The sequence below is a fragment of the Megascapheus bottae genome, chromosome 18 (assembly GCF_031878675.1).
Source record: "Megascapheus bottae isolate mThoBot1 chromosome 18, mThoBot2.hap1, whole genome shotgun sequence".
Lineage (NCBI taxonomy): Eukaryota > Metazoa > Chordata > Mammalia > Rodentia > Geomyidae > Megascapheus > Megascapheus bottae.
The window spans coordinates 47,809,411-48,085,905 of NC_143526.1; the positions used below are offsets into that span (position 1 = coordinate 47,809,411).

The 276,495-nt window shown below is 54.0% G+C and overlaps 12 protein-coding genes across 24 annotated transcripts in view; 4 read left to right on the forward strand and 8 right to left on the reverse strand.

Annotated features, from left to right (window-relative positions):
• Kcnq2 (potassium voltage-gated channel subfamily Q member 2) overlaps positions 1–33,430 on the reverse strand; it is a 38,015-nt gene extending 4,585 nt beyond the window's left edge. The window contains exon 1 of the mRNA XM_090352738.1: positions 33,135–33,430. Coding sequence (XP_090208864.1) covers positions 33,135–33,430 — 296 coding nt within the window. The remainder of the gene's footprint in view (positions 1–33,134) is intronic.
• Positions 33,431–41,457: 8,027 nt separating this feature from the next.
• On the reverse strand, positions 41,458–51,169 carry Eef1a2 (eukaryotic translation elongation factor 1 alpha 2). Its single transcript, XM_090352633.1, has 8 exons — positions 51,061–51,169; positions 49,914–50,114; positions 48,568–48,747; positions 47,811–48,107; positions 45,474–45,624; positions 44,297–44,553; positions 43,110–43,344; positions 41,458–41,695 (listed from the first exon to the last, which is right to left on the reverse strand). The coding sequence occupies exons 2-8, from the start codon at positions 50,055–50,057 to the stop codon at positions 41,568–41,570; spliced, it is 1,392 nt and encodes a 463-aa protein (XP_090208759.1). The 5' UTR covers positions 50,058–50,114; positions 51,061–51,169; the 3' UTR covers positions 41,458–41,567.
• Positions 51,170–68,738: 17,569 nt separating this feature from the next.
• Positions 68,739–75,942, reverse strand: Srms (src-related kinase lacking C-terminal regulatory tyrosine and N-terminal myristylation sites). The gene is made up of 8 exons (XM_090352909.1): positions 75,635–75,942; positions 72,942–73,063; positions 72,130–72,296; positions 71,429–71,570; positions 71,136–71,294; positions 70,505–70,686; positions 69,612–69,768; positions 68,739–69,489 (listed from the first exon to the last, which is right to left on the reverse strand). Exons 1-8 carry the CDS (start codon positions 75,940–75,942, stop codon positions 69,296–69,298), a joined length of 1,431 nt encoding a protein of 476 aa, XP_090209035.1. The 3' UTR covers positions 68,739–69,295.
• Positions 75,943–79,835: 3,893 nt separating this feature from the next.
• Positions 79,836–84,106, forward strand: Fndc11 (fibronectin type III domain containing 11). The gene is made up of 3 exons (XM_090352634.1): positions 79,836–79,942; positions 82,424–83,367; positions 83,524–84,106. The coding sequence occupies exons 2-3, from the start codon at positions 82,434–82,436 to the stop codon at positions 83,670–83,672; spliced, it is 1,083 nt and encodes a 360-aa protein (XP_090208760.1). The 5' UTR covers positions 79,836–79,942; positions 82,424–82,433; the 3' UTR covers positions 83,673–84,106.
• Positions 84,107–86,177: 2,071 nt separating this feature from the next.
• On the reverse strand, positions 86,178–135,349 carry Helz2 (helicase with zinc finger 2). Of its 2 annotated transcripts, XM_090352636.1 has the most exons (19): positions 135,301–135,349; positions 133,416–134,469; positions 132,891–133,074; positions 132,709–132,816; positions 131,696–132,213; positions 128,326–128,967; positions 93,888–94,671; positions 93,645–93,720; positions 89,850–93,543; positions 89,477–89,589; positions 89,267–89,398; positions 89,031–89,192; positions 88,809–88,956; positions 88,598–88,714; positions 88,336–88,528; positions 87,857–88,210; positions 87,453–87,609; positions 87,206–87,373; positions 86,178–87,114 (listed from the first exon to the last, which is right to left on the reverse strand). In XM_090352636.1, exons 2-19 carry the CDS (start codon positions 134,417–134,419, stop codon positions 86,990–86,992), a joined length of 8,679 nt encoding a protein of 2,892 aa, XP_090208762.1. In that variant the 5' UTR covers positions 134,420–134,469; positions 135,301–135,349; the 3' UTR covers positions 86,178–86,989. The 2 variants fall into 2 exon arrangements, with proteins under 2 accessions (XP_090208762.1, XP_090208761.1); XM_090352635.1 differs by having other exon boundaries at positions 89,267–89,589.
• Positions 135,350–144,698: 9,349 nt separating this feature from the next.
• On the reverse strand, positions 144,699–188,466 carry Gmeb2 (glucocorticoid modulatory element binding protein 2). Of its 6 annotated transcripts, none has more exons than XM_090352640.1 (10): positions 188,350–188,466; positions 168,720–168,908; positions 158,089–158,186; positions 157,282–157,409; positions 154,020–154,123; positions 152,069–152,226; positions 149,359–149,430; positions 148,907–149,044; positions 148,559–148,681; positions 144,699–147,573 (listed from the first exon to the last, which is right to left on the reverse strand). In XM_090352640.1, the coding sequence occupies exons 2-10, from the start codon at positions 168,848–168,850 to the stop codon at positions 146,933–146,935; spliced, it is 1,593 nt and encodes a 530-aa protein (XP_090208766.1). In that variant the 5' UTR covers positions 168,851–168,908; positions 188,350–188,466; the 3' UTR covers positions 144,699–146,932. The 6 variants fall into 6 exon arrangements, with proteins under 6 accessions (XP_090208766.1, XP_090208765.1, XP_090208767.1 ...); XM_090352639.1 differs by having other exon boundaries at positions 157,282–157,412; XM_090352641.1 differs by lacking the exon at positions 188,350–188,466 and adding an exon at positions 165,929–165,991 and having other exon boundaries at positions 157,282–157,412; positions 168,720–168,789.
• A 7,038-nt stretch (positions 188,467–195,504) lies between these two features.
• Positions 195,505–203,077, reverse strand: Stmn3 (stathmin 3). 3 transcript variants are annotated; one of them, XM_090352644.1, is made up of 6 exons: positions 202,973–203,060; positions 200,675–200,809; positions 197,606–197,701; positions 197,219–197,394; positions 195,991–196,182; positions 195,505–195,854 (listed from the first exon to the last, which is right to left on the reverse strand). In XM_090352644.1, exons 3-6 carry the CDS (start codon positions 197,685–197,687, stop codon positions 195,798–195,800), a joined length of 507 nt encoding a protein of 168 aa, XP_090208770.1. In that variant the 5' UTR covers positions 197,688–197,701; positions 200,675–200,809; positions 202,973–203,060; the 3' UTR covers positions 195,505–195,797. The 3 variants fall into 3 exon arrangements, with proteins under 3 accessions (XP_090208770.1, XP_090208771.1, XP_090208769.1); XM_090352645.1 differs by lacking the exon at positions 202,973–203,060 and adding an exon at positions 201,144–201,207; XM_090352643.1 differs by lacking the exon at positions 200,675–200,809 and having other exon boundaries at positions 202,973–203,077.
• Positions 203,078–208,787: 5,710 nt separating this feature from the next.
• Rtel1 (regulator of telomere elongation helicase 1) lies at positions 208,788–237,496 on the forward strand. The gene is made up of 36 exons (XM_090352652.1): positions 208,788–208,926; positions 209,455–209,775; positions 211,063–211,261; positions 211,681–211,774; positions 212,262–212,343; positions 212,600–212,660; positions 214,200–214,275; positions 216,259–216,343; positions 218,963–219,028; positions 219,639–219,792; positions 223,797–223,835; positions 223,907–223,985; positions 225,027–225,124; positions 225,398–225,459; positions 228,941–229,015; positions 229,140–229,221; positions 230,007–230,139; positions 230,249–230,362; positions 230,451–230,491; positions 230,688–230,773; positions 230,871–230,948; positions 231,273–231,350; positions 231,675–231,821; positions 231,906–232,021; positions 232,211–232,334; positions 232,455–232,602; positions 232,758–232,900; positions 233,847–233,942; positions 234,525–234,726; positions 234,894–235,034; positions 235,485–235,649; positions 235,815–236,036; positions 236,104–236,322; positions 236,439–236,573; positions 236,658–236,761; positions 236,847–237,496. Exons 2-36 carry the CDS (start codon positions 209,674–209,676, stop codon positions 236,925–236,927), a joined length of 3,927 nt encoding a protein of 1,308 aa, XP_090208778.1. The 5' UTR covers positions 208,788–208,926; positions 209,455–209,673; the 3' UTR covers positions 236,928–237,496.
• Positions 237,497–237,684: 188 nt separating this feature from the next.
• Positions 237,685–245,855, reverse strand: Arfrp1 (ARF related protein 1). 5 transcript variants are annotated; one of them, XM_090352647.1, is made up of 8 exons: positions 245,753–245,855; positions 245,007–245,105; positions 244,757–244,844; positions 244,491–244,573; positions 240,488–240,569; positions 239,822–239,901; positions 239,121–239,221; positions 237,685–239,051 (listed from the first exon to the last, which is right to left on the reverse strand). In XM_090352647.1, the coding sequence occupies exons 2-8, from the start codon at positions 245,097–245,099 to the stop codon at positions 238,964–238,966; spliced, it is 615 nt and encodes a 204-aa protein (XP_090208773.1). In that variant the 5' UTR covers positions 245,100–245,105; positions 245,753–245,855; the 3' UTR covers positions 237,685–238,963. The 5 variants fall into 5 exon arrangements, with proteins under 5 accessions (XP_090208773.1, XP_090208777.1, XP_090208774.1 ...); XM_090352651.1 differs by lacking the exon at positions 239,822–239,901 and adding an exon at positions 239,931–240,001 and having other exon boundaries at positions 245,753–245,854; XM_090352648.1 differs by having other exon boundaries at positions 245,007–245,100; positions 245,753–245,835.
• A 31-nt stretch (positions 245,856–245,886) lies between these two features.
• Zgpat (zinc finger CCCH-type and G-patch domain containing) lies at positions 245,887–256,501 on the forward strand. The gene is made up of 6 exons (XM_090352646.1): positions 245,887–246,773; positions 253,903–254,036; positions 254,472–254,627; positions 255,331–255,447; positions 255,531–255,936; positions 256,134–256,501. The coding sequence occupies exons 1-6, from the start codon at positions 246,157–246,159 to the stop codon at positions 256,270–256,272; spliced, it is 1,569 nt and encodes a 522-aa protein (XP_090208772.1). The 5' UTR covers positions 245,887–246,156; the 3' UTR covers positions 256,273–256,501.
• A 97-nt stretch (positions 256,502–256,598) lies between these two features.
• Positions 256,599–259,035, forward strand: Lime1 (Lck interacting transmembrane adaptor 1). The gene is made up of 6 exons (XM_090352653.1): positions 256,599–257,060; positions 257,610–257,725; positions 257,885–257,927; positions 257,998–258,085; positions 258,183–258,550; positions 258,647–259,035. Exons 2-6 carry the CDS (start codon positions 257,628–257,630, stop codon positions 258,842–258,844), a joined length of 795 nt encoding a protein of 264 aa, XP_090208779.1. The 5' UTR covers positions 256,599–257,060; positions 257,610–257,627; the 3' UTR covers positions 258,845–259,035.
• Positions 259,036–261,814: 2,779 nt separating this feature from the next.
• The window catches only part of Zbtb46 (zinc finger and BTB domain containing 46), a 49,180-nt gene continuing 34,499 nt past the window's right edge, over positions 261,815–276,495 (reverse strand). The window contains exons 4-5 of the mRNA XM_090352654.1: positions 267,357–267,532; positions 261,815–265,250 (exon numbers count right to left, since the gene is read on the reverse strand). Coding sequence (XP_090208780.1) covers positions 264,828–265,250; positions 267,357–267,532 — 599 coding nt within the window. The 3' untranslated portion in view covers positions 261,815–264,827. The remainder of the gene's footprint in view (positions 265,251–267,356; positions 267,533–276,495) is intronic.

Sequence of the window (276,495 nt, forward strand, 5' to 3'; positions counted from 1 at the left end):
CTGTCCCCTGTGAGCTGTCCCCTGTGAGCTGTCCTGTCAGCTGTCCTCACTGTGAGTTGTCCCTTGTGAGCTGTCCCTACTGTGAGCTGTCCCCTATGAGCTGTCCCATGGGCTGTCCCCACTGTGAGCTGTCCCCTGTGAGCTGTCCTGTCAGCTGTCCCCACTGTGAGCTGTCCCGTCAGCTGTCCTCACTGTGAGTTGTCCCCTGTGAGTTGTTCCCTGTGGGCTGTCCTGTCAGCTGTCCTCACTGTGAGCTGTCCCCTGTCAGCTGTCCCCTGTGAGCTGTCCTGTCAGCTGTCCTCACTGTGAGCTGTCCCCTGTGAGCTGTCCCCTGTGAGCTGTCCTGTCAGCTGTCCCCACTGTGAGCTGTCCCCTGTGAGCTGTCCTGTCAGCTGTCCCCACTGTGAGTTGTCCCCTGTGAGCTGTCCCCTGTGAGTTGTCCCCTGTGAGCTGTCCCCTGTGAGCTGTCCTGTCAGCTGTCCCCACTGTGAGCTGTCCCCTGTGAGCTGTCCCGTCAGCTGTCCTCACTGTGAGTTGTCCCCTGTGAGCTGTCCCCACTGTGAGCTGTCCTGTCAGCTGTCCTCACTGTGAGTTGTCCCTTGTGAGCTGTCCCTACTGTGAGCTGTCCCCTATGAGCTGTCCCATGGGCTGTCCCCACTGTGAGCTGTCCCCTGTGAGCTGTCCTGTCAGCTGTCCCCACTGTGAGCTGTCCCCTGTGAGCTGTCCCGTCAGCTGTCCTCACTGTGAGTTGTCCCCTGTGAGTTGTTCCCTGTGGGCTGTCCTGTCAGCTGTCCTCACTGTGAGCTGTCCCCTATAAGCTGTCCCATGGGCTGTCCCCACTGTGAGCTGTCCCCTGTGAGCTGTCCTGTCAGCTGTCCTCACTGTGAGTTGTCCCCTGTGAGCTGTCCCCTGTGAGCTGTCCTGTCAGCTGTCCTCACTGTGAGTTGTCCCTTGTGAGCTGTCCCTACTGTGAGCTGTCCCCTATAAGCTGTCCCATGGGCTGTCCCCACTGTGAGCTGTCCCCTGTGAGCTGTCCTGTCAGCTGTCCCCACTGTGAGCTGTCCCCTGTGAGCTGTCCCGTCAGCTGTCCTCACTGTGAGTTGTCCCCTGTGAGTTGTTCCCTGTGGGCTGTCTTGTCAGCTGTCCTCACTGTGAGTTGTCCCCTGTGAGCTGTCCCCACTGTGAGCTGTCCTGTCAGCTGTCCTCACTGTGAGTTGTCCCTTGTGAGCTGTCCCTACTGTGAGCTGTCCCCTATGAGCTGTCCCATGGGCTGTCCCCACTGTGAGCTGTCCCCTGTGAGCTGTCCTGTCAGCTGTCCTCACTGTGAGCTGTCCCCTGTGAGCTGTCCCCTGTGAGCTGTCCTGTCAGCTGTCCTCACTGTGAGTTGTCCCTTGTGAGCTGTCCCTACTGTGAGCTGTCCCCTATGAGCTGTCCCATGGGCTGTCCCCACTGTGAGCTGTCCCCTGTGAGCTGTCCTGTCAGCTGTCCTCACTGTGAGTTGTCCCCTGTGAGCTGTCCCCTGTGAGCTGTCCCGTCAGCTGTCCTCACTGTGAGTTGTCCCCTGTGAGCTGTCCCCTGTGGGCTGTCCCCCCATGAGCTGTCCTCTGTGAGCTGTCCTCCAGTGAGCTGCCCCCCACTGGGTTTCCTGGGCTCTCCCTGCAGAGGAAGGAAGAATAGGAAGGCAGAGGGGAAGCAGGAACTGTCCTTGCACACACGGGGCCCGGGGAGGCGGAGCAGCCATGTGGAGGGGCAGAGAGGACGGGACAGGCCATCACCCTGTAAAGCAGTCTTTTAAATTGAAACCATAAAGCCAAAGGGTGAACGAACGACACAGCACGGGACTCGTCCAGCACTACAGTGCTGGAAAAGTGAACTTCACAAATGTGGTCAGCGAGGGAGGGAAAATCTGGGCGAGAGTGAAAGGGTGGCACTGCCACCTGACATAGGAAACTGTCACTGCTCTGTAAATCATCTTTACAATAACCATTAAAAATAAAACAATGAAGGACACACTAAAGCCACCAGCACAACCATGTCCACTGCAGCACTATTCACCAGAGCAAAGATACAGAACCAGTCCAGATGCCCCTCAGCTGATGAGGGGATCCACAAGGTGTGGTATCTGTCCACAATGGAATTCTATGCTGCTGTCAGAAAGAACGACATTGCCCCATTTGTAAGGAAGTGGAAAGACTTAGAAAAAATCATATTAAGTGAAGTAAGCCAGACCCAGAGGAACACAGGCTCAATGGTTGCCCTCATTTGTCATAATCAGTAGAAACCTTGGGCTCTCCTAGCAGAGATTTACAATAGAACAAAACCTTGATACATAAAGCCATACAGTATGATGCTAAATGAAAGGACGTCCAGGATATAGAAACAAAAGCCATATAATGAATGATTGTTGTCCTTAATGTACTCTGTTATCTGTCATCTCTTTGGCTGTCCTTGGTTATCTCATATTGTTACAGTATTGCACCTTGTTATCTGATATATTGGATATATGTGTATTTGGTTATTTGAAATCAGATAGGGAAGAGGGGAAAACAAGATGAGGGGCGTGGGTGGGGGGAGGGAAATAGGACCAAGACATGAGAAAGGGTATCAGTGTTTGTGAAGTAATGCACCTTCTATCTGGTGAATATAATGTAACCCTTCTGTTAATTACAATAAAATATATGAAAAAAACACACACACACAAAAAACAAATAAAATAAAATACTGGGGGCCAGGAGCCCAGCCTAGTGGTAGAGGACTCGCCTAGCACGCACAAAGCCCTGGGTTCCATTCTTTGGTACCATGTACACAGAAAAAGCGGAAAGTGTCTGAGGTTATTTCCCCATCCTCTAAGATCACATCCACTTCCACTGTGGCCATATCCTCCCCTATATAATCTCTCACTTCCCGCCATAAGCTCTCTTCTGTGCCCATCTCCACTTCTGGAAAAAAAAAAGCCAGAAGTGATACTGTGGCTCAAGTGGCAGAGCACTTGCCTTGAGCAAGAAGTGTTCAAGGACAGTGCCCAGGCCCTGAGTTCAAGCCCCAGGACTGGCAAAAACCAAAATAAAATAACTTTTTAAAGTATAAGGGCCTAGGTGCCAAGCGATCGGATCCTCTCCGGTCTGTTCCTCAGGGGCTCCGGCCAGGCGTCTAGAACATTCCAGAAACACAGAAGGTGGGCCACACTGACGAACTCCAGGGGGAGATGAGCCCAGCCTGGTCAGGGAGGGCGGTGACCGTGCTGCCCCTCTGCACCTCGCCCCCAGAGGCGAGGCAGCTGGCGGCCATCCCAGCAGCCCCGCAGAGAGCCCGCTGCTCCTCACTGTGTTTTTCGGTTTGGGGAACAGACGGCACAGATGGCCCCATGGGAAGGCAGGGAGGCAGTGAGGAAGTCGCCCACACGGCGTCCCTGGAGGCGGCGAGAGAGGGGGCTTGGGTTGCAGCTGAGGGCTGTCCCCAGGTTCAACAATCCCCGGAGCGTGGGGCCCCGGGGCAGGTCCCAGAGAAACCCAGCTAGGATCGAATCCCCCACTCACCGGCATGAATCTGGCAGGCTGACCAGTAGGCAGACTTGTCCAGCCCTCACCTACTGTGGGCATCTGAGTGACCAACAAGCACCCAGACACAGGCCCCACACTCCCCTTAGAACTGGGGAAACTGAGGCCTCTGTTCCCTCTCACCTCCAGGATGGGGGTACTTCAGAGCAGTCCCGTGTTGTGGGCCCAGCATGGGGAGGCCTGCCCCCCACAAAAACAGGTCCTCAGACCCCGCCCACAGCACACAATCAGCCACCTTGAGGCCAAGCCAGAGGGACAAGCCCAGCTTGTCATTGGCCACTGACCGGGAGCTGTGCTCATGCCTGGCAGAGGCCATGTTCTGTCTCATCTGCCCTCCACCATCCTGCAGCACTGCTTGTTTCCTTACACTCACAGAAACCACAGCAGTGGACTGAGGACCCAGCTCTCCCCTTGAAGAGGGGACAGTGACCTTGGGAGTCTGTGGTTGTGCTCCACGGAGCCCAGCACCTTCCTCCAGGCGATCCCCACGGGAGGCAGCCCACAGGGGAGGAGACGTGCTCTGCCCTGCTCGCCCAGCTGGGGCTGGGAGCTGCAGACCCAAGACCACCAGGGCTGCGGGCATCTCCCCTTTGTCACCAACGACTCCGGCAGGGAGTCTGGGAGGGAGGCGCCCTTCCCACCCCTCTAGCAGGCAGGTCCAGACAGGACAGAAGGACGATAGGCTTTGTGCCGCCCCAAATGACAACACAAGGGGTTTCAAAGGTAATCTTAAGAACCGATTGGACTTCAAGACGCTTTCCTGGCCCTGCTGCCCAGGAGACGAGCATCACAAGAAGCTGGTCCCCAGCCCCACCCCTGGGCCGGGGCAGCCCTGCGGGAGTGTGGAAGAGGCCGTCTGGCGCGCGTCCCGGGAACTTTCCTGTGTTCCCATGTGCATCCAGGCTCCACATCAGAAGCAAGCAGATGGAGGGTTGAGAGCGGACAGGTGCCCTTACCAGCAGCGAGGGGCCCTCACTGGACGAGAGCTGGGGCCTGAGCTCTGGGCAGAGACCAGAACCAGTCTTGAAATGGAATCCGAGCACAAAGAGAATGTGATAGACGGGGCAGAGGTGGAGGAGGTACACAGGCCAGCCAGCCCCTGGGGGGAGTGGGAAGCCAGCACCGGCAGGGTCTAAAAGCCAGAAGGGCACGTGTGTGTGCGTGTGTGTGTGTGTGTGTGTAGTGTGTATGTAGTGTGTATGTCGTGTGTGTAGTATGTAGGTAGTGTGTGTGATGTGCATGTAGTATGTATGTAGTGTGTGTGGTGTGTGTGTAGTGTGTATGTAGTGTGTGTGGTGTGTATGTAGTATGTATGTAGTGTGTGTAGTGTATGTAGTGTATGTGTAGTGTGTATGTAGTATCTATGTAGTATGTGTGTGGTGTGTGTGTAGTGTGTATGTAGTATGTGTGTGGTGTGTGTGTAGTATGTATGTAGTGTGTGTAGTGTGTGTAGTGTATGTGTAGTGTGTATGTAGTATCTGTGTGGTGTGTATGTAGTATGTATGTAGTGTGTGTGATGTGTAAGTAGTATGTATGTAGTGTGTGTAGTGTGTGTGGTGTGTGTGCAGTGTGTATGTAGTGTGTTGTATAGTGTGTATGTAGTGTTTGTGTGTAGTGTGTGTAGTGTGTGTGTAGTGTGTGTGGAGTGTGTGTGTAGTGTGTGTGTGTGTAGTGTGTGTGGTGTGTGTGTAGTGTGTGTAGTGTATATAGTGTGTGTAGTGTGTATAGTGTGTGTAGTGTGTGCAGTGTGTGTGTGCAGTGTTTGTGTAGTGTGTATGTAGTGTGTGTGTGTAGTGTGTGTAGTGTGTGTGCGGTGTGTGTGCAGTCTGTGTGTAGTGTGTGTGTAGTGTGTGTAGTGTGTGTGCAGTGTGTGTGCAGTGTGTGTGTAGTGTGTGTGGTGTGTGTGGGGTGTGTGTAGTGTGTGTGGTGTGTGTAGTGTGTGTGCAGTGTGTGTAGTGTGTGTGTAGTGTGTGTGGTGTGTGTAGTGTGTGTGCAGTGTGTGTGTAGTGTGTGTGGTGTGTGTGGAGTGTGTGTATGTAGTGTGTGTGTAGTGTGTATGTAGTGTGTGTGTGTAGTGTGTGTAGTGTGTATGTAGTGTGTGTGTAGTATGTGTGGTGTGTGTGTGTGTAGTGTGTGGTGTGTGTGTGTAGTGTGTGTGGTGTGTGTGCAGTGTGTGTGTAGTGTGTGTGTAGTGTGTATGTAGTGTGTGTATGTAGCATGTATGCAGTGTGTGTGGTGTGTATGTAGTATGTATGTAGTGTGTGTAGTGTGCATAGTGTGCGTAGTGTGTGTAGTGTGTGTGTTGTGTGTATGTAGCATGTATGCAGTGTGTGTGGTGTGTATGTAGTATGTATGTAGTGTGTGTAGTGTGCATAGTGTGCGTAGTGTGTGTAGTGTGTGTGTTGTGTGTGTATGTAGCATGTATGCAGTGTGTGTGGTGTGTATGTAGTATGTATGCAGTGTATGTGGTGTGTATGTAGTATGTATGTAGTGTGTGTAGTGTGTGCGTAGTGTGTGTAGTGTGTATAGTGTATATGTAGTGTGTGTATGTATGTAGTATGTGTGTGGTGTGTATGTAGTGTGTATGTAGTGTGTGTGGAGTGTGTGCGGTGTGTGTGGAGTGTGTGGAGTGTGTGTGTGCAGTGTGTGTGTAGTGTGTGTGTAGTGTGTGTGTGTGCAGTGTGTGTGTGTAGTGTGTGTGTAGTGTGTATGTAGTATGTGTGTAGTGTGTATGTAGTGTGTGTGTAGTGTGTGTGTGCAGTGTGTGTAGTGTGTGTGTAGTGTGTGTGTGCAGTGTGTGTAGTGTGGAGTGTGTGTGTGTAGTGTGTGTAGTGTGGAGTGTGTGTGTGCAGTGTGTGTGTAGTGTGTATGTAGTGTGTGTGTGGAGTGTGTGCGGTGTGTGTGGAGTGTGTGGAGTGTGTGTGTGGAGTGTGTGGAGTGTGTGTGTGGAGTGTGTGCGGTGTGTGTGGAGTGTGTGGAGTGTGTGTGTGGAGTGTGTGCGGTGTGTGTGGAGTGTGTGTGTGTGCAGTGTGTGTAGTGTGTATGTAGTGTGTATGTAGTATGTGTGTAGTGTGTATGTAGTGTGTGTGTGTAGTATATGTGGTGTGTGTGTAGTGTGTGTGTGTGTAGTATGTATGTAGTGTGTGTAGTGTGTATGTAGTGTGTGTAGTATGTATGCAATGTGTGTGGTGTGTATGTAGTATGTATGTAGTGTGTAGTGTGTGCGTAGTGTGTGTAGTGTGTATGTAGTGTGTATGTAGTGTGTGTATGTATGTAGTATGTGTGTGGTGTGTATGTAGTGTGTATGTAGTGTGTGTAGTGTGTGCGTAGTGTGTGTAGTGTGTATGTAGTGTGTATGTAGTGTGTGTATGTATGTAGTATGTGTGTGGTGTGTATGTAGTGTGTATGTAGTGTGTGTAGTGTGTGCGTAGTGTGTGTAGTGTGTATGTAGTGTGTATGTAGTGTGTGTATGTATGTAGTATGTGTGTGGTGTGTATGTAGTGTGTATGTAGTGTGTAGTGTGTGTGGTGTGTGTGTAAGTGTGTGTAGTGTGTGCAGTGTGTGTGTAGTGTGTATGTAGTGTGTGTGTGGAGTGTGTGCAGTGTGTGTGGAGTGTGTGCGGTGTGTGTGGAGTGTGTGGAGTGTGTGTGTGCAGTGTGTGTGTAGTGTGTGTGTAGTGTGTGTGTGTGCAGTGTGTGTAGTGTGCAGTGTGTGTGTGCAGTGTGTGTGTAGTGTGTATGTAGTATGTGTGTGTAGTGTGTATGTAGTGTGTGTGTGTAGTGTGTGTAGTATGTATGTAGTGTGTGTAGTGTGTATGTAGTGTGTGTGTAGTATGTGTGGTGTGTGTGTGTAGTGTGTATGTAGTGTGTAGTGTGTGTGGTGTGTGTGTGTAGTGTGTAGTGTGTATGTAGTGTGTGTAGTGTGTATGTAGTGTGTGTGGTGTGTGTGCAGTGTGTGTGCAGTGTGTGTGTAGTGTGTGCGGTGTGTGTAGTGTGTGTGCGGTGTGTGTGTGGAGTGTGTGTAGTGTGTGTGTGCAGTGTGTGTAGTGTGTGTGTGTAGTGTGTATGTAGTGTGTGTAGTGTGTATGTAGTGTGTGTATGTAGCATGTATGCAGTGTGTGGTGTGTATGTAGTATGTATGTAGTGTGTGTAGTGTGTATGTAGTGTGTATGTAGTGTGTATGTAGTGTGTGTAGTGTGTATGTAGTGTGTGTATGTAGTATGTATGCAGTGTGTGTGGTGTGTATGTAGTATGTATGTAGTGTGTGTAGTGTGTGCGTGGTGTGTGTAGTGTGTATGTAGTGTGTGTATGTATGTAGTATGTGTGTGGTGTGTATGTAGTGTGTGTGTAGTATGTGTGGTGTGTGTGTGTAGTATGTGTGGTGTGTGTGTAGTGTATGTAGTATGTATGCAGTGTGTGTGTAGTATGTGTGGTGTGTGTGTAGTGTGTATGTAGTGTGTGTGTGTAGTATGTGTGGTGTGTGTGTAGTGTGTATGTAGTGTGTGTATGTAGTATGTATGCAGTGTGTGTGGTGTGTATGTAGTATGTATGTAGTGTGTGTAGTGTGTGTGTGGTGTGTGTAGTGTGTGTAGTGTGTATGTAGTGTGTGTATGTATGTAGTATGTGTGTGGTGTGTATGTAGTGTGTGTGTAGTATGTGTGGTGTGTGTGTAGTGTGTATGTAGTGTGTGTGTGTAGTATGTGTGGTGCGTGTGTAGTGTATGTAGTATGTATGTAGTGTGTGTGTAGTGTGTGTGGTGTGTGTGTGTAGTGTGTATGTAGTGTGTGTGTGTAGTGTGTATAGTGTGTATGTAGTGTGTGTAGTGTGTATGTAGTGTGTGTAGTATGTGGTGTGTGTGTGTAGTGTGTGTGGTGTGTGTGTGGTGTGTGTGCGGTGTGTGTGCAGTGTGTGTGTAGTGTGTGCGGTGTGTGTAGTGTGTGTGTGCGGTGTGTGTGTGTAGTGTGTGTAGTGTGTGTGTGCAGTGTGTGTAGTGTGTGTGTGTAGTGTGTATGTAGTGTGTATGTAGTGTGTGTAGTATGTGTGGTGCGTGTGTAGTGTATGTAGTATGTATGTAGTGTGTGTGTAGTATGTGTGGTGTGTGTGTGTAGTGTGTATGTAGTGTGTGTGTAGTGTGTATAGTGTGTATGTAGTGTGTGTAGTGTGTATGTAGTGTGTGTAGTATGTGGTGTGTGTGTGTAGTGTGTGTGGTGTGTGTGTGGTGTGTGTGCGGTGTGTGTGCAGTGTGTGTGTAGTGTGTGCGGTGTGTGTAGTGTGTGTGTGCGGTGTGTGTGTGTAGTGTAGTGTGTGTGTGCAGTGTGTGTAGTGTGTGTGTGTAGTGTGTATGTAGTGTGTATGTAGTGTGTATGTAGTGTGTATGTAGTGTGTATGTAGTGTGTGTATGTAGTATGTATGCAGTGTGTGTGGTGTGTATGTAGTATGTATGTAGTGTGTGTAGTGTGTGCGTGGTGTGTGTAGTGTGTGTAGTGTGTATGTAGTGTGTGTAGTATGTGGTGTGTGTGTGTGTAGTGTGTGTGGTGTGTTTGTGGTGTGTGTGCGGTGTGTGTGCAGTGTGTGTGTAGTGTGTGCGGTGTGTGTAGTGTGTGTGTGCGGTGTGTGTGTGTGTAGTGTGTGTAGTGTGTGTGTGTAGTGTGTATGTAGTGTGTATGTAGTGTGTGTAGTGTGTATGTAGTGTGTATGTAGTGTGTATGTAGTGTGTGTAGTGTGTATGTAGTGTGTGTATGTAGTATGTATGCAGTGTGTGCAGTGTGTATGTAGTATGTATGTAGTGTGTGTAGTGTGTGCGTGGTGTGTGTAGTGTGTGTAGTGTGTGTAGTGTGTATGTAGTGTGTATGTAGTGTGTATGTAGTGTGTGTAGTGTGTATGTAGTGTGTGTATGTAGTATGTATGCAGTGTATGTGGTGTGTATGTAGTATGTATGTAGTGTGTGTAGTGTGTGCGTGGTGTGTGTAGTGTGTGTAGTGTGTATGTAGTGTGTGTAGTATGTGGTGTGTGTGTGTGTAGTGTGTGTGGTGTGTTTGTGGTGTGTGTGCGGTGTGTGTGCAGTGTGTGTGTAGTGTGTGCGGTGTGTGTAGTGTGTGTGTGCGGTGTGTGTGTGTGTAGTGTGTGTAGTGTGTGTGTGTAGTGTGTATGTAGTGTGTATGTAGTGTGTGTAGTGTGTATGTAGTGTGTATGTAGTGTGTATGTAGTGTGTGTAGTGTGTATGTAGTGTGTGTATGTAGTATGTATGCAGTGTGTGCAGTGTGTATGTAGTATGTATGTAGTGTGTGTAGTGTGTGCGTGGTGTGTGTAGTGTGTGTAGTGTGTGTAGTGTGTATGTAGTGTGTATGTAGTGTGTATGTAGTGTGTGTAGTGTGTATGTAGTGTGTGTATGTAGTATGTATGCAGTGTATGTGGTGTGTATGTAGTATGTATGTAGTGTGTGTAGTGTGTGCGTGGTGTGTGTAGTGTGTGTAGTGTGTATGTAGTGTGTGTATGTATGTAGTATGTGTGTGGTGTGTATGTAGTGTGTATGTAGTGTGTAGTGTGTGTGGTGTGTAAGTATGTGTAGTGTGTCTGTAGTGTGTGTATGTGTGTAGTGTGTATGTAGTGTGTGTAGTGTGTATGTAGTGTGTGTATGTATGTAGTGTGTGTGTGGTGTGTGTGTAGTGTGTATGCAGTATGTGTGTGTGTGTGCACACCCATGAGCCCCTGCATTCCAGGGAGGCCCCCACCCCACCCACTCCTCTCGGCCTTCACCTCTCCCCTCCCACTCCGCAAGGAATCTCTTTTTTACCCGTAGGGAGGTAAGACAAACCCGTCGCTGCCTCTTCCACCTCCTGTCCAACCTCGCCTCCCACACCGGGGCAGGGCTGCTGTCTAGAGGTTGGTGGCACCCACAGACACTGGCAGAGACACCGGCGACGACCTCTGGGATCGCAGACTCCCCAGTCAGCTCCAGCCCAAAGACTGGCCCAGACATGGGAGGGGTCTCAGCCCACTGTATATATGCAGTGACTTACAGACCCCAACACGGGAGCAGCTGGTGCAGGCCTGTCCTAGCCCCGTCAGCTGACTCCAGGCCTCAGAATGCTGGGGAAGCCAAGTGGAAGGGAACCGGCACACCAGCCAGGCTCTTGGAGTACGGGCTTCATGCGCTCCGCCTCATCCACAGACACAGAACAGAGGCGCCGAGGTAACCTGCCATGGCTCAGGAGGGAATCCAGCTGGAGCAGGCTGGGGCGGGGGGGGGGGGGGGGGGGGGGGGTGGGGGGGGGGAGGGGGGGAATCCCTGGGTGGGGAGGGGTGGTAGCATGGGAGAAGGGATAGTGTGGGGGAGGGGGGATGCGTGGGGGAAGGAGAGTTGACCTCTCTTCCACTGGAAAGGAATCCTGTGTTCCCATGGGTCCCATCAGAAACCACACTGTCCATTCCCACAGACAGCGCATGGCCCAGGGCAGGGGCGGCGACCCAGGAGTCCAGCAGGGCCCGGGAGGAGAGAACGGCCAGGGTAGGCCAGAGCAAGTGCCCTGTGGTCACATCCAGCTCCCTGGGGCAGTTCTGCCATCTCCTGCGTTAAGCCACGGCCAGCACCATGGCCTGAAATCTAATTGTCCCCCTAATAAACTGCTCTGCCGCCAGGCCCGCTGCCCCCTCCATAGGGAGGGAGGAGGAGGAGGAGCAGGAGGAAGGCTGACGGCAGCTCCAGGCGCAGGCCTGATGGATGGGAGGAGGAGGAGGAGGAGGAGGAGGAGGAGGAAGGCTGACGGCAGCTCCAGGCGCAGGCCTGATGGATGGGAGGAGGAGGAGGAGGAGGAGGAGGAGGAGGAGGAGGAGGAGCAGGAGGAAGGCTGACCCAGCTCCAGGCGCAGGCCTGATGGATGGGAGGCCTCGCTGCTCCATCACAGCGGCCACCCTCTGCCCAGGGATCCTCAGGCCGTCCGGGTCTGTGCAGGCCCAGCACACCAGTCAGGAGACACCTCCAGAGCCAAAGGCCCCGAGAGGAGGCCGGGCAAACACCAAACACAGGCAGGGCCCAGGAAGCCTGGGGCTCAGGAGGCCTGGCTCCCCATCCTGACCGCAAGACCTCCAGACCTCTCACCGCACAAAGGACTCTGGAGGGACCCTCGATACCCGACTGACCAGCACAGCACAGCCGGAGGTGACGCTCTCAGGACAGGGAACGGGAAGGACGGGGAAGTCTGCATCTCCCCAGCACACGCGCACACACTGCCATGCCGGTAACCAGAACCTAGGGCTCCTCAGGGCCCAGGTCCCCTAAAGGTGCCACCTCCAGTACTGCCACAGCAACTGCGGGCTCCCGAGAGGGCCTGGCGTGGGAGCTGCAGGCTGTGGAGCTTCTGGAACCTCGGCAGGGAATCTGCCAGCTCAAAAGTGGGGGAGAAGGCTCCTCCCGGGCGCTGCCTCCTGACGACACCCTCTGCCTGGAGTCCCTCCAGGGGACAGTTCCAGTTGAATTACTCCTGCTAATCATCACAGGACCCCTCCAGCGCCCGGGTACCCACCCCGGACCCCTCCAGCGCCCGGGTACCCACTCAGGACCCCTCCAGCGCCCGGGTACCCACTCAGAAATGCTTCTTCTCAGGTCCATGCCAATCCCCCAGCCAGCCTGCCCGGAATCACAGCCCATCCAGGGCTCTTCTGGAGTCAGCGGTGCCCGCTTGCTGCGCCACTCCAGCCACCCTCATCCCTGGCTGGCACTGTGGGACATCCTTCTCCTTCACCCCAACCGCAGCGGAGCTGCTGGCCTGCCTCGGCCCTGGTGAGCACGCATGAGAGCCTGGCCCAGGGCCTGCTCTCACGCCTTCCTGCTCGTTCCTCAACCTCTCCAAGCCGCCTCGGGGAGCTTCTTTCTTGTTGCCTGCAGTTCCTTTCTGTGGCCCTTGACCCCCCCACACACACACACACATTCTTCTCTATGAAGCTGCCCAGAAGCCTCCAGCCCAAGTCCTCAGCTATCCCTCCTGTGCAACTGTGTGCTTGCTGTGCCCAAGAGCAGGGCCTCATCCACTCTGCCTACTCCTCCACCCAACACCTGCACCCTAGGGGCCCCAGACCCCGGCTGGAGAGCAGAGGGCCAGACAGCTGAGTGCTGTCTAGCTGACTGCTTCTGGGCTGGAAGGGGCAGGAGCCAGGACAGGAAGGCAGCAGGGCCTGGGATCTGGAGGCACATGGCCTAGACCTAGCCAGCAATGAGATAAGCAGCTCAGGACAGACAAGACCCTATCTCCAGAGGAGCCCTGTGTGTGCCACAGTGCCTATGGTGAGGTCAGTCTCAGAAGCCTGAGCGCACAGTCCAAAGGTGGGTGAACGGATGCACACAGACAGCCGTGGTCCTCAGGGGCCACCAGAACGTGCGAGGCTCCAAGCTGTGGGGGCAGTGCGCCCGCGGAGACCACCTGGGAAGGCATGAGGGCAGGAGTCCTGACAGAGGCACACAGGCCAGTGCCCACAGGGCGGGGACGACAGGTGTCCTGGGGGTCCCAAAGCCACCCACCACATGCACACAATCCCCATTAGAATGTTTTCTCTTGGCTTGATTTGGGGCCAGTACTGGAGCTTGAACTCAGGGCCTGGACACTGTCTCAGCTCCTCTGCTCAAGACTGGAATGCTACCACTTGAGCACAGCTCCACTTGCATGCACAGGATTCACTTTCAAATGGTTAAGCGTGTGCTGAACTTTCATCACCATTTTCAAAGAAATGGAACAAGCACGGCCTTTTGCCCTGTGGGGGCTGAAGGTTCCTGGGTCAGGTCTCTGCCTGCAGGAGTGGTGGACACCGAGGCCACACCCGGCCCTCAGGGGAACCTGCAGAGAATAGACCCTCAGGAGAGGCCTGGACGCATGCTAGCCCTCACACTACCCACACGTGCTGGGGACAGAGCCACCTTACTGGTCAGCAGGTACAAGATGCTATTCTGAGGCCTCAGGACACAAATGGCCCCAAACTGGGGTGTTTCCCGGTACAGGGAAGGACAGGAAGGATAATGGGCAGGGCAGCCCTTCCAGGACAATTCCTCAAAGACAAAATAGTTCTGACTTGGTCAACTCCAGTCCTCTGCCTCCCCACTGCTCGCGATGTTGCTGAGAATGCACCTGCCCTAGGGGAGCTGCTCTGGGCTGGACTTAGTGCAGCCCATGCTGGGAACTCCCCTGGCCTGGAGCAACCCAGCATCATCCAGGGAAAAGGACACCTCCCTCCATCATCCAGGGAAAAGGGCATCTCCCTCCATCATCCAGGGGAAAGGGCATCTCCCTCCATCATCCAAGGAAAAGGGCATCTCCCTCCATCATCCAGGGAAAAGGGCATCTCCCTCCATCATCCCGGGAAAAGGGCATCTCCCTCCATCATCCAGGGAAAAGGGCATCTCCCTCCATCATCCAGAGAAAAGAACATCTCCCTACATCATCCAGGGAAAAGGGCATCTCCTTCCATCATCCAGGGAAAAGGGCACCTCCCTCCATCATCCCGGGAAAAGGGCACCTCCCACCATCATCCAGGGAAAAGGGCATCTCCCTCCATCATCCAGGGAAAAGGGCATCTCCCTCCATCATCCAGGGAAAAGGGCATCTCCCTCCATCATCCCGGGAAAAGGGCACCTCCCACCATCATCCAGGGAAAAGGGCATCTCCCTCCATCATCTAGGGAAAAGGGCATCTCCCTCGATCATCCACGGAAAAGGGCATCTCCCTCCATCATCCAGGGAAAAGGGCATCTCCTTCCATCATCCAAGGAAAAGGGCATCTCCCTCCATCATCTAGGGAAAAGGCCATCTCCTTCCATCATCTAGGGAAAAGGGCATCTCCCTCCAAATCTAGGGAAAAGGGCACCTCCCTCCATCATCCAGGAAAAAGGGCATTTCCCTCCATCATCTAGGGAAAAGGGCATCTCCCTCCACCATCCAGGAAAAAGGGCATCTCCCTCCATCATCCAGGGAAAAGGGCACCTCCCTCCATCATCCAGGGAAAAGGGCATCTCCCTCCATCATCTAGGGAAAAGGGCATCTCCCTCCATCATCTAGGGAAAAGGGCATCTCCCTCCATCATCTAGGGAAAAGGGCATCTCCCTCGATCATCCAGGGAAAAGGGCACCTGCCTCGATCATCCAGGGAAAAGGGCATCTCCCTCCATCATCTAGGGAAAAGGGCATCTCCTTTCATCATCCAAGGAAAAGGGCATCTCCCTCCATCATCTAGGGAAAAGGCCATCTCCTTCCATCATCTAGGGAAAAGGGCATCTCCCTCCATAATCTAGGGAAAAGGACACCTCCCTCCATCATCCAGGGAAAAGGGCACCTCCCTCCATCATCCAGGGAAAAGGGCATCTCCCTCCATCATCCAGAGAAAAGAACATCTCCCTCCATCATCCAGGGAAAAGGGCACCTCCCTCCATCATCCAGGGAAAAGGGCATCTCCCTCCATCATCCTGGGAAAAGGGCACCTCCCACCATCATCCAGGGAAAAGGGCACCTCCCACCATCATCCAGGGAAAAGGGCATCTCCCTCCATCATCCAGAGAAAAGAACATCTCCCTACATCATCCAGGGAAAAGGGCATCTCCTTCCATCATCCAGGGAAAAGGGCATCTCCCTCCATCATCCCGGGAAAAGGGCACCTCCCACCATCATCCAGGGAAAAGGGCACCTCCCTCCATCATCCAGGGAAAAGGGCATCTCCCTCCATCATCTAGGGAAAAGGGCATCTCCCTCAATCATCCAGGGAAAAGGGCACCTGCCTCGATCATCCGGGGAAAAGGGCATCTCCCTCCATCATCTAGGGAAAAGGGCATCTCCTTCCATCATCCAAGGAAAAGGGCATCTCCCTCCATCATCTAGGGAAAAGGCCATCTCCTTCCATCATCTAGGGAAAAGGGCATCTCCCTCCATAATCTAGGGAAAAGGGCATCTCCCTCCATCATCCAGGGAAAAGGGCATCTCCCTCCATCATCCAAAGAAAAGAACATCTCCCTACATCATCCAGGGAAAAGGGCACCTCCCTCCATCATCCCGGGAAAAGGGCACCTCCCACCATCATCCAGGGAAAAGGGCACCTCCCTCCATCATCCAGGGAAAAGGGCATCTCCCTCCATCATCCAGAGAAAAGATCATCTCCCTCCATCATCCAGGGAAAAGGGCATCTCCTTCCATCATCCAAGGAAAAGGGCATCTCCCTCCATCATCTAGGGAAAAGGCCATCTCCTTCCATCATCTAGGGAAAAGGGCATCTCCCTCCATAATCTAGGGAAAAGGGCACCTCCCTCCATCATCCAGGAAAAAGGGCATTTCCCTCCATCATCTAGGGAAAAGGGCATCTCCCTCCACCATCCAGGGAAAAGGGCATCTCCCTCCATCATCCAGGGAAAAGGGCACCTCCCTCCACCATCCAGAGAAAAGGGCATCTCCCTCCATCATCCAGGGAAAAGGGCACCTCCCTCCATCATCCAGGGAAAAGGGCATCTCCCTCCATCATCTAGGGAAAACGGCATCTCCCTCGATCATCCAGGGAAAAGGGCACCTGCCTCGATCATCCAGGGAAAAGGGCATCTCCCTCCATCATCCAGGGAAAAGGGCATCTCCCTCCATCATCCCGGGAAAAGGGCATCTCCCTCCATCATCCAGGGAAAAGGGCATCTCCCTCCATCATCCAGAGAAAAGAACATCTCCCTAAATCATCCAGGGAAAAGGGCATCTCCTTCCATCATCCAGGGAAAAGGGCATCTCCCTCCATCATCCCGGGAAAAGGGCACCTCCCACCATCATCCCGGGAAAAGGGCACCTCCCTCCATCATCCAGGGAAAAGGGCATCTCCCTCCATCATCTAGGGAAAAGGGCATCTCCTTCCATCATCTGGGGAAAAGGGCATCTCCCTCCATCATCCAAGAAAAGGGCATCTCCCTCCATCATCCAGGGAAAAGGGCATCTCCCTCCATCATCCTGGGAAAAGGGCATCTCCATCCACCATCCAGGGAAAAGGGCATCTCCCTCCACCATCCAGGGAAAAGGGCATCTCCCTCCATCATCCTGGGAAAAGGGCCTCTCCCTCAATCATCCAGGGAAAAGGCCATCTCCCTCCATCATCCAGGGAAAAGGGCACCTCCCTCCATCTTCTAGGGAAAAGAACATCTCCCTCCATCATCCAGGGAAAAGGGCATCTCCTTCCATCATCCAAGGAAAAGGGCATCTCCCTCCATCATCTAGGGAAAAGGCCATCTCCTTCCATCATCTAGGGAAAAGGGCATCTCCCTCCATAATCTAGGGAAAAGGGCACCTCCCTCCATCATCCAGGAAAAAGGGCATTTCCCTCCATCATCTAGGGAAAAGGGCATCTCCCTCCACCATCCAGGGAAAAGGGCATCTCCCTCCATCATCCAGGGAAAAGGGCACCTCCCTCCACCATCCAGAGAAAAGGGCATCTCCCTCCATCATCCAGGGAAAAGGGCATCTCCCTCCATCATCCAGGGAAAAGGGCACGTCCCTCGATCATCCAGGGAAAGGGGCATCTCTCTCCAACATCTAAGGAAAAGGGCATCTCCCTCTATCATCCAGAAAAGGGCATCTCCCTCCATCATCCAGGGAAAAGAGCATCTCATTCCATCATCCAGGGAAAAGGGCATCTCCCTCCATCATCCAGGAAAAAGGACATCTCCCTCCATCATCCAGTGAAAAGGGCATCTCCTTCCATCATCTGGGGAAAAGGGCATCTCCCTCCATCATCCAAGAAAAGGGCATCTCCCTCCATCATCCAGGGAAAAGGGCATCTCCCTCCATCATCCTGGGAAAAGGGCATCTCCCTCCACCATCCTGGGAAAAGGGCATCTCCCTCCATCATCCTGGGAAAAGGGCCTCTCCCTCAATCATCCAGGGAAAAGGCCATCTCCCTCCATCATCCAGGGAAAAGGGCACCTCCCTCCATCTTCTAGGGAAAAGGGCACCTCCCTCCATCATCTAGGGAAAAGGGCATCTCCCTCCACCATCCAGGGAAAAGGTCACATCCCTCCATCATCTAGGGAAAAGGGCATCTCCCTCCATCATCTAGGGAAAAGGGCATCTCCCTCCATCATCCAGGGAAAAGGTCACATCCCTCCATCATCTAGGGAAAAGGGCATCTCCCTCCATCATCCAGGGAAAAGGTCACATCCCTCCATCATCTAGGGAAAAGGGCACCTCCCTCCATCATCCAGGGAAAAAAGCACCTCCCTCCATCATCCAGGGAAAAGGGCATCTCCCTCCATCATCTAGGGAAAGGGCAACTCCCTCCATCACCCAGGGAAAAGGGCATCTCCCTCCACCATCCAGGGAAAAGGGCTTCTCCCTACATCATCCAGGTGAAAGGGCATCTCCCTCCATCATCGAGGGAAAAGGGCACCTCCCTCCATCATCCAGGGAAAAGGGCATCTCCTTCCATCATCTAGGGAAAAGGGCATCTCCCTCCATCATCCTGGGAAAAGGGCCTCTCCCTCAATCATCCAGGGAAAAGGCCATCTCCCTCCATCATCCAGGGAAAAGGGCACCTCCCTCCATCTTCTAGGGAAAAGAACATCTCCCTCCATCATCCAGGGAAAAGGGCATCTCCTTCCATCATCCAAGGAAAAGGGCATCTCCCTCCATCATCTAGGGAAAAGGCCATCTCCTTCCATCATCTAGGGAAAAGGGCATCTCCCTCCATAATCTAGGGAAAAGGGCACCTCCCTCCATCATCCAGGAAAAAGGGCATTTCCCTCCATCATCTAGGGAAAAGGGCATCTCCCTCCACCATCCAGGGAAAAGGGCATCTCCCTCCATCATCCAGGGAAAAGGGCACCTCCCTCCACCATCCAGAGAAAAGGGCATCTCCCTCCATCATCCAGGGAAAAGCGCACCTCCCTCCATTATCCAGGGAAAAGGGCATCTCCCTCCATCATCCAGGGAAAAGGGCATCTCCCTCCATCATCCTGGGAAAAGGGCATCTCCATCCACCATCCAGGGAAAAGGGCATCTCCCTCCACCATCCAGGGAAAAGGGCATCTCCCTCCATCATCCTGGGAAAAGGGCCTCTCCCTCAATCATCCAGGGAAAAGGCCATCTCCCTCCATCATCCAGGGAAAAGGGCACCTCCCTCCATCTTCTAGGGAAAAGAACATCTCCCTCCATCATCCAGGGAAAAGGGCATCTCCTTCCATCATCCAAGGAAAAGGACATCTCCCTCCATCATCTAGGGAAAAGGCCATCTCCTTCCATCATCTAGGGAAAAGGGCATCTCCCTCCATAATCTAGGGAAAAGGGCACCTCCCTCCATCATCCAGGAAAAAGGGCATTTCCCTCCATCATCTAGGGAAAAGGGCATCTCCCTCCACCATCCAGGGAAAAGGGCATCTCCCTCCATCATCCAGGGAAAAGGGCACCTCCCTCCACCATCCAGAGAAAAGGGCATCTCCCTCCATCATCCAGGGAAAAGGGCATCTCCCTCCATCATCCAGGGAAAAGGGCACGTCCCTCGATCATCCAGGGAAAGGGGCATCTCTCTCCAACATCTAAGGAAAAGGGCATCTCCCTCTATCATCCAGAAAAGGGCATCTCCCTCCATCATCCAGGGAAAAGAGCATCTCATTCCATCATCCAGGGAAAAGGGCATCTCCCTCCATCATCCAGGAAACAGGACATCTCCCTCCATCATCCAGTGAAAAGGGCATCTCCTTCCATCATCTGGGGAAAAGGGCATCTCCCTCCATCATCCAAGAAAAGGGCATCTCCCTCCATCATCCAGGGAAAAGGGCATCTCCCTCCATCATCCTGGGAAAAGGGCATCTCCCTCCACCATCCTGGGAAAAGGGCATCTCCCTCCATCATCCTGGGAAAAGGGCCTCTCCCTCAATCATCCAGGGAAAAGGCCATCTCCCTCCATCATCCAGGGAAAAGGGCACCTCCCTCCATCTTCTAGGGAAAAGGGCACCTCCCTCCATCATCTAGGGAAAAGGGCATCTCCCTCCATCATCCAGGGAAAAGGTCACATCCCTCCATCATCTAGGGAAAAGGGCATCTCCCTCCATCATCTAGGGAAAAGGGCATCTCCCTCCATCATCCAGGGAAAAGGTCACATCCCTCCATCATCTAGGGAAAAGGGCATCTCCCTCCATCATCCAGGGAAAAGGTCACATCCCTCCATCATCTAGGGAAAAGGGCACCTCCCTCCATCATCTAGGGAAAAGGGCATCTCCCTCCATCATCTAGGGAAAAGGGCACCTCCCTCCATCATCCAGGAAAAAGGGCATCTCCCTCCATCATCCAGGAAAAGGGCATCTCCCTCCATCATCTAGGGAAAAGGGCATCTCCCTCCATCATCCCAGGAAAAGGGCATCTCCCTCCATCATCCAGGGAAAAGGGCATCTCCCTCCATCATCCAGGGAAAAGGGCATCTCCCTCGATCATCCACGGAAAAGGGCATCTCCCTCCATCATCCACGGAAAAGGGCATCTCCCTCCATCATCCAGGGAAAAGGGCATCTCCTTCCATCATCCAGGAAAAAGGGCATCTCCCTCCATCTTCCTGGGAAAAGGGCATCTCCCTCCATCTTCCAGGAAAAAGGCATCTCCCTCCATCATCCTAGAAAAAGGGCATCTCCCTCCATCATCCAGGGAAAAAAGCACCTCCCTCCATCATCCAGGGAAAAGGGCATCTCCCTCCATCATCTAGGGAAAGGGCAACTCCCTCCATCACCCAGGGAAAAGGGCATCTCCCTCCACCATCCAGGGAAAAGGGCTTCTCCCTACATCATCCAGGTGAAAGGGCATCTCCCTCCATCATCGAGGGAAAAGGGCACCTCCCTCCATCATCCAGGGAAAAGGGCATCTCCTTCCATCATCTAGGGAAAAGGGCATCTCCCTACATCATCCAGGGAAAAGGGCATCTCCCTCCATCATCCTGGGAAAAGGCCATCTCCCTCCATCATCCAGGGAAAAGGCCATCTCCCTCCATCATCCTGGGAAAAGGCCATCTCCCTCCATCATCCAGGGAAAAGGCCATCTCCCTCCATCATCCAGGGAAAAGGGCATCTCCCTCCACCATCCAGGGAAAAGGGCATCTCACTCCATCATCCAGGGAGAAGGACACCTCCCTCCATCATCCAGAGAAAAGGGCATCTCCCTCCATCATCCCGGGAAAAGGGCATCTTCCTCCATCATCCAGGGAAACAGGCACCTCCCTCCATCATCTAGGGAAAAGGGCACCTCCCTCCATCATCTAGGAAAAAGGGCATCTCCCTCCATCATCCAGGGAAAAGGGCACCTCCCTCCATCATCTAGGAAAAAGGGCATCTCCCTCCATCATCTAGGGAAACGGGCATCTCTCTCCATCATCCAGGGAGCAGGGCATTCCCCTCCATCATCTAGGGAAAAGGGCATCTCCTTCCATCATCCAGGGAAAAGGGCATCTCCCTACAGCATCCAGGGAAAAGGGCATCTCCCTCCATCATGCAGGGAAAAGGGCATCTCCCTCCATCCTCCTGGGAAAAGGGCACCTCCCTCCATCATCCAGGGAAAAGGGCATCTCCCTCCATCATCCAGGGAAAAGGGCACCTCCCTCCATCATCCAGGGAAAAGGGCATCTCCCTCCATCATCCTGGGAAAAGGGCATCTCCCTCCATCATCCAGGGAAAGGGCATCTCCCTCCATCATCCTGGGAAAAGGGCATCTCCTTCCCTCATCTAGGGAAAAGGGCATCTCTCTCCATCATCCAGGGAAAAGGGCATCTCCTTCCATCATCCAGGGAAAAGGGCATCTCCTTCCATCATCTAGGGAAAAGGGCATCTTCCTCCATCATCCAGGGAAAAGGGCACCTCCCTCCATCATCCAGGGAAAAGGGCACCTCCCTGCATCATCCAGGGAAAAGGGCATCTCCTTCCATCATCCAGGGAAAAGGGCACCTCCCTGCATCATCCAGGGAAAAGGGCATCTCCCTCCATCATCCCGGGAAAAGGGCATCTCCCTCCATCATCCCGGGAAAAGGGCATCTCCCTCCATCATCCAGGGAAAAGGGCATCTCCCTCCATCATCCCGGGAAAAGGGCATCTCCCTCCATCATCCAGGGAAAAGGGCATCTCCCTCCATCAGCCACGGAAAAGGGCATCTCCCTCCATCATCCACGGAAAAGGGCATCTCCCTCCATCATCCCGGGAAAAGGGCATCTCCCTCCATCATCCCGGGAAAAGGGCACCTCCCTCCATCATCCAGGGAAAAGGGCATCTCCCTCCATCATCCTGGGAAAAGGGCATCTCCTTCCATCATCCAGGGAAAGGGCATCTCCCTCCATCATCCAGGGAAAAGGGCATCTCCCTCCATCATCCAGGGAAAAGGGCATCTCCCTCCATCATCCAGGGAAAAGGGCATCTCCTTCCATCATCCAGGGAAAAGGGCACCTCCCTCCATTTCCAGGCAACATATACCCAAGGGCCTCTGGATGCATCCCCTACTCCTCCTGGCTCAGTACACCTTCAGGCCACACTCAAACCCAACAGTGGTTCCGACGGGGGCCTCTGGCAGGCCTGCCCAGCTCAGGCACCACCTGTGAGGAGTGGCCAGGCCTCTCCCTTACACCCAGAACCAGGCTCAAGGCTGCGCCTTGATGAGTATTCCCTGGCCACGTGCTCACTTCCAGTGGTAGATTGATCCAGGCCACGTGCTCACCTCCAGTGGTGGATTCATCCAGGTCACGTGCTCACCTCCAGTGGTGGATTCATCCTGGTCAGGTGCTCACCTCCAGTGGTGGATTCATCCTGGTCACGTGCTCACCTCCAGTGGTGGATTCATCCTAGCCACATGTTCATCTCCAGTGGTGGATTCATCCTGGTCACGTGCTCACCTCCAGTAGTGGACTGATCCTGGTCACGTGCTCACCTCCAGTGGTGGATTCATCCAGGTCACGTGCTTACCTCCAGTGGTGGATTCATCCTGGCCACGTGCTCACCTCCAGTGGTGGATTCATCCTGACCACGTGCTCACTTCCAGTGGTAGATTGATCCTGGTCACGTGCTCACCTCCAGCGGTGGACTGATCCTGGCCACGTGCTCACCTCCAGCGGTGGACTGATCCTGGCCACGTGCTCACCTCCAGTCGTGGATTCATCCTGACCACGTGCTCACCTCCAGTGGTGGATTCATCCTGACCACGTGCTCACCTCCAGTGGTGGATTCATCCTGACCACGTGCTCACTTCCAGTGGTAGATTGATCCTGGTCACGTGCTCACCTCCAGCGGTGGACTGATCCTGGCCACGTGCTCACCTCCAGCGGTGGACTGATCCTGGCCACGTGCTCTCCTCCAGTGGTGGATTCATCCTGACCACGTGCTCACCTCCAGTGGTGGATTCATCCAGGTCACGTGCTCACCTCCAGTGGTGGATTTCTCCTGACCATGTGCTCACCTCCAGTGGTGGGTTCATCCTGGTCACGTGCTCTCCTCCAGTGGTGGGTTCATCCTGGTCATGTGTTCTCCTCCAGTGGTGGGTTCATCCTGGTCACGTGCTCTCCTCCAGTGGTGGATTTACCCTGGCCACGTGCTCACCTCCAGTGGTGGATTCCTCCTGACCACGTGCTCACTTCCAGTGGTAGATTGATCCTGGCCACGTGCTCACCTCCAGTGGTGGACTGATCCTGGCCACGTGCTCACCTCCAGTGGTGGATTCACCCAGGTCACGTGCTCACCTCCAGTGGTGGATTCCTCCTGACCACGTGCTCACTTCCAGTGGTAGATTGATCCTGGCCACATGCTCACCTCCAGTGGTGGACTGATCCTGGCCACGTGCTCACCTCCAGTGGTGGATTCACCCGGTCACATGCTCACCTCCAGTGATATATTGATCCTGTTCACGTGCTCACCTCCAGTGGTGGATTCCTCCTGACCATGTGCTCACTTCCAGTGGTATATTGATCCTGGCCATGTGCTCACCTCCAGTGGTGGATTCCTACTGACCATGTGCTCACTTCCAGTGGTAGATTGATCCTGGTCACATGCTCACCTCCAGTGGTAGATTCATCCTGGTCACGTGCTCTCCTCCAGTGGTGGATTCATCCTGGCCACGTACTCACCTCCAGTGGTATATGGATCCTGGCCACATGCTCACTTCCAGTGGTATATTGATCCTGGCCACGTGCTCTCCTCCAGTGGTGGATTCATCCAGGTCACGTGCTCACCTCTAGTGGTATATTGATCCTGTTCATGTGCTCACCTCCAGTGGTGGATTCCCCCTAACCACGTGCTCACTTCCAGTGGTATACTGATCCTAGCCACGTGCTCACCTCCAATGGTGGACTGATCCTGGCCACGTGCTCACCTCCATCGGTGGATTCATCCTGTTCACGTGCTCACCTCCACTGGTGGATTCATCCTGGCCACATGCTCACTTCCAGTGGTGGACTGATCCTGGCCACGTGCTCACCTCCACTGGTGGACTCATCCTGGCCACGTGCTCACCTCCACTGGTGGACTGATCCTGGCCACGTGCTCACCTCCACTGGTGGACTCATCCTGGCCACGTGCTCACCTCCACTGGTGGACTCATCCTGGCCACGTGCTCACCTCCACTGGTGGAAGGCTCCATCCACAAACAGGACCTTGTCTTGACCTTCATCCTCTCCTGTCAGCCTGGCTCTCAGTCCAGGCATCACCCCAGCTCTGTACTGATGGGCACTACGAGGAACAAGGACATTTCATTACCTGCTCCATAGCAGGAGATGTGAAGTGTATGGAAATGGGCCACCTAGACAGGACACACCTGAGGACAGGTGAAGGCCTGGGAATACGACAGGCTGCCCGACAGGACACGCCTGGGGACAGGTGAAGGCCTGGGAATACGACAGGCTGCCAGACGGGACACGCCTGGGGACAGGTGAAGGCCTGGGAATATGACAGGCTGCCAGACGGGACACGCCTGGGGACAGGTGAAGGCCTGGGAATACGACAGGCTGCCAGACGGGGCACTTTAACCACTAGGCCAAACTCCTAGCCACGTCCATGAGACTTTTATCTCCAATTACCCACCAGAAAACCAGAAGTGGCACTGTGACTAAAAGGGTAGAGCAGTAGCCTTGATCTTAAGAACTCAGGGACAGTGCCCAAGCCCAGAGTTCAAGCCCCATAACTGACAAAAAAAAAAAAAAAAAAAAAAGAGAGAAAGAGGTAATAAGGCAAATACCCGTGACTCACCCCTGGAATCCTAGCTACTCAGGCAGCTGAGATCCAGAGGGCTGCTGTTCAAAGAATCTCATAAAAAAAGTCTTTTGAGATCTCTCCCTAAAATAACCAGCAAAAATCTGGAGATATGGCTCAAGTGGCAGAGTGCCAGTGGAGCAAGCAAGCCAAGCAAGTATGAGACCCTGAGGTTAAGCCCTGGTTCTGACAAGATAATAAAGTGACAGCCATAACCAGTTGTTTCTATAGCAGACTAAGGAAGCCGGCCAGGCAGAAGCCCCACAGCCATCTCCCTCAGGCCCAGACCACCCCCCCACACGTCCTCCTTCCAAGGTGCTGTGCCTTCCATGACATGGAGCCCCACAATGCATGTGGGGTCACCAGACTAGGAAGGACAGAGCCACCCACAATCACGCTCCGCCTCGGCAGTGCCCCACAAACACCGCCCTTCCCCAAAGCCAGCACCCTCAAAGAGCTCCACCCGAGAACTATGGCAAGAGGACTTTCACCCAGGAGGCAGCAGGGCAGACACACATTCAGGACCATGGCCAGCACCCCAGAGCCGGCCTCCCTCTCTGCCCATCTCCTGGCCTTCTGCCTCAGCCCCCTGAGCAGAAGAGGCAGAAAGCAGGGCCCTCTGGCCACTTCCCACACACAATGCATACAGAGCTGCCTCGCGACTCTTGCTGTCTGATTCAAGGAAAAACGTGACTGGAACTGAGCACATTTTCAGAGTAGCCCTTCTTCCTCCGGAATCCTTCCGACCGACGTGGACGGGTGTGGTGAGGGCATCTGCCCACAAGCAGCCCTGGTGTGGCACTCCTGGTGGGAGGGAAACCCTGGAGTTGGCCTCAGTGTCCATGAATGAGGAACCTGGCAGAGGTGCATCTGTGTGCTGGGAAGGAGGGGGGGCCTCGCACACTCGGCTGGACAACGTCGGGACAGACACACTGCAGGCAGCACACGCAGTCATGCCAGAGTCTGAGGTACGTGCGCTGAGCCAGAACAAGACCAGGAGTGACTTGGTTTAATCTGAGACTGGTATCAAACTTGGTAGCTGCCGGGCACTCTACCCCCTCACCAGACGTTCTAATCTCTCTCAGCGTTTTCCCACCGCGGGTTTTCGAGGTGTGTTTTCTATGAAGTAGACCTACTCTGGAAGGAGATGAGGAGGGGGGCACAGTCTGCAGTCCTGGCCCCAACACCCGACCCAGTCCACCAAGACACCTCCCAGGCTGCCTGGGGGATAGGGAGGTCAGCTCCAAATGGCACTCAGCAGCTCTGGGCCAGCCCCTCCCCACCTCCACCCCCGGGCCCGCCCCGAGGCAGGGCTGTGCCCGGGACGCTGACCTATTGGCTTTGAGCCCAGGCTCGTGGTTCTGCACACTGAGCTGGGCAGTCGTGGGGACTTTCCCGCAGCATAGCTCAGAGCCCCCCGCACTCAGAGCCACGACTCCTTATCCACAAGCCTTCTGAACCAGTTTTTCCCACTCCCTGCCTTGCCTCTCAAGCTCCTCACTGCCCCTCACTACCAGAACCCCTGCCTCCTACTCCCCTGGAAATAACTTCCCAAGTGGAAGCTGGAGAGCAGCTCTCCCGCCTAAGCACCAGGATGAGGCAGGAGCCGGCGGCCCAGGCTGGCCCAGACCGGGCCCCAGCCCCTCTACAGAGGCAGAGCGAGACGCGGCAGGTGCTATTTCCAACAACTCCTCCCAGAATGTCCTGGAGCAGTCACTTTGCTGGACAGTCACAAAATTGCCCCTAGTAATGCAAGAAGAAACAAGACCTAATTTGCTTTGGTCGGGTAGCTGGCAGAATCCAGTGGCGAGAGGATCTAGAACCCACTCTGCCTCAGGCCCTACTCAGAGAGGCCTCTGCTACAGCCCTCACGTTCTACGCAGAGAAGCTGGTGCGGGAGCTGAGGCGGGCCGGCAGCCCCTCCTGTCGGCCACTTGAGAACAATGGGCAGGGATGGCCAGGGGACGTGGGCCTAAGGACACAGGGGCGGGGGACAGCGCATGCTCCCCGGAGCCACATCCCTCTCCGCATGTCACCTGCATGCCTATCCCTCCACTTGCCTGGACCCTGGGAATGGAGTGATAAAGAGGATGAATACAAAGAGCCCAGAAGACTCTTGCAACCAAGTTCTGTGCCAGGGCTGCAGCCTGGTGCCCTGGCCGCCTCTGCCATTGTGCTCAGCCTGCTAGTAGAATTTCCTCTCCAAGATCCCACTGGGACACGCAGACACAAAACCCCTGCCGACTCACATCCACAAGAGGACCCACTCGATTCCCAGAGATTGGCCAGCCGGAAGCAGAGTGCCGGCACACAGAGGACCCGGCTGGAGTCAGCCGTGCACGGCTGTGAGCCAGCCCGGGACTGCTCCCTGGAGACTGCTCAGAGCAGCCTGCACCCCCACCCTCCACTCCAGGTCCAGCTACACTGTGCCCACTGTGGTTGGGCTGTTGGACAGGTGCCACCCGGCTGCCTCTTCCAGCTCTGCCTGGTGCGTCACAAGCAAGCAAGGCATCATTTTCAGAAGCCTCTGCTCAAGGAGCTGTCAGCACATCGCTGTGTGAGAGCAGACCTCCGCCCGGGCGCCTGCAGGGAAAAGGCTGTGCTCCACGGGTCCCCACACTCTGGGGTGGCACTCACTGGGAAGTGGCCGGCCTTGCTGGCTGCACCCAGCCGAGTCACACGTAGTCCGAGGCTTACGGGAAGCGCCTGGGAAGTGCCTGCTCACCTCCTGGCTGGCTGGTTTCTCCTTCCCCCCCCACGTGCTTTGCATGCCAAGCGGTGCCTCTCCTCCGAGCACTCTCCCAAGGACGTGGCACACGGGCCACTCATCATGATGCCTCTGAGCTCCTGCAAATGCAGAGCAAGAACTCTGCTCCAGGGAACTGCCACACCCCTGTGGCCAGCTCCTGGATGGCACACAGCCAGCCTCCAGCGTTCAGAACCCAGTTCTCACATGCAGACGTGTGCCCCTACCTACCTGGCGGCCCCAATCAACTGTCAAGGTCAAGCCACTTAACTGATGGCATGAGAATGTGCCGAGGGCCTGGCTGAGGTCAGAAGGCTGCAGGGCACTGCCTAGGACAGGCGGTGGCACCCCAACCTCCACGCCTCGGTGACGCAGGCCTGGCAGGTCTTCTGGACAGTGGCAAGTCATCAGGACAGTGGCAGGTCTTCTGGACAGTGGCAGGTCATCAGGACAGTGGCAGGTCATCAGGACAGTGGCAGGTCTTCTGGACAATGGCAGGTCATCAGGACAGTGGCAGGTCTTCTGGACAGTGGCAGGTCATCAGAACCGCGGCAGGTCTTCTGGACAGTGGCAGGTCTTCAGGCCAGTGGCAGGTCATCAGGACAGTGGCAGGTCATCAGGACAGTGGCAGGTCTTCTGGACAGTGGCAGGTCTTCTGGACAGTGGCAGGTCATTAGGACAGTGGCAGGTCTTCTGGACAGTGGCAGGTCTTCTGGACAGTGGCAGGTCTTCAGGACAGCGGCAGGTCTTCTGGACAGCGGCAGGTCTTCTGGACAGTGGCAGGTCATCAGGACAGTGGCAGGTCATCAGGACAGTGGCAGGTCTTCTGGACAGTGGCAGGTCATCAGGACAGTGGCAGGTCTTCTGGACAGTGGCAGGTCTTCAGGACAGTGGCAGGTCTTCTGGACAGTGGCAGGTCATCAGAACCGCGGCAGGTCTTCAGGCCAGTGGCAGGTCTTCTGGACAGTGGCAGGTCATCAGGACAGTGGCAGGTCTTCTGGACAGTGGCAGGTCTTCTGGACAGTGGCAGGTCTCAGCACCACCAAGCACGGTGCCACATGGTTTCCATGACACAGTCCCCTGCCACACCCAAGGCTGTCACTCCCCCTCCATGGCAAGGAAGCTGGGGTCCAGGACTTGGAGCAACTCCGCAGGGGAGGCAATGCCAACAGGAGCCTTGGTCACAGTCTTCATTCTCAACTCTCAGGCCTCCCACGCTGCGACACACACAAAGGCTCCCACTAACAAGGGAGGTGGAGGGCCAGACCCCAGGGGGAAGGTCTAAGGCTGCGTCCGTCCACAGCCCACACGCTGACCAGCAGTCTCACATTTAAGTGTTGCTGTTTATACCTGGCGCATCTAAAACAACCCAGGGCAAGGTTGTCTGCTTCTCCAGGGCACTGTGCGCAGTCGGACCCAGGATGCACGGCGAAGTCTCCTCAGGCACCCACCCTACAGACACCACAACCACCATGACACAGCCCAACCAGGGTGGCAGCACCCATCTGGAGCCGGCCACCCCCTCCCAAACCGGGGCTCTGTCCCAGCCCACTCAGACTGACCCCAGAGACAGGCTCCGAGAGCACAGCACAGACACCCTTCCCCACGACGACTCAGCCCTCACCGGTTCAAATCCAGTCAGGCCCCACGAGGCACTGCCCTAAGAGCACTCAGCCCTAGACTTCATGTTTCCCGAGCTCAGCCCCATCTCACGCCGCAGGCTTGCCAAACAGATTGTGAAACCCACAGGCCAGGTCAGCCCAGCCCCCTGGGCACTCTCAGCCCCCCGCGTAGGCATGCTGTACAGACCAGAGTCAGCAACTCATTTATTAACTAAAAAAGCTGAGGTCGTGGCTCCTCTGGACTCTGCCCATGTTCTGGACCCCACTGCGTGCCAGGTTCAAACACGATTAAGAACTGGAGAAAGGCCTCCAATGCAGGTGACCCAGTATGGTCCACGGGCCATGTCCTGTGTCCTCCTGAAGCTGTGTGGGGACTGATTTGAATATCTAATTCAGATACATCTTTAATAAAACTAAGATTTTTTCCCCCCACTGTAGTCTCTGACACTGCCCAGAAAGCTCCCTGCCAGCCTGCTAATTAACTATTTGTTCTGTTACTGTGCAGAAACAAGAATGTTTAGAAATTTACCCCCCTGAGTAACCAGGGCAGACTGATTTAAAATATTCCATTGTCTTGGAGTAATTACTTTAAATTGCTGTTAGGGTTAGAAATTCTACAAAGAGATTTGGAAGCTGGACAAGCCCAGGCCCCAGGAAGCCAGGTCTCCCTGGAAACCACTGAGGCAGTTGCACTTTGGGGGAGATTTCCATAAGATTCAATAGGAACTTCCTGCTCGGGAGGGCCACGCTGGAGAAGAGGCCAGCAGGCCACCACTCACGACTCGGGCCTCTCCGAGCAGCAGAGGCCTGACCTGTCCCTCGGCTGTGGCAGCCCCCACCCAACCGGGGCCCCTCAGAGGGCTCCTTTTACCTTTGAAAGCAAACACAGGGGTGAGAAGGGCTGAGGACAGGGACCCAGGGACCGAGGGTAGCGTGGACTCTACCCCACTGGGCTGTCTGGCCCAGGCAGGGGAAGGAACTCAGAGGGGAGGCCCTGACTGGGTGGGGACTCCCTGAAATGCGGAGCAACCACAGATCAGGCAGCCCACAGCGGTCCTGGCCCCCAGAACACCAGGGCCAACCATGAGCGGCGCACTCAGGGGCGACGGTGACCCAGGTCTCAGAGGAGTGCCTGGGCACTCGCTCGGCCCCTGCGATTCCACTGAACTGATTGTAAACACCAGCTCCTCCTGGACCCCCTACACGGGTGTTGGGAAGGGTGTTGGGAAGGGTGTGCGGCCTGCTCCCCCAGCCCCCCTCTCTTGAGGCAGAGGCCCGCCTACAGCTTACCCAGGAAGACCAATAGGCCCTGGGTCTCCCTGCCATGGCGCCCTGGTGGCTGCAGTCCTGTTACCTCCTGTGTCCCCTTCCCTCCCCTACCAGAGTCACGGGAGGACAAGGCCAGTTTCCCATGAGCAGGGAGGGTCAACTGTGACTCCAAGAGCTCACCTGGGCCCCCATGAGAGCCCGTGTCCACCCCACCTGACCTTTGCTGTGTCCACACAGCCCGCGGGCTGGGTATGGGACTCTGCCTGTCCCACAGACCCTTCTGGAAATGCTCACAAGTAATGCAAAGTGGCCACAGCCCTGCCACAGGAGCCCTGCAGGACCTTGCCCAGCACAGCCTGAGCACAGGGCTCTGACAGGAATGGTCAAGAGACCAGCGCACTGGGGCCTTAGTGGTAGACTGCTTGCCTAGCATGCATGAAGCCCTGGGTTCCATTCCTTGGTGTCACATATATAGAAAAAGGCAGATGTGGTGGTGCTGTGGCCTAAGTGGTAGAGTGCCAGCCTTGAGAAAGCCCAAGGACAGTGCTCAGCCCTGAGTTCAAGCCCCAGGACCGGCAAAAAAGCAGGAAAGGAGGGAGGGAGGGAGGGAAGGAGGGAGGGAAAGAGAGGGAGGTGGCTCAGGAGAGCCCAGCACTGCCTAGACTGTGAGGGGCCCTCTTCCATCCAGGCTGTCCAACCCAAGAAGAGAAGAGACGCCATCCCATTGCTAAGCACTGAGGAAACCAAAGGCCCGTGCATCAGGCCGTGCGTGGGGTCTAGCAGGGGACACAAGGTCTGGGCACATGTCACCGTCACACCTGCCCCCACTTGACAGCCTGACTGAGGGCAGACACCCTTGTTAGCTGGTCTTACAATGCCCGGAGTGCAGGACATTGCTGTCTGCACTTTCTTGACAAGAAAACAGAGGCTTTCAGAGGTTCTGAGACAAATTTGATTGTCTTCGAAAGTCAGGGCCCAAAGACCCTGCTCTACACTCTTCCTCCTTCCTTTCCCTCTCTGCAAGGAGAAATCTCCCTGCTGAGCCTCCCTACCAGGGAGCTATGAAGAGGAGCTCTGGGGGGCGTGGCGAGCAGTGGAGGAGGGCCGGAACAGGTGGGTGGCCTCCAAGGTAAGAGTCTCACCTGAGCTCTCCTCTGCTGCAGTGGTAGAGGCTGCTCTGTGCTGGAGCTGACTTCACTCGGGGTATTTCACGAGGACAACACAGGCTCCACCTGGCAAGACACGACCACTCCGCACGCCCGCACACACGCACACACTGGCTAGCAGCTCTGGAGGCATTTGACTCCGGGTATTCCATGAGGACAACACAAGGTCCTCCTGGTAAGACACTACCACCCTGCATGCCTACACACACACACAGATACACAGACAGACAAACAGACAGACACAGACACAGACACACACACACACACGCACGCACACACTGGCTAGCAGCTCTGGAGGTATTTGACTCTGGGTATTCCATGAGGAAACAAGGTCCTCCTGGCAAGACACTACCACCCTGCACATCTGCACATGCACACAGACACACAGACACACACAAACACACACACATGGCTACCAGCTCTGCAGGCTGCCACTTTGAGGAAGCAGGCAGCAGAGACAGAGGGGCTGACCAGACCTGATCAAGGGACACACAGGGCTCCTGGTACCAGGGAGACTCACAGACTGCGATGCCAGCCCACAAGGACCACAACCAGTCCCTGCACTCGGAGTGTTGTCCTGTCTACAGCACCAGGCCCTGACCGGCCACCTCCAGTCCCAACAGAAGCCCTTTGGCCCCCTGTCTGGGGAGTGGGGAAGCAGCAGTGGCAGAGGGACCATTGGGTTCTTCCAGGGACTAACGCCTGGATGGGGAAAGCCTGCTCCCCCTTGCTGGAGGAGGTGGCACAGGTGGCTGGGGGTGACAGGGACCCTCACACTGCTGCCAGGGAAGCCCCCACTCTGGAGTCTCCAGCTTGCCCACAGAAGCCGCCCAAGGCGGTGGACACTCCTAAGGCACCAGCCGTGAAGACAGCCTGGACCTGCCCCCCGCCCAGTCCTCACACATCACGTTCCAGAACATAACATACACGCGGCACAACCATGGCACACACCTCAGAGGTGCCAGGGGTACCTGGTGGAAGACTTCCCCAGAGCCTGCTCCCTGCTTCCATCCCAAAATACCCTTTCACACAAAATGGCGGAGTCCTGTGCTCTTCCTGTGTCCCTGGTTAGCTGGGACAAGCCAGCATCCACACCAGGAGCAACTCGTAAATACCACGAATAATATCTGCAGCCAAGCCAGGAGCAGGGAGGAAGCAGACCCCGGGCCCAGGCCCACTCCAGAGCCAGGGCTGGGGTCCCGGGACGGACCCAGACCCGGCCTTCTGCTCCTGGGGGAGGGGCGGCGGCAGGGGAGAGGGGCTGCAGCCCGCCAGGAGGGGGTGAACTGGGGCGGTAGTAGGACCCCTCCCCACCTCTGCAGTCCAGAAGCTCACAGGAGAGCGAGCGCCTGGCCCTCTCCCGGAGCCCCCAGCCTCACCGCTCTCCCTTCCCCGGCCCTTTGTTCGCGCAGTGGGCCGTGGGGAGGGGCCTCGGGGGCTGGGGCGCAGCGCACGCACCCTGCCGGGTGGCCAGCCCGGCGCCCCCACCGGGACCCCTGCCCTTCGCTTTAGGCTGGGGCCGCAGCGCCGGGCCGGGTCCGGGCGGGCGCACTCGGCCCCGCCGCCCGCCGCGGGCACTCACACGTAGGCGTGGTAGATGAACGCCCAGCCGCGGGGCCGCTCCAGCACGTTGTAGAGGAAATTCTGCAGCTTGCGGTAGAAGGCGTTGCGCTTCGGGGGCTTCCCGGCCCCGGCGCCGCCCGCGCGCGGCTTGCTCAGGATGCTGCCGCGCTTGGGGGCCTCGGAGCCGGCGATGAGCAGCGCGCCGTCGCGGGTGGAGTCCGGCGCGCCGGGGTCCAGCCCCACGAAGCCCACCTTGAGCTTCTTCTCCCCGCTCGGCCCGGGGTACACGCCGCCGTTGCGCGACTTCTGCACCATGGTGCCGGGCGGCGCCCCGGCCGGGCGCGAGCTCAGCGCGGACGGCGCGCGGGGGGCGGCGCGGGCCCCAGCCCAGGCCCCGGGCCCGGGAGCCGCATGGCCCAGGCGAGGCGGCGGCGGCGGCGGTCCTGCCGGGCCCGGCCGCGCGCGGGGACGCTGCGGGCACCGCGCTCCGCGCACCTCGCTCCGCGCGCGGACGCTCGCCGGCCGGGGGCCGCGCTGACTCCGCCCCGCGCCGTCCCGCCCCGCCCCGCCGCCCGCGTCGACTCCGGCCCCGCCCCGCGCCGCCTCGCGGAGCGCGGAGCCGCCGGACCCCGCTCCGACCCGGGCATCCCGCCCTGCGCTCACCCCTGCGGGGCCAGGTCCGCATCGGCGCCCCTCGCCCAGCTCCGGGGTGGGGCGCGGCGCGCAGGGACCCACGCTCTCGGAGTCCGGGCAGACACCCACGGTGGGTGCCCAGGGAGCGTCTGGGGCGCCTTCCCGAGACACCGTTGGAGGTTGGGCCGAGGCGCGAGTGGCTCTCAAGATGGCACGGCCTGGCCGGCGCCGTGGCTCACCCTGTCATCCCAGCTACTCAGGAGGCTGAGATCTGAGGATCCGGGGTCCAAGCCAGCCCGGGCACAAAAGGACCTGAGGCTCTTAGCTCAAGGGTAGGGCGGTAGCCTTGAGCTGAAGAGCTCAGGGACAGCTCCCAGGCCCAGAGTTCCAGCCCCATGACCCACACAAAAAAAAAGATGACATGGCTTTCACAGAGGCCAGGGAGCAAGCAGAGAGGTCGAGGTAAAAACCTCTACCAAGGGGCCGGGAGTTTGGCCTAGTGGTAGAGTGCTTGCCTAGCATGCACGAAGACCCGGGTTCGATTCCTTGGTACCACATACATAGAAAAAAGCCGGACGTGGTGCTGAGGCTCAAGTGGTAGAGCTCTAGCCTTGAGAAAGTCCAAGGACAGTGCTCAGGCCCTGAGCTCAAGGTCTGGGACTGGCAAAAAAAAAAAAAAAAAAAAAAAAAAAAAAAAAAAACCTCTACCAAGGGGCCGGGAGTTTGGCCTAGTGGTAGAGTGCTTGCCTAGCATGCACGAAGACCCTGTACCACATACATAGAAAAAAAGAAAAAAAAGAAGCTGGAACTGGTGCTGAGGCTCAAGTGGTGGAGCTCTAGCCTTGAGAAAGTCCAAGGACAGTGCTCAGGCCCTGAGCTCAAGACCAAGACTGGCAAAAAAAAAAAAAAAAAAACACCTCTACCAAGGAGAAACCAGCTTGGAGGCCTGGAAGCCCTAGACTTTACTTTGCAGACCCCCAGAAGGCCCCTTGGCAGAGGCAGGAGCTCACCAGAGAAGCATAGAGGCCACAGAGATGTTGAGCCAAGACACAGGACACAGTCATGGACAGGTGTCCCCCTGGGATGGGAGAATGTGCTGGGACCCGAGGGCCTCCTGTGAGCCTCCCCTGGGACCTAGGAAGCCACCTCTGCGTCCTGCCAGCTGACCACTCAGTCCCAGCACCACACCCCCCTCTGCATACTGGGAAGCGGGGTGAAAGCTGTATCACCCGACTCTCTCCAGCCTCCTCCCACCTCCACCAGCACCACAAGATCTCACTTTTTAAAAATACATATTATTATTAGTATTATTTTAAGATGCAGCCTGGAACCAGGCAGCTTGTACTGTAATCCTAGCTATTCCAGAAGCTGAAGCCTGGAGGATTTCAGTTCAAAGCCAGCCTGGGCAAAAGAGTCTCTGAGACTCAACTCCCAGTAATTAACAACTTTTTTCCTGCTGAGGAGAAGCCCTGGGCTTGCTGCCTCCTGCGAGAGCAACTTCTCAGGTTTGAGGTCAGAGCTGGTTCCCAGGTGTTCCCAGTACCTCTGGCAGGTGCTTGACACTGAGCTGAGGGTCAGGCTCAAAGTGCTTGAGTCCTGGAGCGTCGGGAGGCTCCACTCCCTCCGTTTTGCCTTTCAGAAGAAAAGGAGGAGCCCTCAGATAACTCCACAACCTCCTGGGAGCTGTTGAACATGCAAGGGGTGGGTACAGAAAGAGACCTGGCTTGGTGTTCAGTGGTCTGTGTGCCCCCTGGCCTTGTGTCCTCTCCGCTGCCTGCATTAGCAGCTTTGACACATCCAAGAAGGTTCCAGAGCGTGACTCCTGCATCAAGGATTAGAACCCTCTGCTTCCTCTATTTAGAATGTCCTCCCTCCCAGTGAGCCACCTCATCAATCATTTATGCCCTCAGTGTTGTGCCTCGCCACAGTGGGGCATGAGCTTTCAACAGCCTGGGTACCCCTTCCCCCCACCCACCTGCCCACAGCTCCATGAAGCAGATCCTACAAACTCAGCGGTGTGCTTCATGCAGGCAACAAGAACTCCATTTCACTTGGAAGTAGATGGGGAAAGCTTTCAGACACAAGCCACCTTTGCCAAGGCTGCATCGACAGGACTCCAGAATTGGGGAGTGGAAAAATTAAAATGCACACGACGCCTGGCTCCAGCTGGAGTGCCCTGGTCTAGGCAGTGGGCTGCCTTCAGCCGCGCTGCAGCCTCGGGGCCGGGAGCTGTCCCTTCAGCACCCCGGGAACCAGCCTGCTCCTCTGAGCCGGAAACCTGCCAGCTTCTCCTTCCCCGACCCTGCCCAGCTGCTGGGGTTCCTGCTAGGAAGCCCAGGTTTCACGCCCCAGGTCCCAGCTGTCAGGTGTGTGGCATCCATATCCATGTTTGGTCCCCCTGGCCGGAAGGGCCAGTGGCCCCAGTAAACAGCACATCTTGACCCCCTCCCCATCACCTCCTAACAGATAAAGGAGACCTCCTCTCCAGATAGCCTTCAGGAAGACAAAGGAGCCAGCTGGAGCCCGGAGGGGAGAAGCTCTGCCAGCCAAAAACAAACAACACTTAATTTGGGGAGATGAGAGGAGACAGGTTCTCAATCACTAAGTTGGGCCAGAGCTGCTGCTGTTTCAGTCCTGTAATTTAGACAACAGGAAGTGCCTACCCAGGCAGAAAGGCCCAGCCACCCCCCCCAAAAGGAATTTTCCATTATCAGGGGGAGGAAGGACTGTGTCCACCTAGCACATGAAGAAGAGCAGGCAAATAGGGGAAAGATGTAAGATATGAAAGCATTGATTTTTTTTTAGACATCTTGCACTAACGCCTATTGGCTAAAGTCAATAGAAATTTAATTTATAGTTTTTTAAGAAGAACCAGAGCTCTCAACAAGCTCCCCCGGGCTTTGGCAAACAGCTAATTGCACGAGGAAATAGACTTGTGCTTCCCAGACTCATGCCTTGACAACAGAAGCCCCTGACACAGGTGACAGCCAAGAAGCAGAGGTGGCCCTGGAAGTGGCCAAAGGCTGACACCTTCTGAAGAGGGCTGAGGGCCTCCAGGGCTCTGCTCCTGCGCTAGTCCAGGCAGCTCCACACCCGAGACCCTCCTTTGTCCTAAGGGGAACTTCCACACTCCTTCCCACTGCTCCAGGCAAGGAAAGAAGCAGTATGATGGTCTCTGGTCTGCTGTCGTGGGCTTGAGGGCTGCGGAGGCCTGGTGGCTGTGACCTCACCGCCCACGCTCCATGCCCACGTTCTTCTGGCACTTTGACATTATCCAAATACTTTCCAGATCCAGGCCCTCTGGCCGCCTACTCTCAGAGCATCCCAACCCCTGCCCCAAACTCCCTCCTGGCACACAGTTGCCTTCGTGCCCCTTCTCACGAGGGGTTCCCTCTACCCAGAATACTGTTTCCTGTTTGGCGTCAGTGGCCGCCTCTCCCCAGGGGTGCCCTGGCTGACAGCCTTGCCCATCGGCCCCTCGCCCTGCCGTCCCGCCCCCTGCTCTGGATCCTCACCAAGTCAGAAACTGCCACTCACTTCCTTGTCTGTCAGATGCTCACCCGGCCCCTGCCACGTGGTCAGCCGAGGGCCTGACAGCCCCTCACCGCCCAGGCATCTAGCGAGAGCCATACCCACCTTCACTAATGAGTAAACGGTGGCTTTGATCTAGAGTCAGCCTTGCTCTGATCCTCCAGCAGGACATGGGCCAGGGGGTGGCCCAGGCTTGTGTAGCTCAGGGTCACTGGGTAGATGTGGCAGTTCTCAGGGCCTTGGAGACAGCTCCTGAAGGCAAGCATTCAGCTACCTGCTCAACACCGAGCCCTGGCTGCTGTTAACCTAGACACACTGAGTGCCCCACTTGCCCAGATGTGCAGTAGGCTTGAGCTAGCCAACCTGGAGCAAAGCAGGCGTAGGTGGGGGAAGTGGGGCTAAAGCTGGGTTCACGCTGCAGAGAACGGCCCCCAGGTAACACCAAGCCCTTGAGTCCAAGCTGGACTTGATATTTGTGTCTCGTGTTTGTGGACATCTTAACTAACACTAAGTATTGGTGGAGGAAGCAAGACCACGGGGAGTGGGTTGTGGGGTATGGCCCCATGGAGCCGCCAAGCCGTTTTAGGGAGAGACCAGAGGCCTGGACTCCTTCTCTACTCTGCCAGATAAAGCCCAGGAAAGGGCATTCTCATGGAAAAGGGAGACAAGAATCACAGCAAAGAGTGTGAACCCCACCCCAGGAAAGACAGGAAGGGCTCTGAGCAGCCATCTGCTCGCAGTGTTAGGGTGGGCTCTGCAGCTGGGCTCCACAAAGCGCCCGCAGGGTTTTCCTGCTGTTTAGCTCTAGCTGCTAGAAAAATGGTGCTGTGACAGTGTCACAGAAGGAACATGTGTGCCTGTGTTTCACAGGAGGAACTTGAGTGCACATGTGGTCTCTCTGAACCTTGGTTTCTTCACCTGTTAAGTGAGAGGAAGACAGTGGGAGGGGGTTTGTGAAGCACTTAGAAGGGTGCCTTGCTCTTCTAGAACAAAACAGAAAGGCATTATGTAAGAATAAGCAGGCTGCCTCCAGGCTGGCTGAGCACAGCTCCTCAGGCTCTGCCTTCCTCCACCCTTAAGCAGATCAGAAACACTTGAAGCAGCCAGGACCGTGAAGGGGCCAAAGGCAGCCTGCACGCCAGCTGCAAGCAGCCTCAGCCTTGGGGGAGACAGGGAAGAGCTGCCTGAGCCCAGGGCGCCAGCCACACGGCCCCTTCACACTCAGAGCAGCTGGCTCCTACCCTGGCGCTGGCTCACTGGGCACTGGGAGCTGCTTCGGAGCTGAGGAGGGAGGAAGGGCTGCTGGGCCTGGAGCTGGGGCACAGCAGGAGGCAGAGCCTCAAAGGAGCCCTGAGATGGCAGTGGGGAGCAGCTGGTCCAGCGTTCCTCTTCATCTCCGCCTGGCTAGAACAGCTGCAAAGGCTTCAGGGTGACAACACTGTGGCCCCTCTGCCCAGGACCACAGTCCTCCCAACGGGATGCCCCTCTCAGATCCCTTGTCCCTCAGCTCTGATGTGTGGTCAGTCAGTGCCTGGTCCCAGTGCCCAGTTCAGAAACAAGTCAGAGCCCCAGCGCTGCAGCTGCAATGGGGACCAAGATGTTGCCCCCGTCAGAGTTTGTGGGGGATGGGCACAGCAAGGGCCCTCCCAAAGGTCAGCGGGAAACTGCCAGGAGCCTGTGCACGTGCACAGACACAGGAGCTTAGCCCAGACGTCTGCCTCCTTCAGTCACTTCCCCTGCACATCCTGGCACCCTTCTTAGGTTGGCCCAGGCTCTACAGCAAGGCTTAGAGCCCTCTAGGCATCCAGCACAGAAACTTACCTCACCCCAGAAGACGAGCCCAGGGCCTAGAAACCCTTCCAAGAAACCTCAACTTGCAGACCACCACAGCCAATGGGCACTCCTCCGTCCTGGACTCCACTAGAAACCAGGAGGGCCCTGCCCTGTCCTCACCTCCTGGAGTGTGCCTGCCCAGTGTGTGCCAGCCTGGCCTAGCACCGACACTGGCCAGCAGGACAAGTAAACTGCACAGCAGGCTGGCCTACCTGAACTGCAACGTCTGGGTGACGGGGCTCCTGCAGGAGGCCGGAGCTTGAGATGGGGGGAGGGGGGAGCTCCGAGGCCCCCTGGGTCTGTACACAGGGGTTTTGTCCAACTCCAGGCTGGAGTCCCATCTCAGGGTAAGAAATGTCTTGTTTGAGCCCACATGGGCCAAGTGTGTAAGGTCAACTTCCTCGCTAACTGGTTCTGTGGCGTCACATTACATCCTGGGGGACAGGCTAGGGGTCCAGGAAGCAACTGGTACCCTTGAGCAGGGTCCTCAGACAAACTACAGGACACTCAATCAAGCCAAAATTTCAGATGACAACTAGTACCTTCTCAGTGTAACTATGTCTGTGTGTTTGTGTGTATGTGTAGGCCTTGGCCCTTGAACTCATGGCCTGGCCCTGGCCCTGAGCTTTTTTGCTCAAGGCAAGCTCTCTACTATTTGAACCATGATGCCACTTCTTTTCTTGGTGATTCATTGGAGAGGAGTCTTACAAACTTTCCTGCCCCCGGGTGGTTCTGAACTGTGACCCTCAGATCTCAGCCTGAGTAGCTAGAATTACAGGTGTGAGCCACCAGCACCCAGCTGTCCCAAATACCTTATGCTAAAAATGTATTTGATATCTGAAGGTTGGCGTTTTCCTGGACATCTGCTAACCTGGCCACCACCCTGGTGTTTCCAGGTGACCCACGTTGTCTCCACCCCCTATGCTGCCTTCATGAGGTGCTGAGGTGGGCCCATCCCCATTCTGAGGTTGGGTGGAGACAGCAGCAGCCTTCTGCAGACTCCCCTGGACAGTGGTCTAACTCTGTGGCTGGCAGAACCGCCCCTCACTCAGTCTGTTCCGCTTCCATCTGCCCAGTGTTGAGGGCTGAATGCCCACAGGTCTAAAGAACTTGACACCTGCAACTTGTGACAAGGACTTTGTATGCAAGAAAGGACCTTGCTGATGCGTGTGAGATGGCGGGTCTTGTGGCAGGAGAGCCTCCAGGGCTCCAGTGGGGCTGACTACAGGTGGGGGGGGAGGTGACACCACCAGAGAGGTGAGGCCCTGTGACCACAGAGCCTAGGGTGGGGCTGTCAACTAGGGCCTGACCTGCTGCTCCAGAACCTGCAGCCTGGAGTGCTAAGGATGGGGCCTGCCTGGAGCACCTTGCTCTGCAAGCTGCCCACTTGAGCTGCACTCCAGAGACCACATCGTGTGTGGCCATCTGTGACAGGGGCCCTGGGAGGCTAATGCACTGAGACCTGTGGGGGGCCTGTCTGCACAACCTTCAGGGACTGCTGCCATCCAACCCCCCACCGCAGGCAGCTAGCCTGGGTGGACCAGGAACAGGACCAGGAGACAGCCAACAACCAGCCTCCAGCCGCAGCAAGAAGAGCAGGCCTGGGCCTGAGGAAGCTTCCTGAAGCAGGGAACCCACAAAGATGAGCCGATGAGCCGTGCTCACCCAGGGCAGGGCAGGGCAGGGCAGGGGGCAGGGGGCAGGGGGCAGAGGGTAGAGGGCAGGGGGTAGGGGGCAGGGGGCAGGGCCAACAAGGGGCCACAAGGAGGGACAGGCATTCCCTCTCCCAGGCGGAGAGCGGGCGGACGCTTCCACCTGGCTGGCTGGCCTGAAGGACGAGCGCCCACTGGAGGGGAGCCGTGGGCCTCGGGCTCCGGGAAGTGGGGACCCCGGGTCACCGGGAGGGGCGCCGCGGGGGGCAGCAGCGCACACAGCCGTGGGGTCGCTCAGTTTATTGGGGCACAGGAGCACTGAGCGTGGCGGGCGCGGAAGCCGGGGCGGGGGCGCCTTTCCGCTTGAAGAACTTCCACTGGACCTTGATGGCGAGCATCCAGTCGCTGACATAGAGCCTCTTACAAGCGGAGGTGCAGACATGCGCCTGGCGGGGGCGGGGGCGGGGCCGGGGCTCCGCGGGGCGGGGCCGGGGGCGGGGCCGGGGCTCCGCGGGGCGGCGGAGGCAGGGCCGGGGCTCCGCGGGGCGGGGCCAGCGGCGGGGGCGGGGCCAGCGGCGGGGGCGGGGCCGGGGCTCCGCGGGGCGGGGCCGGAGGCGGGGCTCCGCGGGCCGGGGCCGGGGCTCCGCGGGGCGGCGGGGCCGGGGGCGGGGCTCCGTGGGGCGGAGGGGGCGTGGCCGGTGGACGGCACCGCCCCCGCGGAGGGGCCAGGAACCGGGACGGGGACAGGGACGGGGACGGAGCGCGGCGCCATCGGGAAGGGCCCCGCCGCGGGCGCCCGCGCTTCACTTGCCGGCCTTCTGCGCCTTCTGCGCCGACTTGGTGACCTTGCCCGCGCCGCCGCTCTTCTTCTCCACGTTCTTGATGACGCCCACGGCCACCGTCTGCCGCATGTCGCGGACGGCGAAGCGGCCTGCGGGGGGCGCGGCGTGAACGCGGCGGCCGGGCTGCATGCATACGCACTGGCGGGCGGCCTGGCGCGGCGCGGCGGTCCCGGCGGGCCGGGTCCTCCTCGAGGGTCACTGCGGGCCCGGCTCCATCGCGGGCCTGCCCGACCCCTGCGCCCAGACCACCTCGGACAAGGGTCTCCCTGTGTCCCAGTGAAGGGGCCCCACCGCTCCGCCCGCCCTCCCCGGGCCTCCTCTCGGCTGGGAGGGGTGGCCAGCCCCGGCCTGGCCCCAAGCCCTCCAAGGCTGGGTACTGCCCTCAGTCCACCCCCCAGATGACCAAGGGTGGGTACTGCCCTCAGTCCACCCTCCAGATCACCAAGGGTGGGTACTGCCCTCGGTCCACCCCCCAGATCACCAAGGGTGGGTACTGCCCTCAGTCCACCCTCCAGATCACCAAGGGTGGGTACTGCCCTCAGTCCACCCTCCAGATCACCAAGGGTGGGTACTGCCCTCGGTCCACCCCCCAGATCACCAAGGGTGGGTACTGCCCTCAGTCCATCCCAGATCACCAAGGGTGGGTACTGCCCTCAGTCCACCCTCCAGATCACCAAGGGTGGGTACTGCCCTCAGTCCACCCCAGATCACCAAGGGTGGGTACTGCCCTCAGTCCACCCCAGATCACCAAGGGTGGGTACTGCCCTCAGTCCACCCTCCAGGTCAGCAAGGGTGGGTACTGCCCTTAGTCCACTCCCCAGATCACCAAGGCTGGGTACTGCCCTCAGTCCACTCCCCAGATCACCAAGGCAGGGTACTGCCCTCAGTCCACCCCCAGCTCACCAAGGGTGGGTACTGCCCTCAGTCCACTCCCCAGATCACCAAGGGTGGGTACTGCCCTCAGTCCACCCTCCAGATCACCAAGGGTGAGTACTGTCCTCAGTCCACCCTCCAGCTCACCAAGGGTGGGTACTGCCCTCAGTCCACCCCCCAGCTCACCAAGGGTGGGTACTGCCCTCAGTCCACCCCCCAGCTCACCGAGGGTGGGTACTGTCCTCAGTCCACCCCCCAGCTCCCCGAGGGTGGGTACTGCCCTCAGTCCACCCCCCAGCTTACCAAGGGTGGGTACTGCCCTCAGTCCACCCCCCAGATCACCGAGGGTGGATACTGTCCTCAGTCCACCCCCAGCTCACCAAGGGTGGGTACTGCCCTCAGTCCCCCCCAGCTCACCGAGGCTGGGTACTCTCCTCCGTCCCCTCCAGCTCACCAAGGCTGGGGACTGCCCTCCATGCCTGCTCACCTAGCGGTGGGTACTGCCCTCAGTCCCCCCCAGCTCACCGAGGCTGGGGACTGCCCTCAGTCCCCCCAGCTCACCGAGGCTGGGTACTGTCCTCAGTCCCCCCAGCTCACCGAGGCTGGGGACTGCCCTCCATGCCCGCTCACCTAGCGGTGGGTACTGGGAGAAGCTCTCTACACACATGGGCTTCCCGGGGACCATCTCCACGATGGCGGCGTCTCCCGACTTGAGGGACTTGGGGTTGTCCTCCAGCTTCTTGCCGGAGCGCCGGTCGATCTTCTCCTTCAGCTCCGCGAACTTGCAGGCGATGTGGGCGGTGTGGCAGTCGATGACGGGCGAGTAGCCGGCACTGATCTGCCCCGGGTGGTTCAGGATGATGACCTGACAACACAGGCGGGAGGCCGGCAGGCTGGGTTTGTGCATGGCTGCCAGAGGCGGCTGGCCACGCCTGGAGGGGCTCCGACCTGGGTGCCCGGGTCCCCAGAGCCATGTGCGATGGAGGGGGTCACCCACGGGGCTCCCCTCCAGACCTGCATTCCAGCATCCTTGCCAGTGTGCGAGCAGCCAGGAAACAATAGACACCCGCCTTATTTAAAACTGGGCCAGAGGGAAGGTGAGTGTAGAAAAAGTCAACCTCAGCTATTGCACTTGTTACAACCTATGAAGAAATGATCAAACAGGGTTCAACTTGAAACGTCCCCGTCGGTGCTCTTCAGAGCTGGGCAGAGGTGGCACACTCCTGTCAGCCCAGCTACCCACGAGGCTGCTATGTAGAGGATATGGTTTGAGACTCAGCCAGGCAGAGAAGTCTATCAGACCCCACATTTCCAAAATAACCAGTGAGGGCTGCGAGGTTGGCCTAGTGGTGGAGCGCGAGCCTGGCACGCACCAAGACCAGATCCCGTTCCTCGGCACCACATGCGTAGAAAAAAGCCAGAAACGGTGCTGTGATTCAAGTGGTAGAGCTCTAGCCTTGAGAAAGGCCAAGGACAGTGCTCAGGCCCTGAGCCCAAGCCCAGGACTGGCAAAAAACAATAATAATAACCAGTGAAAAGGAGGGCTAGGGTGTGGCTCGAGTGGCAAAGCAGCAGCCAAGGAAAGCAAGCAAGCTCTGACTTCAGACCACAGTACTGCCAAACATGGATCCCAACGACAGGATACGGCAGGCAGCCTAGGACTGGCTGCGCAGAGCTGCAGCATCGAGGCCTCATGGGGTTGCGGGGGGATTGTCATCTCAGCGCCAGACGACCTGGGAGGAATGCCCTCCCCGCCCGCCATCCCGCCCCCCAGCCCCCTCGCCGCCTCCCCCACCCGCAGCAGCACCCAGGCCCACCTGGGAGGTGAACTGGGCAGCCTCCTGCGGCGGGTCGGACTTGCTGTCCCCACACACGTTGCCTCGCCGGATGTCCTTGACAGACACGTTCTTCACGTTGAAGCCCACGTTGTCCCCGGGCAGGGCCTCGCTGAGGGCCTCGTGGTGCATCTCCACAGACTTCACCTCCGTGGTGATGTTCACAGGCGCAAAGGTCACCACCATGCCGGGACGAAGGACTCCCGTCTCCACTCGGCCCACGGGGACGGTGCCGATGCCTGCGCCCAGGAGGAAAGGGTGAGGGGCTGGCGCACGGGAGGTGGGCCAGACATTTGGGCAGAGGCTGGGAACAGAGGCTGGGGTGAGGCGCGGAGGGAGGTCTTGGGAAAAGCAGGCACTGAGACTCGAACCGAGGTGGAGGTCCCTGGCTCAGTCAGGGGAGTGAAAACCAAGTTCCTGGAGACTCAAGGACAAGAGGAGGTGCCGTGGGGGAAGGACAGCCATTTCCTGCAGCCCTCTCCAGGGACTCTCACCACAGCCAGGGCAGACTAGTGTACCTGGACCTGCTGTGGAGCCCAGGCTCTGCCCACCAGGGGCTCCCCGAGACCAGATGTGGGCTTCTGTCAATGAAGGGGCCTCTAGGACCCCGCCCTTCCCATAGGCTTGCTGACAGCAGACTGTGTGGCTGCCAAGATGGGAGCTTTCTTCCTGGCCAGGGGTCCTCCATGTGTCTCTGAGGCTTAGGCAGCATGAGGGGAAGACAGAGGTGGAGCTATGGCTGGTGTTGTGCTGTGAGCAGCCCCACCCTGCACAGAGAACATCTTTGGCTGGAGTACCCCGGGGGTCTCATCTGTGGGGTTCCATTTCTCTTGTGATCTGCATGTCCTATTCCTGGACTGGGACCTCCGAGGGGAGAAGGGTGAGTCACCTCTGCTCCCACCTCCTGCCACCAGCTCCTGGCTCAGAGCTGCCTCCTGCCTGGATGGAGGGCCACTCTGGCCAACAGTGGGCAGATGGAGGTGAGCGGGTGAGGTGGCTGGGTGGGCGGGTGTGTGGAGGGGAATGAGCAGTCCCTCAGAAGTGGGTGGTGTGAGGAGAAGGCTGGAGATGCGCAGGCTCCTTGCTGGGCCCTGGCCCAGGTCGGGGCACAGCTGAGCAGCACCTGGGCATGCAGGGAGCGCGTGGAGCCCTCACTCACCGCCAATCTTGTACACGTCCTGCAGCGGCAGGCGCAGGGGCTTGTCCGTAGGGCGTGTGGGGGGCAGGATTGTGTCCAGGGCTTCCAGCAGGGACACACCACTCGCGTTCCCTTCTTTGCGTTCCACTTTCCAGCCCTTGAACCACGGCATCTGGTAGGGGGAGAAGACACTGGTGGAGGAGAGGCCCAGCATGGCCTCCCGTGGCAGGGCACCTGCCGGGCCTGGCCCTCAGAGGGTACACCTGCCTTAGGGTTGGCCTCGGAAGGGAGCACGGCAGCCCCAGGCTGTCTGATGCCTGACTTCAACTAATCCAGGGGAGAGGTAATGAGGTTAGGGCCTCTGGGCTCTGCCTCCTGAGCCATACCCTCAACCACGTTTTCCTTGGTTATTTCTGAAGTGTCCCTTCTTGCTCAGACCAGCCTGGACTTAGATCCTCCTATTCTAATGCCATGGAGATAGCAGAACCATGATGCCCCCACTCTCAGCTTTGTTTTCTATTTTGTTCTGTCATTTGGGGTGTGTGTGTGTGTGTGTGTGTGTGTGTGTGTGTGTGTGTGTGTGTGTGTGTGTATGTGCGTGCGCACGCGCATGCATGCACAGGCTCACATGTGTGTTTTAATCCTTGTCAGTACTCAGGGCTTTAAGCTCTTGCTCGGCTTTTTCACTCATGGCTGGTGCTCTATTGCTTTAGCCCTGCCTCTGGCTCTGGGTTTTTGTTTTGTTGTTTGTTTGTTTCCTCCTGTTTAACTGGAAATGAGTCCTCCAGATTTGTCTTCCTTGAGCTGGCTCTGAACCTTGATCCCCAGCCCCCAGCCTCCTGAGCAGCTAAGATGACCAGCGTGAGCCAGAGGCTCCAAGTTTCCTCCTAGCTTTTCACTGGTTGAGATGGGGTCTTGAAAGTCCCTTGCACACGCTAGCACAACCCTACTAACACCCATCCTCCAACTGCAGGAGTCAGCCAGCTCCCTCAGCACTGCCTACACTAGTTTGTGTCTCTCCAGGCACTGGACAACGCACAACTTGCCTCTGTGCTCACGGGGGCCGCCCCGAGGACCCTGGGCCAACTCATCTTCAGGAGGAGCAGAGAGGTGAAGCCTTTGCCCCGCCCACACTTTGCTGTGGTGGTGTCCTGATGCTTGAAAAGGCCCCCGCCCTGTCCAGCTCCTGAAGCAACCAAGCCTGTGGCCGCGACGAGAAAGGGACAGAGGCTGGTCAGCGGCCAAGCTATGGGCTGTGTCTAGTGATGGCCCAGCCCCAGATGCTCCATGGGCACCACGGTATGTCCAGGCTGGGCCCCCTTTCCGGGGGCAGCCAGTGAGTCCTCCCTGCATGGCGCTCCCTCTGGCCCCTAACCACAGACTGAGAAAGACAGGGGCCTTGTGTCCTCCCGCCTTTGTCTTCACAGCGGAGTCCCCAGGTCCAAAGGTGGCTTGCTCACCCTTGGCAATCAGGTCCTGACACTCACCACAAACTCACAGCGAGTGCCAACAAGGGGTCCCTGCTGGCTGCAGGCCGCCCTTGGCCGGCAGAGCTTGCTCGTCCACTGCCACATGCCGTGAGGGTTGGTAGGACCCACAAGCAAATAACACTTAGCTGAGCAAGGTGGAGGCGGGCTGTGCGCCCCGCACCCTGGAGCTCTCTCTCTAGATGGGGCTCCAGGCAGCCTCCGGAGGCTCCAGTTCCATGCCACCTCCCTTAGTTCACACAGCTCCAAACTGGCTGGACCCAAGTGAGGGTCTCCCTAGGAGCACCACCCCGGCTCCTCTCCACCCGGGACAAGCCAGAGCCCCGGGGCCTCAGGCTGTTCAAGCCTGGAGCTCCCCACATGACCTGCCAAGAGCCAGCCCCCACCCTCTACCCAACCCAGGCTGCTGCCCAGTTCTCAGAGACCCACCCACTCCACACCCCAGGGCCAGCAGCCAGCTCGGCCCCATGGCCTGTGACCCGGTACAAAACCCAGCGCGAAGGCCGTGCCTGGAAGCTCCATCTCCCTCGGAGTAGGATTCTGGGGACAGGAGTCACGGCCCTGTGCCTGGCCATTGCTGCCCTTAGAGCCACCTGGGGACCTCCCCTAGCAAGAGAGGTGTCCTGTAGCTGACTGCTGGCCAGCTGGGAAGGCCATCCTCGATGACATCCATGACAGGCCCCTCCCCGGCAGACACCCCTAGGTCGGTGTCTGACACACTAACGCTTACAGAAACCCAGCTGGACCCGGGGAAGCCCTCCGACCCTGCTGGGTCTCTGTGCCTTGTCCTGATGGCGCCTGGCAGCCAAGTGCCCTGGGCTAGGGAGGGGTGCCCCAGTCAGCCCACGCCCCCAGCCCTCCCAGAACTCACATTGGGCGAGGGCTCCAGCATGTTGTCACCGTGCCAGCCTGAGATAGGCACAAAGGGCACCGTGGCCGGGTTATAGCCGATCTTCTTGATGTACGCGCTGACCTCCTTCACGATCTCGTCGTAGCGCCTCTCACTGTAGGCAGGCTCCGTGGAGTCCATCTTGTTGACACCCACAATGAGCTGCTTCACGCCCAGAGTGTAGGCCAGCAGCGCATGCTCCCGGGTCTGCCCATTCTTGGAAATGCCAGCCTCAAATTCACCGACTCCTGCAGCCACGATCAACACTGCGCAGTCCGCCTGCCCAGCACGGCACAGTGAGCCCTGCCCTGCCCAGGCCCCACCACCCAGGCTGTCCTAGGGTGGAGACTCAGGGCAGCCACCTCAGAGGCAGTGGAGGACAGGGAAGCTCACCCCACCGGGGCCTGCCTACACCAAGGAGCCCAGATTCGGGAACTGCTCCACCACCTATGTGATGCTGGGCCCCTCTGGTTCCATCCCCTCTGTCCATCTGTGAACGACCCCAGGCGCCTCTGACTGTGTCATATGTGTGCATTTCTGCTCACACCTCACAGCCTCCCTCCTGTCTTCTGTGTGTGAAGGGCATGGCGTGTGCACACCTGTCCCCACTGCTTGGTCACAGCACACAGTGCTGGTGTCCGTGTAGGCTGAACTCTGGGCCCCTGACCCAGTTCTCAGGGGACTCTATGCCAGCTCTGGAACAAGCCCCAGGGCTCCGCGCAGCCCTCCCTCTGCCCACCTGGGAGGTGCCTGTGATCATGTTCTTGATGAAGTCGCGGTGGCCCGGGGCGTCGATGATAGTGATGTAGTATTTAGTGGTCTCAAACTTCCAGAGGGAGATGTCGATGGTGATGCCTCGCTCCCGCTCCGCCTTCAGCTTGTCCAGCACCCAGGCATACTTGAAGGAGCCCTTCCCCATCTGGAGAGGTGGGGGCAGTGCTGAGGGCCTGGTGGACCTGCCAGGCCAGCCCTGGGCTCCGCACAGCCGATGAGAGGTGGTTGGGCCCTGCCACTCTGACCCCATCCCGATCCCACATGTCCACCCGCAGGTGGAGTGGGGGCCTAAAGCTGACCTCCTTAGTCCCCTCCCTAGTGGAGAGCTCCCCTTCATCTGAAACTGGGGTGCTCCCCCCACCTCTTGGTCATCAAGCAGACAGCCATACTATGGCTTAGGGCTGTCAAATAAAATAAAAGGCAATCTGCGTTATTTTTTTTTTAATCACAAGAAGGAAAGGAAAACCCGGATGAAGTTTTGATGAGAGCCTTGTTCTCCAGAGCCAGCTCGCCCTAGGGAGCTCGGCCCCGCCCTCCACCGGAGCAAGGGCAGGGCCTCCAGGGATCAAAGCTGGCCCCGCTGGGCCAGAAGTGGGCTCCAGAAGCTCCATGGACAGTCTTCTGTCCTTGGGGAAGTGGCTGGCCTGGGAGCATCCACTCACCCCACCCCCTGCTCCAAAGGTGGAGCGACGTGGCTCTGGGGTGAGATGCACAGGGTGGCAGCCCCGAGCACCTGCCTGTCACCAAGGCAGGAGTCGTGCCCCGGCTGTATCCCCAGGCCCCGAGCCCAGAGATAGAGGATGGGGCAGAGAACAGACCCTACTCATGCCTCTTTCCCACTCACCAGCCTCAGCCAGCAGAGGGAACAGCAAGCGAGCCCCGCTCAGTGCAGAAGGCCACTGGAACTCACTCAGGCAGCCTGGACAAGCAGGCCTCCCTCCCCAGGCTGAGGAGATGGACGTGGCAGGACAGCTGCCCATCAATCAGCTATTAATAGCAGCCTGAGCCCTCACCTGGCCCCGGGACAAGAGAGGACAGCCCCACGTCCAGCCCAAGCAAAAGGACAAGACTCAAGGGCCTTGTAAGCCCTGGCCCTGCTGTGGGCCTTAGCAGAGCAGGGACAACACCTCTGGCTGAGTCCCCCACGGTGGGCCATGGGGGAATCTGACAGCTCAGTGCCCTAGAAGACTTGGAGAAAACTGCTCATCCTCCTCCCCCCCCCCCGCGCCATCTTCTTCCATCTGACCCCAAGGCCCTTGGCCTAGGAGAGAAGCTGGGCCCAGCCTGGAGCACAGGGCTCCCCACGCTCACCTCGGCTGCCTCCTTCTCAAACTTCTCGATGGTCCTCTTGTCGATGCCCCCGCACTTGTAGATGAGGTGGCCAGTTGTGGTGGACTTGCCAGAGTCCACATGGCCGATGACCACGATGTTGATGTGAGTCTTTTCCTTGCCCATCCTGCCCGCTGTGGGGAGAGGCTAGCGCAGCAGGGCTCCGGCACTGGGTGCGGGGTGCTGGGAGGGGAAACAGATGACGGGCTGCAGTGGGGAACTCACCCCTCACCCGGTCCTGGTGCAGTGGGGTCCCAAGTCCACACCCCAAGGCCTGGGCTGACTCTTCACCCCTCTCGCTCTCGCCCCGTCCTGGCCCAGGTGAGACGGGAGGTTGGCATGGCCCACAGGCTCTCCCAGCCCCACACTGGCCCGGACGCACCGAGCGGTTCACGTCTAGAGGAGCCTCTTCCCCTGGGGACAGCAAGACCCAGCAGGCTGGGCACAGAGTGATGAGTCACCCTGCCCGGCTCCCCAGTGCTCTGTCCTCCATGTCCCCCCCACTGCCACCGGCGCCCTACCCACCTCACCCCCTCTCCGCAGCCCTGGTGACAGACACTGTGCCCATCCCCACCTGCCGCCCCCCGGGAGAGCTGGCCAGTGCGCTCCATCCCCCTCCTCCGGGGAGGGCGCCATCTTCCCTCATCCCCGCATGCAGGCTGGCATCAGGAGACAGGCTGCGTGGTGCCAGACGAGAGCCCAGAATAGCTCAAGCCTCCTCCAGGCTGGGCCGCGGGCAGACAGCAGAGCCGGGCGGCGAGGGGCCCTAGCTGGCCACCCCGGCCAATGCCCCGGGAAGCCTCGGCCCTGCGTGGGCCTCGGGGCCCCCACCTTCTCCTTTCCCCACGGCACAGACCCGGGGCGCAGCCTTGGCCCCATTTTAGAGCCCAGGAGGGGCTGGCAGCCCCCTGGGGTGAGAAGCCCTCCGCCCCGCGCACCGCGCGCCCCTCCCGGCCCCAGCCCGCACCCGCGCCCACCCCGCAGGGCCCAGCTGCCCCAAGGTCACAGCAGCGGATGGTCGCCCGGTCCCAAGAGGCCACCACGCCGCCAAGTAAACAACCACGGCGGGGACCCCCGTGTGCTGCGGGCGCCCAGGGCCGGGAGCCGCGGAGCCGGCGGGCGTCCTTACCGTCCTTTCCCGGAGCAGCGCGCGAGGTCGGCGCGGCGGTTTTATCCCTGCAGGAGGGGGTCCACCTATTGACGTGCGGACGCAGTGCACTGCGCCCTGCGCCCTGCGCCACGGCACTGCGGTACCGGGGAGGCGGGGCGCGAGGGGTGCGGGCGCGGAGGAGGACGGGACGGCGCGGGGGGCGGGGGAGCTGCCGAGATGCCGAGATGCTCGCAGCCGCCGAGGCTGGGGTCTGATGGTCGGAGACAGAACGGTGGCTGCTGCGTCCCCGTAGCGGGGTGCGGGGAGGCCCGCCGAGCTCCAGCTGGACCCGGATGGGGGCTAGGGGACGCCGGCACGCACCCTGGGCTTCTGACGCTGTCGGCCGACCCAGCCCAGAGCCACCCCTCTGAGGCCCTGAACCCCCTGGTATTTAATTCTGGGCAGATGGCCCTGCCAATGTCATAACAGGTCAAATCAGAGCCTCCCCAACTCTGACTTGGGGGAAATGCAGCCCTCCTGTCCTGGGGTGGCCAGTGGGGGTCCTTGAGGGTCCTGGGCAGATGACAGGGACACACAGATGCTACAGGCGAGGCCACTATGTTTCCCAGGACCCTCCCTGTCCATTCCACATGGACATTGGTGCTTTCTGACGCCAACTCAACTGGGTCTTGATCCCTGCAGGGTCTGTAGGCAGGCAGACAGCAGTACACCAGGCAAGTGTGCCGAGAGACGCAGCCCTGTGCCTGAACATCCACCCCAGTGAGCGTCCATGGGGCATAAACAGAGGCCTGGTCCCTGGTCTAGTGCCTCCTCTATGGTGACAGCCACAAAGAGCCCCCAGAGACTGTGCCAGTCCACCACTAGGCCAGCTGGCATGTGTGAGGAGAGAGCAAAGGTGAGGGCCTGGGGGGGCAGGGGCTTCTGGCCCATTGAGAGGGTCTGGTGGCAGGGCATAGGCCTGCTGTAGCCAGGAGCAGGGTGGGCCTCTCAGATGACCTGACACTTCCGAGTGCTGCTGATATTGTCAGCTGGGAGCCAGAAATTAAAAATAAATGCCTGGTTAGACTACACGACCAGCCCTGCCCCACCATCCAGCTGGCTACTACATTTACTGCCTCCTTTCCTTGCCAGGCTAGGCCAGGATGGGGATTAGAGGCTTGCTTGCTGCCGTGACCAGCCAAGGCTGGCAGGCAGGATGAAGCAGGGGGAGGTATAGGGTCAGGCTCTGGGCCTCCATCAGGACCTATGGCTCTGATGAAGACCCCAGAGCCAGGTGCAGCCAGACACACCACTTCCTGCATAGCCTGGTCAGGACAGCAGTGAGCCAGCGAGGTCCGGGACCAGGGCCCCATGCCTGGGTCCGAGAGGCTATGCAGCCACACAGAGCCACATGTGATGTCCTCGGAGGTGCTCAGGTCCTGACCTGGGCTCTCCAGATCCCCTGGTGGAGATACTGAGTCTAGGTAAGGTCAGGGTGCTGTGTGGTAAAAAGCTAAGTCTGCAGGGCAGCTCCAAAGCTGTCAGTGTTGAGTGACAACAAACAGCCCAACAGTACTGAGTAACAATTAACAGCGCAACCTAATAATGCTGAGCTACAGATGCTCCACCTACTGAGTAGCTATTGTTGCCATCTGAAAGACTCCCTCAGATCCTGTTAACAGCTTAATCCCAGAGCTGGTTACCCAGGCCTATCATCCTAGCTACTCAGGAAGCTGAGATCTGAGACTCACTGTTCAGTGAGCCCAGGCAGAAAAGTCTCTAACATTCTTATCTCCAAGAAACTGCCATAAAAACCAGAAATGGCGGTAAGGCTCAAGAGGTAGAATGCCAATCTAGAGCACAAAGCTCAGGGGCAATAACCAGAGTAGCCAGGCCCTGAGTTCAAGCCCTAGGACTAAACAAACAAAAAAGAAAGAAACTTAATCCCAGGACAATAGTGCTGGGATTTGGGGTCTTGGTGGAGTGTCTGAGGCCTGCCTCACCTGTGAGTCAATGTCCCTAAAAAGACCATAGGAATGGTCTCTCCTGCTCTATGTTTGCCACGCCAACAGTCCTGACAGTGTGTTCTGTGTTGATCTTGGACTTCTTGCCTCCAAAGCTGTGAGAAGTAAGACTGTTCTTCATAAATTCCATGGTCATGGCGTCCTGTCACAGCAAAAACAGACCAGGACTGGTGCTAACCACTGAGCTGTGCTTAGACTACTGAACAATACTAAGTAACTATATCAAACACAAAACAAGCCCTGTGAGCTCACCATGTGCAGGCCTGGGGCCCCCATGAACCATGAGGAACTGACCACAGAGAAGTTATGCGTGCTGCCTGAGGTTGCACAGCAAGTAGGAGGCTCAAAAGGCCTTGGCCAGGACAGTGGAACCTTCTGGTCAGACATAGGTTCCACCTCTGGCCCTGACCCCTGCCAGCATCTGTCACCAAGGGTGGGGCTGGATACTCAAGGAGAAGCACCAGGGCTCTTTCGAGCAGTGAAGTGGAGGAAGGAAAGCAGGCCCTGTTCCTCCTCTGCCCCCACGTGGAGCCCTCAGGGCCCATCCTCGAGCTGTTTGGGGAGACTTAGCAACCTCCTCTTTTGGCTGGCTGGGGTTTCACAAGCTTGGGAATGAAGGTCCAGCTAAAATTAACTCTCATCAAGCTGTCATCCCTGGAAATAAACTTGCTTCCCATTGGGTGCCAGTGATATCACTGTCAGGTTAATAATAGCTGAGTGCACAATGAGCCACCTGTGCCTGGCTTTTCCCGGGGCTTCTGCCTGCCGCACACCCATGTGCCACTGCCCCCAGGTAGACTGGCACAGTAGATGGCTGTGCAAGGCCCAAGGTGGCTGGACAGGGTCTTGGGGTCAGAGAGGAGGGGGGGGGCTGTGCTATGGTTCCCAGAGTGTCTCCTGGTCCCCAGAACATGTGCAGGGGCATCTGATCTGCGGTCTACCTGGAGTGCACTGTCCTGAGCAGCCATCAGACGGATCCTCCCTGTTGCCAGATCTCAGCAGACTCCCAGGGGCCTTGCAAGTCTTTGAGGCAGCAAAGTGAGCTGCTTGCAGAGCAGGAGAGGAGCTCTTAGCTCGGCTCCTCTTAGAAAAGCCACGGCTCGCCCTCCTGAGTCAGGGGCCGGGTGGTGGCAGATGATGTGCAGACATGCGAACCAGACCTGCCAGACTGTGGGCCAGGCACAAGCCACCCTCAAAGCTCAGGGCTCACCTGAGCCTGCCCAGGGCCCCTCCGCAGGGAGCCATTGCCATGGTGACCGGCAGGGCAACAGGCAGCAGGCTCCTCCCTCCCCCTCCTCCTCCAGGGAGCCCAGCAGCCCAGGGCCGGGCTTTAGGCACATTTCTGCCCTCGCCCACAGCCAGTGGAGTAGGGAGCGGCTGGGCATCTGGGTGCAGGACCCCCATTCAGCTCACTGAGGGCAAAGAGCAGGCAGCTACCAGGATCAGGAACAGCACGGTGCCCTCCAATGTCCAGGGGCACAAGAGGCCTGAGGGGGATCTGCAGGTCCACTGCCCCCAAGGCAGGCCTGGCAGATCCTCAGGAGGGAGAGGGGGGAGACAGTGGGCTCTTCTCCCTCCGTGGCCCGCCCAGTGGCAAGCAGGGGGGCCGGGTCTGCTGCTGAGTCCCCTCAGGACTCACTAGGATCAGCTGACCCAGCCCTGGGAGAGGAGAGGTTTCACAGTGCTGTCCCTCTCCACCTGAGCTCCTGACACCAGGTTCAGGAGAGCCTGGGGAACAGAGCTGGCCAGATCAACCTGGCACAGTGGCAGCGGGGGCACCGGGCTGCGCTGGCCTCACCAGTGCAGCACAGGAGACCAGAGCCCCTACTGGGGAAGGACTCTCCCACACCCGGGGCCACACCACAGGGCAGGGCAGAAAGAGGACGTGGTAGCCAGGAGAGAAGCCAGCCTCTCCTTTCCAAAACCTTGAGTAAACACACTCACAAGTGTACAGGCTGCATCTGCCCGTGGGGGGCTGCACACCCAGGAGTCAGGACAGGTCACAGCCCTCTTAGCAGCCGCCAGTGCCCTGACCTCCCACGTTCACTGCCAGCTGCCGTACCTGGCTCCCTTCACACACCATTACTCTCTGCCATCATTACAGACACCTGGGAGAAGGGTTTGTTTGGGCCTCAGTGTTGGAGGCTCCAGGCCAGGATTAACTGGCCTCGTGTTGAAGACGTACCTAGTGGAGGACAAAGTGTCTCATCTCCAGTCTAGGAGGCAGAGGCAGAGAGAGGCTCTACAGAGCTCTTCAGGGCAAAGACGTCCTCCCACACCAAAACTCCGTCTCTCAAAAGCTCATCCCCTCCCAGCAGCACCCCTTTGGGGACCAAACCTTCACTATGTGGACCTCTGGGGACATCCAACATCCAAACCCCAGCACACACCCCGAGGGCCGAGAGATTCACGCCTGCCATGGCTAGGGTCCTAAGCCCTTCTAGTTTTTGGTGACATTTGGCACTAGTCTCGTCCTCCTCCTCCTCCTGGCAAATTTCCATAAACTTGTGTGGCTGAATCGAGAGTCGGTATTGTTGTCATCTGAAGTCCTTTCTAACGAGAGGAGAAGGGTGCAGCCAGGTGCCAGTGGCTCACACCTAGAATACTAGCTACTCCAGAGGCTGAGATCGGAGGACATATCCAAATCAGCAGGGAAAGTCCAGCCGGAAGTCCATGAGTCAACATCTCTAACCATCAAACACCCAGCACTGTGGCTCAAGTGGTAGAGGGCTAGTCTTGAGGTAAAAAAAACTTAGGGACAGCATCTAGGCCCCGAGTTCATTTATCCTAAGGCTCTGCAATTTTTGGATGAATAAACACTTACTGGTTTGTCAAATGTCTCTGGTTGAAATCCAGAACCAAAAGGGCCATTTCAGACAGTGATGCCCAGAATTCTGGTGTACTGGTGCACTGAAATGTTGATCTCTTCACCCTTCCAGCTGCCAAGTCTTCAAAGTCTTTTATTACCTAATTTGCTCTTTCAAATACATTTCTTAAAGACCTATTACATAGCTGATACTGAGTCATAGGGAACTCAGTGGTAAACATAGATCTCCCGTAACAAGCAAATACGTTAGACGATGTGCCAGGAACTATCGTATGGCTATATTGACTTTGTTCAACTACCAGCTCAAATCTACTTTAGATGAATGTTAGTTCCTCCTCGGAGGCAAAGTCAGTTGTGAGTGACAGAACTACAGCAGCAACTACAGCTGACTCACAAGTCTGTACTCTTAAAGAGTTCACTTGGGCAGGGTGGCACCCACCTGTAAGCTTGGCCCCTCACCAAGGAGGCAGGAGGATGTTGAGTCAGAAGCCAGAGCGTGCCAAAACAAAAACCAGCTGGTGGCTGGCGGCTCACACCTGACATCCCAGCTACTCAGGAGGCTGAGCTCTAAGGATCTCAGTTTAAAGCCAGCCCAAGCAAGAAAATGTGTGAGGCTTTTATCTCCAATTAACCACCAAAAAGCTAGAAATGGAGCTGTGGCTCAAGTGGTAAAGTGTTAGCCTTGAGCAAAAACAACAAACACTCAGGGATAGCACCCAGGCCTGAGCTCAAGCCCCAGGACCAGCAGATGGGAGGAAGGAGGGATAGAATGTGTACATGTGGAATGTGAATCAGTGGGGGTGTAACAGGACTGAACGCCGTGCTCCGCCTCTTGAGCCACTTGCTCAGTCCACTTACTCCAGGTCTGACACTTCGGCCCCAAAGGCCTTGACCGACAATCTCCTGCCACTACTACTGGAGTAGCTAGGGCTGGCCCAGCACCAGCAGGCCCAGTGGTAACGGACCTGAGTATGACGCCTGAATGTCACGGTCATCTCTCCTCACCTCCATGACGGTGGACATGAGGCGGTGTGTCCAGCTGGCCCAGCACCAGCAGGCCCAGTGGTAACGGACCTGAGTATGACGCCTGAATGTCACGGTCATCTCTCCTCACCTCCATGACGGGTGGACACGAGGCGGGTGTGTCCGGCTGGCCCAGAGCTCAGCCGGGAGATCTCCGGGGGAGGCAGGGCAGAGGCTGCCAGTGGAGGTGACCAGAGACGACCCTGACCCAGCCCCCCTGCGCTCCGCACCCAAGCCCGGGACTCTGTATCCGGGGTCCCCGCTGCTCCGGGTCTCCCTCCAAGGCCCCGCGCGGCCAGGTTCCGGCCAGCGTGGGCCGGCGCCCCGGGAGGTGAGCGCCCTCCTGGGCCCCCTAGGCTGGTCATCCCCTCAAGGACCCTGCTCACCTCTCCCACACGTGCCTTGGTGCTGGACGCAGCCGGTGTGTAGCGGCGGAGCGGGGCGGACACGCAGAAGCCCCCACCCGAGACGCGCCAGGCCAGCCATGGCCCGGGGGCTGGAGGGGGCGGGGCCTCGCGGGCCGGCGGCGGGGCGGGGCGGGGCCTCCCCGGGCCCCGGGGCGGGGCCTAGCTTGGGGCTCCGCCCCCGAGGCGCGGCCGCGGCTGCGCACTGGACTGGAGCTCCGTGGCCTAGCGCCCAGCCCCGCCCGCCGGGGTCACGAGCCGAGGCCCGGGAGCCGAGCGCGGGGCCGAGCCGGGCCTCCGCGGGCGCAGAGCTCCTTTGCCCGGCCGCGCACCCAGCCTGACTGACTGGCTGGAGCCGCCGGAGCCCGGTCCGCGGCGAAGCACGGCCGCCATCCCCTCCAGCGGCTCGCTCGTGGCCACCCACGGCTACTACCGGCGTAAGTAGACCCCGGCCCCGCCCGCGGCCCGCGGCCCGCTGACCGCCTCCTCCCGCAGGCCGCCTGGGCTCCGCGTCCAGCAGCAGCTCTAGCGGCAGCGCCGACTTGCCGGGAGAAGCGGCTCCCCACCCGCCGGGTGAGTGGGGCGGGCGGGCGGCACCTCGACCCCGCCTTGCTCCCCGCAGGTCTCCGTTCATGGCCCCCGTGTCGGAATCCCCGAGCAGTGAGTCCCGGGCTGGCAGGGGAGCTGGAGTGGGAGGCAGGGGAGGGCGCCGCAGCCCCACGGCCCACCGACCCCGCCCTTCCGCAGACCGCCGGCCCCGGCCGCCAGCGGAGCGGCTCCCCGGGGCCCGGTCCCCGAAGCCCTGAGGAAGCAGCCGGGCAGCCAGCCTGGCCAGGCCCACGCGGGGCCCCGATGCTGACCTGGTGGAGCCACCGGAGCCCCGCCCACACCAGGCCTGTCCCTCCCTCTGCCCCGCCCATTGCCCTGCCCACCCTCTGCCCCGCCCACGCCAGGCCCGTCCCACCCTCTGCCCCGCCCATTCCCCCCGCCTTGTCTCCTCTGCCCCGCCCATTCCCCCGCCCCACCAACCCTCTGCCCCGCCCATTCCCCCCGCCCCGTCCACGCCAGGCCCGTCCCACCCTCTGCCCCGCCCATTCCCCCACCCCGCCCACCCTCTGTCCCGCCCACGCCTGGCCCATCCCACCCTCTGCCCCGCCCATTCCCCCGCCCCGCCCACCCTCTGTCCCGCCCACGCCTGGCCCATCCCACCCTCTGCCCCGCCCATTCCCCCACCCCGCCCACCCTCTGCCCCGCCCACGCCAGGCCCGTCCCACCCTCTGCCCCGCCCATTCCCCCACCCCGCCCACCCTCTGCCCCGCCCACGCTAGGCCTGTCCCACCCTCTGCCTCGCCCACCGCCGGCCAGGCCCAGGCTGCACAGCCCCTCCCGCCTGGCCCCCCCGCAGAAAATAAACTCCAGGCCGCCTAGCACCCGGCTCACTGGACGTTCCTGAGCCCCCGGCCCTGGCCCGGCCCACCCGACTCCCCAGGAGAGGAGGAGGCCACACGCGGGAGGCAGGGGACCCTGAATGTGGCCCTCGGGGGAGGTGGGTGGGTCCGGGGCTGGAAGAACAGAGGGTCTGCAGTGACGCCTCTCCCGGTGTCCTCCCTCTGCCCCCTGCAGTGACGCCTCTCCTCCCTCTGCTCCCTGCAGTGGCCTCTCCTGGTGTCCTCCCTCTGCCCCCTGCAGTGACACCTCTCCTGGCATGGCTAAGTCTTTTGGGGATTGGGGTCCTGCCACTAGTAGCTCCGCTTCAAAGTCAGAGGACACAGAGCTGGAAACCACAGCGGAGAGTGCAGGGGATGGCCCAGAGAGGGAGCTGGGGCTTGGGTGCCCTGCCCCCCACCCACTCTGCCCTCTGTGGGGCTTGTGCTCCTGGGAGCTGCGTCTCCTTCCTGTCCTCAGGGGTGCAGTTGGCTGTCAAGTGCCAGGTGAGAGGGTCTAGAATGGCTGAGGAGGTGGGAATGGGAGGGTGTGGAGGGGGGATTAGGCTGCAGAGTCCAGTCAAGGCCCACACTGCCCCACTGGCAGCTGCCAGTTGTGCTGGAGGCCAGGGACATCCACTGGGCTGAAGAGCAGGTGGCACTCTGCCTCCCCATGGAGGCCTCTCCTACTGTGGTGGGCTGTCCAGTTGAGCCTGCCCTTTCCAGGAAGGAGCTCTCTGAATACTTAGTGATTACAAGCCAGAAGATTGGAAGAGTTGGACGTACCGGTTCAGAGAGTGGTAGTCAAGACCCAGGGTGGATCCCCAGGCTTCAGAAACCACGGGCAGGTGTGCAGCGGGCGCACGGAAACCATCTCCCCATCGTTCTCCGCAGAATTGGTGCACCCCCATGGACTGCAGCCTGATGTGTGTGCGAGTGTGCAAAGACAGTGCAAACCCCACAGGTTCCTGTGACTGCTGTGCCATCTCAGACTAGACTTGTGACAAAAGCTTCGAGAGGCTTGAAAGCCCAGCCCTGGATGTACCACCAGTTCCGCCTGTCATGCGGGTGTGCTTGGGTGTGTCAGAGCGAGACAGTTGTGAATCCAGGGGATCTAGACCGGGCCATTGAGCTGTGTGCACCTGAAACGCACCTGGGCTCTTGAGAGTCCTTAATCTGAGCTGGGGCATTCCAGTCAATGCCGTCACTACCACCACTATTGGCAGAGCATTCTTCAGAAGAAGAACGGGGAGGGAAAAAAGAAGAAGAATGCAGGCTAATAGACACAAATTCTGGAAGGATGAGGTAGAAAAAAAATACCTCACCTTTGTTCACAAAAATGCTAGGAACGATAGGTAACAGGAACAATGGGGCTTCCTCAATCAGGAGAAGAAAGCACTGAGGAGCCACAGTGTTACAGGAACTCACCTCAGCTGTGCGACCGGCCCCTGGTAGCTCTGCTCTGCTGGTGCCAGGGTGGCAGTGGGCCTGCTTCTGGGAGCACGCCAGCACAGAACTGACCCTGAAACTCTAGAAGCTGGCTCTGGGCCACTGGCAGAGACCCACAAATCAGAAAGAAGTGCTTTGGTTTCAAATTCAAAGTGCACACGTGTGAGTGATAACACATAGGAAAGCCACGGGGAATTAATGATGCAGTTAACAAGTTTTTGTTTCTGTGCACATACCATTTTAACATACCAGGGCACGTCAGCATCCTAGGGATTTTACTCTGCATCTTTTTAAACCCTCCCGGTTTATCACCACTTTGATGGTCTTTCCCCACGCGGTTGGAGGCTGGTTCCTAACCAGCTTCATCTCCTACAAGATCAGGGCTGGTTCTTCTGAGGGTCCACACTTTCAGAAACTCCAGAATCAGCTCCAAGGACAGTGCTCAGGCCCTGAGCTCAAGCTCAGAACTGCCCCCCCCCCCAAAAAAAAAGAACTTTAGAAATGTGTTTTAGAACTTGTCAGAGTTTTAAATAGAAACCTAGATCTTAATCTCATGCATGACGGGTTATAAAAGACAATAACAGAAGACGCATCAGTAAACAAAGGCCTCACTCCAGATAAAATGGAATACAAAATAAACACAAATTCTTATTTCCTAGGCCAGTTACCTGAAGAAAAAAACAAAACATTTTGGGGGTAAATATTGCTTTCTTGCTCACTTCAGGCATGGCTCCAGCTCATTGCTGCTTCATTGGAAATGGAATCTCACAGACTTCTGCCCAAGCTGTCTGAGCTTCAATTCTCCACATTCAGCTCCTGCGTAGCTAGAATTTCCATCAATAACCCTGCCTGGGACTAATTTTATTTATTGTTGCTAGGACTGCCTCATAGTCTCACTTGGCTTTTTCTTTTCTTTTTTTGGGGGGGCGGCGGTGGGTCATGGGACTTGAACTCAGCCTGGGCGCTGTCTCTGAGCTCTTCAGCTCAGGGCTACCGGCCTACCCTGGAGCCAAGCCCCTACTTCCCGTTTTCTAGAGATTAGTTGAAGATGAGTCTCAGGTTCTTTTGTGCCCAGGCTGGCTTTGAACCTTGACCCTCAGACCTCAGCCTGCTGAGTAGCTGGGATGACAGGCGTGAGCCACCACACCCGACCCTCACTTGGCTTTTTCAAAGCTGTCTCTCTACCACTTGAGCCACAACACTTCTCACTTTTTGCTGTTTAATTGGAGAGAAGAGTGACCTTTCCTGCCCAGACTGGCTTCAACTGATGATACATTTCAGCCTCTGGAGTAGCTGAGATTCTACGTGCAAACCACCACTACCCAGCCTGGAGTTTAGAGTCTGTTTTTCTGGCGGGTCTTGGGGCTTGAACTCTGAGCCTAGGCGCTGTCCATGAGCTCTTCAAGACTACCACCCTACCCCTTGACCCACAGCCCCACTTCCCATTTTCTAGTGATTAATTGAAGATAAGAGTCTCTCGGTCGGGGCTGGGAGTTTGGCCTAGTGGTTAAAGTGCTTGCCTAGCATGCATGAAGACCCGGGTTCGATTCCTCAAAAAAAAAGAGTCTCTCGGTCTTTAGTGCCCAAGCTGGCTTTGAACTGAGATCCTCAGATCTCAGCCTCTTGCGTAGCTAGGATTACAGGCGTGAGCCACTGTGCTCAGCTTTAGAGCTTAGATTTTTTTTCATATATTTTTTATTGTAATTAATAGAAGGGTTACATGATATTTGCCAGATAGATGGTGCATTAATTCCCATACATTGATAACCTTTCACATGTCTTGGTCCCCATTTCCCTCCCCCCCACCCCCATAGATTTTTTAAGAACTTTTTGATTGTCTTTCCACAAGCCTTTAGTATGGGTTGGGTTGGGTTGGGTTTCTTAATATTCAGCTTTTTTTCTCTGCTACAATTTCTTTCTCATTCTGGAGCAACCAGTCATTTAGCATACAACAACTACTTTGTTCCTGAAAACATCCTTCTTACTTTGTAGCTACTTACAGAAAGTACATTTTCCTTGTGTGCTTTGCAGATAGCTAGATAGATAGATAGATAGATAGATAGATAGATAGATACCAGATTTCTAGGGTTTTTGTTTGTTTTTTGTTTTTTTTTTTTGCCAGTCCTGGGCTTGAGCTCAGGGCCTGAGCACTGTTCTTGGACTTTCTCAAGGCTAGAGCTCTACCACTTGAGCCTCAGCACCACTTCTGGTGTTTTGTTTTTGTTTTTTTCCCTATATATGCAGTACCAAGGAATCAAACCCAGGTCTTCATGCATGTTAGGCAAATATCCTACCACTGAGCCAAACTCTGGCTCTAGTTATTTCCTAACATTAGAAACCCTAGCTTTAGTGGAAAGTAGGAAGGTAGGCCAGTGCTGCTCCCCTGAGGGATGGGAGCATGTCCTACCTCACTGAGAACTTTCTGTGCTGGTTAGCCACACCAAGCTTCCACATGCTGCGTGAAGACAGAACGTGACAAGGACAGATCCATGTCCAGTAATTACTCATTGTCTCTTAGAAATGACTCAGGCTGGGAGTCTGGCCTAGTGGTAGAGTGCTTGCCCAGCATGCACCAAGACCCGGGTTCGATTCCTCGGTACCACATACATAGAAAAAAGCCAGAAGTGGTGCTGAGGCTCAAGTGGTAGAGCTCTAGCCTTGAGAAAATCCAAGGACAGTGCTCAGGCCCTGAGTTCAAGCCCTGGACTGGCAAGAAAAAAGAAAAAAGAAATGACCCAGATATTCAATGACTGTTACTTAATTTAACTTAGATTTTGGAAACCTTGTAAATAGGCCTCTTACAAAGTAAAACTGCTGAGGAATTTATAAAGTTTCCACTCATTCTGGGCTGTGACTGCTGAGCCGTTGGCGTGGTAAGAGGTCTCAGCACCTTTTAACAACGAGCCAGCACCCTGGGTTCTTCTTGTTGACGTCAAGCAAATATCAGGAACAGTATAGAAGGAGCTACAAAGATAATCCGGGCATAAAAATGCAGCACTTAGGGGGCAGAAGCACAGGACCGGAAGTTTGAGGTTAGCCTGAGTTATGCATACAGCAGGACACCGAATTGGGCTTCAAACCAGGGCCTCATGCTTGCTAGCTGGCTTGCCCATGGCTGCTATTTCACCACTTGAGCCATGCCTCCCTCCAGTCTGGCGTTTTGCTGGTAATTTTGGAGGAGGACATTTTTCTGCCAGGGTTGGTGTAGAGCCATGGTCCTCCAGGTGTTAGGTGCTCACCCTCCCTGTCCTCTCCTCTTCCCTCCCCTCCAGCCCTCCTCCACCTTCTGCTCTGGGTGGCATTTCTAGCTTTATCATCCAGTAAAATTAACACAATCCTGTTTGACTAAACTCGAGCTGGAAGAAACTGCACCTGGGTGTCTCTCGATGCACACAGTGCTGAGAGCTTCCCTGTTTCTGCTCTGCTCACCCCAAAATGATTCCACACTGTGAACTTTAAAAACTGCTCTGCACACATGAAAATACTCCTACATCCATAAGACAGACCTCCGTGTATGCAGAGACCACTCAGAATGCTCCGGCCCTGAGCTGCACTAGCATAGACCCACTGGTTTACATCCACTTGCATTTTTTTTTTTTTTGCCAGTCCTGGGCTTGAGCTCAGGGCCTGAGCACTGTCCTTGGACTTTCTCAAGGCTAGAGCTCTACCACTTCCAGCTTTTTTCTATATATGTGGTACCAAGGAATGGAACCCGGGTCTTCATGCATGCTAGGCAAGCACTTTAACCACTAGGCCAAACTGCCGGCCCCTCCACTTGCATTTTTACCCAAATTGTATTTCTGGCAAGAACACACTGGTTATGGCCGCTGCCAAGCCTGTTGTGCCCCCCGTCCGCTGGCAACCACCAGAGAGGAGTCCTGGGAGGCCTCAGGAGAGAAACTGCCACCCCACCCCAAACCAAACACACCAGGCCTCTTCTGAACCCCTGTGGGACAAAGATTCTCCTCTTCCACGCCAGCACCACAGGCCCAGACCTGGAGAAGGGAAGTTGGACTGTATCCCTCCCTGCCTGAGCCTTCAGACACCCCTACAGGCCCTCACCAGACCCCAGAAACGAATCTCAGTGAGGCAGGCCCACACAAGGAGGGGTCCCGTTGGTATGGTGGCAGCTCCAGGCAGAGATGAGGGAAGGGAGCTGGCGGGCGGCGTGGCCAGCAGGCATGGCTGGCGCTCTCACTCTTCTCAGCATCTGTCTGCATCTAGTAGTCATCTTGCCACTTCCCCCGGGGACAGGGCAGGTCATCTGTGCCCTGAGACCACAGAGAAGGGGAGGGGAATCCCAGGGCCTGCAGCCTGTGTGGTGAGGAAGTCAGGCTGGAGGGAGCACAGGCCTCAGCTTCTGCCCTGCGATTTCCAGTGTGCCGGACGTGCACGGCATGTCTCCTGCCTCTGACATCTTTGTAAGACCGAGGATGGCGGATCCTTCCATCGGGGACCAGGGGAGGCCGCAGGCCCCTACTCCGCCAGGCCTGGCTGCTTCCACGCTGCTGGGAGCAGGCTCTCATCCCCGGTGAAGCTGGCCAGTTCCACACACAGGTCTTTGAAACCAGGCCTCTGCTCTGGGTCCTAGCTCCTGAGGGAGCACACTGGCAGAAGCCCCTTGGGTGGCACTCTGGGGGAGGGGCCCCCATCTGTCCTCAGGAAGGCCTCGTGGTTGGATCTGCTTGGGGCCAGGGCAAGTGCAGTTAGAGAGAGGGAAGCTGGTACCTCCGAGAGCTTTCCTGAGCAGGGGCGTGCCCTGCATGCTTTCCAGCACCCCCCTTCTGGACAGGGACTCTAAGAGCACTGGGCCCAGGAGGCCGGGAAGTGCTGCGGGCATGAGGCCGCCAGAGGGCAAGGCTGCTGGATGCTCACGACCTTCCTTGCCCTCTGAGGGGACACCAGGAAGGCAACACCTGGGAGGGCACCTGACCCCTGCCAAAGAGCTCAGGGGAGAGGGTAACCCCACTTGCTGGAGTGAGGCCCCATCCACTCGTAGGGGATGCTGTAGTCAGGAGAAAGATAGATTCTTCCCCCAACCACACAGGGGCCACTGTGCCCTCCACCTGCCGCCTGAGCGGCACAGGCTTGAGGTCCTGGCGGGCCAGTCTGCAGCTGGTCACACGGACTGCTGCCCTGCCGCCCTGCTGCCACTAGAGGGGGCCATGGCCAACGCTGGCCGTCAGGGAACCGGGCCCCGCCCAGGCAGAGGTGCTGCTGCCTGCAGCCCGTGTGTGACTTCTGAGTGGGAGACATGGCCCAAGACCCCCCCAGCAGAGATGTGGGGCCTCGACCCACAGGACCCCAACCGAAGCTACAGCCACTATGTCTCCTCAGCCACCCTGCTGCCCTCCGGGGTACCGGCCACCCTGCCTGCAGCCTCCCACAGCCATGAACAAGCCACCTCTCCCTCCCTCCCCACCCCATCACCTCCTTTCTGCTTTCTCACATGCACTGGATTCTCAGGCCTTTGTTCCTGTGGTGCTGGCCACCAGGCCCTCTGCCAGCTGTCTCTGTCCCTACACTGTCCCCATCACAGACCCCTGCCTCGGACACTGTCCCTTTCACAGCTTAATGTATTGACCTTGCTCAGGGTCCTCAGGTATGTAGTAGGTGCTCAGTGCCGAAGACCAGGGCAGAGCTGAGCTTCCCATAAGCAAGGCAGCGGGAATGGCTGCGGTGAGGCTGTCCTCAGCTCAGGCTCAGAGCTGCCTCCACCACGCTGCTCTAGGTCCCTGGAGCTTACAGGCCTGGACCAGGGCAGCAGGAGTGCTGGGCAGGGAGGAGGCCTGGACTGCAGCGGTTTCTCCCCCGCCCATTTGGGGACGGTCATTCTCCAATGGCCGGGCCTCTCTCCTAACTAGGCACATGTCTGGTTCTGGCTGCTCGGAAAGTGAGTGAACGCCACACCCCAGAGGCCCTTGCACTCCCACACAGACTTTGCCACCCGTAATCTGAAAGCTCAGCCTGGCTGGACCCCGTGTCCTTGCTGTATCCTCTCGGAGCAGCACTGTGACTGGGACAGGGTCATGGGCAGAGCAAGAGAGAGGTCCTGTCCCCAGAGGCCACACGGTCACATGGGTAGCCCTGTCAGGCACCAGGATGGTGGGGCAGGCCCCGGGCTGGCATCCAACCACATGTACAGTCTCTGTTGTATGGCCTCGGTCTCCTGCCCCCAAGCTGCGTCTCCCCTGTGCCCAGGCCACCCTGGGGCCAGCTGCCCAGGCCCAGGGCCACTCACGGCTCAGACTCCACACTCTCCTTCTCAGCCAGCACCCTGCCTGCCACATCAGGCAGCGTGGCCCACCACACTCCTCTGGCCACACCACATCTATTTCATAGTCTCCTGCCAGAAGCTCAGTTCCTCACCTGCTCTGGCTTCAAAGTCCCAGGGGCCCACATTCTTGGGGCCCGGGACACCAGAAACAGGGCCCGCCGTGGGCACCTGCAGCGGTGAGGAAGAGGCAGGGCCCATCTTGACAGGCCAGCCCCACCCCCTCCTCAGGACAAAGACAAGCTGCTCTGGTGCCCACCTGGCAGGTCCACCCAGAGAGCCTGGCAGGCCCCAGCCCTCCCCACCAGTCCTTTTCCTGCCAGGGCCATCATGCTAGGAACTCACACTGTCTGTGGCCAAGTGGCCATCACATTGGGTGGAGGCTGTGGGGTCAGCTGAACCCACGCTGTGTGGTGAGTCTTCCAGGTGGGGATACAGTCGAGAAGGCAGTGGGGAGGGCCGTGGCAGCCTCTCTTCCTCCAGGAATGTTCCTGCTCCCTTCCCAGGGCTGCCCCCACAGACCAGAGACGAGAGTGTGGTGGGCATGGCAGTCTTGGGCTCTTCCCGGGACAGGTGCCCTCACCCCTGGCCTGCAGAAGAGGCTGGGTGGTGACGGGGTTAGAGCCAGGCAGGCCTGCAGACCCTCGGCAAGCTGACTGGAGAGGAGCTGCACTGAGCATGTCTGCAGTCCAAGGGTCTAAGAACAGGAGGGTACCCACTCCCTGCCACACTCCGCCCTCCACACCCCAGCCAGTGAACCTGATTTCCCCAGAATAACAGTCTTCCGCACCCCAAGTGCTCCTGCCTAGAGGTCTGCAGGACAGCTGCAGTGTGCAGTGTGTGGGGGGGGGATTCCTGAGGCTGTCAGGAAGAAAGACCTGGAACTTGCATAGTAAACTACTCGTTTGAGCCCCCCCCGCCTTCCTGAGACGCTGAGGATGAAACCGGGCCTCTTATATACCAAGCAAACACGGCCACAGCTATCATCCCAGGTCCTCAGTTTTGTCTTTATTAAGAGGAAGACCGTGGGGCCATTTTGAGGTTAAGAATAGGCACGAGGATTATTTAGCAGGTTCACAAGCGTCCTGGGCTGCCCAGCTCAGTCCTACCAAGCTGCGGAGGGCAGCAGAGAGGTCAGATGAGGACTGGCAGAGAAGAAAAATGGTCAGAAGGTGGGGAGCCCAGCCTTGGCCTCTGCACCCGAGCTGAGTCCTAAGCCAGTGGCCTGGGTCAAGTGGTTCTGAGTCACACAGGAAGCAGGGAGTCCCCGAGAGAGCCAAACCTGCTGCACAGGAGCTCTGAATAAACCTGCTTCCACACTCAGCCTCCTGCAGGGCTCCCCCCGCCCGAGGCCTTCCAGACTCCCAAAGACCCCAGCCTCAGACTATCAGCATCCCAGCAGCAGCCTGGCCCCGCCCCCTCCCCGTCACCCCAGCAGCAGCCTGGCCCCGCCCCCTCCCTGTCACCCCAGCAGCAGCCTGGCCCCGCCCCCTCCCCGTCACCCCAGCAGCAGCCTGGCCCCGTCCCCCGCCACCCCAGCAGCAGATCTGCTCCCATGCGGTTCCTCCTGCTTTCCTGGGTGGTGCTGCCTGTCCCCGCCCCGGCTTCCTTCAGCCACCCCACCTCCTTTCTCCACGCGGTCTCAGCTCCACCCCTGCCGGGGGGACTCTCCTCCCACCTGCGGTCCAGGTGCCGCTTCCCGTGCCAACCACCAGGTGGGGCTTGTGGACGCAATGATGAGGGAGCCGTAAGGGAGGCCAGGATGTGTGCCGCACAGACTCCTGGGTATAGCTGCCAAGAGGCACCTGAGCAAAGAGCCTTTGGCCTTCTGTGTCACCCAGTGTGGTGACAGATTCCTTCGCTTCCTGAGGTGCTGGGGACTCTCCAGAATGCAAATGTCTTCCCAGCATCGATCCCAGCGTGGGGGGGGCAGGAAGAGCTGTTCAGAGGTCCCTGCTGCCCACACAGCCACTGCACAGGGCTTGCCCCCAGCAGGCGGCCTTGGGCTGCACGGGCTGCACCTCTGCTAGCTGGGTGGATACCCTCGGCTCCACGCCAGGCTCTGGCTGCAGGAGCCGCCATGCAGCAAGCTGTGCAGATCTGTGTCGCTGGGGTGTTTGTTGTATGCTGCCTTCCTGTAGGCAGGCCCGCCATGTCTGTGCATGAGAGTGAGGGCAGTGCTGGTGTGGTCCACTCGAGTGCTGGGTCTGCGGCTGGGGTCTTCCTGGAACCACAGCTCTGGCTACCGTGTGTGTGTGTGTGTGTGTGCATACATGTACACGTACACACACACACACACAGTAGCACTAGAGCTGGCACTCTGCCACCTAAAACATGTGCGTATTTCTGGTTAATTGGAGATAAAGGTCTCAGACTTTTCTGCCCAGGCTGGCTTCGAACCAGCCCCTTCTTGAGTAGCGAGGGTTACAGATATGAGCATCAGCAACCACGTGCTGGCCACTTAAAACCCCACTAGGAAAGGGGGCCTGACACTTCTGACCCTGGAGAGTCAAGTTGGCTCAGGCTGAGACAAGAAGGGAGTTGCTGGTCCTAAGGGACTTCTTGCCATTGCTTCCCAGTACCTGCTGGACGCACCAGGACACAGGCCACCCTGGGCAGAGCGCACCAGTCCCCTCTGCCATCTTGGTGGCCTCAGTGGTCTTGCACCACCAGCGGATATCCACCTGGTGAGCAGATGCTGTGTCACCAGCCTGTGTCTGAGCGGGAGGCCACAGTCACACCCGGTGCAGCTCGGGCTGTGTGGCACCTCTGGCACATGCTGGTGGCAGGCCCTGTCCTGGGGAGGCCCAGCAGGCAGTGGCCTGGTTGGCACAGGCCAGGGCCCTGGGTCACGTGAGGCCCCGGCAGAGTCGCCCGTGGATGGCACCCAGCTTCTCCCGCAGCCTGGCGAAGGTGGGCCGCTCCTCCGGGCGCTCCCCCCAGCACTCCAGCATGAGCAAGTACACCTCCGCCGGGCAGGCAGCCGGGCGCGGCAGCCGGTACCCTCTGCTGACCTGCTGCAGTGTCTCGTGGTTGGTCATGCCTGGGGGTGAGGCCACATCCCAGCCTCAGCCTCCGGCCTGGACCGGCTCCCCTCAGAGGCAGCAGCTGGGCTCCCATCGGACCCACTTCAGGTGGGGCCTGGTCCCCTCTCAAGTGGCCTACCTTCGTAGGGACACTGGCCATAAGCAAAGACCTCATAGAGCAGGACGCCGAAAGACCAGACATCCGACTTCTGGGAAAAAACCCGGTAATTGGCTGCCTCGGGCGCAGTCCACTTGACTGGGATCTTGGAGCTGCTGCTCGGGGAGTAGATGCCATCCTGGGGAGGAGGAGAAGTCTGGGGGCAACGTCTTTCCAGGGGAGGAGTGGGGGGCAGCGCCCTCCCGGGGGAGGAGGGGAAGTGGGGGGCAGCGCCCTCCCAGGGGAGGAGGGGAAGGGGGGCGGCGCCCTCCCGGGGGAGGCTGGGAGGGGGGACAGCGCCCTCCTGGGGGAGGAGGGGAAGTGGGGGGCAGAGTCTCCTGGGGGAGGAGGGGAAGTCTGGGGGCAGCGCCCTCCCGGGGGAGGATGGGAGGGGGGACAGCGCCCTCCTGGGAGAGGAGGGGAAGTGGGGGGCAGCGCCCTCCCAGGGGAGGAGGGAAGGGGGGGCAGCGCCCTCCCGGGGGAGGAGGGGAGGGGGGACAGCGCCCTCCCGGGGGAGGAGGGGAAGTGGGGGACAGCGCCCTCCCAGGGGAGGAGTGGGAGGGGGGGCAGCGCCCTCCCGGGGGAGGAGGGGAGGGGGGGCAGCGCCCTCCCGGGGGAGGAGGGGAGGGGGGAAGAGCCCTCCCGGGGGAGGAGGGGGAGGGGAGGCAGCGCCCTCCCGGGGGGGGGGGAGGGGAGGGGGGCAGCGCCCTCCCGGGGGAGGAGGGGAGGGGGGGCAGCGCCCTCCCGGGGGAGGAGGGGAGGGGGGGCAGCGCCCTCCCGGGGGAGGAGGGGAGGGGGGGCAGCGCCCTCCCGGGGGAGGAGGGGAGGGGGGGCAGCGCCACTCCAGAGTCCAGACATGGGCTGCCGCAGCACACCTTGAGGAGACGTGCCAGACCAAAGTCAGCCACCTTGCAGGTCAGGTCATCGCCCACAAGCACGTTCCTGGCCGCCAGGTCCCGGTGCACCACACGCCGCTCCTCCAGGTAGCTCATGCCCTCGCCCACCTGGCAGCTGAAGCCCAGCAGCACCAGCGGGCTCAGGGCCTGGCCCTCGGGGCCTGCGGGGAGAGAGCTCCAGCCAGGCAGAGTGCAGGCGCAGGCCTGGGAGCCCACCGCTGGGCTGCGCTGTGACCCTCAGGGTGGGCTGCTTCCTGGCCACTGACCTGGACCCCAAGGGAAGCAGCTCAGAGGGGGCCAGGGCCCAGAGTCCATGATCATAGTCCAGTCCAAAGACTGGTGGCAAAAATGGACCCCCTTCCTGCCTGGAATCCACTCCCAGTGTCGGAAGCCCCGCTAGCCAGAGACTGGACAGTCTGGCCAAACCCTCTCCATGGAAAGACCCGAGGATTTGCCTCTCACCATCCCCATGGTCAGAGCAGACACCTAAAAGCTCCGACCCATGCAGGAGAGGAGGACACCTGTCTGGGAAGGGTTCCTCTGAGGGGAGGAACCCGGGGTCCGGCCCAGAGGAGGTGGCGGCGGGCACCGCGGGAAGCGGGGTACTCACTGCCCAGGTAGGCCTGCAGGTTGCCTTTGCCCATGAGCTCGGTGACGATGAACACGGGCTCCCCCGCCGAGCAGACAGCGCACAGCCGGACCAGCCGCTCGTGCCTCAGGCTCTTCAGGGCCTCAATCTCCTTGCTGAGATCCGCCAGCTTCATGTCAGCTGGGGAAACAGACACTGCTCCAGGGCTGCCCAGGCCTCCTCCCAGGCCTCCCCCCCCCCCCCGCCCTCAGGCCAGGACGTGGGGGTCAGGGGTCAGAGCCCAACCCCGCTGCAGGACTGGGCAGGGGCCTCACCTGACTTGATGACCTTCACCGCCACCGGCATGGAGCCCAGCCACAGCCCTTCCCACACTGCCCCAAAGTAGCCTTCGCCCAGCTTCCGCCGAAGGACAAACTCGGAGTGTGGCCGCTCCCATGCGTCCTGCACGAGGGCCTTCTGTGGGGACAGTGCTGCCATGGCAGAGGCGGCAGGAAGGTCCCCTAGTCCTGGCCTCCCCATTCCTCCCCGGCAGGGCCCAGCGTCAGGCTGCGGGCACTTCCCCTGGCACACAAGCCGCAGAAAGGGGATTCCACGCTGGCTCTGGGAGGTCTGCCCAGAGCTGTGAAGCTAATTGCTTTGAAGCCATAAGTGGCCCCTTAATCAGAGGGAGTGAGCGGACATCCGTCCTCAAACTCATGACCACCCCTGGCCGGCTGCCATTAGGCCACAGAGAAGCCTGACGGCTGCACCGCCCACCCCCACGGAGGGAATGCTGTGTCTCGGGACAGCCTGCAGCCTGAGATGGCAGCTTCAAAGATCGCAGCACCACCCACGCCCACCGCTTGTGCCCTGGGGCTGGGGCAGCCCGGTATCTCCCCAAACAGGTCCCTTCCACTCCCTGTGGAGCAAAGTACATCTGACACTGTCCCCCACTCCATTCAAGTAGGAGCCAAGCCATCCCAGCACAGGAAGACAGAGGGGTCCCTGGTGGGGGAGGGGTGCTCCTCAGCCCTACCAGGGCCACACAGGGCTGCAGCAAGGGGGTCTGGATCAGCTTCCAGTTGGCCTTGTAGTAGGCGAGCAGGGCCTCCAGGCTGGGGAAGAGCAGGCCCTCCTGCAGGTAGAGCCTGCCGCTGGGTGCTGTGCAGATGCGGTAGTGGCAGACTTTGGCCTGGGCTCGGACTGAGGGACAGAGGTAAACACAGGGGCCTTGGCTGCACCTGCCTCAGGCACCCTGACCCCAGCCTCCCGCTGGCCTGGCTGGGAGCTGACTCGAGGAGCCTGAGGTAAACAAGCACCACACATGGCAGGGGTTGGGGGGAGCTGCAAGCCAGGAAGCAGTGAGAGGACCAGGGGCCATGAGACGTGCTTAACAGGTTGTGTGTGTGTGTGTGAGAGAGAGAGTCACAGGGCTGGAACTTGGGGCTTGGGCGCTGCACTTCGGTGTTTTGTTGCTCAACTAGCGCACTGTGACTTGAGCTGCAGCTCCACCTGTGGCCGACTCCCACGGAGGACTTCCCTTCCCAGGCCGGCTTCAGACTGAGATCTGCAAATGAATCCCACCCTCCTGAGCAGCCACCAGCAACCAGCCAGTGTCGCAGTTCTTGTTCTCGAGAGTAAGCAAGCAGAATAGGGAGGAAGGGAGAAAGGGAGAAAGGGAAAGCGGAGGGAGGGAGGGCAGGCAAGCATACCGGCTGGCCAGCATGTTTGCCAGCAGGAGTAAGGGCCGGGCCACCTTGACACCAGTCACTCCCAGGCCAGGAGTGGCTGGCTTGTCAGGGTTGGGCACAACCCCACTGAGAGGGCAGGTGTCGGGGCACTGAGTACCTGACAGTGAGAACCCTCCAAGGCTGCTCTCGCTGGGCCTGATGAGGAAAGACCCCGGTGCATTGGCAGACGACAAGAGTAGCTGCTGGGCCTCGGTCCTGCTAATCCCCCTGAAATACCAGCTGGAAGTGGAGGGGGCGGTGGTCAGCTGGCAGGCCCTGTGTCACCCAGCCAGGATCCCCACCTCTGCCGGGCCCTCTGCGAGGCTCCCAGCTCCAGCTCTGTATCAGCCCTGGCTTCTCCTGGAGACTCTCAGCCCGCAGATGAGGGCTGGGTCAGCTACTATCACGTGACTGAAGGGTTGCTTCCCACCGGTAAAACTACCGGAGTACTGGAGCACAGGCTCTGGTACCCTGCTGCAAGTGACCCCAGGTCTCTGCTCAGAAAGGGACCACCAGCCCCGGGCTGGCCACAACACAGCCCACCACACTTGAACCTCTGCTGAGTCCTGCATGGTCGGGCACAGGGCACCCCAGGACATTGCTGGTCTGCTGGTACAGCTGGCAAGAGCCATGGGATCACCTGGCTAGGGGTGGCCCACCAGCCCTGGGAAGGCAATACAGACGGGGATGGGCACACGGAAGAGGCATCTTGAGCTAGGATGCTGGGGGGAGGCGGGGGGGCACGGGACAGGGAGGGCGTGCTGGGATAGGACTGCAGTCATCGTGTCGCTATGCTCGGGGTGGGACAACGCCCTGGTCCTGGGCACCGTTGGACTGGCACTAGAGAGGAGAGCCCACCTGCCTGAGGTGGCAGGTCTGCCACTCTTCACCCCACCTAGCAGGCCCTGCCTGGGACCACACGTGGAATGTCCGGGGAGCTGGCTGCCCTCCGGGGGGGGGGAGAGCTGCTCCCAGCCCCACCCCATCACTGCACCTCTGCTCCTTAAGGCCAGGTGGGGCTGCATAACTGGCTCAGCTTCTTCCCCAAGCCTCCCACTTCCGGGAACCTTCCAGGGGCCCGGCAGGCTAGGCCTTGGGGAAGAGCCCTGTGAACACCAGCCAGGGACAGGAAGGGGAGAGGGAGCTCTGCACCAGTGGGGGAGCAGGGTCACGAAGGACCCCAAAAGATGCCCAGTGTGACGCAACTCAGGGCAGCCCACACAAGAGCAGAGAGCAGGGGCCGGGGGCTCACCCAGGCCGGAGGGGCAGGCCCAACTGGAGAGTCAAAGGGTGGTGGACCGGCCCAGGCCTGAGACCGGGAGTTAGTGCCGGGAGGTGGGCTGGGTGAGTAGTTACGTCAAAGACAGGGCTGCAGCCGGGTTGCGAAACCTGGTCTGCAGTTTCTCTGGAGCCTGCCCAGGCAGCAGGCTCGCGGAGGGCAGGAGGGGTGGCCCATGAGCCGGCTCGGCTTTCCACCAAGCACTGCCTGCAGCTAGAGACTCTGGCTCCTGCTGGCAGGGAGCTGAGCCCCTGTCACAGTCCCTTTCCAGGACAGCAGGGCTGTGGGAGGCCAGGAGAAGACATGCCTCAGGACCTCTCGGGGGCATGGGGCCAAGTGTCTGGGGCTAATGACACAGGGAGCGCGGTCATCCTTTCATCTCCAGGCCAGGTGGTCATTAGCTCTCCACCAGGGCTGCCCTGCCTGCCCGCCATGCCCACTCCAGGAGCACTTCTTCCTCTGAACAGCTGCTGGACCTGCCCCTGATTCCCTACCTGCTGAGAGGGGAGCACGGGGGCGAGGGCCGAGGTTCCAACTTCACTCGCCATATGAAAATTGACCCTGGACACACCAACAGCCGAGGGCCCCCCGGAGACCGGAGGTGGACGTAAGCGATGCTGGGACTCAAGACTGACCTGCAAGCTGGGTGCGGTGGCTCACACCTGTAACCCCAGCTACTCAGGAGGCCGAGATCTGAGGATCGCGGTTTAAAGCCAGCCCGGGCACTAAAGTCGGTGTGGCTCAAGGGGTAGAGCTCAGGACAGTGTCCAGGCTCAGAGTTCAAGCTCCACAACCAACGATGATGACAACAACAAAAAAGACTGGTGTGCAGAGGGCAGGCCCAGGGCGGCAATCCGCCGGGCAGCTGCTTCTGGCTTGGCTAGCCTGCTCCCCCTTCCTGCTTCCAGACTGCTCCTTGCCCAGCATGCTTCTTGCTGCACGGACGCAGCAGTGCTGAAAGAGGTGCCGTGGTCCTCAGTCTGGGCCTGACAAGCCTGTCACACTCAAGAAAAGACCTTCCCTTAGACAGCAGGCTTGTGCCAATGACCAGGGGTCCACACCAGCCATTTGCTGCAAGACGGACCACAGCAGGCCTCAGGGGTTCAGGGCTCCGTGAGCTGGGTGGGCTCCCTGGACACACTCTCCAGCCAGGAGCCCGTCTGCCCTAGAAAACCTTGGGTGTCTGGATTCATGGGATGGGACGGTGAGCTCGCGGTCTGACCGCTGTGGGGCCACCCAGAGCCTGGCGCCCTCGTCTGCAGCCCCAAGCGGCAGGAGTCCCATGGCAGCTGGTAGGGGCGTCCGGGACCCCAGGCCCCGACCTGCCTGCAGGCAGCGGCCCCTGGTGTGCTCACCCCGGAGAGAAAGCTACAGCCGACCCGTGAGGGGCCGGGGTCCGCCGGGGCCGGCGGCCAGCCGCGTCCGCCCTGCCGGCTCTGGCCCTCCGCAGCGCCCGCCCGTCCCCGGTCTCCGGGCCGTGGACACGCGCGCACTTCTACCCACACCCGCCCGAGGCCACTTCCAGAACTCACGGCGGGTCCGGGAGCGCCTCGGGGGCGGCCCTGGCCACGCCGCTCAGCGGCGCCAGCTTCGGGGCCCGGAGGCGGCCGCCCTCCTCCCGGAGCGCGTACAGCCGGCCCCCGCGGCCGACGCTCAGCTCCGGGGCGCAGCGCGCGCTGAGGCCGCGGAGCGCTCGGAGGAGCGGGGCTCGGGGCGGCGCGGCGCGGCCGGGGAGCCCGGGCTCGGGGGCGGCGTCGGCGGCCCCGGCCGCCCCCTCCGGCCAGATCCTGTCCCAGACGAAGGACAGGAGGGCCAGCCGCTCCCGCAGGAAGAGCTCCATGCCCGGGCCGCCGGCAGGGCTGCCCGCCGAGGCGCAGGGACGCGGCCGGGCCGGCGCCCGGAGCGACTGGAAGGGCCGGCGGGGCCGCCGGGCGCCGGAGCCCCGGCGCGGACGTGGGAGGCGGGCAGCCCTGCCGGCGGTCGCCCTCGAAGGCGCCTGGGCTCCGCCGCGTCCCTGCGTGGGGAGGAAGGCAGCCTCCGGTTCCGGCCACGCAGGCCGCCCTCTGCCCGCTCCGCGGCTCGAGTCCGGCGCCCGCCCGCCCAGGGGTCTGCCTTCCCCACACGCGGGGCGGGAGCAGCGGGCGAGGCGGGGCGGGGCCAGGGGAGGCCGGGGGCGGGGCCAGGGGAGGCGGGGGCGGGGCCGGGTGCAACAGGACCCGGCAGGTTAGGGGAGGCCGGGGGCGGGGCCAGGCGGGGCGGGGCGGGGCCAGGGGAGGCCGGGGGCGGGGCCGGGTGCCACAGGACCCGGCAGGTTAGGGGAGGCCGGGGGCGGGGCCAGGCGGGGCGGGGCCAGGCGGGGCGGGGCAAGGCGGGGCAGGGCCGGGTGCAACAGGACCCGGCAGGTTAGGGGAGGCCGGGGGCGGGGCCAGGCGGGGCGGGGCGGGGCCAGGGGAGGCCGGGGACGGGGCCGGGTGCCACAGGACCCGGCAGGTTAGGGGAGGCCGGGGGCGGGGCCAGGCGAGGCGGGGCAGGGCCGGGTGCAACAGGACCGGGGCAGGTTAGGGGAGGCCAGGGGCGGGGCCAGGGGAGGCCGGGGGCGGGGCCAGGTGCAACAGGACGGGGCAAGTTAGGTGAGGCCGGGGGCGGGGCCTGGGGAGGCGGGGGCGGGGCCGGGTGAAACAGGACCCGGGCAGGTTAGGGGAGGCCGGGGGCGGGGCCAGGGGAGGCAGGGGCGGGGCCGGGTGAAACAGGACCCGGGCAGGTTAGGTGAGGCCAGGGCGGGGCCAGGGAGGCAGGGGAGGAGCCAGGGGAGGCAGGGGCGGGTCCAGGTGCAACAGGACGGGGCAGGTTGGGGGGCCGGGGGCGGGGCCAGGCGAGGCCGGGGGCGGGGCCAGGTGCAACAGGACCCGGGCAGGTTAGATGAGACCGGGGGCGGGGCCAGGGGAGGCGGGGGCGGGGCCGGGTGAAACAGGACCCGGGCAGATTAGGTGAGGCCGGGGGCGGGGCCAGGCGAGGCAGGGGCGGGGCCAGGTGAAACAGGATGGGGCAGGTTAGGTGAGGCTGGGGGCGGGGCCAGGGAAGGCGGGGGCGGGGCCAGGGGAGGGAGGGCGGGGCCAGGTGCAACAGGACAGGGCAGGTTAGGTGAGGTGGGGCGGGGGCGGGGCCAGGAGAGGCGGGGGCGGGGCCAGGTGAAACAGGACCCGGGCAGGTTAGGTGAGGCCGGGGGCAGAGCCTGGGGAGGCGGGGGCGGGGCAAGGAAACAGGACAGGGCAGGTTAGGTGAGGCCGGGGGCGGGGCCACGGGAAGCGGGGGCGGGGCCAGGGGAGGCGGGGGTGGGGTGGGGCCAGGGAGGCAGGCCAAGGGCAGGCCCAGGTGAGGGCCGTCCAGGACAGGCTTGGTGCAGCAGTTGCCCTGGGAAGGCAGGACGAAAATCTGTTTTTTGGTGGCATCATGGGGCTTGAACTCGGCCTGGGCGCTGTCCCTGAGCTCTTCAGCTCAAGGCTACGGCCCTACCCCTGGAGCCACAGCCCCGCTTCCCGTTTTCTGGAGATTATTTGGAGATAAGTCTCACATTCTTTAGTTCTTTGAACCTTGATCCTCAGATCTCAGCCTCCTGAGTAGCTAGGATTGCAGGCGTGAGCCACACCCTGCTTTCTGGTTGTATTTTTAAATGCTGGCCAAACCTTTTCAATCTTCATAGAGGCACAGGGCAGATGCCACACAGGCAGACTTGGGGCAGCTGGTTCAGCCCAGTATTGGCTCCTGCCTCCACCACTCAAGGACAGTTCTTGAGTTGTAAAAGGAGACCCTGGAGAGAGCAGGGCCCTCAGGGATCAGTGGAAGCCCAGGTGCACGTGGGGGGGGGAGCTATGGATACAGTCTCAGACTGATGGGATGGGGCTTGGGGGCCACTCCACAGCCAGGAGACTGACAGAGCCACTGCAGGCAGAGGCAGCACAGGGCTATCACCTAGGAGGTCAGCAGGCAGGGAGCCCAGGCCTGGCGCCCCAGTCCTGCATACTGATGAAAATCAGTTCCCACCAGGCCTGAAGCCCCAGCCGACCCAGCTCTGGAGCATGGTCTGGGGTCGGCCTGGGGTCCGTCCCGGCTCTCCCCAGCACAGCACTTCTAGCATGGGAGTGCTCTTTCTTTCTTCTTTTTCTTTTCTTCTTTTTTTCCCCGTCATGGGGCTTGAACTCTGGGCCTGCTGATCCTGTGGGGATGAGCACCTGGGAGAGGCCAACCTGGGGAGCAGGGCAGGGAAGAGGGCTCTGGTTATCCTCTGGCATCTTGTCTGCTCCAGGAAGTGCTGAGAGCAGGCTGGTTCACCCTCTGCCACTGTCAGAAAGGACCCCAGGTAGAGAAAGTCATCTTTCTCCTGCTACGGGGGAGGCGTAATTTCTGCCCATACTTCTCTGATGTCAGAGCAGAGGAACTTGTGCTGGACAGTGAGATCCAACCTGCAAAGAACGTCCACCATCTGCAAACCAGGACAGAGGATCTGGCCCCCTAGGGACGGACGCTCCAGAGGGGCAGAGGCTTAGAGTCCTGGGGCCAGGCCGAAGAGTTCCCAGGCAAGTTGGCCTTTCCTCAACTGTGTGTCCCAGGGATTTACAGGGAGTACCCCGCAATGCAGCTCCAGTCCTGCAGCCCTTGCCGCTCCATGTGTGGTGCCCCATCTTGACTGTACAGGCCCGCACACACTTGTCCCTGGCCCAAGCCCCTTCCCAGTGTCCACCGCTCACCACCTCAGACTCATGTCCTTCACGAGGGCCTCTGCCCGGGGAAACCCCTGTTCTGCCGTGCTCCCTCTTCTGCCCTGCCTCCCTCCACATCACCTCCCTCCCTCCATCCACCCTACCTGCCTCCACCAAGCTCTGCTGCCCCTACAGAGCCCGAGACTCATGAGTACACTGCTCTATCCACTTTCTGGCCTCATCTGCCTGGTCCAGCAAGGCCATGAAGCTAACCCCCTTGCCTGGGGAGTGGACAAGGCCAGGCTGGCAGGCCAGCCCAGGACAAGCCTGGCCGTAGAAGAGACAGCCTTGGCTCTGCGCCCCCGCCCCCCACCCCTGGGAGGAAGGCCCTGCTCCTCCTATGGCCTCCCATCTCAGCTCCTTCCCAGGTGCCGGCCTCCCCCCAGGACCTTCACAGAAGCCGCTTCTCCGTCCAGCTCCTGATCCTCAGCCCCGACTACTGGGAGTGTTCACAGAGGCAGGGTAGGCTCAGAGCCAGCACCCGGCCCCTCTGCCTGAGGCCTGGAGGAGGTGTAGGTGTCTCCACAGCCCTGGGGAGGCTGATGGCCCCTCCTGGCCTCTGTGGGAGGGACACACACACTAGGTCCTCTCTCTGGGAGGGGAGAGAGCACCTTGCCAAGACCCCAGGCTGCGGTGATCTCTAAGAGCGCCATCCCAGTGTGGGGCACAGAGGGTGAAGCCCCGGAGTCCCTGTGGACGCTCCAGAGCCAGCCCGGCATGAGTGCGGCGGGGACGGGAGCCCCGGGCTGACCTGCTAGTCCCCCCTCTCCCCACGTCCCCTGGAATCCCAGCGTGGCAGCCGGGTTGGGGTGTGTGGCCCACCGCCCTTCCTCCTGGAGCCCCAGCGCCGACACCAGGCCATCCAGGAAGCGGCGCGGGGCGGGAGACGCGGCCTCCCCGCGGCTCCGGCCCGCCCGCCCCGCCCGCGCAGCGTCACAGTGGGCCGCGGTGCCCAGGGCAACCCGGGGGCGCCGGCGCCCGGAGAGGAGCGCCGGGCCCGGACCGTGCGGAGGCTCCACGCGCGGGGAGGCCGGGCGCAGCCCAGCTCTTGGAGAGGAGGGCTGGGGGCTCTGGAGACGAGGGGTAGGTAGAGCGGGCTGCGCGTGGGGGGCCGGGCCGGGCGCCCCGCGTCAGGGTCCCGGGGCCAAGGCGCGGTGCGCGGACTCGGCCAGCCCACGGGGCTTTCCGCGGGCGGCAGGAGTCCCGGTCCTGCGGGGCCGACCTCCCGCCAGAGCGCGGCTGGGCCCCGCCTCGGCCGGCCTCCTCCAGAGCCCCGGGCGCTGCTCCTGGAGCAGGCTGGCCGGGAGCCGCTCTGGCCTTCTGCCCGGGAAGCTCCAGGCTAACCCTCGAGGACGCAGGCAAATGGCCTCCTGCTTGCAGGGCAGCCGGGCTGCCTAGCAGGCCTCCTCCTGCGCCTCGGCTCTGCTTGCCGCTCACCCAAGCCTAGGGTGACCACCTGAGACTTCCCAGCATAGGGCACTAGAACCTGGGGACAGACAGCAGCCAGGGGTGCCGGGGCGCTGGCCCTTCCCGGAGCTCTGACTCCGGGGGCGCTGGCCCTTCCCGTGAGCTCTGGCTCCGGGGGCGCTGGCCCTTCCCGTGAGCTCTGGCTCCGGGGGCGCTGGCCCTTCCCGTGAGCTCTGACTCCGGGGCCGCTGGCCCTTCCCGTGAGCTCTGGCTCCGGGGGCGCTGGCCCTTCCCGTGAGCTCTGGCTCCGGGGCCGCTGGCCCTTCCCGTGAGCTCTGACTCCGGGGGCGCTGGCCCTTCCCGTGAGCTCTGGCTCCGGGGGCGCTGGCCCTTCCCGTGAGCTCTGGCTCAAGCTCCGGGGGCGCTGGCCCTTCCCGGAGCTCTGGCTCCGGGGGCGCTGGCCCTTTCCCTGAGCTCTGACTCCGGGGGCGCTGGCCCTTTCCCTGAGCTCTGGCTCCGGGGGCGCTGGCCCTTTCCCTGAGCTCTGGCTCTGGGGGTGCTGGCCGTTCCTGGAGCTCTGGCTCCGGGGGTGCTGGCCCTTTCCCTGAGCTCTGACTCCGGGGGCGCTGGCCGTTCCTGGAGCTCTGGCTCCGGGGGTGCTAGCCCTTTCCCTGAGCTCTGACTCCGGGGCACTGGCCCTTCCCGTGAGCTCTGACTCTGGGGACTCCGACCACTCCCTGGAGCTCTGACTGCAGAGGCACTAGCCCTTCCAGTAAGCTCTGACTCCAGGCCCTTCTCCAGGGATGTCTGGCTCTGAGGCCAGCCTTGTGGCACACCAACTCCGCCACAGAGTTCAAATTCTGGAATGGCAGGTAGAATGGCACCATCTCTAGGAATCTGAGGCAGGAAGATCCCTTGAACCCAAGGCTAGAGGCCAGCCTGGAAAACGTAGTGAGACTGATGTCAAAATTAAATTAGAACTAATGACTCATGCCTAATCCTAGCTACTCAGGAGGCTGAGATCTGAGGGTCATTGTTGGAAGCCAGCCTATCCGGGAAAGTCTGTGGGACTCTTATCACCAGCTAACCACCAAAAAGCCAGAAGTAGAGCTTGGTTCAAGTGGTAGAGTACTAGTTTTCAGAAAAAGGAGAAAAAAAAAAAGAGAAAGCTCAGGAACAGCACCCAGGCTCTGAGTTCAAGTCCCAGGACTGTCACAGGCACACACACCAAACAAAGCCTGAAGAGACAGAGCACCTGCCTTGCAATCATGAATCCCTGAGGTACCTCAGGGACTAATTAATCCTCAAAATTAATTAGTTTAAAAAAGGGATGATATTGGCCAATGTACTTTACACTAACGTTGAAGTATAACCCTTTTGTACAATGACTTAAAGATAATAAAAGGGGCTGGGAGTTTGGCCTAGTGGTAGAGTGCTTGCCTAGCATGCACGAAGACCCAGGTTCGATTCCTTGGTACCACATACATAGAAAAAAAGCCAGAAGTGGTGCTGAGGCTCAAGTGGTAGAGCTCTAGCCTTGAGAAAGCCCAAGGACAGTGCTCAGGCCCTGAGTCCAAGCCCCAGCTGGCCAAATAATAATAATAATAGTACAATTTAAAAACAAAAAGCAAAACAACCACCCACAACTTTGGAAGCAGACCCAGTTGGCTCCAGGTGTGAGATGGGAAGTAAGACAGATGTTCCCTCTGCAAGGAACTTTTCTGGGAGCCAGCACTCCAGGGAGGAGCCTCTCACACACCAGGAGCTGGTGGAGATCATTCTGTCTTTGGTTGGCCTTTGTCCCCTGCTCTGCAGCAAGGATGGGGGGTGTTCTGGGCAGAGCCAGTAGGTTCCTGTGCTGCCAAGGTCAGCCTGAATCGTCCTCACAACCCTGAGGGCCTCTTCCTTCACCTAGTGTCAGACCAGGTGCCCGCCAGGCCCTAGAGCTCCTCAGTGGCAGGAGTTTCTGCTCAGGCCATTCTGGCCCCAAGCCCTCTCCCTCAGCCTTGCCCTGTTTATCACTGGAGAAGACAGCTTCACATCTAGCTGGACAGCCAGTCCCTTCTGGCCTCTTCCCAGGGGAGGGCAACAGAGGGCCTCGGTGAGTGTTAGGGGTCAGCTTAATTCTCAAAGCTGATGCCCAGCCCTCACCCCCAGCTCCTAGACAATGAACTTCCAGGTGACAGGCCTGGGCCTGGACAAGATGAAGCTGGACAGTCCGCAGTCCTTCCTGGACATGGAGGAGGTAGAGGAGGTGGAGGAGCAGCAGCTCCTGGAGCCAGAAGCGTGGAGGACCTACACGGAGCGCCGCAACGTGCTGCGAGAGTTCCTGAGCACAGACCTGAGCCCCCACCTGCTCAAGCGCCACCACGCCCGCATGCAGCTGCTCAAGAAGTGCTCCTACTACATTGAGATCCTCCCCAAGCACCTGGCCCTGGGGGACCAGAACCCCCTGGTGCTGCCCAGCGCCATGGTCCAGCTCATCGACCCCTGGAAGTTTCAGCGCATGAAGAAGGTGGGCACGGCACAGACCAAGATCCAGCTCCTGCTGCTCGGGCACCTGCTGGAGCAGCTGGACCGGGGCCGTGCCGAGCTGGACGCGCTGCTGGAGTCACCGGACCCACGGCCCTTCCTGGCCGGCTGGGGGCTGGTGGAACAGCAGCTGGCAGACCTGTCTGCGGTCATGGACAACTTCCTGGCCATGATGGTGCCGGGGCGTCTGCACATCAAGCACCGCCTGGTGTCCGACATTGGGGCCACCAAGATCCCACATATCCGGCTCATGCTGAGCACCAAGATGCCGGTCATGTTTGACCGGAAGGAGTCTGTGGCCCATCAGGATTGGGTCAGCCTGCGCTGGTTTGTCACCGTCCAGCCAGCTGCGCCGGAGCAGTTTGAGCTGCGCTTCAAACTGCTGGAGCCTCGGACACAGCAGGAGTGCGCCCAGTGTGGCCTGGTCCCGGTGGCTGCCTGCACCTTCGACGTCCACAATCTGCTGCCCAACCGCATCTATAAGTTCACCATCAAGAGGGCAGAGAGCTACACCCTGGTGTACGAGCCCTGGAGGGACAGCCTCACCCTGCAGACCTCCCAGGGGCCCCGTGGGGCCACGCCCAGCCACGACCTCGCCCTGCAGACCTCGCTGGGGGCCCGAGGGGCCACCCCCAGCCACGGCCTCACCCTGCAGACCTTGCCGGGGTCCCGGGGGGCCACGCCCAGCCACGACCTCGCCCTGCAGACCTCGCTGGGGGCCCGAGGGGCCACGCCCAGCCACGGCCTCACCCTGCAGACCTCGCCGGGGGCCCGAGGGGCCACACCCAGTCATAGTCTCACCCTGCAAGCCTCACCGGGCCCCCCTGGGGCTGGGCACACCCAGCCGCCCCTGACTGCACCTTCCGAGAGATGAGTTTCTAGTATTTATCCACTAATAAAGAGGAGTATACACACAGAATCACACACCCCTATTTAGGTTTTAAGGCAGCAGCATATGTGTTTTCCACATGCCCCACACCCCCGCCAGCTCCTGACACCCCTTTCAGGAAGCCCATGTTGGGCATTCCAGGATAGCAGGCCACTAGAGGAGGAAATGCCAGCCCCTGGCAGCGCTACTCCCAGAGTGCCCTCCACCTTTGCCCAGCACCCTTCTCCAGTCACAGCAGGCTCTGCTTTCTCCTCTGCCTCCTAAGCTGGGCTTCCCTGAGGGGGACAACACTCGGCACTGTCTCCCACTCCGCTGGGGCAGTAGTGGGCTTCCCTCATGCTAGCATGCCCAGCTTCCTTGCAGCAAGAGTGCCCAGGGCCTAAATGACATTTGATTTTAAAATAAAAAAGTTTATTTTCTCCCCCAAGAAAAGCTGAAGTTCGTCGGCACCCTAAGGTGGGTGAGGGTCTTGGCAAGGGAGTCTGTGCCACAGCTCAAGAGGGATGGCCCACACCCAGGCCACTGGCCCTTCTTTCAACTGCTGCCCTGTCCCTACACTAGTGCCCAGGCTCCCTGATCTACCCACAGGACCCTCCGTGTCTTCCAGGGTGGTCACATGAACCCAGTACAGCCAGCAGAGCATCGTCCACAGTCACTTGGCTCTGGAGGTATGGAGCGCCGTGTGCGCTAATCTAGGTGAGGCAGAAGAGGACTGATGGAGGAAGCCCAGAGGGAGGCACCCTAGCATGCCAGGCCCGGGGTGTTTCCCGTGACCCACGCCTGGATGGTCTGAGATGACCAAGTCCGAAGAGACAGGCAGTCTAGGATGGGAATCACCATCCATTGCCAGAGGAGTGGTGTGGTGAGAGGGACGAGGGTCAGAAAGGCCCAGAATCCCTTGGCGTGGGTTCAGTGGAGGCAGAGTTCCCTTCTAGGCCCCGCCAGCTGCCAGACCACCATGCTTCCTGCGAGCCCCACACAATTGTCATGCTTTGGCACTGTGTGGCTGTGGGAGACTTGTTTCTGAATGTCCTATGGGATAGTGTCATCCCAAGGGCCCAAGGTGGGTGAGCAGTGAGTGGTTTATGTCGGAGGCAGGGGGAGGCCTAGATGTACAGGATGCCACCCAGGCCCTGCCTGTGTCTAATCTGCAGGTCTGGGAAGGTACCTCTCAGAGGCAGGTATGGGGCAGAGTCATTACGAGGTGATCTTTGGTCCTGGGCATTGGTTCCTACCCAGCACACAGCACACAGCCTGTCAGCACCATCCCACCTCCACCACCACACTTCATGATTGTTTCCTGACAGAGTGGGGCTTGCTTTCTCCTCGAGCCCCAATCCTGACTTAAAACCCCCTATTACCTGGCACCAGCCAACCTCTGCTCTCCTGTTTCAAGGCCCCACCCTCGGGGAGTCCTCTCTGGCCCAGGCTGAGTGCCTGCTATTTCAAAACACAGTACTTGGCTGGGAGCATGGCCTAGTAGTAGATGCTCACCTAGCATGCATGAAGCCAAGCCCTGGGTTCAATTCCTCAGTACCACATTCATAGAAAGAGCCAGAGGTGGTGCTATGGTTCAAGTGATAGAGAGCTAGCCTTGAGAAAGCCCAACGACAGTTTCCAGGCCCCGACTTCAAGCCCTGGGACAGGCAGGAAAAAAAATGCAAAAAAAAAAAAAATACAATACTATTATAGCCACTCAAGAAATGTTTCCCCAGCAGTGCCCCTGCTGTCTCCCTCTTTTTTTTTTGTCAGTCATGGGTCTTGAACTCTGGGCCTGGGCATGGTCCCAGTTCAAGGCTACCATCCTACCCCTTGAGCCACAGCACCGCTTCTGGTTTTCTGGTGCTTAACTGGAGATAAGAGTTTCTCAGACTTTAGTGCCCAGGCTGGCTCTGAACTGTGATCCTCAGATCTCAGCCTGCTGAGTAGGATTACAGGCATGAGCCACTGCGCCCATCCTGGGACCTCCTTTCTTACTAGTGTCACTGTGACCTCTGCTCCCTGGCCTGGGACAGAGGGCATGGTCCGCCATGCTACTACTGTCAGTTGGTGCTGGACACAGCTAGGAGATACAGCCACAAATTAGCCACAAGCTGAGTCTCCAAACCTAAATTGGTCCTGAGAAGGGGCTATAGTGCCTACAGGTCCCCGGGAGAGATTTCAGACTCAGCAGGATGCCAGTCTAAAGACGTTGGACTTAACTCCATAGGACGCCTCCGGCCCAGTGCAGCTAGGGCTGTGGGCTGGTCCTACAACAGAGCCCTCCATAGCAGGGCAAGTCCTTGCCAAGCCTCCTCCTGCTTCCTGTGATATGGTCCAGACCCCCTAGGTTGCACAGCCCATGCCCTTGCTGTCAAGTGGAACCCCCTGTCGTCCTCCCAGGGCTTGGGTTTGTCAGTCTCTTGGCTTCAGGTGAGAAGAAAGCCAGTTCTTTTTGCCCCTAGCCAGACCTCAGAATACCTACAAGAGAGAAAACCTTTCAGAGTAGCATTTCTAATAAAAATCAGTATTCAGTCATATACTGCTGAGTCAGAAGATTTACAAAAATCAGGAAGTAGATTTTGATTTGCAAAAGAAACCCTATGCGACTTCCCAAAAAGGGCCTATGGGAGGCAACAGGGGCCCAGCCTCTCTGCTGACAGAGACTGAAGTCCTCTTGGAGTTCTGGCTCGTGTGCCACTCAACCTTCAGAGGAGATCCTCCTGGGTCCTGGACCTGGCAAGCACAGCGGTAGTGCATGAAGTTTCCTGCCAGTTGCTCAGGCCCTGGAGGAAGGGGCTGGCCAGTCTGCTGTGAACGTGGCTTGGTCCTCCGCCACCCCAGCCAGTGACCTTGAAGGGTATAGGGCAATGGGACCAAAGAATAGAGCTTCTCCTCCAGGGAAGCCGCCTACTGAGCATCGGAGTAAATGACCGCTGGTTTTCAGGTCAGAAAATAAGGCACATGTATGGCTCCTGGAGCCATTACACATGGGTCTGAAGGTCAGGGGTGGCGGGGGCCCCCCTTGCTGCCTGAGACACCCCAGTAACAATGAGTCTGGGACTCCTGTGGCCAGTCTTCCTGTGCCAGAAAAGAGCAGCCCAGTGGGAAGCAGACTTGTCATCCCAGGTCTGCCTTCAAGTCTGCTTTCCACTCAAGGAGAGCAACATTCACGATGCTATCACGGACCCGTGACCATGGCCCGTGATAGGCCTCGCCCAAGCAGCAGTAGAGGCCTCCAAGGGCAGGGCAAGATGGTAAATGCCCAGGCCCATGGTGGAGGGTGAGGAATGTGCCCGAGGGCCGCCATGCGTCGGGGTTCTTCAAGAGCGCACAGCTGACCTTCTCCAGACCCGTACTTGCTTGGCGGGCACAAGGCTCTGCTGAGCCTCATAGAAGTCCAGGAGACGGTGCCAGAGCGGGCAGCAGCGCAGCAAGATGTGATCGCCTGTGGGGACAGTTGCGCAGTTGCCAGCTCTATCCTGAGTCTGCCCTTGGGCTGCCTTGCTCTAACCTTCCCCGCAAAGTCCCAGCCTTACCAATCAGGCAGAGACCCTCCTGAGCTCTGGTGAGGGCTACGTTCACTTGATGGGCGTCTGTGACAAAGCCCAGATACTTCCTGAGCCAGCTCTTGGTGGGCCGCCCATCCACGTCGCTCCTGGGGCACGTGCGGACCGTGCTCACGAGCACGTAGCGCCACTCACTCCCTAGGGAAGCAGAGCGGCTCTGTGCTCCATGCCCACCGCCCCAGCCCGCAGAGCAGCAGCTCCCCACAGCCAGGCTTACCCTGGCTCTTGGTGATGGAGCAGACCGTCACTCCGCTGAGCCCCTCCCTCTTGAGCCTCTTGCTGATCAGCGCAGCCTGGGCATTGTAGGGCGTAAGGATGGCAACGTCGTTGGGGTCGACTGTCCCATCCAAGGTTAGCTGCTTAGTGATGCGGACCTGGGGGGGGGGGTAGGGACCCTGGTGGCCTTCTGCCCTGGGCAGAGGAGCCGCACTTGATCCTGGAACGGACTCCTTCAGGGAAGTTCTTCTTCCTCCTCCTTCCCTCATCCTCCCCCTTCCTCCTCATTCCCTCATCCTCCCCCTTCCTCCCCCTTCCCTCATCCTCTCCCCCTTCCTCCTCCTTCCCTCATCCTCCCCAGCTTCCTCCTCTGGAAGCCACCCACCACATGCTGGAAACACTCACCACCTCTGCCACCTCCTCTGGGTTGGCCCTAGAGTTTTCATTCCCCTCCTCCGTGGACACCATCAGTATTTGCTCCTGGCCCTGCAGGTAGCCGAAGATGATGGGGCAGCTCTCCTGGCCCACGTGGCCAAGGAGGCTGGGAGGCCGCCACAGGCTGGGGCAGGTCTTCAGCTTCTGCCCGTAGAACTCCTTGGAGGGGAAGGCGCAGATGCCCTGGTGCATGCGGTACTGCGTGTCCAGCATGAGCGCGTCCCCGTGGTACCGCTCAAAGAGGGACTGGTTCAGCCCCAGGTTCCGCAGCTGCTCGCTCTTGACCACGGGCTGCAGTTGCTTATGGTCCCCGAGCAGGACCACCTGGAGGCACAGGCAGGCCTGGGTCTGACACCTCGGGACTCATGGGAGTCCAGCCCAGCCAGCTGCAGGCTTCCTGCTGGCACACCGGCAGTGTCCGGGGCCCGTTTGCCCCGACCACCCCTCACCTTCTCAGCCTTGGGGAAGCACACCAGAGGGATGAGGGTTTCCGGCTCAGTGGCCATCCCTGCCTCGTCGACGAGGATCTGCCGCACGGAGAGGTCCTGCAGGCTGCCCGAGGCTGCACAGGTGCACGTACACAGGATGACCGAGTGCTGGCTCAGCTCAAACTTTCGGGCCCTTGTCAAGGTCTTCTTGTACCTGTCGGCACCGCCTGTCACCCTGGAGCCCCTGCCAGCAGGCAGCCCCCCCTCCCGGGCAGACACCTACAAGGCTAGGTCCTCCCTCGAGAAGCTCTCCCCTTGCTGCACCCGGGCGTCAAACGCCCTCAGTTCTTGGGCATAGGGGTTGGAGGGCTGTCGGATCCGGTGATGTAGGGTGATGCCCCTAGGAGACAGAGAACTCAGGGAACTGCTGCCCCATGCGGGGCTGTCCCAGCAGCACGGCCCCTCGCCTCCACCCAAGCACACACAGACCACACCTGAGCTTCTGGTTCGGCCTCCCGTCCTGAGTGGTCTTGCTGAGCAGGCCTGGGCCGCCCACGTCCGGCATGGGGAATTCAATGGCCTCATACTGCTCACCATACACACGCAGGGGCTTCAGCTCTGCCCTCCTGCTCAGGAGCAGTCCTGGGGTGAGAAGGTTCATCAGAGACCGCCTCCCATGCCCGGTGCCCCCTGCTCCCACGGGTCACTCCACACACCTGCTAGGACATCCACCGACTTGTTGGAAGGGCCACAGTATAAGACGCACGGACCCCCGGCTGGCTCCTCTCCATCGGGGCCACTGGAGCACGGTGTCAGCTCTTGGTTCAATTTGTGGAACCAGAATATGATGTGGAGGCCCACCACCGTCTTCCCTGTGCCTGTGTACAGAAAGAAGGTGAGCCCAGCCCAGCCCCTGCCCGGGCCGCCGCTGGCCCCCGAGCCCGGGCCCTACCTGGAGGGCCCTGGATGACGGTGAACGGCTTCTGCAGAGCCTTGCTGATGGCGGTGTTCTGGCTGGGATTCAGCTTGTGGCGGCCTCCGGGAATGTCATAGGCCTGCTGTTCCCGGAACCTGCTGGTGGTCACTGGGGGCACAGGAGGGGGAACCCTGAGCACCCCGCAGGGGGGCTGGAGGGAGAGTGAGACGGGAGCTCGGCTCTTACCCAGGGGCCGCCGGCGAGGCGCGTGGCAAGGCTGAGGGATGGGCCGGCCCAGGGCGATGCTGGTGACCAGCGGGGACGCCTGCCGCAGCCGACGCACCGCTTCTTCCTTGCGGCTAGGGGTGAGGAGCACACAGAACATCAGCAGGACCCTCGGGGAGGGGGGCAGCCAGCCACCTCCCCTCCCCGTCTCAGGCCGCGGGGGGGAGGGGCAGCCACGCCCCCTCATCTCAGGCCGTGGGGGGAAAGGGGACAGCCACCGCTGGGGCTCAGGCCATTGGGGGCAGGCAGTGCTGGGGTAGCGACACACACACACACACACACACGCACGCACACACACACACGCACGCACACACAAGCCATGGAAGCCACTCACAGGTCTGGAAGTAGTTTGGGAAACACCTCCACAGTGAACTGGGTGCTGGGCCTCTGCACCTCTTCTGGAATCTTCTCCATGGCCAGGTGGTGGATGAAGAAGTGCACTCTCTTGAGGTTCTCCTGCTGGTCCTCAGCGTCCTCTTGGTTCCCATTATCGGCCAGCCCATGAGCCACCCAGGTGTATGTGTCAGGATCAATGGTTAGGCGGCTGAGGCCGCTGGGTGCAGAGGGCGGGCAGGGCGGAGGGGCCTGGAGCCCCTCTAGCCGGATACAGAGGTAGCTGTAGCTAAAGTTTGCTTTGATGCCGTTCTCCTGGAAGAAGGCAGGGTCCAGGTCGAAGGTCCCCTGCAGCTGCCCCTGCGGAGTCCGATTTTTACCCCAGGAAATGTGCACATTCTGCAGGATGACAGAGTCACCTTCTGCAACCGCGTTGATGACAGACTCCAGGGCGCAGAGTGGCCCCCATACCTGCGCGTACTCGTCTGCACTGCAGTACTGGTCCTGTGAGGCCTGGTGTGGGTGGCCAGAGAAGCAGTCACCAGGCCTCTCTGTGTGCTCTAAGCAGAGGCTAAAGCCAGGTGCCACCGTCCACAGCTGCAGGGTTGGTGCCAGGAAGCCCCGCTGTAGGCTGGCACTGAGCTGTACCTGCAGAGTGTCTCCCCTGCCCAGCTCTAGGACCACCTCTACAAAGTGGCCACAGGGACTGCAGCTCACCTGCCCCATCTTCCGTAGCTGGGTCTTCACCTTAGCCTGGCGCTGGACCAGGGCGGCCAGCTCGGGCCCCTGCTGCTGCTCCACCAGCATCAGCATCTGCGTCCACAGTGCTGTGTCGATGGCCTGGGTGTGTGGATCACATAAGGGACCAGGCTTTGGGGAGGAGGGTTTGGGGGTCTGCAGGGAGTACACACGGAGCTTCCACACCAGCCGCAGGCCTGGCCTGCCCACCAGACTCTGGGGGTGCTCAGCCAGCTGCAGTGAGCGCAAGTTGACAGGGTAGCAGTCAGGCAGCGTGTCCTGGTGGGCAGGGAAGAGCAGCTTGAAACAGCGGGACCCAGCCTCCATTTCCACCACAAAGCCCAGCTTGTCTCGAGGCTGGGCCTGGAGCTGGGTGGCCAGGTACAGACTGTAGGCCCGGCGCTGGTAGCTCTGGGCACAAGCGTACTGGCGGCTGAAGTCCTGGCAGAGGCCGTCGATGTCCCTGGTGGAGTACACAGAGCCCCCGCAGTCCAGGGCCCGGAGGATCAACCGTTGCAGCACCACATCCAGATACCTGCGGATGGGCGACGTGGCCCACGTGTACCACTCGACCTGCAGTGAGTAGTGGCCTGCCGGCTGCTGCCGTCCCTGGCTGGAACGGCAGAACACAGAGCGTCCCAGGGCCTTCCTGAAGTCCAGGCTGGCAGGAGCCAGCGAAGGGTGCATGTCGTCTGTGGCAATGAGGTCGGCCATCTGGCTGTAGTCCTGGGTGTGAGCAGCAATCTGGATGCTTCTCCAGAGAGAGCTCAAGAGGTGCAGCCGTGGGGCAGGGGTGCCACGGGGGTGCAGGTGGTGGCGGAGGTGCAGGGACAGGGGCACCAGCTCTCCGTGCTTCTCACACACGGTGTCAAGCTGGTGGCTGCTGGGCGTGGGCTGCCACCGCAGTGGCGTGACTGCCCGGGTGAGCTCGTGCTCCACCAGGAACTTGGCCACCAGGCTGTTAAACTGCACCATGTACTCCTGGACCATGATATGGGCTGTGCGGAAGCCCAGCTCGCTGTCCTCGTCCGGAGGCTCATAGGCGCAGGCGGCGCGCAGGCGGTGCTGGCGCAGGGCCTGGGAGAAGTAGCAGGCCGCCACCACGCAGGCCGCCACGGAGTCCAGGCAGGCTGGCAGCTCCAGGCCAGCACCTTGGTGCTCCTTGATCAGCATCTCTGCCTCTTCATAGGACAGCTGGCAGTCTGAGCGGATAACAGAGGGTGCAAAGCGCAGGCTCTGGAGCTGGCCGCTGCCTTTCTCCATGGTGAGGAAGAGGGAGATGGCGAGGCGGTCCTGCCCTGGCAGGAGGCTGAGCGCATCCTGGCAGAGGCTGGCAGGCAACATGAGCACGGGCACCCTGTCAGGGGCATAGAACACGGAGCCCTGACGGCGTGCTTCTACGTCTAGTGTTCCATCCCTGGGCAACAAGCTGGCTACATCAGCAATGTGCACTGCCACCTCACACGTGGCGCCCAGGTCCCGGACACTGAGGGCGTCATCAAGGTTGCAGGCCCCCTTGGGATCCACGGTGAAGGTGAGGAGGGGGCGACAGTCCTCCCTGCGGCCTGAGGCCGTTCTGAGTTCAGTGTGGTACTTCTGCAGCGCCTTGGACACGGAGGTGGCGTCTGGTGAGGTGGCCTTGAGGCCGTGCTCCAGATCAAGGGCGCGGAGGCCGTGCTCCCAGGTGGTGGCCTCTGGCAGCACCTCGAGGACAATGCCCAGCGGGTAGTAGAAACGCTCCCGCCACAGGACGATGTGCACCCAGAAGAGCCGGGTCCGCCAGGTGTTGGCCGGGAGGCTCTCGTGCCTCACCCGCTGCACCCGGCCCTGGACGAGGCGGTGGATGGGAACCTGCCGCCGGTCCTTCAGCTCAGCCACGAAGATCTTGGTGACAGAGCCGTTGATGGGGATCATGATGCGGGGGTCCCACTCGTCCATCCGGCACACAAAGGTCAGATCGCGCCGCCTCCTTTTCAGCACACCAACCACTCGGCCCTGCAGCCGTCCAGGGACACTCCTGTCACCAGCCAGGGGGCCCAGCACCTGCACGAGCACCTCATCCCCCGTGAAGGCCATGGCACAGTTCAGGCGGCCCCTGACCTGGATGGGGCAGGAGGCTCCATCGTCCAGGGGGATGGCCGACGCCCGCTCGAAGGTCTCCTGCAGGAAGGTGCAGCGGCGGAACCGCAGGGGCTCTGTGCGCAGCAGCTTCCGCTGTGTGGCCAGTGGCAGGCTGGTGTGCTGCTGGGCCTGCTGTGGGGACGCAGGCTTTGCCACCGTGTCCAGCAGCCCATCCTCTCCCACCGTCACTGTCACCTGCCGGCTCTCATCAAGAAGCTCCTTCAAGATGGCGTCATCTGCGTTGAGCTCCCAGGCCGAAGGCCAGAAGTCAGTCTCCAAGTCCTCGGGCCACTGTCCTTCCAGGGCAGTTTTCTGGGCCGCTGGGACTTGTGGGGCCACCTCCACCCCCTCAGCAGGCCCCACAGGTGCCTTTTCCTTCTGTGCTGTGGCCACCTCTGCCACTGCCACAGTCCTGGCCTCTGCCTTGGACACGAGCCCTGGCAAGACCTTTGCCACAGCTACTCTGTGCCCCAGGGCTGGGCCCCCAGCTCTCTCCTCCAGGGCAGTGTCCCTGACCTCTGCTGCCCCAGGCCTCTCTGTGGTCCACTGTTGCCTCTGGGCCACACCCTGCTCAATCTGCCCCAGAGAAAGGCCCTCAGGGAAGACACTCTGGTGTTCTATGCACTCTCGGATAAAGCTCTTCCAGAGCTTGCTGCAGGCCCCAAATGAACAGAGGGCCACGGCATCCCCTACAGCCACCAGCTGGGACTGGGCACGGGTCATGACTGTGTTCAGCACACGGGCGTCTGTGAAGAACTCCAAGGTCGGTGCCCCGGGGCCAAGCAGGCTGTGGCAGTTGTGAACGGTGCTCAGTACCACAACCCGGAACTCCCGCCCTGCAGGAGACTGGGGTGAGGTGGGCAACCAGGCAGGGTGGGTGGGGGGCTCTCCATCTCCAGCTCTGCCCCTCCAGTGTTAGACCCATCCCATGACCCACCTGGCAGGATCTCAAAGCTGCCCACAGACACCTCTCCCAGGTTCCTTCTCCTCAGCTCCTGCCTCAGTGCGCTGACCTGGTAGAAGCAACAAGACCCAGCGTGCTGAGCAATGGCTGCCCCCAAGCCCAGACACCCATAACCCCAGCATGGTCATACGGTTCAGTGCAGGGAGTGGACACAAGAGCCCCAGCCCGTGGAGGACACGTGGGACCCTGGGAGACAGGCTGGCTGGGTGGGCTCACCTGGGACCCATGGGAGACAGCACAGATGTGTCTCTGCTCCCGGCTGCCCCAGCAGGCAGGCCACGTATTGTAGGCCTCTTGCACCTTCTCTACCACCTGGGTGACCTCAGCTGTGTTAAGCCACGATGTCATGGACATGTCCCGCTCAGGGCTACCCGCGACGTGACAGAACATGAGTGGGTAGTGCCGGGGGTGGCATGGGACCTTGCCACTGGCTTGGATAGGGTTGCCCTGGGCCACATAGAAGTGGCGTGAGATGAAGCTGATAATGGCTGCTGTGGAGCGGTAGTTTTCATGGAAAATGATACGGCTCTGCCGGGCGAGGTCGTGTGTTTCCTGCTGATAGTGCAGGAAGAGGCGGTACAGGAGGGTGTGCACTGCCGCCTTGGGCCTGCTCACACTGAAGAGCCGGGGGGTGACCTGCATGTGGTCCCCCGCCAGAACCACACGGGTACCGCGCGAGGCATAGGCCAGCGGGATGAGAGCCTCGCACTCGAGCATCTGGGCAGCCTCGTCGATGAGGATATGAGAGAAGAAGCCAACGGGCACGCGGAGCTCCCGGGCCTGGGAGGTGGTAGTGACCACCAGACGGTGCTGGGCCAGCTCGACCTCTGTGGGAGGGCGGAAGGCCCGGTGGTCTGGGGTCAGGCAGCAGTACTGCAGTGTGGCAGGGTCGGTGTGATTCGGTGGGCGGTCAGTGTACATCACCCGCAGCGGTGCTGCCTCCGGATGGCCGGAACTGACATAGCCATGGAAATACTCCCGAACGTAGATGTCAGCAGCACTGTGGGAAGAACGAGGTATGGGGGGAAGAACGAGGCAAGGAGCCCTGCACTGGGGCAATGAGAGTTACCTGCAGAGACAACCTGCACTTGGGGATGAGGTGTGCAAGTGCAGTGTTCTCCCTACACTGGGGGATGAGGTGTGTATGTACAGTGTTCTCCCTGTACTGGGGATGAGGTGTGTATGTACAGTGTTCTCCCTGTACTGGGGATGAGGTGTGCATGTATAGTGTACTCCCTGTACTGGGGATGAGGTGTGTATGTACAGTGTTCTCCCTCTACTGGGGATGAGGTGTGTATGTATAGTGTACTCCCTGTACTGGGGATGAGGTGTGTATGTACAGTGTTCTCCCTCTACTGGGGATGAGGTGTGTATGTACAGTGTCCTCTCTGTACTGGGGATGAGGTGTGTATGTATAGTGTTCTCCCTATACTGGGGATGAGGTGTGTATGTATAGTGTTCTCCCTGCACTGGGGAATGAGGTGTGTATGTACAGTGTTCTCCCTGTACTGGGGATGAGGTGTGTATGTATAGTGTACTCCCTGTATTAGGGATGAGGTGTGTATGTACAGTGTTCTCCCTGCACTGGGGGATGAGGTGTGTATGTATAGTGTTCTCCCTGTACTGGGGATGAGGTGTGTATGTACAGTGTTCTCCCTGCACTGGGGGATGAGGTGTGTATGTATAGTGTTCTCCCTGTACTGGGGGATGAGGTGTGTATGTAGAGTGTTCTCCCTGCACTAGGGGATGAGGTGTGTATGTACAGTGTTCTCCCTGTACTGGAGATGAGATGTGTATGTACAGTGTTCTCCCTGTACTGGGGATGAGGTGTGTATGTACAGTGTTCTCTCTGCACTGGGGATGAGGTGTTTATGTATAGTGTTCTCCCTGTACTGGGGGATGAGGTGTGTATGTACAGTGTTCTCCCTGTACTGGGGATGAGGTGTGTATGTACAGTGTTCTCCCTGTACTGGGGATGAGGTGTGTATGTACAGTGTTCTCCCTGTACTGGGGATGAGGTGTGTATGTATAGTGTACTCCCTGTATTAGGGATGAGGTGTGTATGTACAGTGTTCTCCCTGCACTGGGGGATGAGGTGTGTATGTATAGTGTTCTCCCTGTACTGGGGATGAGGTGTGTATGTACAGTGTTCTCTCTGTACTGGGGATGAGGTGTGTATGTATAGTGTTCTCCATGTACTGGGGGATGAGGTGTGTATGTATAGTGTTCTCCCTGTACTGGGGGATGAGGTGTGTATGTATAGTGTTCTCCCTGTACTGGGGGATGAGGTGTGTATGTACAGTGTCCTCCCTATACTGGGGATGAGGTGTGTATGTACAGTGTTCTCGCTGCACTGGGGGATGAGGTGTGTATGTATAGTGTTCTCCCTGTACTGGGGGATGAGGTGTGTATGTATAGTGTTCTCCCTGTACTGCGGGATGAGGTGTGTATGTACAGTGTTCTCCCTGTACTGGGGATGAGGTGTGTATGTACAGTGTCCTCCCTGTACTGGGGGATGAGGTGTGTATATACAGTGTTCTCCCTGCACTGGGGGATGAGGTGTGTATGTATAGTGTTCTCCCTGTACTGGGGGATGAGGTGTGTATGTATAGTGTTCTCCCTGTACTGGGGGATGAGGTGTGTATGTACAGTGTCCTCCCTATATTGGGGATGAGGTGTGTATGTACAGTGTTCTCCCTGCACTGGGGGATGAGGTGTGTATGTATAGTGTTCTACCTGCACTGGGGGATGAGGTGTGTATGTATAGTGTTCTCCCTGCACTGGGGGATGAGGTGTGTGTGTATAGTGTTCTCCCTGCACTGGGGGATGAGGTGTGTGTGTACAGTATTCTCCCTGTACTGGGGATGAGGTGTGTATGTACAGTGTTCTCCCTGTACTGGGGATGAGGTGTGTATGTACAGTGTTCTCCCTGTACTGGGGATGAGGTGTGTATGTACAGTGTTCTCCCTGTACTGGGGATGAGGTGTGTATGTATAGTGTTCTCCCTGTACTGGGGATGAGGTGTGTATGTATAGTGTTCTCCCTGTACTGGGGGATGAGGTGTGTATGTACAGTGTCCTCCCTATACTGGGGATGAGGTGTGTATATACAGTGTTCTCCCTGCACTGGGGGATGAGGTGTGTATGTACAGTTTCCTACCTATACTGGGGATGAGGTGTGTATGTACAGTGTTCTCCCTGCACTGGGGGATGAGGTGTATATGTACAGTGTCCTCCCTGTACTGGGGGATGAGGTGTGCATATACAGTGTTCTCCCTGCACTGGGGGATGAGGTGTGTGTGTATAGTGTTCTCCCTGTACTGGGGATGAGATGTCTATGTATAGTGTTCTCCCTGTACTGGGGGATGAGGTGTGTATGTATAGTGTTCTCCCTGTATTGGGGATGAGGTGGGTATGTACAGTGTCCTCCCTGTACTGGGGGATGAGGTGTGTATATACAGTGTTCTACCTGCACTGGGGGATGAGGTGTGTATGTATAGTGTTCTCCCTGTACTGGGGGATGAGGTGTGTGTGTATAGTGTTCTCCCTGTACTGGGGATGAGATGTCTATGTATAGTGTTCTCCCTGCACTGGGGGATGAGGTGTGTATGTACAGTGTTCTCCCTGTAATGGGGGATGAGGTGTGTATGTACAGTGTCCTCCCTATACTGGGGATGAGGTGTGTATGTACAGTGTTCTCCCTGCACTGGGGGATGAGGTGTGTATGTATAGTGTTCTCCCTGTACTGGGGGATGAGGTGTGTATGTATAGTGTTCTCCCTGTACAGCGGGATGAGGTGTGTATGTACAGTGTTCTCCCTGTACTGGGGATGAGGTGTGTATGTACAGTGTCCTCCCTGTACTGGGGGATGAGGTGTGTATATACAGTGTTCTCCCTGCACTGGGGGATGAGGTGTGTATGTATAGTGTTCTCCCTGTACTGGGGGATGAGGTGTGTATGTATAGTGTTCTCCCTGTACTGGGGGATGAGGTGTGTATGTACAGTGTCCTCCCTATACTGGGGATGAGGTGTGTATGTACAGTGTTCTCCCTGTACTGGGGGGTGAGGTGTGTATGTATAGTGTTCTCCCTGTACTGGAGGATGAGGTATGGATGTATAGTGTTCTCCCTGTACTGGGGGATGAGGTGTGTATGTACAGTGTCCTCCCTATACTGGGGATGAGGTGTGTATGTACAGTGTTCTCCCTGCACTGGGGGTTGAGGTGTGTATGTATAGTGTTCTCCCTGTACTGGGGATGAGGTGTGTATGTATAATGTCCTCGCTGTACTGGGGATGAGGTGTGTATGTATGGTGTTCTCCCTGTACTGGGGATGAGGTGTGTATGTATAGTGTTCTCCCTGTACTGGGGATGAGGTGTGTATGTATAATGTCCTCCCTGTACTGGGGATGAGGTGTGTATGTATAGTGTTCTCCCTGTACTGGGAGATGAGGTGTGTATGTATAGTGTTCTCCCTGTACTGGGGGATGAGGTGTGTATGTATAGTGTTCTCCCTGTAATGGGGATGAGGTGTGTGTGTATAGTGTTCTCCCTGCACTGGGGGATGAGGTGTGTATGTATAGTGTTCTCCCTGCACTGGGGGATGAGGTGTGTGGGTATAGTGTTCTCCCTGCACTGGGGGATGAGGTGTGTGTATATAATGTTCTCCCTGCACTGGGGGATGAGGTGTGTGTGTACAGTGTTCTCCCTGTACTGGGGATGAGATGTGTATGTACAGTGTTCTCCCTGTACTGGGGATGAGGTGTGTATGTACAGTGTCCTCCCTATACTGGGGATGAGGTGTGTATGTACAGTGTTCTCCCTGCACTGGATGATGAGGTGTGTATGTACAGTTTCCTCCCTATACTGGGGATTAGGTGTGTATGTACAGTGTCCTCCCTGTACTGGGGGATGAGGTGTGTATGTATAGTGTTCTCCCTGTACTGGGGATGAGGTGTGTATGTACAGTGTCCTCCCTGTACTGGGGGATGAGGTGTGTATATACAGTGTTCTCCCTGCACTGGGGGATGAGGTGTGTATGTATAGTGTTCTCCCTGTACTGGGGGATGAGGTGTGTGTGTATAGTGTTCTCCCTGTACTGGGGATGAGATGTCTATGTATAGTGTTCTCCCTGTACTGGGGGATGAGGTGTGTATGTATAGTGTTCTCCCTGTACTGGGGATGAGGTGTGTATGTACAGAGTTCTCCCTGCAGTGGGGGATGAGGTGTGTATGTACAGTGTTCTCCCTGTACTGGGGGATGAGGTGTGTATGTATAGTGTTCTCCCTGTACTGGGGATGAGGTGTGTATGTATAATGTTCTCCCTGTACTGGGGGATGAGGTGTGTATGTATAGTGTTCTCCCTGTAATGGGGATGAGGTGTGTATGTATAGTGTTCTCCCTGTACTGGGGATGAGGTGTATGTACAGTGTACTCCCTGTACTGGGGATGAGGTGTGTATGTACAGTGTTCTCCCTGTACTGGGGGATGAGGTGTGTATGTATAGTGTTCTCCCTGTTCTGGGGATGAGGTGTGTATGTACAGTGTACTCCCTGTACTGGGGATGAGGTGTGTATGTACACTATCCTCCCTATACTGGGGATGAGGTGTGTATGTACAGTGTCCTCCCTATACTGGGGATGAGTTGTGTATCTACAGTGTTCTCCCTGTTCTGGGGATGAGGGGTGTATGTACAGTGTTCTCCCTGCACTGGGGGATGAGTTGTGTGTGTACAGTGTCCTCCCTGCACTGGGGGAGGAGGTGTGTATGTACAGTGTACTCCCTGTACTGGGGATGAGGTGTGTATGTATAGTGTCCTCCCTGTACTGGGGATGAGGTGTGTATGTATAGTGTTCTCCCTGTACTGGGGATGAGGTGTGTATGTATAGTGTTCTCCCTGTACTGGGGATGAGGTGTGTATGTACAGTGTTCTCCCTGTACTGGGGATGAGGTGTGTGTATATAGTGTTCTCCCTGTACTGGGAATGAGCTGTGTATGTACAGTGTTCTCCCTGTACTGGGGATGAGGTGTGTATGTACAGTGTTCTCCCTGTACTGGGGATGAGGTGTGTATGTACAGTGTCCTCCCTGTACTCGGGGATAAGGTGTGTATGTACAGTGTTCTCCCTACACTGGGGGATGAGGTGTGTATGTATAGTGTTCTCTCTGTACTGGGGATGAGGTGTGTATGTACAGTGTTCTCCCTGTACTGGGGTGAGGTGTGTATGTATACTGTTCTCCCTGTACTGGGGGATGAGGTGTGTATGTATAGTGTTGTCCCTGTACTGGGGATGAGGTGTGTATGTACAGTGTTCTCCCTGTACTGGGGATGAGGTGTGTATGTATAGTGTTCTCCCTGTACTGGGAGATGATGTGTGTATGTATAATGTCCTCCCTGTACTGGGGATGAGGTGTATATGTATAGTGTTCTCCCTGTTCTGGGGATGAGCTGTGTATGTATAGTGTTCTCCCTGTACTGGGGATGAGGTGTGTATGTATAGTGTTCTCCCTGTACTGGCGGATGAGGTGTGTATGTACAGTGTTCTCCCTGTACTGGGTGATGAGGTGTGTATGTATAGTGTTCTCCTTGTACTGGGGATGAGGTGTGTATGTATAGTGTCCTCCCTGTACTGGGGATGAGGTGTGTATGTATAGTGTTCTCCCTGTACTGGGTGATGAGGTGTGTATGTATAGTGTTCTCCTTGTACTGGGGATGAGGTGTGTATGTATAGTGTTCTCCCTGTACTGGGGGATGAGGTGTGTATGTATAGTGTCCTCCCTGTACTGGGGGATGAGGTGTGTATGTACAGAGTTCTCCCTGCACGGGGGGATGAGGTGTGTATGTATAATGTCCTCCCTGTACTGGGGATGAGGTGTGTATGTATAGTATTCTCCTTGTACTGGGGATAAGGGGTGTATCTATAGTGTTCTCCCTGTACTGGGGATGAGGTGTGTATGTACAGTGTTGTCCCTGTACTGGGGATGAGGTGTGTATGTATAGTGTTCTCCCTGTACTGGCGGATGAGGTGTGTATGTATAGTGTTCTCCCTGTACTGGGGGATGAGGTGTGTATTTATAGTGTTCTCCTTGTACTGGGGATGAGGTGTGTATGTATAGTGTCCTCCCTGTACTGGGGGATGAGGTGGGTATGTACAGAGTTCTCCCTGCACTGGGGGATGAGGTGTGTATGTATAGTGTCTTCCAGTACTGGGGATGAGGTGTGTATGTATAGTGTTCTCCCTGTACTGGGGATGAGGTGTGTATGTACAGTGTTCTCCTTGTACTGAGGGATGAGATGTGTATGTAAAATGTCCTCCCTGTACTGGTGGATGCGGTGTGTATGTACAGTGTTCTCCCTGTACTGGGGGATGAGGTGTGTATGTACAGTGTTCTCCCTGTACTGAGGGATGAGGTGTGTATGTAAAATGTCCTCCCTCTACTGGGGGATGCGGTGTGTATGTACAGTGTTCTCCCTGTACTGGGGGATGAGGTGTGTATGTACAGTGTTCTCCCTGCACTGGGGGATGAGGTGTGTATGTACAGTGTTCTCCCTGTACTGGGGATGAGGTGTGTATGTACAGTGTTCTCTCTGTACTGGGGATGAGGTGTGTATGTATAGTGTTCTTCCTGTACTGGGGGATGTGGTGTGTATGTACAGTGTCCTCCCTATACTGGGGATGAGGTGTGTATGTACAGTGTTCTCCCTGCACTGGGGGATGAGGTGTATATGTACAGTTTCCTACCTATACTGGGGATGAGGTGTGCATGTACAGTGTTCTCCCTGCACTGGGGGATGAGGTGTGTATGTATAGTGTTCTCCCTGCACTGGGGGATGAGGTGTGTGTGTACAGTGTTCTCCCTGTACTGGGGATGAGATGTGTATGTACAGTGTTCTCCCTGTACTGGGGATGAGTTGTGTATGTACAGTGTTCTCCCTGTACTGGGGATGAGGTGTGTATGTACAGTGTTCTCCCTCTACTGGGGATGAGGTGTGTATGTATAGTGTACTCCCTGTATTAGGGATGAGGTGTGTATGTGCAGTGTTCTCCCTGCACTGGGGGATGAGGTGTGTATGTATAGTGTTCTCCCTGTACTGGGGATGAGGTGTGTATGAACAGTGTCCTCCCTGTACTGGGGGATGAAGTGTGTATATACAGTGTTCTCCCTGCACTGGGTGATGAGGTGTGTATGTATAGTGTTCTCCCTGTACTGCGGGATGAGGTGTGTATGTACAGTGTTCTCCCTGCACTGGGGGATGAGGTGTGTATGTATAGTGTTCTCCCTGTACTGGGGGATGAGGTGTGTATGTATAGTGTTCTCCCTGTACTGGGGGATGAGGTGTGTATGTACACTGTCCTCCCTATACTGGGGATGAGGTGTGTATGTACAGTGTTCTCCCTGCACTGGGGGATGAGGTGTGTATGTATAGTGTTCTCCCTGCACTGGGGGATGAGGTGTGTATGTATAGTGTTCTCCCTGCACTGGGGAATGAGGTGTGTGTGTATAGTGTTCTCCCTGCACTGGGGGATGAGGTGTGTGTGTACAGTGTTCTCCCTGTACTGGGGATGAGATGTGTATGTACAGTGTTCTCCCTGTACTGGGGATGAGGTGTGTATGTACAGTGTTCTCCCTGTACTGGGGATGAGGTGTGTATGTACAGTGTTCTCCCTGTACTGGGGATGAGGTGTGTATGTATAGTGTACTCCCTGTATTAGGGATGAGGTGTGTATGTACAGTGTTCTCCCTGCACTGGGGGATGAGGTGTGTATGTATAGTGTTCTCCCTGTACTGGGGATGAGGTGTGTATGTACAGTGTTCTCTCTGTACTGGGGATGAGGTGTGTATGTATAGTGTTCTCCCTGTACTGGGGGATGAGGTGTGTATGTATAGTGTTCTCCCTGTACTGGGGGATGAGGTGTGTATGTACAGTGTCCTCCCTATACTGGGGATGAGGTGTGTATGTACAGTGTTCTCCCTGCACTGGGGGATGAGGTGTGTATGTACAGTGTTCTCCCTGCACTGGGGGATGAGGTGTGTATGTATAGTGTTCTCCAAGCACTGGGGGATGAGGTGTGTGTGTATAGTGTTCTCCCTGCACTGGGGGATGAGGTGTGTGTGTACAGTGTTCTCCCTGTGCTGGGGATGAGATGTGTATGTACAGTGTTCTCCCTGTACTGGGGATGAGGTGTGTATGTACAGTGTTCTCCCTATACTGGGGATGAGGTGTGTACGTATAGTGTACTCCCTGTAATGGGGATGAGGTGTGTATGTATAGTTTTCTCCCTGCACTGGGGAATGACGTGTGTATATATAGTGTTCTCCCTGCACTGGGGGATGAGGTGTGTATGTAGTGTTCTCCCTGTACTGGGGATGAGATGTGTATGTACAGTGTTCTCCCTGTACTGGGGATGAGGTGTGTATGTACAGTGTTCTCCCTGTATTGGGGATGAGGTGTGTATGTATAGAGTTCTCCCTGTACTGGGGGATGAGGTGTGTATGTATAGTGTTCTCCCTGTACTGGGGAATGAGATGTGTATGTACAGTGTCCTCCCTATACTGGGGATGAGGTGTGTATGTACAGTGTTCTCCCTGCACTGGGGGATGAGGTGTGTATGTATAGTGTTCTCCCTGTACTGGGGATGAGGTGTGTATGTATAGTGTCCTCCCTGTGCTGGAGATGAAGTGTGTATGTATAGTGTTCTCCCTGTACTGGGGATGAGGTGTGTATGTACAGTGTTCTCCCTGTACTAGGGGATGAGGTGTGTATGTATAGTGTTCTCCCTGTACTGGGGGATGAGGTGTGTATCTACAGTGTCCTCCCTATACTGGGGATGAGGTGTGTATGTACAGTGTTCTCCCTGCACTGGGGGATGAGGTGTGTATGTACAGTTTCCTACCTATACTGGGGATGAGGTGTGTATGTACAGTGTTCTCCCTGCACTGGGGGATGAGGTGTATATGTACAGTGTCCTCCCTGTACTGGGGGATGAGGTGTGCATATACAGTGTTCTCCCTGCACTGGGGGATGAGGTGTGTATGTATAGTGTTCTCCCTGTACTGGGGGATGAGGTTTGTGTGTATAGTGTTCTCCCTGTACTGGGGATGAGATGTCTATGTATAGTGTTCTCCCTGTACTGGGGGATGAGGTGTGTATGTATAGTGTTCTCCCTGTACTGGGGATGAGGTGTGTATGTATAGTGTTCTCCCTGTACTGGGGATGAGGTGTGTATGTACAGTGTCCTCCCTGTACTGGGGGATGAGGTGTGTATATACAGTGTTCTACCTGCACTGGGGGATGAGGTGTGTATGTATAGTGTTCTCCCTGTACTGGGGGATGAGGTGTGTGTGTATAGTGTTCTCCCTGCACTGGGGATGAGATGTCTATGTATAGTGTTCTCCCTGCACTGGGGGATGAGGTGTGTATGTACAGTGTTCTCCCTGTACTGGGGGATGAGGTGTGTATGTACAGTGTCCTCCCTATACTGGGGATGAGGTGTGTATGTATAGTGTTCTCTCTGCACTGGGGGATGAGGTGTGTATGCATAGTGTTCTCCCTGTACCGGGGGATGTGGTGTGTATGTATAGTGTTCTCCCTGTACTGCGGGATGAGGTGTGTATGTACAGTGTTCTCCCTGTACTGGGGATGAGGTGTGTATGTACAGTGTCCTCCCTGTACTGGGGGATGAGGTATGTATATACAGTGTTCTCCCTGCACTGGGGGATGAGGTGTGTATGTATAGTGTTCTCCCAGTACTGGGGGATGAGGTGTTTATGTACAGTGTTCTCCCTGTACTGGGGATGAGGTGTGTATGTACAGTGTTCTCCCTGCACTGGGGGATGAGGTGTGCATGTACAGTGTTCTCCCTGTACTGGGGGATGAGGTGTGTATGTACGGTGTCCTCCCTATACTGGGGATGAGGTGTGTATGTACAGTGTTCTCCCTGTACTGGGGGGTGAGGTGTGTATGTATAGTGTTCTCCCTGTACTGGAGGATGAGGTGTGTATGTATAGTGTTCTCCCTGTACTGGGGGATGAGGTGTGTATGTACAGTGTCCTCCCTATACTGGGGATGAGGTGTGTATGTACAGTGTTCTCCCTGCACTGGGGGTTGAGGTGTGTATGTATAGTGTTCTCCCTGTACTGGGGATGAGGTGTGTATGTATAATGTCCTCCCTGTACTGGGGATGAGGTGTGTATGTATAGTGTTCTCCCTGTACTGGGGATGAGGTGTGTATGTATAGTGTTCTCCCTGTACTGGGGATGAGGTGTGTATGTATAATGTCCTCCCTGTACTGGGGATGAGGTGTGTATGTATAGTGTTCTCCCTGTACGGGGGGATGAGGTGTGTATGTATAGTGTTCTCCCTGTACTGGGGGATGAGGTGTGTATGTACAGTGTTCTCCCTGTACTGGGGATGAGGTGTGTATGTATAGTGTACTCCCTGTAATGGGGATGAGGTGTGTGTGTATAGTGTTCTCCCGGCACTGGGGGATGAGGTGTGTGGGTATAGTGTTCTCCCTGCACTGGGGGATGAGGTGTGTGTGTATAGTGTTCTCCCTGGACTGGGGGATGAGGTGTGTGTGTACAGTGTTCTCCCTGTACTGGGGATGAGATGTGTATGTACAGTGTTCTCCCTGTACTGGGGATGAGGTGTGTATGTACAGTGTTCTCCCTGTACTGGGGATGAGGTGTGTACGTATAGTGTACTCCCTGTAATGGGGATGAGGTGTGTATGTATAGTTTTCTCCCTGCACTGGGAGATGAGGTGTGTATATATAGTGTTCTCCCTGTACTGGGGATGAGATGTGTATGTACAGTGTTCTCCCTGTACTGGGGATGAGGTGTGTATGTACAGTGTTCTCCCTGTACTGGGGATGAGGTGTGTATGTACAGTGTTCTCGCTGTACTGGGGATGAGATGTGTATGTACAGTGTTCTCCCTGTACTGGGGATGAGGTGTGTATGTACAGTGTTCTCCCTGTACTGGGGATGAGGTGTGTATGTACAGTGTTCTCCCTGTACTGGGGGATGAGGTGTGTATGTGTAGTGTTCTCCGTGTACTGGGGATGAGGTGTGTATGTATACTGTCCTCCCTGTACTGGGGATGAGGTGTGTATGTATAGTGTTCTCCCTGTACTGGGGATGAGGTGTGTATGTACAGTGTTCTCCCTGTACTAGGGGATGAGGTGTGTATGTACAGTGTTCTCCCTGTACTGGGGGATGAGGTGTGTATGTACAGTGTTCTCCCTGTACTGGGGGATGAGGTGTGTATGTACAGTGTCCTCCCTATACTGGGGATGAGGTGTGTATGTACAGTGTTCTCCCTGCACTGGGGGATGAGGTGTGTATGTACAGTTTCCTCCCTATACTGGGGATTAGGTGTGTATGTACAGTGTTCTCCCTGCACTGGGGGATGAGGTGTATATGTACAGTGTCCTCCCTGTACTGGGGGATGACGTGTGTATATACAGTGTTCTCCCTGCACTGGGGGATGAGGTGTGTATGTATAGTGTTCTCCCTGTACTGGGGGATGAGGTGTGTGTGTATAGTGTTCTCCCTGTACTGGGGATGAGATATCTATGTATAGTGTTCTCCCTGTACTGGGGGATGAGGTGTGTATGTATAGTGTTCTCCCTGTACTGGGGATGAGGTTTGTATGTACAGTGTCCTCCCTGTACTGGGGGATGAGGTGTGTATGTACAGTGTTCTCCCTGCACTGGGGGATGAGGTGTGTATGTATAGTGTTCTCCCTGTACTGGGGGATGAGGTGTGTGTGTATAGTGTTCTCCCTGTACTGGGGATGAGATGTCTATGTATAGTGTTCTCCCTGTACTGGGGGATGTGGTGTGTATGTATAGTGTTCTCCCTGTACTGGGGATGAGGTGTGTATGTACAGAGTTCTCCCTGCACTGGGGGATGAGGTGTGTATGTACAGTGTTCTCCCTGTACTGGGGGATGAGGTGTGTATGGATAGTGTTCTCCCTGTACTAGGGATGAGGTGTGTATGTATAATGTCCTCCCTATACTGGGGGATGAGGTGTGTATGTATAATGTCCTCCCTGTACTGGGGGATGAGGTGTGTATGTATAATGTCCTCCCTGTACTGGGGGATGAGGTGTGTATGTATAGTGTCCTCCCTGTACTGGGGGATGAGGTGTGTATGTATATGTTCTCCCTGTACTGGAGATGAGGTGTGTGTGTATAGTGTTCTCCCTGTACTGGGGGATGAGGTGTGTATGTATTGTGTTCTCCCTGTACTGGGGATGAGGTGTGTATGTATAGTGTTCTCCCTGTACTGGGGGATGAGGTGTGTATGTACAGTGTTCTCCCTGTACTGGGGATGAGGTGTGTATGTATAGTGTACTCCCTGTAATGGGGATGAGGTGTGTGTGTATAGTGTTCTCCCGGCACTGGGGGATGAGGTGTGTGGGTATAGTGTTCTCCCTGCACTGGGGGATGAGGTGTGTGTGTATAGTGTTCTCCCTGCACTGGGGGATGAGGTGTGTGTGTACAGTGTTCTCCCTGTACTGGGATGAGATGTGTATGTACAGTGTTCTCCCTGTACTGGGGATGAGGTGTGTATGTACAGTGTTCTCCCTGTACTGGGGATGAGGTGTGTACGTATAGTGTACTCCCTGTAATGGGGATGAGGTGTGTATGTATAGTTTTCTCCCTGCACTGGGAGATGAGGTGTGTATATATAGTGTTCTCCCTGTACTGGGGATGAGATGTGTATGTACAGTGTTCTCCCTGTACTGGGGATGAGGTGTGTATGTACAGTGTTCTCCCTGTACTGGGGATGAGGTGTGTATATACAGTGTTCTCGCTGTACTGGGGATGAGATGTGTATGTACAGTGTTCTCCCTGTACTGGGGATGAGGTGTGTATGTACAGTGTTCTCCCTGTACTGGGGATGAGGTGTGTATGTACAGTGTTCTCCCTGTACTGGGGGATGAGGTGTGTATGTGTAGTGTTCTCCGTGTACTGGGGATGAGGTGTGTATGTATACTGTCCTCCCTGTACTGGGGATGAGGTGTGTATGTATAGTGTTCTCCCTGTACTGGGGATGAGGTGTGTATGTACAGTGTTCTCCCTGTACTAGGGGATGAGGTGTGTATGTACAGTGTTCTCCCTGTACTGGGGGATGAGGTGTGTATGTACAGTGTTCTCCCTGTACTGGGGGATGAGGTGTGTATGTACAGTGTCCTCCCTATACTGGGGATGAGGTGTGTATGTACAGTGTTCTCCCTGCACTGGGGGATGAGGTGTGTATGTACAGTTTCCTCCCTATACTGGGGATTAGGTGTGTATGTACAGTGTTCTCCCTGCACTGGGGGATGAGGTGTATATGTACAGTGTCCTCCCTGTACTGGGGGATGAGGTGTGTATATACAGTGTTCTCCCTGCACTGGGGGATGAGGTGTGTATGTATAGTGTTCTCCCTGTACTGGGGGATGAGGTGTGTGTGTATAGTGTTCTCCCTGTACTGGGGATGAGATATCTATGTATAGTGTTCTCCCTGTACTGGGGGATGAGGTGTGTATGTATAGTGTTCTCCCTGTACTGGGGATGAGGTGTGTATGTACAGTGTCCTCCCTGTACTGGGGGATGAGGTGTGTATATACAGTGTTCTCCCTGCACTGGGGGATGAGGTGTGTATGTATAGTGTTCTCCCTGTACTGGGGGATGAGGTGTGTGTGTATAGTGTTCTCCCTGTACTGGGGATGAGATGTCTATGCATAGTGTTCTCCCTGTACTGGGGGATGAGGTGTGTATGTATAGTGTTCTCCCTGTACTGGGGATGAGGTGTGTATGTACAGAGTTCTCCCTGCACTGGGGGATGAGGTGTGTATGTACAGTGTTCTCCCTGTACTGGAGGATGAGGTGTGTATGTATAGTGTTCTCCCTGTACTGGGGATGAGGTGTGTATGTATAATGTCCTCCCTGTACTGGGGGAGGAGGTGTGTATGTATAATGTCCTCCCTGTACTGGGGGATGAGGTGTGTATGTATAATGTCCTCCCTGTACTGGGGGATGAGGTGTGTATGTATAGTGTCCTCCCTGTACTGGGGGATGAGGTGTGTATGTATAGTGTTCTCCCTGTACTGGAGATGAGGTGTGTGTGTATAGTGTTCTCCCTGTACTGGGGGATGAGGTGTGTATGTATAGTGTTCTCCCTGTACTGGGGATGAGGTGTGTATGTATAGTGTTCTCCCTGTACTGGGGGATGAGGTGTGTATGTATAGTGTTCTCCCAGTACTGGGGATGAGGTGTGTATGTACAGTGTTCTCCCAGTACTGGGGATGAGGTGTGTATGTACAGTGTTCTCCCTGTACTGGGGATGAGGTGTGTATGTATAGTGTTCTCCCTGTACTGGGGGATGAGGTGTGTATGTATAGTGTTCTCCCTGCACTGGTGGATGGGGTGTGTATGTACACTGTTCTCCCCGCACTGGGGGATGAGGAGTGTATGTACAGTGTTCTCCCTGTACTGGCGATGAGGTGTGTATGTATAGTGTTCTCCCTGTACTGGGGGATGAGGTGTGTATGTACAGTGTTCTCCCTGTACTGGGGATGAGGTGTGTATATACAGTTTCTCCCTGTACTGGGGATGAGGTGTGTATGTACAGTGTTCTCCCTGTACTGGGGATGAGGTGTGTATGTATATTGTTCTTCCTCTACTGGGGGTGAGGTGTGTATGTATAGAATTCTCCCTGTACAGGGGATGAGGTGTGTATGTACAGTGTTCTCCCTGCACTCGTGGATTAGGTGTGTATGTACAGTGTTCTCCCTGTACTGGGGGATGAGGTGTGTATGTACAGTGTTCTCCCTGCACGGGTGGATGAGGTGTGTATCTATAGTGTCCTCCCTGTACTGGGGGATGAGGTGTGTATGTACAGTGTTCTCCCTGTACTGGGGGATGAGGTGTGTATGTATAGTGTTCTCCCTGTTCTGGGGATGAGGTGTGTATGTACAGTGTTCTCCCTGTTCTGGGGATGAGGGGTGTATGTACAGTGTTCTCCCTGCACTGGGGGATGAGTTGTGTGTGTACAGTGTCCTCCCAGCACTGGGGGAGGAGGTATGTATGTACAGTGTTCTCCCTGTACTGGGGGATGAGGTGTGTATGTATAGTGTCCTCCCTGTAATGGGGATGAGGTGTGTATGTATAGTGTTCTCCCTGTACTGGGGATGAGGTGTATGTACAGTGTACTCCCTGTACTGGGGATGAGGTGTGTATGTATAGTGTCCTCACTGTACTGGGGATGAGGTGTGTATGTATAGTGTTCTCCCTGTACTGGGGATGAGGCGTGCATGTATAGTGTTCTCCCTGTACTGGCAGATGAGGTGTGTATGTATAGTGTTCTCCCTGTACTGGGGATGAGGTGTGTATGTATAGTGTTCTCCCTGTACTGGGGGATGAGGTGTGTATGTATAGTGTTCTCCCTGTACTGGGGATGAGGTGTGTATGTACAGTGTTCTCCCTGTACTGGGGATGAGGTGTGTGTGTATAGTGTTCTCCCTGTACTGGGAATGAGCTGTGTATGTACAGTGTTCTCCCTGTACTGGTGGATGAGGTGTGTATGTACACTGTCCTCCCTGTACTGGGGGATGAGGTGTGTATGTACAGTGTTCTCCTTATACTGGGGGATGAGGTGTGTATGTATAGTGTTCTCTCTGTACTGGGGATGAGGTGTGTATGTACAGTGTTCTCCCTGTACTGGGGTGAGGTGTGTATGTATACTGTTCTCCCTGTACTGGGGGATGAGGTGTGTATATATAGTGTTGTCCCTGTACTGGGGATGAGGTGTGTATGTACAGTGTTCTCCCTGTACTGGGGATGAGGTGTGTATGTACAGTGTTCTCCCTGTACTGGGGATGAGGTGTGTATGTATAGTGTTCTCCCTGTACTGGGGGATGATGTGTGTATGTATAATGTCCTCCCTGTACTGGGGATGAGGTGTGTATGTATAGTGTTCTCCCTGTACTGGGGATGAGGTGTGTATGTATAGTGTTCTCCCTGTACTGGGGATGAGGTGTGTATGTACAGTGTTCTCCCTGTACAGGGGATGAGGTGTGTGTGTATAGTGTTCTCCCTGTACTGGGAATGAGCTGTGTATGTACAGTGTTCTCCCTGTACTGGGTGATGAGGTGTGTATGTATAGTGTTCTCCTTGTACTGGGGATGAGGTGTGTATGTATAGTGTTCTCCCTGTACTGGGGATGAGGTGTGTATGTATAGTGTTCTCCCTGTACTGGGGATGAGGTGTGTATGTATAGTGTTCTCCCTGTACTGGGTGATGAGGTGTGTATGTATAGTGTTCTCCTTGTACTGGGGATGAGGTGTGTATGTATAGTGTCCTCCCTGTACTGGGGGATGAGGTGTGTATGTACAGAGTACTCCCTGCACTGGGGGATGAGGTGTGTATGTATAGTGTCCTCCCTGTACTGGGGATGAGGTGTGTATGTATAGTATTCTCCTTGTACTGGGGATAAGGGGTGTATCTATAGTGTTCTCCCTGTACTGGTGATGAGGTGTGTATGTACAGTGTTGTCCCTGTACTGGGGATGAGGTTTGTATGTACAGTGTTCTCCTTGTACTGGGGATAAGGCGTGTATGTATAGTGTTCTCCCTGTACTGGGGGATGAGGTGTGTATTTATAGTGTTCTCCTTGTACTGGGGAAGAGGTGTGTATGTATAGTGTCCTCCCTGTACTGGGGGATGAGGTGGGTATGTACAGAGTTCTCCCTGCACTGGGGGATGAGGTGTGTATGTATAGTGTCCTCCAGTACTGGGGATGAGGTGTGTATGTAGAGTGTTCTCCAGTACTGGGGATGAGGTGTGTATGTATAGTGTTCTCCAGTACTGGGGATGAGGTGTGTATTTATAGTGTTCTCCTTGTACTGGGGATGAGGTGTGTATTTATAGTGTTCTCCTTGTACTGGGGATGAGGTGTGTATGTATAGTGTCCTCCAGTACTGGGGATGAGGTGTGTATGTATAGTGTTCTCCAGTACTGGGGATGAGGTGTGTATGTATAGTGTTCTCCAGTACTGGGGATGAGGTGTGTATTTATAGTGTTCTCCTTGTACTGGGGATGAGGTGTGTATGTAAAATGTCCTCCCTCTACTGGGGGATGCGGTGTGTATGTACAGTGTTCTCCCTGTACTGGGGGATGAGGTGTGTATGTACAGTGTTCTCCCTGCACTGGGGGATGAGGTGTGTATGTACAGTGTTCTCCCTGTACTGGGGGATGAGGTGTGTATGTATAGTGTTCTCCCTGTTCTGGGGATGAGGTGTGTATGTACAGTGTCCTCCCTATACTCGGGATGAGGTGTATGTACAGTGTACTCCCTGTACTGGGGATGAGGTGTGTATGTACACTATCCTCCGTATACTGGGGATGAGGTGTGTATGTGCAGTGTCCTCCCTATACTGGGGATGAGTTGTGTATCTACAGTGTTATCCCTGTTCTGGGGATGAGGGGTGTATGTACAGTGTTCTCCCTCCACTGGGGGATGAGTTGTGTGTGTACAGTGTCCTCCCTGCACTGGGGGAGGAGGTGTGTATGTACAGTGTTCTCCTGTACTGGGGGATGAGGTGTGTATGTATAGTGTCCTCCCTGTAATGGGCATGAGGTGTGTATGTATAGTGTTCTCCCTGTACTGGGGATGAGGTGTGTGTGTACAGTGTTCTCCCTGTACTGGGGATGAGGTGTGTGTGTATAGTGTTCTCCCTGTACTGGGAATGAGCTGTGTATGTACAGTGTTCTCCCTGTACTGGGTGATGAGGTGTGTATGTATAGTGTTCTCCTTGTACTGGGGATGAGGTGTGTATGTATAGTGTTCTCCCTGTACTGGGGATGAGGTGTGTATGTATAGTGTTCTCCCTGTACTGGGGATGAGTTGTGTATGTATAGTGTTCTCCCTGTACTGGGTGATGAGGTGTGTATGTATAGTGTTCTCCTTGTACTGGGGATGAGGTGTGTATGTATAGTGTCCTCCCTGTACTGGGGGATGAGGTGTGTATGTACAGAGTACTCCCTGCACTGGGGGATGAGGTGTGTATGTATAGTGTCCTCCCTGTACTGGGGATGAGGTGTGTATGTATAGTATTCTCCTTGTACTGGGGATAAGGGGTATATCTATAGGGTTCTCCCTGTACTGGTGATGAGGTGTGTATGTACAGTGTTGTCCCTGTACTGGGGATGAGGTTTGTATGTACAGTGTTCTCCTTGTACTGGGGATAAGGCGTGTATGTATAGTGTTCTCCCTGTACTGGGGGATGAGGTGGGTATGTACAGAGTTCTCCCTGCACTGGGGGATGAGGTGTGTATGTATAGTGTCCTCCAGTACTGGGGATGAGGTGTGTATGTAGAGTGTTCTCCAGTACTGGGGATGAGGTGTGTATGTATAGTGTTCTCCAGTACTGGGGATGAGGTGTGTATTTATAGTGTTCTCCTTGTACTGGGGATGAGGTGTGTATTTATAGTGTTCTCCTTGTACTGGGGATGAGGTGTGTATGTATAGTGTCCTCCAGTACTGGGGATGAGGTGTGTATGTATAGTGTTCTCCAGTACTGGGGATGAGGTGTGTATGTATAGTGTTCTCCAGTACTGGGGATGAGGTGTGTATTTATAGTGTTCTCCTTGTACTGGGGATGAGGTGTGTATGTATAGTGTCCTCCAGTACTGGGGATGAGGTGTGTATGTACAGTGTTCTCCCTGTACTGGGGGATGAGGTGTGTATGTAAAATGTCCTCCCTCTACTGGGGGATGCGGTGTGTATGTACAGTGTTCTCCCTGTACTGGGGGATGAGGTGTGTATGTACAGTGTTCTCCCTGCACTGGGGGATGAGGTGTGTATGTACAGTGTTCTCCCTGTACTGGGGGATGAGGTGTGTATGTATAGTGTTCTCCCTGTTCTGGGGATGAGGTGTGTATGTACAGTGTCCTCCCTATACTCGGGATGAGGTGTATGTACAGTGTACTCCCTGTACTGGGGATGAGGTGTGTATGTACACTATCCTCCGTATACTGGGGATGAGGTGTGTATGTACAGTGTCCTCCCTATACTGGGGATGAGTTGTGTATCTACAGTGTTATCCCTGTTCTGAGGATGAGGGGTGTATGTACAGTGTTCTCCCTCCACTAGGGGATGAGTTGTGTGTGTACAGTGTCCTCCCTGCACTGGGGGAGGAGGTGTGTATGTACAGTGTTCTCCTGTACTGGGGGATGAGGTGTGTATGTATAGTGTCCTCCCTGTAATGGGCATGAGGTGTGTATGTATAGTGTTCTCCCTGTACTGGGGATGAGGTGTGTATGTACAGTGTCCCCCCTGTACTGGGGATGAGGTGTGTATGTATAGTGTCCTCCCTGTACTGGGGATGAGGTGTGTATGTATAGTGTTCTCCCTGTACTGGGTGATGAGGTGTGTATGTATAGTGTTCTCCTTGTACTGGGGATGAGGTGTGTATGTATAGTGTCCTCCCTGTACTGGGGGATGAGGTGTGTATGTACAGAGTACTCCCTGCACTGGGGGATGAGGTGTGTATGTATAGTGTCCTCCCTGTACTGGGGATGAGGTGTGTATGTATAGTATTCTCCTTGTACTGGGGATAAGGGGTGTATCTATAGGGTTCTCCCTGTACTGGTGATGAGGTGTGTATGTACAGTGTTGTCCCTGTACTGGGGATGAGGTTTGTATGTACAGTGTTCTCCTTGTACTGGGGATAAGGCGTGTATGTATAGTGTTCTCCCTGTACTGGGGGATGAGGTGGGTATGTACAGAGTTCTCCCTGCACTGGGGGATGAGGTGTGTATGTATAGTGTCCTCCAGTACTGGGGATGAGGTGTGTATGTAGAGTGTTCTCCAGTACTGGGGATGAGGTGTGTATGTACAGTGTTCTCCAGTACTGGGGATGAGGTGTGTATTTATAGTGTTCTCCTTGTACTGGGGATGAGGTGTGTATTTATAGTGTTCTCCTTGTACTGGGGATGAGGTGTGTATGTATAGTGTCCTCCAGTACTGGGGATGAGGTGTGTATGTATAGTGTTCTCCAGTACTGGGGATGAGGTGTGTATGTATAGTGTTCTCCAGTACTGGGGATGAGGTGTGTATTTATAGTGTTCTCCTTGTACTGGGGATGAGGTGTGTATGTATAGTGTCCTCCAGTACTGGGGATGAGGTGTGTATGTACAGTGTTCTCCCTGTACTGGGGGATGAGGTGTGTATGTAAAATGTCCTCCCTCTACTGGGGGATGCGGTGTGTATGTACAGTGTTCTCCCTGTACTGGGGGATGAGGTGTGTATGTACAGTGTTCTCCCTGCAGTGGGGGATGAGGTGTGTATGTACAGTGTTCTCCCTGTACTGGGGGATGAGGTGTGTATGTATAGTGTTCTCCCTGTTCTGGGGATGAGGTGTGTATGTACAGTGTCCTCCCTATACTCGGGATGAGGTGTATGTACAGTGTACTCCCTGTACTGGGGATGAGGTGTGTATGTACACTATCCTCCGTATACTGGGGATGAGGTGTGTATGTACAGTGTCCTCCCTATACTGGGGATGAGTTGTGTATCTACAGTGTTATCCCTGTTCTGAGGATGAGGGGTGTATGTACAGTGTTCTCCCTCCACTAGGGGATGAGTTGTGTGTGTACAGTGTCCTCCCTGCACTGGGGGAGGAGGTGTGTATGTACAGTGTTCTCCTGTACTGGGGGATGAGGTGTGTATGTATAGTGTCCTCCCTGTAATGGGCATGAGGTGTGTATGTATAGTGTTCTCCCTGTACTGGGGATGAGGTGTGTATGTACAGTGTCCCCCCTGTACTGGGGATGAGGTGTGTATGTATAGTGTCCTCCCTGTACTGGGGATGAGGTGTGTATGTATAGTGTTCTCCCTGTACTGGGGATGAGGCGTGTATGTATAATGTCCTCCCTGTACTGGGATGGGGTGTGCATGTATAGTGTTCTCCCTGTACTGGCAGATGAGGTGTGTATGTATAGTGTTCTCCCTGTACTGGGGATGAGGTGTGTATGTATAGTGTTCTCCCTGTACTGGGGGATGAGGTGTGTATGTATAGTGTTCTCCCTGTACTGGGGATGAGGTGTGTATGTACAGTGTTCTCCCTGTACTGGGGATGAGGTGTGTGTGTATAGTGTTCTCCCTGTACTGGGAATGAGCTGTGTATGTACAGTGTTCTCCCTGTACTGGTGGATGAGGTGTGTATGTACAGTGTCCTCCCTGTACTGGGGGATGAGGTGTGTATGTACAGTGTTCTCCCTATACTGGGGGATGAGGTGTGTATGTATAGTGTTCTCTCTGTACTGGGGATGAGGTGTGTGTGTATAGTGTTCTCCCTGTACTGGGGGATGAGGTGTGTATGTATAGTGTTGTCCCTGTACTGGGGATGAGGTGTGTATGTACAGTATTCTCCCTGTACTGGGGATGAGGTGTGTATGTATAGTGTTCTCCCTGTACTGGGGGATGATGTGTGTATGTATAATGTCCTCCCTGTACTGGGGATGAGGTGTGTATGTATAGTGTTCTCCCTGTACTGGGGATGAGGTGTGTATGTATAGTGTTCTCCCTGTACTGGGGATGAGGTGTGTATGTACAGTGTTGTCCCTGTACTTGGGGATGAGGTGTGTGTGTACAGTGTTCTCCTTGTACTGGGGATAAGGCCTGTATGTATAGTGTTCTCCCTGTACTGGCGGATGAGGTGTGTATGTATAGTGTTCTCCCTGTACTGGGTGATGAGGTGTGTATGTATAGTGTTCTCCTTGTACTGGGGATGAGGTGTGTATGTATAGTGTCCTCCCTGTACTGGGGGATGAGGTGTGTATGTACAGAGTTCTCCCTGCACGGGGGGATGAGGTGTGTATGTATAGTGCCCTCCCTGTACTGGGGATGAGGTGTGTATGTATAGTATTCTTCTTGTACTGGGGATAAGGCGTGTATCTATAGTGTTCTCCCTGTACTGGGGATGAGGTGTGTATGTGCAGTGTTCTCCTTGTACTGGGGTAAGGCGTGTATGTATAGTGTTCTCCCTGTACTGGCGGATGAGGTGTGTATGTATAGTGTTCTCCCTGTACTGGGGGATGAGGTGTGTATTTATAGTGTTCTCCTTGTACTGGGGATGAGGTGTGTATGTATAGTGTCCTCCCTGTACTGGGGGATGAGGTGGGTATGTACAGAGTTCTCCCTGCACTGGGGGATGAGGTGTGTATGTATAGTGTCCTCCCTGTACTGGGGATGAGGTGTGTATGTATAGTGTTCTCCCTGTACTGGGGATGAGGTGTGTATGTACAGTGTTCTCCCTGTACTGAGGGATGAGGTGTGTATTTATAGTGTTCTCCCTGTACTGGGGATGAGGTGTGTATGTACAGTGTACTCCCTGTACTGGGGATGAGGTGTGTATGTAAAATGTCCTCCCTGTACTGGGGGATGCGGTGTGTATGTACAGTGTTCTCCCTGTACTGGGGGATGAGGTGTGTATATACAGTGTTCTCCCTGTACTGGGGGATGAGGTGTGTATGTACAGTGTTCTCCCTGTACTGGGGGATGAGGTGTGTATTTATAGTGTTCTCCCTGTACTGGGGATGAGGTGTGTATGTACAGTGTACTCCCAGTACTGGGGGATGAGGTGTGTATGTATAGTGTTCTCCCTGTACTGGGGATGAGGTGTGTATGTATAGTGTTCTCCCTGCACTGGTGGATGAGGTGTGTATGTACACTGTTCTCCCCGCACTCGGGGATGAGGAGTGTATGTACAGTGTTCTCCCTGTACTGGGGATGAGGTGTGAATGTATATTGTTCTCCCTGTACTGGGGGATGAGGTGTGTATGTACAGTGTTCTCCCTGTTCTGGGGATGAGGTGTGTATGTATAGTGCTCTCCCTGTACTGGGGATGAGGTGTGTGTGTATAGTGTCCTCCCTGTACTGGGGATGAGGTGTGTATGTACAGTGTTCCCCCTGTACTGGGGGATGAGGTGTGTATGTATCGTCTTCTCCCTGTACTGGGGGATGAGGTGGGTATGTACAGTGTTCTCCCTGTATTGGGGATGAGGTGTGTATGTACAGTGTCCTCCCTGTACTGGGGATGAGGTGTATATGTACAGTGTTCTCCCTGTTCTGGGGATGAGGTGTGTATGTATATTGTTCTCCCTCTACTGGGGGTGAGGTGTGTATGTATAGTGTTCTCCTTGTACTGGGGGATGAGGTGTGTGTGTATAGAATTCTCCCTGTACTGGGGATGAGGTGTGTGTGTACAGTGTTCTCCCTGCACTCGTGGATGAGGTGTGTATGTACAGTGTTCTCCCTGTACTGGGGGATGAGGTGTGTATGTACAGTGTTCTCCCTGCACGGGTGGATGAGGTGTGTATGTACAGTGTCCTCCCTGTACTGGGGGATGAGGTGTGTATGTACAGTGTTCTCCCTGTACTGGGGGATGAGGTGTGTATGTATAGTGTTCTCCCTGTACTGGGGATGAGGTGTGTATGTATAGTGTCCTCCCTGTACTGGGGATGACGTGTGTATGTACAGTGTCCTCCCTGTACTGGGGGATGAGGTGTGTATGTACAGAGTTCTCCCTGCACTGGGGGATGAGGTGTGTATGTATAGTGTCCTCCCTGTACTGGGGATGAGATGTGTATGTATAGTGTCCTCCCTGTACTGGGGATGAGGTGTGTATGTATAGTGTCCTCCCTCTACTGAGGGATGAGGTGTGTATGTAAAATGTCCTCCCTGTACTGGGGGATGAGGTGTGTATGTACAGTGTTCTCCCTGTACTGGGGGATGAGGTGTGTATGTATAGTGTTCTCCCTGTTCTGTGGATGAGGTGTGTATGTACAGTGTCCTCCCTATTCTGGGGATGAGGTGTATGTACAGTGTACTCCCTGTAATGGGGATGAGGTGTGTATGTACACTATCCTCCCTATACTGGGGATGAGGTGTGTATGTACAGTGTCCTCCCTATACTCGGGATCAGTTGTATATGTACAGTGTTCTCCCTGTTCTGGGGATGAGGGGTGTATGTACAGTGTCCTCCCTGCACTGGGGGATGAGTTGTGTGTGTACAGTGTCCTCCCTGCACTGGGGGAGGAGGGGTGTATGTACAGTGTTCTCCCTGTACTGGGGGATGAGGTGTGTATGTATAGTGTCCTCCCTGTAATGGGGATAAGGCGTGTATGTATAGTGTCCTCCCTGTACTGGGGATGAGGTGTGGATGTATAGTGTTCTCCCAGTACTAGGGATGAGGCGTGTATGTATAGTGTTCTCCATTTACTGGCAGATGAGGTGTGTATGTATAGTGTTCTCCCTGTACTGGTGATGAGGTGTGTATGTATAGTGTTCTCCCTGTACTGGGGGATGAGGTGTGTATGTATAGTGTTCTCCCTGTACTGGGGATGAGGTGTGTATGTACAGTGTTCTCCCTGTACTGGGGGATGAGGTGTGTATGTACAGTGTTCTCCCTGCACGGGTGGATGAGTTGTGTATGTACAGTGTCCTCCCTGTACTGGGGGATGAGGTGTGTATATATAGTGTCCTCCCTGTACTGGGGGATGAGGTGTGTATGTACAGTGTTCTCCCTATACTGGGGGATGAGGTGTGTATGTATAGTGTTCTCTCTGTACTGGGGATGAGGTGTGTATGTATAGTGTTCTCCCAGTACTGGGGATGAGGCGTGTATGTATAGTGTTCTCTCTCTACTGGGGATGAGGTGTGTATGTATAGTGTTCTCCCTGTACTGGGGATGAGGCGTGTATGTATAGTGTTCTCCCTTTACTGGCAGATGAGGTGTGTATGTATAGTGTTCTCCCTGTACTGGGGATGAGGTGTGTATGTATAGTGTTCTCCCTGTACTGGGGGATGATGTGTGTATGTATAGTGTTCTCCCTGTACTGGGGATGAGGTGTGTATGTACAGTGTTCTCCCTGTACTGGGGATGAGGTGTGTATGTACAGTGTTCTCCCTGTACTGGGGATGAGGTGTGTATGTACAGTGTTCTCCCTGTACTGGGGATGAGGTGTGTGTGTATAGTGTTCTCCCTGTACTGGGGATGACCTGTGTATATACAGTGTTCTCCCTGTACTGGTGGATAAGGTGTGTATGTACAGTGTCCTCCCTGTACTGGGGGATGAGGTGTGTATGTACAGTGTTCTCCCTATACTGGGGGATGAGGTGTGTATGTATAGTGTTCTCTCTGTACTGGGGATGAGGTGTGTATGTATAGTGTTCTCCCTGTACTGGGGATGAGGTGTGTATGTACAGTGTTCTCCCTGTACTGGGGATGAGGTGTGTATGTACAGTGTTCTCCCTATACTGGGGGATGAGGTGTGTATGTATAGTGTTCTCTCTGTAGTGGGGATGAGGTGTGTATGTACAGTGTCCTCCCTGTACTGGGGATGAGGTGTGTATGTATAGTGTTCTCCCAGTACTCGGGATGAGGCGTGTATGTATAGTGTTCTCCCTTTACTGGCAGATGAGGTGTGTATGTATAGTGTTCTCCCTGTACTGGGGATGAGGTGTGTATGTATAGTGTTCTCCCTGTACTGGGGGATGAGGTGTGTATGTATAGTGTTCTCCCTGTACTGGGGATGAGGTGTGTATGTACAGTGTTCTCCCTGTACTGGGGATGAGGTGTGTATGTACAGTGTTCTCCCTGTACTGGGGATGAGGTGTGTGTGTATAGTGTTCTCCCTGTACTGGGGATGACCTGTGTATATACAGTGTTCTCCCTGTACTGGTGGATAAGGTGTGTATGTACAGTGTCCTCCCTGTACTGGGGAATGAGGTGTGGATGTACAGTGTTCTCCCTATACTGGGGGATGAGGTGTGTATGTATAGTGTTCTCTCTGTACTGGGGATGAGGTGTGTATGTACAGTGTTCTCCCTGTACTGGGGATGAGGTGTGTATGTATAGTGTTCTCCCTGTACTGGGGGATGAGGTGTGTATGTATAGTGTTCTCCCTGTACTGGGGATGAGGTGTGTATGTACAGTGTTCTCCCTGTACTGGGGATGAGGTGTGTATGTATAGTGTTCTCCCTGTACTGGGGATGAGGTGTGTATGTATAGTGTTCTCCCTGTACTGGGGATGAGGTGTGTGTATAGTGCTCTCCCTGTACTGGGGATGAGGTGTGTATGTATAGTGTTCTCCCTGTACTGGGGATGAGTTGTGTATGTACAGTGTTCTCCCTGTTCTGGGCATGAGGTGTGTATGTATAGTGTTCTCCCTGTACTGGGGATGAGGTGTGTATGTATAGTGCTCTCCCTGTACTGGGGATGAGGTGTGTATGTATAGTGTTCTCCCTGTACTGGGGATGAGTTGTGTATGTACAGTGTTCTCCCTGTTCTGGGGATGAGGTGTGTATGTACAGTGTCCTCCCTATACTGGGGATGAGATGTGTATGTACAGTGTCCTCCCTGTACTGGGGATGAGGTGTGTATGTACACTATCCTCCCTATACCGGGGATGAGATGTGTATGTACAGTGTCCTCCCTATACTGGGGATGAGTTGTGTATGTACAGTGTCCTCCCTGTCCTGGGGATGAGGTGTGTATGTACAGTGTTCTCCCTGCACTGAGGGATGAGTTGTGTATGTACAGTGTCCTCCCTGTACTGGGGATGAGGTGTGTATGTATAGTGTTCTCCCTGTACTGGGGGATGAGGTGTGTGTGTATAGTGTCCTCCCTGTACTGGGGATGAGGTGTGTATGTACAGTGTTGTCCCTGTAAAGGGGGATGAGGTGTGTATGTACAGTGTTCTCCCTGCACTGAGGGATGAGGTGTGTATGTATAGTGTTCTCCCTGTACTGGGGGATGAGGTGTGTATGTACAGTGTCCTCCCTGTACTGGGGGATGAGGTGTGTATGTACAGTGTTGTCCCTGCAGTGGGGGATGAGGTTTGTATGTACAGTGTTCTCCCTGTACTGGGGGATGCGGTGTGTATGTACAGTGTTCTCCCTGTACTGGGGATGAGATGTGTATGTACAGTGTCCTCCCTGTTCTGGGGATGAGGTGTGTATGTACAGTGTTCTCCCTGTACTGGGGATGAGGTGTGTATGTACAGTGTTCTCCCTGTACTGGGGATGAGGTGTGTATGTAGAGTGTTCTCCCTGTACTGGGGATGAGGTGTGTATGTAGAGTGTTCTCCCTGTACTGGGGATGAGGTGTGTATGTACAGTGTTCTCCCTGTTCTGGGGATGAGGTGTGTATGTAGAGTGTTCTCCCTGTACTGGGGGATGAGGTGTGTGTGTATAGTGTCCTCCCTGTACTGGGGATGAGGTGTGTATGTACAGTGTTCTCCCTGTACTGGGGATGAGGTGTGTATGTACAGTGTTCTCCCTGTACTGGGGGATGAGGTGTGTATGTACAGTGTCCTCCCTGTACTGGGGATGAGGCGTGTATGTATCGTCTTCTCCCTGTACTGGGGGATGAGGTGGGTATGTACAGTGTTCTCCCTGTACTGGGGGATGAGGTGTGTATGTACAGTGTTCTCGCTGTACTGGGGGATGAGGTGTGTATGTACAGTGTTCTCCCTGTACTGGGGATGAGGTGTATATGTATAGTGTTCTCCTTGTACTGGCGATGAGGTGTGTATGTATCGTCTTCTCCCTGTACTGGGGGATGAGGTGTGTATGTACAGTGTTGTGCCTGCACTGGGGGATGAGGTGTGTATGTATAGTGTTCTCCCTGTACTGGGGATGAGACGTGTATGTATAGTGTTCTCCCTGTACTGGGGATGAGGTGTGTATGTACAGTGTTCTCCCTGCACTGGGGGATGAGTTGTGTGTGTACAGTGGCCTCCCTGCACTGGGGGAGGAGGTGTGTATGTACAGTGTTCTCCCTGTACTCGGGGATGAGGTGTGTGTGTATAGTGTTCTCCCTGTTCTGGGATGAGGTGTGCATGTATAGTGTCCTCCCTGTACTGGGGATGAGGTGTGTATGTACAGTGTCCTCCCTGTACTGGGGATGAGGTGTGTATGTATCGTCTTCTCCCTGTACTGGGGGATGAGGTGGGTATGTACAGAGTTCTCCCTGTACTGGGGCATGAGGTGTGTATGTACAGTGTTCTCCCTGTACTGGGGATGAGGTGTGTGTGTACAGTGTTCTCCCTGTACTGGGGCATGAGGTGTGTATGTACAGTGTTCTCCCTGTACTGGGGATGAGGTGTGTATATACAGTGTTCTCCCTGTACTGAGGGATGAGGTGTGTATGTACCGTGTTCTCCCTGTACAGGGGGATGAGGTGTGTATGTACAGTGTTCTCCCTGTACTGGGGATGAGCTGTGTGTGTACAGTGTTCTCCCTGCACTGGGGGATGAGGTGTGTATGTATAGTGTCCTCCCTGTACTGGGGGATGAGACGTGTATGTATAGTGTTCTCCCTGTACTGGGGATGAGGTGTGTATGTACAGTGTTCTCCCTGCACTGGGGGATGAGTTGTGTATGTACAGTGTTCTCCCTGTACTGGGGATGAGCTGTGTGTGTACAGTGTTCTCCCTGTACTGGGGGATGAGGTGTGTATGTACAGTGTTCTCCCTGTACTGGGGATGAGGTGTGTATGTACAGTGTTCTCCCTGTACTGGGGATGAGCTGTGTGTGTACAGTGTTCTCCCTGTACTGTGGGATGAGGTGTGTATGTAGTGTTTTCCCTGTACTGGGGATGAGGTGTGTATGTACAGTGTCCTCCCTGTACTGGGGGATGAGGTGTGTATGTACAGTGTCCTCCCTGTACTGGGGGATGAGGTGTGTATGTACAGTGTCCTCCCTGTACTGGGGATGACGTGTGTATGTACAGTGTTCTCCCTGTACTGGGGATGAGGTGTGTATGTACAGTGTTCTCCCTGCACTGGGGGATGGGGTGTGTATGTATAGTGTCCTCCTTGTACTGGGGATGAGGTATGTATGTATCGTCTTCTCCCTTACTGGGGGATGAGGTGGGTATGTACAGTGTTCTCCCTGTACTGGGGGATGAGGTGTGTATGTACAGTGTTCTCCCTGTACTGTGGATGAGCTGTGTGTGTACAGTGTTCTCCCTGTACTGGGGGATGAGGTGTGTGTTTACAGTGTTCTCCCTGTACTGTGGGATGAGGTGTGTATGTAGTGTTTTCCCTGTACTGGGGATGAGGTGTGTATGTACAGTATCCTCCCTGTACTGGGGGATGAGGTGTGTATGTACAGTGTCCTCCCTATACTGGGGATGAGGTATGTATGTACAGTGTTCTCCCTGTACTGGGGGATGAGGTGTGTGTGTATAGTGTCCTCCCTGTACTGGGGATGAGGTGTGTATGTACAGTGTTCTCCCTGTACTGGGGGATGAGGTGGGTATGTACAGTGTTCTCCCTGCACTGGGGGATGAGTTGTGTGTGTACAGTGTCCTCCCTGCACTGGGGGAGGAGGTGTGTATGTATAGTGTTCTCCCTGTACTGGGGGATGAGGTGTGTGTGTATAATATCCTCCCTGTACTGGGGATGAGGTGTGTATGTACAGTGTTCTCCCTGTAAAGGGGGATGAGGTGTGTATGTACAGTGTTCTCCCTGCACTGGGGGATGAGGTGTGCATGTATAGTGTTCTCCCTGTACTGGGGGATGAGGTGTGTATGTATAGTGTTCTCCCTGTACTGGGGGATGAGGTGTGTGTGTATAGTGTCCTCCCTGTACTGGGGATGAGGTGTGTATGTACAGTGTCCTCCCTGTTCTGGGGATGAGGTGTGTATGTACAGTGTTCTCCCTGTACTGGGGATGAGGTGTGTATGTATAGTGTTCTCCCTGTACTGGGGATGAGGTGTGTATGTATAGTGTTCTCCCTGTACTGGGGATGAGGTGTGTATGTAGTGTTCTCCCTGTACTGGGGATGAGGTGTGTATGTGCAGTGTCCTCCCTGTACTGGGGATGAGGTGTGTATGTAGAGTGTTCTCCCTGTACTGGGGGATGAGGTGTGTGTGTATAGTGTTCTCCCTGTACTGGGGATGAGGTGTGTATGTATAGTGTTCTCCCTGTACTGGGGATGAGGTGTGTATGTGCAGTGTCCTCCCTGTACTGGGGATGAGGTGTGTATGTAGAGTGTTCTCCCTGTACTGGGGGATGAGGTGTGTATGTATAGTGTTGTCCCTGTACTGGGGATGAGTTGTGTATGTACAGTGTTCTCCCTGTTCTGGGGATGAGGTGTGTATGTACACTATCCTCCCTATACTGGGGATGAGATGTGTATGTACAGTGTCCTCCCTATTGGGGATGAGGTGTGTATGTATAGTGTTCTCCCTGTACTGGGGATGAGGTGTGTATGTATAGTGTCCTCCCTGCACTGGGGGATGAGGTGTGTATGTACAGTGTTCTCCCTGTACTGGGGATGAGGTGTGTATGTACAGTGTCCTCCCTGTTCTGGGGATGAGGTGTGTATGTACAGTGTTCTCCCTGTACTGGGGATGAGGTGTGTATGTACAGTGTTCTCCCTGTACTGGGGATGAGGTGTATATGTATAGTGTCCTCCCTGTACTGGGGGATGAGGTGTGTATGTACAGTGTCCTCCTTGTTCTGGGGATGAGGTGTGTATGTACAGTGTTCTCCCTGTACTGGGGATGAGGTGTGTATGTACAGTGTTCTCCCTGTACTGGGGATGAGGTGTGTATGTATCGTCTTCTCCCTGTACTGGGGGATGAGGTGGGTATGTACAGTGTTCTCGCTGTACTGGGGGATGAGCTGTGTATGTACAGTGTTCTCCCTGTACTGGGGATGAGGTGTATATATATAGTGTTCTCCTTGTACTGGGGATGAGGTGTGTATGTATCATCTTCTCCCTGTACTGGGGGATGAGGTGTGTATGTACAGTGTTGTGCCTGCACTGGGGGATGAGGTGTGTATGTATAGTGTCCTCCCTGTACTGGGGGATGAGACGTGTATGTATAGTGTTCTCCCTGTACTGGGGATGAGGTGTGTATGTACAGTGTTCTCCCTGCACTGGGGGATGAGTTGTGTGTGTACAGTGGCCTCCCTGCACTGGGGGAGGAGGTGTGTATGTACAGTGTTCTCCCTGTACTCGGGGATGAGGTGTGTGTGTATAGTGTTCTCCCTGTACTGGGATGAGGTGTGCATGTATAGTGTCTCCCTGTACTGGGGATGAGGTGTGTATGTACAGTGTTCTCCCTGTACTGGGGATGAGGTGTGTATGTACAGTGTTCTCCCTGCACTGGGGGATGAGTTGTGTGTGTACAGTGGCCTCCCTGCACTGGGGGATGAGGTGTGTATGTACAGTGTCCTCCCTGTACTGGGGATGAGGTGTGTATGTATAGTGTTCTCCCTGTACTGGGGATGAGCTGTGTGTGTACAGTGTTCTCCCTGTACTGGGGGATGAGGTGGGTATGTACAGTGTTTTCCCTGTATTGGGGATTTGCTGTGTGTGTACAGTGTTCTCCCTGTACTGGGGGATGAGGTGTGTATGTACAGTGTTCTCCCTGTACTGGGGATGAGGTGTGTATGTACAGTGTTCTCCCTGTACTGGGGATGAGGTGTGTATGTACAGTGTTCTCCCTGCACTGGGGGATGGGGTGTGTATGTATAGTGTCCTCCCTGTACTGGGGATGAGGTGTGTATGTATAGTGTTCTCCCTGCACTGGGGATGAGGTGTGTATGTACAGTGTTCTCCCTGCACTGGGGGATGGGGTGTGTATGTATAGTGTCCTCCCTGTACTGGGGATGAGGTGTGTATGTACAGTGTCCTCCCTGTACTGGGGATGAGGTGTGTATGTACAGTGTTCTCCCTGTACTGGGGATGAGGTGTGTATGTACAGTGTTCTCCCTGTACTGGGGATGAGGTGTGTATGTACAGTGTTCTCCCTGTACTGGGGGAGGAGGTGTGTATGTATAGTGTTCTCCCTGTACTGGGGGATGAGGTGTGTATGTATAGTGTTCTCCTTGTACTGGGGATGAGGTGTGTATGTATCGTCTTCTCCCTTACTGGGGGATGAGGTGGGTATGTACAGTGTTCTCTCTGTACTGGGGGATGAGGTGTGTATGTACAGTGTTCTCCCTGTACTGGGGATGAGGTGTGTGTGTACAGTGTTCTCCCTGTACTGGGGATGAGGTGTGTGTGTACAGTGTTCTCCCTGTACTGTGGGATGAGGTGTGTATGTAGTGTTTTCCCTGTACTGGGGATGAGGTGTGTATGTACAGTGTTCTCCCTGTACTGGGGATGAGGTGTGTATGTATCGTCTTCTCCCTGTACTGGGGATGAGGTGTGTATGTACAGTGTTCTCCCTGTACTGGGGATGAGGTGTGTATGTATCGTCTTCTCCCTGTATTGGGGGATGAGGTGGGTATGTACAGTGTTCTCGCTGTACTGGGGGATGAGGTGTGTATGTACAGTGTTCTCCCTGTACTGGGGATGAGGTGTATATGTATAGTGTTCTCCTTGTACTGGGGATGAGGTGTGTATGTATAGTGTCCTCCCTGTACTGGGGATGAGGTGTGTATGTATAGTGTCCTCCCTGTACTGGGGGATGAGGTGTGTATGTATAATGTCCTCCCTGTACTGGGGATGAGGTGTGTATGTATAGTGTTCTCCCTGTATTGGGAATGAGCTGTGTGTGTACAGTGTTCTCCCTCCACTGTGGATGAAGTGTGTATGTATAGTGTTTTCCCTGTACTTGGGATGAGGTGTGTATGTAGTGTTCTCCCTGTACTGGGGGATGAGGTGTGTGTGTATAGTGTCCTCCCTGTACTAGGGGATGAGGTGTGTGTGTATGTACAATGTCTTCCCTTTTCTGGGAGGAGTTAGGGGTGTGTGTGTGTTCGTGTGAGTGTGTGTGTGTGCACCCGTGTGTGCGCTCATGTGTGGGCAGTCCCCTCCTGCACTAAGGGAATGAGTCACGTGTGCTGTCCTTTTGGATTCTGAAAACATTTGCATGCAACCAACTCTGTTTGGATGCCAAGAGCACCCCCAAGATGAATAGACAGTGTTCCTGCCCAGGAGCTTTCTCAGAGGGCACACAGCAAAGGTGATGCACAATGAATCAGAGCCCAAAGGAGTACTCGGCAAAGGCACATGGGCCTTGGCAATCAGGGAGGGCTTGAAGGAGGAGCTGTTGTTTGAGCTGAGGCAGAATGCAGCAGGAGAGGTCTCTGGCCATGACTCAAGGCAGCCGGGCGTGGCCAGGAACTCATGCCAATGGAAGCCATGGCTCCGAGGTACTGTCAGTGGGTGACAAGGGCTGGAGCCCCAACTCTTAGAAGCAAAGGGTGAAGGTCAGTGGGGACTGGGAGAATCTTCCAGATAGGACATAATCTTGGTTCCCTAGAACCCCCAGATGATTCCAGAAATCAGTCAAGGCCACTGTCCTGAGCCCGCCCTCCCTTCCTGGCTCCAGGCTGAGGGACCTGGTGCCGGTTGTAATATGTGATAGTGTGAACTAAGAAACCCACATTGACCAAAGGGTAACTTCCCAGTTGAGAAATCTGTTTCAGTACAAAACAAAATAAAGAGCCTTCACCACAGGAAACACATGTGGGTACCCCAACTGCCTCTAGCGAAGCACTACTGGTTCCTTATGCAAGTGACAGACAGGTCACTGTGTGGGCAACTAGGTCATCAGCAGGACACCCACGGGCATAGGGAGAGAGACGCTGAGGCAGGCCACCGGCAGGCAGCCTGGGCAGTGCCCTGAGCTTACCTGTTGGTGTGTGTACAGATGAGCACCTTGGCTTGGGGCTGCCGGATGACCTCCAGGGCGGCTATGGCCAGGGTGTAGGTCTTGCCAGTGCCAAAGGGGCCGTAGATGAGCAGTGGCGGGACGGGCTTCAGGCTCTCGGGGCAGCTGCCTGCGATGAGCCCCATGGCCAGTTTCTGCTTTCGGTTGCCATGCAATGCAGGCAGAAGAGGACAGGGGTGGGGTGGGGCACAGGCCAGCAGGTCAGGCACCACCAGGCTCTCCTCAGGCAGGGCATCCACTGCCTGATGCCAGAGTCGGAAGGTCAGAGGGTCGATCTGGAACTGCACTTCCAAGACGGGGCTGGCCTCGGGCTTCAGGCCCAGGGCCACGCAGCAGCGTGCAGGAAGTAGCAGCCACAGTGCCTGCTCTGAAGTGGCTCGTGATTCTAGCCTCACTTCAAAAACTGTGTTGTCGGGTGCAGGCACAGGAGCCACAAGAGCTGTGCTGACGGCCCGGGCCAGGAGGAAGCCCTGGTCTGAGTCTGGTACCAGCGAGGAGGGGATGGGGACCTCAGCATAAAGAGACCCAGTCGGAGCAAAGAGCATGCCAAGGGCCGGTGTCTGCAGCGCGGTCTTCAGGGCCACCTGGCCCCTCAGGGTCAGCCTGGTGGGAAGATCTTGGTTGGCTCTCCAGGCCACAGGCTTGGGCCTGCTCCAAACCTACCCTGGCCCCCTGCCCCAAGACTAGACTCATCTACCCTGGCCCCTGCCCCAGAACCAGACTCACCTACCCTGGCCCCTGGCCCAGGACCAGACTCATCTATCCTGGCCCCTGCCCCAGGACCAGACTCACCTACCCTGGCCCCTACCCCAGGACCAGACTCATCTACCCTGGCCCCTGTCCCAGGACCAGACTCATCTACGCTGGCCCCTGCCCCAGGACCAGACTCACCTACCCTGGCCCCTGGCCCAGGACCAGACTCACCTACCCTGGCCCCTGCCCCAGGACCAGACTCGCCTACCCTGGCCCCTGCCCCAGGACCAGACTCACCTACCCTGGCCCCTGCCCCAGGACCAGACTCACCTACCCGGGCCCCTGCCCCAGGACCAGACTCACCTACCCGGGCCCCTGCCCCAGGACCAGACTCACCTACCCGGGCCCCTGCCCCAGGACCAGACTCCCCTACCCTGGCCCCTGCCCCAGGACCAGACTCCCCTACCCTGGCCCCTGGCCCAGGACCAGACTCACCTACGCTGGCCCCTGCCCCAGGACCAGACTCACCTACCCTGGCCCCTACCCCAGGACCAGACTCATCTACCCTGGCCCCTGTCCCAGGACCAGACTCATCTACGCTGGCCCCTGCCCCAGGACCAGACTCACCTACCCTGGCCCCTGCCCCAGGACCAGACTCACCTACCCTGGCCCCTGCCCCAGGACCAGACTCACCTACCCTGGCCCCTGCCCCAGGACCAGACTCACCTACCCTGGCCCCTGCCCCAGGACCAGACTCACCTACCCTGGCCCCTGCCCCAGGACCAGACTCACCTACCCGGGCCCCTGCCCCAGGACCAGACTCACCTACCCGGGCCCCTGCCCCAGGACCAGACTCCCCTACCCTGGCCCCTGCCCCAGGACCAGACTCACCTACCCTGGCCCCTGGCCCAGGACCAGACTCACCTACCCTGGCCCCTGCCCCAGGACCAGACTCACCTACCCTGGCCCCTGCCCCAGGACCAGACTCACCTACCCTGGCCCCCCGTCCCAGGACCAGACTCACCTACCCTGGCCCCCCGCCCCAGGACCAGACTCACCTACCCTGGCCCCCCGCCCCAGGACCAGACTCACCTACCCTGGCCCCCCGCCCCAGGACCAGACTCATCTACCCTGGCCCCCCGCCCCAGGACCAGACTCACCTACCCTGGCCCCCCGGCCCAGGACCAGACTCACCTACCCTGGCCCCTGCCCCAGGACCAGACTCACCTACCCTGGCCCCTGCCCCAGGACCAGACTCACCTACCCTGGCCCCTGTCCCAGGACCAGACTCACCTACCCTGGCCCCCCGCCCCAGGACCAGACTCATCTACGCTGGCCCCCCGCCCCAGGACCAGACTCATCTACCCTGGCCCCTGTCCCAGGACCAGACTCACCTACGCTGGCCCCTGCCCCAGGACCAGACTCACCTACCCTGGCCCCTGGCCCAGGACCAGACTCACCTACCCTGGCCCCTGCCCCAGGACCAGACTCACCTACCCGGGCCCCTGCCCCAGGACCAGACTCACCTACCCGGGCCCCTGCCCCAGGACCAGACTCACCTACCCTGGCCCCTGCCCCAGGACCAGACTCACCTACCCTGGCCCCTGCCCCAGGACCAGACTCACCTACCCTGGCCCCTGCCCCAGGACCAGACTCACCTACCCTGGCCCCCCGCCCCAGGACCAGACTCACCTACCCTGGCCCCCCGTCCCAGGACCAGACTCACCTACCCTGGCCCCCCGCCCCAGGACCAGACTCATCTACCCTGGCCCCCCGCCCCAGGACCAGACTCACCTACCCTGGCCCCTGCCCCAGGACCAGACTCACCTACCCTGGCCCCTGCCCCAGGACCAGACTCACCTACCCTGGCCCCTGTCCCAGGACCAGACTCATCTACGCTGGCCCCCCGCCCCAGGACCAGACTCACCTACTCTGGCCCCTGCCCCAGGACCAGACTCACCTACCCTGGCCCCCCGCCCCAGGACCAGACTCACCTACCCTGGCCCCCCGTCCCAGGACCAGACTCACCTACCCTGGCCCCCCGCCCCAGGACCAGACTCATCTACCCTGGCCCCCCGCCCCAGGACCAGACTCACCTACCCTGGCCCCTGCCCCAGGACCAGACTCACCTACCCTGGCCCCTGCCCCAGGACCAGACTCACCTACCCTGGCCCCTGTCCCAGGACCAGACTCATCTACGCTGGCCCCCCGCCCCAGGACCAGACTCACCTACCCTGGCCCCTGCCCCAGGACCAGACTCACCTACCCTGGCCCCCCGCCCCAGGACCAGACTCACCTACCCTGGCCCCCCGCCCCAGGACCAGACTCACCTACCCTGGCCCCCGCCCCAGGACCAGACTCATCTACGCTGGCCCCCCGCCCCAGGACCAGACTCACCTACCCTGGCCCCTGCCCCAGGACCAGACTCACCTACCCTGGCCCCTGCCCCAGGACCAGACTCATCTACCCTGGCCCCTGCCCCAGGACCAGACTCATCTACCCTGGCCCCTGCCCCAGGACCAGACTCATCTACCCTGGCCCCCTGCTCCAAGACCAGACTCATCTACCCTGGCCCCTGCCCCAGGACCAGACTCATCTACTCTGGCCCCCTGCCCCCCTGCCCCAGGACCAGACTCACCTGGCTACCAGCTGCTGCTGGGCGGCCTCCTCTCTGTACAGAAAGTGGTGCATCATCTGCCGGTAATTGGTGCGCGTGATGGGACTCTCAGTCAGGTCTTGGAGGCCGGACTCCAGGGCTAGGGCAGGGGCCTTGTACTTGGCCATCAGGGCTACTTGCTCAGCCGTCCGCTCCACGGCCCGCACTATGCAGCGGTTGCCTGTGTGCCAGCGTTCCATCTCTTCAGTGTGGCCAGGCGATGGCCTTCCACAGAGCCCTCGACTGTGGGTCTGGCCCAGCTGCAACCCCAGCTTCCGAAGCAGCACAGGTCGGCGGCCAAAGTCAAAAGCCACCCACTGCTCAAAGGAGCCGAAGGAGGAGGCCTGCGCACGCACTTCCACCTGGAATTCTGCCGGGGAGCTGGGCACGTGGAAACGTTCGCCCAGTGCATAGAGCCGGCCTGGAGGGATAGAGGGGGCAACCAGGGAAAACTCTGCCCCAGGCTCTTGTTTGAGCAGAGCCACATGTAGCAGGGGGTCCTGAAGGAGAAGATCAGATGTGAGATGGATCCCAGACCCTGTCCTCCTCTGCAGGGTCCAGGGTGATGCCCAGCCCTTCCCTCCCTGGAAGAGAGGCAGCTTAAGCTGGGTTCTGGGTGCGGGACCCACAGGCCACTCAAACTCTCTGGGCTGTAGTTTCCTCCTCTGCACGTCGGGAGCTGTGGAACCTACAGAAAGTCCTGAGAGGACCAAAGAGGTTCTGCAGGTGGCATGTGGCCCTGGGCACCAGCCTTGCTTGCTCTCTAGGTGCCAGGCACTGGCAGCTCTTTTCCTCATAGATCTTTTCCTATCTACTCCATAGAATGACCACATGGGGTACTGGCATAACATTAACCCTGTCTACAGGTAAGAAAACTGAGGGAAGGAGGGAGGGAGGGAGGGAGGTTGGTTAGAGGACCTGCTATGGATGGACAGCAGATTCAGCATCTTTACCCAGCTATGAGCTCAAGACCTCAAGACTTATTGAATCCTCACCGCAGAGTGGATGGTGAATGTCCAGCTATGCTGGGCCTTCTTCTCCTGGGCTTGATGTACCAGGGGCTGGTGACAGGCGATGGACACTCCAGGGACGGTCTCTGCCAGCTATACACGGAAAACTGGCCTTCAGCAGCAAGGCCCCAGACCCACTTCCCACCATGTCACATGACCCCACGTACCACCAGGACCTCGCTGCTGCTGTTTTGGTACTCAGCTAGTAGCCGCGCCCGATAGGACATTAGCCCATCCTGCCAGGCCGCCTGTTCTTGAAGCTCCACGGTCTGTGCCCGCTGGATCCACTCCTGTAGCTCCTGTGCGGAGTGTGCCTTGACACAGATGTCGCCATACTCACAGAGGTCAGGCCTGGTGTGAGGAGATTAGTGGGGACACACTGAGGTGCAGCCATGGGGGTGGGGCTGGGGCTCAAAGACTAAGTGCTCTCAGGCCAACCCTGGACTATGCAAGAACAGGAGTGAGCACTAAGCCAGGAGGGTAGGACTGAATTTGCCACCCACTCCCCCTTCTTGGGATAAGGCCCAGCAGGAGTACTGCCCAGCAAAGGGTTTTCCTAACCCTGGTCCACAGGGGCCACTGCATTCTCAGCCTAATAGATAGGGGATGGCAGGTGGCAGGGAGGCCCCGGGCCTGGTGCCGGTGGAAGGAGCGGCCTCCCCAGCTCTGGAGTCCCACTCGACTGTCCTTACCTTGGACACAGCTCAAACTTGGAGAGCCCCATGGGGGGGGCGCGGTGCTCCCAGGGCATAGTCTGGTCGAAGGCCACCATCTGCGCGTGCTCTAAGGAGGAACAATGGTTCTCAAAAGCCTCCTGCGAGCGGCAGGTGACCAGGCAGGCACGGCAGTAGAGCTGGACTGAGGCAGGCTGGTTGTGAGTGGACATGGGCTTGTGGTCCTTGGGGGCGGGGGGCTCGAGCAGGTCATCTCGCAGGAGCCCGCCCAGCCGCTCAGCCTCCCACACCGCCATCTCCACAGCACTGTGTGCGTACTGGCAGCGCGCTGCCCCGTGGCGGCATGGCCACCCGCGGCCCACAAACATGCAGTAGTCCAGCTGGCGGTTCTGAGGCTGCGGCCGCACTTCCACAAACTGTTGCTTGCGGCCTTCTGTGTCCCCGTGGACGAGGAGTGTGGGGCAGGCTCCATGCTCAGGACACTGCCGCTGGGAGTCCACGGCGCGCAGGCTGGCTGGGCGGCGCCTGAAGCAGTAGGCACAGAGGAGTTGGAAGTAGCCCCCGAACTCGGCCCGGATGACGTGGGCAGGCCCACCCTGGGCCTGGGAGCCCTGCACGGCCGCCTTCAGCCACAGGCGGGGGAGGCTGTGCTTGCGCTCAAAGTTCCAGACCAGGGCCTCCTCGGGGCTGCGGGCAAACGTGCACTGGTTCCAGTGGCGACGGCAGCCCAGCCCGGGGCTGTAGTAGCGGCAGACCTGGTAGCGCACAGGCCTGGGGAAGCTGGGCCGGCGGCCCACCTGGCGCCAGATCTTACTCTTGACTGCCCGCTTGCAGCGGGCCAGCAGGATCTCAGAGGAACACTCATGCTCCACCTTGCGCAGGACGTAGGTACTCTCGTTGAGGCGCTGGGCGCAGCGGGAGCAGCCCAGGCAGAGGTCCACCTGGGCATAAAGCCCAGCCAAAGATGGCCCCTTGGTAGCAGGCAGGTTGGCAGGTAACAGACCGTACCCTGGGGATGCCATCTCCGTCAACCAGGCTCTGCACAGAGAAGCGTCATCCGTCTTCTGGGCAGCTAGGTGACAAAGATGCATCAGTCTCCTGGGCCAGCCCGTCTCCATGGCCAGGGAGGGCCAATGGGATAGCACCGGCAGTCGCCCCCCCCCCCCAGGGACCCACATACCCTCCACCAGGCAGATCCCACTTGACCTGTCCCCTCTGAAGTCTCTAGGCCCTGCCCGGAAGGAGCCATTTTGCAGCAGATGGGAGAGAGGGCCCTTTTAGGACCACAGAAGTCCCCAGCTAGTACCTCTGGGGCTGGTGAGGTCTGGGCCCACACAGGGGCCTAACGTGCTAGCCTCCCAGTCATTCTACCGCAGAAAACCCCTTTGCAGTCCACCTGGACAAAGCAGCCGAAGACTGGCAGAAGTCTGACCTACCAAGGAGGGACAGTTGACACCAGAGCTCCCGCAGGGGTACCAGGGGTCTGCCTGGCTTGGGGTGGTGGAAGAACAGCTCCCTCCACACACTGTGGCTGTCCATGAAGGGACTTTCTTTTTCTTCACGGATGGGATGGAACCCAAGACCTCATGCGAGGCCAGGGCTGACCACGGAGGCCCACCAGCACGCTGCAGGGAACTCTCAAGGGGACTTAGAGAATTCAGACATTGTTTTGAAGAGAAACGTCAGGCGGCAATGGAAGTCTGAGAGCCCACCTGCGCTTCAGCGGAGTCCCCAGAGCTGGGACCTCACCGCCAGGCAGCCAGAAAAGCAGAAGAGGGTGTGCTGCTGTGGGCTGAGAGCCTCAGGTATCCAGGAAACCCTCAGCACCCATCTGAGAACCGGGGAGGGGGGGGGTTCCCCACTTCCCAGGCCATCCCCACTTTCCCTCGCCACCCTAACTCACCCTGTGCCCAGGACAGGACAGCACCGGCTCTGAGGCTCGATCACTTTCGATTCTGCCCCTGGGGCGACTCAGACTTCTGACGCCCAATCGCGGAAATTACCTCACTGCCCCCCGCCCCGCCCCCGCCCCGCCTTCAAATGATAGCTGCCCCCCAGCGTTTGTTCAGCCAGCTCCAGGCCACCCTGCAGTGAAAAGACACCCCTGGGGTCAGCCCTACAGGACTCCAACTGGCCCTTCCCCCTCCCCCAGCCACACACAAACACCCGGACCTCAGGTGTGGGGGAGGGGAGGGTGGGACTCTGGATCAAGGCTTTTTGGCTCAAGAGAGCCCAGCAGAGCCCTAGAAAGCACGCTCTGGCCATGGGCTGAGGTCCAAGGGAGCGGTGTCTGGGGAGGCCAGTGACTGAGAGCACTGTGTTGGGGAGGCCCTCTTTGCAGAGGTTCCAGTGATATCATCCAACCGCTTAAGACGCAGGCAGATGCTGACACTGTGCCAGAACCCAGAGAATGAAACTTCCCTCCCCAAGCCACACAGCAGGAAGAGCTGGGGGAATTGTGCAATGTCACTTGAACTGCCTGACTTCCTGACCTTGCTGGGGAAATGCCATCAGACCTGAGGCAGCCTGCTGTTGGCTGGAGGAGGGTGATACTAGCAGCCTCACCCACTGCCAGGGGCTGGCATGCACAACTAGTATGCATGTGGCAGAAATAACTAGTTGTCATAAAAGACTCAACATCCTCCTGGCTCTCTAGGCCACTTGTATTGGCAGTGGATGGGGGGGGATAAGTATGGAGAGAGGGAGGAGTGAGGAATGGGGTTGTATTCTAGGATCACACCATACTGTTAGTAGCCTGACTCCAGCACAGGAGAGTTGCCAAGTCAGGGCCCCCGCTAATTTTGCTGCAAAATCATAAATGTTATAACTAATGTACTGTAATGGTTCCTCGACCAATGACACATATCCCTCTTGATAGCTAGCCTACTCGCGGCAAATAAAGTCAAAGAGCTCCATGTGAGGCACTACTCACCTGAGGCAGCATCTAGACATACCCCTGCAGGGAAGTCTAACGTCTCAGTGTCAGCCTGCCAATTATGTCCTCACCCCATGTCCCCACTTGTTTACAAAATCTGTTAAGTTTCTTTCTCCCCAATACTGTACTGTTTACTCTGTGTGATGTACAAATTCCTGTCCCAGTTGCAACAGTCTCATTACACTTCTTGGAATGTGACTCCCCAGTTCTGTAGCTCATGTAACACCTTCTTGGATTAACTACCCCCCCCCTGCATTCCCACGGTTCACATAACATGACCCATGTGACTGCCCCCTAAAATTGTGTTTAAAGCCCACTCACACCTGTCCATTCCTGCTACCTCCAGTCTCCTGGCTCTTCTCTGGTCACCATGGCATCCCATTTTAACTCTCCATTGGGGCTGATCTGGGTTGATGATATTGTCTGCTTTTCTGCTCTCACGGCTCAGTTTTCTGGTGAAGTATATTCACCAGGCTGCAGACCTTTGGGACAAGAATCCATCTGCAGATGTTGACCTTTTAATGAAGTGTTATGGGCATAAAGATGTGAAGGTAGAACAAGGGGTGATGATGTGAAAATGATGTGAAAATAATAATGAATATGATGTAAAAATAATAAATGAATATGATATGAAAATACTAACATAATGAATATGATTAGAATGAAAAGCAATGGAATAAAATACAACTAAAATACTTAAAGGGGTATATTGTCAATGCAAACTTGTATCTGGAGGCATGTGACCCATAAGAGATAAGACCATATAAGCAAAGGACCCAAAATGATGGACAGCAGCACTTCTGTGGGCCTTATCCTTGACCCAGAGTCTGCTCCTTGCAGAGGACTGATGCAGACCAAGCACTGAGGCTTGTGCAGCACCAGAGCTCACACGTGGACAGGGCTAGGCCCTGCTGGACTTGGGAACTCAGAGACATTGGAATGGTGAGTCCAGTGGGTGTACAGGGTAGGCAGGATAGAATTAGGTAAGTTAGGAGCTGGGCACAGTGGCTCACACCTGAAATCCTAGCTACCCAGGAGGCTGAGATCTGAGGACTGCCGTTCAAAGTCAGCCTAGGCACTAAAGTTCTTGACACTCATCTCCAATTAGCCACCAGAAGACCAGAAATGGCACTGTGGCTCAAGGGGTAGGGTGGTAGCCTTGAGCTGAAGAGCTCAGGGACAGCATCTAAGCCCCAAAAAATAATTAAGATAGGACTAGCATACTATAACCATGTTACCTCTGCTAAGCTATGTTTAATCAATAAAATGTATTGCATCATATTACATGCATATTGATGAATTATTTTGCCTGCTCATGACATAAAAGCCTCCCGATTAGACCTCTCTGTTTTCTTGTCATACAATAGGACAAGCTTGATGAGAATATGCATGAAAACTCTGAAATATTCCTGAGAGACCAAGAGGTGATTCATTCCCAAAACCTTACTCAGGAGACTAAGATTAGAGGACTTTAGTTTTGAAATGAAAGTGGAAGACTACATGGATACAGTCTATTGCCAGTGGAGCTGACAAGGCCAATTCTCTCACTGGAAAGGGAGGAATGGCCCCTGTTTTTGTCCTGGGACATCTTTATACCATCACCAGTACTATAGGCCTGAGTTACCTATTCCAGAGAAACCAGTGGAATAGGGTAGAGTTCAGGTCTGGGTGGATGCAGCTGATGCAGCTGGGGATGAGAGATCCATGCTGAGGGTTTAGGATTGAGATTATCTGGCCCCAAATGGAAGACATGCTAACAGGTTTGAAGCCAGCCTAGGGAAGAAAGTCCATGAGACTCATCTCCAATTAACCATCAGAAAACTGGAAGCAGAGCTGTGGCTCAAATGGTAGAACGCCCTCTTTGAGCACACAAGTTAAAAGAGTTCCCAGGCCCTGTATTCAAGCCACAGGACTGGTTAAAAACAAAATAATTTGGAAATAGTAGTGATACTGCAACCAGATGCAGGTGGGGCATAGTGAAGTTTCCCTTTAAATGGAGGAACTCTTCACTTAGAGTCCTTGACCTTGATCACAGAATTAGGAATTTCTGGACCAGTCACAATGGTAAGAAAACTTGGTGGAGGTTTATTGAGTAATTAAGCAAGCAGATAAACAGACAACACAGACAAACGAAGGGCAGGGGCATACTGTAACCTGTGTGGGTACTCTCACAGGGAGATACACACACAGTTCTTTGGCTTCAAGGGTATTTCTATGGTAAAGGTAGGGGATTTGGCTTCAAAGTAAAGCAAAGATAGGTTTTTTGTCTTTGCTCTGATCATACCTGGAGTTGCTTTCTGAGTTTCCAGGGGAGAATGCATCCTGATATCAAACAGATCCTTATCCTTGACATAAGGAAGATGCAAGTTTTGGGGAAGCGTTTTTCTCAGTGAAATATGGATACTGGGTCTAATTAATGCCATCTTGGCGTCTTGCTAGAAGTTAATTAAAGATGGGGACTTCCTGAGACCTTCAGAGGTTATAAAGGGTGTTACTTGAGTTGCAAGCGTGTCATGAGTTCTAGGGCTCCAGCTTCCCCTAGGTAACTGGAGACCTGACGGTCTCTCACTGTTCCCCTGGATAGTGTTATTTGCCTTCGTATAATACCTTCCTTAGGATTAGGTATCCCCATCTAGTTTGCTCAAAGTAAGGAGTTGAGTCCAGTAACATCTCACCGCCATCTGGTGCCTCTAGCTAGTTAGAAAGAACTCTCTACCCAGTGCTGATGGGCCTGGAGGAGAGTGCGGCCATTCACTGAACTACAGATGCCTAGCTCCAAGTGAGCTGGGAGAGCCCTGCTTCAGAGAAATGCAGAGGTCGTAGCCTTAGGGATGCCTTGCATAGAGAATGCTCTGACTCTGCCTTAATTATGTCCCTAAATAGCTTAAATCACCCCCTCTGAGTAGCCTCTAATATTTTCCAATGCGGAAGGTAGAGATGTGATCTTCCCTACATGCTGTTCTCTTGGCCTTTGCACAATTGTGGGGGTTTTTTGTTTTTGTGTTTTTTGGTCTGTCCTGGGTCTTGAACTCTGGCCTGGGCATTGTCCCTGAGCTTTTAAGCTCAAGGCTACCACCCTACCCCTTGAGCCACAGCCTACTTCATGTTTTTTGTTTTTTGGTTTTTTTTGCCAGTCCTGGGCTTGAGCTCAGGGCCTGAGCACTGTCCTTGGACTCTCTCAAGGCTAGAGCTCTACCACTTTTGGCTTTTTTTTTCTATGAATGTGGTACCGAGGAATTGAACCCGGGTCTTCATGCATGCTAGGCAAGCACTCTACAACTAGGCCGAACTCCTGGCCCTACTTCATGTTTTTTGTTTTTCATTTTTTTGGCCAGTCCTAGAGCTTGAACTCAGGACTGGGCACTATCCTTGGGCTTTCTCATGGCTAGTGCTCTACCACTTGAGCTACAACACCACTTCGAGCTTTTGTGGTGTATGTGGTACCGAGAAATTGACTCAGAGCGTCATGCATGTTAGGCAAGTACTCTATCACCAGGTCACACTCCCAGCCCTACCATTGTCTTTTTTATTTGTGCTGGTTCTGGGGCTTGAACTAAAGCCCGGGTGCTGTTCCTGAGCTTTTTTGCTCAAGGTTAGTGAAGGAATGACCCCCACCCAGTTTTCCCAGGTGCACACAGATCTCAGGTAAGCCACCAAAGATATGCACAGACTGCCTGACATAGGCAGGCCAAGCCACCTAAATAAACCTGGCTGTAACATTTGTTGTGGGCCCCACTGAAAAGCGCCCACCGCCCTTGACCTAATAGCTTTTTTATTAACCTCTGCCTCCCTTGCTCAGACCTCAGAAAATCCCAACTTCTATTATATGTCTTTGCACAGTCTCTAAGCCTGCGGGAAGGCTGTGCCCCTCATGCTCTGTCTCAGTAAAGAATCCTTGCCTGTGGAAGGTCAAGTCCAGTCTGCTTCGACCTTTCTCCTCCAGTTTCCTAACAACTAGTGCTCTACCACTCTGAACTGCAGCTCCACTTCTGGCTTTTGATGGTTAGTTGGAGACAATAGACTCACAGACTTTCCTGCCCAGGCTGGCTTTGAACTGTGATTCTTACTCTGTCTCCTGAATAGCTAGGATTACAGGTGTGAGCTACCAGTACCCAGCCACCTTTGGTTTTTGTACCAAGTGTCTCTCTTACTCTATGGAAATGAATCTCAGGTACAAGTTGTGAAGACACTGCATGCACAGGGTCCCAGAATGTGGCCATGGACAGATCTCTGGCCTCTCTCAGTTGTGCTATAGCCAAAATAATCATCCCTGCCATTCTGGTCTCCCAGACTAGACCAGTTCTGCCTGCATTTAGTCTTAGAGCGCAAACTTCTCCCTATTTTTCATATTCACATCCCTCAGCCTCTTCAATAAGCATCTCATACAATCCTGGCCCAAAATGTTATCCTCTTGCTCCTCCAATAGCCTCCCTTTCCCAGCAAAGGGTACCTGTCCTCCCAAGAGCCCAAGCTGAAAGGAGGCATCCCAGACACGTCCTCGTATCCAAGTATCCATCCAACAACCAGCAACACATACAGCATGCAAAACCAAAGCTGATGCTAAGAAGGAAAAAAAAATGTATGAACTCAGTAGAGAGCTAATACCATCTTAATACCAATATCAATGATATCAGTACTTCATAATCAACGCTTGATACCAATACTACTATTGTATCAGGGTCAAATTCCAGCTTTCACATTGCATATCCTTGTTCTTAGAAAACATACACCATAGGCCGGGAACGGTGGCTCATGTCTGTAATCCTAGCTACTCAGGAGGCTGAGATCTGAGGATCACGGTCCAAAACCAGCCCGAGCACTAAAGTCCGTGAGACTCATCTCCAATTAACCACCAGAAAACTGGAAGTGACACTGTGGCTCAAGGGGTAAGGTGGTAGTCTTGAGCTGAAGAGCTCAGGGACAGAGCCCAGGCCTAGAGTTCAAGCCCCATGAACAACAACAAAAAAACAAAAGAAAGAAAAAAACGTACACCATAATGTTAGGGTAAGGTTACACAGCCTCTTACTCTCCAAGGGATCAGGAATATTTTATGTATATGTGGATATGAGTATGTGTATATATTGCATACATATAGATTTGCAAATGCTACCGAAACAGATGGAAAAATTTTAAATCGATATTTAAAATGTGCAGAGTTCTTTGCAGTATGTTTCTGACTTTTCATATGAGAAAGAGACAAATTATCTTCCTACTGTGCCCTTAGTTTCATCTCAAGTGAACCAGGCCCTCCTCCCAAGCACATTGCCCAGTGGGCTGAAGGCACCTCTACCCTGTCACACCCTCTGCCACTTAGACACCCGGCAGCCCCACTCCCAGTCAAGGTCTCAAGGTCAGGCCTAGCTTACTACAGGGCAGTGCTGTTCTCTCAACTGGTCCTAGCAGCTCTGGTGTGACTCATCTAAGCAGCACCTTGACACCAGACCCTCCCACCTAGCCAGAAAGTCAAACCCTGGAGTGGAAGAGAGCATGGTGATTCCAGATCTCTTCTCAGTGGTGAAAAACTGGACTGCCCAGCTGCCAATTCTAGTGGCCCAGCACAAACCCACAGAAGGATATTTTCAACAGATGGAACAGTAACAACTGAAGGGAAATTAAGCTTTTCCTTGAATACTATCTTACCCTGCACAAAACCAGCTGAAGAACAATCATCTGAATATCAAAACACGGCCATAGAGCTGCTAAGAGAAACCCAGAAAACTCCACAGCCTGGGCAGGCTGTGAAGGCTTTGAAAGACATGAGAAACGCTAAGAAAAAAATAGATAAATTAGGTTTCAGAAATATTTTTATTGCCCCGACAATAAAATTAAAAGAAATATTTTTTTAATTGTTCTTTAAAAGACACCAGGAACGTGGTCTAGTAGTAGAGTGCTTGCCTAGCATGCACGAAGTCCTGCGTTCAAATCTTTGGTACCACATACACAAAGAAAGCTGGAAGTGGTGCTGTGGATCAAGTGGCAGAGCACTAGCTGTGACCAAAAAAGCTAAAGGACAGTGCCCAGGCCTGAGGTCAAGCCCCAGGACTGGCAAAAAAAAAAATACCAGTGAGTGAGCAGGCACTCTAGATTCAACCTCTCAAACGTATCTTCTCTGTTTTCTCACAACAGAAGGAAGGAAGGGAGAATGGGAGAGGGAGAGAGGGAGGAAGAGGAGACAGGCAGAGACAAAAGGACTGGAGACTGGCTGGACTCCTATAATCTAGCTATTCAGGAAGCTAAGACCTGGAGGATAGCAACTCAAAGCCAGTCCAGGAAAGAACTCTGAGACTCACCTCCAATTAAGCAGAAAGGTCAGGCTGAAGGCATGTCTTAACTAGTAGAGCACTGGCACTGGGCAAGAAAGCCAAAGGAAAATAAAGGTCTCAGTTTAATCCCGAGTATTGGTAAGAAAACAGATTGGGGATGTAACACAATGGTCAAATGTTTTCTCCAGCATGGCCAAGAAAAAGGGAAAAAAAAATCAGAAGAAAATTCAACAATAAGAAAATGAGAACGATTGAAAATGGGTAAAAGATGCAGATAATTCCCCAAAGAAGATGTGCATAATGTTAAACATGTACGAAGTCAGTCCCCATTAGTCACACATTATTAGGAAATCACAGTTTCTTTTACAAATAACAGAGAAGACCATGGTGAGTTTAAGGCCAGCTTGGACTTTGGACCAGTTTGAGACTCTGTGTCTCAAGAACACAAGACAAAACAAACAACAGTGAAATACCATTGTGCACCTATTACAATAGCTACATTTTAAGGAACAATGGGAACTCCCATTGTTGCTGGTGGGAATGTAAAACAATATGGCTGCTCTACACCATTTTGCAATTTGGCAGTTTCTTACAAAGTAATCAGCCTTACCATATAAACTAGCAATGATACTGACATTTACTCTAAAGAAAAATGACAGTAACAAAGCACAGGTAGTTTCTAATTCCTTTGAGTAAATATGGGGGGGTGATGTATATGTATATATGGGAATATTACAATGAAACTTTGTATAATTAACATATGCTAATAAAAAAGCAGAAAAAAAACCCCACACAGATACCAGTACAGTTGCTGAAAACAGTTTTATTCACAGGAGCCACAGCTTGATGAATGGATAGTCAAGCAGGGTCTATGCAGACAGCAGACTATGTCTGAGCACCACCTGTGTACACAGCCCAAGCAGGCCTGCCCTTCTCTCTCCCCACCCCTTTCCATTCTCCACTTCTTCATTCTCAACCACGTGACAGCCAGTGCGGGAGCCTGCCCTCAGGGACATCACTAAGTGCTCAGAGCCAAAAGGTGTGTCTTCTAAGCTCATGAATTTATAGTCTACAGCAAGTGGACCCCTGTATGTCAGAAGGTATTTCATGGGCCATCAGTGAGGTACAGCCCTCTTAAGGACAACAGAAGTGATTCAGGTACTATCAGCACTTGAGGAGAGACCATCACATAGGCAAAGTGGCAGTGCAGAGAATAAGTCAGAGGCCAGGGCTAAAAGATCCTCCTAGCCAGAGAGGAAGGGCTTGACCAGGTGAGGATAGGACGGGTCTTAGAGGTGAGGCTCCAGGAAGATGGCCTGAGCATCCAGCAACCTTGTGGTGCTCTCCCAAAGGCAAGGATAGTGGAAGGAACAGGCTTAGGGGAGAAAATAAAGCAAGAGTTCTGGCTTGCTCCCATTAAATCAGAGGTGCCTTAGATGTCCCATCGGTCAGCAGGGGCAGTCATGAGGCTGGCCAAGCATGAATCTGACAGGAAAGGTCCATGACACATCTATAAGCTCCATGTAAGAACACAGTATACATGGAAGGGCAGTCAATAAGGGTGTGTCTCCAGAGCTGAAGATAGGCCTACTTCAAGGCCACTCCCACCCTGACTTTAAAGTATAGGATATTCTGCCTCACAGAAAGTGTCAGACTCAAGGGTGGAATCGTGTGGTGTCTGCCTGTCTCTGTGGGGTCTGTGAGAGAACCCTGTAGAAACGGCCCGAAAAACAGACAACTTGGAAGCAAGGGTTCATGGCCTTTCCTCCCTCTGGGGCAGTCCTTGGGGCTCCAGCTTTGGCATACTGAGAACATCCCCCAGACACAGTGTTGAGCCCGAGCTCTAGCCTCCCAGTCAGTGGGAATCTGACGCAGCAGCAGGCATGGAGGTGGCCAGGACCCAGGTGAGGCCTCCAGACAACCTCGCTACATACTTGCGCCTAGTGCTACAAAACCTGTTGCACCTCGGGATGCTTGGAAAGGCCCTGGGGCCTCAGACCACACTTGGGACCTGGGACAAGTTGGCAATACCCACTGGGGACATCTTTGCAAGTTCAATTTGTTGCCTTCCACACAGCCTCTCACTGTAAACAGACACACATATTAGGAAAAAAAAATGTTTTTATTTCAAATTAAAGTACCAAGCAGATACTTGCAAAAACAACACACAAAAGTGGAACTCAAACACTGCTTTTCCCAATGCCCCTGACAAGCCCAAGGAGATGCTTATACCCTCTGCAAAACCCACACAGAAGGCAGCTATGAACACTGGTGTCTGCACGTGACAGGAAGGCTCTTCCCTCTAGAGGCCTGGTCAGCCCTGCAGGAAGGCCAGTGACCCTGAGGAGCCAGCAGAGCCTGAACCCGGTGCTGGGTTCCCTCTTCCTTGCCAAGAACAGCCCAGAGGCTGGGCTGGTGAGATGGCTGCGGTGGCCACAGGGGGCGGAGGAGCCAGGGATCAATTCCAAGGCTGGTCTGGGGCTTTTTTCTATGGCTCTGAAGTTGACTTCACCTTCCAGTGCCTCCCTCCACAGACTACGGGGAAGGACTGAAAAGGTCCCAGTCCTGTTCTGACAAAAAAGGGAACTTGACAGAAACAGCACCTTGCACATGGCCAAGGAAAGCCTCTTCAAGGTCCCTGGTGCCCAGGGAAGGAGGTGTTTTATTGGTGAAGCTGTTTCATCTGATCTTAGCTGGTGGGGTGGGGACTGAAGAGCTTGCTGGGCAGCACCCACTCTGCAGGCTCTCTTGACGCCCATAGGGTCACAGTGCCACATGAAACAGGGCTTGCAACTCAAAAAAAAAAAAAAAATAAAGGTGTTTTAAAAGGAATATGTACACAAACAGGTAAACATCAGTCAAAACCAACTGATCATATAACTACAGTGAACAATGATGTAACAGAAGGAAAACAAGAGCTAGAACCTCAGTAGCTTGACATGGTGAGGGGGAGGCAGCAGAGGGCCCTGCTCACAGCAAAGGTGTGGAGGTGAGGTTTGGGCAGTCGAGAGGGATGGGTGGAGAGACAAAAGGATGGCCAGTTCCCTTCAAAGCAGTGAATGGAAGAGCAGGCCCTCTCCTGCTGTAAAACCCGAGAGGAAGATCTTCAACAGACAGAGAACCAGCAGGAATATCTAGAGACAAGCTCCTGAGGGTCAGACTACGATGGCCTAGAGAAGGGCAGCGTTCCACTCTTCCTGAAGGTTGGCCTCCAGGGACTTTGGCCTGGAAGACGGCCTCCCCCACCTCCCACATAATCTTCCTTGAGCATCCTGGGTCCCACCTCTCCTAGCTTGTCCTGAACAGGGTCTGGGCAGCCTCCCTGGATGCTTCGGAGCTGTCTCTGGGGACAGGGAACACTGAGTGTCAGAAGGGAGGCCTCAGTTCTACCTCCAGGGAGACTCAGGGAGATGAGGGCTATCACGGGGGCTCCAACAGAAGGCTGTACACCAGGGGCCTTCCGAGCGATCCCAAGACTGAAGGCACACCCCACAGACACCCTCCACAAAGCTCTGTTGTGGGAAGAGTTCTGTCCAGCGTCTCTGGCACCTGATCAGTACACGCACAGGGACCCCTGGTCCCTGCCACAGCCAACTTGGGAAGCCTAGGCACGCAGCATTATTTTGGTTGAAAATGCTATAAATTTGATTCTTCCTAGAAGCCTACTAAGGAATTCCTTAAAAACACCTGCAACCCATGTGCAAAGGCGCCCAGACCATTCCTGAGCACCTGTAGGGAGAGGAGAGGGGCCCCCACCTGGGGTCTGCACCCCAGCCCTGGGGGCATGTTCCCACACCAGCAGGAGAGTGGGCACTGGCCACACTAAACCTACAGAAAACTGTGGGAAGAAACCAAATCCATAGGATCCATGGGTTACCACACTTGGGTACAGTCCCCAAGACATGTGTCAGTAATGTGCCCCAGAAGGCCTGGTAGGGGCGCACCGGGACTCAGCTGGGCTGTGGCGCCACCGGTAACTACAGAGTCTTGGCACCACCGCCTCAGGTCTGCCCCTTCAGTGGGTGCACCCAGGCTTCCTCTTGGTCCTTGCCCCCACCTCCTGTTCAAGGCCCAATGTGTAAACAGGATAATAAGCAACAGATGTATTTCCCAAGAAAAAAAGGGGAGTAAGTTTTGAACTTGAAGACTGATTTTCCAGGTTGCTGGCATCATTCTGTCCCTTTTTCTTTTCTTTTCTTGATTCATCTGGCAATTCCTCTCTTTGGTTCAGCCCATGAGACCTGCCTGGGCTGAGCCAGCCCTGCGGCCTCTGCCTGCAGTGGCCTGAGGAGAGACAGCCAGTCCATTCACCAGAGGGCCCTCACCCTCTCTGCCAGCTACTTCTGCTCGTGGTCCCCTGCCACAGCAGCCACCTCAATGGTGGCTGCATGCTCCTCAGGCCCTGGGGCAGCGGCCGTGGGCACCGTCACAATTGTGCTGCCTGTAGGTGATGCCTGGGCCACGCTCTGCAGGGTGGGGCCCAGGCCAGGCAGGGTAAGTAGCTGCAGCGGGCTGACCACCTTCAGCACTGTGCTCCCGTCCTGCATGGCAGCTGTGCTCAGCACCGTGAGGCTGGATGTGTCTGGGTGGATCTCCACCGTGCTGGGGAAAGTGGAGCCTGAGGAAGCCAGGACTGTATAACCCCCAAGCAGTGGGGAGGCTGGTGAGCTGACTGGAGGAGCCTGAGGGGAGCTTTTGCCCAGGACTGTGGAGGGCAGCGTAGGCACCACCTTGCCGAGCGGCATGCTGGTCAGCTGGGACATGGGCATGCCCGGGGCAAGGGCAATCTGTGCAGACTGCGTAAGCACCTGTGAGGCCATGGCAGCTGGTCCCGAGGTGGCCCGTGCAAGCCGGGGCCGCTTCATGGGGGATGGCAGGGAGACAGGGGTCAGCGTCATGAGCACATTGCTGAGGTGCTGGGACTTGTGCTTCAGCTCTTTGGCACGGCGTCGGTGTTCATCACACTGCTGCTCCAGGGCTGCGGGGACACACAGTGTCACGTGGGGTGCAGGGAGAGGGACGGATAGCACTCCCACAGGGCGGGGAGGGCACACACAGTGGTGTCACGTGGGGTGCAGGGAGAGGGACAGATGGCACTCCCACAGGGCGGGGAGGGCACACACAGTGTCACATGGGGTGCAGGGAGAGGGATGGATGGCACTCTCACGGCGGGGGGGCACACACAGTGTCATGTGGGGTGCAGGGAGAGGGATGGATGGCACTCTCACAGGGCGGGGAGGGCACACACAGTGTCACATGGGGTGCAGGGAGAGGGATGGATGGCACTCCCACAGGGCCAGGGGGGCACACACAGTGTCACGTGGGGTGCAGGGAGAGGGATGATGGCACTCCCACAGGGCTGAGGAAGGAGGACACAGTGTGGATGGACGGCATCCCACTGTAGGGACAGACTGCACATCACCAAGTGGATCGTAAGCTGAGAGCAACCCCAATGACCACAGCGCCACGTGCCTTAGGAAGATTGGCAGCAGAGGGCCTCTCGATGGCTCTTGGGATGACCCAGGCCCACAGTTCCAAGGTGGAAGTGCTGTGGGCTACACTTCCCTTGATGCCAATGTATCTCAGTCTGTGTCACAGCTAGGTAAGGAGACTGTCCTCATGCATATTCAATGCCCATGAGTAAGAACATCAGGAAGAACTCAGAGCAAATGCACCAACAGCCCATGATCCATCTCTGCTTTTTCTCTTAAATATTAACAACTTGGCTGATCACAGAAGGGTTAGTAAATACTGACTTGGGCCTCAGTATTGGGTAAGTTTGGCCACAGCCACTGAAATTTTACTCTTTTTTTCCCCCCTGTGTGCTACCAGTGATCTTTTCACCTCCCAGGCCATAAGGAAAAAGCCCATTCATGTGGCTGTGTCTTTAGAAACGTGAATAGAAACACAACTAGAGAAGTGACGATGGACTCCCAAGACCCCCAGCATATCACTGGGCATACCTGCCAAGTCCCGGGCATACTGCTCCCGCGAACGATCCATCTGGCACTTGTGGCTGGCCAGCACCTTCTTCACCAGGTCCAGCATGCCAAAGTTCTGCACAATGTTGTTGAGAAGAACAGCATCTTAAAGGAACAATGTGAACGTTCAGTGAAAACCCGAGAGCCTGTACCCCAGATTTGGGCCAGTAGGCATCAGCTCCAAAGAGACCTCACCTACGATGCACACCAAATAACCCTCCCACTGCCAGCCTCCCTCAGTGCAATGATGTCGTTGCCTTGAGTCCTCCATCTCAGCTACACAGCAGGGCCTGCAGGCAGCTAGCAACAAGGAGATTCAGACCTTCTCACCTCGGAGTTGCAGTGGGGGATCCTGCACCCGCTGCTGCAGGCCTTTCATGGTCTCTTCTAGCTCCTGCTGGAATTCCTGTATAACTTCATCCAGCAAGCCAGCATCCTTCAGCCCCCGCCAGAAGGCAAATGTGTCATCTGTGAGAGAGGGAAGAAGACAGGAACAAAAAGCACGTTGATGCATGAGGTGCCCATAGCAGGAAAGAGAAAAGGACAGCTGCAAGGACACTGCCCCAGAAGATCAGAGCCTAGTGGTAAGCTCTACCTTGCATTCTGTAAATCTAAGGGGCCATGGCTGAGCTCTGCCTCAGGGCACCCAGGATGCAGAGACTGGAGCATCAAAGATGCAGCCAGAGGCTAGAGCCTGTGCTAGGGATACAGTACAGCAGGTGACCCCCTCCCCCAGCCCCATGAGTCCATCCACATTCCAGAAGAGCCCACAGAACCCATACCTCCAATGGCTGCGGTCCAGTCACCAGGATCCTCACAAGTCTCTATGGTGATGGTGGCAGGTGAGCCATTCACTAGAGGCAAAGTAAAGCCATGGATGGGTGTTACTGTTCATGGCAGCTCCCATGGCCTCACAGGCATTTCCCAAAGCTACACCAAAACCACTCCTTGACATCCATGTTCACAGACCTGGCCAACACAGCTAAACTAGTGTGTCCACAGAACTTCCTATCTCACAGGGAGTACATTTTTATTCACAAATCTCTTCGACCATATACAAAGGAGAAAGAACAAAAAATGCCCAGAGCCATTACCCAGTTTTGACAAATGGTACTACCATTTGCAACCTCACACAACAAGCCCCTGAAGCTGACCATCAGACTGACTACCAGGCTCTCTCTCTCCCTGACTGATCAGTTGCCATATGTTTCATTAATAACATCACAATGGTAGCACCTGTCCCCTTTCCATTTTTCTAAACTATCCATTTTGACTTATCCTTGACTCCATTTCCAGAGTTTATAAACCTAACTGTCCATACAACTTGCACTTAGCAGTTTTGGAGTTCCCGACAGAGGCTTCATGTGCAGACCTGGCTCAGAGGTAGGTTCAGAAAACAGGCAAATGTTTTTTGCCACCCCTCAGGAGCTGGCACATGTGGTGCAATTTGTACCAACCAGCCACCTATAGCTAGACTTTTTCTTCAAGATACCAATGTTTATTGATCATTTATTCTACTATGTAGTTATTCTATTTTCTGCCAATTTTTCATGTGCCCCACAAAACAAACCCATTAGATTGGCATTCTGGCTGACCACTAAGGCTTAAAGAAATAAGTGAACAGATGTTCCTCCAGAAAAGATGAGGTTACATATTGATAAGCTCATCACCCGTTTGAAATATATTAGGTACAAAAGCATTTAATACACCTAATGCACCATCAAAGGTTAGCCAGCACACTAAATGACTAACTAGCTTCAAATGGGTTATGACCAACTTTAACAAGCAGTCAGAGGGTCCTGCGCTCAGCTCCTGAGGAGGCCACCGAGATCCTAACCCTCTTCCCTATCCTGCTTCTTGCTCCCAATATGTCCCGGAAGGGTCACTTTACTGAATCTCCAGCATATAGCCTCAAGCTTTGGTCCTGAAAGTAGCTAAGTAAGTGGCAGACCTTAGGTTTCTATAAGCTAACCACAGACTAAGGAAAGGGATAGCAAAGACCATTTCTCTGAGTGTATATTGGCTTCTCCAAAGGATGTCACACTATAACCAGACAGCTTGCCAGGACAGAGCAGGGAAAGGCACATGAACAGAAACAAAAGACCTCAGGCCAATCTGACCTCACTCCCTTTGCATCAGTGACATGTCAAAGCACCCAGTGGCCTTGGCCTCAGTGGATGACAAGCTAAAGAATGACATGTTAAGGAGTGACTTCTTAGGGACAGTAGTGGCAGTGCTATAAAAATATACATTTTCTGGGGCCAGGAGTTTGGCCTAGTGGTAGATTCCTCAGTACCACATACATAGAAAAAAAGCTAGAAGTGGTGCTGAGGCTCAAGTGGTAGAGGTCTAGCCTTGAGAAAGTCCAAGGACAGTGCTCAGGCCCTGAGCCCAAGCCCAGGACTGGCAAAAATAAATAAATAAATAAATAAATAAAAATAAAATACACATTTTCTAACCAAGCAACATGACTTTGATTCAGGACTATTACTCAGGACTAACTTCACTTTTGCTCAGTTTAAACAGAATTTCTCATTCAGAACCTGGAAAGAATCCCAGGGAACATTCAATTCTCCCACAATTCTGAACATGGGAAATCAACACAGAAGAGTTCCCTAAATCATCAACCAAAAATGCCAATAGCAGAGGAGACCTACAGCCAGATACCACAAGAGGTCTGTCGAAGACATAAGGCACTGCAAACTGCCAACGTGGATGGGATATGTTGTAACTTTAGGGAAGGCCTGGGAAGGGAGGCCTTTATTGTCCTTTATGGTGCTCAATGCCCTTTCTGCATATGGATTTAAAAAATGAAAGTTAGGGCCAAAGACTGGGCAGTGGCTCACACCTGTAATCCTAGCTACTCAGGAGGTTGAGATCTGAGGATCAAGGTTCAAAGGTTCAAAATCAGCCCAGGCATAAAAGGATCTGAGACTCTTATGTCCAATTAACCCCTAGAAAACGGGAAGTGGGGCTATGGCTCAAGGGTAGGGTGGAAGACTTAAAAATGAAAGAAAGAAAGAAAGAAAGAAAGAAAGAAAGAAAGAAAGAAAGAAAGAAAGAAAGAAAGAAAGAAAGAAAATTGGGACAGGGAATTTGGCCTAGTGGTAGAGTGCTTGGTTAGCATGCACAAAAACCCAGGTTTGATTCCTTGGTATCACATGCATAGAAAAAAGCTGTAAGTGGTGCTGTGTCTCAAGCAATAGAACTCTAGCCTTGAGAAAGCCCAAGCACAGTGCTCAGGCCCTGAGTTCTAGGCCCAGGACTGGTAAAAAAAATAAAAAATGAAAGTTACTAAAAAGAATACATTCACCTTCTCTGTCAACAAGCCCAGCAATTCCCCAGACACCCTTCCACAAAAAAGCAAGAGGAAGCTGACCCAGCACTGCAGAGCCCACAGATGGGGGCAGCCAAGAGGCACCCACAGGGAGGCTAGTCAGGACAGCTGTGCTGATCTGAGACAGAGAACTGCCACCCCACCCCCGTACCTACCGTCAGCCGTAGCTGGTGTGAGTGGGATATACTCGGCAGACGTGGGGCTGCTGAGGGACACTCGGGCCCCAGAGAGGTCAATCTTGGTGCTGCGGCAGGTATTAGAGCACACTTTGTCGTGCTGGTAGAAGTCCAACTCTCCAGAGTCCATGATCTTCCTGTGGAGATGACACAGCAGCCCAGATGAAACCCAAACCAAGACACCCCACCCACCACTCTGATGTGGTGACTCTGTCCCAGCAGAGCACTGATCCAGGCTGGGCTCCTGTGAGGTGGGGTATGAGCTGGATCCAAACAGCTGAGCAAAACAGCTTTAAAGGGAATACACTGCACATTGGGCAGCTACCCCAGGTCACCTGGAGTATGGTACTCTGTCCACGGAAAGGGGAGGATACTGACTGGCAGGGGATCTAGAGGTGCCTGGTCTGCATCATCACCATGGTACCAGAGTAGGAGACGCTCAGGAAACAAAGGTAGTGAGTGCCCAAGCTCTGCGGCAAACAAGTGGGTATGAATTACCTACAAGGGAAGCCTTCTCTTTTGAAAGGTATCGGTAGGAAAGGAGACTCACAAACCCTGGGAGAGGGCTATTCTCCCAAGAATACCAAGAAGGCAAACACAGGTGCTAATCCACCAAGACCTGTCGTCCCAGACCTCCTTGCACAGACCTCTACCACAGTCTTCGATCTAAGCTCAGTGGGTCTCAGCCAGCCTGCCACAGCCTATAAACCCAGGGTCAGAAGCTCTCAACCTAAAAGCAATATCCCTAGGAACACATGCAGCTCACAACATATCTTCCACTGCCCATGGCCATTTTAGAAAACCAGAGGGTAGCTTGGTGGTATGGGGCTGAGAGCTATGGGAAAGGACTCACTGTCAGTCACTATGAGGCTAAATTCTGACTCAGACACCAAGTAGAATACCTGTTTAGGAGAGCAAGGTGGACATTAGCCACCAGCAACCTCCCTGTGGCACTTGTCCCTTCTAAGCACACAGACCTAGGCATGGCTCTTGGCAAGTCAACTGTCTGCATCTCACATAGGATTTTAGTAAGAAGTGATAAAGGGACCAGAAATGTGCCTCAAGTGATAAAGCACCAGCTGTGAGCAAAAAAGCCATGTGAGTCCTAGGCCCTGGCGTATATGCCCCAGTGCCTGGAGAAAAAAAGGAGGGGGAAGAGCAGGAATTTGATCTAGTGATAAGAGTGCTTGCCTAGCATGCACAAAGACCCAGGTTAATTCCTCAGTACTACATACACAGAAAAAGGTGGAAGTGGTGCTGTGGCTCAAGTGTTAGAGCTCTAGCCTTAAGAAAAGCCCAGAGAAGGTGCTCAGGGCCTGAGCTCAAGCCCCAGAACTGGCAAAAAAAAAAAAAAAGAAAAATGAATCTTACCTTCAAAAACCCCAAATCAATTGGGGCTGGGAGTTTGGCCTAGTGGTAGAGTGCTTGCCTAGCATGCACGAAGACCCGGGTTCAATTCCACAGTACCACGTACATAGAAAAAAGCCGGAAGTGGTGCTGAGGCTCAAGTGGTAGAGCTCTAGCCTTGAGAAAGTCCAAGGACAGTGCTCAGGCCCTGAGCTCAAGCCCAGGACTGGCAAAAAAAAAAAAAAAAAAAATCAACTAGGAGCCAGTGACTTATGCTGGTAATCCTAGCTACTCAGGAGGCTGAGATCTGAGGATCACAGTTCAAAGCGAGCCCACATAGGAAAGTCCATAAAACTCATCTCTATCCAATTAACTACCAAAAAAAGCCAAAGTGGAGCTATGGCTCAAGTGGTAGAATGCTAGTCTTGAGTACATAAGCTCAGGGATAGTGCCCAGGCCCTGAGTTCAAGCCCCAGGACAAACAAACACACGTACACAAGCACACACTCACTCATATACAAAGACCAATGAAAAAACAATGGCTGTGAGTCCTTCCCACTGTCACCACTGGCCTGATGCCCACCTGAGCATGATGCCGTTCATTCGGATGGCTCTCTTCCAGTCCTTCAGGGTGGACTTCCCTGCCAGGTGCACAAACTCCTTCGGGCTGATCACATGCTCATCATACTGGAGGAAAGTACACCAGTGCAGAGTCAGCTTAGCCAAACCTGGGATGGGTCACTTGCATGCCCTTTTCTCCTTTCCTTCCCAGAGTTCATAGCAGGAAAGAATTGCATCATGGCTCTGCCAGAGGCAGATCTTGCTGTAGAACTGGGACATTTAACAGAAAAATGTCCCAGTGGACAGAGCAAGAGCCAACTCTAACTGACACAGCACAACAAAGCCCCACAAAGTGAACTCAGGGTGCCAGGGACTGGGCGGAGAAAGGGCTATAGGGATGAACAACCATGTAGCAGAAAGCCCATATGCACTCTCCCCCTCCAGATAGAACATGCAAATTACGTGCAACTTATTCCATAACTGGTCTATACCATAACACATCCTAAGTGTGGTAGCAACCAAAAGAGGCAAGTATGGAGACTGAGCTGTGATTGAGCCCTCCATGTGGCAGGTCCATTCCTCACCTAAGCTGTGACAAACTCCCACCATCTGTCCAGGCCGCTCCTACACTAAGCTGTGACTGACACCCTCCACCCCATCTGACCAAGCCATTCCAAGGGCAACATACGGTGCAGGAGGCACAGCACCCTGTCTTATAGGATACTTATACATCCATTTCAAAGTCGAAGACATCTTGCCAGACGCAGTAGCTCACGCCTGTAATCCTAGCTACTTGAGAGGCTGAAATCTGAGGATCAAGGTTCAAAGCCAGACAGGGAAATACAAAGCTGTGAAACTCTTATCTCCAATTAACCACTAGAAAATGGGAAGTGGGGCTGTGGCTCAAGGGGTAGTGTGGTAGCCTTGAGCTGAAGAGCTCAAGCCTAGTTCACGCCCCATGAACCGCCCCCCAAAAAAGCCAGAGACATCTTCCCCCTAACTGAGGAGGTTTCTGTCCTCCACACTTGCTGGAGGACAGAAACGTGAGGAAGGTGCAGATGTGGTGGGTTCATGCTTAAAATCCCAACTACTTAGGAGCAGCAGTCGGGAAGATGACAGCCCTAAGCCGGCCTGGGCAAAAGCTTAGCAAGATTTCATTTCAATCAATAAGCGAGGCATGACGGGATGTACTTGTGATCCTGCTATGGGGAGGCCTTGGGTAGAAAATCTTAAGCTAGTTCTGGGCTTTGTACATGCTAGGCAAGCACTCTACTGTAGGCCACACTCCCAGCCCCTAAACTTAATTTTTTTAAATATTTTGTTTCTTAAATTCTGACAACTGGGACTGGAGTATAAATCAATGGCAGAGCACCTGTTTAGCAAGAGTGAGGTAATGGGTTTGATTTTCAGCACTGTAAGGGAAAAAAAAGTCTGACATCTGAAGTTTGTGTGGGTCGGACTCCACTGCTCACTGCTTCCACACATGCTCACGCAGGGAACCTTGATTCCTTTTGTCCAGCGTGTTTTTGACTATTTTGCTAGTGCTGGAATTTGAACTCAGAACCTTGCCCTTTCCTTGCCACTTAAGCCACATATCCAGCCCTTCTTGCTTTATTTACTTTTCAGATAAGGTCTCACGTTTCTGCTTGGGGTTAGCCTCAGACTTTAATCCTTCCACCTCTGCTATCCAAGTAGCTAAAATTACACATATGTGCCTGCATCCATATCCAGACTATCATTATTATTATTATGTTGGTCGTGGGCCTAGGCATAGTCCCTGAGCTCTTCAGCTCAAGACTACCACCCTACTCCTTGACCACAGTGCCACTTCTGGTTTTCTGTGGTTAACTGGAGATGAGAGTCTCACGGACTTTAGTGCCCGGCTGGTAATCCTCAGATCTCAGCCTCCTGAGTAGCTAGGATTACAGACGTGAGCCACGGAGCCCGGCTTTTCAGACAAGTAGTTTCGTTTATTTCCCTGTGCACTATTTCTTTTTTTGGATCTTCACAGAAATTATGTGAAATCAGAGAAAAGAATTCCTCCAAAGAAGATTTTCATCTGCTTCTCTATGATTCTGGCCAGGAATTACTTACTAAATGTTCCTCTGTTGGTGGTTCTGACACTGGCTACTGGTAAGTGCTGAGAAGACTTCTTTCAGTGGGCACGGGAATGCTCCTGCTTAAGGCAGGGCAAGGAAGAAAGATGTTACTGCTCTCCTTTGGTGGCCCATAAATGTTCTTGGGAAACCGAGCACCATCTTCCCAATCCCAACATGCAAAGTTCTTAAGTAAGAACTAGACTTAGTGCTCTGCCTAACCGCACCACTCTGCCCTCACTTGGCCTAGAGTATGTTAATTTCTGCCTTTTTTGTCAACTTGAAGTGAGATCTAGAAGATATTTTATTTAAAAAAATGCCTTAATGGGACTTTTTAGCTAGTTTCAACAAAGTGGTAAGATTAGGTGATTAGTCACCATGTTGCCAAAAAGAGAATACTGGGGCCGGGAGTTTGGCCTAGTGGTTAAAGTGCTTGCCTAGCATGTATGAAGACCTGGGCTCAGTTCCTCGGTACCACATACATAGAAAAAAGCCGGAAGTGGTGCTGAGGCTCAAGTGGTAGAGCTCTAGTCTTAAGAAAGTCCAAGGACAGTGCTCAGGCCCTGAGCTCAAGCCCAGGACTGGAAAAAAAAAAAAAGCGAATACCACTTCCACTCAACATCCCCCTTAGCACACCTCAGTCAACATCCCCCTGAGCACACCTCAGTCAACATCCCCCTGAGCACACCTCAGTCAACATCCCCCTGAGCACACCTCACTCAACATCCCCAAATGGTACCAACTCCGAGGTCACAGCTTCCACTTCACAGGTAGTGCTGCCTTCTCCCCATGGTTCTCACTTCTCCAACATCATAAATAAGAAGTATTGCCAAAGCTGGGTGCAGTGGCTCATGCCTGTAATTCTAGCTACTTAGGAGGCTGAGATCTGGGAATCATGGTTTGAAGCCAACCTGGGCAGGAAAGACCATGAGACTCTTCAATAAAACCACTCAGAAGAAGCTAGAAGTGGCACTGTGGCTCAAGTGGTAGAGTGATAGCCTTGAACAAAAAAAGCTCAGGGACAGTGTCTAGCTCCTGAGTTCAAGCCCCAGAACTGGCAATAACTAAATAAAAGAATTACTCCTGCCAGAGCCTCTTCATTGCTCGTCCCCATCTTTCCCAAGTGGTTCTACCATCTTGGAATTCCAGCATAGGATAGCTCCCACCAACGGACATGTGGACCCTCACCTGAACACATTTCACATTGATGCCAGGACAGACAAATTTTCTCCAGATCAGGTTGGCTCTGCTATCTCCACAGGTGATGGGATACACAATTTCAGCCTCCAAGTTCTCACCCTCTTCAGCCATCTTCACTTCTCACAAGCCAATTGACAAGAAAGGATAGAAACAAAATCAGTTACAACCTTTCCAAAAAGCCTTGGGCAAATATGGAAAGTAGCTGCCAATGTAAGAGCCAAAACTAAGACCCAGGAAGGTCAGAAATAGAGTCAAGGTGTGGAGGGGTTCCCACAGTTAGAGTCAGAGTTTCAAGTGAATCTATAGAATAGATTTATCTGTTACAGTAACAATTGACAGAAATGTAACTAATCCTATCAAAGTATGAAGGAGCCACCTAAGAAAATAAAATTAAGTTTCTATAGAAACAATAGGTAGTAAAATTGGGTCTCACAACCCAAGGATCTTAAGGGCAACAAAGAAGCCCACAGATGTTAAAAGAACACTTGGTATCATTCACTGATAGTCACAGTAAACAGACAAGGATAGTGACAAAACAACAAAATCGAAAAGAGAGAGCTGAAAGATTTGGGGTGAGCCTTCCTTGTCCTTCCCACCAACTAGTGGAAGAAATGTCTGTCACCAGACAACACACCCCACCTGGAAAGAGCCAGCCTGAGCTTCTATCCACTGGGGAACAGGGTGGGTGAGGCCTTGTTAGTCTTGGTTGCTACATAACACAATCCCAGGACTGTTCTGGCCCTCCAGCCACAAAGCACACAGAAGGTAGGCTTCCTGCCTAACATAGCTTCCTACCTAACACAGCTTCCTTGAGCTGTGAGGAGGCTGTAAAGGCTGCTGCAGCTGCAGCTGCCGCATTCTCTGTCTCCATGTTGTCTTCTGTCAGGTCGCCCCTGGTATAGTGAGAAGAAAAAAGAGAACATCAGTGCTCCTAAGTGCCCATCCTACAGTCTATGGCATATTTAGAGTACTTATGTTAGGTCATATCTCATTGCTAACACATTTTTTCCATATATTTTTTATTGTAATTAATAGAAGGGTTACATGACATTTGCCAGATAGATGGTGCATTAATTCCCATACATTGATACCCTTTCATATGTCTTGCACATTTTTTTTAACTTTTCTAACCTTATCCAAAATTGTGGATAGAGCCAGGGGATGATGTGCAGACAGTGCCATCTGACTCTGTTTTCTGTTTCATTTTTGGTTGTCTCTAGTGCCCAGGCAAGTGAAATGAGCCTTAAGAGATTAATAGAAGCAACAAATCCATTCATGGGAATTCTAAACCACCATTTTTTAATTCAACTAAGTACTTTACATTCAGTGTAATTATTTCATAAAAACTATCAGAAAACTTTTTTTAATTTTTGCAGTGCTGAAGCATAAATCTAGAGCTTTGCATATGCTAGGTAAGCGCTCCACTGAGCCACTTCCCCAGCCTGGAAAATATACAAGTTTTGAAAGAGCAAATATTCACCATAGCCTTATACCAAAATGAATGATGGCTAAACCAAAAGTAAAGGTAAAAAGTTAAATCATAAAAATAGCAAAAAAAAATGTATTTCATTAATTAAAAAGTAGTAAAGGCAGGCCAGGAGTTTGGCTTAGTGGTAGAGTGCTTGCTTAGCATGCACGAAGACCCTGGTTCAATTCCGTGGTACCATATCCATAGAAAAAAAAGCTGGAAGTGGTGCTGTGGCTTAAGGGTAGAGCTCTAGCCTTAAGGGAAGTCCAATGATAGTGCTCAGGCCCTGAGTTCAAGCCCCACAACTGGCAAAAAAAAAAAAAAGTAGTAAAGGGTTCTCTCATAAGATACAAAAAGTATTTTAAGCTGGGTGCCAGTGGCTCATACCTGTAATCCTAACTACTCAGGAGGCTGAGATCTGAGAATCACCGTTCAAAGCCAGCCTGGGATAGGAAAGTCCATGACACTCTTACCTCCAATTAACCACTAGAAAATGCAAGTGGGGCTGTGGCTCCAGGGGTAGTGTGGTAGCCTTGAGATGAAGCGCTCAGGGACCAGATTCAAGCCCCATGACCCACGAAAGAAAGAAAGAAGGAAGGAAAGAAAGAAAGAAAGAAAGAAAGAAAGGAAGGAAGGAAGGAAGGAAGGAAGGAAGGAAGGAAAAAGAGCAAGCAAGCATGTGGCCCTCTAACGCAGCATACTCCCTCTTGAGATTAATCACACAAAAACAATACACACAGTAATGAAACAGGAAAAGCTTTGATTTCTGGAATCTGAGCAGAGATAGAGGAGATGTGGATGGGACATCCAGTTCATGATAACTGAGTATGAGATGTGTCTACTGTTTTGTGCATGCTCTGTAAATACAGGCACTATCTGGAATGGCCGTGGACACCCTCCATGCCTCCCTGCCTTCCTTCAAACCTCTTAAGTGCCAGGTCTCAGGGACCTGGAAGTGCAAGGACCTAAGCAAACAGGACATGTCAAGTTTGGGACAGCACTTGCTTATGAGGAAGCCAGCAAGGAGGTGATTCTTGATCAGAACGTAGAAAGGTTGAGAAGGAGCCAGGCAGGGGGGCAGCTTGCTCAGGGTGGGGAGTAGGCAGCAAGCCTACATGCCTGCCGGTGAAGTGCTGCTGCAGAGTCAAGCTGAGATGAAGGAGGCACTTAGGATTTCTAAACAGCAAAGTACTATAGTCAGATTTGCATTTTATAGAGAACAGTCTGTCAGGAGAGTAGAAGACAGGCTTTGAGGAGAAGAAACCAGTGCTAAGAAAGCAAGTTAGGGTAAAAGGGTGAACCTTAGTAGCAAAGCAGATAAAGGGTAAGGGGACATTGTCTCAAGGGAAGAGAACCTGGAGCTAAGTGAGAACTAAACTGAAGGGCAATAAGGGATAAGCAAATCTTGAGGCTTGAACTTAGTGCCTGGGTGCTGTCCCTGGGCTTTTTTTTTTTTTTTTTTTTTTTTGCCAGTCCTGGGCTTGGGCTCAGGGCTTAAGCACTGTCCTTGGACTTTCTCAAGGCCAGTACTCTACCACTTGAGCCTCAGCACCACTTCCGACTTTTTGCTATGTATGTGGGATACCGAGGAATCAAACCCCGGTCTTCGTGCATGCTAGGCAAGCACTCCACCACTAGGCCAGACTCCCGGCCTCCCCTGGGCTTTTTTGTTGTTGTTGTTCGAGGCTAGTGATCTGCTACTTGAGCCTGGCCTTATTAGAGATAAGAGTCTCTGGGACTTCCTAGCCTGGCTAATTCCAAACTTCAAATCTCACATCTCAGACTCCTGAGTAGCTAGGATTACAGACATGAGCCACTAGTGCCTGGTTGGGTTAGTTGCTTTTAAACTTAACATGAATCACAGATGTGCCCTAACTTGATCTCCTTACTTTACCCAGTATGTGATGTGCACTGCTGCTGTGGCTGGGTAGTGCTCCATTATGCAAACATGCCTAAAGCAGGCATTTTTCAGATGTGGCACAAAAAACAGGAAGACCAGGGAAGGCTGAGCCAGGGGCACCAAAACTCACCAAAATCAGAAAGGCAGACAACAGCAACATGTGCCTAGAAAATACGATTGACCCTGCCAGAGACCCCTGGGGAAGACAAGAGATACTGAGAAGGGGCCAGATACAGAAAGAGAAAATCACTGACTGGATGGAGAGAACATAGGCTATATGGCACCAAGAAGAGGCCTTGGGGGGTTTTCTCAGTTCTTCAGACCGTTTGGATTTACTTCAGTGTCACAGAGGACCCCTCAGATCAGAGCTACTCTAAGACAACTGCTTCAAGGCAGGCCTGAACTCACAGCTCAGAGAACATAAGCAATGGGCACACCTGATCTCTGCTCTAGAGCATCTGATGGCACCATCCCATCAGTTCAAGTCAAGTCAGAGATTCGAGTTGATTAGAAATACAAATGTGAGCTCATACCTGTAATCCTAGCTACTCAGGAGGGTGAGATCTGAGGACAGTAGTTAAAGCCAGCCCAGGCTAGAAAGTTCGTGAGACTCTTATCTCCAATTAACCAACAGAAAACCAGAGTGGTGTTATGGCTCACAGTAAGAGAGCACTAGCCTTGAGCTGAAGAGCTCAGGGACAGCGTGCAGGCCCTGCGTTCAAGCCCCATGACAAACAAAAGAAAAACGAATGTGGAGCCTGGAGTTTGGTCTAGTGGTAGAGTACTCACTTAGCATGCAACAAGCCCTGGGTTTGAGTTCTTGGTATCACATACACAGAAAAGCCAGAACTGGTGCTATGGCTCAAGCGGTAGAGTGCTAGCCTCGAGAAAGTTCAAGGACATTGCCCAGGCCCTGAGTTCAAGCCCAGCACTGGCAAAAAAAAAAAAAAAAAAAGAAAAGAAAAAAAAGAAATACAAATGTGGAATCTGGTCTTTGGGTCATATTAAGAATTATTCTAAGGCAAGCAGTAAGATTAAGTGGAAACATCTGAACTCCAAGGAGGCTTTGGAACTTAGAAAGGAAGTCCATCCCCCCCCCCCCACCAAAACCACAACTGAGACCATGCAAAGAACAATGACAGAAATGAAACATGTGTCCTGCATGGAAACTAACTTATTTCCTTAGAGGAAATAAGTTAGGAGTGGGAAAGGGAGACAGGAAGTCTCTACAGGCTGTTGTGGGTCAAAAGAGAACACAAACCAGGCCACAAGCAAACATACGGCCAGTGTTAGATGAAAATGGCTGAGGAAACCAAGGTATACGGCACCTTGGTAAACAGGGCAGAGGTATATCCACAGCATGGGACAGGGTCTTCACAGGATAACCACTATCTCAAGTCTCTCAGCTTAGATTTCAATGAAAAGTATCCACTTTTCTTAAAGGAAATCATAAATTCCTGGCTACCTGGTAAGTTGCTTTTCTCTATATAGAGGTGGCACTTGCCATGGCACAATAGTGGGCAGAAACAGCCCTGCCAGGCTTCATACATAAAGAGCATTCCCAGGTTCCCCTCAAATAGTCACCAGGAAGAAATTAACACCCACAAACTAGTGTATATATAAATCTAGCTAGGTAAGTAGATAGGGATAGATGGATAGATAGATAGATAGATGGATAGATACATAGATAATTTAGAGATATAGAGATATGTCTGGAATCAAATCTTGACTTCCAATTGTCAAGATAGTAGAAATATAGTAGAAACAGCTCTTCACTGGAAAAAAAAAAAAGAGAATATAGTTCAGAGATGGCACTAGAAAAAAAGAAATCATGAGGTATTATCTATCTGAGGGGGGAAACTAAAGCAGCCAAAAGGTTACTGTATGGCCTAAGTGTTAAAGCACTCACCTCGCATGTACAAGGCACTGGACTCAAACTCTAGTATTATAAAGGTGGGCCTGCCTCAGAGGCCTTAAGGAAGTATACACCAGTCCTTCCTGCTCTTGAAGGAATAACCCATCCTAAAGCAGAGCTCCAAGAATCTGGCACTGAAGAGTCTTCTCTGACCCTTCATAGCATTCTTCCTGGCAAGTGGTGAGCCTTTCCTACTTTCAACCTTATGTGACTCTGGAAAACTTTGGCCACCTTTGACCAAGGGACAGGAAAACCTTGCAGCCCTATACCTGCTACTAGAACTGTCCACTACAAGGACATCCCAAGTAGCTGTTCTGGTAAGTGAGAGCCACATGCAGAGCCTGTGCTCCAAGTATGAAGTGAGGACATTCAGACACTCAGCCAGGCCTAGGCCAATCCAGCAGACCAAAAGAAGCAACAAGCACAGGTTGCTTTTCACCAAAAATACTGGCCAGTCTAACTGGGTATGATACAAGTATTTCAATTGCATCCAGTCCTGCAGCTGCCTGGGAAGCCGGGGCCTTGAGGCCCAGCATCACAGAGGGACAAGATACTCAGGAGTTCTTGGGAACAAGGGAAAGGGATGGTGCTAGGGGAACTGTGGCAGACTGCAGAAGCAGCAGTTTAGATATGAAACATTCCACCAGAAGACTCTTGTGTGGGGTGCTTGTTCTCCAGTGGGTGGCACTATTTGGGAAAGTTCTGAAAACTTTAGGACAGAAGACATAGAGAAAGGAGGTCACTGTGGATGGGTGTGTGTGTGTGTGTGATAGTTTTGCCTGGCCTCATCTTGTCTCTTAGCTTCCTTTCCACCATGAGTAAACAGCCTCCTCCTCTATCTGATCCTGCCAGCATGATACTCTGTTCAACTACATGGTGCTAAGTAGATACTGCCTAAAAGTAACTGTGAACCAAAAGGATCCCTTCCTTTGGGTGTTTCTGTCTGGTATTTTGGCACGGCCATAATAATACTTACACAGTCTTACAACTTTCTGCAATCACAGGGTAGTTTTGGTCCACCATGAATTTATTTGTGGCTATATGACTTGCACTATTAAATGGGACACAGACTCCCAGACAGCCTGAGACCATAAAAAAAAAAAAAAAATCAAAAATTCCAAGACAGGGTCAGGAAGGCAGCCTGGACTGTGGGAGCAGCAGTCAGCAAGCAAACTTGTTTAAAAAATAAGTAAAAAAATAAGTATTTGTGTCTTTTTTTTTTTTTTTTTTTGGTCAGTTGTGGGGCTTGAACTCAGGGTCTGGGCACTGTCCCTGAGCTTTTCAGCTCAAGGCTAGTACTCTACTACTTTGAGCCATAGCTCTACTTCCGACTTTCTAGTGGTGAATTGGAAATAAGAGTCTCAAAGATTTTACAAGATGATTGGGGGGAGCGTAATGGGGACAAGAGAGGGGGTATCAATGTGTGAGAAGAAATACACCTACTCTCTGACGAATATAACTGTAATCCCTCTCTATATACATTACCCCACCAATAAAAAATGAAAAATAAATAAAAGTCTCATAGACTTTTGCACCCCAGCTGGATTTGAACAGTGATCCTCAGATCTCAACCTCCTGAGTAGCGAGGGCAATAGGCGTGACCCACTAGCACCCAGCTAAAATATATGTGCCTTATAATACAAAGTTTATGGTGGTTTCTTTTCTTTTCTTTTTTTCTTTCTTTTTTTTTTTTTGGCCAGTCCTGAGGTTTGAACTCGGTCTGGACACTGTCCTTGGACACTTTTTGCTCAAGGCTATATGCTCTGCAACTTGAGATACAGCTCCATTTCTGGCTTTTTTTGTATATGTGGTACCAAGGAATCGAACCCAGGGCTTCATGCATGCTAGGTGAGCACTCTACCACTAGGCTAGATTCCCAGGCCCTATGGTGGTTTCTTATCCATCAAGAGAGACTGACATAGGACCAAGTATGATACAGTCCACATGTAACCCCAGCAGTCAGGAGGAAGAAGCTGGAAGATCACAAGGAACAGGCTACACTGAGCTTTACAATGAAGCTCTGTCTCAAAACACCAAATAAATACAATCAAATAAATATAGAAGTAAGAGACTGACAAGCAAAGAGCTAAGCAACTATCTCTTCTCTGTTTCTCATTGCAAAACTTGTTCACAGAAGCTACCACCTGTCTTACAATGAAGGTCTTCCGTTGAGGTTTCAACTTGGAAGACTCCATTGTGTGGCTCCAGGCTCCTGCCCCCCAGTGCCTAGGCAGGTGACACCTCGGCACACCAGGAAGGCCACCACAGGCCTCCTCACAGTGATGTCAGGGCTCCAGGCAGATGCCACATGTCTTTCTGATAGAGTCACTTCTGCCACACTATTCTTCACAAGCCACCCTAAATCTGAAGGAAGAGGTTTGGATACTGCTTCTAGGTGATAAAATAGAGAGGTCGGAGCAGACCACATGACATAGGACTGTCAGAAAATAGGGCACGCCAACAATACTCATTCAGAAAATACCTAAGCTGGCTGGGAGTTTGGCCTAATGATAGAGTCCTTGCCTAGCATGCATGAAGATTTGGGTTTTGATTCCTCGGTACCACATACATAGAAAAAAGTCAGAAGTGGTGCTGTGGTTCAAGTGGTAGAACTCTAGCCTTGAGAAAACCCAAGGACAGTGCTCAGGCACTGAGCCCAAGCCCAAGACTGGCAGAAAGAGAAAGAGAGAGAGAGAGAGAGAGAGAGAGAGAGCCCTTAAGCTATGTGCTAAGATACTGACAAAGATCAGGCAGGCACCAGCAGCTCACACCTGAAATCCTAGCTACTCAGGAAGCTGAGGATTGCATTTCAAATTCTGTGGGACTCATCTGCAATTAGCCAGCAAAAAGCTGGAAGTGAAGCTGTAGGTCAAGTGGGACAGCATTAGTTTTAAACACAAAAGCTCAGGTACAGCACAGGCCCTGAGTTCAAGCCCCAGGACCAGCACAAAAGAAAGAAGGGGGGATGGGGAACCAGGAGTATAGCCTAGTGGTCAAGTACTCACCCAGCATGCATGAAGCCCTGGGTTCGATTCCTCGGTACCACATACACAGAAAAAGCCAGAAATGGAGCTGTATCTCAAATTGCAGAACATATAGCCTTGAGCAAAAAGTGTCCAAGGACAGTGTCCAGAGGCCCTGAGTTCAAGCCCCAGGACTGACAAAAAAAAAAAATACTGAGAAAGATCAAAGGAAGCCTAGATGAGTAATCCCATCGAAGGTTCTACTTCGAAGCCTGCATTTCTAAAGAGTTATGTACCTGTGTACCATGCCTACAAGACAGGAAAAGCACATTATTTCCTACTAGAAGCCCCAGAACCAGCCTGGCTCCATTATCCATGGCAGCCTCTACCTGTCCTGAGAAGGGCTCCACCAGAGGCCAGGTCCTTACAGCAAGCCATATACACAAAGATGCCTAGATTCCATAGCACATAGGAAAACAGAGAAAGATAACATGAAGTTAGTCTAAAACCACTCTCATGAGTTCCTGCTAAACAGTGAACAAGTCAAAAGTTTCCCTAGTGCTCTATGATAAGCCAATATCAGTTTGAAGGCACCACAAAAATGCAGTAAAAATATCACATGTGGTTGGAAAATACCTGTAATCACAGATACTCAAGAAAAGGAGACTAGAGGAGAGTAGTTCAAGGCTACACATGGCAAAAAGTAAGCAAAACTCTATAAGCTGAGCATGGCGGTACATACCTACAGGAGACCTTAGGTAGGAGAGTTGTAGTCGAAGGTTTGTCTCAGAAAAAAGAAAAAAAAACCAACATAAACCCTATCCAAAAATTAACAAACAAAAAGGGATAGAGGTATAGTTCAAGTGATAGAGGCAGCAAGTACAAGACCCTAAGTTGAAACTCTAATACCACAAAAAAATAAATATGGGCTGGGCGCTGGTGGCTCACTCCTATAATCCTAGCTACTCAGGAGGCGGAGATCTGAGGATCTCAGTTCAAAGCCAGCCCAGCACAAAAGGCTGTGAGACTCTTATCTCCAATTAACCACCAGAAAACAAAAAGTGGTAGAGCACTAGCCTTGAGCTGAAGAGCTCAGGGATAACATGTAGGCCCTGAGTTTAAGCCCCACGACTAGCAAAATAAATAAATAAATGCCAAAAACATTCAGCTGCTGTTTTAAATTTAAAAAGTCCCAGAAACAAACCACTCAAAAGTTTTTTTTTTTAAAAGGGGAGGGCAGAGCTGGGCGTGGTAGCTCATACCTGTAATCCTAGCTACCCAAGAGGCTGAGATCTGAGGATCATAGTTCAAAGTCAGCCTAGCTCTAAAGTTCGTGAAACTCTTTTTTTTTTTTTTTGCCAGTCCTGGGCTTGAGCTCAGGGCCTGAGCACTGTCCTTGGACTTTCTCAAGGCTAGAGCTCTACCACTTGAGCCTCAGCACCACTTCCGGCTTTTTTTTTTTTTCCTATATGTGGTACCAAGGAATCGAACCCGGGTCTTCATGCATGCTAGGCGAGCACTTTAACCACTAGGCCAAACTCTCGGCCCCAGTTCGTGAGACTCTTATCTCCAATTAACCACCAGAAAACTGGAAGTGATTCTGTGTGGCTCAAGTGTTCAAATGGTAGAGTTCTAGGCCTTGTGAAAACCCATGGACAGTGCCTAAGCCTGGCCCAGGATGGCCAAAAACAAAAGTCCTCTGACAGGAAGAGCAAAGATTAAACACAGCCCCTTCCCTGCCCTGCTGACTGCTCTCGGAGTGCTACTTGGCTCTTATCCACCCCAGGACTAGGAGCTACTCTTCCAGCTCATAACAATTTTGTCCATAAGTGGCAAAAAGAAGCCAAGCATTTAGTCAAATGGGAGCTTGTGGCCAACTAAATTTTAATTCAGACAAAAGGTGAGAAACGCAACAATTCCATGAGCAATGTTAAGAAAGTCATTGGCTTGGCCAGGAGTTTAGCCTAGTGGTAGAGTGCTTGCCTAGCATGCACAAAGACCTGGGTTTGATTCCTTGGTACCACATACATAGAAAAAATCCAGAAGTGGTGCTGTGGCTCAAGTGGGAGAGCTCTAGCCCTAAGAAAGCCCAAGGACAGTGCTCTGGCCCTGAGTTTAAGCCCAGGATAGGCAAGAAAGAAGGAAGGAAGGAAGGAAGGAAGGAAGGAAGGAAGGAAGGAAGGAAGGAAGGAAGGAAGGAAATAAATTGGCTTTTCAACTTCTAACTTCCTTTATTTTCTCTTTCTTTTGTTCTTTCTTTTTTTATTGCTATAAAAATGATGTACAAGGCTAGGAGAGTGGCCTAGTGGTAGGGTGGTTCCTTAGCGCACATGAAGCCCTGGGTTCGATTCCTCCATACTACACACACAGAAAAAGCTGGAAGTGGTGCTGTGGCTCAAGTAGTAGAGCCTTAGCCTTGAGAAAGTCCAAGGACAGTGCTCAGGTCCTGAGTTCAAGCTGCAGGACTGCCAAAAAAAAAAAAAAAAAAAAAAAAGGATATATAGAAGGGTTACCATTTCATAAGTCAGGTGATGAGTACATTTCTTTTTGGGCAATGTCACCCCTTCCTTCACTCTCTCCCCGTTTTTCCCTCCCATCCCTAACTACAAGTTGTGTAATTCATTTTCTAGAGCATAGCTAGTTCACCCCCTGTCCTTCCATTTCTGTGCTCTCCCTAACCCCAACCCCAAAGACAGTTTTCCTTCCTTCCTCTCTTTGTTTCTCCTTCCTTCTTTCATACTCTTTTTTCCCCCTCTCTCTTTTTTTCTCGCTCCTCCTCCTCTTCCATCTTCTTTTTCTTTCTCTTTTCCTTCTGGGTCTTGAGCTTGCTAGGCAAGCACTCTACCACGTGAACCCCATCTCCAGACTTCCTCAAGTTCATTTCTTAAAAATGAACTCATGAAAACAAAATCACCCTTATTGCTCTAGTTATCAAGAAGGAAACCAATGTATGCTTTTGGAAGCTAAGTAGCCTGCTGAGTAGCGGAGGTGACCCTCCATAGCCTGCACTGATCCTCTCATGAGACACCATTCACTCTTTAACCTTGTGCTTCCAATATGCTGGCTTTAGTCTGAGAATCTCACAGGTAAAGAAATCCTGGAGCTTGCCCCTATGCTTGGAACATTGGTTGTGCCAAAATAACCCAACTAGCCCACGCCAGGATCAAGGATCGGTCTTACCCATGAGGAGCCAAGTTTGTTGTTACCAGCACTGTCTTCACTTCCTCCACACCACTGCCGTCAACCGCTGTGTCTGGAGTCGTCACAACCACCACCTCCTCCATGTGGACACTCACATCTGGGGTCGCCATGGCTTCGTGGAACAGGACACCCAGGGTTAGCAGTGGTACTCCTCCAGGATCCCAAGTCCTAGCAGAGACAAGACAGGGTTACAGGGTGGTCTCCTTGATTGCTCAGCAGAGCACCCCGTGGTTGAGAGTGTAACTCACTGGCAGAGCAGATGCCTAGCATGAGCAGTTCATGGGGTTCAATTTCTAGCACAAAAACAAATGAAAAGCGTTTGCTCATGTGGCACTCTGCAGATGGCCTCTCTCAGAAGCAGCAAAGATCCTTCACCAGAGATCATCCTTCAAGTCCCTCCCCGCTGCTCTCTGACAAGAAATAATACCAGAGCTACTCCAGATCGGCTTGTGTGTAGTAGTGTGGCACCACCTACAGCTCTGCCTTGGATGCCCATGTTCTCACACAGTCATCCACCCACGGTCTCTGCTGTGGATGAGCCACAGAAAGGCTACTCCACACAGGGCTACTCCATCATGGAGGAAGATCAGATGCCAGGATGACTTCTCCAAATGAGCACCTTCTAGTCACTCCTTTCCCTTTTCCCTCTCTATCGTACAGCCTAACTCAAAGGAGAGACTGAAGCTCAGTACTGAGCATAGGTTCAAAGAAGGTGCAGGTGACTCACACCTGTGAGCCTATTATTCAGGAGATCTGAGGATTGTGGTTTGAAGCCAGCCCAAGCAAGAAAGCCCATGAAACTCTTAACTGCAATTAAACCAAAAAAGCTAGAAAAAGAGCTGTGGCTCAGTGGTAGAGCACTAGAATTGAACTCACAAGCTCTGGGACAGCACCTAGGCTCTGAGTTCAAGTCCCAGAATCAGCAAAATAAGAAAACACCCAAGGCCAGGAGCATGATCTAGTGGTAGAGTGCTTGCCTAGCATGCAAAAAGATGTAGGTTAATTTCCTCAGTACCACATACACAGAAAAAGCCAGAAGTGGTGCTGTACCTCAAGTGGTAGAGCTCTAGCCTTGAGAAAGCACAAGAACAGTACTTAAGCCCTGAGTACCAGCCTCAGGACTGGCAAAAAAAAAAAAAAAAGAGAGAGAGACAAATGTATCTGGTTCGTTTTCTGGACCAGGTATTGAACCCAACGCCTTGTGCACACTAGACAAATCCTTATTTTTTGTTGGTACTGGGGCTTGAACTCTGGGCCTTGAGTGCCGTCCCTGATTTGCTCAAGGCTAGTGCTCTACCACTTGAGGCGCAGCACCACTTCTAGCTTTTTCTGAGTGGTTTATTGGACATAAGAGTCTCGCATACTTTTCTGCCCAGACTGGCTTCGAACCTGAGTCAGCATTAGCGGTCTGAACCACCGGGACCTGGTGCCTGGCGCCAAACCCCCATTCTAATTACTCCATTTTCCCCTGTCGGACCTTCCTTTAAGCCAACTCAAGCCCTGTTCCACTCTGCTGTGGTGGCAACCAGTCAGGAGAAAAGGCTTCCCTCCTGACTCCAGGGAAGAACTCTGATGTGAGAGTCCATGCAGCCTCACTCTCCATCTCGTCTTGGCCTAGGGAGGACTCAGTCACAAGCATCCATAGCAACCACAGAGCAAGAAAAAGCATTGTGGATCAGAGGAAAGTGCACACAGGTGTGCACAGAGCTGCATGGGAGCACATGGGTGATCCTGAGACAGTCCACCTGTGGTCTTAACCCTGCATGGCAAACCAAAGGCTTTGAGACCTCACTCACTTCTTGGACAGACCCAGATGGTGCCCACAGGCCAATGTCAGAAGCACTGCAGAGGCTCTGAAAGGCTGAACTGAGCACAGCACAGCCAGCTGCGTATGGCAGTGCACGCCTGTAATCCTAGTAGTAGGTAGGAGAATCACAAGTTCCAGGCTGTCTTAACAAGACCAAACAAAAATAACATCCAGGAACCACCGGCAGAGATCTGAGGATTGAGGTTCAGAGACAGCTTGGGCAGATAAACCTTCAAGACTCTTATTTCCAATTAGCCAAGGAGACATCAGAAGGGAAAGTAAGGCTCAAATGGTAGAGGATCAGCCATGAGCTAAAAAGCCGAAGGATAATAAGAGGTCCTGCATTCAACACTCCATACCATAAAAAAAAAATAATTCAGCCTGACCAGCCAGGTCTAACTCTTGCTACATAATAGGAATACCTGCACCTGTAAGACTGAAACAAGACCCAATTTCATAGCACAACATTCACATTATCTAAGCAACAGAAAAAAAAAAAGACATTCCATAGAATGGGAGAACATTTTTTGCTAATTATTCAACAGATAATAGATTAGTATCCAGAATATTCAGAGCACAAAAAAAAAGTAGGCAGCATGAGAACAAGTAATCCAACCAACAAATGGGCAAGCAAATAGACATTTCTCACAAGAAGAAATACAAATAGCTAACAGATACATGAAGAAATGTCCAATATCCTTAGCCATAAAGGAAATGCAAAAATCAAGACTATACTAACATTTCACTCCAGTCAAAGTAGTAGCCACCCAAAACAAAAGATAGAAGATAGGGAGAAAGAGGATCTTCATACACTGTTGTGAGATGTAAACTAATGCAGCCTCTGTAGAAATCAGTATGGAGGTTCCTCAAAAGCCTAAAAGGAGGGGCCGGGAGTTTGGCCTAGTGGTAGAGTGCTTGCCTAGCATGCATGAAGACCCGGGTTCGATTCCTCGGCACCACATACATAGAAAAAAAAAAAAAGCCAGACGTGGTGAAGTGGTGCTGAAGCTCAAGTGGGTAGAGCTCTAGCCTTGAAAAAGTCCAAGGACAGTGCTCAGGCCCTGAGCTCAAGCCCAGGACTGGCAAAAAAAAAAAAAAAAAAAAAAAGCCTAAAAGGAGATCTTCCTTATGAGCTCCCATACCATTATTGGGCCTATCTCCAAAGGACAGTATAAATTAATATACCAGAAAGACATCTGCATATACATGTATATCACAACAATTTTTGCAACAGCCAAATGATGGAATAAAACAAGGTACCCAACAACAGATAAATGGATAAAAAAAAAAAATGTTATACAGGAGGCGCGGAGTTTGGCCTAGTGGTAGAGTGCTTGCCTAGCATACACAAAGATCCAGGTTCGAGTCCTTGGTACCTCATACACACAGAAAAAGCTACAAGTGGTACTGTGGCTCAAGGGTAGGGTATTAGGCACTGGGTTCAAGCCCCAGGACTGGCAAAAAAAAAAAATTCAATCCATTTAAGAGGGATTCATAGCCCGGCACCAGTGGCTCACACTTACAATCCAGCTACTAAGGAGGCTGAAGGCTAAGGATTGCATTTGAAGGTAGCCTGGGCAGGAAAGTCCCTGAGACTCTTTTCTTTGGGGGCGGGGGAGGATTGCTTTTGTTTGTCTTTTTGTTTTTTTGGTCAGTCATGGGACTTGAACTCAGGCCTGGGCATTGTCCCTGAGCTCTTCAGCTCAAGGCTATCACCCTACCCCTTGAGCCTCAAAGCCACTTCTGGTTTTCTGGTGGTTAACTGGAGATAAACAGTTTCAGTGGCCAGGCTAGCTTTGAACCAATCGTCAGATTTCAGCCTTCTGAGTAGTTAGGATTACAGGTGTGAGCCAACACCCCCGGTTCTTGAGACTCTTATCTCCAATAAACTACTCAGAAAGAAAAAGCTGGCAGTGATGCTGTGATTCAAGGACCAGGACTAGCAAAAAATAAAATAAAATAATATGGATTCACAAAGGGAAAGAAGAAATCAAACCATCCCTATTTGCAGACAACATGATTGTATACCTAAAGCCCCAAAAGACTCCATCTCTAATCTCCTAGAGCTAATAAACCACTTTGGCAAAGTAACAAATATAAAATTAACCCACAAAAATCAATAACCTTTCTGTATGCCAACACTGTATAAGCAAAAAAAGGAAATCGTCTCAAAAATAAATAAATGAATAAATAAAACAAACTAGGAATCAACCTAACCAAAAATGTAACAGGTCTTTATAGTAAAACTATAAAAATCTGAAGTAAGAAATCCAAGAGGACACTGGGAAATGGAAAGACCTTTCATAGATAGACAGAATCAATATTATGAAAATGGCCATATTGCCAAAATACCAACGACAACCATTTACCAAGACAGACAAAACAATCAAAACTTCATATGGAAAAACAAAAGGCCTAGAATAGATGAAGCAATTCTAGGCAAAAAAAAAAAAAAAAATGCCAGGAGTTTGGCCTAGTGGTAGAGTGCTTGCCTAGCATACACAAAGACCCAGGTTTGAGTCTTCGGTTCCACATAAATAGAAAAATCCAGAAGTGGTGCTGTGGCTCAAGTGATAGAGCACTAGCTTTGAGTAAAAAGTGTCCAAGGAGAGTGCTCAGGTCCTGAGTTCAAGCTTCAGGTCTGGCAAAAAAAAAAAAAAAAGTATAGCCTAGTGGTAGAGTGCTCACCTAGTATGCATGAAGCCCTGGGGTTTGATTCTTTGATGGGGAGGTTACAGAACTAAAAGGAAAAAGGGTGAAAAGCACAGCAGTAGAGATCACTGAGCACAGGTAAAAGTGAACTATACAACTCGTGGGAGGAGATTGGATGGAGGGACTGGGACAGCGGGAAGGGACAGAAGACACTGCACTCATTACCCAACTCATGTAATTGTAATCCCTCTAAACATCACCTCTATAATAACAACAAAACAAATTAATTTTTTAAAGTCCTTTAACAGGTAAGAGAACCAACTGTTCATATTCCACACAATGGAGCAGAATTTGGAGACAATAGAAATGAGTTACGAAGGTATTGAGATATGTAGTAAACTCAAATGCAAATTGCTAAGTGAAATAAGCCAATTTGAGAAGGATAAACATAATAGAGCCTACAGAAGATGACAATATTTGCAAATCATATATGACAAACAGCTTGCACCCAGAATTTATGAAGAAAAACAGTAAAGAAAAAAAATCACCCAATCTTTCAAATGGACAAACACCATATGGTCTTTCTAAATGGACAACAGACTAGCAAATAATATGTGATGATGAAAATAAGCACATAAGAAGATTCTCAGAACAGTTAATCCACTGGGAAATGCCAATTAAAGTCAATGACTACACTACAGAGTACTTTCATATAATAGGAATTGATGAAGGGGAGGAGTTTCAAACAGAGGGAATGCAACACTTATTCACTAAGATTATACCAGAGAACTTCCCCAACCTCAAAAGGGAAAGTCTCTCTCACATTACTGAAGCCTTCAGGACCCCAAGCAAACAAGATACCAGAAGGAACTCGTCCATACACATCTTAGTAAAAACATTAGACCTGAATACTAAGTAGCTGATCTTAAATGCCGCAAAAACAAAGGAAGAGCTATACTACAATGGAAAAAAGTTAGAATCACTGTAGACCTCTCCATACAAACCCTAAATGCAAGAAAAGCCTGGAAAAATATCAATCATGCCCTGAAAACCAACAACTGCCAACCCAGACTGATATATCTAGTAAAACTAGCATTTACATTTGAGGGAGAAACAAAAATATTTCATTCCAAAGAGAAGCTATATGAATATATGCACACTAAACCATCATTACAAAAAATATTAAATAATCAAGAACAAATTGCAGAACAGCAAGAACTCCCATCAAGAAGCTATTACCTGGGCCAGGAGTTTGGCCTAGTGGTAGAGTGTTTGCCTACCATGCACAAAGACCCGGGTTCAATTCCTTGGCACCACATACATAGAAAAAAAAGCCAGAAGTGGTGCTGAGGCTCAAGTGGTAGAGCTCTAGCCTTAAGAAAGTCCAAGGACAGTGCTCAGGCCCTGAGCTCAAGCCCAGGACTGGCCAAAAAAAAAAAGCTATAAATCAGTAAACACAACGGGGAAAAAAAGAGAAACACAGAAAGAAAAATAAATAATGACAAAGGATGCTAACCACTTCTCCATAATTTCCCTAAATGTGAACAGGCTGAACAACCCAAGCAACAGACACAGAACAGCAGATTGGATTAAGAAACAAGACCCATTAATATGCTGCCTCTGCCAAAGACAGAAACAAACTCCAAGTGAAAGGATGGAAAAGAATTTTCCACTCCAACACACGGTGTAAAAAAGCAGGAGTAGCAATCTTAATCTCTGACAAAATTAACTTCCCAGTAAAATCACTACATAAAGATAAAGATGGCCACTACGTATTGGTAAAGGGAACAGTTCATAACCAGAATATTACAGTTATAAACATTTACTCCCCCAATATTGGAGCACCCAAGTACGTCAAGCAAACTCAGAGTTACAGAACAAGACAGACTCAAGCACAGTCATAGTGGAAGACTTCAATACGCCACTCTCACCAAATGACAGGTCAACTCAACAAAAGATAAGCAAAGACACCTTTGAGTTAAATAACACCATAGCCCAGATGGGCTTATCAGATATATGCAGAGTCTTCCACCTAATGGCAAAACTTTATACATTTTTGTTGGCAGCACATGAACATACTCCAAAATAGATCATATAATAGTTCATACAGAAAACTTAAGCAGATACAGGAAGACTGATATAATCCCCTGCATTCTATCTGATCATAGTGGAATCAGACTAGTTCTAAACAACATAGTAAAGGGTAAAAAACATTCAAACACTTGGAAGCTGAACAACACATTTCTGAATAACTCCTGGGTTACAGAACAAATCAAAGAAGAAATTCAAAACTTCCTTGAATGTAATGACAATCAACATACATCACAAAGGAACTTATTGGACACAGCAAAAGCAGTTTTAAGGGGCAAATTTATAGCACTAGTAGCCCATATTAAAAAGACAGAAGAAGATCATGTAAATTACCTAAAGAAGAAATTGAAGCACCTAGAGGAGCAAGAAAAAGTTAATTCTAAAACAACTAGAAGGACAGAAATAACAAAAATAAAATTGGAAATATCAGAGATCTGCTATACATAAAATTAATAAATCAAAAAGTTGGTTCTTTGAAAGAGACAACAAAACTGACAGACCCCTGGCAAGATTAATCAAAAAAAGGAGAGGGGAGACTCAAATAAACATGATCAGAGATCCTACAGGAACAATCATGATTGATATTCAAGAAATTCAGTCCATTATGAATAAGTACTTCCAGGGCCTATATTCAAAGAAACAGGAAAATTTAGTAGAAATGGATGGTTTCTTAAATAAATATAGGCTACCCACATTAAACTGAAAAAAGATAAGCAAACTGAACAAACCAATTTCAAACAATGAGATAGCAGAAGCAATCAGGGAAATGCCAACCAAAAAGAGCCGAGGTCCAGACGGTTTCATTGTGGAATTCTACAAGACTTTCAAAGATGAAGTAACACCTATACTCCTGAAACTCTTCCGAGAAATAGAAGCAGAAGGGACCATACCAGACTCATTTTATGAAGCTAATATTACACTCATTCCCAAACCAGGGAAAGACCCAACAAAAAAAAGAGAACTACAGACTTATCTCTCTAATGAACATAGACACAAAGAATCCAGAAACAAATTTTAAAAATCATACATTACAATCAAGTAGGCTTCATCCCACAGATGCAAGGCTGGTTTAACATTCACAAATCAATCAATGTAATACATCATATCAAAAGAGCTAAGGATAAGAATTATATGATAATATCTCTGGATGTGGAGAAGGCATTTGACAAATACAACATCCATTCATGTTGAGAGCACTAGAAAAAATAGGAATAGGAGGTACATTCCTTAAAATAATCAAAGCCATATATGACAAACCTACAGCCAGTATCATACTAAATGGTGAAAGACTGGAACCATTCACCTTAAAATCAGGAACTAGACAGGGATGCCCACTCTCTCCACTTCTCTTCAATATAGTGCTGGAACCCTTAGCCAGAGCAATAAGACAAGAAAAGGACATCAAAGGGATCCACACAGGGAAAGAAGAAATTAAACTATCACTATTTGCAGATGACATGATCCTCTACCTGAGTGACCCAATAAGCTCCACTCCCAAACTCCTAGAATTAATAAACCACTTTAGCAAAGTGGCAGGATACAAAATTAACATGCAAAAATCAGTAGCCTTTCTGTACGCCAACTATACGCAATCAGAAGGCGAAATCAAGAAAATGATCCCATTCTCAATAGCCCCCAAAAGAATAAAATATTTAGGAATTAACCAAAGATGTAAAGGAATATTTAATGAAAATTATAAAAGCCTATCAAAAGAAATTAAAGAGGGCACTAGGAAATGGAAAGATATCCCATGCTCACAGGTAGGGAGAACCAATATAGTGAAAATAGCCATATTGCCAAAACTGATAAATTCAACGCAATCCCCATCAAAATCCCAAAGACATTCTTTTTGTTGTTGTTGTTGTTTTGTTTGTTTGTTTGTTTGTTTGTTTGCCAGTCCTGTGCTTGGGCTCAGGGCCTGAGCACTGTCCTTGATCTTTCTCAAGGCTAGAGCTCTACCACTTGAGCCTCAGCACCACTTCCGGCTTTTTTCTATGTATGTGGTACCGAGGAATCGAACCTGGGTCGTCCTGCATGCTAGGCAAGCACTCTACCACTGGGCCAAACTCCCGGCCCCCAAAGACATTCTTTACTGAAATAGAAGATATAATCCAAAGGTTCATCATATGGAACAAGAAAAGACTAGAATAGCCAAAACAATTCTAGGCAAAAAGAGCAATGCAGGTGGTATTACAATACCAGACTTCAAACTCTACTACAGAGCCATAATAACAAAAACAGCACGGTATTGGCACAAAAACAGACCAGAAGATCAGTGGAACAGAATAGAAGACCCAGACATAGAACTTGTATTTGACAAAGGAGCCAAAGATGTACAGTGGAATAAACACAGCCTATTATTGGTGCTGGCAAAACTGGGCAGCGACATACAGAAAACTAAAAATTGATCCTAGCCTTTCGCCATGCACAAGCATTAACTCAAAATGGATCAAAGACCTCAATATCAGACCTGAAACCTTGAAACGGTTACATGATAGAGTAGGAGAGACACTGGAACTCATAAGCACAGGCAAAAACTTCCTGAACAGAATCCCAGGGTCACAACTGATTGGAGAGAGACTCAACAAATGGGATTACCTAAAAATAAAAGGTTTCTTCACAGATAAAAGCATAGCTACTAAATAGAAAGACAGTCAATCAACTGCGAAAAGATATTTACCAATAATACATCAGACACATGCTTAATATCCAGTATCTACAGGGAACTCAAGAAACTAATCCCCCCCCAAAACCCAACAAACCATTCACTAAATGGGCAAGGGAACTAAAGAGAGACTTATCAAAAGAAGAGGCTAAAATGGCAGAAAAACATATGAGAAAATGCTCATCATCCATGGTCATAAAGGAAATGCAAATAAAAACAACTCCAAGATACCATCTTACCCTAATTAGAATGGCCAAGATTCTGAACTCAGACAATGACAAATGCTGGCAGGGTTATGGAGAAAGAGGAACCCTACTGCACTGCTGATAGGAATGTAAACAAGTTCAGTCACGCTGAAAAGCAGTTTGGAGGTTTCTTAAAGAACTGAAAAATATGGGGCTGGGAGTTTGGCCTAATGGTAGAGTGCTTGCCTAGCATGCATGAAGACCCAGGTTCGATTCCTTGGTAGCACATACATAGAAAAAAGCCAGAAGTGGTGCTGAGGCTCAAGTGGTAGAGCTCTAGCCTTGAGAAAGTCCAAGGACAGTGCTCAGGCCCTGAGCCTAAACCCAGGACTGGCAAAAAAAAAAACAAAACTGAAAAATATACCTTCCCTACAATCGTGCCATACCACTCCTGGGCATCTATCCTGAACATCGTAACCCAGGATATGATAAGGACACCTGTTTAGCTATGTTCATCGCTACACTATTCACAACAGCCAAGTGATGGAAACAACTCAGATGCCCTACTGTAGATGAATGGATACAAAAAATGTGATACACACACACACACGCACACACAAAAATAATGGCATTCGCTGGGAAGTAGATGAAGCTAGAGCGAATCATGTTGCATGAGGTAAGTCAAGACCAAAAGAACTAAAGTTGCATGGTATCCTTAATATGTGGATATTAGATCCAAACAGTACAAGAGCGATGACTCAATATTTGTGCACCCAATGTGATAGACATGGTCTTGGAGATATAAACAACTACATAGACATAAAAATCTATGATGGGGGGGGCCGGGAGTTTGGCCTAGTGGTTAAAGTGCTTGCCTAGCATGCATGAAGACCCGGGTTCGATTCCTCGGTACCACATATAGAGAAAAAAGCCGGAAGTGGTGCTGAGGCTCAAGTGGTAGAGCTCTAGCCTTGAGAAAGTCCACGGACAGTGCTCAGGTCCTGAGCTCAAGCCCCGGACTGGCAAAAAAAAAAAAAAAAAATCTATGATGGGCTACTCTATAGTCATGTTTTATTACAAAGATTAATATGTATACATGACATATAAACCCTTGGCTTAATTTTAATTATGTTCTAAGACCTAAGTGCCAGTGATTGTATACAGAGATTCCCTTCTTGAATACTTGTTTGTTAAACATGACATTTGAAATATGATATAAAAAATCAATGTTAATAAATTCTTTAATAAAAACATTAAATAATAAATAAATAACAAGCCAAGGTGCAATGGTGCATGCTTGTAATTTCAGCAATTTGGGAGGCAGAAATCAAGAGGATGATAGTTCAAGGCCAGGGTAGGCAAAAAAAAAAGTCTACAAGAGTCCATCTCAACCAATGAAATCACGGTGGTATGCCCAGCTTTTTAGGAAAGTGAAAAAAGGTAGATTATGGTCCAGAATGATCCAAACATTAAACTCAAGACCCTACTCAAAATAATAATAATAACAATAATAATAATAATAATAATAACAGAAAGCTAGGCACTAGCAGCTCACATGGGTAATCCTATCTATTCAGGAGGCTGAAATCTGAGGTGGTTCAAAGCCAGCCTTGGCACAAAAGTCTGTGAGACTCTTAGCTCCAAATAACCACCAGAAAACCAGAAGTTTTGTGGCTCAAGTGGTACAATGCTAGCCTTGGGATGAAGATCTCAAGGACAGAGCCCAGGCCCAGAGTTCAAGCCCTACGAACAAAAAAATAAATAAATAAATAAACAAGCAAACAAATAAATAAATAACAACAGAAATAAAAAAGGCTGAGTCATGGCTTAAGTGGTAGAACACCTTCCTGGCAAGTACAAGGCCCTGAGTTTGAACCTCAACACCAAAAGAATAAATAAGAGTGCTGAAAGGATGTGGAATATAACTTGAGTTCTCATAATATACTACTTACTGGAATGTTTACTGATCCACCACACCAGAAAACAGTTTAGTGGTTTCTTACAAAGTTAAACATACTTTTTTTTTCCTTTTCTTTTTTTTTTTTGTGGTCATGGAGCCTGAACTCGGCCTAGGCACTATACCTGAGCTCTTCAGCTCTATGCCACCGCCCTACATATGAGCCAAACTCCACTTCCCATTTTTTTTCTAGAGGTTAATTGGAGATCAGGTCCTTTGTGCCTGGGCTGGCTTTGAACCTTGATGCTCAGATCTCAGCCTCCTGAGTAGCTAGGATTACAGGAGTGAGCCACTGTGCCAGCTGTCAAACATACTCTTACTATACCACTCAATAATCTCATTCTTAAATATTTACGTAAAGAAATGAAAACTAGTATTGGGCACCAGTGGCTCATGACTATAATCCTAGCTGCTCAAGAGGCTGAAATCTGAGGATCTCTGCTAAAAGCCAGCCTGGGCATGAAAGTCTGAGAGACTCATCTATAATTAAGTACCCAAAAAAAAGCAGAAAGTAGAACTATGGCTCCATTAGTAGAGAGCTAGCACAAAAGTTCAGTGCATGGGCCTTAAGTGCAAGAAGTCCCAGAACAGGCACAAAGACAGAAAGAAAAAAAGCAAAAAGCCAAGGGGTGGGGGGAGAAATGAACACTAGTGCTATATGCTGATGGCTCACACCAATAATCCTAGCTACTAAAGGCTGAGATCTGAGGATCACAGTTTAAAAGTCAGGCTAGGCAGAAAATTCAAGAGACTATCTCAATTAGCCACAAAATAAACTGGACTGGAGGAATGTCTATGAACTAGAGAGCGAAGTATAAAAGAAAAAGCCAGTTGTGAGAGTTCAAGGCATTGATTTCATGCCCAATTATAGACAGATGGAGATGACAGAGAGAGAGAGAGGGAGGGAGGGAGAGAGACAGAGAGACAGAGACAGAGAGAAACAAGAGGGAAAGGAAAGGGAAACAGAAAGGGAAAATGAAAGGGAAAGAAAAAAACATTCTCTAGGTGCTGGTGACTCATCCTATATTATTAGCTAATCAGGAGTCTGGTATCTGGAGAAGCAAAATTTGATGCCAACCCAGAAAATTCACAAGAGTCTATCTCCAAAATAACCAGCAAAAAGCAGGACTAGAGGCATAGCTCAAGTGGTAGAATTCCAACTCAGTAAATGGGCCAGAAACTTCTAACAGGAAGTGCTCAGGAAAAGGACATACATGGGGCTGGGAATATGGCCTAGTGGTGGAGTGCTTATCTAGCATACATGAAGCCTGGGTTTGATTCCTTAGTACCACATACACAGAAAAATCTAGGAGGAGGAGGAGGAGAGAAAAGGATATATATGTATGTATGTGTATATATATATATATGTATGATATATATGAGATATATATATATATGTATAATTTTTTTCATAGTAGGCTAAGAATAGGACTGAGGTTCAAGGTAGCCTGGGAGATTCAGTTTATGAAACTGCCTTCTCAATCCAAAGTTGGATGGTGGTAATACATACCTGTGATCTCGGTCTAAGGCTGTGAGCACACTCTAAGTAAACGGGTGGGATTAGGCCCTAAAAGAAAATCACACAGACATCCAGGCACAAAGAAAAGATTTATTACCAGCAAGACACCTTCTGACAAAATGAGAAGTGCAGCGATTGTTTATGCAACCTATACAACCAAGGAGACTAGCAGGGGGGACTTTGGTGTGAACATGTGGACCAGGGGCTTCATCACGGCAGGCTAGGACTCATGGCTGCTGCCCAAGTACAGGTAAGGGATTTTTCAGCTGTCCAGACTTGAAGGTCACTTTAGAGCAATCTTGTTGCCTCAGATGGCTATAACTGCCCCAAAGGAGTACCATCTCAAGGTAGAGAGGGGAAGAAGCCAATTATTTACTGCCTGTACCAAATGGGGCTAGTGTTGCCTGGGAAAAGAGCATGCCAAGATAGGGGACAGCAGCCTATTGGACTAGCAGGTGAGCGCTTCGGTGTACCCTCAGGGGGACTAAAACACTATCACAAATATAACCACTAAGGCCAGGCACTGGTGGCTACTCAGAAGACTGAGATCTGAGGATCACAGCTTGAAACTAGCTGGGGCAGAAAAGTCTTTGTAAGACTCTTATCACCAATTAACCACTCAAAACCCAGCAGTGGCACTGTGGCTCAAGTGGTAAAGCCTTGAGCACAAAGACGATCAGGGACAGTGCCCAGGCCCCGAGTTCAAGCCCCATAAGCTACCAAAAAAACAAAACAAAACAAAAAAAAAGCCAGTCCCAGTGGCTCACACCGTAATCCTAGCTACTCAGGAGGCTAAGATGTGAGGATCAAAGTTCAAAGTTAGCCCAGGCATAAAAGGACCTCTAGAAAACTGGAAAATGGGGCTTGGCCCAAGGGTAGGGCGGTAGCCTAGAGCTGAAGAGCTCAGGGACAGCCTGAGCTAACCCAGGCCTAATTCAAGCCCCATGATCCACAGGAAAAAAAAAATTAAAAAAAAAGGCTAGAGGCATGGCTTGGTGATACTGTGCCAGGCTAGCAATTATGAGGCCCTTAGTTCAAACCCCATGACATCAAAACAACAAAAAATAAAAACTTTTGTGCATCAAGGGATACTATGGGAGTATGAAAGAGTAAGCAAAGAATGGAAGAAAGCATTAACAAAACAAATAACTGATAAAGGATTAGTATCCAGAATATATAAAGAACTAAAACAAGTGACTCAATTTAAAATGTTGGCCAAGAACTTAAGACATTTCTCCAAGGAATATATACCAAAGGCACACAAAAGGACCCTGGGCATTACTAGTTATCTATGAAAAAAGGCCTGGCCAAGAGCATGGCCTAGTGGTAGAGTGCTCACCTAGCAGGAATGAACCCTTGGGTTTGATCCCTCCTTACCACTTGCTCGAGCAAGTGGCAGAGCTCTAGCCTTGAGAAAGCCCAAGGACAGTGATCAGGCCCTGAGTTCAAGCCCCAGGAATGATTTTTTAAAAAGTCAGGAAAGAAAGAAAGAAAGAAAGAAGGAAGGAAGGGCCGGGAGTTTGGCCTAGTGGTAGAGTGCTTGCCTAGCATGCACGAAGACCCGGGTTCGATTCCTCGGTACCACATGCATAGAAAAAAGCCGGAAATGGTGCTGAGGCTCAAGTGGAAGAGCTCTAGCCTTGAGAAAGCCCAAGGATAGTGCTCAGGCCCTGAGCTGAAGCCCAGGACTGGCAAAAAAAATAATAATAATAATAAAAAAAAACAAAGAAGGAAGGAAGGAAGGAAGGAATGGAGGGAGGAAGGGAGGGAGGGAGGGAGGGAAAAGAAAGAAAAGAAACACTGCTTCATACTAGCAGAATAAAAAATAAAAAGTGAGGAATAAAAAAGAAATTGGAACTCTGTGCAGTAAGCAGACATGTTCCTCAAAAGCCAGGCATGGAGGCTCACCCCTATAATCTTAGAGGCTCAGCTGGCTGAAATCTGAGGATCGCGGTTCAAAGCCAGCATGGGCACTAAAGTTCGTGAGACTCTTATCCCCAATTAACTACCAGAAACCAGAAGTGGTGCTGTGGCTCAAGGGGTAGGGCAGTAGCCTTGAGCTGAAGAGCTCAGGGATAACACCCAGGGCCCAGAGTTCAAGCCCCATGACTGACAAAAAAAAGAAAAAAAAAAAAAAAAGAAAGGAATGTATCTCAAAAAGTTATACTGAGGGCCGGGAGTTTGGCCTAGTGGTAGAGTGCTTGCCTAGCATGCACGAAGACCCGGGTTCGATTCCTTGGTACCACAAACATAGAAAAAAAGCCGGAAATGGTGCTGAGGCTCAAGTGGTAGAGCTCTAGCCTTGAGAAAGCCCAAGGACAGTGCTCAGGCCCTGAGCTCAAGCCCAGGACTGGCAAATTTAAAAAAAAAAAAAAAAAGTTACTCTGGAATTATGTAAGCTATTACAACCCACACTAGATACAATTGAAAGCAAGGGCTAAAACAGATACCTGCATAACAATATTGTAACAGCACTGCTCCAGCAGTGCCAAACCAGAAACCATCTACATGTCGATCAAGAGATGAAAAAACAAACAGAATGTTGTATGTGTACAATGGAATATTATTCAACCTTAAAATGGAGTAAAATTCTGATACATATAAAAACATGGATACTTTTTTTTTTTTTTTGGTCAGTCATGGGCTTGAACTCTGGACCTGGGCGCTGTCCCTGAGCCCTTCAGCTCAAGAGTACCACCTTATCCCTTGAGCCACATGCCACACCCTGTTTTCTGGTGATTAATTGGAGATAAGAGTCTCATGTTCTTTTAGTACCAGAACTGATACTAAAATTCAGCCTCCTGAATAGCTAGGATTACAGGGGTGAGCCACCACGCCCAGCATGAATAAGTTTTGACAACATTCCATTAAGTGAAAGAAGCCAGATACAAAAGGACAAATATTGTGATTCAAACATATGAATTATATAAACAGTCCAAGACACAGTCACAATATAAAATCCAGATTACCAAAGTGTAACTAGGGGGAAGTGGAATGTTACTGTTGTACAGACACAAAACTTCACTTTTGCCAGGCTCGGTGGCTCTCACCTGTAATCCTAGCTACTCAGGAGGCTAAGATCTGAGGATTGCAGTTCAAAGCCAGCCCAGACACTCAAGACCTTGAGACTAATCTCCAATTAACCACTAGAAAACCGAAGTGGCACTGTGGCTCCAGGGGTAAGGTAGTAGTCTTGGGTTGAAGAGCTCAGGGACAGTGCCCTTGCTCAGAGTTCAATCCCTACGACTGACCTGACAACAACAACAACAAAAAAAAACAGTATGAAATGATAAAAAAAAAAAAAGCTCTAGAAATTATCAGAGTATTGGATGCACAATAGTGTGAATTTGCTGCCACTAAAGATCAGAACGTTTATGTTACATGTATTTTACCACAAGAATAAAGCCTTAATAGTATTACAACCATATGACTATCCTCGGGTTCAATCCCCAGTGTTGGGGGTGAGGTAATAGAACGTTTTCAAGCACAGTCCCTTACCATCACTCATAAACCCAGAAGCCAGTCAGCAAGTGCCACATCAATAGCTCTGCTGCTGAGGGACCCTGAGCCCTGGTCAGGGTCTCTGAAGACTGCCCTCAGTTGCTTCTGGGGCAGAAAAGTTGCAGTGCCATAGACACTGGCTGACTTAAAAGATCATTGTTTCCCTATGCTTGAGATTGAGGCTTCAGAACAAAGTGCTTTAGTCAGGCATACATAATGGCACACATCTGTAATTCTAACACTTGGGAGGCAGAGGCAGAAGGATCAGGAGTTTAAGGCTAGCCTGTGGTATATAGATCCTTTCTCAAACAAAATAAAAACACCTATACAGAAGATCAAACAGAATACTTATGCATTTCACTTAAAAAAAAAAATACTGCTGGCCAAGCACTGGTGGCTCATATTTGTAATCCTAGATACTCAGGAGGCTGAAATCTGAGAATTGAAGCCAGCCCATACAGGAAAAGTGCATAAGATTCATATCTCCAATAAACCACATAGAAAGCTGGAAGTGGAGCTGTAGAGCAAGTAGTAGAGCATGAGCCTTGAACAAAAGGAGCTCAGAGCCAGTGCTCAGTGCCAAGAGTTCAAGCCCCAGAGCAGGAGGTAGAAAAATTTGCCCTGTGAGCTCAGCACTCAGAGGGCTAAGACAAAAAGATTGTGAGCTAAGGCCAGTTTCAACTATGGAGCTTCCCATTCTAGTTTTTCAGGGTAAAACCAGCTTGCTGGTAGGTCAGCTCAGCAGGCTATGAAGGTCATACACTGCAACCACAAAGCAAGACAGTTCTCTTCAACCAATAGTCAAAGCTATAGCGTGACAAGAAGTACAAATACACAAAACTGAACTCCACTCTCCCATGGCAGCTGGATTAAATGTTTCACAGGAAGCAGCTCAAATCCTTGGTACAATGCTGTTGAGACTCAGAACAGGACTTCAGTGTGCCCTCTGCCACGAACACACACACACACACACACACATACAGTTGAAGGCTGAGGCATAGTGGGGCCACACTGAAACACAGCTTTAATCCTATTGTTTGTGGATCAAGTCACAAATTAATACTGAGATAAGTGAGAGACAAAACACATTAAGACTAATTCTTGAACTTAAGTTCATAAACAAGATTTTAAAAATGCTAGTGGGGGGCTGAGAATGTGACTTTAATGGTAGAGTGCTTGTCTAGCACCCCCAAAGCCCTAGGTTCAATTTCTCAGTACCACATAAACAGAAAAAGCTGGAAGTTATGCTGTGTTTCCAGTAGTAGAGTAGTAGCCTCGAGCAAAAGAAGCTCAAGCTCAGGAACAGTGCCCAGGTTTGGGGGGGGGGGGTAGAAGCTATTGTGCGATTGGCCAGTATATCGTATTCCAACATCAGACTTTCCATGTCCCTTGAACAAATCCAAAGTATCATAATATGTAGAAGCTAGATCTAAATTACACCACAGTACATGAGGCCAAAAGATACTCTTAGTAGGGGAGGAACACAAAGACACAAGCCTATGTGCATCTGATCTTACAAAATAATAGTTACGGAAACGAACTCCAGGAAATGGAAACAGGAGGGTTTTTCATCATTGTTTTTATCTTGTTTGTTTCTTTATAGATCTCTGAGAGGGTAAGAAGGTACAGAAACGGCGGGACAAAGGATAAATGCAGGGGTAATACTCACTAGACACTATGATGGAATTGTGCTTTTTACCTGACTTACTTAAGCTGTAACTCCTCCGTACATCACCTTTGTAATAACAATAAAGAAAAAACATTTAGGCATCTTCCTTTGAGCTAGGCACCAGTGGCTCAAATCTGTAATCCTAGCTACTCAAAAGGTTCAGATCTAAGGGATCATAGTTAATAGCCAACCCAGGAAGAAAAATTGAAGCTTCATCTCCAAACTTATCGTCTAAAATCTAGGATGAAGGTATGGTTCAAGTGGAAAGTGCCAGCAAACTAAAAATTCCAGAGTATTTTCCTTTAATAAAAACACCACTGGAATGGGCCAGAAGTTTGGGCTAATGATAGAGCGCTTGCCTAGCATGCACCAAGGCCTGGGGGTTGAGGGAAGCAGGGCTGTGGCTGAAGGGGTAGTGTGGTAACCTTGAGCTAAAGAGCTCAGGGACAGCGCCCAGGCCCAGGGTTCAGGCCCCATGACCCCCCAAAGAAAACAGAACACCTGAGTTTGATTCCTCCGCACTACATACATCGAAAAAGAACTTGGGCCCTGAGTTCGGCCTCACGACTGGCGCATGAAAAAGAAAAGAATGTAAGGCCTTGGGCCGGGAATCGGCCAGCGGCCGAGTGCCTGCCTAGCATGCAGGAAGCCCGGGTTCGAGTCCTCGGCACCACCTACGTAGACGGCAGCCGGAAGCGGTGCTGCGGGCAGGTGGTGAGCGCTAGCCTCGAGAAGCCCAAGGACGGAGCCCAGGCCCCGAGCCCAGGACTGGCCAAACCCCACAAGAGCGTGGGGCCTTGCGTGTAAGCTCCAGCGCCGCCGCCGCCACCGCCACCGCCGCCGCCGCCACCGCCACCGCCACCGCCACCGCCGCCACCGCCACCGCCGCGCCCCCGGCAGCAGCAGAGCGGACCGATGTGCGCGCGCCCCTGACCGCTCGCCCTCCCTGGGCCACCAAGGCGGCTTCCCGACGGTCAGGGCTCGCGCCGTGTCCCGCGTGGGATGCCCTCCCACTACGGTGACCCGCCGGGAAGGAGCCGGGAAGGACACCCAGTCCTCCCGCCCGGCCGCCGCGGCCGGGGCCGGGGGGACCTGCAGGGGACCGGGCCGGTGTCATGGCGAGTGACTGCCGCTCCTAAGGGCAGGGCGAGCGAGCAGAGGGCACCCGGGGCTCGGCCGGCCGCGCCGGAGCCCCCGAGGCGCGCGCCGACCGGGGTCCGCGTCCTCGGCCCCCACCGGGGAGCCGCCCGCTCCCGCCCGCGGCGCCAAGATGGAGGCCGGAAGCCGCGCCGCCGCCGCCGCCGCCGCCGCCGCCGCCGCCCGCCTTCGCGCGCCCGCCCGCCCGGCGCCCGCCCGGCGCCCGCCCGCCCGACGCCGCCGCCCTGACGCCGCCGCCGCCGCCGCCGCCGCCGCCGCCCCCGCGCGCCCGCCGCCCCTCCCCCGGCCTCCCCTCCCCCCGCCGTAACGTCCTGACGCTCCGCAGGGACCCCTGACTGGACGGCGGCGCGTGAGCAGCGCGAGAGGCCTCGCCGCGGGGGGCGCGGGCGCGGGCGCGCCGCTTACCTGGGGCCGCGCGGGCCTGCTCCAGCGCACGGCGGCGGCGGGGGTGGTGGCGGTGGGCGGCGGCGGCGGCCACGGGCTTCGCTCCTTGTTGGGGATTCTTCGGCGGCGGCGGCGGCGGCGGCGGCACGGGCACGCGCTTCCTAGTGACGCAAGCGGCGAGGCCGCGCACGCACTGGCCGGGCAGGCTGCGCGACTTATTTGGCGCTCCGAGCGGAGCCTGGTGGTGCCGCGAGATAAGGCCTCAGGGGTCTCAGCGCGCCTGCGCGGTGGGGGAGGCCTAGCGCCACCTTCTGTGGGCTGTGGGCGCGGCCCGCGTGCGCGACGGACCCGCGGAGCCGCGGAGCGGGGGCCCAGCCTCTGCCCTGCCGCCGCGCCCGGCGGGCCAGGTGGTTTCTTTTCTAGGGTAGACTCGAAGGCCCGGCGCCGCCCGCCCGCGCGGAGGCTCCTCAGCCGGGGGGCCGCGGAGTGCGGCGTCGGCCGCCGCCGAGCCGGGAGCCCGGCCGGTGCGGGGCTGGGCCACGCTGCCCGTCCCGGCACGCGTTGGTGTGAAGCGGTCGCGGTTCGCGCCCCTTCTGTGTCCAGCCTCGCCCAAGGGACTGCAGCAGCCCTGGGACAGTCCTAAACGCAGAGCCCTGGCGAAAGAGGAGGTGAGCTGCAGGCCGACAGGGACGCGCACGGCCCCCGCGCACGGGCGCCGAGAAGCCCCGCTCCTGCCCGGAGGCTCCACGGGACGCTCGGCTTCTCGTGCTCGGCCGGGGGCTTGCACGACCGCCGCACCGGAGCCGCAGCGCCACTGCGCGCTTCCTAGGGGCTAACGAGATGAGGCTCGAGGCCTTGAGAGCCTCCGACCGGCGCGTGAACCACACGAGAAGTTCAAGGTTGGGTGCGGTGGCTCACGCTCTGAACTCAGCTTCTGGTACCAGCACAAGAAGAACACGTAGGTGCATGTTTTTTCGGAGATGTTGTTTGGGTTATTATCTGGTAAATAGGTATGTGTGTTGTGGAAATACGATGAAATCAAAAGCGTGCTGTGACTGGGCGTGTTGCTCAGCAGGCATGAAGCCCTGGGTTTGATTCCTCTGTACCACCTAGACAGAAAAAGCAGGAAGTGGTGCTGTGGCTCAAGTGCTGAGAGTACTAGCCTTGAGCAAAGAGAGAGAGAGTGCAGGGGCCGGGAGTGTGGCCTAGTGGTAGAGTGCTTGCCTAGCATGCACGAAGACCCGGGTTCGATTCCTCGCTACCACATACATAGAAAAAAGCCAGAAGTGGTGCTGAGGCTCAAGTGGTAGAGCTCTAGCCTCGAGAAGCCCAGGACTGGCAAAAAAGAAAAAAAAGTGCAGAAAGGGTCTGGGCACAGGGTGAAGGGACAGCTGGTGACATCACAGCATAGGCCTGCTGCTTAGTGTGGGGAGCTTGGATCCAAAGTCTGAGCACCCCATCTCCCTTCTTCACCCATGCTGCCTGTGTCCCTGTTCCTCACTGCTGCCACCTAACCCCAACTTCTAGGAAGGCCTGAAAGGGAAGTGGACAAGACCCTGGTATTGAGGAAGTACATAATGTGAGCTACACATAGGCTCTTTCTGCAGGACCCCATTGATCCCCGAGATCAAGCATTAAGCTGCACCCATGTGAGGAGCGTAGAAAATATCTTATGTATTTTCTATAAACCTATGTTAGCCATTTGTATTTTTATACTTGTATTTTCTTAACTTGCCTTTCTGTATACCTGCTTGCTAAAACCCTGAGGAATGTAACTGCCGTTCTCGTGGCTGTTCTCAACAACCACACACTTGCCCCGGGCCCCAGACACTCCCGGATCTGGAGCATGAGTTACAAGGCAGGACTTGCGAGGGCCAGCAAACTAGGCACAAGCCTGTTAGCCTGTCCGCGTCTGGCCCCTTGTCAGGTCTTTCTCCACTGACCCCATATTGGGTCTTTCCCTTCACCCATTAGCCAATCAGTTCAAAGCATGACAGCTCGCTAAACCGACCAATGATTAGTCACAACCCTCTTCTCGGTTTGTATTGCGCCAATTGATTTGTTGCCAATGCTTGCTGGGACCTTCCCCCAACCAAAAAATGTATTAAAGGTACTGTAATTTTGTGCTTCGGGCCTCTGGTCTGCACTCGACTATCAGTGTGCAGAGACCCGAGCTCAAGCTCTCTAAACGACTCATTGCAATTTGCATTGATCTGGGGGGGCTTCAAGTTTCTGGGCATTACACCTGCAGCATATTAATTCCAATGGCTGAAGTTCCTCTTCATTTGCAGATGGGAAGTCCCTTCCGGCGAATAGTCTGCAGAGGGTGTGGGGAGTGCTCTCATGGACTCATTTTCCAAGTGGGGCAGCCAGCTGTGCATTCATGTTCCCTTGGAAATCGCTTGTGAAATTGAAATCCCCACCAAGGTGGTAAGATAGAAGACAGGATTTCTATAAGGTGATTGCTGCCCTTTTTTTTTTTCCCCCAGACCCGGGGCTTAAACTCAGGGCCTGGGCACTGTCCTGGGGTTTTCTCAAGGCAGAGTTCTTCCACTTGAGCCACAGAGCCACTTCTAGCTTTTTCTGTGTATGTGGTACCAGGGAATCGAACCCAGGACTTTGTGCATGCTAGGCAAGCACTTTACCACTATGCTATGCTTCTTGCTGATTGATGCCCTTTTAAAAGTAACACTGGAAAGAGATGCTTTGCCCACATGCAGTTGCAAAGCCAGAACATGCTATTTCTGAGCCACGAAACAGTCCTCTCAGGGCACTGAATCTGCCATTCCATGATAGATTATAACTGGCTGTTTCTGTTATGTTTATGCTACATCCAGTAATGCTTGTTACAGCAGCTGTGTGAAATGAGCACCCAGAAAACAAAAAGTTTCCCCAAAAAGACGACCTTATAGGAATCATGACCAGCCTGAAGGCTCCCACCAATCAAAGCACCAACAGAGGCTAATAGGTTTGGAATATGGCCAGAGCCACATACCATAGAGGAGGTTACATAGGTATGAGGATGAGGACTTCATCAAACAAGGGGAAACAGGACAGTTCTTTGCAGTAGAATTCCAGTGATCATTACGGAAGGAAGTCACCATTAGTGGCTGAGAAGACTCATTAGCAGTTGTGAAAAGTAGTCAGCAAACAACATGAACAGGATTTGCCTGGTCTCTCCTTAAGATAATTATATTCACTTTCTGTTTCTATGGTAGCAAATTCATAATCTGTGACTTAAAAATACAAGCCACAGATTATTAATTTGCTACCATAGTAACAAAGTGAATATAAAATCCATGTTTTGGGGTCAGGAGTTTAGCTTAATGGTAGAGTGCTTGCCTAGCATGCATGAAGACCTGGGTTCGATTCCTTGGTACCACATATGTAGAAAAAAAGCCAGAAATGGTGCTGTGGCTCAAGTGGTAGAGCTCCAGCCTTGAGAAAGTCCAAGGACAGTGCTCAAGCCCTGAGTTCAAGGCTCAGGACTGGAAAAAAAAAATGGGAAAAAAATACACATTTTGGAGCCAGGTGCAGTGGTTCACGTCTGTAATCCTAGCTACTCAGGAGGCTGAGCTCTGAGGATGGTGGTTCAAAGCCAGCCCAGGCATTAAAGCCCGAAAGACTCTTACCTCCAATTATAACCAGATATCTGGAAGTGGAACTGTGTCTCCAGGAGTAGGGTGGTAGCCTTGAGCTGAAATGCCCAGGGACAGCGCCCAGGCCCAGAGTTCAAGTCCATGACCAGCCAAAAAAAAAAACCAAAAAAAAACATGTTTTGGGGCCCAGGAGTTTGGCCTAGTGGTAGAGTGCTCATCTAGTATGCACATAGCCTGGGTTTGATTCCTCAGTATCACATACACAGAAAAAGCCAGAAGTGGTGCTGCAGCTCAAGCGGCAGAGAGCTAACCTTAAGCAAAAAGTGTCCAAGGACTGGTTAAAAAAAATACATGTTTTTAACCAGGTATTTTGGCTGATACCTATGATACCAGCCTTTCACAAGTGTGGTATAGGCTTCCCAACTACCAAGAACACAGGAATAATAGATGATCATTTTGCCAGACATGCCTTTCAATTTTTTGTCTCTATACATCTATGAAGAATTTGCAGCTTTAGCGGGGCGCAGTGGCTCACTCCTGTAATCCTAGCTACTCAGAAGGCTGAGATCTGAGGATCAAGGTTCAAAGCCAGCTCAGGCACAAAATGACCTGAGACTGTTTTCTCCAGAAAACAGGAAGAGGGGCTTGGCTCCAGCATAGGGTGGATAGCCTTGGGCTGAAGAGCTCAGGGACCCACCAGACCCAGAGTTGAAGCCCCATGACCCCCACAAAAAAAAAAAAAAAAAAAAAGAATTTGCAGTTTCTATTTTACCAGTCCCGGAAGTTGAAGTCAGGGCCTGGGCACTGTCCTTGGGCTTTCTCAAGGCTAGCACTATCACTTGAGCCTCTGCACCATGTCTAGCTTTCTCTGAGTATGTAGTACCAAAGAATCGAACCCATGGCTTCATGCATGCTAGGTAAGCATTCTACTACTAAGCCAAGCTCCCAGCCACCAGTTTGCATCTTAGCATCCCAGTGGGAGAGAAAATACAACTAGCCCCTTTTTGTCTATGTTTGTAACTTAATTAGCTGCTGTGATTTTTCTGCTTTCACTTTTCTGCTTCTGTAGGCCGTCTGACCCTTTGATATTTGATTTTAGTATCCCTGTCTCATCTACATACACTGCCTCAAAAGAATGAGGAGCTGGGGCCGGGAGTTTGGCCTAGTGGTTAAAGTGCTTGCCTAGCATGCATGAAGACCCGGGTTCGATTCCTCGGTACCACATATAGAAAAAAAAGCTGGAAGTGGTGCTGAGGCTCAAGTGGTAGAGCTCTAGCCTTGAGAAAAGTCCAAGGACAGTGCTCAGGTCCTGAGCTCAAGCCCAGGACTGGCAAAAAAAAAAAAAAAAGAATGAAGAGCTGGCACCATTTAGGAAGAGATATATGACAGCCAAATGAAATAAGATGCTGGAAACAGTGATAGAATATCTGATGAAATTTACAGTCTTTGGTTCAGTTAATATCATGCCAGTGATTATTTTCTGGTGTAACAACTGGATTGTGACTATGTAAGATGGCTATATTGGGGAAGAATATGTGGAAACTCTACTATTTTTACAATTGTTTATATGTTTAAAGTTACTTCACAAGGAAAATGTTTCTTTTCTGAGTGCTTTGTGGTAGAGATTAAACTAAAGGCTAGGCACATGTTCAACATTTTATCTATTACTTAGCTACACCAAAAAACAGTAACCACTGGAGCCAGGCATTAGTTTCAGGTAAATAAGATAAGAAAAACCCACAGGAGGAGTCAGCAAAGCTTGTTAGCTGATAAGTACAAAACTGGCCGGACCTGGGCATTGTGGAAAAGGAATGCTGGTTCCAGAGGTGGTGATAAAAAGACATAGCTGGTGTCAATCTGGAGTGTAAACATTCACTCATAGTGAGCTCATGGTTCCCTGACCATACAGATACAGAACATAGAGCAATGCAGTCATATCTAAAAACATGGTGTTTCTGGGCAAGGTGGCTCAAGCCTGAAATCCTCGATACTCAGAAGACTGAGATCTGAGGATCAAGGTTCAAAGACAGCCCAGGAACTGAAGAACATGAGACTCTTATCTCCAATTAATCACTAGAACAGGGAAGTGGGGCTGTGGCTCAGAAGTAGGGCAGTAACTTTGAGCTGAAGAGCTTAGGGACAACGCCCAGGCCCAGAGTTCAAGCCCCACAACCCACAAAAAATAAAAACATGGAGTTTTTTTGGTTCAGTTTTTAAGTTTAGTGTGTGGAGGAGATGAGTTTCAGCTACAGGAGAGCTGCCACATAAGAGAAATCCAGTTTCTGTTCACCTTCTGAGTCCCCCAGAAATTACATATAGGCACTGTTGAGTTCCATTTCTGGCTTGTGGCTCCCTCCGGGGTCTGTTTTGTAGAGACAAGAAAAGGGGCAGTGGGTACCTGACACCCCTGAGGAACCAAGAATCCAACTGAACTCTTGTTTGGAAGAGCACTGGCAGTGCTCCCGAAGTTTTCTATTTGGTAGAAGTTGAGGATACTGGAAGCTGTAGTCCCCTGGTTTCTGAGGCTGTAGACCAGAGGTCATGAAGGGACATGGCCTGGTAACCTTACCCCTGCCCATGGCACTTAGCTGTGGGATGGGGCTGCCATGGAGAAGAGGGGATAGCTGCAGTGACACAGTCAGGAACCTCTCCATGTTCAGTCAGGTAACTCAAGAGATCAACACTGGGGCATCTGGACACCCCTAGGCTGAGACAAGGAAAGGGACCTGGCGTGGGTTTGTTAGCAGGGAGGTCGAGAGTCAGGCTTCCTGCCTCCTGGTGAAGAGTCCCAGACCTGGTGTAGGCTGACTTGGGAACCTGATCCCTCCCATGGTTACAACCTCCAGGCAGGGCTGGGAGTGTGGCCTTGCTGTAGAGCGCCTGCCTAGCATGCACAAAGTCCTGGGTTCAATTCCTCCATAACACAGACACAGAAAAAAGCTGGAAGTGGTGCTGTGGCTCAAGTGGTAGAGCTCTAGCCTTGAGAAAACCCAAGGACAGTGCCTAGGCCCTGAGTCCAAACCCCAGGACTGGTTAAAAAAAAAAATCTACAGGCAGCTGGTCCTGAGAAACCTCCTAGAAGGCTTGTCGCTGGCCATACTTGCCAGCCCGAGTACTGCAGGAGTACTGTCCAAACACAGCCGGAAGCCAAGAGCATGGGAAATAAGACTCCAGAGGTTCCAAGGACAGTCTTCTCAGGGTGACTGCAAAGCCCTGAGGGGCAGGAACATAGGACTGTCCCCAAACAGTGTCATGGCTAAGATTCTTCCCAGTCTCCGCCCCCCCCCCCCCCCCCCAGGCTCAGGCAGGGTCACACCCGGCCCTGTCGGCTCTAAGCTGGCCTTGGGTGTCAGAGGACTGCTGTGCAGCCACATTAGAGTGCTTAGCCCCACGTATCAGTTCACAAGAGCTCTGCTGTAGGGGCCAGCAAAGTGGGGCCCGCCTGCCCTGGAGTCCTCAGCTCTCTGACCCTGATGGAGGCAGATGCCACTGTCTTTTCCTGTTGGTTGGCTAGAAGGCTATGCTTGTACAGCGATGAGGCGCTAACCAGACCAGGCAGGATGAGGAGCCATATGTTCGTGCCACTTCCACTAGATTTATTAAGGTTGTCAACACATCCACTAAGAGGGCCACCGAGCGAGACCCCAGCCACACCTGGCCTGGCGTCTGAACTGGGGGACCGACCATGGCTCACGCCTCACGGCAGCCGTGGTCGGGGACACTACAGGACTGGACAGTTCAGAGTGCGGGAAGAGCAGCATGAAGCTGGGGGTGCAGAGGAGGGGGCTCAGCAGAGACGAAGGTCGCATGTAGACAGCGGAACAAAACAAAAACAACTCGAATGTGTGCTCGCCGCCAGATCAGCACCTCTTAGCCGGACATCTCCCTCTGCTCCTTGTTCCTGCGCACCTCGGCGGCGTGCAGCTCCTGCGAAAGGGGACAAGCCGGAAGGGCTGAGGACGTGGCCAGGCGCAGGCCCCGCCTCCACGCTCGGGCCCCGCCCAGTGCCGGGCGCAGGCCACGCCCCCGGCGGGGCGCCGCCCGTCCCCCAGCCCCTGCCCACCTTCTCGCGCAGCCGCTCGCGCAGCGCTGCCAGATGCGCCTCGCGGATCTCCTTGCTGAGCTCCATCTTGTAGTTGAGCTTCTCCTCTGCCAGGCGGCTGAAGTTGTTGTTCTCCTCCAGCGCCTTGTGCAGCACCTCGCGCTCGTGCTCTCGCCGCTCCGCCAGGTGCTTCAGCACCTGGGCCTCCTGAGTCTGCGCGAGGCGAAGGCGGAGGCTCAGACCCCGCCTGCCAGGGCCCCGCCCGCAGCCCTGCGCCCGAGCTCCGCCCCGGGACCCAGGTCCTCCGGGCTCGGGTCTACTGGCCCTGCCGGAGGCTGGGTGAACACCCAGTTTGGGGGTGCCTGGGACCGTCAGTCCCCAGTGAATCAGAGTCCGTTGCCCTCTGTGCTGCCCTCTCGAAGGCGCGTGCGCGGGGCAGGAGCCTCCCCTGTCCCTCCAGAGGGGGAAGGGCTGGAGAAGCTCTGCTTAGCCTGCGCCGCTGAGCGCCCAGCAGAGGCCTCGCTTCCCCTGAGACACTCAGCCGCGGTTGGTCCGGGTTGGTTCAGGGAGGTGCGCAGAATGGCTGATGCCACACTGTCTTGCCCTGCTGGGGGAAGGGCTGCCTTGTGACCCCTGGACAGGGATCAGAAAACAACCCCAGCTCCTAGAGTCACACAATTGCCCACCCTGGCTTAGGGCCCTCGCCCACTCATCAGCCTTCGGATTCACTGGGCTGAGCCTGAGGCCTGGTAAGCCTGTGTGACGCCACACGTGAACTGAGCTACTTCCCCTGCCCAGAGGGTGTGGGCTCCAGATCTGCTCCTAGCTTTCAGTATCAATGGAGCTGGTGTGGGAGTGAGAAATGGAGAAGGGACTGGAACCCACATCGCCTCTCGCGGGGGCTCAGTGTCTGCAGATGTAAGATCCTACTTCTTTACTCCTTCCCTGGAAAGGGTGCTAGCCCCACCCCCTGTTCCCGGGGCCCTTCCTGACGCCCCTGCCCAGAGCCATAACCAATAGAGTCCTCCAAGGGTGTGGCCCATGTCTGCCTCTCGCTGGCATCCTTCCTCCTCATCTCGTTCTGGCCTCGGAGGAAGAAGGCCCCGGAATCCCCATCCTACCGCTGCATGTCTCCATACTCAGCTCAGCACAGGGTGGGCAGCAGCCTGGGACTGGGGGAGTCCCTATCATCATAGCTTGCGAGGCTGCCTGGCCACCTTCCCCAGAACTCCTGGTGAGGGTTCCTTGCCTTCCTCCGCTCCTCAGCTGCCTCCAGCCTCTTCTGAAGCTCCTCCAGGGAAGCATCCTTCCTCTTAGGGGGAGAGGAAAGCACAGGGCTCTCCGGGGACAGGTCAGAAGGTGACTTGAGGATGACCTCGAAGCTCTGACCAGAGGCTCGCTTGTCCAGCTGCTTCACCTCCATGTCTGCAGAGCAAGAGAAGATGGGATATTCAGAAGGCCTGACCAGAGGACAGGGACAGATCCCGATCAAAGGCTAGTCACACAGAAACCCCCAGGCTTGAGACCTCCTCCCACACCACCCTTTGCAGGAGTCAGCCAGGCCACAGGATTCAGAAAGGCTGCAGGAAGCAGGGAAGGGATGCTGGCAGTCCTCAGCAGCAGTGGGCACGCTTACCCCCGTACTGGTAGATGGTGTTGGGGTGAGGCTGTGAGCAGAAGCAGGAGCAGATTAGTGACAGCACGGACAGTTCCTTCATCTTCTCCTTGTAGGCTGTGGGTGAGGAGATACCAGCACCTATCATCCCTCTACCCTGGGTCTGCCACCCAGGGTCTCATTTCTGCCGCTGGCATGTCTCTCTTCTGGTTCTGGAATGTGAGTCTGGCAGTGCCTCTCTCCATGCTACTCGAGTGCTTGAACACTTGCCTTTTTGGTAGTTCATCGGAGATAAGTGTCTTACAGACTTTTATGCCCAGCCCTCACAGCTCTTAAATGCTTCCCATCTCTTAATTTCTTTTCCTCCCTTCATCACTCCACTCTACTATTTTTTTCTTTTCTTTCTTTCTTTTTTTTTGTTGGTCATAGTGTTTTGAACTCTGGGCATGGGCGCTGTTCCTGAGCTCTTCAGTTCAAGGCTACCACTCTACCCCTGGAGCCACAGCACCACTACTGGTTTTCTAGTGATTAATTGGAGATAAGAGTCTCATGGACTTTAGTTCCCGAGCTGACTTTGAACCATGATCCTCAGGTCTCAGCCTCCTGAGTAGCTCGGATGACAGGCGTGAGCCTCTGCACCCGACTCACTCCACTGTTTTTCTTCTTGAATTTTCTCAGTTCTCTGACAATGCTCTTCATTTCTCTTTGTTTTGAGACAGTGTTGCTGTGTTGCCCAAGGTGGCCTCAAACTCTCAATCCTTTTGCCTCTGCCTTCAGAACACTAGTTCTACAGGCTTGTGCTACCATGCCCAGCTCTTTATTTACTTATTTTTATCTGTCTTATTTATGTAATAATTCATTGCCAGTGCTGGGGACTGAACTCAGGGCCTGAGCATTGTCCTTTGGGCTTTCCTCAAGGGTCGTGCTCTACCACTTGAGCCACAGCGCCACTTCTGGCTTTTTGGTAGTTAATTGGAGATCAGCATCTCACCGAGGGCCAGGAGTATGGCCTAGTGGTAGAGTGCTTGCCAGGCAATGCACGCAGCCCTGGATTCAATTCCCTGGTACCACATACGCAGAAATAGCTGGAAGTGGTACTGTGGCTCAAGTGATAAGAGTGCTAGCCTTGTGCAGATGTGCTCCAAGACAGTGCCCAGGCCCAGGGTTCAAGCTCCAGGACTATCACAAAAAAAAGTCTCAATGACTTTCCTGCCTGGGCTGGTTTTGAATTGAGATCCTTAGAATTACAGGCATCAGCCACCAGTGCCCAGTATCAGGTTAAGGCACTTGGATCTGTCAAAGTCTCTGTTCATTGCTCTACCTTTTTTGGGGGGAGGGGGGGCTGGTCAGGGAGCTTGAACTCAGGGCCTGGGCACTGTCCTTGGACACTTTTTGCTCAAGGCTAGCACTCTACCACTTGAGCCACAGCACCACTTCTGGCTTTTTCTGAGTATGTGGTACCAAGGAATCCAATCCAGGGCTTTGTGCATGCTAAGTGAGCACTCTACCACTAGGCTGTGCTCCCAGCCCCTGCTCTCCCCTTCTGACTTTACCTGCCATTGTGGCTATTGCCTTGTGTATCTAGCCAGAATCCCTGCAGCTTGGTCTACTCCTCGGGTTGTCTTTCTCTGCAATTTTGTATAACTTTCCTCTGTGCCTGGGACTTCCCCACTACCACCTTTCCTCTCCTTTTCCAATTCATGCATCTGTTACTTTTATAACTGAGGCCACCACACATGTAAACAGTGTCCCCACCTTCCCTCCTTTTCACCTTATTAGCCTGTTTCTTGCTTTGTTGCCCAAGTCTGACCTTGACATTTTGTGTTCGAGCAATCCTTTCCAGGTCTCCCAAATAGTAAGAACTACTGATGTGTACTTCTGTGCCTGACTGGGCAGTACCTTCCAAACTGTAACCCTGAGTGAAGCCCTCAGACCTCCTTGATTCCTCCCTGATTTCCCTAAGGATAGTATAGCTACTGAGAGATGAAGCCAGGCCTTTGCCCTTCCATGCAGGCTTGGGCCCCAGATGCCACCAAGGACAAAGTGAAGGGAGCTATCCGTTCAGCACCACAGCCCACATCTTGCCTTTCCAGATCAAGTGCCTACCAGCCAGTGTTCCTACATTAGGCCAATGTAAAGGAGATGACCCTGGCAACAATGTCTCTGACCCCTGTCAGAGAAGATGTCTCCTGCTCTTGGATTAATGTAGCTGTTCATGGTTCATTCTCTGTGAACCAACTCCAATGTAGGCATGTGGACCTATTATCTCAGCGATGCCCAAGAATTCTGTAAGCCCAACATAGCCAGCCCATTCAGTGGAGGACAGCTTATGAGGAGACAAGCAATATCCTAGGTGGTCTGTGCTCCTTCCATAATGCTAGCAGCTTCCAAAGACAGAGGGCTTAAAGACCCAGGCAACAGCCTCCTGGCTGAAGATAAGTCTTCTCTCATTGAAAGAAGGAATCCCGTTGCCATGTTCGATGACCTACCAGTGTCCTTTGAGGAAAACTCGGACAGGCATTTAGGTGGACGAGAAACTTTCTAGTCACGTTTCACACAGATGATGTTTTTGGACTGACTGTGAGTGTAGAAACAGGACACGGGGAAGAAATGATCAAGCGCTTTGTGATGGACTGGATCGTTCCACAACCTCCCAGAGTGTTTATACATGATCTAAATGTCCCAGTGACCTGGACTAATTTGGAAGCAACACAGAGCCCAAGAGGCCTTCAGGAGGAGAAAGGAGTCCCGGGGAAGACCAGAGCAAAGGAGAGGTTCGGAGGGGAAGAAGCCACAGGGGAAGAGAGTCAGGAAGGGGACAGTCCACAAAGAGAGCTTTGGCTTGACTTGTCAAGTTTTATTTTTTCAAAAGCAAAATCTACTATTGGTGTTACAAAGGGAAGCAGAGGGCCTGTTCACAGGCCGCTTCAGGTCAAAAGACACCAGGGCATCCAGAGGACCCAGGCAGAGGCCAGCCCTGTGCTCAGGGTGAGAACAGAGGGGAGGGGTGAGAGTCTGGGCTAGGGCAAGGATGAACCTGCATCCAAGGAGAGGCCAGGAAGGAGGGGCTTGACCCTTTCCAGCACTCACCTTCCTGTTAACAGGAATGATCTGGAACGATCTTTCAGATCATTCTTCCTCTTCACTCATCCAAAACCCTGAATGGATTGTCTTACAGGCAGAGACTTGGGGCCCAATATCTGCTCAAAGGTCCAGTGCTTGTGCCTGAAATGTTCACAGGAAAAGGAGCTGCAGGTTCACTGCAGACAAAGAACAATTGAAGGACAGGTGCCTGGAGGCTCCCTTCTAGATAACTGTCACCTGCACGTGGGGCAGGCTGTCTAGGATCAGGGGATCATGCCAGCATGGACAGCTACGAACACCTGCATCATTAGGAGAGATACAGAGGAGGACTGGGGACTGGGAACATGGGACAGAGGGCTCTCAAGTCACAGCTTAGGTAGGCACTAAGTGTCCAACTGGGAAGGGAGGTACTGTGTCCTTTACTACAGCTCAGCATTCAGTGATCATGAAGACACCCCCACACACACCCGTTTACCTAGTCCTCAGCTGGTGGCCTGTGAGGAGCTTCCTTCCTGGAAGGCTGATCCTTGAGGAGCAAATGAAACCGGTGCCCCCAAGACCAGGGTGGGAGTGAGATCTACTCTGCGGTCTTTCTACGGGAGGCAGAGCAGGTTGGAATGGATAAATGTTTGAGAGAGTGAGCTAGAAGAAGCCAGCACTGAGTGGGGTTGCTGGCAGAGAAGGAATCTGAGTTGGTTAGTGCACAAGCAAGAGACTGGACCTGTATCTACAGAGCTGGAGCTGCAAGAGCATGTCTCCCTAGATAGGAAAGTTGAGGCCCCCAGAAGGGAAGCAGCAAGGTCAGACTCCAAGATCTGAATAAGGAGCCAGAGTCTAAGCAACGCTCGAAGAAGAGAGTGGGCAAAGGAAGCCACGCCAAGCCACGCCTTCCCAGTGAGCAGAGAGGGAACTCAAGCTGCCGAATCCTAAGGGAAAGGAAGGCTCTGGCGCCTGCGGTGGGCAGGTGTGGCCAGGCCTCAGGCGGGGAGAGGCTGGGAGCGCCTGGCGTGGGAAGGACAGAGTTGCCTTCCAGAGGGAGGTCGGGTGCCCCTCGGCCCTTACCCTGCTTCAACATGGGGTGGTGGACCAGACGCCCTGACCGGCCAGGGGACCTGCAGTCAGGGACCACCAGGTCACCTCCTCGCCAAACGCAGAAGCCAGCAGCTCTGGAGGGGTCAGGGAGGCAGCGGTGGGTGGGCTGTGGGGAGGGTGTGGGAGTGCTGGGGTCTCTCCAGAGCCTCAGACTGCGGAAGCCAAGAAACGGAGGGGCGGGGCCTCGGTGCCCGGGGCGGGGCCAGCGTCCAGGGAGGGGTGGGGCCTCGCTGACCTGGGTGGAGCCGCCACCGGGGGGGGGGGAGGGGCGGGGCCTCGGTGCCCGGGGCGGGGCCAGAGTCCAGGGAGGGGTGGGGCCTCGCTGACCTGGGTGGAGCCGCCACCGGGGAGGGGCGGGGCTTCGGTGCCCGGGGTGGAGCCACCACCAGGGGCGGGGCCTCGCTGACCTGGGTGGAGCCGGGGCGGGGCGGGGCCGGGCCTCGGCGCCCGGGGCAGAGCCGCCGGCCGCCCGGGAGCATCGCGGGCCGGCTCGCGGCGCGGAGGCCGCTCTGGGGCTTGTGGGCTCCCGGGAAGGCTCCAGCACGGCGGCCCCCTCCCCCGGGAAGCGCCGGCCTCCCCGACCGAGCGGCTGGAGCCCGCAGGGAGGGCCGGGCCCCTCCTCGCCCGCCCCGCTCGCCGCCCCGGTTCCCGCCGAGGGCCCCGCCCTTCCCCCTAACGCCGCGGGGCGGAAACGCGGCGGGACCGAGACCTCAGGTCTGGGGCTCCCTGGAGGGCGACACACGCGCGCTCACACTCAGCTCACCACTCAGCTCACACGCGCGCTCACACTCAGCTCACCACTCAGCTCATACACCACACAGCTCTCACTCAGCTCACAGCGCACACGCTCAGCTCACACGCGCACACTCAGCTCACAGCGCACACTCAGTTCACAGCGCACACTCAGCTCACAGCTCACAGGCTCAGCTCACAGCGCACACACTCAGCTCGCACACGCTCAGCTCACACGCGCACACTCAGCTCACAGCGCACACGCTCAGCTCACACGCGCGCACCTCCGCGGCCGGTGGTCGTCCCCGCCCTGCGGCAGTCCCGCCCGCCCGCCGACCCTCCCGGCTCCCGGCCCCGCAGCCTCGGCCCGCGCAGGCTCCAGCGGCGCGGCGTGGCGACCTGCGTCCCGCGGGGCTCCCCTCGGAGAACGCCCTCCACGCCGCCCCTCCGCCGCCCCGGGGGCCCGGGCCCCGCGCCTACCCGACACGGTGCTGGCCATGGTGCTGGCGGCGGCCGAGGCTTCGGAGGCCGGGGAGACGCGGGCGGCGGCTGGAGCTGCAGTCGGCGAATGCTGCAGTGCCTGGGGAGGGAGGGAGGGAGGGAGGGAGCGCGGGAGGGAGGGAGGGCGGGCGGGCGGGGCGGGAGGACGGAGAGCGGAGGGAGGGAGGGAGAAAGAAGATAGAGGGAGGGACAGAGAGGATGGAGAGAGGATGGGGAGGGGAGAGGGTGGAAAGAGGGACGGAAGATGGGGCGGGAGGGCAGGGGAGGCAGCCAGCCGCTCATCCTCACCCAGCGACCTCGACCTCACAGCACCGCGTGGGCCAGGGAGGGGATCTCCCCTACTCCCAGAATGGGCCGGCCAGGGCAGGGCTGGAAAGCAGGCCCAGAGGGGAGGCAGAGCTCCTGCCAGAGCCTGGCGGGGCCGGGCGGCCTGGGACCACCAGGGTCAGGGCTGGAAAGCAGGCCCAGAGGGGAGGCAGAGCTCCTGCCAGAGCCTGGCGGGGCCGGGCGGCCTGGGACCACCATGCTGAAGCAGGCATTTCACGGAGCCCAGAGGGTGCACACCAGTATGAAATGGCTCTGAGTAGAGAAAAGGAGGGTGGGGTTTGTGAGCCGGAGGAGAAGGGTTTTGAGGTGAGATGGGTTCCAATCCTTGCTCTGACATTCTCTATAGGGCCTTTGTTTCTTTTTTTTTTTTTTTGCCAGTCCTGGGCTTGAGCTCAGGGCCTGAGCACTGCCCTTGGACTTTCTCAAGGCTAGAGCTCTTCTGCTTGAACCTCAGCACCACTTCTGGCTTTTTTCTATGTATGTGGTACCGAGGAATCAAACCTGGGTCTTCATGCATGCTAGGCAAGCACTTTAACCACTAGGCCAAACTCCCAGCCCCACGGCCTTTGTTTCTTGATGAAACCAGGATAGCAGAGCCCAGACAGAGGAGAGTGGTGTGCAGAGCAGGGTGTGGGCTTGCGGGGAGCCGTGTGCTGCCTGGAAGGTAGATGCAGCAGCATGCTTGTTTCCCAGATGGAGCTTCTGAAGCTAAGAGGGGGTGGGGGGCTTGCTCTACAGGTTACTAACTCACACGGCCAGGAATTAAACTCCAAGAGTCCTCAGGAGAGGAAACAACACAGGTCAGAAAGGTGAAGGTTAGGGACAAACCTAGGGGCCTGGGTGCCAGCATCACCAGGCTTGCAAACTCTTCAGGTGACACAAGAGTTCTGCTTCCATCCATACTAACACTGGGGCTATGGATCTAATGCTTCCAGAAACCTTAAGAAGGAATATCACCCAGTGGATTTGACCTAATTATGGAAGCTCTTTAAAAGCACTGTTTCCCCAATGGTTGGAAAAGTCCAAGGGATTTGAAACAAGAAAGGTTCTTTGCCATTGAGATGAAGCAGCCAAATGGAAGGAATATGAGAGCTGCTTCCAACAAGCTTCTCACAAGACCTCAGAGCTACAATTACAAGGAAGTGAATCCTGTCACCATGAATGAACCTGAGAACAGGTTTGCCTAAGAGCCTCCAGACAGAACTCAACTTAGCTGACAACCTCATTTCAGCCTTGGCATACAAAGAGCTTTGAGCTAATACATAAGGGTTGCCTCAAATGGTGAGTTGTACCAATCTGGGTACAATCTGGGTTATGAAACTAATGCACAGTTGGGGCCAGTGGCTCACGCCTGTCATCCTAGCTACTCAGGATGCTGAGATCTGAGGATCAAGGTTCAAAGCCAGCCCCGCCACAAAAGGATCTGAGACTCTTATCTCCATCTAACTTCCAGAAAACGGGAATTGGGGCTTGGCTCAAGGGTAGGGTGGTAGTCTTGAGCTGAAGAGCTCAGGGAGAGCGGTCAGGCCAACCTCAAGCCCCATAACCCACCCCCCACACCACAAAAAGAAAAAGCTAATGCACATACATAGAGCTCTTCTCTGTGAATGCATCATTCATTGAAACTTAGCCCAGGTAGGGATTTGGAAGAAAGAAGGAACACACAGAACTTCTAACTGGTGGTAGCCCCAGCAGAAACAGCCATTTCCTCTGGCGGAGTCACTGCAGCTGGAACTGGCATGGTGACTACCCTTTAGATGACGTCAGTGCAGGCAGTGGGACTCAGGTTCTCTCTTCTTTTTTTTTTTTTTGCCAGTCCTGGGCTTGAGCTCAGGGCCTGAGCACTGCCCTTGGACTTTCTCAAGGCTAGAGCTCTACCACTTGAGCCTCAGCACCACTTCTGGCTTTTTTCTATGTATGTGGTACCGAGGAATCGAACCCGGCTCTTCGTGCATGCTAGGCGAGCACTCTACCACTAGGCCAAACTCCCGGCCCGGGGACTCAGGTTCTCGATCAGCAGGTATAACCCACTCTGGTCCTTCCAGTCTTCTCATGTGGATGGGATGGGGTCAAGGGTCTGTGTGGCCTTTTTGTCTGTCCTGTCTTAAGCCTGTGGACTCTTGTCTGGACCCCTGAGACAAGGGGTAGCTCCTGGGTAGCTCCTGCCATGGTGTTGGGCACATGTTTAGTGCATCTACTATGTCTACATTTTTTCACTTTTTAAAAAAAGTTTTATTGTAATTAATAGAAGGGTTACAATTATATTTGCCAGATAGAGGGTGCATTCCTTCACACACATTGATAGCCCTTCTCATGCTTTTGTCCCCATTTCTTTCCCCCCACCCCTTCCCTATGTCTACATTTTTACTGCTCACTGTGATCAACTGCAAAAAGTTCATGAGCAGCTGTTTCAAACATATTTTGGGGGGCCGGGAATGTGGCCCAGTGGTAGAGTACTTGACTAGAATGCACAAAGACATGGGTTCAATTCCTCGGTACCACATACATAGAAAAGTGGTGCAGTGGCTCAAGTGGTAGAGCTCTAGTCTTGAGAAAGCCCAAGGACAGTGCTCAGGCCCTGAGCTAAAAAGCCCAGGGCTAGCAAAAACAAAACAAACCCCCTCCCCCAAACCATATTTTTCTTGGACTGTGAATTCACGGACAAGCACCCCCCCATATTGATTTCCTAAAATTAACCCTGTACCCTCCTCCCAGGAGTAGCCTTGCATCCCAGAAGGCCAACTGGTCATTCAACTAACATCTATGGAGTACCTACAATGTGCTGGAGTTGGGGACAGATGGTACTGAAACTCATGCTTAGTTCCCTTTCAAATAGTCTTGCCCATAAATCTTTCCAACTCCCTACTGAGAGCTAAAAGTGTCTGAGATAGACCAAAAGAATGGAGTGGATGCTAGAGAGTTCCCCAAGCACGACCTCCCACACAAGCACCGGCATGCAAATGTACCACTAGCAGGAAAACACCTCTGGACACTAAAGAGGGACCAAATGTTGCCTGACGGTTGTGGGCAGGCAGACACTGCGGTGTCAACTTCTTCCTGGTGACTTTTTTTTTTTGGGGGGGGGAAGCTGGGGCTGTCAGAGACAAAAGGTCTCTGATCAATGGGCTGTCCTTAAAATTGTGCAGGTCCCTCTCTCCTGGGTCCCCTCTGCTTACTGCCAGCCAGCACTAGGAGCTTGTGGTTCAGAAGGACCTCCCCTAACCAGTGGGGGACACTGGTTGGAGCAGAAGTTGGAACAAGTAGGGATAAAGAGAGGAAATATCAGGGCACTGTTGTTCACGCCTGCAATCCTAGCTACTGAGGAGGCTGAGATCTGAGGACTGCAGTTTAAAGCCAGCCCGGGAACTAAAAAGTCCAACTCAACTACAATTAAACACCAAAAAAACAGAAGTGGCACTGTGACTCCAGGGGTAGGGCAGTAGCCTTGAGCTGAGGAGCTCAGGGACAGCACCCACGCCCAGAGTTCTAGTCACCACCTACCAAAAGAGGGAGGGAGGGAGGGGGAGAGAGCGGGGGAGGGAGGAGGAGGAGGAGGAGGAGGAGGAGGAGGAGGAGGAGGAGGAGGAGGAGGTGGTGGTGGCTCTCAGGCACCAGTCTTGAGCAAGGGATACTCACGGTAGGTTTATGGTGGGTTTGTCAGTGGCAAGTTAAAAGATGCTTTTGCTAGGTCACATGAAGTAACTAAAATTCCCCCAACTTTGTATCTGTGCCCTTTGATCCAAGCCAATCTCCACTGCACTTCCTCTGCAATCACCTTGGGCTCCAGGATAGAGAAGATCCACTGATGAATTCTTTGTGTGGAAGGAAAATTACCCCTCAAACAGGTAGTGCTTTGACATCTCAAAAGAGCCAGCCCCGAATCCAGGAGATCACACACCAGATAACTTGTTCCTGAACATCTACACAACTCCTCCAGAAACAAAGACTGTATTAAGAGTGGGCTGGGGGCATGGCCTAGTGGTAGCGTGCTCCCCTAGCATGCAGGAAACCCTAGGTTCCTTTCCTTGGTACCACATGCACATAAAAAGCCAGAAGTGGTGCTGTGTTTTTTTTTTTTGCCAGTCCTGGGCTTGAGCTCAGGGCCTGAGCACTGTCCTTGGACTTTCTCAAGGCTAGAGCTCTACCACTTGAGCCTCAGCACCACTTCCGGCTTTTTGCTATGTCTGTGGTACCAAGGAATTGAGCCCTGTTCTTTGTGAATGCTAGGTAAGCACTCTACCGCTAGGCCAAACTCCTGGCCCAGGTGCTGTGGTTTAAGTGGGAGAGTTCTAGCCTTGAGAAGCCCAAGGATAGTACTTAGGCCCTGAGTTCAAGCCCCAGGATTGACAAACCAACAACAGCAACGACGGCAACATCATAGAATCAAGCTAGACGGTGGCTCACGCCTGTCATCCTAGCTACTCAGGAGGCTGGGATCTGAGGATCAAGGTTCAAAGCCAGCTCAGGCACAAAAGGACCGGTAGCCTAGGGCTGGAGAGCTCAGGGACACCGCCCCGGGGGAGGGCGGTAGCCTTGGGATGGAGGGCTCAGGGACACCGCCCCGGGGGAGGGCGGTAGCCTTGGGATGGAGGGCTCAGGGACACCGCCCAGGGGGAGGGCGGTAGCCCTGGGCTGAAGGGCTCAGGGCCGATGCCCAGGCCGAGTTCAAGCCCCAGGACCCAGGAAGGGGGAAAAGAAATAGAAGTGGGTGCACGGTCTGCAGAGCCACGTCTGCGCCTGGGTGCTGCTTTTTGGTGGTGTTCGCTCTGGGTGCCTACCGCCCTCTCCTCGGCGCGCCCGGCCCGCAGCCGACGTCTACCCGGGGGTGGGCCCGGCTGGGGGTGGCGTGGCCCCGCGCTGGGATCGCCCCGCGCCTCTCGGTTTGGCATGTGGCCGAACTGGGGCGCTCGGACGGTTCAGATTCCGATTCCAGCAAGAAAAGGCAGAGGTGAGGGCAGGGCCGGGGGAGCCCGGAGCCCCGAGGCCGTGCCGAGGGCTGTCAGGGCCGCACGCGGGGAGCCCGGAGGCCGTGCCGAGGGTTGTCAGGGCCGCAGGAGGGGAGCCCGGAGGCCGTGCCCAGGGGTGTCAGGGCCGGGGGAGCCCGGAGGCCGTGCCGAGGGGTGTCAGGGCCGGGGGAGCCCGGAGGCCGTGCCCAGGGGTGTCAGGGCCGCACGCGGGGAGCCCGGAGCCCGGAGGCCGTGCCGAGGGTTGTCAGGGCCGCAGGAGGGGAGCCCGGAGGCCGTGCCCAGGCGTGTCAGGGCCGCAGGAGGGGAGCCCGGGGCCCGGAGGCCGTGCCGAGGGGTGTCAGGGCCGCACGCGGGGAGCCCGGAGGCCGTGCCGAGGGGTCTCAGGGCTGCACGCCGGCCGGGCCGCAGCCAGGCCGGGCCGGGCCGCACGCGGGCCGCACGCGCCGCCCGGAGCGGCTTCCCCGGAGCACGAAGCGGCGGACCGGAAGTGGGGGCGGAAGTACCGGGCGGACCGCCAGGAGCGAGCACCACCGCCCGCCAAGTCCGAATTTGCCGGGGGCCCCGCGCGCGGGAGCGGTGTCTCGTCCCGAGTCGGCGGTTCCTGGGGAGCAGAGCCCGGAAGGCTCCCGGCGGAGACGGGTGAGGCGGGGGCCGGGGCGGGGGGGGGCGGGGAGGCGGGGGCCGGGGCCCTGCGTCCCCGGGGCCGTGGCCGGGGGGGGGGGTAGTGGGGGGGAGCGGGGGGGGGAGCCGGGGCCCTGCGTCCCCGGGGCCGTGGCCGGGGGGGGGGGAGTGGGGGGGAGCGGGGGGGGGGGAGCCGGGGCCCTGCGTCCCCGGGGCCGTGGCCGGGGGGGGGGAGTGGGGGGGAGCGGGGGGGGGGGGCCGGGGCCCTGCGTCCCCGGGGCCGTGGCCGGGGGGGGGGGAGTGGGGGGGAGCGGGGGGGGGGGGGAGCCGGGGCCCTGCGTCCCCGGGGCCATGGCGGGTCCCCCGGAGGACGGCCGTGGCGGGTTTCAGCGCTGGCTGGCAGCAGGCAGTACAGTAGTGCGCTTGCCCGGGGTCTTGTGGCTGCCTGCGCCTCCTTTCCAGAGTGACGGGGTGCGGGGGGGCTGTGTGGGGCGGGAGGTCAAGGTCGGGCCTACTGGGTCTGGATCCTCATCTTCCCGTCCCCAGGCTCCTTCTGCATAGATGTAACACGCTGACCTCTGGCCTCCAAAGGAAGGACTTCCTGGAATTCCTGGCAAAAAACCTCTCGTATTTCCCATGTCCGCGTGGCAGGGGTTTCTGTAGAGAGCATCACGATGACCCGGATCCACGTGCTGGCTTCACGTACCTGGAGCGGCTGAGAAGCGGATCCAGCACGCCCTTGTGCCACCCTGAGAGCAGGCTGCAATGCCCAAGATAGTCCTAAATGGTGTGACAGTGGATTTCCCATTCCAGCCCTATCAGTGTCAACAAGAGTACATGACTAAGGTTCTGGAATGTCTCCAGAAGGTAAAGCCATTTGTTTGAGGAATAGGTTAGTGGGATAAGATTTAGGGGAAGTCTAATGTATCTCTACTCCAACCCATTCCATCCAGGCCCTGCTTCAAAGTGGGCAGGAGATACCTCATCAATCAAGCAAATAAAAGAGATGATTCTCCATGCTGACAGTTTTGGGTGTGCCTTGGGACCCTATGAGTAGAAGGCATTTAAGCTCATACCAGTGGATGAAGACTGGCTAGCAAATCAGAGCCTGGAGAAAGTGTTTTCATATAGAGAGGCCTAGATCTTTCTTTGAGAGGTCTTTGAGTCCTAGAAGTATACAGGGAAGTAGACAAGGGCAGGTTGCTTTCCAATGGGTTTCTCTTATACTCTCTCTCTCTCTCTCTCTCTCTCTCTCTTTTTCTCTCTCTCTTTCTCTCTTTCTCTCTCTCTTTTTGTGGCTCATGGGGGCTTGAACTCGGCCTGGCTACTGTCCCTGAGCTCTTCAGCTCAAGGCTACTGCTCTACCCTTGAGCCAAGCCCCACTTCCCATTTTCTAGAAGTTAATTGGAGATAAGAGTCTCAGGTCCTTTTGTGGCGTGGCTGGCTTTGTTTTTTTTTTTTTTGTTTGTTTGTTTGTTTTTGCCAGTCCTGGGCTTGGGCTCAGGGCTTGAGCACTGTCCTTGGACTTTCTCAAGGCTAGCACTCTACCACTTGAGCCTCAGCACCACTTCTGGCGTTTTGCTATGTATATGGTACCGAGGAATCGAACCCGGGTCTTCGTGCATGCTAGGCAAGCACTCCACCACTAGGCCAAACTCCCAGCCCCGCGTGGCTGGCTTTGAACCTTGATCCTCAGATCTCACCGTCCTGTGTAGCTAGGATTATATGCGTGAGCTACCATGCCTGGCCACTGTGTGTACTCTTCTATACTGATCACCCAGCCTCCTTTTAGTTTCCTGTTGAGAAGTCATATTTAGGCCATCAGATTCAGATGGGGCAGGGTGAGTGCCTGGATCCAGAATGCAGAACAGTTTCCTATTTTGAGACTTGATAATTAGTCAACTTACTATTTATATTAGGCTGAAGGCTGAAAAATGCTGTCACATTTTGGGTAATGCTCTGCAAATTGTTTGCTAATGAGGGCTAATTTAATTTGTGACTTGCAGGGCAGGAATGGAAAATGTCTTATTGACTTAGGTCCCTTAGAGCTTTTGCCACCAGCAGATGGGCCGTGCCTCCTAGAGAGTCATCCCCTGCTGGGCAGGCTTATCTTACAATGCTCCTTTTTTGCACTCTGCTTCCAATTCCATTCAGAAAGTGAACGGCATTCTGGAGAGTCCTACTGGCACTGGAAAGACACTCTGCCTCCTCTGCACTACGCTGGCCTGGCGTGAACACCTCCGCGATGCCATTTCTGCCCGCAAGATTGCTGAGAGGGGGCAAGGGGACCTTTTCTTGAATCAGGACTTGTCATCCTGGGGGAATACCACTGCTGCCGACAGAGATACCATAGGTGACTCTTCTTCCCGACCTTGTGGGGGAGACTAGGGAAAGGATGGTTCCAGGAGCGAGGCTAGTCCGTCCGGCTTGCTGTTGCCTTCTGCAGAGGTGAATAGAATTTTGTCTTGGCCAGTCCTGGGGCTTGGACTCAGGGCCAAGGAATTGAACCCGGATCTTTGTGCATGCTAGGCAAGCACTCTACCACTAGGCCAGACTCCCAGCTCTTGAGTATCGTTTTGAACCCTCTTCATCATTTCTGTCTTGGGAGTAAACTAGGGGCAGAGCTTTTTCTGGAATTAGGGCTCCGCAGGCACCCTTGTCCATGTCAGGTACATGGTTGTCGTCAGGGCTGTTAGCTTAATTCTGCCTGTGTAAACACATATGAGGATGTTGCTGCAGCCACCCCTTTTACTCTTTCTTGTGCTTGAACAGCTTGCTACGCAGACATTCCAAAGATCATCTATGCTTCCAGGACCCACTCACAGCTCACACAAGTCATCAGTGAACTTCGGGGCACCTCCTACAGGTGGGCTAGCAGCTCTAACACCTGCCTCGGGATCACTGGAATAGTGAGCTTGGTGTGGAGAGAGAGAGAGAGTGTGTGTGTGTTTGTGTGTGTGTGTGTAGGAGGTAAAGCCTGTCTTGCAGTGATGCTCACTACTCATAAAAAGACAGCTTTGATGGAGTTGGAAATTTGGCTCAGTGGAAGAGCCCTTGCCTGGCAAATACAGGGCCCTGAGTTTGGTCCTTAGTTCTGGAGGAAAAAAATCTTGAGGAAAAAGAAAATACTGTGCAGTCCTGGTGGGTCACGCCTGTAATCCTAGCTACTCAGAAGGCTGAGACCCGAGGGTCACGGTTCAGAGCCAGCCCAGGCAGGGATGTCCATGAGACTCTTAACTCCAATTAGCCACCCCCAGACCACAGGTGAAACTGTGGCTCAAAGTGGTGGAGTTCTGCTTGCTGCCGGCCGGCGGCTGTGCTGAGTCGCCCCCTGACCCTCAGCTCTCTGCCAGGCCTAGGATATGTGTGCTAGGCTCTCGGGAACAGCTTTGCATCCACCCTGAGGTGAAGAAGCAAGAGAGTAACCATGTGCAGGTAAGTTGGGGTGCCTCCCTCAGTGGTGTTGGTGGGCTGGAGCTGCCTGTCTTCAAGGCCCTGGCTGTGCTCCAGCAGATTTGTTGCATTGCTTTGTGCCTCCTGATGTCCTGGGCCAAGACTTAAAGTACACTGGGGAAGGGGCCTGGGAAGGGTGGGGAACAGCGTGGCGGGGCTGCTGGGGGGAGACATGAAAAGGATGAGGGTAGATGGTCCTTTCTAAGGTACTTCAGGGCTTTCTCTGCTCCTCTTGGAGATCCACTTGTGTCGCAGGAAGGTGACAAGTCGGTCCTGTCATTTCTACAACAATGTGGAAGGTAAGCCTCCCACCTGACCCCAACTCCCACGTTTACCCTGGCGTAATGCACCCAGAGTTCTGTACCCTTCCTGTGCGGATCTGTCCCGCGGTGTTCCGCTCTGTGGTTCAGTGGACCCTGCTCCATCTGTACTCGCACAGGTTGTAAGGGATAAGCGGAGGGTATCATTTGGGCAGCACGCTTGCGGTCCCTGAGCTGTCCGCTAGCTAGGTAGCTTCAGCTTCCATGTATCTCCTCCCCTGGCTGTCTTCAGAGTAAGCCAAAGCTCCATGAGCCGTCTAGGATGAAGAGAAGAGGAGACACTTGCTTATGAAAGAGAGGGAAGGAGGGAGGGAGGGAGGGAGGGAGGGAGGGAGGGAGGGGGCTGAGAGTTGGGATGATACCTGGTTATACCCCCACGGGGCCCGGAAGGGAAAACATGGGGCTGTCATCTCCACTCAGGACTCCCTCATGCTGGGGTTATGCGGGGCCTTCTCAGTTATTGCCATGCCTGTCACCTGTCTTCTTGCCTCTGCTTCTTTTTTCAGCTCCCCTCTGTTCTCCCTTCCTCAGCTCTGTTTAGGAAGTCCAGCAAACTGGCTTTCTTCTACATCATGTGTTGATTGGCTGGTCTGTCACAGTAGCACTGCTAAGGGACACACTCTTCCCCTGTCAGTCCTGCTGTCCCTGGGGGATTTGAGGGGAAGTTTTTTTTTTCTTCTATGTGTGTATGTGTGTATGTGTGCGTGCACACACACGCGCATGCACACACATGCTTTCTGGCCTCTGCAGATAAGAACTGGGCCTTCCTCTGCCCCACAAAGGAGAGGGCCGTACGGCAGCACAGAAGGTCAGGATGCTGAAGGAGGCCTCTTCTTGTCCACAGTGGCTGTCCTAGGACTCTGGGCACTTGTTAGAAGGCCTTAGTCTTGCTCACTTGATACAGAGCCCAGACGTTGGCTCTGTTTCATTCCCCAGGGTATTCCTGTGGTAGAGCAGGGCAGCCCTGGAGGGCCTTTCTCTTCTGGGCCTTGCAGCTAGCGTGGGTGGTGCCAGCTCTTGGGCTCCTGTTCTGAGGAAGGGGATGGACGGGGTTTAGGCAGGGTGGGCTTCGCCTGGGCATGTCTCCTCCCCTCTGCCGGTTCATGACCTCAGCCTCTGACACCCCCGATTCTATAACCATATTACTTTCCTCCTGGTGACGACTCTGGGTCTGTGTTGAATGGTAGGAAGCTGAGAGAGTGGTGCTACTCACAGGACATGTACTCTGCCCGGGGTGACAAGCTGCTAGGCTGCAGACTACTCTCCAGACTGTACCCGAGGACTACTCTCGCTCTGCTTGAGAGGCTGCTTGGGACCCTTGGGGTCTGTGTTGGCAACTGTCCATGTCTTCCCGCAGCATCAAGCTGGCTGCCCTCTCCTGGGTGCAGAGTGGGTCTGGCTCACCTGGGGCTCGCCAGGCAGGGTGGGACCTTCCACTTTGCCTCATGCACAGGTGCTCTTTTGTCCTGGGACATTCAGATGGCCCTTGAGGGTGTGGATTCACCCTGTCTCCTACAGAGAAAAGCCTGGAGCAGGAGCTGGCTACTTCCATCCTGGACATTGAGGACCTCGTCAAGGGTGGGAGCAAGCACAGGTGAGACCCTTCCCGTGGATTTTTGTCTTCATGGTAGACCCAGGATGTGGGGTAGCATGCATTTTCTTTACATGGAGGCACAATACATTTTCTTTGTTTTTTTGTAGAACTAATGACTTTGGTTCACTTTATATTCTGAGTAAAGTGAACAGATAAAGCCACCTCCTCTGTCTTTGGCTCTTAGCATACCCCAAGGCAGCCATTGTGGACAGAGGTTGTATGAATATAGAAAAGCACAATTGGAGCCAGTCACTCCAGTCTGGACAGACAAATCCTTCTACCACTTATATCCAATTAACCAGCAAAAGCCAGAGCTGGAAGTGAGGTTTAAGTGATGGAGTTACTCTGGGAAGAAAAGTTCAAAGTCCTGGTCCGTGAGTGTGGCCTAGCAGTAGAGTGCTTGCCTAGGATGCACGAAGCCCTAAGTTCAATTCCTTCGTACCACATACACAGAGAAAGCTGAAAGTGGTGCTGTGGCTCAAGTAGAGCTCTAGCCTCAAGGAAGCTCAAGGACAGCTGGATGCAGTGTCTCACACCTGTAATCCTAGCTACTCAGAAGGTTGAAATCTAAGGATCACGGTTCAAAGTCAGCCTGGGCACTAATGAACCAAAGACGTATCTCCACTAGAAAAGGAGAAGTCGGGCTGTGGTTCCAGGGTAGGGCAGTAGCCTTGAGCTGAAGAGCTCAGGGACAGCACCAGGGTCAGAGTTCATGACCCACAAAAAAAGAAAGGTCAAAGACAGTGCCTAGGCTCTGAGTTTATGTCCCAGGACTCTAGTGTAGGCATAGAGAGAAAAGAGGGAGAGAAAGAGAAAAAGGGAAGGGAAAGGGGAGAGTTTTCTTTGCTTGTTCTTCAAAGCTCTTTACCACTTAATACAGCCTGAGTTCTCATGTGGGTAGTTTCAGATCCCTTCTGAGTACAGCAAATCCTCCATTGGTTACAGTATTTGAGTAGCCTGGCAGTGCAAACACTTGAGGCCCTGAATTCCATCCCCAGCACAAAAGGAGAAGGAGAGAGAGAGGGGAATAGTTTCTGCTTTCTAAATTAACTAATATTTATTCTGGTCCTGGACTTGAACTCATGCTTAGGCACAGTCCTTGAGCTTTTTTGCTCAAAGCTAGTGTTTTACTACTTCAGCCATAGTTCCACTTCCAGCTTTTTTGGTGGTTAATTAGAGATAATTGTCTCATGGAGTTTCCTGCCCAGGCTGGCTTCAAGCTACAATCTTTAGATCTCGGCCTCCTGAGCCACTAGCACCTGACTTTTTTTGCTTTTCCTGATGATTCAGGAATAGGGTTGGGATTTTGTCCTGATTTTTTTTGGCCAGTCCTGGGCCTTGAACTCAGGGCCTGGGCACTGTCCTTGGGCTTTCTCAAGACTAGCGCTCTATCACTGGAGCCACAGCACCATTTCCAGACTTTTTCTATGTATGTGGTACCAAGGAATCAAACCCGGGTCTTCCATGCATACTAGGCAAGCACTCTACCACTAGGCCAAACTCTAGGTCCTGTCCTGATTCCTCCCCCCCCCCGCCCCCACACACATTTTTGTTGATTTTGTGACGTGAATTTGGGCTTTTTCTCTTGCCAGTCATGTAGTTTTGATTTTTTGCTTATTTTTTTTTGCAGTCCTGGGGCTTCAGCTCAGGGCCTGGGCACTTGGTTTTCTCATTGCTAGCACTCTGCACTTGAGCCACAGCACCATTTCTGGCTTTTTCTATGTATGTAGTACCGGGAATCGAACCCAGGGCTTTATGCATGCTAAGCGAGCACTCTACCACTAGGCGAAACTCCCGGCCTAGTTTTGAATTTTGAGGTAGGTTATCTACTGGAAGAATTGTTACCTCCCAGGCACTGGCTTTGCTCTGGAGGCCTGGTGCCTGTGTGCAGCATGAGGGCTCTTTCCTGGTCACAGGAGCAGTGTCTCCTGTGTTCCTCCAACGTGGGCACTTACAGGATTTTCTCTCTCTTGTGACTCCCAGAGTATGCCCTTACTATCTTTCTCGGAACCTGAAGCAGCAGGCTGACATCATCTTCATGCCGTACAACTACTTGCTGGATGCCAAGGTGAGGAGCAAGTGATTTCTGATGAGGGGCTAGCAGAGCCTTTGTTGGTTCAGCCCTTAGAGCAGCAGCAGATGAGAGTAAATCATGGCACCCCTTACCAGGAGGCTGAAGCTGAACAGAGGCAGTTGTGACCAGCCTAGAGCTCAAGTTAATGCTGAGCCACCTGAGAGAGGCAGGCTGGCAGTGAGGTGAGCACAGGAGAGGTCCATGGGGTAGGCCTGGCCTCCCTCTGGCAGGAGGTGTTTTTTGTTGTTGTTGTTTTAGGTGGTTTTTGTTTTTTTTTTTTTTTGCCAGTTCTGGGACTAGAACTTGGGGCCTGGACACTGTCCTTGGATACTTTTTCCTCAAGGCTAGAGAGCCCTGCCACTTGAGTCACAGCACCACTTCTGGCATTTTCTGTGTATGTGATCCTGAGGATTTGAACCCAGAGCTTTGTGCATGCGAGGCAAGCACTCCACCACTATGTCACATTTCCAGCCCAACAGTTCTGTCTTGTTTAATTTTGTGTGTGTGTGTGTGTTGTGTGTGGTATGGTGTGTGTGTGTTGTATGTAGTGTGTTATGTGTGTGGTGTGTGTAATGTGTTGTGTGTGTGGTGTTGTGTGTGTGTGTGTGTGTGTGTGTATGTGTGTGTATGTGTGGTGGTGGTGGTGGTGGTGGTGTTTGAACTTAGAGCCTTGAGGCACTCTTCCATGCCAGATTTTTTTTCTCTGTAGGATATCATTACAAAGTTAAGTATACTGTTCCTGTCTTTGCAGCTGAGATAACCAAGACACAGAGAATTTTATCACCTTGACAAAGGTCTCAGAATAACTAAGGAGATAGGACTTTCAGTTAACCAGCAAGAAGCTGGAAGTAGAGCAGTGGCTGAAGTGGTAGAGTGCTAACTTTGAGCAAACAAATATAAGAGACGGTGCCCAAACCCTGAGTTCAAGCTCCAGTTCCAGCACATAAAGAAAATTAAGACTGTTAGAAGGCCAGTCACAGAGAGGGAGAGAAATGCTCCCGTGCTCAGAATGGACAAACCCTGTCATAACCGAATAGTCTATTTACCACTGGGAAGAGCTATAGACAGATACTTCTCTACGGGATGGAATGGCTGTGGCTACATGGGGCAGGTCCACAGCACACCTGTTCACTAGAAAATGCCAACCCAAACTCAAGGGAAATAATCCTAAAATTGCTATTTAAGATTTTAAGGGGTTAGGCCTAGTGGTAGAGTGCTTGCCTAGCATGCACAAAGACCTGGGTTCAATTCCTCAGTATCACATATATAGAAAAAGCTGGAAGTGGTGCTGTCTCAAGTGGTAGAGCTGTAGCTTTGAGAAAGCCCAGGGACAGTGCCCAGTCCCTGAGTTCAAGCCCCATGACTCCCCCCCCCTCCCAAAAAAAAAAGAAAAAGAAATACACCATAGCTACTCAGGAAGCTGAGATCTAAAGATCACCGTTCAAATCAAAGTCAGCCAGGCACTAAAGAACGGGAAAATCTTAGCTCCAATTAAGTGCCAGAAAATGGGAAGTAGGGCTGTGGCTCCAGGGGTAGGACAGTAACCTTGAGCTGAAGAGCTCAGGGACAGCACCCAGGCTCAGAGTTCAAGCCTCATGACCTACCAAAAAAAAAAAAAGAAAAAAGAAATACAACACTGCTAGGGGTGAGGGCAACCCACAAAACTGGGAGAAAATGAGAGTGGGGTGACACTGTTCAAAAAGAAATACACTCATTAACTGACTTGGAAAACTGTAACCTCTCTGTATATCACCTTAATAATAAAATTTAAATTAGAAAACAAAATCCCACAAGTGCCCAGTTACAACCCAGATTACTTCAATCAGAACCTGGACACTGAATTTTTTTTTTTTCCACCAGTCAGTCCTGGGGCTTGAACTCAGGACCTGAGCACTGTCCTTGGGCTTTCTCAAGGCTAACGCACTTGAGCCACAGCACCACTTCCAGCTTTTTTTGTACATGTGGTCAACTGAGGAATCGAATCCAGGATTTCATGCATTCTAGGCAAGCAATCTACCATTAAGCTATACTCCCAGCCCTGGGCATTGAATTTTTTTTTTTCCAGTTGTGGGGCTTGAACTCAGGGCCTGAGCACTGTCCTTGGACTTTTTTCTCAAGGCCAGAGCTCTACCACTTGAGCCACAGCACTGTTTCCAGCTTTTTTCTACGCATGTGGTACCGAGGAATCAAACCCATGTCTTCATGCATGCTAAGCAAGCACTCTACCAGTAGGCCAAACTTCCTGCCCCATGGGTACTGAATTTTTAAATGTCTTCCAAGTGTGTGCCACTCCACACTACAGCCACCTGATGTCATGGCTTCCTTGGCTGACCTGCTGGCTGGCACAACCCAGGCCCTTTGTGGTGTGTGTAGTGTCCTGGGACAGACTCTTAGAGCATCCAGTTTTGGTCAGGCTTTGGCAGCTTCCAGGTTGCAAAACTCCTTTGGAACAGCTGCCCCTCCTGACAGCTGGGTCCGAGGGCCTTGCTGTCCCTGCCTTGTGTGTGAATCTGGTGCCCATCATGTGCCTTAGCCTTTCCCTTTCCCTTCCTCTCTGGCCCACATTCGCAGGCAGGCCTCAATTCAAACCTGACTTCCTTCCCTTCTCTATAGAGCCGTAGGGCGCACAATATTGACCTGAAGGGGACGGTTGTGATCTTTGATGAAGCCCACAACGTGGTAAGTCTCTGCTGCCTTTGCCTTAAAGTTTTGTAAGACTTCCTTGAATGTTCCCACCCGGAGACCCTGTCAGAATCCTGCCCTATCTTATTAGATGCCTTATCTAGCCAGAAACTAGCCAGAATCTGGACCTTGGACCCCATAGGCAAGGGTTCTACCACTGGGCCAAATTCCTGGCCCATCTTCTGACTTTTAAAGCCAGAAATGTAGTTGTTGTTGTTGTTGGTGGTGGTGGTGGTGGTGGTGGAGGAGGTAGTAGTTTGGACTTGAACTGTGAGCCTAGACATTATCCCTGAGCTCTTCAACCCAAGGCTAGTGCTCTACCTCTTGACCCACAGCACCACTTCTGGATTTCTATGGTTAATTGGGGATAAAAATCTCTTGGACTTGGGTGCCCAGGTTGGCTTTGAGCCTTGATCCTCAGATCTCAGCCTCCTGAGTAGCTAGGATTATAGGCTTGAGGCACTGGTGCCCAGCTAGAAATGTAGACTTTAGACTAGCTGTGACCAGGGCCAGGGCCCTGGGGCCTCCTTGTCAGCTTCTGCACCTTCTACATGCTCACTCTGCTTCCTGGATTTCCCCATCCTGCCACATTCGCTTGGGTTCTCAGGAGAAGATGTGTGAGGAGTCAGCTTCTTTTGACTTGACCCCTCGAGACCTAGCTTCAGGACTCGAGGCCATCGACCAGATTTTGGAGGAACAGACTCGGGTGGCACAGCAGGGGGAGCTCCACCTGGAGTTCAGCGTGGATGCGCCCAGCTCAGGTGAGTGGTGGTCTGTAGCTGCAGTGTGGAGTTGGCCTCCTGGAGGCACAGCTGCATGGCTGGTCTCGGCCCCGCTGTCCAGGAGGCATTTTAGGATGTCAGCTTTCCTTAATGGGATGAGAATGGTGTGGCATCCTATAGATCAGGGTGGTTCACAACTGGAATCCTAGCTTCTCAGGAGGCTAAGATCTGAGGATTGCAGTTCAAAACCAGACTTGGCAGGAAAGTCTGTGAAACCCTTATCTCCAGTTAACCACCAGAAAATTGCAAGTGGCACTATGGCTCAAATTGCTGAAGAGCTCAAGTACAGCGCCCGGGCCCAGAGTTCAAGTCCCACAACCGATCAAAAAAAATTAAATCTACTGCCTCCTATAATTTGCCATTCCCTGCGGCGCCCGGCACCCCTGACCAGCAGGGAAGAACGGACACCACCCGAGGATCCTTCCTGTATCACGCTTTAATGAAGAGCAACTTGATTGAAGGGAGAGCTGAAGCAGAGGGGCACGGGGCAGGGAAATGCAGCTGCTTATAAACAATCAAGGAACACGGGGCTTTTGCCATTGGCTGCTCTGTTGCCAGGGTCATTTTAAAACTCGGGATTGGTCAGGCCTCTGACGTCATACGCGCAGACTCAGTGGAACGAGCAAAGGCTCCGCACTCACATACCAAATAAGGAGACAAAGAGCGAGGCAGGGGACAGGCGCCGTCTCCAATGCTCCGGCTCCCCACAATTCCCTACTTCTGGTTGTCTGTGTGCTTGCGTTTATTTACACAGAGGTTGGCTTTGAACCTTGATCCTCAAATCTCAGCCTCCTGAGTAGCTAGGATTGCAGATGTGAGCCACCACGCCTGGCTGGACTTCCGGCTTTTTGATGGTCAGTTAGGGATGAGTCTCATGGACTTTTCTGCCTGAGCTTCAAGCCACGATCCTCAGATCTCAGCCCTTAGAGTACTAGGATTATAGGCTTGAGCCACTGGTGCCTGCTCATCTTCCATTTCTTTTTTTTCTTCTTTTCTTGCCAGTCGTGGGCTTGAACTCTTTTCTCAAGGCTAGAGTTCTACCACTTGAGCCACAGCACCACTTCCAGCTTTTTCCTATGCATGTGAGACTGAGGAGTTGAACCCAGGTCTTCGTGCATGCTAAGCAAGCACTCTACCACTAGGCCAAACTCCCGACCCCCTTCCATTTCTCTTAAGTACTGTTTATGGTGTATATCTGCTTTTGTGTTCATTCTAAGTGATTCTTCATTCCTAAAATAAATTTTCTTCATTTCTAAAGTAATTTTTCTTCTACTTCTACTTGAATTGTACCTTTTCTTCTCCTGAGTTTTAAATAAGTCTAGGTGGACATGATGTGTGCCTACTGTCTTAGTACTCAAGAGGCTATGGCAGGAGGTCAGCAGTTCAAGACCAGCATGGGCTATGTATGGAGATTCAGTCTCAAAAACAAGAAAAAAGACCCAAACAATCCAGTTTATCTTTGTCTTGTGCCTGTTCTGGGGCTTGAATTCAGTCTCTTAGCATTTTTTTCTCCAACTGGCACTCTGGCCACATGAGCCACACCTCTATTTCCAGCTGTTTGCTAGTTAATTGGAGGTAAAATAGCCTTAGATTTTCCCTCCTTCTCCTTCCATCCCCCGCCCCCTTCCCGGGCTAGCTTCAAGTTGGCATCCTTAGACTTCAGGGCCTAAATAGCTGGGATTGTAGGAGTAAAACCATCAGCACTTGGCTCTTTCATTAAAATTCTTTTTTTTTTTTTAAATTATGATATGGCTGCTCAGTGCCGAGATCTAGTAATTTTCTGGGATTACTAGATAACAAGGTCTTAATTCTGTCGTGTAAAGTATTAGCAGGAACAGTTTTCTTTTTTTTTTTGCCAGTCCTGGGCTTGAGCTCAGGGCCTGAGCACTGTCCTTGGACTTTCTCAAGGCTAGAGCTCTACCACTTGAGCCTCAGCACCACTTCCAACTTTTTTCTATGTATGTGGTGCCGAGGAATCGAACCCAGGTCTTCATGCATGCTAGGCAAGTACTTTAACCACTAGGCCAAACTCCCGGCCCCTAGCAGGAACAGTTTTATAGAACCTTAGACTCTTCATCTCTAGTTATAATACTACTACTATTCATACTGGAAAAGCAGGATGAATGATTTTTCCTCCCCAGTTTCCAAATTTGGGAATTTGAGTTGACTCATGACAATTCTTCGTTGCTTGTCTTCTTTAGGAAGGGAACAGTTTTGAATATCCCTGAGTATATGCATATCAGTGTGCTTAGTTCCAGCCCGGTCTCAGTCTCTGTGCAGAGGCTTGTCTCTCCATGTTGGCCCCTCCACTTTTCTCTGACTTGTCCTAGCCCACTGACAGCTCCTTGCTGTCCAGTCAGGAAGGCAGGCACTTTCTACCCAGACTTTGTCTGGTTTCACTTGAGAGTAGGGAATGCTTGAGACCTTCATTGTGGGCTCTGCTTCACTGAAGGGGGGCAGAGCTAGGAGGAGTGTCATATATATGGAGGTATGCATATGTGTTCTTCCTTTTTAAAAGAAAGTACAGTTTTATTGTTAGTACTAAGGTGTTTTGCAGAGGGTTTACCGTTTCTTAAGTCAGGTAATGAGTGCATTTCTTCTTTTACCATTTCTTAAGTCAGGCAGTGAGTGCATCTCTTCTTTTACCATTTCTAAGTCAGGTAATGAGTGCATTTCCTCTTTTACCGTTTCTTAAGTCAGGTAGTGAGTGCATTTCCTCTTTTACCGTTTCTTAAGTCAGGTAGTGAGTGCATTTCCTCTTTTACCGTTTCTTAAGTCAGGTAGTGAGTGCATTTCCTCTTTTACCGTTTCTTAAGTCAGGCAGTGAGTGCATTTCCTCTTTTACCGTTTCTTAAGTCAGGCAGTGAGTGCATTTCCTCTTTTACCGTTTCTTAAGTCAGGCAGTGAGTGCATTTCCTCTTTTACCGTTTCTTAAGTCAGGCAGTGAGTGCATTTCCTCTTTTACCGTTTCTTAAGTCAGGCAGTGAGTGCATTTCCTCTTTTACCGTTTCTTAAGTCAGGCAGTGAGTGCATTTCCTCTTTTACCGTTTCTTAAGTCAGGCAATGAGTGCATTTCCTCTTTTACCGTTTCTTAAGTCAGGCAATGAGTGCATTTCCTCTTTTACCGTTTCTTAAGTCAGGTAAAGAGTGCATTTCCTCTTTTACCGTTTCTTAAGTCAGGTAATGAGTGCATTTCCTCTTTTACCGTTTCTTAAGTCAGGTAATGAGTGCATTTCCTCTTTTACCGTTTCTTAAGTCAGGTAATGAGTGCATTTCCTCTTTTACCGTTTCTTAAGTCAGGTAATGAGTGCATTTCCTCTTTTACGGTTTCTTAAGTCAGGTAATGAGTGCATTTCCTCTTTTACCGTTTCTTAAGTCAGGTAATGAGTGCATTTCCTCTTTTACCGTTTCTTAAGTCAGGTAATGAGTGCATTTCTTCTTTTACCATTTCTTAAGTCAGGTAATGAGTGCATTTCTTCTTTTACCATTTCTTAAGTCAGGTAATGAGTGCATCTCTTACTGTTTCTTGTCAGGCAATGAGTGCATTTCTTCTTTTGGACAGTGTCACCTCATCCTTCATTTTCCGTCTGTGTCCCCGCTCACACGTTGCACGGTGTGCCATGACAGCATGGTGCACATCCTCCACACTGTCCCAAAGTGAAAACAAGCCACCACCCCAGTAACAGCATAAAAATCCCATGTTCCAGTTACCTGCGCTTGTTTCCAGGAATAGTATGATGCTGAGAGTAGGTCCTCCCCTGACCGGCCTCCTCAGTCTGTGTGTGAGTGCCCAGGCATGTGTGTATTTCTAGAGGTGAAGTATGGTTATTTTCCAGCCTGGTGTGTTGTTTTCTTGCCCTTGTGAGCCTTCCCTCCTGCTGGAACTCCTCCTTTCTGTCCTGCTGGGGTTGAGGGAGTCTTTGAGTAGGGATGTGGTCAGGTCCCCAGCGCTGTGGCACTATGCTTGTTCTTTCCCCACCCAGGGATCGGCCTGGAGCTAGAAGACATCGCTAAGCTGAAGAGTAAGTGTTGCCCTTTGTGTTTCCCCTTGGATCTGGGTGGGTCCTGCGTCTGACATCCCTTTGGCCTGCAGTGATTCTGCTTCGCCTGGAGGGGGCCATCGATGCCATCCAGCTGCCTGGTGATGACAGCGGTGTCACTAAGCCTGGGAGGTGAGAGACAGAAGACCCCTATAACCTGTTGCTCTACGAACTGCTACTGGAGCTGATTGGCAGTGGGCTCTCTGCGTCTGACTCAGGTCCTGGGGCTTCACCCACCAGCAGAGTCTTTCCGAGTTTTGGGGCCCAGGAAGAGTCGGCCGCTCTTAGGTGGGCCTTGAGAATGTTGAGGGTAATGCTGTCAACCCTTTCCTCTGGCTGGCTCCTTGTGTCTGAGCAAGGTGTCTGTTAGGAGAACTTGTACTCAGCATGTGAAGGGCTCTAAGGCCCAGAAGATTCTGAACACTCCACAGGCCTCAGATTGGTTTATTTAGCAGCAGGGTTTGCCATCTATCATGAAGACAGCTGAGAGATTGTGGGTAGGGTTGAGGGATAGCTCTTCTGGGCACAATACCCAGTGACTGTGTTGGGACCAGACCAGTGTTAAGGAATCTTCTTTTTTTTTTTTGTCAGTCGTGGGACTTGAACTCTGGGCCTGGGCGATGTCCCTGAGCTCTTCAGCTCAGGGCTACCTACCACCCTACCCCTTGAGCCATAGCGCTACTTCTGGTTTTCCGGTGGTTAATTGGAGATGAGTCCTATAGACTTTTGTGCCTGGCTTTGAACCTTGATCCTCAGATCTCAGCCTCCTGAGTAGCTAGGATTACAGATGTGAGCCACTGTGACTGACTGTTAAGGAATCTTGAGCTGTTTTCCTTCTTCCTGGGTCATCTCCTGTCCTTTGAGCTTTCCTTTAGGCTCAAAGTTTTTATCTTCCCAGATAACCTGATAGCTAGGTCCCCAGACTCGGACAGCCCCTGCTGCAAGGCCTCCCTGTAGCATCCACTACCCTTCCCCTATCTCTCTCCCACCCCAGAAGGTTCATCAGGACCTCACCTCACCCTTGGTGGGGGCTCCTCATCCAAGTACCCAGTCTGCTCTTTGGTATCCAGGTCTCACACCAGGGCCTGCTCTCCTCTCCTGGGGATAGAGTGCTCACCTATGGCGTTGGCCTTGCCTAAAGGCTCAGCCTTGGTCCTCTTTCCTCTTTGGCAGTTATATCTTTGAGCTGTTTGCTGAAGCCCAGATAACATTTCAGACCAAGGGCTGCATCCTGGACTCATTGGACCAGATCATCCAGCACCTGGCAGGACGTGAGTCTCTGGGCCACCACATGGGGCACGGCAAGCCAGTGGCATTGATACAGATGGAAGTGAGGCGGAGGCAGTCAGTACAGCTGTGTAGTACCACTTCCCCACCAGTGTCAGGGCCTTCTGTTACCCTTATGAGCAGGCTTCTGGCCTGTAGACTCCTGGGCTTCCCAGCATGAGGCACAGCTTAGCAACGTGGTCCTGCCGGCTCCCTGTCACGCAGGAACCGGTATTTCTCTGCCTGTGTTTTGGGTGTGAGCTCCTTGTGTCCTTCAGGTACCGCTGCTGGTGTGTTCACCCACACAGCTGGCCTGCAGAAGCTCATGGACATCATCCAGGTAGGACCCTGCTTTTCGTCTGTCTAGGTCTCCTTTCCTGAGGAACGTGGGTGGAGGTTTCAGGACGCTGCGTATCTACCCGATCACTAGCCTGTGTGCTTCTTTCCTCTTGCCACGAGTGCACACGAGCTAGGTGCAGGGTGAAGAGTGGGGGCCAGGAGGTCTGCCGGGTGGTCCTCAGGGTCAGAGAGGACATTCTGATTTACAGAGGGGCCCACTGTCTCTCAAGCTCAGAGACAGTGATTTCCTGAATAGCTTCTCAAGGACAAGACAAATGGGGGCCCCCTAACAGAAGGAAGAGTTAGGAGGAAGACAGAACAGATGGTGCAGTCCTGGCAGATGTGTGGACTCCCTCCTGCTTCTTCCCGTCTCCTTGCCCAGTGGTGTGCTGTTGGGTTACACCCTCTCTCTTGCCACTGTGATGTCCAGTTGTCTTCCACAGGCCCGGTTGAACCATTCCTTAACTCCCTGGTGGTTGAGGCTGGGCTTGGTGCTGGGGGCTTGAGGCATCATCTCCTCTACCATCCTCCTAAGTCTTCAGTTTTTTTTTTTGTTTTTTTTTTGTTTTTTGCCAGTCCTGGGTATTGAACTCAAGGCCTGAGCACTGTCCTTGGGCTTTTTCAGGGCTAGAGCTCTACTACTTGAGCCAACTCACACTTCTGGCTTTTTCTATGTATGTGGTACCAAGGAATCGAACCCAGGTCTTCATGCATGCTAGGCAAGCACTCTACCACTAGGCCAAACTCTCTGCCACCTGTACGAGTTTTGACCTAGGGACTGTTGATCCTGGGAGAGACAGGAAGCCCCACAACGCACGGTACTGGGTTATTGACGCCTGTGCTGCACTCCCAGGCTACTTGAGCACCCCAGCTGTGTGACCCCTCAGGAAGTAGTCTCTGACACTGAGTGGTACTCCCGTTGGGGAGCAGGATGTGAACTCTTGGCCTGTCCATGGTGGTGGTGTGCTGTCCTGTGTCCCTGCTAATGGACACTTGGCCCGTCCATGGTGGTGGTGTGCTGTCCTGTGTCCGTGCTACTGGACATGAAACCTCCTCCCCTCAGGAGGTGATGCTGCGTTTTCATTTACAGAAGCTCTCAGGACAGACCTGGGTGAGAAGCCATGTGGATGCACTTGAGCATGGACAGAGGCCTGTCTCCTTTCTCATGCTTGGCTCTGTGACAGGCAGAATCATACCCTCAGCCTTGTGCTCTGGGACGGGGAAGATTCAGGGCTGGAAGGACAGCATTGCTGATATGTGGAACGTCAGGGTCTTGGCCAGCTGTGCTCTCCTCCTGGCACTCATGGGACTGGGGTGCCCTGCTTGTCCCTAAAGTGGTTATTTGTATCTGTGCTGGGTGTGTCTAGTGGCCCTGTGAGAATGGACTGAACCTCCTCTCCAGTGCCCTTCAGACAGCTTCTGGAGAGTTGTGTGGGGAGCAGCCTAGGTGTACAGCTGCAGAAACCCCTGGTCACCTGGCCTGGGGGAAGCCGTCCCCACCCCAGGAGCTGCCCGTGCTTGCCCAGGGCCACTGCACAGCTGAGCACCGCCCAGTGCTCATCAGCCAGCACACTGGGCCTACGACCCTTCCCAGCTCAGGAGGGGCTCTCCTAACGAGCGCGCGCACAAGCCAGGAGACCCCATGGCACGGTGTGGGGAGACGAGCCCTGGACGTGTGGTGGGAGGTTGGTCCCAGCAGGTCACCATTGTGACTCTTCTGGGAACCACCACCCCCAGGACTGAGGAAGCAATTCTATGTATAAAATCCCTGCTCTCCCTCCCTCCAGGCAGCCACCAGAAATTTAGAAGTAGCTTTCTTTGTATCTGTCCCTGTGGGCCAGCACATGGTAGCAGGCGGAGCCTGTGTGTAGCTGCTTTATGTCACGGATGGCACTGCACTACATACACGCACGCATGTGCACAAGTCTGCATTACGCACGCACACCCGCACGCTTGTCCACGAAGACGTGCCTTGCTGGCTAGGTAGCAGCTGGGAAGTGGGTTTTCTGCTTGGCGCCTGGCACCTGTTGCCCTTGCACCTGGCCCCTGCAGTATTTCTTGGTAACTTGTTTTTTCTTTTTTTTTGGGGGGGGGGTGCCTGGTCCTGGGGCTTGACCTCAGGGTCTAGGTGCTGTCCCCGAGTCTCTTTGTGCTTAAGGCTAGTGCTCTATCACATGAGCCACAGTGCCACTTCCAGCTTTCTTGAGTAGTTGGAGACACGAGTCTCATGGGGACTTTTCTGCCCAGGCTGGCTTTGAATCATGATCCTCAGACCTCAGCTCCTGAGTAGCTAGGATTACAGGCCTGAGCCACCACACCCAGCCCTTGGTCACTTTTCATTCTGCATTCTCTTTCGGTGGCACTCACTTGGACCAGTTGTTTCCCAGTTTTAGAACTCTGAATCCTGTGTGTTGAACCCACTCTCCGTATTCTTTACTTACCTTGTCCATCTTTGTGGTGGGCTCAGTTTTCCTTGCCAGTCCTGGGGCTTGAACTCAGGGCCTGAGCACTGTCCTTGGGCTTTCTCAAGGAGTGAGCTCTGCTACTTGCCCCACAGCAGCACTGCTGGCTTTTTTTCTGTTTGTGGTACTGAGGAATTGAACTCCGGTCTTTGTGCATGCTAGGTGAGCATCTACCACTAGGCCAAACGTAAGGCCCCACTATTAGAAGTTTTATTATGTAGACTCATTCTTCCCAGCCCATACTTAGAGGCCTTACACCTCTGGTTTTCGTATTGTTCTCGGAGTGGCCTGGCTCAGTGTGTAGGTTGTGGACCTGTCCTAATTCCCTTTGCAGGGTACCTGCACATTCTCCTTTGCTGAAGGTTGGTAAATTTTGGTATTGGTTAGAGCAAATTCCTTCTCACTTTTCCTTTAAACTTGTCTTGATGTTTTCTCCACCACATGAGGCTTGAACTCTGGGCCTGTACGTTGTCCCTAAGCTCTTCAGCTCAAGACTGCTGCCCTACCCCTGGGGCCCAGTGCCACTTCTGGTGGTTAATTGTTTCTGGGCTGACTTTGAACCTCGATCCTCAGATCTCAGCCTCCTGAGCAGGATGACGATCTCAGATCCTGACGGGCGTGAGCCACCGCGCCCGGCTACACCACATGACTTTTGGCGTTGGGCTGTCCATGTCCTTTAGGAACCTGCCATGGTCTTGACTAGCACATTAAATATCTGGATGCCTCGAAAGCATGCAGCGTGAAGACCAGCAGTTTGTGCAGATGCCTGTGAACAGCAAGGGTTGGGGGAATTGGTGCACACACAGGTTATGAAGACTTGTCATTGGCTTCTACTCCCTGAACCTCTGTTCATATCAGCCCAAGGGAGAAGGGGCCGTTCTGCTTGGCCTGTGGAGAACCCTAAGCGTGTTGGGGGAACTCAGAAGAACGCAGTGACTGTGCTTCCACCACTTGCTGGGCCAAGGAGACTCAGTTGCGTTGTTGCATTATGGAGAGGCTCTGTACTTTCTTGCCTTTCAGATCGTGTTCAGTGTGGACCCCTCCGAGGGCAGCCCTGATTTCGTGGTAGGGCGGGGAGTCTCTCAGTCCTACAAGGTGAGGGCTGCCTCGGGATGTGGTAGTGTGGGGAGTCCGGCAGTCCTGCTAGTGGGAGCCACCCCTAGGACCAGGGCACAGACCTGTGGAGCAGGCTCACAGCACTTGTATGCTTGCCCTCCAGGTACACATACACTCTGACACCAGCCACCGGAAGGCAGTGCAGCGGTCAGACTCCTGGAGCACCACCACGTCCAGAAAGCCAGGTACAGGCCTGGGGTCACACAGCCCTGCCAGGCCTCAGTGTACACTCATGGCCGCCATGCTTAGGGCCAGGGAGGGACCCCTCACTTGTCCTCTGAAAACCAAACATCTTAGAGGAGGTCCAGGGCATCATTCCTTGCTCAGAGTCACTCTGTGGGCAGTGACAGGGCGTCCCCACCTTGCCCAGGACATGACCACTGAGGCTGTCAGTACCAAAATGGGTCCCTTCAGACATTGCTGTGCACTGCGTGAAGGGCAAGGTACTGAGCCTGTCGCTGGCAGAGTTGTGCCTATGGTGCCCCCTTGCTCGTGGAGCCTGTGTGTCCCTGAGGCTGGCCTTGGGCAGTGAGGCTCCTCACACCCCCATGGTGTTTACCGGCTGGTGCCTGGTCTTCCTGCAGTGATTGAGTTTCTGAAGCATTCAGAGCAGACAGCAGCCTGTCGTGGTCAGGCACTGCTTGGAGCCCGTGGCCCAGGGCTGCCCTGAGTCTGGACGCGCCTTCCTTCTGCAGTCCTGCTTTGGGTGTGGGAAGGCCAGACACTGCTTCCTTCCCAGGTGCTTTCAATCGTGTGGCTCCAGTGCCACATGCCCTAGTTTCTACAGAAGGTCGGGGCTGAGGTCTACCGACTTTTCCAAGGGCAGACCCCCCCGAGAGAAAGGCTGCACTGCAGGTTGAGCTTAGGCCTTTTGTCCTGACTGGTGTACGGGGCTATGTGGCTGTGGGTGGGACGGTGACCGCTGTCAGCTGTCCTCCCACAGCGGTCCTTGTGCTCCTCTCTCCTGCAGGCAAGGTGCTGAGTTACTGGTGCTTCAGCCCTGGCCACAGCATGCGTGAGCTGGTCCTCCAGGGTGCGCGAACCATTATTCTCACCAGTGGCACGCTGGCCCCGCTGTCTTCCTTTGCCTTGGAGATGCAGATGTAGGGGTCCCCTCTGGCCTTGGGCCTGGGCTCATGATGGGGCGGGATTCCCTGTGGGCCAGAGTTCTGGGAGTTCAGACCTCAGAGACCACCCGCTGTGTGTTCCTAGACCCTTTCCAGTCTGCCTGGAGAACCCGCACGTCATCAGCAGGCACCAGTTTTGGGTTGGGGTCATTCCCAGAGGCCCTGATGGGGCGCAGCTCAGCTCTGCATTTGATAAACGGTAGGGCACTGTGGCTTCTGGGCCTCGCAGGTGTGAAGGGTGGGGCAGAGGTCCACTCCTTAGGGCAGCCTTTCCTGGTCTTTCGCAGGTTTTCTGAGGAGTGCCTGTCCTCTCTGGGAAAGGCTCTGGGTAAGTAAAGCCACTCCCCCCAGGAGGCCCACCCTACGGAAGCCCTTCCTCCTCAGCTTACCTCCAACCCCCGTCAGGGACACCGAGAACCTTCCTGGTGGGGGGGGGCTCTACTCACCCAGACCTCACTCCTGGGAACCAGAGGAGATGCTGCCGACTTGCAGGCCCCGCTTGACCACAACCATGGTATACACAGGCAACATTGCTCGCGTGGTGCCCCATGGACTGCTGGTCTTCTTCCCTTCCTACCCGGTCATGGAGAAGAGCCTGGAGTTCTGGAGGGTGCGTCCCCTCAGCGTGTCCCAGGAGGGGGTCCCTGGGCCCACCCACCCGGCAGGTGCAGAGCCACCATCTACATGCTGGCTGCCTCCTCTCACAGGCCCGGGACTTGGCCAAGAAGGTGGAGGCTCTGAAGCCTCTCTTTGTGGAGCCCAGGAGCAAAGGCAGCTTCTCAGAGGTCTGTGTCCAGTCGAGGTCCTGCTGCACCACTCTCCGAGGCCCCAGGATGGCGCCTGTGCTGCCTTCCTGGCTTGGATGTGCTGCCTTTGTGAATGCTGGAGCGGTTTGGTGTGGGGTCCATGGCAGCTGCCCTTTGTCAGCCACCCAGGCTCTGGACTCCCCATTTTCTGGAAACGGTTGGGAGGCTCTGCTAGGTGTGGGTCCAGCTGTGTACCCCACCACCAAAGTTCTTCCAGAGTCCTGCTGAGACAACAGATCCGGGGGTCCCCCACGGAGAGAATAAGGCTGGGGCACAAAACGGTTGACCAGCTTCTCCTTCCAGGTCATCGGTGCCTACTACCAGCGTGTCGCCTCCCCCGGGTCTGGTGGGGCCACCTTCCTTGCAGTGTGCCGGGGCAAGGTGAGGCCTCTACTGTATGTCTTCCCCACTTGGCTGCTGTTTGTGGGGCCGCAGGGAGGATGGGGCAGGCTTGCTCGTCCCAGTCCTTGGCTTCATGTCCAGCAAACAGATGGCCAGCGGCCTGTCTGGTATGTGGATCCGCTGGGGTCCATTCATAGGCCAGGAGTAGTCAGTCGGTCTGAGTGTGGGGTTGGTCATGGGCCTGGCAGGGGCCTGATCCCCCGTCTCCACCCCCGAGAGGTTCCTGTGGGAGTCAGGGCATGGATGCCCTGGGGAGGAGGCCATGCTTGGATGGAGGCTAGTGGCTCTTGGCCCCTTCTCTAGGCAAGCGAAGGGCTAGACTTCTCAGACATGAATGGTCGTGGTGTGATTGTCACGGGCCTTCCCTATCCCCCTCGGATGGATCCCCGGGTAGTCCTCAAGATGCAGTTCCTGGATGAGATGAGGAGCCAGAATGGGGCTGGAGAGAAGGTGAGACATTGCAGGGTTGGGCCTGGGGACAAGGAGTCCCAGCCACTGACAGCCTCCAGGACACACATCCCCCTCGCCTTGCAGTTCCTCTCTGGGCAGGAGTGGTACCGGCAGCAGGCATCCCGAGCCGTCAATCAGGCCATTGGACGGGTCATCCGACACCGCCACGACTACGGAGCCGTCTTCTTGTGTGACCACAGGTGCGTTGTGCTGTTTGAGGCCTTTTCTAGATCCTCAGCTCTCCTGTGCGAAGCCTCCAGTAGCCTGTTGGAACCTGCTGGCAGATACAGTCTTTGCTGTGGAGACCTGAGCTCGTGAAGTCTGTCCAGCAGAAGTGGCCCTCAGCTCTTGTGGCAGGGCACTCGGGCTGATGGCCACACCACCTCCAGGTTCACCTATGCCGATGCCCGAGCGCAGCTGCCCTCCTGGGTGCGTCCCTACGTCAGAGTGTATGACAACTTTGGGCATGTGATCCGAGATGTGGCTCAGTTCTTCCGTGTTGCTCAGAACACGGTGAGCTCCTAATGCCCGGCTGGCAGTGCCCATTTCCAGGGGCCTGTGGGGAGGGGGCAGACAGGGTCCTCCGAGGGAGGCCCCAGGGAGGCAGGCTGAGCCCATCCTATTAATCTGCAGATGCCCTCACCAGTGCCCCGGGCAGGGGCCCCAAGTGGGGGTGAAGAGGTTTCAGTCAGGATGGAGGCATCGCCTGGGCCCCGGCTCCCCACCAGGAAAGCAACGAGCCTGGACGTTCATGTTCCCAGCCTGAAGCAGAGGAGCCCGGGTATGCGGGATGGGTACAGCTCCACAGCCCCCTCTCTCCTCACTGACCTCACTTCACAGCTCCACAGCCCCCTCTCTCCTCACTGACCTCACTTCACAGCTCCACAGCCCCCTCTCTCTCCTCACTGACCTCCCTTCTCCCTGCTGTTCCTGCAGGATCAGCAGCCCCGGGGGATGCTGAGAGCAGCCTGTGTGTGGAGTATGAGCAGGATGCAGGACCTGTCCAGAGGCGGCCAATGGGCCTGCTGGCTGCTTTGGAGGACAGCGAGCAGAGGGCTGGGGAGCCTGGGCGGGAGCAGGTAGGTATGAGAGGCATTTTTCCTTGGACACCCCTGGCTCCTAGAGCTGCCTGTGTGACTCCTGCTGCTCCTTCCAGTCCTGTCCTTCCCTGCCCATCTGATCTCCTGTGGCTTGAACTCAGGGCACTGTCCTTGGGCTTTGCCAGCACCAGGCTGGGCAAATGGCTTTTTTGGGGGGGAGGGGGTGGCGCGGGGGTCATCAGTTTCCAGGCTTTAACTCTGGGGCTGGGTGCTGTCCCTGAGCTCTTCAGCTCAAGGCTTCCTCTTGAGCCACAGCACCACTTCCAGTTTTCTGGTGGTTAATTGGAAATAAGAATCTCATGGACTTTTGCGCCCAGGCTGGCTTTGAACCCTGATCCTCAGATCTCAGCCTCCTGACTAGCTAGAATTACAGGTGTGAGCCACCTGCCCCACAGGCAAATAGCTTCTAATCAGACGTGTGCCCTGCTCCTCAGATGGTTCCCCCATTGTAGGTCAACCTGGCATACATAGTCCACTCAAGCGCTGGCATTTCTTGCCACTTGCTGTGCCAGATGTCGGCCTGTATCTAGGACTGGGCTGCAGGTGAGACCTGAGTTCCTTCTCCCCTGAGGCCTTAGCCCAGAAGCTCACAATTTGCTGAACTTGACTGGTGTCCTGTCCCTACTTTCTGCTTCCTTCTGGATCTTGTCCCCCAACTTGTCTCCATCCCCCAGTGCAGGTCCCCATATGAGCCCTACCCACTGACAGTTGGGCATTCTTCCCGTGGCTATTCACACACTGCTCCCTGCCAGCCACAAGAGGCAGTGGCATGACAGGAAGGGAGCTGGATTGCAGCACTGCCTGCCCTGCCCAGGACCTGCCCTCTGTGATGGCCACTGGCAGGTCCTGGAAGCCAGAGGAATGAGTGTCACAGGTGCTCTGGATTCCCAGGATTTGGTTAGGACCACAGCTGTGTCATCCTCAGGAGCTCAGGCACTCCACTGAAGCAGGAAGGTGTAAGAAGAAGCTGGCCAATGAGCAGAAAGGAGGAAGGAAGAGGGTCAGACTGGTCAGCCACCTGGTGAGCCATCCTCCAGAATTGTCCATGCTTGGCTTTGACTGGAAATCTGGCCCCTGATGCCTGCCTGTAGCTTCCAACTGGTGCCACCAGGAAGGGGGCTGGCTGCTGAGAGCAGGGTAGAGATGCCCAGGCCATTTTTTTTTTTTTTCTGTCGTGGGGCTTGAACTCTGGGCACTCTCCCTGAGCTCTTCAGCTCAAGGCTACTGCCCTACCCCTTGAGCCACAGTGCCACTTCCAGTTCTCTAGTGGTTAATTGGGGATAAGAGTCTCATGGACTTTAGTGCCTGGGCTGTTTGAACCTTGATCCTCAGATCTCAGCCTCCGGAGTAGCTAGGCTGGCAGGGGTGAGCCTCTGCACCCAGCTTGCCCAGACCATTTTTGCCATGGTTGTCCAGTATTCTGTGTGTCTGAGGCGCATGAGGGTGTCCCCTGCTGTGAGGCCTCTGCCAGACCTCCTTGACTGGAGCACTGCTGGGGGAAGAAGCACATGCAGAATCCCTGTGGGGGGGTTCCCCAAGGGTCTCTCCTGACTGCCATGGGCTCCCCACAGGCTTCTCTTGACTGTCTTGGCTATGTGTTCAGCAGGAGGATTCTGCAGCTGCTACCCAGGTGGGCAGAGCCAAGCTGTTCATGGTGACTGTGAAGCAGGCACTGAGCCAAGCCAGCTTTGATGCGTTTACCCAGGCCCTACAGGACTACAAGGGCTCGGATGACCTTGAATCCCTCATGGCCTGCCTTGGTCGCCTCTTTGCTGAAGACCCCAAGAAACATAGCCTGTTCCAAGGTGCCCCACCCTGTAGAGGTCAGCTGTGGACGCTACCCACAGCTGGCAGGGGACTGGGAGGAGGTCTACTGAGACTCATAGTCATCCTTGCTTCCTAAAGTAGGGGCTTTGTGAGTGGCCTACAGTCAAAACCAGCACCTCCATGCTCAGACGTCTCCTCCCGTTAGGTTTCTACCAGTTCGTACGTCCCCACCACAAACACCAGTTTGAGGATATGTGCTTACGGCTCACAGGCCAAGGCTGCAGCTACTGGCCGGAGGCCAGTCTTCCCGGAGGGCAGCAAGCACAGCCAGCCCTGGATTCCACAGGTAAGCAGGGACTCAGCCCCTGGCCCAGAGGTCATGTAGTACTTGGAGTGGTCACGGGAACATCCTTGGGCTCTGCACGGGGTACTGACATAATGCCACACCACTCATGGGGAAAAAAAAGCCTTGCTCTCCACAGCCCTGGTCCAAGCCTGTCTGTGTTTGGAGAGTCCTGTCTATTTGTGACCTGGACATGATACCTCTCTGCCCTTTGTCCTCTGAATGGCTTAGCACCCTTCAGAGGGTGGCCCTGCTCCACTCGTGCTTCTCAGAGAGGTCCTGGAGGACCTCTGGCTTTGGTGCCCACGTCCACCGTCCTGCACACCCTAGCAGGACTCTAGCTTCCCTGCCATCTTGGCTTTCCCAGCATGATTGGTAGCCCTGAGGGACACATGGACCCTCAGCTTTCCCATACCATCCTGACTGTGTCATGGTCCTGTCTTCCCTTGTCAGCTCTGACTTCTTCCCTGGAAACGATCCCAGGCCCTCAAGAGTCTGTTTCTTCGGGAAAGAGAAATGCTGAGGCTAAGCTGACCCTGTCCAAGAATGTGCAACTGGACCCTGGGGAACATCTGAATCAAGGCAGGCCCCACTTGTTCACCAGGCCGCCCAACACAGGTATCTGGTCCTCTTAAGGTCTCAAGTAGGGCCTGGAAGAGGTTCGTACTTGTGCACTTGCTTTGACCTTAGAGTAGCTTCAAACTAGAGCTGTTCTCACAGGGGATAGGGAGGAAGTAGTGTGAACTCTGGGCCCCCAATCTCTAGTGCCACCTCTGCTACCAGGACACCCTGGCAGACGTCCCCAAGTGAGGTCTGGAGTGGAGCCAGGCCAGCTTGCAGTGAGCACCTACCTAGCAGATGTCCACAAGGCCTTGGGGTCTGAAGGCCGCAGCCAGCTCCTGGCAGCACTGAGAGTGTACAAACAGGATGATGACCTGGACAAGGTGTTGGCTGTGCTGGCTGCTCTAACCACAGCAAGGCCTGAGGACTTCCCCCTGCTGCAGAGTAAGTAGTCCCAGGCGGGCAGGGGTGTTGCGGGAGGCAGAGCCTGAGCATAGCCTTCTTCCCATAGGATTCAGCATGTTCGTGCGTCCCCACCACAAGTTGCGGTTCCTGAAGACCTGCTCAGACCTGATGGGTTCTCCTGATCCTCCCGCCACCAGCGCGGGCACGGTGGGGCCTCCTCCAGGTCCTCCTACCGCCAGCACGGGCAGTCTGGCGGATCCCCCAGACTCTCAGCACAGGAGCCCAAGCTTGCCTCCTGAACTCACACATGAGTCTGCCAAGCCAGGTATGGAGGCCTGCCTGGGTACTCTCTCCACCCCTGCCCAGGCACCCCGAGCCACACAGGGCTGCTATAGCAGGGTCAGAGTACCAGCTCACCCTCCCTCCTACTTCTGTCTTCAGGCACTTCACAGCAGGAGAAACCTGGGAAGATGCAGAGCAAGATTTCATCCTTCCTCCAGCAGAGGCCAGCTAGGAATATGGAGGCCAAGGGTGTTCCTACAGAGCTTCCCCACAGGCCCACGAAGCCTGAGTGGGGTAAGCTGTGGGAGGGCTGCAGAGACAGGCAGGGGTGTTGCTCTGTGAGGCTCAGGCGAGCTCACACAGGCTCCTTGCATGCAGCACCCTTTGTGTGCCCGGGCTGTGGGGCAGAGGAGTCGGTGCCCTTCCGGTGCCCTGCCTGTGACTTCCTTCGATGTTGGGCCTGCTGGCAACAGCACATCCAGGTTGGCCTCTGCCAGGCATCACCTCTGGTGGTGGGCCAGCGCAGGCTCGTGTTCGGGGGTACCCTGAAGTCTGGTGTCTCCACAGGCCTCTAGGACATGTCCTGCTTGCCACACTGCGACCAGGAAGCAGACCATCACACAGGTCTTTTGGCTGGAGCCCCAGTGAGAGCTCATGAAGACCCTTGGACCCTGGACAGCCACGTACTGATCTGTCCCACTGCGCCTTAGGCCAAGCAGCCTTCCCAGCTTCCCACTGGGAGGTTGGCCTGGACGGCCTAGGCAGCTTGCCTGCTCAACTCCAGGACAAGCCAATAAACCAGTAACTGCCAGGCAGTGCGTGGGGCCTCCAGATGGGAGGAAGCCCTTCTCTAGACTTTGCCTGTCCACCTGACACTGGAGTGGCATCTCCAGGTGGATGCTGGATGGACAGGCTGGGAGAGGAAGGGATTCAGTGGCTGCTGCTGACACTGCCTCCCTGACTCCCAGGAACCCTCAGAACACAGGGTGCCAACCCTACCTTAAAAGCAAAGTACCTGTGTGTCGACTACACTGGTTCCAGAAGGCTAGGTGAGCTGGGACCGAGGACAGTACTCAGGCTGGAAAGGGCCTGTGCCTCTATGGGGAGGCTGAGCTCTACCTGGGAGCCCTAAGTATCTGACACATCAAATCCTGCTGCTTCCTAAGGAGCACTGTGGCTAGGAGGAACCAAACCCTGGGCAAGCACTCTACCACTAGGCTAGACTTGGCATTTCTCTCGGTCTGTGCTCACCCCACCTAAACTTCCCTGGAGGGATTGAGCAGTGGCTCCCCAGGACACAGGCCTTGTGGCTTGAACTCCAGTTCTTTGAGGAGTGGGATGGACTGCTGATCTGCCTGAGCTGCCCTCATTCTACATTCCCAGCCCAATTGAGCTTGGCCCAGGCTGCAGCAAAGAATTCTTAAAGTTTATTTTATAAAGCTGCTTTGTAAGACCAGCTGTTCCCATGCTTTGTGCCTGCTCCAGAGCCAACCTGGGAGCACTGCTGTCATCATCTCTGCCCATGGTGGTGTGCCAGGGGTCACTCTGGAGCCCATCTAAGAGGCTGGCAGTGCTGAGCCAGGGCATAGTGTTTGGCTTGGTGCCACGCTGATTACCAGCCACCTTGAGGGGCTGGAACCTCTGGTGCGTCATAGCTGGACAAGCCCAACTGCTGCCGTCTCAGCCACCCCTTCCCCAGGAGCAGCCTGGTGCAGCCGGGCCTGGAACCTCAGGCTGTGGCCACATCATGGATCCGCACTGCCTGGGGAGCCCTGCTAACCACCAGCCAGCCTGAGGACTGCCTGGAGGAGCGGAGGACCAGAAGCCCGCCAGGAAGTCCCCACTCTACAGTCTTGCCCAGTACTCAGCCAGGTCTCTATGAGGGGAGGGCTGCTACCCTGTTGAGAACTTCTGGAACTCCTCCTCCGACCTCTAGCTGGGGGCAGACACACATACCAGCCAGAGCATCCTGTTCCGAGGTTGCCTCAAGATCCACAGGACAGCCAGCCCTGCCATCCCACAATTGGAGCCCCAGCACTCAGGAAACTGAGACAGAACTAAGATTTTGAGGCCAATCTGGGGTGTGCAGTGACATGTGCCCTCTGGGAATGTAGGCCAGGTATCAGGCCTGGCCAGAGCAACTTTCTACCAGGCTCCCTTCAGGCCTCCCTTGAAAAGGTCTTAAGAAAGCCTGTCCAGGGGCTGTGAGTTTGGGCTAGTGGTAGAGTAGTTGCCCAACATGCATGAAGACCCAGGTTCGATTCCTCAGTACCACATAAAACTTAGAAAAAAAACAAAAACAGAAGCGGTGCTGAGGCTCAAGCGGTAGAGCTCTAGCCCTGAGAAAGTCCAAGGAAAGTGCTCAGGTCCTGAGTTTAAGACCAAGACTGGCAAAAAAGAAAAGAAGCCTGTCCAGACAAGGCTCCCCTCCCACCCTCTGCCGAATACATGGCCTGGAGGGGCCCAGGGTCTGTATGGGGCCAGGCAAAACTGAGTGCCCCCTGCCACTCAGCAAAACCCTCTGGATGCCTGCACTTTTCCAGTCACCAAAAGAAGTTTGTCTTAGAGAAAACAAAGCATGTAAAAGAACCAAAACACAAAGCAAGCCCAACCCCCAGGACCGGGGACGCAGGAGTCAGGGGCTCCTCAGGCACTCGACACACCACAAGGACAAGCGGGCGGTGCTACGTGATGTCCCTCTGCCGAGGAGGCCGGTGCACGTTCCGCACGACGCACTTCACAATCCACTCGATGCCCTCGCGCACGCCTTTGCTGCAGGGAGAGGGGTGTGAGCTGGGTGGCTGGGGCCTGGGGACCCTGTGGGGCAAGGCCCCCACTCACCCTGTGAGGGCAGAGCAGGCCTGCGTCAGGCAGTCCCTCCGGCCGATCTTGCAGGTACAATCGCTGAATGCAGTCTTGATGTCAGGTATGGAAAGGCAAGTCTGGCAGGGGAGGGGAGGTCCTGAGCAGCAGCCTCAGGGCCTGGCCTCCTCCCGTCTGCTCCTCTGGACTTGCAGGAAAGAGCCTTTCTCCCTACGGAACCAAGTGTCCAGTGCCTTCGCATGGAGGCCACAGTGTCGGGACACTTCACTCAGCCCAAGTCCACCCATGAGTGGTAGTACCCAGGGGACTAGTTCACTGGTGGCTCCAAGCAAAGGCTACAGTCCCTCCCCCCTGTCGTGCCCCCCCCCACCCCTAACAGCAGCCACAGGCAGGTCACAGAGCTCTGAGGAAGACGTGAATGTCAAAGGTGGCAGGCCCATCGACCGAGATGCCTGGAGGCTCCTCTGTTAGGAGGTAAAGACCCCAGGGATAGGGATAGTGGGAAGGTCAGCAGGAACGAGGGGGGCAGACCAGTAGAGCCTTGCCTCCCTCTGAGCACTGGCCACCACAAAGCTTCTGCATAATGGAGGACTACAGGGCTACGGTACTGGGGCAGCTTCCCCCACAGCAGCACCCCAGGCTTGGGACTGGCACATAGGCTGGTCCCAACAAACTGGGTCAGAGTTCTCACTGAGCAAAGCTCTCCAGCTAGGACACACCTGCCCCCAGTGGAGAGAAAGTGCCATGCACAGCAGGAAGCGACTTCTCATTTGGATGGTGAACCTCCAGGGCGGTGAGGCTGGAAAAGGCAGGCAGAGATGGGCTTACCTCCACATCCTGCTTGTTGGCCAGAACCAATATGGGGACACCATCCAGCGCCTCACTCGAAACCACCTTCTCTGGGGAAAACAAGAAAGGCAAGTACTTTGTGCCCCTGCTCGAGGACCCACAGGTATGGGTCACAGAAATGGCATTCCTGCCGGGCGCAATGACTCACGCCTGTCATCCTAGCTACTCAGGAGGCTGAGATCTGAGTATCAAGGTTCAAAGCCAGCCTGGGCACAAAAGGACCTGAGACTCATCTCCAATTAATCCCTAGAAAACAGGAAGTGGGGCTTGGCTCCACTGAGCTGTAGAGCTCAGGGACAGTACCGAGGCCGAGTTCAAGCCCCATGAACCCCCCCCCAAAAAAAAACCCAGCATTCCCACCCTCCCTTAACGTGCCAAGCAGCCTGAGCAACGTGGCTGGCAAGACTACCAGGATGGGCACTTGAGGAGCTCAGATAGCCTCCCTCATGGCCAGGCCCCTCCCCCTAGGCACTCCCCATGGAAACCCAGTTGTGGATACTTAGTTCCCTTTCTGGGAGTGGCAAGGCTACACTCACCAAAGGCCCGCTTGGACTCTGACAGCCTCTCCTCGTCAGTGGAGTCAATGACATAGATGACGCCGTGGCACTCTGCATAGTACTGGAAGAAAGCATTGGGAGCTGGGGATCAGAGCTGCATGGACTAACTGGGCCATGCCCCCTGTCACAAATACCAGGTGCCACCAGGAAGAGTGGAGCTCTGGGGGTGGTGCCCCACGCTTGGGACAGCCAGAGGACAGAGCAGCTCTAGGAAGAAGCGCTGATCAAGGGTCTGGGATAGGAGACCAAGGCTTGCTGACACTGGAAGGGAGGTGCACCTCCCAGTGGCCACCGCTACCCCTAAGGATTTGCCTGCAGCCCTGGCCTGGGGGGGGTGAGAAAGGTGAAAAGCAGGGTTGGGAGTGAAGGAGTACAGGCTACAGCCAGCAAGGGTCTGAGACAGAGGTTGGCACTGCCCACAACTGTTCTGCCCTGCGAAGACAGAGCTGGCACCGCTGAACTCAGATCTCTGCAGACTGGATGTGGCCAGTCCTGAATTTACCAACTGGAGTGAGGAGACAGAACTGCTGAGGCAAGACAGATGGGCACAGTGGGCACAGGAAGTCAGGCCATCAGATTAGCAAGCCATTTCTACCCCAGTGAAGACCCACATCATACAGAACAGAAAAACAATAGGACACACTTGTCACTTTGCCTGAGGGTGACACAGCTCTCCTGCCTCAGAACCTGGCACTGCTGGAAGGCCACGACAAGCCAGAGGTCTTGTGTATCTCTGAGCAATCAGAAAGACTTCCTGTGCCCTCCACATGGGACAGGAGAGCAGGGAGATCCACAGCAAGACCCTCGGGGGCTGCTCCAGCAGAAACAGGCACAACACAAAGGCCACTGCAGAAAAGCTGGGCAGTGGACCAACGCTTGCTACAAACACATGGAGGACATGGGGGCTGGCAGGTCCTATGGTGGACATGGGTGCCGTAAGGCTTCCAGTATCCGTTCAGCAGTATCTGCAGCCCCCAAGTAAAACAGCAAGGTCATGGGCGAGAGACCTTTAGACCAAGCACAAGCAGAGTCGTCCTGTAGCGAGACAAGGTGCTATTCAATGGAGGGCTGACACTGGCAGCCAAGTGGGAGGTCCCACAAGGCCAGAAAAGGGGGATGCCCAAGAGAGCCCACCTGCCCTGCTTCCATGAGAAGGCACGGTCTGAGATGGGCATGTGCACACACCTAAGGATGGCAGCGTGGGCCACCTAGTCACAAAAGTGGCAATAGAGGAAGCCTGGGGTGGACAGAGGACATAGGGAATGAAATGCCTAACTAGGTGATGCAGTGCTTGACCATGGAGAGGGCACTGAAGACCCCTCACCCAAGGCCAATGGAACCACTGCTAGGCACCCAGCCTGGCAGCACCAGGCATTGAATTGCAGAGAAATCGGGGAAGCCCTAGATGGAAACTTGTTTTCCAGCAGCAATGGGGGCTCCCCAGATCTAAAGTCAGTCCTATATGAGGTCAAATCAGCCCCAGAAACTCGTGACAGGCAGCCAGAATGACAGAGCCACATGCCTGGAGCCTCTCTGAGTGAGGTGAGCTGCAGTAGCCACGTGAAGGCAGCTCTGTGGGTTCTGGACCACAACACAGCCAGCTCTCCCACTAGAGATATTTCTAGGCACCGGGCTCTGGCAGACATGGCATCCAGAAACTCAAATGGGAACAGAAGCTCCCCCTTTCCCCTCCCAGTGATGGGAGTGGGTCCTGCTCTGAACACAGCAAAGGAACAAATACTCTCCAGAGTCACGGAGTCAAGCCATGGCTCTTCATGTCCAATGAAACTTCTCCAAGCGGTCAAAAAGCAGGTGACCCAGCACCTGCAGAAGGGCTCAGGCACCAGAAGGTCATACCCCAGCAAGAGACAGGCAGCTAAGATGAAAGCAGCCCTACAACCAGCTGCCAAGATGGCTAGCAGCCCTCACCCAACCTTTGTCAGTCTCTTCTGAGGAGACAGACCCAAGCAGTGCAGAGGAGCCATGGCATGACGACACAAAGGTGGGCAGGGCTTCCAGTAGTGGCCTCACCTTGGCCCCTGCAGGCTATTCACTTTGGCTGCCTGGAGCACCTTACGAGGTCATGCCTGCCCATGCTGGTAACCCTGGAACACAGCAGTTGGAGTCCTGGCTAGCTCTGAGGAAGGGACACTTGTGACTAGGACGCTTCTCCAGGTCCACAATCCACTGACTCTATTATGCAGGCTGACCTTTCCCTCTGCCATGTCCTATGGCCTCCCTGTTGATTTCTGAGTGCTGATTCCAATACCTACTCTATGCCCAACCCATCTTTGAATCAGATCCCAGGCATCCAGCTTGTGATGAGAACATCACTGTGTGACCCCCCATTGCATCTCTGACTTGGCCTGCCCTCTGTCCAACTTAGGTGGGTGGTCACAGGGCAGATATATAATGGAATTTCTGCCTGCAGGACAGACGCCATGCTCTTGGCTGGAAGCCAGGGCAGAGCTTAGGAAAAGGGGACCAGAAAACTGGTCACCTCTGCCTCACACCTGTAGACCCAGCTCCTCAGGAGGCAGAGATCTGAGGATCTCAGCCAGCCCCAGGCAGGAAAGCCTGCGGAACTCTTATCTCCAATTAACTATCCCAAGAAAAAGTCAGAAGTAGAGCAGTGGCTCAAGTGGTAGGGTACCAGCCTTGAGCAAAAGCAGCTCAGGAACACCCAGGCTGAGTTCAAACCCCTGGATGAGCATTAAAAAAAAGGGGGGGATGAGTACGGGAAGGAGGTACTAAGGTTAAAATCAGCTTCTGGGCCCTCATTCTTCCCATAGGACAGTAGTTAAGTAAACATCCAAGGAGGTGGGGCATCTGTGCCGCAGGACTAGAAGGCCCCAAAGCCGAAGTACCAAGGTATAAGGGGGAGTTCCTCGTGAGAGGAACTGGATCTGCCCTGCTCAGGAGCGAAGTCTACGGCCGGCACAGCCTTGAGGTGTAGAGCGCCACTCAGAAATGCCCCAAATCTACATGACGAGGAAAGCTGTCAGCTGGGCATTGGTGGCTCACGCCTATAATCCTAGTTACTCAGGAGGTGGAGATCTGAGGATCAGGATTCAAAGCCAGCTTGAGTAGGGGCCCTCTTATCTCCAAACAACCACCAGAGAAGAGAACTGGAAGTGGTGCTATAGCCTGAAATGGAAGAGTGGTAGAGTGCTAGCTTAGAGTGTAAAAGCTCAGAGATAGTGCCTAGACCCTGGGTTCAAGTCCCACCACCACCACCAACAGGCAATTGCTGGGCACCTGAGTCCATCAAACCTGAGGAGAGCGGAGGCCACACAGCGAAGCGAGTGATGAAGAACCAGGGAGTCAGGCCCAGTAGGAGACACAAGTTCTGTGGCCTCCCTGAAGTTTACCTTTGATCCTTACTGTCTGCATCCAGTAGCAACAGCCACAAAAATCAATCCAAAAGTTAACAACTGTCTTTCACTTTAGGGGTATGCAGCCCCCCACCCCCGGTTCTCTTTTATTCTTTTATCCTCTCCCAAGAAGAAACATGTTTTGACAGTTCTGTGGCATAACCACTCCATGACTTTCTCTGAAATCTGAGCTATTATAAATGCACTGATAAGGTTGACAACTGCTCCAGAGTCCTTAAACTTTCAGGCAAACCCTATTCCAGGTAAAACTCTCCCTCCATGCCAGCCAGGAGAGGCTGCAGCCCTCTTGAGAGCTCCCATAAGTGCTCTGCACTGACCATCCTGGGAAGAAGTAGCTAAGATTCCTTTGGGAATCTACACTGGTCCCTCTAGAGTAGGCCACTTATTCTCTATAGGAACTCCAGCACTGCCACTTTTGCAGTGACCCTACTGTGTGTTAGCCAGTGAAACAGAGAGCCACGCAGCGGGTTGGGAAAGAATGGGAAACAAAAACTCATGAATCAAGTGGGTAATGGAAGCTCCCAGGGTGAAAGAGACAAGGAAGGCAGTTCAGAGGATTAGCACAGGGCAGACATGTTATATCTTACCTTGTCCCACAAAGACTGCAGCTCTTCCTGTCCTCCTAAGTCCCAGAACATAAGGCGAGCTTTCCCCACGTCCACAGTGCCAACTAAGGGGAGGAGAGGAGGGCTAGCTCATTAGCTTGATCCTGTACATCAAGGCCCGGCTGTCCAAGGGACAGAGTAGACCACTTAGATGCCACTCTTAGGAGCTTGAACAGGGGCTTTAGGAGGCTCAGTCCACTGGCTGGGTGGGCTGTGAGAAGCACCCTCCCCCTAAAACGCCCTCTTACTGTTTAGACCCACGGTGGTGGTGATTTTGGAGAGACTCATTCCCTTGTAGTTCTTGTTAAACCGGGTTTTTGACTGCTCCAAGAAGGTCTAGGGAAAGAGGAAGAGGGAGACAGTGGCTAGGGCAGATTCCTGGGTACTTTGGGCCTGTTCCTTAACTAAAGGGAAAATGAAGAGGAGCAACGTGTTGAGAAAGCCAGTGGTGCCCATCCTGTAGACGCGGGAGGGGGCGGCCAGGGAACAGACACTTACCGTCTTCCCGGCATTGTCCAGGCCCAGGATCAGGACGCAGTACTCATCCTTCTGGAACATGTACTTGTATAGGCCCGACAGCAGGGTGTACATCCTGCCCTGGGGATCGCGAGAGAAGTCGAGCGCCGGCGCCCGGCCCCCGGCCCGCTTGGCCCGGCCTCGCGGCTGCCCACCGCCTGCGGGACCGGCTGACCTCTCCGGAATCGAGGTCCTGCCCGGAAAGTCACGCCGCGGCCTCCTCCGCTCCCGACCGCGTCCCCAACTTTCCGCCCCAGCTGGACGTGAGGAGCCGGCGAGGCCCAGGGCGGCCGGCCGTCCCCGGACCCCCGACCCCCGACCCCCGACCGCCGGTCACAGCCCGCACCTCGCCGTCCCCGACCCCCGACCGCCGACCGCCGGTCACAGCCCGCACCTCGCCGCCCCCGACCCCCGACCGCCGACCGCCGGTCACAGCCCGCACCTCGCCGTCCCCGACCCCCGACCGCCGACCGCCGGTCACAGCCCGCACCTCGCCGTCCCCGACCCCCGACCCCCGACCGCCGGTCACAGCCCGCACCTCGCCGTCCCCGACCCCCGACCCCCGACCGCCGACCGCCGGTCACAGCCGGCACCTCGCCGTCCCCGACCCCCGACCGCCGGTCACAGCCCGCACCTCGCCGTCCCCGACCCCCGACCCCCGACCGCCGGTCACAGCCCGCACCTCGCCGCCCCCGGACTCCGGCCGCGCGCGGGCCGCCCGGGCCCACCTGCTCTCCTCAGCTCCGCGAGCCGGAGCCGCAGCCGCCGGCGCCCGCCGCGCTCGGGGCCGAGCCGTATCCCAGCGACCCCCGCGCGCCGCTACTTCCGCCGCCGCCGCCGCCTCTGGGCGGAAGTGCCAGGGGCGGGCGGAAGGCAGAGCCGTCGCTCTGGCCCGGGAGGCCTGAGGGCCCTGGGCCGAGGCGGGCAGGGGACGTAGGCCGACGGTTCCGTCGCCTGGGGCCGAAGACCGCGGCCTGCCGGCCCTGCCACGCCCCGGGAGCCGCGCTCTCCCCGAGCGGGCTGTCCACGCTGAGGGTAGGCGGCCGGCCCCGCGCCCCCGGGCCGCCTCGGCCTCGGCGTCCGCCCCGGCCCCGCCGCCGCCGCCCGCAGGCCCGCCCGCCCGCCGGCCGGCATGGACGAGGACAGCCTGGAGGCCGCCCTCCAGACCTACCACGCCCAGCTGCGGCAGGTGGAGCGGGCCCTCGACGCGGGTCCGGGCGCCGGCCCCGACTCCGGCCTGGGCGCCGGCCCGGACGCGGCCGCCGAGGCGGACCTGCGCCAGCTGCAGGGCGACCTGAAGGAGCTGATCGAGCTGACCGAGGCCAGCCTGGTGTCGGTCAGGAAGAGCAAGCTGCTGGCCGCGCTGGAGCCCGCGTGCCCGGCCCGGGACGATGCCGAGTACCTGGCTTTCCAGAGGGCCATCGCTGAGGTGGCGGAGGCGCCCGCCGCCCCCGGGGCCGACCCGGAGACCGTCCCCGAGCGCGAGGCGAGGCCGGAGCCCGCCACCCCTGCGCGGGAAGCGGGGGAGGACCGAGACCCGGAGGAAGAGCTGAGTGGTGCCAAAGTGAACGCGCCCTACTACAGCGCCTGGGGAACCCTGGAGTACCACAACGCCATGGTCGTGGGCACCGAGGAGGCCGAGGGTGGCACCGCCTGCGTGCGCGTGCTCTACCTGTACCCCACCCACAAGTCTCTGAAGCCCTGCCCGTTCTTCCTGGAGGGAAAGTGCCGCTTCCAGGAGAACTGCAGGTAAAAAGCCCTTGCTGCCAGCAGTGGGGTCCCGGGGACAACACACGGGACCGAGTCACCACGGGCCCCCTCTCTGCTTGGTCGTTCTGTCCTCTACCCAGCCAAACAACAACAAGATAACACACTTATTTACTTATTTATTTTTATTTTTGCCAGTCTTGGTCTTGAGCTTAGGGCCTGAGCACTGTCCTTGGACTTTCTCAAGGCTAGAGCTCTACCACTTGAGCCTCAGCACCACTTCCGGCTTTTTTCTATGTATGTGGTACCAAGGAATCGAACCTGAGTCTTCATACATGCGAGGCAAGCACTTTAACCACTAGGCCAAACTCCCGACCCAAATAATACACTTTTTATTTTTTTCTTGTGCCAGTATAGAGTTTGAACTTTGGGTCTGGGCTCTCTCTGTCCCTAGCTTTTTCACCCAAGGCTGGTACTGTACCACTGGAACTACATTTTTGGCTTTTTTTTTTTTTTTTTTTTTTTTTTTTGCCAGTCTTGGGCCATGAACTCAGGGCCTGAGCACTGTCCTTGGACTTTCTTAAGGCTAGAGCTCTACAAGGAATTGAACCCGGTCCTCGTGCATGCTAGGCAAGCACTCTACCACTAGGCTAAACTCCAGGCCCACATTTTTGGCTTTTTGCTAGTTAGTTGGAAATTAGTATCTCCTGGACTTTTCCTTTTCAGCTTGACTTTGAATCACAATCCTCAGATTTCAGCTTCTTTGAGTAGATAGATTTACAGGCAGATGAACTGTTTTTGTTTTGTTTTGTTTTGATGGGTCTTGGGCCTTGAACTCGCCCTGGGCAATGTCCCTGAGCTCTTCAGCTCAAGGCTACCACCCTGTCCCTGGGCCTGGGTGTTGTCCTTGAGCTCTTTCACTCAAGACTACTGTCCTACCCTTGAGCCAACCCCCACTTCCCCTTTTCTAGAGGTTAATTGGAGATAAAAGTTTCAGGTCCTTTTGTGCCTGGGCTGGCTTTGAACCTTGATCCTCAGATCTCAGCCTCCAGAATAGCTAGGATTACAGGTGTGAGCCACAGCGCCCGGCCAGATGTTCTTCTTTATCTAACATCTTAACCTAAAACAACTCTCTGCAAAAATACTTTAAGACTTTTATGAAAAGTATCTTGTTTCTGAGGCTCATCCTCCAGGTGTAATAGTAGGGTAAACACCATACACACTTCTCCAGGCCTTCTCTGTCCTCACTCCGCTAAAATCTGTGCTGGAGTTCACATGGGTTTCTGTGTGTAGGTAGTAGAATACAGGTACTTGATTACACTCAGTTCCATATTCTGTTCACTTAGGAGTCATCCTTTGTAAGCTAGGGTAAAAGGGCATGTTCCTCATAATTTGGATTCCCAGTGGGGCAGTTCATATAGTCAAGGGAGGATAAATACTGGCTATCTCTATCTTGTTTACTTATTTTCTAAGATTATAATTAAATTCATTCTAGGAAGGTGATGAATTAGTTCCTTTAAAAACATAATATTCTGGGCCAGGAGTTTGGCCTAGTGGTAGAGTGCCTGCCTAGCATGCACGAGGACCCAGGTTCGATTCTTCGGCACCACATATATAGAAAAAAGCCGGAAGTGGTGCTGAGACTCAAGTGGTAGAGCTCTAGCCTTGAGAAAGTCCAAGGACAGTGCTAAGGCCCTGAGCTCAAGCCCGGGACTGGCACAAAACAAAACAAAACATAATATTCTGCCGGGAATTGATGGCTCATGCCTATAATCCTAGCTACTCAGGAGGCTGAGATACGAGGATTGCAATTTGTAGCCAGCCCAGTAGAGCACTAGTTTTGAGCAAAAAGCTTAAGGACAGCACTCAGGCCCTGAGTTCAAGCCCCAGGACTGGCACACACATAAAATATCAGTGACTCAAGCCTGCATTCTTAGCTACTCAGTAGGCTGAGATCTGAGAAGTGCAGTTCAAACTGGACAGTGAAACCCAAGATATTATCTCTAATTAACTAGCAAAAAGCTGAAAGTGGAGCTGTGGCTCAAGTGTAGAGTGCCAGCCTTGAGTGAAAAAGTTGAGGGATGGTTTCTACACCCTTAATTCCAGCCCTAGGACCTGTGTGCCTGTGTGTGTGTGTGTGTGCCCTACTAGACACAATTTTACATGCCTGTAATCCCAATACTTAGGCGGCTAAAGCAGAAGGAGAGCAAATTCATATCCTTCTAACCTTGTAGATTTATTTATATTACAGTTCCAATCTTTCGATCCACACACTGCCAACTGTTACAGCTGTTATAGAACCTCTTGGGCTGTCCTCCTTCACAATCTTCATTTTATCAGTCTACCGTCAGGGTCAGAATACACTCAGCAAGGCACTTCCTGCCCAGATCATCTGTTGTGGAAATCTTTGAAGAGCCTTAAGACAACCAGTATGGGTGCCACCTTGCTGATTGTCACCAGGCAGTCATTATTTTGGGTCTTTTCAGGAGTAAAGCTCAGAAATACCAGTGGATACAGTGTACTTGTAAGTACATATGCGTAACTATTTCATGAATTCATACAGGTATTCCTAATTAAACTAAATGATTACAGTATTTATATTCAGTCTCTGTGAATCCCATGTTTTATCCACTGTGTATACATGACAGTTTCTGAATAGTAACACTCATGCCACTACCACTAGTTGTGGTGGTAGAGGACTGTTAGTTTTTTGTTTTTTTTTCCTTCCGCTTTGTGTGTGTGTGCCCCCATGAATGCCCATCATAGGGCTTAAGCTCGGGAGCCTGAGTACTGTCCCTGAGCTCTTTTGCTCAAGGTTATCACTCTATCACTTTAAGCCACAGTTCCACTTCCGGTTTTTGAGTGATTTATTGGAAAGGCTCATAGACTTTCCTGTCCCAGCCTCCTGCGTAGCTAGGATTATAGGCATGAACCACCATTGCCAGGCTAGAAGCATTTTTATAGAACCCTACTTACCTCTGCAGTGTTTATCATGATATGTTGGGGCTCCTTCCAGGATGAGCTAAAGGGAGTAATCTGCCTCATTCTCCTAATTCTTCAAATCTAAGCCTCATGAGACATTGGCACCCAGCTAGTGTTTTGTTTTGTTTTTAATAGTACTGGAATTTAAACTGAGGGCAAGTCTGTCTCTCTCTCTTTCTTTTTTTTGGTTGGTCATGGGGCTTGAAGTCAGCCTGGGCTCTTTAGCTCAAGGCTACAGCCCTACTACTTGAGCTACAGTGCCTCTTCCAGTCTTCTGGTGGTTAATTGGAGTCTCAGGGACTTTTCGTACCTGGCCTGGCTTTGAACCTCGATCCTCAGATCTCAGTCTCCTGAGTAGGATTATAGGCGTGAGCCACTGGCCCAGCCACTTTGTATAGAGGCATTCTGTACAGGCCACAGAGACATTCCGCCAATCCATTTTCAGAGGAGCTGGGAGTGTGATTCAGGGTATAACACTCCCCTAGCAGAAACAAATCTCTGAGCTCAATTCCTAGCACTAAAAACACACATCTACACACACACCCCAAAAATATGCAAAAACAGCTGTACTAAAATAATTTACATACTGCACAGTTCACTCATATACAATATATAATTCAATGTAGTTTTTTTTCCATTATTTATTTTTGCCAGTCCTAAGCTTGAACTCAGGGTCTAAAGAGTGTCCTTGGACTTTCTCAAGGCTAGAGCTCTACCACTTGAGCCTCAGCACCACTTCTGGCTTTTTTCTATGTATGTGGCACCGAGCAATCAAACCTGGGTCTTTGTGCATGCTAGGCAAGCACTCTACCACTAGGCCAAACTCCCAGCCCCTTTTTTCCATTATTTTTATTTTTTTTTTTGTCCAGTTTTTGGGTTTGAACTCTGGCCCTTGTGTTTATTTGGCTTGTTCAGTTGGTGCTCTTGAGCTATGCCTCAGCCCAGCTTTCTGCTGCATATTTAGGAGATGGAGTCTGACTTTTCTGCTTAGACTGGCTTAAACTGCAATCCTCTGGATCTCAGCTTCTGGAAAAGCTAGAATTAGAGGGGTGAGTCACTGGCACCAGGTGATACTATCTGTGGTAACATGTATAAAACAGATGGCCCATGTTAGCCATTTTTAGATATACAATAACATTAATTGATTTTCACAATGTTATGTGTTATCATCACTACTATTTTTAGAACTTGTTCATCATCCCAGTTAGGAACCCTAAACCCATTAAGAAATGCCTCTTCTCGGCCTGGAGTTTGGCCTAGTGGTAGAGTGCCTGCCTAGCATGCACGAAGACCCAGGTTCAATTCCTCGGTACCACATACACAGAAAAAGCCAGAAGTGGTGCGGTTGCTCAGGGTAGAACACTAGCCTTGAGGAAAGTCCAAGGACAGTGCTCAGGCCCTGAACTCAAGCCCAGGACTGGCAAAAAAAAAAAGAAAAGAAAAGAAATACCTCTCCTCCCAAACCTTGAGAGCCTCCCCTTTGTGTCTCTGAGCTTACTGGGTTAGAGTATATGAATTAAGCATCCCTGTTCCAAAAATCTAAAGCTTTCTAAGCCCTGACTGGCACAACAAGTGGGAGATTCTAACCTGACCTCGTATGACAGGTCTCATGAAGCCACGCTAAAAATAATGTGCAAAATGTCTTGAAGCTATGGGTGTAAAGTTTATATGAAATAAATGAATTTCATGCATTTGTTTAAAATTCATTATGCATATGAATTTCATAAGTATGATGATCTCGTGTCTTATGTATATGAAAATATTCCCTCAAAAATCTGAAACCTGAAATGTTTCTGGTATCAAGCTTTTCAGAAAAAACAAAACAAAACACTCAAATTATGCCAGGTTTTTTTTTTTTTTTCTCCAGTCATGGGTCTTGAACTCTGGGCCTGGGGTGCTGTTCCTGAGCTCTTCAGCTCAAGGCTACCGCCCTACCCCTGGAACCACAGCTCCGCTTCTGGTTTTCTAGTGGTTAATTGGAGATAGAGTCTCACAATCTTTAGTGCCTTGGCTGGCTTTGAACTGCTATCCTCAGATCTCAGCCTCCTGAGTAGGATTACAGACGTGAGCCACTGTGCCCAGCTATGCCAGGTTTTAAGTCTTCAGAAATTTCCAAAGATTCAGAAATATTTGACCAATTGATTTATTTTTATGTGTGTTGAAAAGAATGTTTGATCAGATTCATGTCTGGGTTCTAGGATACCTTTTGCGCGCATGTGTGTGTGTGTGTATGTGTTGGTTGTAGGGCTTGAACTCAGGACCTGGACGATGCCCCTGAGCCTCTTTGTACTCAAGGCTAGCTTCTACCACTTGAGCCACAGTGTCACTTTTGATTTTGAGTAGTTAATTGGAGATAAGTCTCTCACAGGAATTTTTCTGCCTGGGCTGGCTTTGAACTGTGATCCTCAGATCTCAGCCTCAGTAGCTAGGATAACAGGCATGAGCCACTGCACCTGGCACAAGGGGACACATTCTTTTTTTTTTTTTTTTTGCCAGTCTTGGGCTTGGGCTCAGGGCCTGAGCACTGTCCTTGGACTTTCTCAAGGCTAGAGCTCTACCACTTGAGCCTCAGCACCACTTCTGGCTTTTTTCTATGTATGTGGTACCGAGGAATCGAACCCGGGTCTTTGTGCATGCTAGGCAGGCACTCTACCACTAGGCCACACTCCCGGCCCTGGGGACACATTATTTTATCCTCAGTATCATGAGACTTTCCAGCCATAATCTCCGTGGTTGGAGGGCCGATCTCACTACTAGTGGTGCCACTGGATCATTAGAACTCCCTGTGTACTTCAGACCGTTTGGGGTTGGAGAAGGAACTTTGCAGCAGGCTGCTCTGGGAGGGAGACAGACACTCGAGGCAGGTTACCCAAGCCTTCCCTGCTCCTCCCCCTCTCTCCCACTTGCTGATTCTTACTTCTGGAGAGAGCCCTAGTTGTGTCATGCAGTGAATGCCAGCCCTCAGCTGCTTCTATAGGGTTAAGACAATTTCCTGTCTGAAATAATGGCGTATAGTGCTGGTTGGTGGTTAGTTTTTTTATGTCTTTATTTGGTGAAGTTCTTGTGTCTGTCCCCATGTTTCCTCTTCATTCTCTCAGGCTTGGTTTTGGTTTTAAATGTATTGCTGCATTGATGTCTAAAAGTGGCAGCACCCTTGTGATAACTGGGGTCTCCTAGTTTTTATTTTTTTTTTCTTTTTCAGAGATAATCTCATATTTGTGAGGTTTTTTTTGTGTTATAATCTAGGATAGCCTCAAACTCCTGATCCTCCTGCTTCAGCTTCCTAAGTAGCAGAGTATAGGTATTGACCACTACACCCAGCTCTCCTAGGGGTGTGTGTGTGTCTTTGTTGATCAGGAGGCTTTAACTCAAGACCTGGGAGCTGTCCATGAGCTCTTCCATTCAAGAGTAGAGCTTTACCACCTTGAACCACTTCTGCTTTTTTGGTGGTTGATTGGAGATAAGAGCCTCATGGACTTTTCTGTCCAATTTTGCCTCAAACCATGATCTTTAGATCTCAGACTCCTGAGTAGCTAAGATTACAGACATGAGCCACCAGTGCCCTGCTTTTCCTAGTTGTTTTGAGAATTAGTGTATGTGTGAACACCTACCTCCATCCTCCAGTACATCTGCCTTGAATAACTGTTACTTTTTGAGACTGGTGTAGAGGCAATGGAAGCCTCTTGGACAAAGTATCTGCTGTTTAGAATAGCCCAGTGCATGGAGAAAAAGAATCCATGTACACATGTGTGTGAGTGTGCATGGTTTATGCATGTGTGTATGTATGCATATATATATGTGTGTGTGTTGCACATGTACTTGTTCTATGTGTGTTCAAGAGTTTTCAGGCATGTAAAATGCATGCACAGGGAAGAGTGCATATGTTTATGTATATGTGCAGGTCTGTTGTGTATGAGGATGTGTGTGTGAAACTTTATGCTATATATGCATGAAAAAGTATGTGAGGATGTAAATATACCTGTATACGCATATGTAAGTGAAAGAATGTGTGTGAGACAAGTTCATGTGTATATGTGCGTGTTTGAAAGTGGATTTGTGTATCTGTGAGTAGTAGAAGGGAGGAAGTGTATGTGTGTTTGTCTAGCCGCCTTCTGGACAAGGCCCTGGTGGAGGTCTTAGTGCTCCTGGAGGGCCTGTCTGAGCTGCCGTCTTCTGCGGTTATCTGCAGGTTCTCCCATGGGCAGGTGGTTTCTGTGGATGAGCTGCGGCCTTTCCAGGACCCAGACTTGAGCTTGCTACAGGTGGGCTCTTCTTGTCTGGCCAAACACCAGGATGGCCTCTGGCATCCAGCACGAGTCACAGGTAAGGTGGACTGCGGGACCTCCCCAGTGGGCTTCACCTGGAAGACCCTCTCCATGCCTCATATGGCCCTCATAGGATCCTGCATGGGCCTAAGAGGAGCAGAAGGAGCAGATTTGCTCACCATCTCAGCCTTCCCCTCTTCCCTCCCTGAGATAATCCCACCTGTCAGAGCTGTTGACCTAGCCAGGCCTTGGTGGCTCGCGTATATAATCCTAGTACTCAGGAGGCTGAGATCTTAGGATTGCTAGAAAGTCTGTGAGACTTTTATCTCGTTAATCACCAGAAAACTGGAAGTGGAGTTGTGGCTCAAAGTAGTAGAGTTCTCACCCTGAGCAAAAGAGCTTAAGCACAGCACCCAGGACTGGAGTTCAAGCCCCACAACCCCCCTTCTCCCAGAGTACTGTTGACCTATATCCTGGCTCTGTCCCTCCCCAGATGTGGACAGCGGCTACTACACTGTTAAATTTGACTCGCTGCTGCTAAAGGAGGCCGTGGTTGAGGGGGACAGCATCCTGCCCCCTCTGCGCACAGAGGCCACAGAGTCTTCCGACTCAGACAGCGGTGATGCAGATGACTCCAGCTATGCCAGAGGTATGGCAGCCACTTAGGAGACAGAGGCAGAGAGTCAGGTTATGGAGCAGAGGTTAGCCTGAAAAGTGTCCAACCGACAGGGTAACTGGAAACAGGATGCAGTGAGACCAGGTGTGGGGAACCGTAGCAGAGAGCCTAGAACAGAGTGTGTGTGGCAGGCCTGAGAATCACAGAAGCAAACACAGCTCCCTGGTGCAAGGCCTCAGCTACATCGTGGTTGCTGTGGATGAGCTGTACCTCTTCTAGGACCTGAACTTACGACAGGCATGTTCTGTATGTCTGGCTAAGCACCAGGATGGCCTCAAATACCTGCCACGACCACAGGAGAGGGGTGGTTTGCCAGGGCATCACGGAAGGGGACCAGTCAATGGACATGGAATGTGTTGTCCCCACACTTAGGGATAGGTCTCTGGTGGATGGTAGCAGAAGTGACCCTTGCAAGTGGAGAGCATATGTCCAGACAGCCAGGACAGAGATTTCAAAAAGAGAGCTTGTGAGGAGTTGATTAGGGTGAAGATGGAGATGTTCCAGGGTTGTGAGACAAGAATTAATGGTCTTTGAACTCTTGAGTGTGTGGGGACACAGATGACCTGAGGAAGTGAAATTGGCTCCAGTGTAGCCAGCTTTCTTCCCAGAGATAACCAAGAGTGCTTACAGGAGGCCTGGGAGTCTTGGCTGAGCAATTGCCCTATGTTTCCTGCAGTGGTGGAATCCACTGTAGACACTGGAACCTGCGGTTCTGCCTTCGCTGGCTGGGAGGTACACACACGAGGCATCGGCTCCAAACTCCTTGCCAAGATGGGCTATGAGTTTGGCAAAGGTAAGTGGGCGCTGCCCTAATGGGAGGTGCCCCAGTGGAGTCCCGGGCTGTAGCAGCACTAGTGGCAGCCTTGTCTTTCTCAGGTTTGGGCCGACATGCAGAAGGCCGAGTGGAGCCTATCCATGCTGTGGTGTTGCCTCGAGGGAAGTCACTGGACCAGTGTGCTGAGATACTTCAAAAGAGGACCAAGAGGGCCCAGGCCGGTGGTTGCAGGCCCCCGAGGTGCCGGGGGAGTAGGGGCAGACCTAAGGGGCGCACTCCCCCTCGGAATGTGTTTGACTTCCTGAATGAAAAATTGCAAAGCCAGGCTCCAGGGGTCTTGGAAGCTGGGGTGGACCCCCCTGGAAGGAAGAACAAGGATATATACCACGCCAACAAGAGTGCAAAGCAGGCTCTCAGCCTGCAGCTCTTTCAGACTGAGGAGAAAATTGAGCGGACCCAGCGGGACATCCGGGGCATCCAGGAGGCTCTCAGCAGGAATGCTGGTCGGTATGTGGGGGGCCCAACCACAGGTAGATCAAGGACCCCATAGCACTCCCATGGGGTACCTGTAAGAAGTCACCTGACCTGAGTGGTGACTGCGTCTGAAGAGGTCAGGAGTTGAGGGTGGGCATTGGCCACAGCAGCTAGGGGTCCTGGTAGGCCAGGGGCCCAGGAGGTCTCACTAACTGCCAGGCCCTTCCTAGGCACAGCGTGGCAGCAGCTCAATTGCAGGAGAAGCTGGAGGGAGCCCAGAGGCAGCTGGGGCAGCTTCGAGCCCAGGAGGCCGGCCTACAGCTCGAGCGACGGAAAGCTGACACCCACAGAAAGATGACTGAGTTCTAGAGGCCAGCATGGGCCACAGGTGGAGCCCAGGGTCTCAGCACCCATCACCCTGATGGACTCCTAGGAGTGCCTACCAAAGAAGGACCTGCCCACCACAGGCTGGAGCATATGGGCAGTGCTGAGTGCAAATGGGACCGTAGTTCATTTCTGGACACCAGGCACACCTGCCAGCGACTCGAGGTGTCTCCTTAGCAAGGACATTAAAGTGATTTCGTTACTGTGTCACTCAGTGAAGACTTAGCTTGCTGTGGGATCTCTGGGGAAAGAGAAGCCTGTACAGGGTTGTATCAGCAAACAGGCTGGACTGGAGGGGTCCTGCCCCGGTCAGAGGGCACAGATTGTGGTATTCTCTCTTCTCCCCTCTCTGACCAAGTGGATGCGAGCCAAGGGTGCCCATTGTGTCTCACACTGACAAACACCGAGCTTCGAGGGTGGGGACAGGCCCTGGAGAGCAATTAGTAAAGTGTCAGACCTGGTCAGGGGGCTCGTGGCTCATTCCTGGAAGTCCCTGACTGTTCAGGTGTCTGGTCTGCACACCTCAGTAGTGAATGTTTAGCTCGTAGGGTAGGAGGGATGTGGGTTACCTGGTAACAGAGTCACACCTAGACCCTCCTAGTCTAGGCAATGCTGCCGCTGCTGTAGCTGGATGAGCAGCTGCAGGGAGAGTTGAGGGACTGCTGGGGAGGGGCTCTGTGACAGGCAGGAAATGAGGCGGGGTGCTTGCCCACACCCACAAGGACCTTCCCTGCTGCCCTAGACGGTGGAGGACAAGCTGCGCCGAGGCTCTGGTAAGTGCCTGCTCTGTCTTCCCACCCCAGCAGGTCCAGAGCTTCCTGATGCCGTCTTGGGGTCTGGGAAGGATACGTCCTGCCTAGTCAGGGCATTGGGCTCTGGCCACGGCCTTTGTGCCCCCACTCCCAGCAGCTCTGTTAAGAACCTCCCCCAGAAAAGACAGGTCCTGTGTCAGGGCCAGAGGGGAGAGGAGGAGAACCAGAGAGCAGTGAGTGCTGCCGGTCCCCTCCCCCACTTCCTGAGCTGTTGGTTCTGGTGATGAGAGGCCTGCAGTCCTCACCAGATGGGGCCGGGCCGGGCCTGGACCAGGATGGCTGTAGTAGTGGCCTGTGGCTGGCAGTTCCAGGAGTGACTTAAGAGGCTTTGCCATTACCCTGGCCATACTCACCAAGTGAAGGGCAAGCAAAATAGCTCACTTGGAGCCCCTTGCTAGAGGAGGGAGGGGGGCACTACCACAGGCCTGGGGCTTTGGGGGGGGGGTGCCCAGAGGTGAGACTGCTAGGTGCAAGCCTGATACCCCCAGTGCCTCTTTCTTGTGCTCTTAGGTCCTCCCATGACATTAGATGGGGCTGCTGGTGCCCTCAGCCCCGCCAGTCCTCTGGGTCCTAGAGTGCTTCTCCCTGTTCCTCTTGTTATGGGCCTTGTGCACAGCCTGCCACAGGTATGGTATGTCCGTCCAGTCCAGGATTCTGGCTTAGGCCCTTGCCCTCCACGCTGTGGGCCAGGAGTCACTATGGGGAGCATGCAGGAGCTTTGCATGGACCTCTGTGCTGGGGGTCCTACCTTTGTCCTCCTGACCTGATGACACTCTTGCTCCCAGGAAGCAGGCCAGGCGTCGTGGCAGTGTGATATCAGTGGAAACGGTGAGTGCCAGGCTGTCCCCAGGGCCAGGGCAGGGCTGGCAGGGGACCGACCAGCATTCCTTGCCCCCAGTCACATCTGAAGCAGACCTACCTCTGCTCCCTCAGCAAGTCTGACACAAGGCTGCATGAACTCCGTCATGACAGACACTGTAGCACAGGTAAACCCCTAGGGTGGGGGCCTGGGCCGGCTGGCTTCAACCTTGAGGCCAGACCTGCTCCGTCACCTGAATGGTCTCTGCTTGACCCCGCCACTAGCCCCACGACCTACTAGCATGGATCTGCGCCCACTATGGCTAGAGATGTCCAGGAGCAGCATCAGACTGCAGGCAGCCTCTTCCACCTTCCCACCCCAGCACCTGCCCAGGGCCCCTCCTGCAGCCACAGCCACAGCTGCCACAGTACCCTCTCTTGGCCCTGAAGCCACCTATTCCAATGTGGGGCTGGCTGCCATCCCCAGGGCCAGCCTGGCGGCCAGTCCTGTGGTGTGGGAAGGAACACAGTTGATCACTTGTACCAAGCTTGGGTCTAGGGCCAGACCTACAGTGGCCAAGTATGCCTGCATCCAAAAGTGCAAGGGCCCCCAAGGTTCGCAGGGCGAGGCAGAAGTGACCCCAGCTGCTCAGGTAAAGCAGGTCTTGATGGGATGGGGTAGGTGGAACCGGGTGGAACCTTGGTAGTGGATCTACTGAACCCTCCCTGGGTCTGCTCCCTCCCTCCAGGACCTGTACTCGAAGATCTGCAAGCCTAGACGCAGGGATCCAGAACTTAGCATAGGCCAACCAGACCCTCACGGTCAGGAAGTGATTCCTGCCCAGAGGAGAGGCCTGGCACATGAAGACATCACCCCTCAAGGCCTGGACACAGACCGAGACCCCTCGGAAAATGTGTATGAGAGTATTCAGGAGCTGGGGCTCTGAACTCCTGCAAACCCTCCTCCTCCATTAGCAAAAGTGGGGCACATACACAGGACACCAAGGTCCCCTTGCTTCCATCTTCCTCAGCCTAGGGTACCTTCCTCCAGAGGGGTTCCCACCTCACAGGTGCCAGTACAGGCCAACTATCTCACCCATGGTCCTGTACCCTAATAAACCCCCATGCTTGCCTCATATCTACTTTTCTTGGCTTGGGAGTACAAGGGATTGATCCCAGGGCTTTATGGTTGAGCTCTGCCCACAGCCCTTTTTGTATGGGGAGGGGCCTAGAGTCCTTCCTCCCTTGGCAGGCCTTGAATGCTCAAGGCTCACTTCCCCAGTAGTGGAGACTACGGCCTGCTTTTATAAAAACTAGAGCTAGAGTTGTGGAAGGTGTAGAGCCATGGGTAGGCTCTTGTCTGGATGCCAGGCCCTCCTCCGAAGTCAGTAGTGGAGAGACCACCTCTTTAAGGTGGTTTCCAGGTCTGAGGGCAGTGCGTCCAGCCAGAGCATGGGTTCTGGACCCCTGGGTTACTTAGGAGGAGGGAGGTTGGCAGTTGTCGCATGTTGGAAGAATAGCTTGCTGCCAGAGGACTGCCAAGGAGATGTAGTCCCCTCTCCGCTCTGGCCGCTGCACACGCCCTGTTTGGAAGCTAGCCCTCCCTAGTTGAAAAGCCAGCGCCGGCCTCCAGGCTGGACCACACAGGCCTAGGACCCCTTGCCCAGCCTCCCAGCACAGCCCTGGTGAGCGGGGAGGGGAGGATGGCGCGGTGGGTGTGGCCAGGCGCCTTTCCTGCGCCGGTGGGCGTGGCCGGGCGGCTTTCCGAGAAGCTGCCGGGAGGCAGCCCTCCGCGCATCCTGTGGGTTTGTGCACATGCGTACGCAGCTTTCGTCCTCATCTCACGGCCCCTCCAGGGGAGGCCCGCTGGCGAGGGTCGGGAGCCACGGTGCTTCCCCCTTCCCAGTGCGGGAATCGGGGAGCGGCCGCCCGTTTCTTGCTGCCCGGGAATCCGAGGGGCCCCGGATGGTGCCCAGCACCTCGGGCTGGCTGCACAGCCAGAGCCCCGGGGTCCCCAGGCTGACTCCAGCTGCTCCTCCCTCCTGGCCCGGCCTAGACCCACAGCTGCCGATGCACAGCCCTGGTGAGTGTGGGATTGGGGGGGGCTGGCCCGGGCCCCGGCGGTGGGGTTTCAGACCCGTGCCTGTGTCTATAGGAGCGGAACTGGAGCACAGCCCGGCTGTGGAGCACTCTGTGACAGGGTGCGAGAAGAAGAGTCCACTACACAGCTAATGGTGAAAAAGAAGCTTGGTTGAAAGAGCCTCTGTCTGACTGGTCAGGGCCAAAGCACAGACTCAGGAGCCGTGGGTTTAAAGAAATTTATTAAGGTGTTGCAGAACCTGGCTGGCCAGGGACACAGTGCAGACTCGGGAGCTAAACTGTGACCCCCAAATAGGGGTGCGAGTTGGGCTCACTCAATCCCATCACCGGCGCTGCTCCCCAAGTCTCCCCACTTCCTGGTTGGGGAAGCCATGCTGAGGAAAAGGAAGGTGCGGCTGGGGAAACCCCTGGGGAAGGGTGGTGGCAGGTGTGGACCTGAGCAGGTCATGTTCCAGTGCCTGGAATGCAGAGACATCTGCCTCGCACACCTGTCTTGTGTTGGCGTGGAGGCTGTGTCCCCGACATGAGGCAGGCAGAGCCAGCCGTGATGGCCAGAGGATTTCTACAAGGAGCTAGACCAATGGACTGCCTGGCTGACCCCCGTGTCCTCCAGCCTACTTCAGACCCAACACTCCCCCCTCTCCAGTTCCGCTCTCTGACTGCCCACCAGGCTTCCACAGTGGCCAGGCAACCCAAGCCACAGGTGGTGACCAGGAGAGGGTCTCAGGACACTGTGGAGAGAAGGCACGTTTAGGCTATGGCTCCCCTCATGGCTGCCTGGCCCCCACCCCCCTGGAACCACAGCCCACAAAGGCTCAGGTCCACACACCAGTCGTGCATGCCAAGCTCAGTGCCAACCTGAGGTGCGTGTGGGTTGAGGGCCTGGGCCTGTGACTGGGGGGAGGGTTCCAGCCAGCCACAGCCACAGCTGCGGCCCTGCAGGGAGCCCCACACGATGCCAAGAAAAGTGCTCCAGGGGTGTGGCAGGGACCACTGGGGCCTGTGGTGCACAGCCTGCCACTGGAGGAAAGCTTGCCAGTGCTTCCCGCTCAGACTGAGCCCAGCCTCTGACCTCCTTCCCAAGCCAAGCTTGGGGCTGGAGCAAGCTGGGAGGGGGAGATCCTGCTTTCCTGCTTCCTTGGAGGCTCGGGGAGGGTTCCTGCCTCCCTGAGGGAGGAACCAGCCTTTTTTCTTCTTTTTTGAGTCATGGAACTTGAACTCGGGGCCTGGGTGCTGACCCTGAGCTCGTCTCAGGAAGTCTAGTGCCCTTCCACTTGGAGCCACAGCTCCACTTCTGGTTTTCCAGGGTTGACTGAAGAGTCTCACAAACTCCAGCCCCAGCTGACTTGGAGCCTCAACCTCAATCTCAGCCTCCTAAGTAGCTAGTATTACAGGCGTGAGCCACTAGCAGGGAACCAGCCTTCCGCAGCAAAGGCAAGCCACACACCACTGGGCCCTGGGGCAGCCAGCCCTGCCTCCCCACACACTGCAAGGAGTTGATGGGACCAGCCGCAGGTGCCAAGCTAGACTCACTTCGAGGAGTGGGCTGCCCAGACCCTAGCACTAAAACGCTGGTGTCTTCATGTCTGGACTGTATCAGGAATGGAGAAAACCTAAAAGTTGGGGTGGGGTGGGGGATCATTTTTTCCCCAGAAACTGAGTGTCCTCCTCAGGAAAAGGAAAGGGTCTGAGACTGTGTTGGGCAGGGTGATGGGAAGCCAGTAATGAGCCCCAGAGTCTAAAGGGCCAGCCTCTGGCCACCTCCAGCAGGGTGAGGCCATGGAAGGTCACTGTGACACACACAGGAGGCGTCGGTGTGAAGCAGCCATTTCTGGATTTATTGAAAGCAATCATTTGCAAGAATGTCTATGCTAATCCCATCACAGAAAGGAAACCCACAGGCAGCCCGGAGCACACAAGGCAGACACGAAACCGCAAGATCCACTGGAGAGGGTAAGGCTTACCTGTCCTGTGGCCACAGAAAAGCGGGACAAGATCGCTGTGATTCCCACCAACTGACTATGAAAGACTTCCTCCCCAAATATTAAACACATCTCCAGTACAAACACAGGCTTATAATAATTGATATAAAGTCAATATAATATAGATTATCTTCAGAGAAAGTCAACAATCTTCAAACATTGCCTTTTTTCTCTATTCTATTTTTGTTGACAGGTTGAAAGCACGTTGAAAAAAATAAATATTTCAGAAAAGCACACAGCAGCCTCACTACAGTGGTTTAAAAGGGCTACATACAAAACACAGCATAGGGTCTAAAACAAGACAACCACCATTAAATATGGCTTTCTTTAGAGTTGCACATGTCACAGAATGAGCCAAAGTAAGAGATTATCTTTTATAATATTGCAAAAAGTTCCAGTTTCTGCATTTTCTCAGTTTTTTTTTTTAAAGGAAGATGTGCAAAGTTGGAAGCAAAGCTGTGTTTTCTGAGTCAAGTCCCTGTCCAGTCCTGACAGTGTCCTGATTCCCAAGAGCTGGAGATTGCACACAGACAGTCTGGTGAGGGCTCAGCAGAATGCTGCGTCTCCCTGCCCTGCACCCTACCCTCCCTGTGGACCGCATTCTCCATTTGGTGTCACCAACACCAAAATACGCACAGACACGGGAAAAAAATACAAAATGTGAAATGTAATCTACACATTTTTCCTCTTCATAAAAAAATATTTATTAGTTTGAACATTGATTTAAAAAAATCAGTCACGTAAAAAAACAAACAAACCCCTTCATTACATGCTTCTCCCTCTTGACTCCTGAGGTGGATGTATTCATCTGGGTCTCTGAATTCCATGCTCTCTGTCCCAAACCAAGTGAGAACAAAGCCTTTCACAGAGCAAGCACCTGGGGAAGGGGGTGGGACAGGAATGTGGCCCTTGGATTTCCAGGACAGGATTGGTTTTGAGGAACTTTCCCTGTGGCACCAACAGAGAACCCCAGGAAGGAAGCCAGAGCACAACCCAAGAGGGCAGACATCCTGAGAGCAGAGGCGGAGGTGCCCTGGGGGAGGCGGCCCCAGACGGGGACAGGTAGGTAGACACCTAGAGACGCTGGCAGCAAAGGCCTGGTTTCCAAATGCATTTTATAAGAAAGTGTTTAGAAAAGGCATTTAAAAAGTGGGAGAAGGGTAGAAAGTTCTAGAGCCCTCAAGAGGGTCTGGCAAGGTCAGAGGGAGCCAGCCTAGAGCTTTGTTGGTGTTTTTTTAAGGGTCTAGTTTGGCTGCCTTACTGAGGAGTGGCCCTAGAGCCAGGAGCAGGAATCCTGACGTTCCGGCTCCAGGGAGCAAACAGCCCCCCGAAGGGCACACAGGCAGCTGGCAGGAGTGCTCCCCGCCCTGGAAGGAATGGTGGCTGACTTTACTTTTTAAGAAAGCCCCCAGCTCTTCCCCATGGCACAGGCTGGAGGGCGGCCCCTTCTCTGCCCCATGCACGTGGGGCCACCCAGACTCCTGTGCCCCCTGCCTGGTGCTCGGGGAGATAGCACTGCACACAGCCCCAGGTCTACGGGATGAGGCTGTGGCTTTTCCTTTCCTCATCTAAAGAGAACAGATGTGGCAGTAAAAATGTTGGTAAAGGTCATTTGGCTTACAGTCCGAAAAGGGAAAGAAAAACTCGTCTCCACGCGGTGCTCTCAGCAGCCTGAGGAGCCCTTGCCTGGGGCGGTGGAGTGTGGCAGCGGCAGCGGCAGCGGCAGCAGCGGCAGCAGCGAGGGGAGAAGCAGGGCAACCTGGCTGCGAGGTGGGTGAGCAGTGCACCAGCCAGACACAGCCTGAAGGAGGAGCAGGACAGGCCACAGTGGGGTCCTGCTGGCCAGCAGCCTGCCTCGTGTCAGGGCCTTCACCTTTTCACTCAGGAAGAATGAACACGGGGGGAGCGCCTTCATAAACACAGCAAGAAAACTCGACAGCTAAAGGAGAACCACCCTAGATGCTGAAAAATGATGCCAAGCAAAATAATTTTCTGGAACTCTTCCAATGTGTCTCTGACTACTTGGAAATTTGGTTTCCCAGGTGGGGAGGTGTGGGGGTGCCTGCAGCCAGGGACGCTCACCTCCAATGTTAGCAGCAACGATGACAGCAGAGCCCAGCAGAGCCCGGCTCAGCCCAGCCCGGGAGCCGGCCAGTGGCCAGGGAGGAGGAGTGAAGAGCCAAGCCCGCCGGCAGGGACCACTGCAGGCCCAAACTGGAGCAGGGTAGGAGCCTTCCCAGGCTCTGGCCTCTCCCTGTTGGCTGGGCTGGGCCGTCTCCACCAGAGACAGCACCTGGAGCCTGGGCCTCCGGGGGAGTCGGCAGCCGTTTTGTAGTAAGCACCAAAGCATGGAGGTAAAGATCACGGGACTCTGCACACGGGCCCTGGATTCTGCAGGCTGACACGGGCAGGAGCAGCCAAGGCAGAGGGGGCCACTGGTGAGGCGGGGGCACAGACACCCAGCCGCCCAGGAGCGGGATTGCTCGGGCAGTGCCGCGGGCAGATACAGCTCAGAGATACGCGAAACTCAACATCTACTTGGCTGTGTGGCCTGCAGAGCCCCATTAACTGGCCTGGCCACAGAGCCACCCTGCGTCCCTAACCAAGTCAGCCGCGCAGACCCAGGCCCGGCCTGCCTGCATACCGCACACCTGGGGGACAGGTGGGCACACGCCAACTCCCCGTGCCAAAACCCACTCTGGGACCCTGCCAACAGCCCCAGTGTTCCCACTCGGTGGGGCGTGTGTGGCAGGGCAGGACCGGGGAGGGCCACGACCCATGAGACGCACACACTGTTGGACCGACGAAACAAGGCAGCCGCCAGCCGCCCTCCCGGCCAGAGAGGCCCCTAGGAGACCCAGGCAAAGTCCTGGTCAGGCTCCCCGGAGGGGCTGCGGGGCCCCCGGGGGGAGGCTTCCTCCTCCTTGTCCTCACCCAGCAGCACATCCTCGTGCGCCAGGCCCACATCCTCCTTCCACTTGGACACCTCCTCCTCCTCCTCCTCTCCCAGCTCCTCCTCGCCCTCTCCTCGAGGGTCGTCCGGGTCCTCCAGGTAGGGGCCTTCTCCAGCAAACAGAGCCTCTGGGGAGCCTTCGCCGCCTCCGCTGCTGCTGCCGCCGCCGCCGTGGTCCAGTGGCAGGGCCACGCCCTGGCCGGCACAGTCAGTGCACACCCCGTGTCGCCGTGACCCATGCCGGATGCCCACGCTGGCTGCAGACATGAACACGCGGCTGCAGACCTTGCACACGTACTTCTTGTCCTTACTGTGGACCTGGGGGCGGGGCGGGGCGGGCAGCGGAGGGTCAGGGCTCCGGGCCAGCCTAGGAGGTGGGGCCGTGTCTCAGCCCACACTTGCACAGGCGCCTCACCAGGGCCCTGCTCCCTCCACCACACAGCTCTCCCGAGCCCTAGCCACTCACCCTAGACAGAGCAAAGGGCACTGGCCCGGCTGCCCAGGCGAGGCCCGGTTGAGAACGATGATGCTGTGTGCCTAGGTGGACAGGCAGGACTGGAAGTGCCCCTTGTTCTCACTGTGGCTGCGAGCACCAACTGGAATCTAGCCAGCACATGTCCTGATGGACTGGGCAGCAGGGGAGCCAAGAACTGAGAGTGAAGGACAGCGGGATGCCACTACTCAGGAGGTCGCCATTCCCGGCAACCCCGGCTCAGGAGACCCCATCTCAATCACTAAGCCGGATTGGTGGTGTGTCTGTGGTCTCAGGTCTGTGGAGGCCACAGGGACCCACACAAGCTAGGGACTCTGCTGCACCCAGGATGGACAACACCGGGTTGCTTTTGGAGCTTCTCACCAGGGCCAGATTGTGGGGCAGTCACTTGACTCACTGAAGCGTGCTCAGAAAGGAAGCAAGAAGGGAGGATGCAGGGTGCCATAGCAACCTATTCTGAGCCCTGGGTGTGGCTCACAGCAGCTAACCCCAGCAAGAACAGCCACGAGCCTGGGCACTGACCGCTCATACCAATAATCCTAGCTAGTCCAGAGGCTGAGAACGGACAATCCCAGGCAGACGAATGAATCTGCAAAGTTCCTATTTCTCATTAGCAAAAAGTCAGACATGGAGGTGTGGCTCAGATGCCATATAAGAGTGAAAAAGCAGAGCAAGAGTGCTGAGTGCTAAGTTTAAGCTCTATCCTGGGGGGGGGCAGCTTCGGGGTCCTCCCCACAGCAACTGCCTGAAGTTGCTGCCACGTACCAGGAAGAGGTCACAGCCAGTGGCCGGAGACGATGTGGTGGGAGTGGAGTTTGGTCAGGCCAGTGGGCTCCAGCCCCTCCGGAGCACAGGGACCACCGGGGAGGCCCGCCGGGAGCTACAGGCTGGGTCCTGAAGCAGACCCTGCCTCAAACAGGGCCAGGACACTTCCAGAAGCACTGGCTGCAACCAGCCTCCCACAGGGCGAGGTCTCCACACTGAGACACAGTTCTCCAGGGGGAGTGACCACGTAGAGAGGCGTCCATGCCGCTAGGTTTCAGCAAGCCCTTCCCAAACCCATGCTGTGGCTCCATTAGACCCAACAAAAGACACACTGAGGAGAAATTCTAAAACAATGGAGGACTCACCCCACCTTGAGTGGTTGTGGACAGGCCGGGGCCTAGAAGGCTTCCTTCCCAGTCCTCCCCCTGCTCGGCAGGCCCTCCTCCCCCCTGCAGGGAGACAGGTGGGGAGCCCTCAAGTCTAGGGCCAGGTTGGGGCACTTTACCAACAGCCTTGGCCACAGGGCCACAGGCCACAAGCAGGGAGCCTGCCTGGGCCCCATGGGGTGACAGCCTCACTGGGATGGAAAAGCAGAACTGAGCAGAGCATGCTAAGCCTGGAGCAGAGGAGAGACTGGACTCCAGGGGGCAGAGACCTGGGGCAGTTCTGCTCAGAGCCCTGTCACCTGAGCGCACCGCAGGGCGGCCTGGCCTCCTGCAGGTCTGCCACCCAGGCCAGTGAGCTGCAGGCGGCTAGCTTTGGTCCTGCCCTCCCTCAAGGCTGAATGACGGAGCCCAAGATGCCCCACCAGCCCACTCTCAGCTTCTGCCTGCTTCATGACCTCACGCTGCCTTCCGAGAAGGCGTGAATCTGCCTTCCAGCTTCTGGTCAACCTTTTCTTTTTTTTTTCTTTTCCATTTTGCTTCTCTTGGCCAAGAAAATTCATCCCTCAACGTCTATGACCTGACTAACTGCCCCAGGTGTTGAATCTGAGCGGACTGCCAGATTAGGGGCAGGCAGGGAGAGCCAGCCCAGAGGGGAACCCAGGGCGGGGAGAGGCCCAGGCTTCTGCATGCTGCCCGGGGTGGAGAGCTGGAGGCCCCAGCAAGGGCAGCAGCCACACTCCCTCCTCCCTCCACAGAGCAAGGCCCTCGGCCCCCACTCACCAGCGTGTGCCGCTTCATGTGCTCCCGGCGGGTGAACTTCTTCCCGCAGATCTCACAGGGGTAGGGCCGCTCCCCGGTGTGTGAGCGCATGTGGCGCTTGAGTATGCACTGGTGCATGGCGGAGAAGCTGCAGTAGGGGCACTTGAACTTCTTCCTGATGACCGTGAATTCATTCACTGAAAGACAGTGGCGAGGTGTCAGTGCAACAATGCATTCCTCTGCCTCAGCGTGGCTCCCCCCCCCCCAGCACCACACACAATACGCTGGGAGGGGGCCTCACTCAGCATCTAGGTCACCACACGAGGACATGCCAAGAGCGTGAGCTACAAGGACCTTCAAGCCTCACCCCGGACCAGCCCTCCCCACGCTCTCAGACCTGTGGTCAGCCCTTCCTAGGCCCTCTGACCCCACTGGACTATGCAAGTGGAACAAGGCCCAGGGCAGACATGACGGTAGGGTGGGAGAGAAAACTGCACCCCAGCAAGACACTGGATTTAAGTACCAGCACAGAACCAAACCAAACCAAACAAACCTAGAATCATAATGTGTGCATTCTAATATTATTTAAACCATGGTTTTAACCACATCTCTTCTAAACCTCGGGATATAATACAACTTATTAGAAGACTATACTTGGACATTTTCGTCATTTCTGCTTTTGAACTGTGGAAATAGTGCATCAATGAGGTCCCCGACCACATCTGCTGAACTGAAGGAATCTGCCCCTGCCCTATGACTAGCTGCGGCCATCTGCAGCTCCTGCAGCTCCTGCAGTTAACCCACATAGGCCCATCTCAACAAGAACCAAGAGCAGGTTCCCCAGAGAGGCTCTGGGCGTCCCAGACAGGGAAGGCGGGAGGAGGGGGTGGGGAGGGGGAGGGGGCAGGAGAGGGGGAGGGCGCATCCCCAGCAGGGTGAAAAGTGACACACATCTGTCCACCCACCCATTTCCCCCCTACACCTGACAACTCCCAAAACCAACAGCCTGAAGCTCACAATGACCTTTCTAGCGACTTGGGAGGCTGAGATTTTAGGACCAAGGTCCAAAGCCAGCTGAGGCAGACAAATCTGAAACTCGAATCTCCAAATAACTAGCAAAAAGCCAGAACTGGAGACATGGCACAAATGTTATAGGGCCAGCTGTGAACGAAAAACTCAACCCAGAGCTCAAGGCCCTGAGTTTAAGCCCAGAACCAGCCAAAAAAAAAAAATGGAAAAAGGAATATCTGAGCCCTTCCCTCACAGCAGGCTCAGCGGTCTCCAAACCAGACAAGGAAATCTCACCCCTCCTTCTCTTCCCACCATGATGGGCCTTTTCACCGTGTGCATTCTAGATTTCAGGCTATCACACCTAACAGCACATGGACCATTCTCTAAGCTGGAAAATGAGAATAAGAAAATTAGCTTCTACATTATTTTAGTGTGTGTGTGTTGGTCCTGGGGCTTGAACTCTGGACCTGGGCACTGTTCCCTGAGCTTTGTGCTCAAGGCCAGCACTCTAGCATGTGAGTCACAGCTCCACTTCCAGATTTTTGCTGGTTAATTAGAGATAAGAATCTCACAGACTTTTGTGCCTGGGCTGGCTTTGAACCATGATCGTCAGATCTCAGCCTCCTGAGTAGCTAAGATTATAGGCGTGAGCCACTGACGCCCAGTTTTTAAAACAATTCTTTGTTTTTTTTTTTTTTTTCCCAGTCCTGGGGCTTGAACTCAGGGCACTGTCCTTGGACAGGTTTTGCTCAAGACTAGTGCTCTGCCACTTGAGTCACAGCACCACTTCTGTTTTTTCTGTGTATGCGGTACTGAGGGATTGGACCCAGGGTTTTGTGCTAGGCGGGCACTCTACTGCCAGGCCATGCTCCAGGCCACAAATGGATTGCTGATTTTTTTTTTTTTTTGGAGCCCTAGAGCTTGAACCCAGGGCCTGGGCTTAAAACAATTCTTGGTGGTGGTGCACAGCTGATGCCCACCCAGCTTGGAGAATGCTGGGGTGGGGTGGGAGAATCATGAGTTAGAGGCCATTCTGGGCTGCACAGCAAGACTGCCTCCCAAAACAAACAAGCAGCCCCCAGTCTGCCATTGTGACAGCAGCATCAGTGACCAAAGCACACATTCATCTCACGAACACCAAGAGTCTGGCCATTCACGTGAGGACAGGCTCCAGGGCCTCAGCCAGTCTTCTTGGCTACTCAAGAAGCTGAGATTTGAGGATCACCGCGGGAAGCCAGTCTAGGCAGACAAATCCTAGATTCTTATTTCCTATTAACCAGAAAAAACCTGAAATTGGCGGTGTGGCTTCACGGGGGAGCACCCGCCAGGGATGGGAAGGTCAAGTAAAAGCACAAGATCTTGAATTCCAGTCCCACTGGCAAGCACACAAAACAATCCACGGTAAAACGAGTAATTCTCATTAACGGAAGAGCACAAAGGATCATTAAGTTGAGACAGGTGGTCTCTGGGTGTGTCCTGGAATCTGAACCCTCTGCCAGGAGTCGACAGCAGGGCAAGCCTACGATGAATCACCAGCAAGCAGCTGCTCAGGGCTGCACCATGCTCCCCGGAAGGATGGCGTGCGACTTGGGCTAACTTGCCAGGGCTGGGAGAGCGCTGCCCAGCAGTTCCCATGTGGGCGGGCGCTCCTGCCTCCCAGGCCCTTCCTGTCCCCTCACAGCGACACAGAAAGCCTCAAGATGAACTTTCCTCAGGACCTCTGGTGCCCAAGCGTGCCGTGCCACGTGCTGACCCCTGGTGGATGGTGGAGGTAGCTGCACCCCAGGCACCCACACCAGCAAGGCCCCGAATCCACTGTCCTCACTCTTCCACTTCACCTCTACTGGATTACTCGGAGCTTTATGCCACTGGATTTGGCTCTGCTGGGGCTGGCCATGCCCTAAAGGAAGTGACAGGCCTTCCAAGGCATCTTCTGTGTGCAAGCACACACCATGTCTAGTCCTCTGATTTCTTTTTCATGACACCGGACACGACAGCTAAGCAACACAGTGCATGCTCCAATACTGGTGCTTCACCCTGGGAAGCCGCTGGTGGAGCCGCACTCCCTGCCACAGGCCAGCGCAGGAGGTATGGCCCACCAGCCCAGGGAAAATGAAAACCAGAACTCCTGTTGGGCAATACTGGGATTTGAACTTAGCCTCATACCTTTGCTAGGCAGGCACTCTGCGGCTTGAGCCACACCCTCTGCTGGGGTTTCACAGGTACCCCAGGGCTAGGGTAGAAGTCAGTGTTAGTTTTGTGTCCTCTGTGGCTGGGCTGTCAGGCAGGTATGGACCATCACATCCACCTTATACTGGTTGAGATGAGGTCTTATGAGCCCTGACTTTCCTCAAACCTCCACACTATCTCCACTGTGTGAGAGGCTACCATTACAGGTGTGAGGTGCCATAAAATCCTAAAGCCAGCTAGATCATACAACAGGGATTGCTGTCATAAGTGTCACTACTAACTAATCACGATTCAATTTTTATAGATAGCATTTATTTTGTATTACTTTTTGTGGTGTTGCAGACAAAAGACATCTTTTACTTTTTTTTTTTTTTTTTTTTTTTTTTTTGCCAGTCCTGGACTTGGCCTCAGGGCCTGAGCACTGTCTTTGGGTTTTTCTCAAGGATAGAGCTCTACCACTTGAGCCACAGCACCACTTTTGGATTTCTTCTATGTATGTGGTACTGAGGAATCAAACCTGGATCTTCGTGCATGCTAGGCAAGTATTCTACTACTAGGCCAAACTCCTGGCCCCACCTTTTATTTTTTATCCAATACACATTATCTCTTTTACTCCAGGTTTGCTGAAAAAAAATTTTTTTATCATGAATGCTACTAATTTTCATCAAGAGTTTTGATGAAACCCAGGCACTAAAGTCGGGGAGACTCATCTCCAATTAACCACCAGAAAACAAGAAGTGGGGCTGTGGCTCAAAGAGTAGGGCAGTAGCCTTGAGCTGAGGAGCTCAGGGACAGTGCCCAGGCCCAGAGTTCAAGCCTCAGGACCATCCAAGGAAAACAATAATATATTTTTTTAAAGGTTGTCTGTCAATAATATGTTTTTTTAAAGGTTGTCTGTGTGCTGAGGTAATTAAGTTTTCTTTCTTCTTTTATTCTGCTAATGTGATGAAGCACAAAGACTAATTTTCAAATGTCCAGCTGACTTGGAGTTCCTGGAATGAAGGTGCCTGCCCAAGGAGGGGCCATGCCATGCCTGTGGAGGCCTGCCCAAGGACAAGGAGGGGCCATGCCATGCCTGTGGAGGCCTGCCCAAGGAGGGGCCATGCCATGCCTGTGGAGGCCTGCCCAAGGACAAGGAGGGGCTATGCCATGCCTGTGGAGGCCTGCCCAAGGAGGGGCCATGCCTGTGGAGGCCTGCCCAAGGACAAGGAGGGGCCATGCCATGCCTGTGGAGGCCTGCCCAAGGAGGGACCATGCCTGTGGAGGCCTGCCCAAGGACAAGGAGGGGCCATGCCATGCCTGTGGAGGCCTGCCCAAGGACAAGGAGGGGCCATGCCATGCCTGTGGAGGCCTGCCCAAGGAGGGGCCATGCCATGCCTGTGGAGGCCTGCCCAAGGACAAGGAGGGGCTATGCCATGCCTGTGGAGGCCTGCCCAAGGAGGGGCCATGCCTGTGGAGGCCTGCCCAAGGACAAGGAGGGGCCATGCCATGCCTGTGGAGGCCTGCCCAAGGAGGGACCATGCCTGTGGAGGCCTGCCCAAGGACAAGGAGGGGCCATGCCATGCCTGTGGAGGCCTGCCCAAGGAGGGGCCATGCCTGTGGAGGCCTGCCCAAGGAGGGGCCATGCCATGCCTGTGGAGGCCTGCCCAAGGACAAGGAGGGGCCATGCCATGCCTGTGGAGGCCTGCCCAAGGAGGGGCCATGCCATGCCTGTGGAGGCCTGCCCAAGGAGGGGCCATGCCATGCCTGTGGAGGCCTGCCCAAGGACAAGGAGGGGCTATGCCATGCCTGTGGAGGGCTGCCCAAGGAGGGGCCATGCCATGCCTGTGGAGGCCTGCTTTGACAGCTGAGTGCAGTCCTGGAGCACTCCTCCTGCAAGGCCTGGTCAGGTGGGGACCAGACAGGTGGGGTCCCTCTCGGTCTCTGTGGGCTCTCTTTTTGCTCAAGGCTAGCTCTCTGTCACCTGAGCCACAGCACCACTTTTGGCTTTTCTGTATATGTGGTATCAGAGGAATTGAACCCAGGGCTTTGTGCACTCTACTACTAGGCCACACCGCAGGCCCTGGGTGTTCCTCTTATCCCATTAACACTCCAAGAATTTACAAGGCATTGGGCCGTGGGTCTGTAGGAAGGCTTGTAAATTATAGTTCAGTTTCTTAGTACACCAGAGCTCTACTGACTTCTTTCTGTTCCCATTTTCCACTTCTCTCCAGGGCATCAGATCTACGGGATGAGGCTATTTAGCATACTGAGTATATTTCCAACGTTTATAGGATCTGGAGTAATGGCCTTGCTGCATTCTTTATTGGTGCGTGGTGCTTTCCTTAGTCACGTTTGGCCATTTGTCAGTTTCCTTTTCAGTACACCAGTCTTTGGAACTGTTCCTGTGTGTGTGTGTGTGTGTGTGTGTGTGTGTGTCTCCTTTTTGTATATCTAGTTTCTATTCCACAGATACCTGCTCTGCATTTTCTTCCTGCCACTTTCTTTGGATTGATACATGTTTTGCTATGTAATCTGTTCTGGCCTCAAATTCACAATCCTCCCGCCTCTGTCTCTTGCACGGATGACACCACGCCTTGCTTATTACTTAAAACAAAACCTCCCTAACTTTCACTGCCTGGGCTGGCCTTGAACCAAAATCCTCTTGATCTCTGCCTCCCAAGAAGCTGGGATTGCAGATGTGAGCCACTGCACCAAACCTGCAGCAAACCTTTTTCTTCTCTGCATAGAAACTCATGAGTTTGACCGGGAGTTTGGCCTACTGGTAGAGTGCTTGCCTACCATGCACGAAGACCCAGGTTCGATTCCTCAGTACCACGTATATATAGAAAAAAGCCAGAAGTGGTGCTGAGGCTCAAGTGGTAGAGCTCTAGCCTTGAGAAAGCCCAAGGACAGTGCTCAGGCCCTGAGTTCAAGGCCCAGAACTGGCAAAAAAAAAAAAAAAAAAAAGAGAAACTTATGAGTTTTCTCTCTTGTCTAGTAAGGGCAATTAGAGCTATACTGCTATACTGTTTCAGATGGGTCTAAAGTTTTGATGTGGCATTTTTTTTATTAGCATTCAGTTGAAATTATGATTTCTGTGGAATTTATGTGCTTGCATTCAGAAGCAGTTTGAGATTCTGTCATCTTTGCTGCAATTTCTGCCTCGTTCTGGCACAGTGAAGATAGCTTCAGTCCCAACAGCTATTGCTTTTGGCCCTGGTTGGTCTACTTAGGTAAAAGCTTTCTGTGTGTTTGGAATATTATGCACTTGTGTGACTTAATGATAGCTAATCATGTTGTTACAGGCCAACATGTCTGTGAGCATAGATGAAAGCAGGAAGATTTATTCCAGGAGTTCAAGAACACAGACAACTATGTTCCAACCAGGGTGACAGTGGCTCAGGCCTATAATCCTGACTACCCAGGAGCTGAGATCTGAGGGTCACAAAGCCACCCCAAGCAGACAAATTCAAGAGACTCTCAACTCCAATTAACAGCATAAAGCCGGAACTGAAGGTTTGGCTCAAGTAGCAGAGTACCTGCCTTGGTTGAGAGCTAATTGAGGGCTCAAGGCTCTGAGTTCAAGCCCCAGTACAGGTACATTATGATAGATACATAATGATAGTCTAGTCCCCTCAGCTCCTTTTTTTTTTTGGTTGGTCATGGGGCTTGAACTCTGGGCCTGGGCACTGTCCCTGAGCTCTTCAGCTCAAGGCTACCGTCACAACGCCACTCCTAGTTTTTTAGTGGTTAATTGGAGATAAGTCTCACAGTCTAGGGGCCATGAATTTGGCCTAGTGGTAGAGTGCTTGCCTACCATGCACAAAGACCCGGGTTCCGTTCCTGGTACCACCTATACAGAAAAGCTGGAAGTGGTGCTGCAGCTCAAGCAGTAGAACTTTAGCATTTGAGAAAGCCCAAGGACAGTGCTCAGGCCTTGAGCTCAAACCCAGGACTGGCAAAAATAGGGCCAATCAGGGGTTGTCACCTGTCTGGCCAGCAGAGTACACACCTGGACCATCTTGTCTGCCTGCAAAACTAGAAGCAGGGACTTCTCTAACAAGTAACTCCTCTTACCTGTTGGCTGGCCCTTTTTTGGGGGGGGGGAGGGACGGTAGGAGGAAGCTGTGGGGCTTTAACTCAAGGCCTGGGTTCTGTCCCTGAATTCTTTTGGTCAAGGCTAACCACCACTTAGGAGCCACAGCTCCACTTCCAGGTTTTGTTTTGTTTATTTTTGGTGGGTCACAGGGCTTGAACTCTGCCTGGGCGCTGTCCCTGAGCTGTTCAGCCCAAGGCTACCACCCTACCCTGGAGCCAAGCCCCACTTCCCATTTTCTAGAGGTTAATTGGAGATAAGAGTCTCTCAGTCTTTAGTGCCTGGGCTGGCTTTGAACCTCGATCCTCAGATCTCAGCCTCCAGAGTGGCTGAGATTACAACCAGGAACCATCACACCCATCTGGACTTCTGGCTTTTTGATGGTCAATTAAAGATGAGTCTCATGGACTTTTTCTGCCCAAGCTGGATTCAAACCATGATACTCAGATCTCAGCCTTTAGAGTAACTAGGATTATAGGCTTTTGGGAGCACTTACATCCTTTGTTTTTTGTGAAAAATTCTAAGCTACTGTCTCTTCCACTACTGCTTGTTTCTTCTCCCCTCCCTTTTGGAACAGCAACCACACATACATTACCATATTTCTTTGCTTGACTCTCATTCTTTTCCCTCCTCTGTTTTCAGCACAGATTTTTCCAGCTCACCAACCTGCCTTCTGTTGCCTGTTGACATGTCCAGACTGCTCTCAAGCTATCTGTGCAATCTTAATTTCAGACTTTTTTTTTTTGCCAGTCCTGGGCTTGAACTCAGGGCCTGAGCACTGTCCTTGGACTTTCTCAAGGCCAGACCTCTACCACCTGAGCCTCAGCACCATTTCTGGCTTTTTTTTTTTCTATGTATGCAGTTCCAAGCAGTTGAACCTGGGTCTTCCTGCATGGTAGGCAAGCACTCTACCACTAGGCCAAAATCCCGGCCCATTCAGATATATTTTTAGGTCCAAAATGCCCACTTGGTTCTTCTGATTTCTCTCGAAATCCTTCATCTTTTTTCATTTATCTGGTCCACGCCTTTGACTCTGTTACTCCAGACCTTGAGCTGTTGTCTCCTGTCGGCAGTCTGTCATCATTCCACGCTGGTTCTGCGCGGGACTTTAATATGTAGTACGTGTGTTAACCTCCTGTCATGCTGGACATGGATGGAACAATAACATCATCTTCTGAAGACAGCGAGGGCTTTTGTTCTGTGTCTGGGTACAGATGGGCCTGCACCACTGCCTTTTATGATTGAAATTATGTTTTCAAGAAAGATTCAGCCAGGCACAGTGGTTCTTGCCTGTAAGCCTAGCTAGTCAGGAGTCTGAGATCTGAGAATCAAAGTTCAAAGCTAACCCGGGCACAAAAGACCCTGAGATTCTTATCTCCAATTAACCACTAGAAAACGGGAAGTGGAGCTTGGCTCCAGGGTAGGGTGGTAGCCTTGAGCTGAAGAGCTCAGAGACAGCACCCAGCTGAGTTCAGGCCCCAAGACCCACCAAAAAAAAAAAAAAGGAAGAAAGATGCAATGATACACTTTTGAAAAATCTTTTTTTTGGCCAGTCTTGGAGCTTGAACTCAGAGCCTGGGCGATGTTTCTGAGCTGCTGCTGCTTCTCCTCCTCCTCCTCCTCCTCCTCCTCTTCCTCCTCCTCCTCTTCCTCCTCCTCCTCTTCCTCCTCCTTCTTTTTGTTTCCCAAGATAGTGCTCTACCACTTGAGCCATAGCCCCACTTCTGTCTTCTTCTATGTATGTGGTATGGAGGAAGTGAACCCAGGGCTTCATGCTTGCTAGGAAAGCACTCTACCTCTAGGCCACATTCCCAGTCCCAGACTATAATGTTTTCATGACATTCTTCAATAAAAAAATTCAACAGAGTATGGAAGGCAAAG

What these genes read in the sequence shown, in the direction of transcription:
- Arfrp1 (XM_090352647.1), bottom strand. Translation starts at nt 245,099, where the DNA reads ATGTACACCCTGCTGTCGGGCCTATACAAGTACATGTTCCAGAAGGAT. An exon ending in TTTCTCTCCACTGGGGGCAG is followed by an intron (nt 239,222 to 239,821) that starts GTGTGTCCTAGC and finishes CTCCCCTGCCAG; the next exon opens with ACTTGCCTTTCCATACCTGA. An exon ending in GCCTGCTCTGCCCTCACAGG is followed by an intron (nt 239,052 to 239,120) that starts GTGAGTGGGGGC and finishes CTCTCCCTGCAG; the next exon opens with CAAAGGCGTGCGCGAGGGCA.
- Helz2 (XM_090352635.1), bottom strand. Translation starts at nt 134,419, where the DNA reads ATGGCATCCCCAGGGTACGGTCTGTTACCTGCCAACCTGCCTGCTACC. An exon ending in CCCAAACTACTTCCAGACCT is followed by an intron (nt 89,590 to 89,849) that starts GTGAGTGGCTTC and finishes CCTCACCCCTAG; the next exon opens with CCGCAAGGAAGAAGCGGTGC. An exon ending in GTCGGTGGATGTCCTAGCAG is followed by an intron (nt 88,957 to 89,030) that starts GTGTGTGGAGTG and finishes TTCTCACCCCAG; the next exon opens with GACTGCTCCTGAGCAGGAGG.
- Rtel1 (XM_090352652.1), top strand. Translation starts at nt 209,674, where the DNA reads ATGCCCAAGATAGTCCTAAATGGTGTGACAGTGGATTTCCCATTCCAG. An exon ending in GAGTCTCTCAGTCCTACAAG is followed by an intron (nt 229,016 to 229,139) that starts GTGAGGGCTGCC and finishes CTTGCCCTCCAG; the next exon opens with GTACACATACACTCTGACAC. An exon ending in TTGCAGTGTGCCGGGGCAAG is followed by an intron (nt 231,351 to 231,674) that starts GTGAGGCCTCTA and finishes CCCCTTCTCTAG; the next exon opens with GCAAGCGAAGGGCTAGACTT.
- Stmn3 (XM_090352643.1), bottom strand. An exon ending in CAGCTGAGGAGCGGAGGAAG is followed by an intron (nt 196,183 to 197,218) that starts GCAAGGAACCCT and finishes CGCCTCGCGCAG; the next exon opens with ACTCAGGAGGCCCAGGTGCT. An exon ending in GCGAGCGGCTGCGCGAGAAG is followed by an intron (nt 195,855 to 195,990) that starts GTGGGCAGGGGC and finishes CCCCTTTCGCAG; the next exon opens with GAGCTGCACGCCGCCGAGGT.
- Lime1 (XM_090352653.1), top strand. Translation starts at nt 257,628, where the DNA reads ATGGGGCTGCTGGTGCCCTCAGCCCCGCCAGTCCTCTGGGTCCTAGAG. An exon ending in TTGTGCACAGCCTGCCACAG is followed by an intron (nt 257,726 to 257,884) that starts GTATGGTATGTC and finishes TCTTGCTCCCAG; the next exon opens with GAAGCAGGCCAGGCGTCGTG. An exon ending in GTGTGATATCAGTGGAAACG is followed by an intron (nt 257,928 to 257,997) that starts GTGAGTGCCAGG and finishes CCTTGCCCCCAG; the next exon opens with TCACATCTGAAGCAGACCTA.
- Eef1a2 (XM_090352633.1), bottom strand. Translation starts at nt 50,057, where the DNA reads ATGGGCAAGGAAAAGACTCACATCAACATCGTGGTCATCGGCCATGTG. An exon ending in TGATCACAGGCACCTCCCAG is followed by an intron (nt 48,108 to 48,567) that starts GTGGGCAGAGGG and finishes CGTGCTGGGCAG; the next exon opens with GCGGACTGCGCAGTGTTGAT. An exon ending in GGACGTGTACAAGATTGGCG is followed by an intron (nt 44,554 to 45,473) that starts GTGAGTGAGGGC and finishes TCCTGGGCGCAG; the next exon opens with GCATCGGCACCGTCCCCGTG.
- Zgpat (XM_090352646.1), top strand. Translation starts at nt 246,157, where the DNA reads ATGGACGAGGACAGCCTGGAGGCCGCCCTCCAGACCTACCACGCCCAG. An exon ending in CGCTTCCAGGAGAACTGCAG is followed by an intron (nt 246,774 to 253,902) that starts GTAAAAAGCCCT and finishes GGTTATCTGCAG; the next exon opens with GTTCTCCCATGGGCAGGTGG. An exon ending in CTCAGCAGGAATGCTGGTCG is followed by an intron (nt 255,937 to 256,133) that starts GTATGTGGGGGG and finishes GGCCCTTCCTAG; the next exon opens with GCACAGCGTGGCAGCAGCTC.
- Gmeb2 (XM_090352637.1), bottom strand. Translation starts at nt 158,570, where the DNA reads ATGAATGGATTTGTTGCTTCTATTAATCTCTTAAGGCTCATTTCACTT. An exon ending in ATGAACGGCATCATGCTCAG is followed by an intron (nt 152,227 to 154,019) that starts GTGGGCATCAGG and finishes TCATCTCCACAG; the next exon opens with GAAGATCATGGACTCTGGAG. An exon ending in CTGGACCGCAGCCATTGGAG is followed by an intron (nt 149,045 to 149,358) that starts GTATGGGTTCTG and finishes CCTCTCTCACAG; the next exon opens with ATGACACATTTGCCTTCTGG.
- Srms (XM_090352909.1), bottom strand. Translation starts at nt 75,942, where the DNA reads ATGGAGCTCTTCCTGCGGGAGCGGCTGGCCCTCCTGTCCTTCGTCTGG. An exon ending in GAGGCGCTCCCGGACCCGCC is followed by an intron (nt 73,064 to 75,634) that starts GTGAGTTCTGGA and finishes CTCCACTTCCAG; the next exon opens with CTGGTATTTCAGGGGGATTA. An exon ending in GTCTGGCACGTCTCCTCAAG is followed by an intron (nt 69,769 to 70,504) that starts GTGTGCTGCGGC and finishes CCTCCTCCCCAG; the next exon opens with GATGGCATCTACTCCCCGAG.
- Fndc11 (XM_090352634.1), top strand. Translation starts at nt 82,434, where the DNA reads ATGAACTTCCAGGTGACAGGCCTGGGCCTGGACAAGATGAAGCTGGAC. An exon ending in GCAGACCTCCCAGGGGCCCC is followed by an intron (nt 83,368 to 83,523) that starts GTGGGGCCACGC and finishes TGGGGGCCCGAG; the next exon opens with GGGCCACGCCCAGCCACGGC.